Source organism: Hyperolius riggenbachi, chromosome 3 (genome assembly GCF_040937935.1).
Source record: "Hyperolius riggenbachi isolate aHypRig1 chromosome 3, aHypRig1.pri, whole genome shotgun sequence".
In the NCBI taxonomy this organism is placed as follows: domain Eukaryota; kingdom Metazoa; phylum Chordata; class Amphibia; order Anura; family Hyperoliidae; genus Hyperolius; species Hyperolius riggenbachi.
The window spans coordinates 498,543,862-498,794,718 of record NC_090648.1 but is presented as its reverse complement, the minus strand read 5'-3'; the positions used below and the strand labels follow the sequence as shown (position 1 = coordinate 498,794,718).

Below are 250,857 nucleotides of genomic sequence, written 5' to 3'. Positions count from 1 at the left end.
AGTGACTGGTGGCGGCGGTAAAAAAAAGACCTAGAGCCCGTTAGCTCTTAGGTCCACTCGTTTTTGTAATAAAATGTGTGGTTTTTTTTCTTTTTTCCCTAGCTCCCTCCCTCCCCCTGCCAGCCAATCACTGTGATTGGCTGTCATAGGCTTTAGCCTACGACAGCCGATCACCCCTGAGCCTGCCAGGGGGACAGCCGTGTCATACGGCTGTCCCCAGTACAGTGCTGCCATAGATCGCAGCGCTGTACAGCCATAAAAGATCGCCGCTGGGAGACTGAAGGTGGAGCAGAGCTCCGTCATCCAAGCGAGGATGCACATGCATAGGCGCGCGTGATCCCCTGCAAAATACACCGCCAGGAATTTATGCCGATCGGCATTAGGCGGTCCTGGGAGAGCCACCGTGTTCACACCCATCGGCGTGACTTGGTCTTAAAGTGGTTATATTCATGGATACCTGTAATGGCAACCGTGAACAGGTGCAGTGACACTGCGTGCGCTCACGTAGGTAGGTAGGTGCACTGAACAGGTGGGTATGCAGTGATTGGTATTACAAAAGTGCAGCTGTCACACACACAGGTAGTCATTGAATGTGCTGGGCCTGGCAGTGGCACAGTAGGAATTACCAAGGCTGTATATGCAATGCAACACAAGTGTCTGTGGGACACACACACAAAAAAAAAAAATAGATCACAAGAACAACATTAGCTCTCAAAAGAGCTGTTGGGGATGAGAAGTGCTTTTTAGCAATAAGATCAGCAAGAAGGAGCAACCTAACAAGCCTAACACAAGAGCCTAACTAAGCTTTCCCTATGTCAGCAGCAAGGTTCTCTCCCTTCTCTAATTACTGCAGCCACACGAGTGAGTGAAATGGCTGACGCTGCCTGCGTTTTATAAGGGGGGGGGGGGCAGGAGGGAGTGTAGCCTAATTGGCTACCCTGTGCCTGCTGACTGTTATGTTGAGGGTCAAAGTTGACCCTAATGATGTAGTATAGGGGGCGGGTCAAACTCAAAGTTCTCGTGCGAACCGTTCGGGCCATCTCTAATTTTAAGTAACAGCCCTGCTGTGCACAATCAGGATCGCTTCTATGCGCACCCTCCGGCACTGTCAGCTGCCTTACTAATTGGCGAAAGGGAACATGTTCCCTTGTAGCCAATTAGCGATCCCCCCGCAGATGAATGATCACCGCTGTAGCCAACAGCATGATCCTTCATCTCCCCCTCCTCCGTACACAGATTGCCTAAAAAAATGAACAAGCAGCCTCTCTCACCTTACCTCATTCCAGCGATGAGCCTGCTGCCCGAGTCTCTGATCCCAGCTCTGCAATCAGCCGCGTAATGCGGTTACCCGGGTCCCGGCTTGATGACATCCTCAAACCGGGACCCGGCTGGAAATAATATCAGACTTATGTCTCTGCTCCTAATCAGGGGTGCTCGGATACCAATTTTTAAAATCCGAATATATTCGGACCCGGATACCCAGATATCCGAATCCGAACTTTTGGGTATCCGAGTAGATTCGGATATCCGAACCCAATATCCGGTCAGATTTGGATATCCGGATTGAAAACCGGAAGTGACCTTAAATTGCTTCCAAACCGTTTTGGAAGCTATAAAACAAAATTATTATTCCTCCTCCTCGTTTTGTCTTGTTTTGTTTTCCAGGGATTTGTAGAATGTCAAAAGCCAGCTCACATACATTGGCCAGGAATCAAACCCAGGTCAACTGCTTGGAGGGCAGCTATGCTCACCACTATACCACCAACACTACATGCTGAAGCCAGCCTAGCATGTACCATGGTGATATACCCAAGAGAAAATGAGCTTGCTTATTTGCCTAATTTGCTAGATGAAAGCAGTGGGACACATGGTGATACTGCTTACAGGCTTCAATTCAAGACTTCAGAAAGATCATGTGCCCCCCTGGATGATGCTGGTGTAACACACACAGCAAAGGACAGCAATTTGAAGTCTGGAAGATTCCAGGGCAAGGGTGGGAAGGATGAAAAGCTAGGTCGCCATGCAACCATTCCTGCTAACCTAAAGCTTACTTGTGTCTTACAACACATTGGGCTCGATTCACAAAGCGGTGCTAACCCAGTTAGAGACTTTAGGCATGATAACCATTGCACCACGCTGGTGAAAAGCCAGTTTAGGCGTGATAAGTTTAGGCATGATAAGTTTAGGTGTGATAAGTTTAGGCATGTTAAGTTTAGATAACTGTAGATAGCGTGCAAAGTCCCGCACGCAAAGCAGCGCCATTAAACTCTATGCAAAGTGCACCAGACTTTGCTAGTGCAAAACTTTTGATCAGCTGTGCACTGCGGTGCTAACCCAGTTGGTGCTTAAACCTATCATGCCTAAACTTATCACACCTAAACTTATCACACCTAAACTTATCATGCCTAAACTTATCACGCCTAAACTTATCATGCCTAAACTGAGTTTAGGCATGATAAAGGGCTTTTCACCAGCGTGCTAACTGTTAGCACCGCTTTGTGAATCAGGCCCATTGGCTTAAGACTTTACCAAATCCAATGCTCCAATATGGGTAAGCTTCTCTGCTTGCTGTGTTTTTTTTGTTTTGTTTTTTTAAGTGTGGTGTCACAGTTCACTCATCTCTACAACTACAAGAAAGGCCCAGGAGTAGTCTTAGCCAGGGGCGTAGCAATAGGGGGTGCAGAGGTAGCAACCGCATCGGGGCCCTTGGGTCAGAGGGGCCCCGAAGGGCCCTACCTCAACTGCAGTATTAGCTCTCTATTGGTCCTGTGCTTATAATAATCACTTCTATAGATACTTTGAATAGCGGTAATCATTCATAAACTGTTCCCCATCCCCTTCCTGCATCTTTGACACTGTAGTTGCCATTGGCAGGTTTTGGTGCGCCGTATCAATTGTTATGTATAGAGGACCTGGGGGGCCCCATTGTAAAACTTGCATCGGGGCCCATAGCTCCTTAGCTACGCCACTGGTCTTAGCTACTGTAATATCTATGTTACGGCAGGGCCCTTATTACACTTTCTCTTACAGGGCTATGGAAACAGTTTTGCCCATGCGATAAAGCGAGGTGCAAAAATGAAATCATGCCTAGCAAAGGATGGTTTCGATCCATCACCCTCTGGGTTATGGGCCCAGCACACTTCCGCTGTACCATGCTTCGTTGTAGGAAAACGTGGTGTTAAACTTCTTGGACCAGACTTACTTCCTCTCTCCAAAAGACACACATACATCCCCATAAAATCATTTAGCAGCAACTGCATGCACAGTCTCTGTGGTGCAATCGGTTAGCGCATTCGGCTGTTAACCAAAAGGTTGGTGGTTCAAGCCCACTCAGGGTCGGCTTTCTATGATCCTTTCATGAAGACAAAGGCCAGAAAGAAGTAGACAAAGGAGTGCCCATTTTTCCTTACGGCTAAGCGGTCTCACTCACTTTTTCCTACAACGAAGCTTCCGCTGTATGGCAGCAGAGTTGTGCAGCAGAAGCGGTTGATGGATCAAAACCATCCTCTGCTAGGTGTACTTTGTTTTTTACACCTTGCTTTACCACATGGGCCAATCGGCGGCCATAGCCCCTTAAGAGAAAGTGTCATTAGGGCCTTGCTGTAACATAGATTGTAGTGTAACTATTTCAACTAATGTACCTTCTTAAACTTGAAGATTGTATACAAATGAGGAGGAGGAGGAAGAGAGAGATTTTATTTTTGAATCGGTTTCGGATCCGGATATCTGCAATATCCGCGGATATCCGTGTTATGTGTCCAAATATCCGCAGATAGCTATCCGGATTTTTAAAAGCAAGAAGTTTTAAATCAAGTTGATACCATTTATTAAAAATCCGGAATCCGAATCGGATAGCATAAAAAAGTTCGGATATCCGGGTTACCCGGATATCCGGAATCTTGATGAGCATCCCTGCTCCTAATGTTTTATTTCTTAGCTGTACTACACATACAAATCATTATATCATACATTTTTTTCTCGCTTCAGTGTCTCTTTAAGTGTACTGGGAAGGAGGGGGGGAATTATACATATCTGGGTTTCCTCCAGGCTTATTGCTCTCTCGCCGTCCTCCTCCAACTCCTAGATCTTCTGTAACTGGCCCCGAAAAGTCCTCCAGTCGGCGCAGAGAGCACAAAGGGGGCGCACGGCCAGGCTGCACATGCTCTAACCCTAACCTCTGACAGGAGGACTTTCTGAGGCATATTGTAGAAGATCCAGGAGTTGGAGGAGGACGGTGAAGGAGCGATAAGCCTGGAGGCAGTGGTGTATTTAGAGGGGTACAAGCATGGCTTGTGCCATGGGCGCCATGCCTGCCCCCTCCTCCCTACTGGGGGGGAGGGGGGACTACTCATACAGGGGGACATCTCTCACTATCTATATTGATGGAAGGGCTTCTTATACTTGGAAACATCTTTCATTTCCTATTCGGGTGGGGGGATACCTCTTACTAACTATGCTGAGGGGACAACTCCCTCCACCTATACTGGGTGGGTGGGGGTTACTTGTACTGGGGACCCTCTCACTCCCTATGCTAAAAGGGGTTATTTATACTGGTGAGACACCTCTAACTACCTATACTGGGAGGGCAACCTAAACTGGGGGGCTACCTATACTGGGTGGAGTACTTCTGGCTGCCTATACTAGGGTACTACCTCTGGGTACTTATACTGGGGGGCTACCTATACTGGGTGGAGTACTTCTGGCTGCCTATACTAGGGTACTACCTCTGGGTACTTATACTGGGTGGAGTACTTCTGGCTGCCTATACTAGGGTACTACCTCTGGGTACTTATACTGGGGGGCTACCTATACTGGGTGGAGTACTTCTGGCTGCCTATACTAGGGTACTACCTCTGGGTACTTATACTGGGGGGCTACCTATACTGGGTGGAGTACTTCTAGCTGCCTATACTAGGGTACTACCTCTGGGTACTTATACTGGGGGCTACCTATACTGGGTGGAGTACTTCTAGCTGCCTATACTAGGGTACTACCTCTGGGTACTTATACTGGGGGCTACCTATACTGGGTGGAGTACTTCTGGCTGCCTATACTAGGGTACTACCTCTGGGTACTTATACTGGGGGGCTACCTATACTGGGTGGAGTACTTCTGGCTGCCTATACTAGGGTACTACCTCTGGGTACTTATACTGGGGGGCTACCTATATTGGGTGGAGTACTTCTGGCTGCCTATACTAGGGTACTACCTCTGGGTACTTATACTGGGGGGATACCTATACTGGGTGGAGTACTTCTGGCTGCCTATACTAGGGTACTACCTCTGGGTACTTATACTGGGGGGCTACCTATACTGGGTGGAGTACTTCTGGCTGCCTATACTAGGGTACTACCTCTGGGTACTTATACTGGGGGGATACCTATACTGAGTGGAGTACTTCTGGCTGCCTATACTAGGGTACTACCTCTGGGTACTTATACTGGGGGGCTACCTATACTGGGTGTAGTACTTCTAGCTGCCTATACTAGGGTACTACCTCTGGGTACTTATACTGGGGGCTACCTATACTGGGTGTAGTACTTCTAGCTGCCTATACTAGGGTACTACCTCTGGGTACTTATACTGGGGGGCTACCTATACTGGGTGGAGTACTTCTAGCTGCCTATACTAGGGTACTACCTCTGGGTACTTATACTGGGGGGCTACCTATACTGGGTGGAGTACTTCTAGCTGCCTATACTAGGGTACTACCTCTGGGTACTTATACTGGGGGGCTACCTATACTGGGTGGAGTACTTCTGGCTGCCTATACTAGGGTACTACCTCTGGGTACTTATACTGGGGGCTACCTATACTGGGTGGAGTACTTCTGGCTGCCTATACTAGGGTACTACCTCTGGATACTTATACTGGGGGGCTAACTAGCGACTTATACTGGGGGGGGGGGGCATTTCTGTGTTTGCCATAGGTGCTATATTATCTAGATACACCCCTGCCTGGAGGAGGCTGGAGGAAGCCCCGGGTATGTATAATATTTCTCTCCCTCGCCCTCTCACGTTCTCTTTAAAAGGTACCTTTAAAAGTTCAAAGTTAAATACCTACCTCAGTACAGGGAAGCCTCTGTTTAGTCCCAGGGCCAGTTCTAGACTTTTTGCCGCCTGAGGCAAACTTGTGAGCATGCCCCCTCCCCCCCCTTCCCCGATAGGTAGTATAATTGCCCCCATAGGTAGCCTGGAGGGGGTAGCAGCCAGGAAGAAGGCAGCTCGGCGCCCCCCCCCCCCCCCACCCACAGCCAGGCGGGTACTGTCCCCCACCACTTCCACCGCCTGAGAAACCTGCCTCACCCTGCCTCATGGGCGGCCCGGGGCTGGTTAGTCCAGACACTTCCCTCATCTTCTCTGACCACATCCATCTAGTGCCGGGACCCTCAAAACACCCACAGGCTTTTTGAATATGTTCTAGCGCCTCCAATGCCCAGGAGCAAGTATGGCCTGCACAGTAGCACAGAGCCACTCAGGAACCTCGGCTTTGCGCTACTGCGCAGGCTATATGTGCACCTGTATTCTTCACTACACAGTATCATGTGGCATCACCCATCAAATCTGCTGCACCAATAGCACCATCCTGTGGCTAAAATTCAGTATGCACTTTAGTTAGTTACCACATTGATTTACCAGTATGTTGGTATTACCTGTGATCATTATTATACTTATACTTATATACAGCTGTAGCTGTAGACAAATAGACAAATAACATTTATATCGCGCTTTTCTCCTGGCGGACTCAAAGCGCCAGAGCTGCAGCCACTAGGGTGCACTCTATAGGCAGTAGCAGTGTTAGGGAGACTTGCCCAAGGTCTCCTGCTGAATAGGTGCCGGCTTACTGAACAGGCAGCGCCAAGATTCGAACCCAGGTCTCCTGTGTCAGAGGCAGAGCCCTTAAGCATTACACCATCCAGCCACTACTCTTGCACACTGCATGCGATTCCGATTTTTTATACGTCCGGTTTTTGATCCCGATTAAAAAACGTAACAGCATGCAGTATGTTTTTTAATCGGAATCAAAAATTGGATCAGATAAAAAATCGGAATCGCATTTAGAGGATCAGCAGCACAGCCTCCCCAAGTTTCTACGGGAACTTTTTGTTTATACATCCCAATGACCAGCAGATGGCAGCAAATCACTGGAAGGGGAAACCTAAATGGATTTTCAGCTTCGCTCATTTGTTTATGCTCCTTTAATGCATATTAGTATAATTGCTGGGACTACAGCTATAATTTGTAGAAGATCTATTCATACAGGCAGAATTTTGGAACCTCAAATAAGAAGCCCCAGTGAACTGACATGACACATAACTCCAGATGCCCCGCTAATCCGATAATCCCCTCCATATTTCAGATGGAATTCCGCATTTTGCTGTGTTAGAGCTTTTAAAGAGGAGCTGTCAGCCATACTATCTCAGAAAAAAACATATAGGTGTGAGAGAACGCGGAGAAGCCGCCGCGTGTGCTGATAGCAAGGCGGCTGATTCTGCGTCCGGCGCAGCGGTTTGCACGCGGAAGCGTGCATCTGATAATCTGAAAGAACGCGGAAAAGCCGCCGCATGTATGGACAGCAAGGCGGCTGGTTCCGCGTCCAGCGTGGCGGGTTGCACGCAGCAGCGTGCATCTGGTGTGGCTGAGTCTGTTAGTGCACATATGTTCAGGAATACGCGCGCGCGCGCTGAGAGGCAAAACTTTTATGATGGCCAAGAAGGGATCAGCTGACCAGGCTGGTCAGCTGACCTCAGAGCTGGTAACCATTAGTTCATCACTTAGGGGTGGCGCCAGAGAGCGCTGCTCTATATATAGTTACTGCTGGCCACTCGCAAGTTGTCTGCCGTTGCGAACACTAGGTGGAAGCACTCAGACCTTAGTCAGATCCAACAGTGTGTTTGAACCAGGAGGACCTGGGAATTCACACTGAGCCAGATTACTTCTATTGTTATCATTCTGTTATACTTCAGACTAGTTCCAGGGTGTAGAGACCACGGACCTCACACCCAAGACTAGGGAACTTGTGTTATCATTCTGTTATACTTCAGACTAGTTCCAGGGTGTAGAGACCACGGACCTCACACCCAAGACTAGGGAACTTGTGTTATCATTCTGTTATACATCAGACTAGTTCCAGGGTGTAGAGACCAAGGACCTCACACCCAAGACTAGGCATTGTTTGATATTTGTTATGACCTATTGCTTTCCTGACTATTCCTCTGCTCTCTGATTCGGTACCATGCATATCTGATATTCCGTTGCCAACCCCTGCCTGTCTTGGATACCGAATCAGCTTTCTGTCTTTGTACTTTGTCTGTCCATGTGTTGCCGACCTGGCTTGCCCGACCTCGAGAGCTATCTCTCCCCATAAGAGATAGTCTCCAGATCTCTCAGTGACATCCACCTTCAGGTGTCACTCACTATCTGGTCCCTCCTACCTTCAGCCTGACTCCACCCCTTGGAGAGTCTCAGGCTGCTGGGAGGTTTCTGTACTCTCTAAGAGCAGTATTGCCCATACTGCCTAAAATCACCTGCTCTGAAGATGCGTTACTCTAAGTCATACTGTTACACCAAACACTCACGATTACATACAGGTGTCCAGAGGTTAGTATTATATCTGTATTATTGGTGATTCTGCAGATCTTCCATAATCAGGTATATATCAGCATTCTTGGTGATACTGCAGATCACCAATAATCAGATTCTCTCTGCGTGCTGACACCAATCATTACAATAGGTAGATAAATACTTGCTCTACTTACATAACATGTATTGCACTGTCCACGTTTTGATTTAGTGATTTTTCAACAGTAAAAAAGAGAAAATCCTTCTTAGCATTTCCCAATGCATAAAAGGTAGGCTAATAAAGCGGTTGATCTTATAAACAGTGAGGTAATCATACATCTCTTGAATAATTTGGACCAGTCTATTAAAAAAGGGTCTTTATTTGAGCATATAAAATTGAAAACGCATTTCGCAGGTGCTTGCCTGCTTCCGCGGGTAAGTGAAAAAACAGGTGCCTTAACTGCTATCGCTGTGTAGCAAGCATGAGCGCCTCTATGTTCTAACACATAGGAGGAAGCTCGGCTGTCACATGACAGGTGAGTCTGCGGCGGCGAACAGGGATCCACTCAGGACCACGGAAAGCCGCAGCATAGAATCGACGCCGCATCAGAGTTAGAGAGCCGCAGATGCGGTGTAGATTCTACCTGCCACGGTCCTGAGCCGGTTAATTGCAATCAGTATAGCACTAAGAGGGATCTTTTCTTTTGGCATATTCTAGAGTTCTCCTTTAAACACAAAGATTGTGTTAATGCTACATGTGTGAATTATATTTATGACTTTTAGTCTTTCCTTGGAATGTGTTTGATGTCAAGTTGATAAAGCCGAAGTAATTAAAGTTACATATTATTGTTAAGAGGGTTTCTTATCTTGGTGAGAGATTTGGTGTGACATGTTAATGTGGTTTTCTGAGGCATTGGATAGTATCTCTATAACTTTCCCAGCTTGTAGAAGGACATTCACCTCCTGTACTATGTATGAATGAGAGACTACGGGCTGAATTCACTGAAGATTCCTCATAGCAACCTGAACTAATCTTCCCTTCCCTTTATCCAATCAATCGCGGACTAAGGACTAAGCTGATATGGGCCCTAGGCACTTTTTGCCCATGGCTGACGGTCACCTGTTTGTTTGTTTTTTGTTGGATTTGGTGGTGGCTAGCATCCACCGGGCCCCTAGACTCTCTCCACGTCCTAGGCAGCTGCCTAGTATTGCATTGTGGATGATTTGGCCCTGCTTTGTCATGTTCTACATATCTAACCTAGCTTGCCAGAGCTGCAGAATGTGCTGTCTCTATAGCATGTGGCTGCCATCTTGTTTCTGTGGCATGGGGTCTTCCATCTTGTTTCTGTGGCATGGGGCTGCCATCTTGTTTCTGTGGCATGGGGGCTGCCATCTTGTTTCTGTGGCATAGGGGCTGCCATCTTGTTTCTGTGGCATGGGGCTGCCATCTTGTTTCTGTGGCATGGGGGCTGTCATCTTGTTTCTGTGGCATGGGGGCTGCCATCTTGTTTCTGTGGCATTGGGGCAGCCATCTTGTTTCTGTGGCATGGGGGCTGCCATCTTGTTTCTGTGGCATTGGGGCTGCCATCTTGTTTCTGTGGCATGGGGGCTGCCATCTTGTTTCTGTGGCATTGGGGCTGCCATCTTGTTTCTGTGGCATGGGGGCTGCCATCTTGTTTCTGTGGCATGGGGGCTGCCATCTTGTTTCTGTGGCTTGACGGCTGCCATCTTGTTTCTGTGGCCTAAGTGCTGGAATCATTTTTCTGTGGCATGGGGGCTTCCATCTTGTTTCTGTGGCATGGGGGCTGCCATCTTGTTTCTGTGGCATGGGAACTGCCATCTTGTTTCTGTGGCATAGGTGCTGCCATTATGTTTCTGTGGCATGGGGGCTGCCATCTTGTTCCTGTGGCATAGGTACTGCCATTATGTTTCTGTGGCATGGGGGCTACCATCTTGTTTCCGTGGCATGGGGGCTGCAATCTTATTTCTGTGGCATAGGGGCTGCCATTATGTTTCTGTGGCATGGGGCTACCATCTTGTTTCTGTGGCATGAGGGCTGCAAACATGTTTCTGTGGCATGAGGGCTGCCATTATGTTTCTGTGGCATGGGGCTACCATCTTGTTTCTGTGGCATGGGGGCTGCCATCTTGTTTCTGTGGCATTGGGGCTGCCATCTTGTTTCTGTGGTATGGGGGCTGCCATCTTGTTTCTGTGGCTTGACGGCTGCCATCTTGTTTCTGTGGCCTGAGTGCTGGAATCATTTTTCTGTGGCATGGGGGCTTCCATCTTGTTTCTGTGGCATGGGGGCTGCCATCTTGTTTCTGTGGCATGGGAACTGCCATCTTGTTTCTGTGGCATGGGGGCTGCCATCTTGTTTCTGTGGCATGGGGGCTTCCATCTTGTTTCTGTGGCATGGGGGCTACCATCTTGTTTCTGTGGCATGGGAACTGCCATCTTGTTTCTGTGGCATAGGTGCTGCCATTATGTTTCTGTGGCATGGGGGCTGCCACCTTGTTTCTGTGGCATAGGTACTGCCATTATGTTTCTGTGGCATAGGGGCTACCATCTTGTTCCTGTGGCATGAGGGCTGCAAACATGTTTCTGTGGCATGAGGGCTGCCATTATGTTTCTGTGGCATTAGAGCTACAATCATGTTTATGTGGCAGGGGGCTGCTATCTTGTGCACATACCCCGGATTTCACCGCATCGCAATTCTTCCAAGTCATGCCTGGGGTGGCTCTGCGGTGCAACAAAATCAGTGAGGCACAATGTTCATGAAAAGTATGCCTCATTTCCAGGGTATACGCATTTCTCATGCCACAGAAACAAGATGGCAGCCCTAATACCACAGAAGCAAGATGATGGCAGCCCTAATACCACAGAAGCAAGATGGCAGCCCCCATGCCACAAAAACTAGATGGCAGCTCTAATGCCACAAAAACCACATGGCAGCCCCCATGCTTTAGAGACAACACATTCTGGAATATCATGGATAATCGCATTGCAACAGTGTGAAAGCTATAAAACAATTACTTTCTGACACTAAATATCTCTGACATAACTCTGTCTACACAGCATGGGGGAGAGCAGTTCAGAGAGGGTGACTACTGTTCTGGACTGTGAGGGAATCAACAAAAAATGAGGATATTTGAGGAATGGGGCTAGTCATGTCACTGTCAGAAGAGTTCACCATCCAATCCCTACCATAGTCATAGTCTAATGTCCTACATATTAACACATTACTTGCTGTACACAGGGAAGTGTGAGGACATTTAGTGGACAAAAAAATTAAAAGCAAACTACACTTAAAGGGACACTTAAGTCAAACAAAAAAAAAATGAGTTTTACTCACCTAAGGCTTCCAATAGCCCCCTGCAGCTGTCCGGTGCCCTCGCCGTCTCCCTCCAATCCTCCTGGCCCCGCCGGCAGCCACTTCCTGTTTCGGTGACAGGAGCTCACAGGCTGGGGACGCGAGTGATTTTTCGCGTTCCCAGACACATTAGCACTCTCTATGCTGCTATATGGTATATGATATATGCTATAGCAGCATAGATGGCACTATTGTGGCCAGGAACGCGAAGAATCACTCGCATCCCCAGCCTGTCAGCTCCTGTCACCAAAACAGGAAGTGGCTGCCGGCGGGGCCAGGAGGATCGGAGGGAGACGGCGAGGGCACCGGACAGCTGCAGGGGGCTATTGGAAGCCCCAGGTGAGTAAAACTCATTTTTTTTGTTTGACTTAAGTGTCCCTTTAAATTACATAAATAAACCCCATCAGTTATTAACTATTTATTCCCCCTCCCCAATATGTCAAAATAAAAAACCTTTTTTAAAAAAACATTATAATAAAAATGTGACAGCATTTAAATAAAAATTACAAAAGTGTGCCTTCTTAAAGCAGAAGGTATTTAAGATAATTCAGGTTGGAGTGAATTATTGCAAATAACTTCTGTCTTAAGAAGACAAACTTTTGTTTTGCTTAACATTTTAGCAAGAGGGCATTTTGGTCCTTTTGTAGCTCCTTAAACACTCCTGGGAGTTCTGGTTCATTGTGAGCTCGCTGGGTAGTCTGTAATAAAAAAAAAATACATGAATAGTTAGCTTAGGAACTCAGTTTTTTTAAATATGTATGTCATTAGGGTATATAACTGTTATTTTTGCAGAAAAAGGCTAATACTATATAATTATTTATATAGTATAAAGAAACACAAAATGGAAAAAAACAACAACTTTATTTTCAAATAAAATATTCTTGCCATACATTGTACTAGAGACATAATTTAAACATTGTAATAACTGGGAAAAATGGGCAAATAAAATGTGTGGGTTTTATCTATCATAGCACATTTTATAACAGCTGAAAAATAAGAAATTATGCATTTTTTCAATTTTTCTTCTTCTGCTTCCCTTTAAAATGCATATAAAATAAAATAATTCTTAGCAAGAAAGTATCACCCAAATAAAACCCAATTTGTGGTATAGATCATTTAGCTGGGATAAGTAGGGATAAAGTTATTGGCGAATGAATGGGAGGAGTGCTGAAAGGAGAAAATTGTTCCGGTTTTTAAGGGAAAAACACTTTGTGGGGAACTGGTTAATCAGCAACTTGAGTATATGTTTACCTACTTAGCTCTCTCTACAACTCTACAATTAAGGAATGTTGTATATTTGTGTATACGGTCTGCTATCTTATTTTAAGAACTTAGGATCCAGAGAAAGGTGTGCTATTGGGCTTTTGCTTACATACGAATGTGTCAGATGAGCTGTGAAGGGTCAGCATTCATGGAGGGGGCTTTGAACTGTCTGACGTTTCTTCTTCCCGCCTTGATATATGAACTTTCTGGAGAGTTTATAAACTTGCAGCTTTCCTCTTCCTGCCTCCAGTGCCGCTCCTGTCACAGAAACATTACAGTAAATTACTCTTACACGCCTCTACAGCCTACTGATCCACCTTTTAGAGTTTGTTTGGAGAGCCGCGGTAGGATTTTGTTACAGGATAAAAGGAACCAAAAGAGTTTTAGTTTTAGATGAGGAAGATTTTAGTTGCACATTAAACAGATCGAGTCCCAAGTTCAAATCTTAGCCAGGACGCTGTACGCAAGACGCTTGTGGGTTCTCCCGGGTTTCCACTGGTTTCCTCCCACATTCCAGAAAAGTGCAGGTAAGTTAACTGGCATCCCCAAATTTGGCCTTAGCCTAATTCAGTGGCAAAGATTCTGACTATGGGAGGGATTAGATTGTGAGCTCCTCTGAGAACAGTCAATGACATGACTATGTACGCTGTAAAGTGCTGCTGAAGATGTCAGTGCTATATAAATACATAATAATAATATGGTAGGATATTAGACTATGACTATGGTAGGATTAGATTGTGAGCTCCTCTGAGGACAGTCAGTGACATGACTATGTACTCTGTAATGTGCTGCAGAAGATGTCAGTGCTATATAAATACATCATAATACTATGGTAGGATATTAGACTATGACTATGGTAGGATTAGATTGTGAGCTCCTCTGAGGACAGTCAGTGACATGACTATGTACTCTGTAATGTGCTGCAGAAGATGTCAGTGCTATATAAATACATAATAAATAATATGGAAGGACATTAGACTATGACTATGGTAGGGATTATATTGTCAGCTCCTCTGAGGACAGTCAGTGACATGACTATGTACTCTGTAATGTGCTGCAGAAGATGTCAGTGCTATAAAAAACATAATAATATGGTAGGACATTAGACTATGACTATGGTAGGATTAGACTGTGAGCTCCTCTGAGGACAGTCAGTGACATGACTATGTACTCTGTACAGTGCTGCAGAAGATGTCAGTGCTATATAAATACATAATATTAATATGGTAGGACATTAGACTATGACTATGGTAGGATTATATTGTGAGCTACTCTGAGGACAGTCAGTGACATGACGATGTACTCTGTACAGTGCTGCAGAAGATGTCAGTGCTATATACTGTAAACACATAATAATAATATGGCAGGACATTAGACTATGACCATGTTAGATGTAGATTGTGAGCTCCTGAGGACAGCCAGTGACATGACTATAATAATCCTAATAATAATCCTAACATTTGTATAGTGCTTTTCCCCTGACTCAAAGCGCTCAAGAGCTGCAGCCACTCTAGAGGCCACCCTACAGTGTTACAAAGTCTTGCTCAAGGACTCCTTACTGAATAGGTATTGACCCTAGCCAGGATTTGAACCCTGGTCTCCCATGTCAAAAACAGAGCCCTTAAAGGGAACCAGAGATGAAGGTAATGAAAAAAATGAAAAAGCTTTTATACATACCTGGGGCTTCCTCCAGCCCCATAAGCCTGGATCGCTCCCACGCCGCTCCCTCCGCTACCTCTATCGCCGCTACCGGGTCCCGTCACTTCCGGCCAATTTTCCACATGCACAGAGGCTCCCTCCATATTCTTACGCATGCGCCTAAGTAGTATGGAGGCGCATGCGTAAGGATATGGAGGGAGCCCCTGTGCATGCGGAGAATTGGCCGCGTCCGCCGGCAGTGACGCACTGCGCTTGTGTCGACTGGCCGAAAGTACAGGACCCGGTACCGGCGGATAGAGGCAGCGGAGGACAGCGGCGTGGGAGCAATCCAGGCTTATGGGGCTGGAGGAAGCCCCAGGTATGTCTAAAATCTTTTTCCCAACGTCTCTGGTTCTCTTTAAAGAACAAGTGACACCCATGCTAACCTAGAAATAAAAAACACATACAGTGGCTTGCAAAAGTATTCGGCCCCCTTGAAGTTTTCCACATTTTGTCACATTACTGCCACAAACATGAATCAATATTATTGGAATTCCACATGAAAGACCAATACTAAGTGGTATACACGTGAGAAGTGGAACGAAAATCATACATGATTCCAAACATTTTTTACAAATAAATAACTGCAAAGTGGGGTGTGCGTAATTATTCAGCCCCCTTTGGTCTGAGTGCAGTCAATTGCCCATAGACATTGCTTGATGAGTGCTAATTACTAAATAGAGTGCACCTGTGTGTAATCTAATGTCAGTACAATTACAGCTGCTCTGTGACGGCCTCAGAGGTTGTCTAAGAGAATATTGGGAGCAACAACACCATGAAGTCCAAAGAACACACCAGACAGGTCAGGGATAAAGTTATTGAGAAATTTAAAGCAGGCTTAGGCTACAAAAAGATTTCCAAAGCCTTGAATATCCCACGGAGCACTGTTCAAGTGATCATTCAGAAATGGAAGGAATATGGCACAACTGTAAACCTACCAAGACAAGGTCGTCCACCTAAACTCACAGGCCGAACGAGGAGAGCGCTGATCAGAAATGCAGACAAGAGGCCAATTGGACAAGAGACAATTGGCCAAAATGCAAAGCACTATGTGTGGCAGAAAACTAACACTGCACATCACTCAGAACACACCATCCCCACTGTCAGATATGGTGGTGGCAGCATCATGCTCGGGGGGTGCTTCTCTTCAGCAGGGACAGGGAAGCTGGTCAAAGTTGATGGGAAGATGGATGAAGCCAAATACAGGGCAATCTTGGAAGAAAACTTCTTGGAGTCTGCAAATGACTTGAGACTGGGGCGGAGGTTCACCTTCCAGCAGGACAACGACCCTAAAGATAAAGCCAGGGCAATAATGGAATGGTTTAAAACGAAACATATCCATGTGTTAGAATGGCCCAGTCAAAGTCCAGATCTAAATCCAATCAAAAATCTGTGGCAAGATCTGAAAACTGCGGTTCACAAATGCTGTCCATCTAATCTGACTGAGCTGGAGCTGTTTTGCAAAGAAGAATGGGCAAGGATTTCAGTCTCTAGATGTGCAAAGCTGGTAGAGACATACCCTAAAAGACCGGCAGCTGTAATTGCAGCAAAAGGTGGTTCTACACAGTATTGACTCAGGGGGGCTGAATAATTACGCACACCCCACTTTGCAGTTATTGATTTGTAAAAATGTTTGGAATCGTGTATGATTTTCGTTCCACTTCTCACGTGCACACTACTTTGTATTGGTCTTTCATGTGGAATTCCAATAAAATTGATTAATGTTTGTGGCAGAAATGTGACAAAATGTGGAAAACTTCAAGGGGGCCGAATACTTTTGCAAAACACTGTATATAAGTAGATAAATATTAGTTCTACTTATATAACAGATGTATTGCACTGTCCACGTTATGGTTCCTGTGAATTCTATAAAGGAAAGGCAGAGAATGCTATTCTAGACAGTTCCCATATTGGTTACCTTTGAATGAAGGTAATCCTGACATCATTTCCTCCCTCACTCTTTTTTCTCCTCTTGCTAATTGTGTATTCGATACCCGCCCTCCTCCCAGAGTCTTCAGACACTCCCACTGAGCTCTATAATAGGAAGTGCACTGTCTTATGTCATTAGAAGGAGGGGGAAATAAAAGGAGGAGGAGGAATATATTAAAGTTAAAAAAGACCCCCCCCCCCCCAGCATGCAACTGTTTTGCCAGCCGATGGCAATGGCAATTAAAGAGCCAGTGCTCCTAAGGTATGTAATAACTCCAAACCATAACAGCAGAAAAAGTTTTGAATTCAGGATTAGCATCTTTATCACTTAATACACTCAGACCAGTAGCTGATTTGATTTTTATGGTGACCATCCTGCTTTAATCAGTACACTATACTGCACTCTGTAAAGTGCCACAGAAGATTTCAGTGCTATATAAATACACAACAATAATACGATAGGACATTATACCATGACTGTGGTAGGATTAGATTGTGAGCTCCTCTGAGTCAGGGACATGAGTATGTACTCTGTAAAGTGCTGCAGAAGATGCCACTGCTATATAGATATCATATTTTCTGGTCCATAAGACGCACCTTTTCTTCCCCAAAAGTGGAGGGAAAAAGTCAGTGTGTCTTATGATCCGAATAATACGGTATATAATAATATGGTAGGACATTAGACTATGACTATGGGAGAATTAGTTAGTGAGCTCCTCTAAGGACAGTCAGTGACATGACTATGTACACTGTAAAGTGCTGCAAATGGTGTCAGTGCTATATAAATACATAATAATATGGCAGGACATTAGACTATAACTATTAACTATGGTAGGGATTAGATTGTGAGCTCCTCAGAGGACAGTCAGTGATCTAACTATGTATACCGTAAAGTGCTGCAGAAGATGTCAGTGCCGTATACATACATAATAATAATATGCTAGGACAAAAGGCTATGACTATGGTAGGGATTAGATTGTGAGCTCCTCTGAGGACAGTCAGTGACATGAATATGTACTCTGTATAATGCTGCAGAAGATGTACTGTACATACTATACTACTGCAGTACTATATACATACTAAATATATGTATATATTACGGCCAGAACCTGAAGTCTGGCCACTTCGGGTTCTGGCTGGGCACACTAGACGTTTCCCTTTAAGCAAGTAGTTTTGTCTTGGCTGCATTCCAGCGTAAATCTCCACCAGAGAATAAATAGGTTTGAAAAACAAAAAAATATCCTCATGATTTAAAAATGGCTGTGTGTGGGAGGGGCTGAAGGAAGCCAGCTGTTGGGAGTTCAGGATTCTTGTGTCTTTTCAGGATTCTTGTCATCGTTGTCACTTACACACAGCTCCGTCGCCTGGCTCCCTGAAGACCAGCAGAAAATCCGGGGTAAACAATTATTTTTTAAAATATACTTTTCTGTTTTATTTCATTTCAGTACCAGGCAGAAAATACTGTGTGGCTGTCTGTTGTATTTCCCTGAGTCTCAGAAGGGATTCATTTACTTTGTCATGATGTTGTTTAGTTAATAAATGTAGTGACTTTTAGAGCTTCTTCACCCTGTGAGCGTTTTCGGTTATTTTTAAGCTTTGGCGATTTTAAATATCGCTTTAAAAGCGCTTCTGCAAAGTTGCTCTATGAGAGTGTTCTCATGAGCGATGAGTTTTCTTTCCAATCGCAAACGCGGCTCCTGCACCATTTTCTGAGCGTTTGCGCTTCAATACAAAGTATAGGGAAATCGCAAAGTGCTTTGAAAAGCGATTTCCCCAGCACTTTTAAGAATAAATACATTGTATTTATTCTGTTCCAGGTCAAAGAGTTCACATCCTGAGTGCCATCAGGAAAAAAAAATTGCCAGATGGAAATCACTTAGAATAGCTCTTAAAGAGAACCTGTATAAAAAAAAGTTCCCCTGGGGGGTATTCAACTCTGTAGGGGAAAGCCACAGGGTCCCAATGAGGCTTCCCCCTCCCCTGTAGCTGCAGGCAGTCCAGCGCTGGCTCCCCCGGAGTCTCCTGCAATCCACGCTCGACAAGCCTGACAAGCGCTGATTTATTTACCTTTCCTGGCTCCAGTGGGGGCGCTGTTGCGGCTTTCGGCACGGAGATAGGCGGAAATAGCCGATCTCCGTCGGGTCCGCTCTACTGCGCAGGCACAGGAGACTTGCGCCTGTGCAGTAGGGCTGCCCGACAGCAATCGGCTATTTCTGCTTATCTCCGAGGCGGAGAGCCGATACTGCACCTGCGCTGGAGCCGGGAAGGTAAATATTTACATCCCCGCTGTTCGGGAGTTTTACCTCTGCCGCCATGGAACCGAGGAGGACGGGGGAAGCCTCAATAGGATCCGGAGGCTTCCCCCACCCAGGTGAGTACCCCCCAGGGGAGGTTTTTCTCAATACAGGTTTTCTTTAAGAAAGTGCAAATTGCTCTAAAAGCGCAGGGAAAAGTGCTTTGAAAAGCGCCCACAAAAGCTTGCGATTACACTGGTGATTTATAATGTGAACTAGGCCTTACCGATAGTTCCTAACAAGGTTGGAAGTGCGCAAACTCTAAACCTAGACACCAATACCAATCGATTTTTCCAGTATTTTTCCTTCACTTTGATCGACTCTCTGCTAGACATCTGCTGTCTCCAACATATCTATGTTGATAAACTATCGATCATCTCCAGAGAGTTAATTGCTTGGTTGTTGAATCGGACACGCTTAGAATTTTCTGTGAGCAGTCAGTGGGTGAAACAGTGGCGATCAATGATGATATTCTGTCGCACTGCATCGAGAAAAACACTTTCGGTTCATTCACCGATCGAGAGTTTTCTGTTGAAATCTATTGAGATTGAGCATGCCGCTTGGTGTGGGAATCGATCATGACCCATTGGATTTCCGGTTGGGGAGAAATGAATAGCTGTTATCGATCCACACATACCTAACGTAAGACCATCGATACCAGAGTACACTGACATCAGAGAATAGAAAATGATAACTAGCATACAAGGGCAAATGAATGAGGTTTTACAGATTAGGCCACATTCACACCTCAACGCTTTTATGTAGTCCTGGCCAGGGCCGGATTTAGGCCAAGGTCACCTAGGCCATTGCCTAGGGCACCACAGGAGAAAGGGCACCAAAGCAGCAGGCTAAACTGGTGCAGCATTTGCAAGCTTGCAAATACTGCAATGCAGGGAGATGAGGCGAGCACCTGACCGTGGTACTCTGCTGTCAGCCGCCTGTGCAGCAGCCACCTTGCTCTCTGTGCACGTTTGCATTGTGGCCGGCAGCTATGGACTTGGACAGCCTTGGAGACGGAAAGGAAGAGGAAGCTTCTGCACTGGAGACTAGCGGAGAAATGAGTGACACTGATGGCTGCTGTGGTGTGTAGGCGAGCTGGCTTCCTATACTGAAAGGGGGTGTGTGGGAAAAGGAGGGATTAAGGGAGTCATCTGGCTACCTATATTGGAGGGAAGGGGGAGTGGTCATCTGGCTATCTATACTGAAAGGGAAGAGGGGAGGGGTCATCTCGCTACCTATACTGAAAGGGGGCGGCTGGTGACAGTGGTCTAGGGCGGTAAGGAGTACAAATCCGGCCCTGGTCCTGGCCAAACGTTTTGAGAATGGCACAAATACTGTTTTTCACAAAGTTTGCTACTTCAGTGTTTTTAGATATTTTTGTCAGTTGTGTCTGGGGTCTATTGAAGCATAATTACAGGCATTTCATAAGTTTGAGGCTGGGAGCACACTAGGTAGGCAGGGCAAAAATCCCTTTTTTTATTGCACTGTGATTTTTTCTTTCTTTCTTTACAGTTTTGGGGCATTTTATGTATGCGGTTACATTTCCCATTTGCATTTTAATGTGGTTTACGTGATTTTTTTGTGCATTTTGCATTTGCGTTTTTTTATTAATTTTTCTAATTAACCACTTTCCCCATCACTACAGTATATCTACGTCAGCTGTGGCACTCTCCAAGCCACAGCGACGTAGATATACTGACCTGCTTTAAGCTTTTTTTGTGCAGGAACAGGTGCGCTTCAGAGTGCACCCCCCAGCACTGTCGGTTGCCTTACTAATTGGCAAAAGGGAACATGTTCCCTTGTAGCCAATTAGTGACCCCCCCCCCCCCCCCCCCCCGCGGATGAACGATCACCGCTGTAGCAAACAGCGTGATCCTTCATCTCCCCCTCCTCCGTGCACAGATGGCTAAAACATGTAAATAAAGCCGCCTCTCTCACCTTACCACGTTCCAGCGATGAGCCTGCAGCCTGAGCATCCGATCCCAGCTCTGAACTCAGCCGCGTATTGCCGGTGACCCGGGTCCCGGCTTGATGACGTCATCAAGCCGGGACCCGGGTCACCGGCAATACGCGGCTGAGTTCAGAGCTGGAATCGGATGCTCGGGCTGCAGGCTCATCGCTGGAACGTGGTAAGGTGAGAGAGGCGGCTTTATTTACATGTTTTTGGCATCTGTGCACGGAGGGGCTGCCTGATTGGGGGGGACATACATCTGGCTATCCACACTGGGGGGGGGGGGGGGGTTTGGGGGTGCAAAACAACTGCCAGGCATCTGGGTAACTGGGGGGGATGACATCTGACAATGGGGGATCATTTGGTTATCCGGGGGGGGGGGGTGTAACCTAATACTGGGGGCACATCTGGCTATAATTGGTGGGGGGGGGCAATTCTGGGGGCACATATGGCTATAATGGGGGAAATTTTATCCTGGGGACACGACTGCCTATAATGAGGGGTGCCAATCCTGGCGGCGTTACTGTCTCTCTGTACTGGGGGGTGGTAGATACATGGGACACATCTGACTATACGGGGGTGCTGATATTGGGGTCACATCCTGCTAAACTGGGAAGGTTGGGCTGATACTCGGGGCACATCTGACTATATTAGGGGGGACATTAACTGGTGGAATGGTTTTATCACTGTAGCACTTTTTATTTTTAAACTGGAATTGTTAAAAACTGAGAAATAATGAATTTTTTTAATTTTTGTTCCATTTTTTCAATTAAAATGCCTAGAAAACAAAATTGTTCTTGGGACTAAATACCCCCCATTGAAAGCCTGGTTTGTCTTGAAAAAAACGATATATAGATCATTTAGGTGTAGTGAGTAGGGATAAAGTTATTGCTGATTGAATAGGGACACCGCTAAAGCGTCAAAACTGCTCTGGTCATTAAGGGGAAAACAAGGTCTGGATGCGAAGTGGTTAATGTCATATATTACAGGAATATATATATATATATATACATCGGAGGGGGTGGGGGGATGCCGCAGCACAGCGGCTATCATGTAGCTAGCGCTAGGCTAGCTACATGATTAAATTAAAATAATAATTAAAAAAAAATGTGCTGCGCCGCCCCCTGCCGATATTATTGTATCCCCCAGGAGGTTAATGATTACGGTACCACTATTCAAAGTATCTTTAGAAGTGATTATTATGAGCACAGGACCAATAGAGAGCTAATACTGTAGTTGTGGGAGGGCCCCTCGGGGCCCCGATGCGGTCGCAACCTCTGCAACCCCTTCCTAGCCTCAAAGGGTTTTATTGACAATTACATCAAGTTTATGCATCAAGTCAATATGGGCTCTTCTTTATCAAGACCTCTGCAATTCGCCCTGGCATCCTGTCAATCAACTTCTGGGCCAAATCCTGACATGCTGGCAACTCATTCTTTCATAATCAACGCTACAGATTTTACAGATTTTGTGGCTTGTAGTTTGTCCACCTGCCTCTTGAGGATTGACCACCAAGTTTCTTTTAAAGCCACCACGGTTTTTAAAGTGAACCAGAGATGAAGCATCCTCATGTATTTTACTATACAGATCAGTGGGAACATTAGAGAAAACACCTACCTTGCTTTCTGTTTTATTGTGCACTGCACAGCTTGCTTCTTATCAGATCTGATAAAATCCCCGACTGAGCATTCAGTCTGACTTTGCTATAATGACTCAGCTATAATGATTCCTGAGCAGAGCCAGCAGGGGGCAGGCTTGGACTTGAGAGAACACAGACTGAGCTATAAATATTCCTGAGCAAAGCCAGACTGAATGCTCAGTCAGGGATTTTATCAAGGCTGATTAGAAGCAAGCTGTGCAGTGCAGAATGAAACAGAAAGCAGGGTAGGTGTTTTCTCTAATGTTCCCACTGATGTATATGGTAAAATACATGAGGGTGCTTCATCTCTGGTTCCCTTTAAGGATTAACCTTTTCCCCTTCCCAGGGACAAGTAACTATGTCCCTGCAAAATCCCTCTTTAGCTCGCAGGGACATAGCTACTACCTCCCTTACCACCATGCACTCCCGCGTGCTCCTGCACTTGTTCTCGCCGCCGATCATTAGAGGGGAGAGGAATCAATACATAGTTCCCATTCATTAATCTCTGTCCCTGTATGAATGATCACCAGCATCAGTGAGATGCCGCGATCATTTGTATACTTCCAACGTAACACGTCCACGCATTACCTCCTATTTAGCGTACTATAAATATGCAATAGGAAGTAATGCGTGAGGACATCTTATGGCTAAATAGTAAAATTACACCTTCACACATTCATTAAAAAAAAAAGAAGACCCACAAATAGATTAAAACATTAACACTTTACTTGCCACACTATCCCATAATTACCCAATTTTTTTTTTCATAAAAAAAAAAATACAAGACGGGATAAATGGACAAATAAAATGTTTGGGTTTTAATTACGGTAGCATGTATTATTTTAAAAATATAATGGCCGAAAACTTTTTTCCATTTTATTCTTATTTTTCTGTTGAATAAAATAATTCTTATCAAAAAGTACCCCCCAAAGAAAGCCTAATTGGTGGCAAAAAAAAACCAAGATATAGATTGTTTTGTTGTGATAAGTAGTAATAAAGTTATAGGCGAATGAATGCAAGGAGTGCTGACAGGTGAAAATGGCTCTAGTTTTTAAGGGTAAAAACCCTTGGAGGTGAAGTGGTTAAGGTCTGGGAAATTTCTTTGCTGTGGACCCAAAATCTCATTGTTTTTGTTCCCTGAGCCACTTAGTTATCACTTTGGCCTCATGGCATGGTGCTTCATCATGCTGGAAAAGGAATTGTTCTTCACCAAACTGTTCTCGGATGGAGGGAAGATGTTGGTGTCGGAGGATGTTTTGGTACCATTCTTTATCCATTGTAAGTGAGCCCTCTCCCTTGGATGAGAAGCAGACCCAACCATGGATGGTCTCAAGATGCTTTACTGTTGGCAAGAGACAGGACTAATGATAGCACTGACCTTTTCTTCTACGGACAATCATTTTATCATGAGATGCCACAAACATTCAGAAAGGGGTTTCATCAGAGAAAATGATATTACCCTTGAAGGTAACCATGGTTAGCGGAGGGAGAACAATGATTTCAAGCACCACCCTCTTTTTAAAGCAACCAGTCTGCTATTCCTACTCAATCAGCATGGCAGAATGATCTCCAGCCTTGTACTCCTCAACACTTTCGCCTGTGTTAACAAGAAGGTTACTGAAATGATCTCAGCAGGTCCCTTTGTGACAGGGCTGAAATGCAGCGGCAATGTTTGTTTGTTTTTGTTTTGGGGTTGTTTTTTTTTGGGGGGGGGGGGGGGGGGAGGGGATAAGTTCATTTGCATGCTGAAGAAGGACTTAGTAATTCATCTCATCACTCTTCATAACATTCTGGACTATAGGATAAATTGCTATCATAAAAACTAAAGCAGCAAACTGTGTAGGAAAGTTTTTGTGCCATTCCCCAAACATTTGGCCTTGACTGTACATTACATTAAGGTTAAAGGGAACCCGAGGTGAGAGGTATATGGAGGCAGACATATTTTTTTTTCCTTTTAAACAATACTCTTTTGTAGTCACACATAACCCCTCCCCTAGACCTCCTGGGAAGCACTCTTATTTACATGCATTGTTTGTGGGGAATTTTCTCTATTTTATTATTATAGGAAGCAGGAAATTTGGGTGCATGAGTGTCTCAGAAGTTAGGGTGCCTATCGGCCATATATATATGGTTATGTCCGGAAGTTTGGGCTGCTGTCATGCAGAGCAGTAGCAGTGGAGCATTATACATCACATGCTTCTGGTGGTGGGATAGGTCTTCTTCACTCCCTGGTACCCTATATTAGTTTTTGAGGTTTTTTTTGTGGTTGATTTGCAGCAGGGGTGGTTAAGGTTAGCCGTACAGTGGGAGGTGGTTAAGGTTAGGTGTGTGTGTGTGTGTGTGTGTGGGGGGGGGGGGGTTAAGCGGGGGCGTGGCAATAGGGGTTGCAGAGGTTGCGACTGCATCGGCGCCCTTGGGCCAGAGGGGCCCCGAAGGGCCCTCCCTCAACTACAGTATTAGCACTCTATTGGTCCTGTGCTGGTAATAATCCCTTCTATGGATACTTGGAATAGTAGTGATCACTAACAAACTGTTCCCCATCCCCTTCTTGCACCTCTGACACTGTAGTTGCCATTGGCAGGTTTTGGTGCACCGTATCAACTGGTATATATAGAGTGCTTGGGGGGCCCCATTGTAAAACTTGCATCGGGGCCCACAGCTCCTTAGCTATGCCACTGGGGTTAAGGTTAGGCATAGGACGAGAGGTGGTTAGGGTTAGGCATCGTAAAGGTAAAGGGAGGTTCTGTGTGAGGGTTAGGTTTAGCCGTATCAATTACTGATAGCCACAGACAGAAACCAGACATTGCGCTATGAAAGAGTAAACCATCTGATTTTAATTTTTAGGGTGTTCTAACATCCAAAATAAAAAAATTGCCAAAAAATATTTAATGTCCCCAAAATATATATAAACCCATTTTTTCCCCTAAAATAGGTATTTGTGCCCCATCTTTTTCTTTTTACCTGGCCTGCTTGCCTTTGCCTAGGCCCTAGCTGCAGGAACTGTGCAGCAACAGCAGAATTGTGGGAAGCATTTTTTTTTAGAAGCTACAGTGACAAGCTTATCTCAGCATGCAAATAACAGAAACCTTCCTATTTCAGATAATATAAGCACAGTATGACCAAAAGGTGATTGAATCCCTCCCCCCCCCCCCTTTTGAGGTGATTGCAAATGCAAAACACAGTAAAAAAACGCAATGTCAAATCGCAAATGCACCATCCTAAAACGCTACTTTTTCAGAGCTGGATTAATCAAAAAGTTTTATACATACTTGGAGCTTTCTCCAGCCTCATACGTTCGGCTCGCTCCCCCCATGCAGCCGTCCTCAGTCTTCTGCAGCTTCAGTACCGAGTCCCTGCACTTCCTCCAGTCGGCTCCAGTCTACGCAGGAGAAGTGCGCCCTCTACGTATCTCTCCAGCAGCTGCTGGAGAGATACGCAAAGAGCGCACTTCTCTTACATCAGACTGGAGCCGACTGATGGAAGTCCGGGGACCCGGTACTAAAGCTACAGGCAACGGAGGACGGCGGCATGGGGGGAGCGAGCCGAACGTATGGGGCTGGAGGAAGCCCCAGGTATGTATAAAACTTTTTGATTAATCCAGCTCTGAGTCTCTTTAAAAACACTGTTGATTGCACTAGCGATTTTTGATTTGTAGTGAGTTCCAGGCCTAAGGGAACTGTTTCTTTTTTTTATCCCTGAAAGTGGAGTTACAGTTTAAAGAGAACCCGAGGTGGGTTTGTAAAATTTAGGACACAGAGTCATATTGTGTGTACTGTGACCAGCCTCTGTGTCCTTCCATAATGCCTCCAGCCCTGCCCTGCTGTCCCCCCTTCTGAAAAGTGCCAGGCTAGCGACATGCAGATTGTCGCTAGCCTAGTATTTACCTTCAGGCTGCCACTCACCACCGCTCCCCCGCCTCCTGTATAGCGCCTCCTCGCCTGTGTCCCTTCCCTCCCTTCCTCCAGAAGCTTCCTCCAATCAACTTACAGAGGGGGAGGGAAGGGACGCAGGCGGGGAGCTGCGCTATACAGGAGGCGGGGGAGCGGCGGTGAGTGGCAGCATCAATGTAAACAGCCAGCTAGTGACAATCTGGCGGTTTTTATAAGGGGGGACAGCAGAGCACAGGGGGCAGCTGGGGGAACACTATATGGAAATCCTATTAGGAGGACACAGAGGCACAATGGCTTAAATTCATCAAGCATTACCGCATTCGGTAATGCTGAAAACAGCTGAGTTAACGAAGCACTTTAGAAAATGTTAATTCATCAAAGCTGTTACCGAATGAGAAGCTGAAATGACACAGCAATGAGATAAATTACCGACATGTGCTCAACAAATGTTAATTCATCAAGGTTCCCACATTCGCTAACACATTCGGTGTTTATCTCAAGCTCTCCCCTGTCGTTACAGGCTTCGAAAGCCTTCTGTGTGAATGTTTTCATGATTAGCAGGAGCAGGCAGCCAATAGAAACAGCCCCTGTTCTCCTGCAAGTGCCGCTGATAGGTCACACAGGCTTCTCCACACAAGCTTTCAGACCCCCCAAGCAGTGAGCAGAGAGAACGGGTCAAAATATATCCCCAGATTCCCTTCGGTGGTGTAACCCTTTCAGGCCCTGTTTGATAATGCAAAGATGCTGGTGGTGAAATCACCAAGCATGGCATTTGTAATGTCTCCAGGAAGTTCATCTACGTTGTGGCAAATAAATAAAATGTTAAGAAAGACTGATCGACAGATTCAGAGCAGCAGAGGCAGTATAAATAACAGTAACTATAACACCTTTACATCACAAAGGGATGTCTGGATGCCTTCTATTGTTATCAGCTTGTAACAACACAGGGACATTCCAAGCTGCTCTGCACCACTCTGCAGTTATCGAACAGCCTTTGATGAATTGAAGCCTAGTAGTTCGGTAACTTAACGAACCTCTACCACACATGGGAAAATATTGATGAATTAGCACAGTGAAGTGTTAAATACCGAATGCGGTATTTTAAGGACTGGGGTTTTGTTATCGAACACCCTTTGATGAATTGAAGCCATTGGCCTCGATTCATCAACACTTAGCAAATTTGTTAACAACAGTTTGGTAAAATACCGAATTTGTTAACTTCATTTCAGGATTCATCAAAGTTATCTACAGCTGTTAGCGAACATTCGTTAACGATTCGGTAACGATTCGCTAAAACGGAAGACAGTGCAATTCATGAAAAAGAAAGTGGGCGTGGTTTAGCGTTACATTTAGGATTAGTTATCTCCTTCACTGCTCTGTCGTTATTCCTGTCAGATCATTGCTGACAGAGAAGATGGAGCCATTTGAAGTGGTTATGTATCAGCTGAGAGTGATTCAAAGGCGCAGAAGGGCAAGAATAAGGTCTACAACCATATAAATTTGTAAGAGAATAGATTTATTTGCTATAACACGACATCTTCATTTCTCTTGAATCATCTTGTAAGAGAACACAGGCAGTGCCAGGGTTAACTAATTTGCTAGCTGCACTATAATTTTTTAGAAAAGGCTCCTATCAAATTGTGGGATTGTCCCAACCACTTCCAGAATCCTGGTCCAGGTGTTAAGCCCGATTCAGAATGTTGCTACGTAGTGCTCAAAGGATTGCCTTTTACCCACAATTCCATGGGAATCTTATGGCCTTGTGTTAAATTACCACTGTAAAATGGAAATATCGACACGTTACCGAATGTTTACCGAATTGTTATCGAATTCACACCGAATGCCGAAAAACCTTGATGAATACAACTAGAAATCGCTAAACTTCGAATTCGGTAATTTAACAAACTGGAAAAAGTTATCTCAAAGACAATGATGAATCGAGGCCATTGGCTTCAATTCATCAAAGGGTGTTCGATAACAAAATCCCAGTCCTTAAAATACCGCATTCGGTATTTTACACTTTACTGTGCTAATTCATCAATATTTTCCCATGTGTGGTAGAGGTTCGTTAAGTTACCGAACTACTAGGCTTCAATTCATCAAAGGCTGTTAGATAACAGCAGAGTGGTGCAGAGCAGCTTGGAATGTCTCTGTGTTGTTACAAGCTGATAACAATAGAAGGCATCCAGACATCCCTTTACATGTAAACATGTGTTATAGTTACTGTTATTTATACTGCCTCTGCTGCTCTGAATCTGTCCATCAGTCTTTCTTAACATTTTACTTATTTGCCACAACGTAGATAAACTTCCTGGAGACATTACAAATGCCATGCTTGGTGATTTCACCACTTGCATCTTTGTATATTCAAACAGGGACTCAAAGGGTTAAACCACTGAAGGACATCTGGGGATATCTTTTGTCCCGTTCTCTCTGCTCACTGCCTGGTGGGTCTGAAAGCTTGTGTGGAGAAGCCTGTGTGACCTATCAGCACCTATCAGCAGCACTTGCAGGAGAACAGGGGCTGTTTCTATTGGCTGCCTGCTCCTGCTAATCATGAAAACATTCACACAGAAGGCTTTCGAAGCCTGTAATGACAGGGGAGAGCTGGAGATAATCACCGAATGTGTTAGCGAATGTGGGAACCTTGATGAATTAGCACAAGTCGGTAATTTGTCTCATTGCTCTGTCATTTCAGCTTCTTATTCGGTAACAGCTTTGATGAATTAACATTTTCTTAAGTGCTTCGTTAACTCAGCTGTTTTCAGCATTACCGAATGCGGTAATGCTTGATGAATTGAAGCCAATGGCCTCGATTCATCAACACTTAGCAAATTTGTTAACAACAGTTTGGTAAAATACCGAATTTGTTAACTTCATTTCAGGATTCATCAAAGTTATCTACAGCTGTTAGCGAACATTCGGTAACGATTCGGTAACGATTCGCTAAAACGGAATAAAGTGCAATTCATGAAAAAGAAAGTGGGCATGGTTTAGCGTTACATTTAGGATTAGTTATCTCCTTCACTGCTCTGTCGTTATTCCTGTCAGATCATTGCTGACAGAGAAGATGGAGCCATTTGAAGTGGTTATGTATCAGCTGAGAGTGACTCAAAGGCGCAGAAGGGCAAGGATAAGGTCTGCAACCATATCAATTTGTAAGAGAATGGATTTATTTGCTATAACACGACATCTGCATTTCTCTTGAATCATCTTGTAAGAGAACACAGGCAGTGCCAGGGTTAACTAATTTTGCTAGCTGCACTATAATTTTTTAGAAAAGGCTCCTATCAAATTGTGGGATTGTCCCAACCACTTCCAGAATCCTGGTCCAGGTGTTCAGCCCTATTCAGAATGTTGCTACGTAGTGCTCAAAGGACTGCCTTTTACCCACAATTCCATGGGAATCTTATGGCCTTGTGTTAAAGTACCGCTGTAAAATGGAAATATCGACACGTTACCGAATGGTTACCGAATTGTTATCGAATTCACACCGAATGAGGAAAAACCTTGATGAATACAAGTAGAAATCGCTAAACTTCGAATTCGGTAATTTAACAAACTGGAAAAAGTTATCTCAAAGAGAATGATGAATCGAGGCCAATGTGTGTACTGTGACCAGCCTCTGTGTCCTCCTAATAGGATTTCACAAACCCACCTCGGGATATCTTTAAGCTGTCCTGCTGAAACAAGTCCAACCTCTAGTTTGTGAAGAAATCATCTAAATCTGGAAACTATTTAATGGTTCAAAAACCGTGTGAGAGTCTGAAGGTCAGACACATACCTGGTCACTGTGAAGGAATGTGCAACGTACGCCTGTTTCCTGCTCACGCCTGTGTCTGCTGCTTACCGTGCGTGGACAGCAGCCACAAAATCACTAATATTTACCAAAGAGAAATGGAACATATCTAATGATTATTTCCTGATTGCTCATCTGAAAGGGCATCATCAACACTTAGACATGATGAGAGATCTATGGAAGAAATTCCTGGAGGAGAAGCAGAAGTTATCAGAGAGGAGATCAGACAATAAACATCTTCGGGATTGCTTAAGTATTTAAAGGGACCTTGAGCTCTGAATAAAAATGTAATTTGGACTTACCTGGGGCTACCACCAGCCCCCATAGTCATTAGGTCCCCTAGTGCCTCCTTGTCCCTTCCGTGGTCCAGCTCAGGCCCCCACCACGCATGCTGTCCATCGTCACGTCGGCCGGTGTAAGAGTGCTAAAAAATTAAAATCAGATGGTTTACTCTAACACTAAACCGTGCATGTGCAGGACTCTTATACCGGTCAGCGTGATGACGCACATCGATTACTGGAGCAGGGACCAGGGCCACAGAAGGGACCAGGAGGACGCCACGGGACCTTGTGGGCTATGGGGGGCTGGAGGAAGCCCCAGGTTAATCCAAATCTCATTTTTATTTAGAGCTCAAGGTCCCTTTAAAGCAGCAGGGACAGCCATACTATCCCAGGGAAAAAAACACATATATAAGTATATAAATATTTGTTCTACTTAAATAACATATGTATTATACTATCCACGTTTTAATTCCAGTGAAATATATATATAGTAGATAAAGAGAAAAACATTTTAGGCTTTTTCCATCTTTACTACCCATGCCTAAAGCCAATCCTGATGTCATTTCCCTCGTTACTCTTTTTTTCTGCTAGAAACTGCACTGTCATATCTAGCTTGCTTTGTAAAGACATGTGAACACAGCATAGATCGTATTTTAGCAGCTTCTGCAGAAGGGTGAGCTGTATTTCCCTTCTCAGCCTCTCAGTGTCTCAATGAACTGCCCTCAGCCAATCAGTGAGGAGCAGGGATGTGGGAGGGGAGATAACAAACTTCCTTCTCAGCGGCAATGTACCAGAAAGGAGCCAGGCTGATTGCAATAGGATTCATTGCAGCAGAAATATTTCTGATTTATTTGGAATGCTTGCAATAAAGGGTCAGGTTGTAGACTACATAATAAACACAGAGCACTGGGTAAATGGAATTTGATTTTATGGCTGACAATTCTGCTTTATAGAGGCACCAGTGTGACATATAGTATTTTTACACTAATGTTCCTAATTTCAGCATCAGAAACACTTCCTATTACTATTATTGATTTATAAAGTGTCAACATATTCCGTGGTGCTGTACAAAGTAATAAAAAACACGAGGTACGTAATAATACAGACAATGATATACACTAATATACAAAATACAGAATTGATGCAAAATACAGAATTGGTACAAAATACAGAATTGGTACAAAATACAGAATTGGTAATTACGGTGAAAAAGTAACATAATGAATAAAATGTATAACAAATCCCAAGACACAAAAGGGTGAGAGAGCTCTGCCCTTGCAAACTTACAATTTAAAGGAATGGGGGGGGGGGGGGGGGAACGACAAGAGGTGGGGTAGTATACAGTAACTATACCTAGAGGCAGTGTGTTTTTAGGATATCTAGTAGGAGTGCAACTTGGCCTTCGGTCAAAGGGGGAATGGCATAAGGTAGAGCGTAAGGATGATGGAAAAAGTGAGTTTTGAGGGAGTGCTTTTAAAGGTTGGAGAGTGACAGATGTGCTGTGGAAGGGCGTTCCTGAGGAGGGGTGATGCCCATGAGAAGTCTTGTATACGTAAATGCGAGGAGGTGATTATAGAGAAGGATAATAGAAGGTCATTTGCAGATCTGAGATGGCAGTTGGTTGGTATCTGGAGACTAGAGAGGAGATGTACAGGGGAGAGAGATTGTAGAGAGCTTTGTAGGTTGGGGTGAAGAGTTTGAATTGGATCCTCTGGTTAATTGGCAGCCAATGAATAGCTTGACAGAGAGGAGCAGCAGAGGAAGAGCGAGAAGAGAGACGAATGAGACTATTGCTATATGTATTGCTGAAACAAACACTTACCTGGGGCTTCTACCAGCCCCCTAAAGCTGGAATGTCCCACACCGTCCTACAATCCTCGGTTCCCCGCCACCGTTCCCGGTAATATATTAGTCTAACAAGACGAATAATGCTCGCTCCTGCGCGCGTCATCGGGAGCTTACTGCGCAGACACACTAAGACGCTTTCTTGTACTGCGCCTGCACCGTACGCTCCCGATGCCATGCGAGGGAGCGAGCACATGCGGGGCCACGGCCGTGAAGCCACAGTGGGTCTCAGATGCCGATCAGACCGGGACCAGTGGCGGAGAACAGCGGATCGTTGGAGGATGGCACGGGACATTATAGCTTCAGGGGGCCGGTAGAAGCCCCAGGTAAGTGTTCGTTTTTATTGTATAAACCCCCCCAGGAGAACTCCTTTAATAGCTGTAGTTAATTTATTTTTCAAATGTATGTCATGTTTCAATTTTACTTTTTAGACACAAGATGGCGCTACGCACTATCTTGGGTTACCAGGAAGTGTTTGATCTTTTTTTATATTAGATTTTACTTTCATTTTTATGAATAAACATGGCTCCTCATTGGAGTCATGTTCATTAATTCCCAGGCACTTTGATTGGCTCAAGGAACACATGTTCCCATCCACGAATCCCTGGCATGTAAATCCTGCTGCAGAGGAAGAGGTTCCAGGGAATCCTCAACTGTGTCAGAGCAGGAAAAGCCATCAGAGAGACTTCAGTCTGTTCCGGAGGCTGGGTTTATATTGTGAGATTTGCTATCCCTGATTTTGTTGCCCGCAGTTTATTCCTATGGAAACACCGGTCTTGGGTTAATAGGAACAGTGCTGGGTGAACTACACTCTGCATTAAAAAGGAACTTTACCAAAAGGCAGTAGTACAATATATTGCAAAGTCAGAAGATAAAAAATATAAGATAGGTCAAAAAATGATTGATTACATGTTGTTTGATCCACAGTGAGCCTGCAGGTTATCATCTTTACTACTGGCAGAAAAGAAAAAAAAAACAGACAGCACCAACTGCCATTATCTATAAACACACCCACTAGCAATGTGATAGGGAGATACTGCTGGCTTGGAAGTTGTAAACAGCTGTTATTTCCCACAATGCAATGAGTTCCCCAGACAGGAAATTGTCAGAGCCATGGCCCTGACATAACACTGTGGGAGGGGTTTCACCTCAATATCAGCCACATGGACGTCCCTGATGATCTGTTTGAGAAAAGGTAAAGATTTCTTGTGGGAAAGAAGGTATTGACTCCTGATTGGGATAAAGTTCAATCCTGGGTTAAAGTTCCTATTTAAAGAGGAACTCCAGTGAAAATAATGTAATGAAAAGGTGATTCATTTTTACGATAATTATGTATAAATGATTTAGTCAGTGTTTGCCCATCGTAAAATCTTTCCTCTCCCTGATTTACATTCTGACATTTATCACATGGTGACATTTTTACTGCTGGCAGGTGATGTCAGTGGAAGTACCTGCTGCTTGTTTTTTTTGGCAGTTGGAAACAGCTGTAAACAGCTATTTCCCACAATGCAAAGGGTTCACAGACAGGAAACAGCCAGGACCATGGTCCTCAGTTTCCTGTGGGAGGGGTTTCACCACAATATCAGCCATACAGAGACCCCTGATGATGCGTTTATGAAAAGGTAAAGATTTCTCATGTAAAAGGGGGTATCAGCTACTGATTGGGGGGAAGTTTAATTATTGGTCACAGTTTCTCTTTAAATCCTGAGATTAAGCATGTTATTTATAATTGACACTGGAAAGGTAGAATAATAGTTTTGCACAGATCTTTGCCAGGGGGAAGAATTATGTAACAAATATGTGGAGATACTTGTGCATCTTTAATGTGGTATGAAACTGCAAATTTCTTTTTTACTCTAAAAGATTATTTTACAGCATAAAATCTACTACCACACAAAAAAAAAAAAAAAAACTTTCAAAAGTTAAACACAGTACTTTTGTTCTTCCTTACTTTCTGTCCGCATCCAAAGAGGTGATAACATTATCTTTTGATTACATTCCTTTGTTAGACGCAATTAGTATACAGCCAGCAGCGTGCTGAAACTGAACTGCACTGAGCTGAGAAGTAGAAACCGCTGAGAAACGATCACTAGATAGATTTGAATATATAAATACAGCAGCTGTGCAATAAAATGGCAGCTTTCAAAGCAGATAAACTGTACTTTGGGAATTTGTAATTTGTAGACAGATAATATTACTCGTGCACAAAAGCAAATATGATTACTGTATGGGTAATAAAACGTAGAAAAACACATTTTTAGTGAATGTTATGTCAGAGTTTTATCCCACTTTAAATAAACATCCTCTGTTCCTTCGCCAGACAGTGTCTTATCGCATCGCTCAGTAATGTGTTTATCAGGAAGAGAAGCTGTTTACAGTTAGCACACTGGCCGCCAGCACGAGAATTCTTACAAACCTGAGTAATTCTGTGGAAATGGGTCTGGGTGTGACTCCTGGCATCCGCTGCAGAGGTGCTGGCCTGTGCCCATGCTTCTCCCGCCCAGATACACCAAAAATGCCAACCATTCTGATGTGTGCTGTGCTGGGAGAGGATACTGTGCTTTCATTTTCTTATTTGAGACAGAAAAACAGCAGATCTGATTGTTTTATTATGCCTGGAAAGCTTTCTTTTCTTTGCAAATAATGTTTAAAATTCAACACTTACCTACTTAGCTATTTGTGAATAGTAAAACTCTGTACTTTAAAATTTGTCATTTTTTAGTCTCCAAACTTACGAAAATGGATCGGATATGACAAGATCAAGTGTGCCCCCTGGGGCACATGTATCATAGTTACATAGTTACATAGTTATTTGGGTTGAAAAAAGACATACGTCCATCGAGTTCAGGGGCGTCTGTGTCATTAGGCAACTATAAATTTTTGCCTATAGCGCTGTGGGAGGAAGTGGGCGCTCTCTCGCCGCTGTGTGCATGTGTTTTTTTTTTTTTTTTGCTTTCAGGTCGGCGCCGGCTGTGACAGGAAGCTCAGCCTGTGCCCGGCGCCGCCTACTGGCCTGCCCCCTTCCTCTCCTCCTTTCAGAGCGAGCAGCACGCACATTATTTTATATGTGCGGTGCCGCCGCCTACTGGTCCGCCCCCTCCCTCTCTGTGCAGAGCAAGCGGCCGCCGCACGCTAGTTTTACACGTCGGCGCCGCCCCTAACTCCGCCCCCCGCCTGTCACACGCATGAAGGCTTGAAGGCACCGTGTGACCAGTGCTACCACCGGCTGGCAGCTGGCTACAGTACTGTGCAGTGCGCACAAACAAATCTGCAGAGGCGACAGAGACGACATCTCACAGTGAGTGCCCTCTGCTGCTTTTGATAATTTTTTTATATGCCCCCCTGGCTGGCCCTGATTCCCCAACCCCCCCCCCCCCCCCCCGCCCGCCCATATCACTTGGCAAGCAGTAGCTGGGATGGATATTAAATAATATATATATATATAGGCATATACGATTCTTTCCTGATGAACGCTGGCCAGTGCCACATACGATTCTTCCCTGGGGAATGCTGGCCACATAAGATTATTTCCTGGTGAACGCTGGCCACATACGATTATTTCCTGGTGAACGCTGGCCACATACGATTCTTTCCTGGTGAACGCTGGCCACATTACGATCATTTCTTGGTGAACGCTGGCCACATACGATTATTTCCTGGTGAATGCTGGCCACAAACGATTATTTCCTGGTGAACGCTGGCCACATTACGATTATTTCCTGGTGAACGCTGGCCACATACGATTATTTCCTGCTGAACGCTGGCCACATACGATTATTTCCTTGTGAACGCTAGCCACATTATGATTATTTCTTGGTGAACGCTGGCCACATTACGATTATTTTCTGGTGAACGCTGGCCACAAACGATTATTTCCTGGGGAACGCTGGCCACATACGATTATTTCCTGGTGAATGCTGGCCACATACGATTATTTCCTGGTGAACGCTGGCCACATTACGATTATTTCCTGGTGAACGCTGGCCACATTACGATTTCCTGGTGAACGCTGGCCACATTACGATTATTTTCTGGTGAACGCTGGCCACGTTACGATTATTTCCTGGTGAATGCTGGCCACATTACGATTATTTCCTGGTGAACGCTGGCCACATTACGATTATTTCCTGGTGAACGCTGGCCACATTACGATTTCCTGGTGAACGTTGGCCACATTACGATTATTTTCTGGTGAACGCTGGCCACGTTACGATTATTTCCTGGTGAATGCTGGCCACATTACGATTATTTCCTGGTGAACGCTGGCCACATTACGATTATTTCCTGGTGAACGCTGGCCACATTACGATTTCCTGGTGAACGCTGGCCACATTATGATTATTTCTTGGTGAACGCTGGCCACATTACGATTATTTTCTGGTGAACGCTGGCCACATACGATTATTTCCTGGGTAACGCTGGCCACATATGATTATTTCCTGGTGAAGGCTGGCCACATACGATTATTTCCTGGTGAACGCTGGCCACATTACGATTATTTCCTGGTGAACGCTGGCCACGTTATGATTTCCTGGTGAACGCTGGCCAGATTACGATTATTTCCTGGTGAATGCTGGCCACATTACGATTACTTCCTGGTGAACACTGGCCACATTACGATTATTTTCTGGTGAACGCTGCCCACATTACGATTATTTCCTGGTGAATGCTGGCCACATTACGATTATTTCCTGGTGAATTATTGCTGCGTTATGGTTATTTTCTGGTGAAAGATTGGCGCATTATGATTATTTTAAGTGAATCATTGGCGCATTACTTTTACCTTATGGTGAAACATTGCTGCGCTACGATTAGTTTCATCAGGGGGCGGGGGGGGGGGGGGGGCGCCACAGGTTTTCTCGCCTGGAGTGACAAAATGGCTAGAGACGCCCCTGATCGAGTTCAACCAGAGAACAAAGTATAACACCAGCCTGCTCCCTCACATATCCCTGTTGATCCAGAGGAAGGCGAAAAACCCTTAAGGGGCCCATACACCTAACGATTTTCCCGCCGATATACGGCCGATTCGATCACAGTGATCGAATCGGCTGTGAAATCGCCGCGCACACCGCTGACAGAACGAACGATTTCCATCCAAAATCACTCGTTCCCGTCAATTCCCGTCGATCCGTCCGTGCGGAAGATTTTTCTCGATCGTCGGCGGGTCGGGAGTGTGTCGATAGCGGCGTTCGAATGCCCGACGACCGACGCAATACTGCGGGTATACATTACCTGTTCCGGCCAGCGCGAGTCTCCTGGTCCCTGCTGTCTTCTTTCCGTGCTGGGTTCCGGACCGCTGCAGCTACACAGGACTTCCTGTCCCGGCAGGAAGTTTAAACAGTAGAGCGCCCTCCACTGTTTAAACTTCCCCTGGACAGGAAGTTCAGTAGCTGCAGGAACGGTCTGGAGCCCAGAGCGGAGAAGAAGACAGCGGAGACAGGGGGACTCGCGCCGGCCGGAACAGTAATGTATGCAGGGGGGGGGGGGGCAGCAGCGGCAGCTCCACAGATTGTGATCGGTTTCAGGCTGAAATCGATTCACAATCTGTTTGCAGTAAAGGTGGCCATACGATCCCTCTCTGATCAGATTCGATCAGAGAGGGATCTATCTGTTGGTCGAATCTGATGGCAAATCGACCAGTGTATGGCTACCTTTACAAGGCATGGTCCAATTAGCCCCAAAATAGAAAAAATTCCTTCCCGACTCCAGATGGCAATCAGATAAAATCCCTGGACATCAACATCACTGGGCATTACCTGGTAATTGTAGGTAGCCATGGATGTCTATTGTACCATGTGCCATGTAAAGATCCTAGGCACTAGACTACTAGGGAACAATATGGGGAGGGGGAGACCACTAGATTACCAAGGAACTGTATACAGGGTGGATTTCTTGAGATTTTTTTTTTTTTAGAATTCTCTGGTACAGTTCGAATTCGCTGATCCATCAGTGATGACAAACCATCTAGGCCCAAATGCACCAAAAGGCTAAGACCAGAACACTCCCACCACCATGTTTCACAGATAGAATAAGGTTTTTAAGCTGGAATGACGATTTTTTTTTCCTTTCTCCGAATTTAACACTCCTCATTACAGTGGCTTCCGTGGACAGATGAAACCAAAATTAAAAAGTTTAATTTTGGCTTCATCTGTCCACAAATCATTTTTGAGTTTCCTTCTGGATTGTTTTGTTATCTATTTATTTACTTTTATTGTGCTTCAGGTACGCAATAAAGCACACCTCAAGTGAGAGGGATATGGAGGCTGACATTTATTTCCTATTAAACAATGCACATTGCCTGGCTGTCCTGCTGATCCTCTGCCTCTAATACTTTTAGGGCCATTTTACACTTGCATCGCAAGTGTGCGTTACCTTACCCTGTTTTACTGCAGAGTAACGCAATAGGAATGCAAGGCAAGGGGAGGTAGCACGCTTAATGTGTCGCGTCAGAAGGCTCCAAATCGCCGTCAAGCCACTGCAAACGAAGGTGGGCAGGGGGACTGCTTTATTCCTGTGTACTGTTCTACCCCTTACTTACCCCACTCTCATAACAACCCCCACCAAAAAAAAAATGGTATATATATATATATATATATATATATATATAATTACATACAAAATACATAAATAGTTACTTTAGGGACTCAACTTTTAAAATATATATATCATGAGGGTATATTACTGTTATTCTTGCAAATAAGGGCTTGTAATTACTGACAAACGCAAAACTGAAAAAATACACCTTTATTTACAAATAAAATATTGCCACCATGCATTGAACTAGGGACATATTTTAAACATTGTAATAAGCGGGACAAATGGGCAAATAAAATGTGTGGGCTTTATGCACAGTAGCATGTTTTAGTTTACAACTATAATGGCCGTAAACTGAAAAATAATAATCTTCATTTTTTTCTTATTATTCCTGTTAAATTTATTTAGAATACAATAATTCTTAGCAAAAGCTTCCACTCAAAGAAAGCCTCATTGGTGGTGGAAAAAACAAGATGTAGATCATGTTATTGTGATAAGTAGTGATAAAGTGATTGGCAAAAGAAAGGGAGGAGCGCTGACAGGTGAAAATTGATGATGATGATGATGATGTTATCCTCTCAGTCGTATCAGTCGAATCACATGGTGATTCTATGGGTTAGCTCTCTCCATGCTGCCCGACTTGTACCATTTCTGCCAGTTGCCTTAAGTTCAATCCTGTGTCAGCTTTGATGTTGTCAAGCCAATGCGTTCTCTGGCGGCCTTGTCGCCTTTTGCCACTGATCAGTCCTAGCTTTAGGTCTTCCCCTAAGGATTTGATCGCATCACGTGGCTGAAATATGTGAGTCTGAGTCTGGTAATCTTGCCTTCCAGTGACATATCTGGTCTTTTATATGTTCCAATACTTCTTTGTTTGTCATCCTTGCTGTCCATGGAATACAAAGCAACCGTCGCCAGCACCACAAGAAGTCGATTTTTCTTCTATCTGCTTTTCTTAGGGTTCAACGTTCGTAGCCATACATGGTTATGGGGAAACCAATGGCATGAACCAGGCTACATTTGGTTGTAATGCTAATGTCTTTGCTTTTCCATACTTGGTTCATGCTTACCATCACATTTCTGCCGAGGGTTATCCAACGTTTTATTTGATGACTACAATAACCATTTTGATCGATCTGAGAGCCGAGGAAGATGAATTCCTCAAGATCCTCAAGAGTCAGCGTATATGCCTAAGCCAGGTCCCAACTGTCCCTGCCTGGCACACCACTAGCTGGCCCTAATTAGGACTTAGGCAATCAAGACATACCAGCTGATGTAAGAACAGACACACCACCAAGAGCCCCACTAAAGCTAGTATACAGTTCAACAGTTCAGCAGTAACACACGGGTTATTACCTTGATTCAGAAGGATGAGGCTATCAACGTCGTGTGTTAGCAGTAGCAAAGATGACAGACAAGTCCATGGGTAACAGGTAATCCAAGCAGCCAGCAAAGGAGTATCCAGTAAACAGACAAGGGTCAGTCCAGCTAGAAATCAAGGGAAATTCAGTAAGTTAGCAGAGGTCGGTCCAGGCAGCAATCAAGGGAAGTCCAGTAACTTAGCAGAGGTCGGTCCAGGCAGCAGGCAAAGGGTTATCCAGGAAGAAAGCAAGGTTAATCACAGCAGAGTAGTCAAATACAAGCCAAGGTCCAAGTCCAGAATATCAAACATGAAACAGAGTGCGCATCCAGCAACTAGCCTAAGCTATGCTTGTCACGGGCGATGACTGGGAGCACTCTGCAGGTTTACATACCACTTTCATCCAATCAGTGGCCAGCCACACTCCGCACATCCAATCACACACAGCAAGCCCTGCCTAGGTGTCAGCTGTAAAGTCAGCTGACACCGCTCTGTCAGATGAACTGAGTTAGCTGACTATTGTTTATTTTTGCAGAGGGCGTACTGGAAACGCGCTCTCCGCCTATCATAGTGTGTGGCCTGTGAGGTATCGGCAGGGTCCTCAGTGGGAACAAGTGCCGAGATCCGGGGTCTCGGCTGAATGCCAAGGCGCATTCCTTATAGGCGTAAAGATTGAGCAGGAAGAGGAATAGGATACAACCTTGCCTCACACCTTTACCAATTTTTAACCAAACAGCGTCTCCATAGGGTTTTTGCACTGTGGCTTATTGGCTGTCATATAGTGACCTTATCTTCTTAACCAGATGAGTTGGCACGCCCAGCTGCTTGCCTAAGGCTTTCCACAGCTTATCGTGTTCGACACAATCAAAGGCTTTTTTATAGTCGATAAAGCACATATAGACATTCTGATATTCGTGGGATTTCTCCAAGATCCATCGAAGATTCGCAATATGATCGCGAGTGCCACTTTTAAAACCTGCTTGGTCATCAGGTAACTCTCTGTCAATGACTGGTTTGAGGCGTTGATGTATGATCTTAAGAAGCACTTTTTGCAGGTGAAAATGACTCTGGTCCATAAGAAAAAAAATCCCTCAGTGGTGAAGTGGTTAAAGGGCTTCCAAAAGTTTCAAGCATCACTGTAAATGCATCTTATGAAATACATGATCTAAGGTTTAAAATCACCCAGATCAACTTTCTCACTTTGCTGCTGTTTTGCATCCGCCCTGGAGAAACCGAAAATCCCTGCAGCCCACAGCTGTCAGGTGATCGGAATAAATCACGGCCAATTAGCAGGGGTGTCAGTCTGTTTAGATAAAGCTGTAGGCAAAATCCACATACATTGGGAGAATCACTCAACTAATAGTTACTCCGTCATGTGCGGCCAATGAATCAGGATAACTTATGGACTGTTCTGGAACAGGAATGAGGCTACACAGGCATACTCCAGCTCTCCTGCATCACTCATGTTTGTTTTCTAAGGATAGGTAATGGATGGAGCCAATATTTCACGCCATCCCGTAGAGGAGCCTATTGCTCCTTTGAGCTGAAAATCCTTTTGTTTGTTTTCAAAACCTTTTATCCGGAATGAGGAAGGGCGATACTTTTTTTTTAAAGGGGCTTTACGCATCAAAGCTAAAGGAGGGTCAAGGCCCGTACAAACTTGCAATACAAGTCGTTTGACGCAAACAATCTCACCAAGGTTGTCCAGTGGGAAAATTCATGTCCAACGACCATCAAAGGGAAGGATGAATGTCTGTAGTGTGAGGGAAAAGGATCTAACGTGTTGGAATTTTTCAAATGACTGTGTGTAAGGAAAAATATCCCTCTCACTTCAGGTGTATTTTTAAGCGGACCTGAACTTAGAACTTCCTCTTTGCTCTAAAAGATAAGCAACAGCCTAATAACCTTAAAGGAAAACATTTCTTTGTTATAGCCGATTCAAATCTTGCAATACATCTGCAGTGTGTCTACTTCCTGCTTTCATGGAAGCAATCATGGGGTTAACATCCTGTGTGTATAAATTAGCCGCTCTGCTGAGGCAGCCAGATGACACAGCTGAGAGATCATATTACAGTGTGGGGGAAATTGACAGGCTAAACTCTTTAAAGAGTACCCGAGTTGGGGCTGGTAATTAAAAAAAGATCAATGCTACCTGATCCGGGAGGCTGGGCGGATCAGGTAGTCGCCATCTCCACCTCTCTACAACGTGCCGGTGGCCTGCAGTCAAATGCTTTCACTTTTGTGACCTCTGGGGGTCACGACACTTAAAGAGCTGCTCTCACAGAGCAGTGTGCAGGGAGGCGGGGGAGCGGCAGGGGGCGCGGCCGTGAAGAGACACAGCTGCCCAATGGCAGCTTTTTAAAGCCTGCATGAACAGTGGGCATTTAAGCAGGGAATAACGTTCTCCTCCCTTACCCTCTGGAATAGCGACAATCATTGTTGCCAATTTCAGGGGGCCTATAGCGCAGCATTGGGAGGGCAGAGAGCGGCGTGCAGGGCCAGTTCAAGTAACAATTGGGCCCTAGGGCAAAATTATCCTGGGGGCCCCCCAACAGACACCCCCCGACCAAAAAGCATCATTAAAGGCCCTGTGTTGCAGCCAAATTTCCCTCCTGGGCCCCTGAGCTGGCTGCTGAACCTCCCCCAATCACCTCCCAACTTAACAGACTCTGCAGAGTCCCGGGGGAGCAACAGTTAAGATGGGGGAGGGACACCTTGAGGGCCCCTACAGGCTCTGGGGCCCTGGAGCAATTGCCCATTTTTTCCTATGGTAGCTCCGGCCCTGGCGGTGTGAGGGGGACACAGAGGCATGTCCTGCTGCAGGGAGCATGCCTCTGTGTCCCATCTGCTCCCCTCCCCTCACACCATCTCAGTTACACTTTAAATACATACAGGGTGCATTTCTCTATGTTTTCCCTCTGTCCTGTGCAAGAGTTCAGGTCCACTTTAAAGATTCCCTTGTGTTCCTCCAACATTCTAGCCCTGTACAAGATCACTATATTGTTTTGTGGCTTCTGAGTCTCTCCTCCTTTTATTGGTCTGTCTAGGTCAAACGTTTAACGTTTCTCTGAGGTGCTATATTTATGAGGCGGGTTTCACACTGCTAACCAGCATGGCGGTGAGATGATTGCATCACACCGCAACGCTAAAAAATAGCCTTCAGGGATTACCACGGTGATCTCCCTTCTGGGTCTGCAATCCAAGCAGGAAATGAGGCTTTCTAGCGATCACTTCCTGTGGCCAACGGTAAAATTGCGTGGAAGTGTATTGTTTAAATACGCTTCCACGCATATGCGACACAAATACATGCAGCTAACATTTTTAAAATATGCGCAGAGCCATAGAGTTACATGACTTCGGGTTCGCCGTGCAAGCCGGCCACCAATGCGCTATTCCAGCAGCATTACCGAGCTGCAAATTGAGGACTTGCGCTGCACCACTTACATGTCGTTGGCCTGCGGCAAAACAGGCCGACGCAACACGCCAGTGTGAAAGTCCTTGCTTTTGTGCTGGTAGTTATCCTCTCAGCCTTGTGGTGTAGCATCCTTAAAATACCCTGATTGTGTTTTAGTGGGTGGTGGGAGCCAGAAAGACGGCACTGATTAGTGATGGACAACCACTGTAAATTTTCCCGCAAAAATTTGCAAACTGCAGGTTCACGGCGAACCCCGTTGACTTTAACAGCAGGCTGTCCTCTAAAACCTTCAGGGCATCTTTGCAGCATCACTTTCTTTAAAAAAAAAAAAAGGTGTAAAAAGTGCCCAAAAACCCAGACAATGGCACGCCTGAGGGGGATCAATGGCAAAATAGTTGCCAAAAAATATGTATCTTATGCGAACGCTTTCCTAATGGTTTTTAAAGAGCTGTCAATTGCTGCCAACTTTAGCAGTTACTAGCAAAGCCTCTGTACACGCTAGAATCACAAAAATTGCAAGGTGTGTTAAGGGGAACAGAGGGAACACGGGGAAAACATTTCAAAAAGACCTTGTAGTTTTTGAGAAAATCGATTTTAAAATTATGATAGGAAAAAAAGTTTTTTTTCTTTAATGAGGTTAAAAGACAGATATTGTATCAACTTATCGGTAGTGTAAATTTACATATGTCAAAAGAAAGAGCAGCAAATTTCCAGGTGGTCAGTACATGTTGGGTAATGACCACCTGGAAACCAAGTGGAACTGTCAATGCTTTGGTCAGGCTGTACAGCCCCAATATTGCTTCATAAGGATTCCTGGCAAATTTACCTGTGATTTGGACAATAAAAACTTCATTTAAAAACAAAAAATTATTTGCGATTTCCCCTCCCAAGCCTCTTTAACACCTTGTCACCATGCATGATGCGATGGCCAGATTGCGGAGCCTGAGCTATGCCAAACCACATGGTACATGGTATGGTGGGGCCCTGGAAGAAAGGGGCAGCCAAGACTCCCACACTACCCTACAGCCCTTGTTCAATACATGTACATAGGGCTTATCCCCACCTCCGGTACCCAGGAGGAGAGTCTGGGTGACTACACCCACACATGTTGGTGTAGGTCCCGGGGGAGTTCATGATGGCATCTGGGAGTCCCCCGACTCATACTTTTTTGTCTTGTTTGTTCATTCAGCCTTACCTTGATCTTCCCTGTGGTCTGGCCGACATAGCCCCAACCGCAAGTGCAATTGATTAGATAGACCACTTTGACAGAGTCGCATGTAAAAAAAAAAAATCGGGAATAACAACTGGAGTACCTGTTCTTAGAGGTGAAATCGGTGACCCCTTGATTATTTCAAAGTACCTGATCTTCAATGCTGTGACCTCTCTGAACTTGTCCGCTCCTTGTTTCACCTACTGGTGGCACGTGGCAGTTTCAGTCTTGTATTACATTTCGTGAACGTTCTGTTGGTTACCAGCAGGTGGCTCACTGCAGGTCCTGCCTGCTGATTTGCCAAATTCCCCCACTTCCCATGTTGGCTTCAAGTTCAGTAAGAACATTATTGGTGGGCAGAGCCAGTTCTAGATACAATGGGGCCCCAGAGCAAAAATAACAAGCTGGCTGCACTCAGGTCTCCCCGGGGCCCCTGCAAGTTTTTGGCAGCATAACAACTCACCTGTCCCAGCTGGCGCACTGCTCCATTAGTCCTTGAACATTTGTCTTCATCCTGGCCAGGGCAGTTTCTAGGCTGCTTAGCTCCCAGGGCGATGGTGTATAGATAGTCAGAGCGTCCCCTCCCCAAGTATATAGGTAGCCAGGGTGCCCCCTCCCATATGGGTAGCCAGGGTGCCCCCTCCCAAAAAGGTTGCTAAGGTCCCCCCTCCCATATAGGTAGCCAGGGTATCCGCTCCCAAAAAGGTTGCAAAGGTCCCCCCTCCCATATAGGTAGCCAGGGTGCCCCCTCCCAAAAAGGTTGCTAAGGTCCCCCCTCCCATATAGATGGTCAGAGTCCCCCTTCCCTATAGGTGGTCAGGATGCCACCTCCCCCCCATAGATGACCAGGTGGCCCCTCCCCTCCTAAATAAGTGGCCAGGGTCCACCCTCCAATTTAGGTGGCCAGGGTGCCCCCTCCGATATAGGTGGCCACGGTGCCCCTCCCCTTCCATATAGGTGGCCAGGGAATCACCTCTTATCCCATATAGGTGGCCAGGGTTCCTCCTCCATAGGTAGCTAGGTCTTCCCACCTCCCCTTAGCGAGAGGGGGGGTATGCAGTAGCGGGGGGAGCGCGGGCACAGAGCAGTAACAACTCACCTACCGGGATCCATACGGGGGGGGGGGGGGGGGGGAGTATGGATCCTCTTTTTAAATTTGAGCACCCCCACATAAGGACTCTCTGAACAGCCCTGACTGTATTTATATATTTGCTGGTATTCTACATTGCCATGGTTGCATTTTTATTTTACTTTCTGTAGGTAAAAGCGAAAAAATGGGAAAAGGGAAAAATTGGCCCCAGCAGTACAATTCATAACTGCCGTCCATTTGTTGGTAAGGGTTAGAAAAGCCAATTCAATAACAGAAGACCTTGCACTCACCACCACCACCACCAACAATAGATTCAAAGCCACAATATAGCCTATAAAGCTTAGAACTTAATTCCAGCCATTCAAAAGTTAAGTCTTTCTACCTTTTGTACACTGTACTTACTTCTACCTTCTAGCTAACAGCTCTAGGAAGCCTATATGGCGGTAAAATCATGCAGTGAGTCATTAGACTGGATCCCGACCAGGAGGCCAGATCTGTAGGTGGTCTACAGAGCTTCACCTCTTTGAACATTGAGAAGAATGATTATTCGGTTTTATTAGCTGTTGGAACTTGGAAAGCAGAATTACTGTAAACCACGCAGCCAGCCAATTATGATAATCTCCTGGCTACATCCCTTATAAGAAAGAAAAATGAGATTGAAAGGAGTGAATGATATATTCTAAGACAAACATTCATATGCAGCCATTGCTGCGTCATATAGCGCGGCCGGTGTGCGTCTGTAATGACCTCTCTGTCCTGTTACGTCAAGAGAGTACCTGGGTCCTTTCAGAAATGGGTCCAGCCATATTTGGTACACTTTAGAAAGCCACATTTGGTACACTTTAGACTTAGAGCCATTAAATTTGGCCCTCAAGTGGTTTCCCCACTTTGCATTATGTATGGCCCACTCTAGACCACCAGGGGAGCTCTATTAGAGGTGAAGCCCTAAAACACCAGAGAAGCCATATGGGGAGGTAGGGGGAAAGCACTAGGGAACTGTATAGGGGAGGGTGGGGGCCACTAGACACCAGGGAACCGTATAGGGGAGGGAGGACCACTAGACACCAGAGAACTTCATAAGGGAGGAAGGTGGCCAGTAGACATTGAGGTTGGCCTGCGACTAGTTCCCAGTGTACAATTTTGTCCCGTGACTAGGTCCCAGTGTACAATATTGGCCCAGTTTGTATTTGACTTTGACACCCCTGCTCTAGGACGTATGCAAAATGGAAGTGCATCTGCTAGATGGATGCGTTCCCGTCCATTTGCATGCGCTTGCAACAATTGATACCATAATTGAAATGGACAAAACAGACGCAACTAGCCTCGTGATAACGAACAGGGCCCGTTCGCATAGGCTTTCATGGCTTACATTTTCCCATCCGGTCCAGGAAAGTGTGGCAAGTTCGGACTCTACATTCCGTTTAGCGTTTCGCTAGCGTGGATCCATTTTTTTAACAATGGATCCTATTTTTAACATTAGGATCCGCTACCTGCGCTAAGCGGAGCTTACAAAATGTCCCAAACGGGTACGTTTTTTGAAGCAAGTGTGAACTGGCACTAAATCCAACAGCAGTTTATCAGGAAACAGAATGGGGTTGATTCACAAAGGTTACTTCTTTTTTCACCTTAACTGTAAGGAGTGCTAATGCAGGAGATAAACAAATAAGGAGAAATAATTCATGAGATAATAAATACATAAGGAGAGCTAAACCATGAGTTAAAGAGACACTAGAGGCGAAAAAATAAATATGATATAGTGAATTGGTTGTGTACTATGAATAATTACTAGAAGATTAGCAGCAAAGAAAATATTCTCATATTTTTATTTTCAGGTATATAGTGTTTTTTCTAACATTGCATAATTCTATAATATGTGCAGATTACACAACACTCAGCATTCAAAATGATTCTTTCAGAGCAGTCTATGAACTAATGACCTCTCCTCTGGCAGAGAAAAAGTAAATAGTTTAATAACAGTTGAGATAATAAAAGTCAGAAGACAGCCCTCTCCACGACTTTGAAAGTCGTAGAGCTTAATGGCTTTTTTGCATAGAGATAACAACTGGAGTTTCTTAACGCATCCTTTACTGGAAACAATTAGACTGATGTATCTGATCTTAATGTTTTCTTTCTTAGCTGTACTACACATACAAATCATAATATCATAATTTTTTTTTTCGCTTCAGTGTCTCTTTAAGTTAGTTAGATAAGGAGAGGTAAATCATGAGTTAAGTCATTTTTAAGGAGAGATAAATTGTGAGTTAATAAATAAGGTGCGATAATTTAAGAGAAAAGCTTTGTGAGTCAGGCCCAATGTGTTTTACAATCACAAACAACAATAATACTTAATTAATAGTTTCTTGGACTTGAGGGGGTGCGAGTTCCAGGAATTGACAGCCCTTGAATAATCAGAAACAAGGGCAATGCCAAGTGTTGGCCTTCCGAAGATGTTCTCAGGAAATTGGCAGCTAAACGGCTGCCCTGCTAGTTTTATAAAACTTGATCCACTACAAAACTGTCTAACAGCAAACAGATTAACATCCCATCAACAACAACAAAAATTCTCACCACTCCCGACTGTTTCCAGTCCATAAACAGCACAGACTTGATCATATGGTAATCAATGTAAGGATCCGCTCCTCTCGGCCGCAGTATGGTCTGAGGCGACAACTAAGTTAGAGTCAGCTGACACTTAGCAGGGGTTTTATTTAAATAATATGAAATAATAGTTTCTGACCCTGCCTGGGATTGAACCCTGGTCTCCCATGTCAGAGGTGGTGAGCTTGACCACTGTGCTATGACTAATACTGTCAGAAAGGTTTGCTGGTCAGTATTGGGTGGGTCAGCTGGCCTGTTGTGGTCATCTGTTTCAGCTGACCTCACTGTCAGCTGATTAATGCCTGCGTGTGATTGGCTGTTGCGTGCATGTGGCCAGCCACTGATTGGTTGCTTGTAGTATATAAGCCTGTTGAGTGCTTCCTGTCATTGCCTGTGATAGTGTTAGCTTTGGCTAGTTGCTGTTATACTGCTGTGTTATTGGATTCCTGGATTTTTACCTTTGCCTGTACCTCGACCATTCTTGCCAGCCTGCATTGACTCGGATTGTTACTGGACTCTGTTATTGCCTGCCGCCTGCCTTGACTCGGATTGTTACTGGACTCTGTTATTGCCTGCCGCCTGCCTTGACTCGGATTGTTACTGGACTCTGTTATTGCCTGCCGCCTGCCTTGACTCGGATTGTTACTGGACTCTGTTATTGCCTGCCGCCTGCCTTGACTCGGATTGTTACTGGACTCTGTTATTGCCTGCCGCCTGCCTGTACTCGGATTGTTACTGGACTCTGTTATTGCCTGCCGCCTGCCTTGACTCGGATTGTTACTGGAATCTGTTATTGCCTGCCGCCTGCCTTGACTCGGATTGTTACTGGACTCTGTTATTGCCTGCCGCCTGCCCTGACTCGGATTGTTACTGGACTCTGTTATTGCCTACTGCTTTGTACCTTACATATCTGATCTCACATGTATGACCCTGGACTGTTCTGGACTCGATATATTCTGTGTGTCTTGTTTGGCCTGGAGGTTTATTTGCTCACCCTGCATTCAGCTCCAATACTTTGCACACTTAAGGCCTGGGTGTAACCGAAGTCAGGTAGGTGTTACTTCCGCACCTCCTGTTCAAGCAGGGTCACGCCACATAGGGTGAAGCGTGTGGTGTTAGATTGGGGCATTGGAGCTGATTTGTGAGCAGGTACTCTGAAGGGCCTTACAATCAATCAGAAAGGTGGTATGGATTCGTTCTCTGGATTTTTGGATCCAATAGATTGGTGTTGTACTGTACTGCTTCCTATAGCAGTATTGGGTGATAAGACTCTTATACTGACAAGGGATTAAGGAAATATTTATGTTCTCCCCTCCTAAATTTGTAAATGTGCCCACTTACAAAGAAATGAATAGTTTGTAATTGTTATGGCAATTTCATTTTAATGAAAAGAGGCAGAAAGACAACCACAAGTCCTGAAACAACACATTGGCCTCAATTCACTAAGCTCATCTCCTGTCTTTAATAAAGTTTCTGAGCTGTTTCTAATGTTATCACCATGGTGATAAGGCATGTAGTATATTCACTAAACACTTGACCTCAGGCAAACCTAAAGTTAACTCTTCTGTCTTTAAGTTAAGGGGAGATCTCTAAAGTTAACAATTCAATCCTTAAAATAAATACAGAATTCTAAAGTTACACCCAGGCCCATATGCAATTCACTTTTTCTCCTGAGTTTTCTCCTAGGAAATAATTTTTTTTTATCTTCGCTTTAAAATAACTTTTTAGCACTTTGCAATGGAAAAGTACAGTCCAAATTATTTTGAGTATTTGTTTGCTTGCTGGAGCCTCCAGACTGCCTGGAGATTGGTGCTAGGTTTGATGGGGTGCTAGGGATAGGTAGAGGCTGGCTGGGGAGTTAGGGATAGGTAGAGGCTGGTTGGGGAACTTGGGGTGTGTACCAGAGTGGCTAAGGATGGGTGTTAAGCTGGATGGGGAACTGTGGCTTAGTGCTAGGCCGGCTGGGGAGCTGGAGATGGGTGCCAGGTTGCTTTGGGGAGCTGGAGATTGTTGCTAAGCTGGCTGGGGAGCAAAGGATGGGCTCTAAGCTGGCTGAAGTGCTGGGGATGGGTACTCATCTGGCTGGGGATGGATACTAGGCTGGCTGGGGATGGGTGCTAGGCTTGCTGGGATAGGCTGGCTGGGGATGGGTGCTAGGCTGGCTGGGGATGGGTGCTAGGCTGGCTGGGGATGGGTGCTAGGCTGGCTGGGGATGGGTGCTAGGCTGGCTGGGGATGGATGCTAGGCTGGCTGGGGATGGGTACTAGGCTGTCTGGGGAGCTGGGGATGGGTGCTAGGCTGTCTGGGGAGCTGGGGATGGGTGCTAGGCTGTCTGGGGAGCTGGGGGTGGGTGCTAGGCTGTCTGGGGAGCTGGGTATGGGTACTAGGCTGGCTGAGGAGCTGGGTGCTAGCTGGTGCTACGATGCCTTGGAAAGTTGGGGATTTGTGCTAGGCTGGTTGGGAAGCAAGGAATGGGTTTTAAGCTGGCTGAGGAGCTGGGGATGGGTACAAGGCTGGTTGAGGAGCTGGGATGGGTGCTAGGCAGGGATGCTCAAATCCGAATTCGGGTGAAATCCGGATAGTTGCTATCTGGATTTTACCCTGTTAATGACAATCACCTGTGCGGGCTGGGCGGGGGGGTCAATCTTACCTCTCTGAAGTCTTCTTAGATCCGTCCCTCTGTGCCTCCCACGATGCAGTCCACGCGCGCCACGTGAGTACAAACACTTCCTCCTTCAACCCGGAAGGAGGAAGTGTTTGTAATCATGTGACCACCGCGTGGACCGCATCGTGGGAGGCACCGAGGGACGGACCGAAGAAGACGTCAGATAGGTAAGATCGACCCCCCCCCCCCCCCCCCCCCGCCCAGCCTGCACAGGTGATTGTCATTAACAGGGTGAAATCCAGATAGCAACTATCCGGGTTTCACCCGAATTTGGATTTGAGCATCCCTGGTGCTAGGCTGGCTGGGGAGCGTGTCTGGATAGAAATACAAACTTTGGACTCCCCACTCAGCCTAGCACCCATCCCAGGCCAGCCTAGAACCCATCAGTTGGTTAAAGGCCACTACACCAATAAGGCTTAGTGGCCTTTAGCAAGTTTTTAAACAATAATAAGGCGTACTGCATTAGAGTCAGACAAGCCCATGAGTGTGGTGGTACGGTATATGGCCTACACTTATGGCTCTAGTCCCCGCATATGACATTCGCCCCAGGCCCCGCGTACTCTGAGGCCGCCTCTGAATTTGGTAGGATTAGCTTGTGAGCTTCTCTGAGGACAGTCTGTGAGCTTCTCCGAGGACATGACTATGTACTCTGTAAAGTGCTGCCGAAGATATCAGTGCTATATAAATACATAATAATAACATGGTGGGACATTAGACTATGACAATGGTAGGATTAGATTGTGAGCTCCTCTGAGGACAGTCAGTGACATGACTATGTACTCTGTAAAGTGCTGCCGAAGATATCAGTGCTATATAAATACATAATAATAATAATAATATAGTAGGACGTTACACTATGACTATGGTAGGATTAGATTGTGAGCTCCTCTGAAGACAGTAAGACAGACATGACAATGAACTTTGCAAAGAGCTGCAGAAGATGCATGATAATAGTATTTGTATTTTCTCTTATGAGCCAAAATTATAATCCATAACTCTTAAAAGGTCTTTTAGTTCCTCAGATATTCTTACTTCCTAGTTAATTCTATTTCAGTCAACAACAGAATGATAATAGTAATAATAATTATAGATATCACTGGTGTAGAAAATGCAAAGATCACTAAACTTGAGCAAAGTTCAGAAGTGCGGCATAGGAAAGCCATGACCAGTATCTCCAGAATTGGAGATAATGGCCTTAATTCACTAAGATCATGCTGGAGATAATAAAGCAAGAGAAAACTTACCTCCACACGTGAGAGAGTTATCTTACCTCTTCATTCCTTAAGTTATCTCCTCTGTAGTTAATTTACCTCCTCTGTAGTTATTTTCACATGCAGCTAATTAACAGCCTGTCTTTAACTCTGGAGTTATTTTAAGGATTGGAGAGTTAATTTAAAGACAGAAGAGTTAACTTGAGGCTTGCCTGAGGTAAAATGTTTCCTGAATACTACATGCCTTATCACCATGGTAACAACACTAGAAGAGTTATTAAAGACAGGAGATAAGTTTAGTGAATTGAGGCCAATGACCTCATCCTGGACGATGGCCCATTCTCGGCAATGCAGGTTAATATTTCCGAGACCAGATCTGTGGTGAACCCAGCTAAGAGGTGATTGTCCGGGTTTCAAGCTGTCTGGAAACAGCCAAAACCAGCCAGGTGTGGAGAAAGATCCTCTGTACATGACATACCTCATTGGGTTCTTTAACGAGCTCTGGTCTATTTGTCATAAGCTAGCAGGTTGTCCGACAGCTGAGAGGTTAGCATATATGATGTATGAGTGGGTGGGCTGGACACATCCCAGCTCAGAGCTAGTAAAAGCAGCTCCTCCAGCATGTTCAGCAGAGAATCGTGGTAAGGACCCATCACTGGAGAAGACAAGTAAGTACAAACTAAGCCCAGCTCTGCAAGAAGAGAGGGAAAGCTGGTGCAGACTTATCAAATGCAGTGCAAGGGAGGATTCCAGCCAGCCTGGTACAACACAGGTGCAGAAGTGAAGCAAGTTCTCACAATGACCAGTTAGAAGGCTTGATCTCAACATCAAGACATTATACTCTGTACAGCGCTGCAGAAGATGTCAGTGCTATATAAATACTAAATAATAATAATAACACCTGCTCAAGTTGTTGTTGCACTAGTCCTGATAAATTACTATAATTATTATTATTTATAAAGCGCTGTCATCGTCCACAGCTCTACACAAAGTATATTGTCTTGTAACTTAGCTGTCCCTCAGAGGGGCTCACAATCTAATCCCTACCATAGTCATATGTCTATGTATGTATCGTGTAGTGTATGTATTGTAAACTAGGGACAATTTAGGGGGAAGCCAATAACTTGTCTGTATGTTTTTGGGAGGATACCAGAGTGCCCAGTGAAAACCCACCCAGACACAGTGCAGATAGTGCCCTAGCTGGGATTCGAACTGGGACAACAAGCTGAGAGAGCTAACCTCTACTCCACCTGCTGCACTGTTATGTACAGTTCAATGGAGAAGATGGATCAGCTTAAAATGATTTGATAATACTTTTTTTTACTGACATATTATTATTTATTGTCATGTATTATGTGTTGCGCAGTTTACAGTTTTTAGTTTACAGAGTTGTTTTTAATTTTTATTATTTTTGTAACTATGTGGTTTATTGTTTTGTGCCTTAAAGGGAACCAGAGACGAAGCACCCTTGTGTATTTTACCATATATATAAGTAAGAACATTAGAGAAAACACTTACCATGCTCTCTGTTTCATCCTCACTGCTAAAAGTGTGATAAGAATCCCGGACTGAGCATTAAGTCTGGCTTTGCAAGGAATAATTATAGCTGAGTCATTATAGCAGAGCCACAAGGGGGCAGGCTTGGGCTTGAAAAGACACCAGAGAAGACAGACTCCGCTATAATCTTTCTGTAGCAAAGCTAGACTGAGTGCTCAGTCTGGGATTCTTATCAGAGGTGATAACAGTCAGATTAAACAGAGAACAATGAAACAAAGAGCAGATTAGGTGTTTACTGTCATGTTCCCACTGATTTATAAGGTAAAATACATGAGGGTGCTTCATCTCTGGTTCTCTTTAAATAGAAGTTATTATTGGGATTCAGATATTTTTAAATGTGGTTGTGTATGTAAGATTGCAGTTATATTCTGAATGTATTATTACATTGCTTTTGCTCCCATGTAATATATAATCATCAATATTTTAATTATTATTTATTTATACAGCGCCAACATCTTCTGTCGTGCTGTACATAGTACAAAAACATACAATAATAGGTAGCATAAAGACTGGTGTTTGGGAGAATTTGGCACACATTATAGGTGTTGTGGCAGGAGAAGGCTTGTTTAGTTGTATTAGTAAGTCAGGGCTCACACCTAAAAACTAAAAGAAAAATAAATTAAAAATTCACATGCGAATTCTGCGAAAACGCGTTCACTGTGCATTAATGAAAATCAATAGAGAATCTGCTAACCTTTTTAAAATCGTGCTTGCATTTTTGCATGCACGGAAAAAAAGTGCATCTTGCAGCATCATTTTGCACACCACGGGCCATGTGCAATTCACATTTTATCCTGAGTTTTCTCCTGGGAGATAATTTTGCATCTTCGATTTAAAATAACTTTTTGCCACTTTGCAATTGAAAGACTACCAAAAAGTAGGTGAAACAATGCTGTAAAGATTATTTTGCGCGTTTGTTTGCTAGCCGTTCAACTGCTTGAGGACCACAGGCTTACACTCCGCCATTTTTTACAATTCAGCACACCGCAGCTTTAACGGTTTGCTGCACGGCCATTCAACTTAGCACACAAATGAATCTTGCCTCCTTTGCTTGCCACCAACAGAACTTTCTGCAGCCTGTCTTTAACTTTAGAATTCGGTAGCATCTGATTGCTGCCGCAATGTTTAGTTTTTTCTTTTATTAATTTGAAATGAATTTTTTTTTATTAAATTTCCTTATGTTTACTTTATTTACCTCCCCCCTCCCCCCGAGATCCAATCACTGATCCCCTCTCATAGGCATCAGCCTATGAGAGGGGATAACATTGTGAGCCACTCGAGGGGACAGCTTTGTCACTAAGCTGTCCCTGTACAGCACTGCGCTAGATTTTACAATTGCGCTGTTCAACTAAAACAAACGTTTACTTTTACTTCTAACAGCCTGCCAGCCGCGATCACGGGCTGGCAGGCTGATCTCAGAGCAGAGCTCCATCACTCAGCGGAGATGCGCGAGCATCAGTGCGTGCATTTCCCGCTAATCTCTACCCCCAGGTCTTGACGCCAATCAACCTTAGGCAGTGAGCCACTCTGCGACCGCCAATTGACGTTAGGCGGTCTCAGAGTGGTTAAAAGGCATTTTATGAACAAATTGTGAAAATATCACCTAGGACAAAACCCAAGTGAAAAAAAAGTGATTTGGATATGATCCCCCAATTAGCTGCGGTAGAAGAAACATACACGACAAGTTTTAATCCGAAAAAGCACATGCGGTAAAAGTTTTTGGCACTGATAAGTGAGAACCCTGTTGGTCTTCTATTTTTGTTTTGTTTATGTTTTTTTGTAGGGAGATGAATTAAATATATAGAAAAGTTCCCGTTACGCGGAACTCAGGCAACCGAAGTCTCAACTAACCGGCATGTGCCTCTGATCCCTGCCGCCCTGTTTGTTTTTCATTTATTTATTTTTTTAAATACATTTCACAATTTTTTTTATTTTATTTTATAAACAGCCCTTCCGCCTTCCCCTGGCCCCCGCCAGCCAATCTCCATGATCGGCTGTCATAGGCATCAGCCTATGACAGCCGATGGCTCTTGTGCCTACCCAGGGGACAGACGAGTGACACGGCTGTCCCAAGTGCAGCGCTGCCGTAGATCCAGTGGCATAGCTAAGAAGCCGCGGGCCCCAGTGCAAGTTTAGCATTGGTGCCCCCCCCAAGTATGCTATATATAACAATTGATACAACACACCAAAACCAAACAAAGACAACCACAGTGTCAGAGGTGAAAGAAGGGGATGGGGAAACAGTGTGTTAATGATCACTACTATTCAAGTCAACTATAGAAGTGAATATTATCAACACAGGACCAATAAAGAACTAATACTGTGTTTGAGGGGTGGGCCCCTCTAGCCCAAGGGCCCCGATGCAGTCGCTACCTCTGCACCCCCTATTGCTACGCCACAGTACAGTGTAAATAGCTAGCGGTGATCGCTCCTTCATTCAAGCAGAGATGCGCACCGGGACATATGGGCAAATACAATACACGAGTTTTAATTATGGAGGCATGTATTATTGTAAATCTATAATGGCTGAAAACTGAGAAATAATGAATTTTTCCATTTTTTTCTTATTCTTCCTGTTAAAATGCATTTACAGTAAAGTGGCTCTTAGCAAAATGTACCCCCCCCCCCCCAAATAAAGCCTAATTGGTGGCGGAAAAAACAAGATATAGATCAGTGCATTGTGATAAGTAGTGATAAAGTTATAGGCTAATGAATGGGAGGTGAACATTTCTCACGTGAAAACGACGGAACCTGAATGGGTTAATACACTCAGACCAGTTGCTGTTGAAATTTGATTTTTATGGTGACAATACCACTTTAACTGTACATGGTTTGAGACTGTATTTTAATTGTTTGTATGCTAAATGCAATAAACCGTAATTATATTTCATATGTGTACTACTGTATATTGTGAATGGCGTAAATTCTGGGTTGAGTCGCTGAAGGTTTTAGGAATCAGCGGAGGTAATAATTGTTTTCTATAAATTTATGAATGTTTAGGTGAGATACCCTGTCCCTGGATTTTTTCTAAGCACAGCTAGGTGTTGTTGAGTATCCATCTGGAAATATTTTATGAATACCGTATGTATGTAGTCAAGTTTATTTGTTCATTTTTTCCTGTTTATTTTAATTATTCAATTTCCCTTTAAATTATTATTATTATTATTATATTTGTTATAGTACCATTCTCTGATTTTTTTTCAATTCCAAAAGTTGGAACAGAAGAAATGGAACAACGTATTGGCTACACTGTACATGTGTGCAGAAATATGTCAATTGTATATTGCTACTGCTGTTAGCATGATAGAATATTTTTGGCAGGGATCATTTTAGCGTTTTAATGATGATGATGTTGGCACTGGCGTATCAATAGCCCCTCCGAGCCCCGCCGTCGCATTGGGGCCCGGGGGCTAAGGGGTCCGGCAGTGGCAGCTCCTTCTGTGCGCTCACTTCCACTTTCTGAACTCCTCCCCCCCATGATTTTTCAGAGCAGCAGAGAGGTATACTTTACCTAAATCCAGTGGGACAGGTCCTCTTAACTACTCCGTTTATCCGCCCTGTGCACCCTATTAGCTTGCAGCTTCCCATCATATGACATGTAGTGTCAGGAGAGTCGCATGCTAACAGACTGCAGGCCATGGCTATACGGAGTAGTGAAGATGACCTGTCTCTCTGGAATTAGGTAAAGTATACGGCCTTCTGACTTTTGCAGGGGGGGCAGGGTGTGTAAGTTACTCTTCCGGGTGTCTGGATGTCAGGGTGAGTCAATTCATTATGACTCTGGACGGTCGTGGTGCCGAGGACATGGGCCTCTGTTCTATTCACTTTTTCACCTAAGTTTTCTTTTCTCCTAGGTGATATCGTCACACCTTATCAATAAAATGACCATTAAAAAATTGAAAAATATATGGTAGATTTTCTTAGAAATTCTCTTTAAAGCAACAACGTTGACTTGTTTTGTTTCGGGTCACTCACACCCTTCTTCAGGCCTTAAAATCACAGTATACATCTAAAAATATAACATACTAGCTGATGGCCCGGCGTTGCCCAGGTGTGTATTTGGCTGGTGTTGGCTCCGCCCACTTTTTCTAACCTTAAAGGAATACTTAAGTCATAAAAAAAAAAAATGACATTTACTCACCCAGGGCATCCCTCAGCCCCCTGAAGCTCGATGGTGCCCTCGCAGTCCCGCTCCGATCGTCCTGTCCCCACCGGTGGCTACTTCCGGGTTCGGCGACAGCCGCCGACAGGCTGGGAACGCGGCCGCGTTCCCAGTTCCGACACATTACAGATTACGGAGGGGACAGCCAGGAAGGGGGGCCCCAAGGTGAGAGAAGGGGGGAACTTCCCCCCTTCTCCGCTGCTATGCCCATTGCCCTCCTTCACTGGCTGTCTCCCCTCCTGGTCAGGCTTCTCTGGCGGGTGACGGGCCCCCCCTGACCACGGGCCCTCGGTCCGTGCCAGAGTGCCCTAATGGTCAGTCTGCCCCTGAGCAGGTTTGAGGCATCTGCTATTACCAGTGTAAAATGGCAGCAATTTAAATATTACCCTTGAAAATCAATAGGTGAATTTTGATTATTATAGACTCCACCCACTTCCCTTAATATTAATCTCCGTCACCCAGTGACCATCTGGGCAAAGTTTGAGAACCCTGCTATTAACAGTGAAGAAGGGCTGCAGTATATATTTTCCCAGTGAAATTAGGTTTTGGCTCCGCCCAATTTTAACCTTGTAACCTGGACACACAGTCACTCAATGCCCATGTTTGTGAGCTATGGGGTACTTGGCATCAATCATTTGTATTTTCCCAGTGAAATTAAACAAATCTGATTGGCTGTTTGTGGCTCTGTCCCCTTTTCTGAATTTGAACCCCAGGGACCCAATGTCCAACTGTATCAGGTTTGAGGCTTGTGCCATTAACAGTGCAAGAATAGCAGCAATTTTAATATTCTCCTTGAAAATCAATGAATTTTGATTGGCTTTTTTAGGCTCCACCCACTTTTCTGAATATTAATCCCAGTCACCCAGTAATCAGCTGTGCACAGTTTGAGAACCCTGCCATTAACAGACAAGACATTTTTGACTCCACCCAGTTTTTGTAACCTTGACACACAGCCACTCAATGACTAAGTTTGTGAACTTTTGGGTTTCTGGCATCAAAATTGTGGGAATGGAAGCAGTTTATCCAGGAAATGAAATCAGGCTGTTTGTGTCTCCGCCCCTTTAGTGAATTTGAACCACAGTCACTTAATGAGCGACTGTAGCAGGTTTGAGGCCTCTGCCATTAACAGTGTAAGAATGGCAGCAGTTTCAATATTCCCCTTGAAAATCAATAGGTGAATTTTGATTGGCTGTTTTAGGCTCCACCTACTTTTCTGAATATTAATACCAGTCACCCAGTGACCAACTGTGTCAAGTATGAGATCCCTGCCATTAACAGTGTAAGAATAGCTGAAGTTTATATTTTCCCATGTAAAAAGTTAGTCGTTTTGGCTCCGCCCACTAATTCTAACCTTTACATACAGTTACTCAATTACTAAGTTTATGAACTGTGGGGTCTTTGGCATTAATAAGTTGCATTTTCCCATTGAAATTAAACAAATCTGTTTTTGGCCAGCTCCCTTTTCAGAATTTAAACCCCAATCTCCCAGTGAGACCCAGTGCACACCAAAACCGCCAGTTACATTTTGTTTTGCTTAAATGTATCTATCTAAACTTCGGCTGAGGGGAGCAGTTCTCTCCAGGAACGTTAAAGCTCTGTGTGTAACCCTTCCAATGCTGGTCTAGTAAAAAAAAAAATGCTGGTTGCATATAATATGCTGTAAATAATGTTTTAGAGCAAAGTTGAAATGCAGGGTTATATTCCGCTTTAAGGTGTGGGACCACCACAAACGCCACAAATAGCCAAATGTAGCGATTTTTCAGGAACAAACTTTCCCCTCGATCACTAGCATGAAGGGGCTAAAGAGAGTCTATAACAGGAAACTATGTGGGTAGTGCATACTGCATGTATAACATAACAGGGCTCACAGACCTTAATGTTTTTTATTCTGGGTTTCACAATTTCCTGGTGGTTTAGTATGTGTTTATATTGTCCTGATTGATAAGATAACAAGAATACATCATAAAGATTAATCTACTGCTAACAATTTGAAGGCTTTAAGGCAAATATTTAACGTTCAGCCAGACTCATGTTTGAAAAAGGCCAAAATTGAATAGCAATCACTAAAATTTAAAGGGAACCTAAACTGAGAGGGATATGAATTTTTCCTTTTAAACAATACCAGTTGCCTGGCAGCCCTGCTGATCTCTTTACGTGCAGTAGTGGCTGAATCACAGACCTGAAACAAGCATGCAGCTAATCCAGTCTGACTTCAGTCAGAGCACCGGACCTGCATGCTTGTTGAGGGGCTGTGGCTGAAAGCATTAGAGACACAGGATCAGCAGGGGAGTCAGGAAACTGGTATTATTTTAAAAGGAAAAATCCACATCCTTCTCAGTTTAGGTTCCCTTTAAGTAAATATTAAAGGTGTTCAGTGGTGGATAGAATATATTTTACATGGGAGGAATCTGCTTGGAGCTGCAGTAAAGCTTGTTTCCTGACCTGTCTAGAATTAGCTGGTGGGCGGGCAGATCAGGAGTGGCAATGTGGCTCCAAAAGTAGGAAAATCAATAGAGGGCAAATTAATTTTCACAGTATTCCTCTAGAAAACATATGGCTGAGGGTGGTGGCCAGGGCCGGGCCGAGGCATAGGCTGGAGAGGCTCCAGCCTCAGGGCGCAGTGTAGGAGGGGGCGCAGAATTCATTTAGCTGTCATTCCTAATTGTGTTTGAAGCAGAAAGAAATAAGAAAAGGGGATACATGGTAGTGACTGCAAGCCATATAACTAGATATTAAGATGTTGGGGAGGTTGTGGGCCCTGTGGCGCCTCTTAGTCTAATAGCAATCAGTGTGTGATGGCTCGGGTGGCAGGGATGGAGGGGCGCACTTTGGTGTCTCAGCCTTGGGTGCTGGAGGACCTTGTCCCGGCTCTGGTGGTGGCAAAGGGTGGAGACAAAGGCAATGACAAGGGTGCAGCAAGGAAATGGTTTGTACTTTTACTTCTTTAGCTGCGCAAGAGTGGGGCGAAGCTTGTCTCAGTCACTATGCTTGCACAGCCTACTGTAGACTTTGTAGCTCACAGCTAGTACTATGAACAGGAAGCCAGCCAGTGTAGGGGTCTTGCATCTCTATGGATAGGTGCAAAACTGTAGGCATGCACAGCTATTAAACAGGCTTTAAAATGCCCTTCAATTACCTTCTGGCCATAGTGTCCTTATCTTATCCAAAATAGTAAGCTTTCTGTTATTTGCATATTGAGATACGCTTGTTACTGTAGCTGGCACTGCACAGGTCCTGCAGATAGGCAGAGGCACCCAAACCAGGTAGAAAGAATAGGGACCTATACAGGGTTTGCATATATCTTTGGGGCACAATTTTATTGTCTTTTTTTATTTTGGGATGTTACACCTCCCTTTAACCTCCTTGGCGGTAACCCCGTGTGTGACACGGGGTAAGCCGCCGGAGGGTGCCGCTCAGGCCCTGCTGGGCCGATTTACTTAATTTTTTTTTTGCTGGACGCAGCTAGCACTTTGCTAGCTGCGCCAGCACCCCGATCGCCGCCGCCGCGCGCCCGATCGCCGCTATCCGGTGCGGCGCGCGGCCCCCCCCCCCAGACCCCGAGCGCTGCCTGGCCAATCAGTGCCAGGCAGCGCCGAGGGGTGGATCGGGTCTCCCAATGACGTCCCGACGTCGCTGACGTCGGTGACGTCATCCCGCCCCGTCGCCATGGCGACGGGGGAAGCCCTCCAGGAAATCCCGTTCTTTGAACGGGATTTCCTGATCGCCTATCGCCGGAGGCGATCGGCGGGGCTGGGGGGATGCCGCTGAGCAGCGGCTATCATGTAGCGAGCCCTCGGCTCGCTACATGATAAAAAAAAAAAAAAATTAAAAAAAACTGTTGCGCTTCCCCCTGGCGGTATTTTTCATACCGCCAAGGGGGTTAATAGTGCATAAAAATGAAAATCAGATAATCAACTCTCTGATGGTGCAACGTTTAGTTTATGTCTGCTGGTGGACAGTAAAAGTTCATTAGTGGATGGACAGTGTACTGGTTAAGGGCTCTGTCTCTGACATAGGAGATCTGGATTTGAATCTCGGCTCTTCTTGTGCAGTAAGCTAGCACCTATTCAGTGAGGAGACCTTGGGCAAGACTTCCTAACACTGCTACTGCCTATAGAGCGTGCCTTTGTGGCTGCAGCTCTGGCGCTTTGAGTTTGCCTGGAGCAAGTGCAATGTAAATGTTGTATGTTTGTCATTACTGCCCAGGCACTTACTGCCATCTGCAGGTAAATAAGGGCATTGCACAATTTCTGACACCTTGAAGTAGGCGAGTCAGCCCACTGGTGCTAGTAAAAAAGGGCGCACAGGGATAGTGGACAAAAAGGGCGCCGCCATAGACTGCAATGCAAAATATCGGCTATTCGGCGCCCGACAGGAAAAAAGGGCGCCCGAGAAATAGCGTTACAGGGATCGTGTTAACAAAAGTTTCCGTTTACAGAATAAGGTTTATAACAAATATCGTTTACAAGTTCGTTTTGAGTTTGTGTTATACTTATTTTTTCATTTTTAAATTTCACTTATATCAGTTTTACTTATTATTTAGTTTAAAAATTTCGCTTACAAAAGTATAACAACTAAATTTTCGTTTACACTTTTTTGATCATTTAAAAATTTGTTTTCATATGTATAATGCGTAAATACTGCTTTCAACCTTATTGTATTAGAAATACATCGCTTTTGGTATTAACTTTGTTTTTACACTTATAATGCGTTGATTATAGTTACTAAAATATCGCTTTTAATATTACTGTTATTTTAAGGTTGTTTTTACACTTATAATGCATTGATTATCGTTACTAAAATATCGCTTTTAATATTACTGTTATTTTAAGATTTCTAATGCTTGTAAGGCTATCTATTGTATTGTATATATTTATATATACTTTTCTCTATTTATAATATTAATGTATACATGATTTTAAGGCTATTTTAAGGCTATTTATTCTATTACAAATATATAAATTATTTTATTCATGTTATTTGTAGAGAAGTATTTTAAGGATTAAATATATTATTGTTTATATGTGTTTAGAGTGTTTGTGCGGTGGGGATGGTTAGGTTTAGGCATTACCAGGGGGGTCTAGGGGTTAGGTACAGGGAGGGTTAGGTATAGTTACAGTTTAATATACGCAATCAGGGTGTGGTTAGGGTTAGGCACCACCAGGGGGGTGGTTAGGGTTAGGCACCACCAGGAAGGGTCTTAGGGTTAGGCACCACCAGGGGGGTCTTAGGGTTAGGCACCACCAGGGGGGTCTTAAGGTTAGGCACCACCAGGGGGGTCTTAGGGTTAGGCACCAACCGGGGGGTCTTAGGGTTATCCACCATAAGGGGGGTCTTAGGGTTAGGCACCACCAGGGGGGTCTTAGGGTTAGGCACCACCAGGGGGGTCTAGGGGTTAGGGATAGGTACAGGGAGAGCTCTGTGTGAGAGTAAGGTTAGGTATAGTTACAGCACAATATATGTAATATATACAATTTATTAAATTATATATATTTAAACAAAGAGGGGTCTAGGGGTTAGGGATAGGGATAAGGAGAGATCTGTGTGAGCCTACAGTTTGGTATAATTACAGTAAAATATCTGTAAAACCTACCATTGCATTGTTTTCCAACAGGAATAGGAGGCGCCCGTGTGGTGTATTGGGTGTTCTCTTTGTATAAAGAGACTCCACTCGATAAAAAGTTACGAAGGTTTATTTTAGCACAAAAGACAACGCGTTTCGCGGTCCAAGCCGCTTCCTCAGGTCAATAACAGGTGCTTCAGGCGTGGTCCGGAGAGACAGAGCGCCAAAACTTGGCGCTCTGTCTCTCCGGACCACGCCTGAAGCACCTGTTATTGACCTGAGGAAGCGGCTTGGACCGCGAAACGCGTTGTCTTTTGTGCTAAAATAAACCTTCGTAACTTTTTATCGAGTGGAGTCTCTTTATACAAAGAGAACACCCAATACACCACACGGGCGCCTCCTATTCCTGTTGGAAAACGATCTCGTATACCCCACTGGTGGGGTTCTTCGTGACTTACAAGAAGCGAAGCCTTTTTCTGAGGAGCAGCGACCAGCGAATGTAAAGACCGAGTGGGGACGGGACTTCCCCACATGCCGATACAAGTGGTTGCCTTCAAGCAACCCACACTTGTGAGTATATTTATTCATAAATTCTAACGTCCTTATCTGAGGATAATACACCAAGAGGGCTCCTGGTACCCTGCGGGTTTTTCCTTTTTCTCTTCTATACTGACCTACCATTGCATTGCTATGCTTAATACAAGTGTAAATATCGTTTTTGTTATAGACGATATTTGACGTTTCTTTTCAGAATTCGTTTGTTGTTATAGACGGTATTTTGCCATTTCATTTCCGTTTATTTAACCTATTTAGCACTAAATTTTCGTTTACAACCCCTTAAAAGAAAAATATGGTTTTGCATTAAAACTTAAAATTTTGGCTATACCCCGCGCCCTTTTTTCCAGGCGCCCTTTTTTGATACACGCCAGCTTGCTGGCCAGAAAAAGCCTTCAAAGCATGTACAGCAGATAACTTCTATAGACCAAATCTGTTTTCTATAACGATATAAATTACAGATGTTATTTGTAATCAATGTTCAATCCAATGACACTTCACAAAATAAATATGATGAACAATTAAATAACATTTTGGGATGCAGTAAAAGGGAAATAAAAACTTGGGATGCTAGATAATATTGTCCCTGTTTAGTTCTCTTGTGAGGCCGCATATGGAATATGGAATTCAGTTTGCCTTAGAGAAGATCTAATTATCATGTATAAATACATCAGAGGGAAATGAAAGACCTGGCAGATGAGCATTCTATCCCTTGGCTTGTGCAAAGGAGTAGAAGACATGATCTGTGTAGGGAGGAAAAAAAAAGTTTTAGCCATTTCTTTAGGAAAGGGTTCTTTACAGTACGAGTGATTAAAATGCGGAATGTTTTACCACAGGAAGCAGATTTTATATCTGTGTTTAAAGGGGGCTTAGATGCTTCCCTTGAAAGACACCCATGGCTATAATAACTAGGTAATTCCCGGTGTTGTTGATCCAGGGGTTTTTATCTGATTGCAATTTGGACACGGTAAGGATTTTTTTCCCCTTTTGGAGCTGATTGGACCAAAGTTTTATGCCTTCCTCTGTATCAACAGGGATATGTGAAGGTGCAGGCTGTTGTCGTACCTTATTTTCTGGTTGAACTCAATGGCCCGGCCCTGCTCTAAGTCCTCGGACCCCATCCAGGTCATGGGATCGGGAGCCGGCGAATGGCAGCAGAGAGAGTTCTAATGTGAGGCAGTGTCTGGAAGGTGGCGGGGATGTTTTTTTCTAATTGGCTGCACTTGTGGTTGGGGAGAGGGCCTCTGGGCCCCCCTGCGTTATCAGGGGTCTCAGGGGTGATTGTTACGCCCATGGTAACTATTTATAACTCTCTTCTTCTCTCTACAAGTACCGGAAGATCTCGCGAATAGGATAAAAAACAATTCACAGAGTCAAGAAGTCAATCGAAAAAGCAAACTTTTCACTGAACAGCTTGATTACAAGTGAGGCTACAGGAGTTTTCACCGCCGATCACATGAAAGCAGAAGACGGTAAGCTGGACCTGGTATGGAGCAAGCTGGTTGCCTGAAAACGGTGTTACTCCCAATTACTCTCCTCTACCTGCTGTACTCACTGGAGGGGGCAGATTCCGAAAAACTCTACCACAACAGAGACCATTCTGATGTAGACCTGCAAGGGCACCCGCAGGCCGATGCCATCCTGAGCCCAGAGGCTGCCCAGGTAAGACTTGCTGGATTACCACCATAGGTGGGGTTCCTTAGGTGGGGCACATTGAGGTGGGGTGCAGACTCGTGACGGTCGTAACGGATCATTTAACTTCTATGAAATTTTGCTGAACTTTGGCAATTACGATCTTGATCGTAATTATGATTTTGCAGGTAAGAAAAAATGAAGTATCCGAGGCTCTGAATCAAATTCAAATCAGTGGCAAGAAGAACAGTTCTAAAATTGAAATGTAGGGAGCGTCTAAACCATACATGTCAAACTCCAGCCCTCAGAGCCATTAAATTTGTCCTCCAAGTAGCCTCCCCACTTTGCATTATGTTTGGCCTATTCTAGACCACCAGGGAAGCTATATTGGAGGTGAAGCCCTAGAACACCAGTGAAGCCATATGCAGAGGTAGGGAGAAGTAACTTATCACTAGGGAATTGTATAGGGAAGGGTGGTGGCCACTAGACACCAGGGAACTGTATAGGGGAGGGAGGACCACTAGACATCAGGGAACTGTATAGGTTTTTGAGGGGACCCATTAGACACCAGAGAACATTGTAAGGGAGGAATGTGGCCATAGACATTGAGTTTGGCCTGCGACTAGGACCCAGTATTCAATTTCGACTCACTTTGTATTTGAGTTTGACAACCCTAGTCTAAACGCAATCATTAATGGTACTATTGGTGACATATAGTGGAATGCAGTTAATTACAGTATTTTTCGGACTATAAGGCGCTCCTGACCATAAGACGCACCTAGGTTTAGAGGACAAAAACCAGGGGAAAAAAAAGAATGATCCGAACATTTGTATAGCGCTTTTCTCCTGTCGGACTCAAAGCGCTCAAGAGCTACAGCCACTGGGACGGGCTCAGGAGGCCACCCTGCAGTGTTAGGGAGTCTTGCCTTGAACTCCTTACTGAATAGGTACAGACCCTAGCCAGGATTCGAACCCTGGTCTCCCACGTCAAAGGCGGTGCCCTTAACCAGTAAAATGTATACTAAACCTGGTGCATCCATGGTGAAGGGGCATCTTGTGGATTATGTTCCCTTTGTACCTCATGCCCTCTTTACCTTGTTTCTCCCTGTGTCCAGCTCTGTCCTCCTGTGTCTCCCGGATGTCTGTCTCTGTCCTCCTTGTGTCCGCCTCTGTTCTCCTTGTGTCCTCCTGTGTCCCCCGTATGTGCGCCTCTGTCCTCCTTGTGTCCTCCTGTGCCCCCTGTGTGTCCGCCTCTGTCCTCCTTGTGTCCTCCTGTGTCCCCCATATGTACGTCTCTGTCCTCCTTGTGTCCTTCTCTGTGCGCCTTTGTGTCCCCCTTGTGTCCTTCTCTGTGACCCTTTGTATGACCCCCTGTGTCCTCCGCTTGCCCCCCTGTGTCCTCCTCTGCATGGGCACAGTACAGGGAGTCCCTGACATTGCGGTGGGTTGGAGGTTGGTATTGGCAGCTGTTCACAAGTCAGGAACTTCCTGCATTTGGACTATAAGATGCAGTCACTTTTCCCCCACTTTTGGGGGAGAAAAAGTGAGTCTTATAGTCCAAAAAATACAGTATTCAAGATTCCCACTTTTACAGTAATTTTCCTGGTTTTAGCAACAGAAACATTTCCTATATGTATATATTGGTAAGAGGCTCCCTTTGGTGATCGGCTATTTGCAATTGGCACTGTTATTGGCCTGAGGAAGCGGGATTAGATCCGTGAAACGCGTAGCCTGTGCTAAATAAATATTTCTTTGTCTGTACAAAGATCTTGTCATTGAGGTAAGCCACCTCATTTATTTTGATTTTATCTTGTTTTTAATCCAATATTATTCACACTGGGGCGCCTCTAGTCTTTACCCAAATTGTGGTATACATTGGTATGTAGCTTAGCTTATGCTGTTTAGCTATGCAGAATTATCCTCCCAGAGCACTCTAGGGCCCACATGCAATTAACTTTTCCTCCTGAGTTTTCTTCTAGGAGATATTCTGGTACATTGCCGGAGAGGGGGAAGCTTGTCATCACCCCTCCCACATTCCTGTTCCTCGTCCTTGCTGATTGGCTGAGGGCATGCCCGTTTCTAGCCCGTGCGGGGCGTGCCACCGCCCGGGGCGCTGTTGGGAGGGGGCGCCGGAGCCGTGGGGAGGGCAGCCCGACCTCTCCCTCCCTCTCCCCGGCCGCCCTCCATGCTCCCCCCTCAGATGTATAGTGAGCAGCAGCAGCCAGGGAGGGAGCGCTGTATACAACATACCTCCCTGGCTCCAAGCGCTGCTCTGTCGCCGCCGGTCTTCTCCTCTCTGCATACATGCTTATACACACGCTGCTTCCTGTTTAGCCGGAAGCAGCGTATGTATACGCGTGTAGGCAGATGGGAGAAGACCGGCGACGAGAGAGCAGCGCTTGGAGCCAGGGAGGTATGTTGTATACAGCGCTCCCTCCCTGGCTGCTGCTGCTCACTATACATCTGAGGGGGGAGCACGGAGGGCGGCCCGGGAGAGGGAGGGAGAGGTCGGGTTGCCCTCCCCGCGGCTACGGTGCTTCCCCCCTCCATTATGGGGGACAGCTACCTATCTAACCTATCCTGGGGGGCACCTACCTAATGTAACCTACGCTGGGGGGCAGCTACCTATCTAACCTATACTGGGGGGCACCTACCTAATCTAACCTACACTGGGGGGCAGCTACCTATCTAACCTACACTGGGGGGCAGCTACCTATCTAACCTATACTGGGGGGCACCTGTCTAATCTAGCCTATACTGGAAGGGGGGGGCAGCTACCTAATCTAACCTATACTGGGGGGCACCTACCTATCTAACCTATACTGGGGGGCAGCTACCTATCTAACCTATACTGGGAGGGGGGGCAGCAACTTATCTAACCTATACTGGGGGCACTTATCTAACCTGTATTGGGGGCACCTACCTAGCTAGCCTATACAGGTGACAACTATACTGGCTACCTATATTGGAGACACCTACCTAAATGACCTATACTGGGGGCACCTACCTATCTATCTAACCTATGCTGGGGGCAACTATTCTGGCTACCTATATTAGAGGCACCCACCTAGCTAACCTGTACTGGGGCACCTACCTATCTAACTTATACCGGGGGCGCCTGCCTATCTAACCTATACTGGGGGCAACTATACTGGCTACCTATACTGGAGGCACCTACCTGGCTAACCTATAGCGGGGGCAACTATACTGGCTCACCTATGCCTGGCTACCTATACTGGGGTACCTATTCTTGGCTACTTATACTGGGGGGACCTATACTAAGTGAAACTAGACCTGGCTAACCTATACTGCGGGCACCCATACCTTGCTCCGGGGGGGGGGCGCAATTTTTACACCCTCTCCCTGGGTGCATTTTAGCCTAGAAACTGCACTGGCTGAGGGCAGTTTAGTGTGACATGAGGCTGAGAAGGGAAATACACCTCTCCCCTCTGCAAAAGCTGCTGATATATGATCTGTGTTTACAAAGCAAGCTAGATATGACAGAGCAGTTTCTAGGAGTAAAAACAGTACGGGAGGAAATTACATCAGGATTGTCTTCAGTCAGAGGCAGTAAAGATGGATATGCCTGGAACAGTTTTCTCTTTATCTGCTATATAAAATTCACTGAAATCAAAACGTGGACAGTGTTATGTAAGTAGAACAAGTATTTATCTACTTTTATATGTGTTTTTTTCCCCTAGGGTAGTGTGGCTTCCCTGCTGGTTTAAATTGTATTCAGTTGTCTTTTGCTATCTCTCAGCCCTCGGATTTCAGCAGTTAAAGAGGAACTCCAGTGAAAATAATAAAATAAAAAAAGTGTTCCGTTTTTACAATAATTATGTATAAATGATTTAGTCAGTGTTTGCCCATTGTAAAATCATTTAAATCGCTGATTTACATTCTGACATTTATCACATGGTACTACAAAACCAGACTTCCAATTCAGACTGGCAGTCTTTTTATGTGAATTGGAAGTCTGGTTTTGTACTTACACGTCCTGTCCGCAATTTGAAGATACTGTGAACGAAGTATAAATAAGAGAATTCTGGTTCAAAGAAAACCCCGCCTTTTGTCTGTTTGAAATTGTAGTACTGTAATATTCTGGGGTGGAACCATACTATTTTACCTTTTTTATAATATTTATTACATGGTGACATTTTTACTGCTGGCAGGTGATGTAGCTGCTGCTTGCTTTTGGCAGTTGAACTTAGTTGTAAACAGCTATTTCCCGCAATGCAACAAGGTTCACAGACAGGAAACTGCAAGGACCATGGTCCTCAGAGTTTCTAGTAGGAGGGCTTTCACCACAATATCAGCCACACAGCGCCCCCTGATGATCCATTTTTGAAAAGGTAAAGATTTCTCATGTAAAAGGGGGTATCAGCTACTGATTGGGATGAAGTTCAATTCTTAGTCACGGTTTCTTTTTTAAGCCCGTTGAGGCTGAGCCATCACATTTGGGGATTGAGGTGTGGAGTTCTAGTGTGGAGACATGTCAGTAAGCATGCAGCTAGCGCCTCTGGTGATGTATGAGTGAGAGCAGAGAGCAGGGCAGTTCTTGCATCACATCCCTGCCAAGCACACGCACAGCGGGCCCACAGCCAAGCAGGTGAAGGGTGTTTCCCTGTTTTCAGGAGGGGATTTATTAATCCTCAATATCAGGAGAGGATATTTCTCACCTCACAGACATCTTCTTGGAAGAGAGCCATGAGATATTCCGGCCACCCAGAAAAAACACGCTCGGTGATTGGTGAATGTTTTTCTTCTGCCATCTGGGAAAACTGGAAGGATTTATATCATTCTTTATGAAAAATAAAACCAAGATGTGCTTTGTAAAGAGGCCCTGTAGTAGCCACATATAGTGGAATGCAGTAAATTATTCAGGACTGGTCGACCTAAGCTTGTTTAAAAACGGGCTCTAGGTCTGTCATTGCCGCCACTGCCGCATGTCAGCAGCGCTGTCGTGCGCATGCATGCCCATGCTCGCCGTGCCTGTCCCAACGCAGTAGCGCAAAAGCACTGACACAGGGACATGGGACACAGAGACAAAGGCAAATTATTATATAGGACTAGCTGACCTAAGCCCATTTAAAAACGGGCTCAAGGTCTTTCAATGCCGGCCGCTTGCTGTGCGCAAGCACTGGTCCGCTCGCTCGGCCACCTCCTGCCCCGTCCTGTGTCCTGTCCCAACAGGTGTGTCGGTGCAGGACATGCGCAGTAGCGCAAAAGCACTGACACAGGGACAGGATGCAGGGACACTTGTATTTTATACATAGAGATACCCACTTTTATGGTAATTTAGTACTGGGGGGCTGAGGAGGCGCACCAAAATAGGTAATGCAATAAAACAAAAAATATTAAGGGGGAGGGAGGTGTCTTTACCACTCAAGATGTAAGAACCCAAACCACAGGTAAAGGATTGAGGCTGGGTGCACACATAGCAGAAGCGCTAGCGTTGCGTAAAAAAGCTGCACTTTTGCCGCTAATGGGAGTTTATGGGTCCCAGGAGAAAACGCATATAAAGACGCAAAAACGCTGGTTTTGTTGCATGTAATGCAGGATGGCTGCCAAAAACGCACATAACGAAAGTCAATGGGAACACAGTGGTATGCGTTTTCCATGCGTTTGTATATGCGTTTTTTTCCAAGAAATAATTTTTTTATGCTGTATTTCCGCTTCATGGTGTCTTCCTAGTGATTTGCATAAATGGAAATATAAAAACGCACAAAAAACGCACACAGCATTAACATAGAATCTGACATAAAACGCAGCCTTTCACGCTATGTCATATGTGAACCCAGCATGAATGATTAAAAGGACAACGCGTTTCACGGGTCTCAGCCCGCTTCGTCAGGGCAACACAAGTGCCTACAAACAAAAATACACATATGTGTATACTGGCGCTGCTAAATGACATAATACATTTCAAATATATCTCAAAAACCCTTACATCAGTATTAGACATTATTGATGGTATATTTCAGGAGTATGACACCTTGTCGATGGTATAAGCTATATTATGTCTATGCAATATATACTAGTACATTGTAATATTGTTCACAAAATCCTGGTTTCAGCACCATCTCCCTAATTTCATGTATATTGATTGATTGTACTCAGTTCATTTTATTAAAGGGAAGGTTCACGGTGGTTAAAAAAAAAAAAGCTAATCCACTTACCTGGGGCTTCCTCCAGCCCGTGGGAGGCAGGACGTGCCCTCTGCGCCACTCCGCAGGCTCCCGGTCTCCTCTGGTGGCGGACCCGACCTGGCCAGGCTGGCTGCCAAAATGCGCTCCAAAATGCGCCTCACGGGGGTGGGCTGAAGTCATCGGACGTCCTCCGGGCTGTAGTTCTGCGCCTGCGCAGTACAGCCCGGAGGACGTCCAATGACGTTAGCGCGCCTGCGTGAGGCGCATTTTGGAGCGCAGAAGAGCCCGACCTGGCAGCTGGCCTGGCCAGGTCGGGTGTGCCACCGGAGGAGACCGTGAACCTTCCCTTTAAAATGCACATACATCATGCAGAGCAGGATCATCCACAAGGCAAACTAGGCAGGCGCCAGGGGCCCCAGTGGGTGTCAAGGGGTCCACCTGCCACCTTCGCTGATCCCTTTCCACCACAGATTACAAAAATAGGCCATAAGAGGGAACTGCAGTTACTGCCTTGCCTAGGACCCCCTTTGATCTTAATCCATCTCTGTTGTCATGTATGCACATATACAACAGGATTTTTTTGCACAAAGCACTTGACACATATTTTGTTGCTTTATTGATCTATTTTTGAGTCTCCATTGCAAATTTTGCACAAGTAAAAGGCACGCAGTCCCTATATTGCACATACCTGTAGTTCACTTTTTAATATGCATTATATTACAAATGCGCATATATTACGTACTGTTGTACAAGACACTTAATTTTTTCAATCTTTTCATTTTTTTTCTCTTTTCATTTATATATATGGAATATTTATAGTTTTGCACTAAGCAACTAATATGCTGAGGTTCCTTCATGAAGATTCAAAGAGACACTGAAGCGGAAAAAAAATATGATCTAATGAATGGGTTGTGTAGTACGGATAATTACTAGAACATTAGTAGCAAAGAAAATATTCTCATATTTTTATTTTTAGTTATATCCACTTTGCATCCAGACCTTGTTTCCCACTTATGGAGCAGAGCAGTTTTGACAGTTTAGCTATGTCCTTATTTAGGGCTGGTGCACACCAAAACCCGCTAGCAGATACGCAAAATGCTAGCAGATTTTTAAACGCTTTTTTTTATTTTTATGAGGCGTTTTGCTAGCGTTTTGCGGATTGCTGCTGCGGTTTTCAGTATAGTAGATTTCATATATTGTTACAGTAAAGCTGTTACTGAACAGCTTCTGTAACAAAAACGCCTGCAAAACCGCTCTGAAGTGCCGTTTTTCAGAGCGGTTTGCGTTTTTCCTATACTTAACATTGAGGCAGAAACGCATCCGAAATCCAAAAAATGCCTCACCCAGGCATTTTTCGTTTCTGCAAAACGCCTGCCGCTCTGGTGTGCACCACCCCATTGAGATACATTGACCAAGCAGATCCGCAGCCGCAAGCGGATCTGAAAACGCCCAAAAAGCCGCTCGGTGTGCACCAGCCCTTAATCAGAAATAACGTTATCCCTACTTAGGACACAGAAATGAAATATATATTGTTTCAAGACAAACTAGACTTTCATTGTATGCCTTTTTTTCCCTTTAACAATTTTGTTTTCTATTAATTTTAATGGGAAAACAAGGAAAAAAATTGAAAAAACACATTATTTCTTAGTTTTACCAATTCCAGTTTAAAAATAAAAAGTGCTACTGTAGATAAAAAACACAGATTGTGTTTGGCTATTCTTAATGCACATCACAAAACTTAGATTATGTTCTTGTCACAATTTAAGGTGAAGATATTTGATTCTGAAATAATGCTACAGAAATCAGGAAACATATATTTCCATTCACCAATTAGTGCTGCCTCAGATAGTGCCAGAGATGTGCACAGGAACAAGCCCAATCCTGCACAGCACTGCTTCTGCTACAAGACGTATATCTACTGACTCGTGGCTTAGATGAAGTCACAGAGGACATGGTAGATATGCTGCAGTGGTGGATAAAGTGGTTAAAGTTTATTTTTTATAACATTGCATCATTCTCTAATATTTGCAGTTTACACACTACTCAGCATTCTAAATGATTTTACAGAGCAGGCTAGTGAACTTTTGAACTGTCCTCTGCAGGGAAAAAAACAATACAGTGTCAGACACTTGAGATAATAAGCTTCAGAAGACAGAGCTTTCTGCGACTTTGAAAGCCGTGGAGCTCAATGGCTCTTTTGCATAGATAACAACTGGAGTTTCTTAAAGCAGGCCATACACTGGCTCGATTCGCGGCCGTTTCGACAGCAGATTCGATCCTGGGATCGAATCTGCTGCCAATCGTTCGCGGTAAACGCAGCCGCCGATCCGATTTCCTCCCGAAATCGGATCGGTCCGTCGATCGCGCCGTGCGGGAAATTACCCTCGATCGCCCGCGGGTAAAGTGCGCGTCGCTAGCGGCGGCCGATCCGATCAAGTATACATTACCTGAGGCTGGCTCCCGGGCGTCTTCTCCGCACTGCACGGCTCTGTTCCGGCTCCATCCATCCCGGCGCTTCCTGTGTCACTGCAGTGACCAGGAAGTTCAAATAGAGGGCGCTCTATTTGAACTTCCTGGTCACGGAGTAACACAGGAAGCGCCGGGATGGAGCCGGAACAGAGCCATGCAATGCGGAGAAGATGCCCGGGAGCCAGCATCAGGTAATGTATACGGGGGGGGGGGCAGGTGGCAGGAGCAGCTCAGCAGATGGTGAATCGGTTTCAGGCTGAAATCGATTCACAATCTGTTTGCAGTAAAGGCAGCCATACGATCCCTCTCTGATCAAATTCGATCAGATAGGGATCTGTCAACTGGTCGATCTAATGGCACATCGACCAGTGTATGGCCACCTTAACTCTCCCTGTACTGGAAACACTATTAGACTTCTCTCTCTGCTCCTAATGTTTTAGTTCTTAGCTGTACACAACACATGCAAATCATTATATCATAATTTTTTTTCCGCTTCAGTGTCTCTTTAAATCTGGACCACACATGACATATTGACTAATGTTTATTACTGTATTTATTCAATTAACATATTTTTGTGGCATATAGGAGAAATGGGGAGAAAAAGTCACTGTGTCTTATATGCCAAATACAGGGAGCCCCCGACTTACAAATCCAGGGCCGGTTCTCTCATGAAACAAGGTAAAACATTTGCATCAGGCGCAGAGATTTCAGGGGCAGAATTTTTGTACTGTGTGTACCTTCCTGAGGAGGAATGGAGTGGCTGAGGGTGAGCAGTTTGTTTGTCACAGACTCGCAGCCAGCCAGTCTGCAATTGTGTTGAGCTGCAGCATGTCATGTGAGAACATTAAATGAAGCAGAGTAGATTGTCGGGTGCTGTGCGATCATTCCAAATTGGGTGGGGGTGGTGGGGGGGCGCATCCTCACACGTTTGCCTCAGGCAGCAAAAAGTCTAGAACCGGCCCTGTACAAACGACCCACCAGTACGAACTGCTGACCCACTACGATGTTGAGGACTCCCTGTATCGTTCCCCATGGCTTCTCCTGACTGTTGTGTTGTTGTGCATTGATTCTGAGTGATTTTCCTTTCTCTGCAGCAATATCTGGTGAAGTATGGCTGGGTGAAACCTGTAAACTGGGAGGAACAAGCATTTGAAGACTTCTCAGAACTTGATCAAGCACCACAAGATGTTTCCCAGCTTATATCGGAGGGTGAATCCTCAGAAAGGTCTTTTTCCTCTCCTCCTAATAAAACTGAGATAAATCCGTCCTTTTCAGAGTCCTTGAAAAATTTTCAGGAAGCCAACGGACTAAATGCCACAGGCGTTCTGGACACCCCTACGAAGCTGGCCATGAACAAGCCCCGCTGCGGGGTTCCTGACCACAAAACCCTATCAAGACGTAGAAATGAAACTTTGGGCCTCTTGGCCACAAACGAAACCCTTCAGAATTCCACAGAGTTGGAAACATCTCAGCGTGGAAGGAGAAGTGTTTTGTCCATACTGGTTGACCACTATAGAAAAAAACGGGATGCCAGAAATGCTGTGGAGAATGGAAATGCCATGAGTATTTCCAAGAGGACATTAAAATGGAAACTGATGGGTGAAGGATACAGCATGCAGCTGAGCATCGAGCAGCAGAGGAGGATTCTTCGCACAGCCTTCCGCATGTGGAGTGAGGTCATCCCACTGCAGTTCCAGGAGGACCTCTCTGGAGAAGACATAGACATTCGAGTTGGATTTGGCACAGGCAGGTCTAAACTGTTTTCAGATAATATTAACTTCAGTGATATTTTGAAAAGAAGGGAAATTCTAGTACTGTGGTCCAGTGATGTGCATGAATTTCACATAATTGTAATTTTGCATCATAATTTGCAATTATGATGCAAAATCGTTATGGGAAATTTCAGGAAAAATCGCAGTTAATTTTATTTGTAAACGTAATCAGGAACCATAATTTAGCATAATTTTTGTGTAATTTTGTGCCGACTTACTAGCAAGGCTCCCACACATGGTGTTGGCACAAAAATTGCTACGTATGTTAAAGGGAAGAGTGGTAACAAGTCATGAAAATAATTTTTAAAAATAACTTTTTCGTTTTTTTGGGAGATAATTGAAATGCAAAGGCAAAATGCTTTCTAACTGAAAATTTTCTGAGTTTAAAAACCAACCATTGTTAAAAAGAAAATATTTTGACTTGTTTACAATATTTCGACTTGCCCTTAACATGTGTGCTTTGGTATTAACCGCTAAAGTCGGCAGAAAATTACGCAAAATTTTGCATAATTAGGCGAAATTACGAATGGATTACGCATAATCAATTGAATGTCCAAATCATAATTATGTATTGATTATTTTACATAATCGTAATTAGCAGATTATGCTCATCACTGCTGTGGTCAAGGTAAGAACTTTGCCCTAATATTGTTTACATTGTAATGGTGGATTCTAGCCAGGAGTGTCACAAATAGCCATGGCAACCATAGCAACTGTTACGGGCCCTGGAACAAGGGGGGACTTTGGTTTCCTTAATCAGTTTACTACATTTTTAGTTTTGCAGGGCTTTTGTGAGAACAAGCCCCCACATTTTTTTCCATAAAGACCTTGTAGTTTTTTTTTTAAAATATAGAACTCTTGTCCTTCAAATAGATTCCTACTTACCCACAAGTGCTGGAGCTGGATGATTTGGTGTATTTATAGGTTTCTCACCTATGCTTGCAGGCAGGTGAGATGCTACACTGCCAAAGACTCTACAGGGGCCACAGGTAGCACAGCTAAGTTGGGAGGCAATTGGGAGGGAGGGTCAGCAGCCTGCTCAGGGGCCCAGGAGGGAAATTTGGCTGCAACAAAGGGCCTCAAGTGCCGCTTTTTGGTTGGGGGGGGGGGGGGGGGGTCTGTTGGGGACCCTGGGTCAATTTTGCCCTTGGCCCCCATTGTTTCTAGGACTGGCCCTGGGTGTGAGTACTGTTCTGCTTTGGCCACAGTTCATTCAGTTTGGCATCTGCATGCAGGCTGGAAGAAGTTGCGTCTCGTTGCCCATTTCTGGTGGACTGTGGCCTCAATTCACGGAGCATTATCAAACGTTTATCAAACACTTTATCAAACGTTTGATAATTTACCTCATGGGTAAAATCTCATTTTGAATTCACTATATTTGCTGAATGTTTTATCGGTAAAACATTCGATAAATATATAACACCTTAGTGAATTTAAAATGAGATTTTACCCATGAGGTAAATTATCAAACGTTTGATAAAGTATTTGATAAACATTTGATAATGCTCCGTGAATTGAGGCCTGTGACTCTGAACATGGAATAATGGCCAGATACCCCTCTGTTTGTTGTTACGTATCTCACCAGCATGGAGGATGTACAATAACAAGCATTTTTCTCGTTTGGCAGGACAGCACCTGGGCTGTTCTCAGGCTTTCGATGGAGTTGGGCAGGAGTTTGCCCACGCCTGGTATCTGGGGGATATTCATTTCGATGACGATGAACACTTTGTTGGACCAACCAGTGAGCAAGGAATCAGCCTTTTAAAAGTAAGTCTATGCAGGGAGATTTATTTAATGGATCCCTGAACTGAGAGGGATATGGAGGGTGCCATACTTATTTACTTTTAAACAATACCTGTTGCCTGGCTGTCCTGCTGATCTCTCTGCCTGCAGTAGTGTCTGAATCACACATCTCAAACAAGCATGCAGCTAATTCAGTCAGACTTCAGTCAGAAACACCTGATCCGAATGCTTGTTCAGGGTCTGTGGCTACAGTGTCTATGGCTTTGTGTTCCCTGTGACAGCAGGAATGCAACACAACGGAATGTGAAAGCAGCGCCACAAGTTATCTACACATTGTGTCATATACGGTGAAGCATACAGACAATAAAAAGTATGCTTCACTGTACATTTTGCTCTCCGTTGCACCTTAACTACTTACTGCACCAGGTGCAGTATAATCACGTGCTGGAAGACTTCATTTGAAGTCCCAGGGCCGCGAAAGTTAATCAATGGCCCGACCGAGCGCTACCGTTATCGCCGGTTAGCGGAAGAGGCGCTAAGCTCGGAACCAGATGCTAAATGTTATTTGCTCCAGTGTATTGCCTGAAGAAGTGGGATATACCCACGAAACGCATTGCACCTTTTGGAGTATGTAAATAAACCAATTTTTGTTGTCTAAATCAGCAGCTATTTGTGTCTGCATTGAGGGGGTAAGTCCACCACGACCTACTTCATTTTAAACGTTTTAAAGATTTGATTTTACTCTCCTGGCGCCTCTGTACCACTGCATTACCATTGATTCCACCCCTGGTGGAGGGGATTTGGATCCTCCTTTCTCCTATCCTACAGAAAGCGACTTCTTAATCCTGAGTGGGGACAGATCTAGTCTCCCCACCTGCCTACTTAGTGGTTGCCTGGATGGCAACCCTTGTTTGTGAGTACATAAATATTATACTTAATTGTTCGTATCCACACTCCAGTACATACTACACTGTATTTGGCTCTCGGTGTCTTCCCTTATTTCCTCAGACTTAGTTCCTGTACAGTATATTAACAAGATGTTATTATAACACACAGCTTCGATACACTGGACATTCTGAGGACAAACATTATTTTGCAAACATAAATAGATGTCATCATTAGATGCCTTAATTACAACTAACCCACACTTTTTTCTTTACATGGACACAGTTTAAAGTGAATCTCCGGACTAAAAATCTACTCAGCAGCACTGAAAAGGCTTGGTGTTTCTTTAACAGTTTCACAGCATCAGAACTTTGTTTTCCTTACCAAAGCATCATTTTTAGCTGCATTTTTAGCTAAGCTCCACCCATCAAAGAAAAAAAGCCTGGGCTTTTTTTCCCTGATGCTGTGCAGAGCATGATGGGATTTCCTATGTTGTTATTCACGTTGCCTAGCAACTGGGAGAGGTACTCAGGACACAGGACAGTTGGAACTGTGTCTCATGCTCCCTGTCACCTCCTTTCAACCAAAAAGATGGCTGCCCTCGTGAAATCAAACATTTGCCTGTTCTTTTAAAACAGGGTGGGTAAGAGATTACATTACCTATTTTAATTAACATAACTAATGTAACTTAATGACAGTATGTTTGTTTAGGCTGGAGTTCCTCTTTAAGTGAGTTTCTTGTCACTGTATGTACTGGTGGCTTCAAATAGCATAAAGAAAGACTAACAAAAGAGACAAACTTTATACTTCGGTTCAAAACTGTAGAAGAAGGTTTAAAACAAGGATTCTAACTTATTGGGCTGGTACGATGGGTTTTAAATGCCACAATTCTTTTTATTTTATTTTTTATTTTGTAAGCTGGTAAGATGTTTTTTTATGCCAATATCCATTGGATTTAATGTGCAGGTAAGATGGGTTTTGAATGCCACAAATCTTTTTAGCTTATAACAAATAGTGTACGTACTCTGCCTATTCACACTTTAACTCTGGATTTATGACGTCTCCCAATCACCCGAAGTCTGTAATATGTGATGTTATAACAAACAAGTGGTCTTATCTATTTGTCATAAATTAGCTAGCATCCCTGTGAGATCCTCCTGATGTTGTAATTAAGGAATTGAATGACATTTATTTATGTTTGCAAAAGTATATTTCTCCTCTGAATGTCCAGTGTATATAAGCCGTGTATTCTAACATGTTGTTAATATACAGGAACAAAGTCTGATGAAGGCTTATTATCCAAAAGCTTACTTTTTATTAACCCTTAAGGTAGTCAGTAAATGGTATCATCCTGATTTCAAACTTCTAGCTATTCTTAAATTGAAAAGACATTTAAAAAAATGTCACTGTGTGTGGCCACCTCACCTGAAAACTATTCTGTTGCAGGTTGCTGTGCATGAAATCGGCCATGCTCTCGGTCTGCCCCATATAAACCGTATGGGGTCAGTGATGCAACCAAACTACACGCCACAAGGGAAGCATTTTGAGCTGGACTGGGAGGACAGGAAGGCGGTCCAGAAGAAATATGGTAATTTTATACTATAATAGTGATTCTTTATGTTACTTCCACAGATCATGGCAGAGCGCTAAGAACTATCCCTAGCAGTCCCTTCATCAGAGCACTTTATACTTTCCTATATCATTAACAGATGGAGGCACACTACAGACACATTTCTGTAGTATAAAACTACAGTATATACAGGCCAATGATAATACATACCTCCCAACTTTTTGAGTTAAGAAAGAGGGACACTATAAGCCGTATTGGACTATTATTAAAGTAATTATTGGAGGTGCTGACTCACTCTGAGGTTTATGTACTACCGTCCAAAAGGTGTACTGAAGAACAGCCAGGTCTGAGCACAAGGTATTTTGTTTTCATGCCTGTCAGCAGTGAAGATGATGACCTGCAGGATCACGGTGGATGAAATAACTTAAACAAATTACTGGGCGTGACATAATCGTTTACATATTGATGTCTGTATGTACTTCTAGAAGCTGACTAGGGATCATCTCAGGTCTTTGGGTATATTTAGAGTGATGCGTGATGGGCTGTTTGTATATTTCCTTGCACTTCTCAGGGTACATATACGGTAGCATCCTGAAAGTGCGGAAACAGTGGCGTAGCTAAGGAGCTATGGGCCCGATGCAATTTTTACAATGGGGCCCCCCAAGTACTCTATACATAACAATTGATACGGCGCACCAAAACCTGCCAATGGCAAGAAGGGGATGGGGAATAGCTTGTTAATGATTACCACTATTCAAAGTATCTATGGAAGTGATTATTATGAACACAGGACCAATAGAGAGATAATACTGTAGTTAAAGAGGAACTCCAGTGGAAATAATGTAATAAAAAAAAGAAAGTGCTTCATTTTTACAATAATTATGTGTAAATGATTTAGTCAGTGTTTGCCCATTGTAAAATCTTTTAAATCCCTGATTTACATTCGGCCATTTATTACATTTTTACTGTTGGCAGGTGATGTAGCTGCTGCTTGCTTTTTTGGCAGTTGGAAACAGCTGTAAACAGCTATTTCCCACAATGCAACAATGTTCACAGACAGGAAACTGCCAGGAGTACCACGGTCCTCAGAGTTTCTTGTGGGAGGGGTTTCACCACAATATCAGTCATACAGCGTCCCCTGATGGTCTGTTTGTGAAAAGGAATAGAATTCTTGGTCGGAGTTTCCCTTTAAGGGAGGGCCCTTCGGGCCCCTCTGGCCCAAGGGCTCCGATACGATCGCAACCTCTGCAACCCCCTATTGCTACTCCCCTGTGCGGAAGTCTGTGGCCTAATTTGTGTCTTGATGTCCCCAGGATCATGTGACGGGAGCTTCAGCACAGTTTTTGATTGGGTGAGGAAAGGGCGGAACTCCCGCGGAGACACCTTCTACCAATTCAACACGTATTTCTTCAAGAACACCTGGTACTGGATGTACGAAAACAAGAGCAACAGGACGAGATTCGGGGATCCTCTCCCCATCAAGACTGGCTGGAAGGGACTCCCAGAGAGAGATGTGGACGCCTACGTGCACGTCTGGATGTGGAATATAGATGCCCAATATTTCTTTAAAGGTACCAATTACTGCATGACTACAAGGAAGGACAACCATTCTTGTTTGTTTCTTTATAAATCAAATTTATAACTTATCTAGTTCAGTTACACTCGTCCAGTCTACACACATACCTCCCAACTTTTTTTGTGATAAGAAACAGGGACATCTTTAACCACTTAAGTACCAGCGGTCTCTGACCCTTTAAAGAGGACCTGTGTCGTGAAAATCTTAAAATTTAAAACACATACAAATGAGAAGTACATTTCTCCCAGAGTAAAATGAGCCATAAATTACTTGTCTCCTATGTTGCTGTCACTTACAGTAGGTAGTAGAAATCTGACATTACCGACAGGTTTTGGGCTAGTCCATCTCTTCATGGGGAATTCTCAGTATGGCCTTTATTCTTTATAAAGACATCCCCTAAAAAGGATTTATACAAAGATACTGGCCAGCCTCCCTGCTCGCTGCACACTATTTGGGCAGTTGGAGGGAGCAACTGCCATTCAGTGCTTTTAAAAATAAAGAAAACCCTGAGACCCCCCTATGAGAAGATGGGCTACTCCAAAATTTGTCAGTAATGTCAGATTTCTACTACTTACTGAGAGTGACAGCAACATAGGAGAAAAGTAATTTATGGCTCATTTTACTCTGGGAGAAATGTACTTCTCATTTGTATGTGTGTTTTAAATGTTTAGATTTTTGCGACAGTACCCCTTTAAGTAAACAACAAGTCAGCGCCAAGGCAGAAGGCGACCGCAGCCGAGAAGGACAATGTCCAAAAGTCCACACAAGCAATGAATATATAAAGTCAGCGCAGGTCTATAGTAATACAGCTTTCATCATTTTTTGGTATACAGGATCTTCGAACAAAAGGGTAAAGAAGCAAGGCTTACCAGATTCCAACAACCCACATTATAAGGTTGTAAACGAGTTTGATAGGTGGTCCGCAGAACTTTCAAATGGTGTCGTTTCACCAGCGATGTTGCACACTACAGATTCCTCCGGAATATAGTAGATATCCTGAGATCACAGAGACTCACCAAAGGGGAGTCCAGTAGGATAGTGACATGAAAGAGATAAACGGCACATCTAAGTGTAAACCGTCTTTATTACATAACAAGTAAAACAATTAAAAACAAGGATAAAAGAAAACTCACATACGGGGCCCGTGCACTGGGAACCCCGAAAAAGTAGCGCGCATAAAATGGTCAATAGAAGACCTCAAATAAAATGGTGCCGCCTGTCGCCTTCCCGACCGGTTTCGCAATCTTGCGTCATCAGGGGAGAAAGACCATTTTATGCGCGCTACTTTTTCGGGGTTCCCAGTGCACGGGCCCCTGTATGTGAGTTTTCTTTTATCCTTGTTTTTAATTGTTTTACTTGTTATGTAATAAAGACGGTTTACACTTAGATGTGCCGTACATCTCTTTCATGTCACTATCCTACTGGACTCCCCTTTGGTGAGTCTCTGTGATCTCAGGATATCTACTATATTCCGGAGGAATCTGTAGTGTGCAACATCGCTGGTGAAACAACACCATTTGAAAGTTCTGCGGACCACCTATCAAACTCGTTTACAACCTTATAATGTGGGTTGTTGGAATCTGGTAAGCCTTGCTTCTTTACCCTTTTGTTCGAAGATCCTGTATACCAAAAAATGATGAAAGCTGTATTACTATAGACCTGCGCTGACTTTATATATTCAGTACCCCTTTAAGGACCAGAGACCGCTGGTACAGAAACGGTGGAATCCCAACGAATCGCTGCCCATACCTGCCGTCACCGCCACACGGGCCACCTGTGAGCCCGTGAGGAGCTGCTTTCATTGGCCCCTGGCCCTTTCTTTCAATGTAAGCCAATGGGAGTTGCTTACATTGATAGACAGGGCCAGGAGCGAATGAAATCGTCTCCTGACCCGCTCACAGGAACTCTGCCGTTATAGAGACTTCAGAGCCGAGTGAGCTGCGGCGGGAGACGCCGGGGATTCAGCAGTGAGATCGGCGTGAGCGACGAAACCGGCAGATGCGCGCTGTGTGGTGAATTGAAATCTACGCCCTGGCAGCCAGATAGCCATCAAAACAGGGCATAGATTTTAATTAGCGCAGTCCGTAAGTAGTTAAAGGGAACCAGAGACGAAGCACCCTTGTGTATTTTACCATATATATCAGTGGGAACATTAGAGAAAACACTTACCATGCTCTCTGTTTCATCCTCACTGCTAAAAGTGTCTGTTATCAGCTGTGATAAGAATCCCCAATTGAGCACTCAGTCTGGCTTTGCCGGGAATGATTATAGCTGAGTCATTATAGCAGAGCCACAAGGGGGCAGGCTTGGGCTTGAAAAGACACCAGAGAAGACAGACTCGGCTATAATCATTCCGTAGCAAAGCTAGACTGAGTGCTCAATTGGGGATTCTTATCAGAGGTGATAACAGTCCAGGGGCGGACATACGGCCGTGCCGCCGCACGAGGGCCCCTGAAGTTCCGTTTTCTTCAGGGGCCCATGGCATTAAGTATTTTTTTTTTTTTTTTAATATTTTTTTTTTTTTTTATTATTTTATTCCCGGGGCCCCCCGACTCCTATCCTCCCTCCCTCCCTCACCTCGGGGGGCCCCCTCCCGATATGCGCGGCGGGAGAGCGAGCGAGCGGCAAATGCAGGAAGGGCTCTCCAGGCATCCGCTAGAGGCCCAGCCGCTTGGTCTCCAATATGTCTCCAGTTGGAGACATATTGGAGACTCAGCGGCTGGGCCTCTAGCGGATGCCTGGAGAGCCCTGAAGACTTCCTGCATTTGCCGCTCGCTCTCCCGCCGCGCATATCGGGAGGGGGCCCCCCGAGGTGAGGAAGGAAGGGAGGGAGGGAGGATAGGAGTCGGGCCCCCCACCCGGATAGCTACCCACCCGGCTACCTACCCACCCGGCTACCTACCTACCCACCCACCAGGCTTCCTACCTACCCACCCGACTACCTAACCACCCACCAGGCTTCCTACCTACCTACCCACCCGGCTACCTACCCACCCACCAGGCTTCCTACCTAACCACCCACCCAACTACCTAACCACCCACCCGGCTACCTACCCACCCGGCTACCTACCCACCCACCAGGCTTCCTACCTAACCACCCACCCAACTACCTAACCACCCACCCGGCTACCTACCCACCCGGCTACCTACCCACCCGGCTACCTACCTACCTACCCGGCTACCTACCTAACCACCCACCCGGCTACCTACCTAACCACCCACCCGGCTACCTACCGGGCTAGTTACCAACCCACCCACCAGGCTACCTACCCACCCACCCGGCTACCCGGCTACCTACCTAACCACCCACCCGGCTACCTACCTAACCACCCACCTGGCTACCTACCTAACCACCCACCCGGCTACCTACCGGGCTAGTTACCAACCCACCCACCAGGCTACCTACCCACCCACCAGGCTACCTACCTACCCACCCACCAGGCTACCTACCCACCCACCAGGCTTCCTACCTACCCACCCGGCTACCTACCTACCCACCAGGCTACCTACCCACCCACCAGGCTACCTACCTACCCACCCACCAGGCTACCTACCCACCCACCAGGCTTCCTACCTACCCACCCGGCTACCTACCTACCCACCCGGCTACCTACCCACCCACCAGGCTTCCTACCTACCCACCCGGCTACCTACCTAACCACCCACCCGGCTACCTACCTACCCACCCACCCGGCTACCCACCCACCAGGCTTCCTACCTAACCACCCACCCGGCTACCTACCTAACCACCCACCCGGCTACCTACCGGGCTAGTTACCAACCCACCCACCAGGCTACCTACCCACCCACCCGGCTACCCACGCACCCACCAGGCTACCTACCTACCCACCCACCGGGCTACCTACCTACCTACCGGGCTAGTTACCCACCCACCCACCAGGCTACCTACCCACCCGGCTACCTACCCACCCACCCACCAGGCTACCTACCCACCCACCAGGCTACCAACCCACCCACTCACCCACCCACCCACCAGGCTACCAACCCACCCACCCACTCACCCACCCACTAGGCTACCTATCCACCCAACCACCCATGGGAGCTGCGCGCCGGATGGAGGCTGGGACAGGAGGTCTGCTGCTGCAGGTGAGTAAATGTTTTTGTTTTATTTATATTAGCAGGTGTATGTTCTGGGCAGGTCTGCCACATGATTGCATGTATTTTCTTCGCAAATCTGCCGACATGATTGCATGTATTTTCTGGGCATATCTGCCGACATGATTGCACGTATTTTCTGGGCATATCTGCCGACTTGTTTGCACGTATTTTCTGGGCATATCTGCCGACTTGATTGCATGTATTTTCTGGGCATATCTGCCGACTTGTTTGCACGTATTTTCTGGGCATATCTGCCGACTTGATTGCACGTATTTTCTGGGCATATCTGCCGACTTGATTGCACGTATTTTCTGGGCATATCTGCCGACTTGATTGCACATATTTTCTGGGCATATCTGCCGACATGATTGCACGTATTTTCTGGGCATATCTGCCGACATGATTGCACGTATTTTCTGGGCATATATGTGTATTTTCTTGAGAAAACCTGCACAATTATGTGAATTTTCTGGGGAAAGGGTCACCAAAACTTGGGCCCACTGTCTTTGCGTTGCACTTTTCAAGGGAACCTGAGGTGAGAATAATATTGAGGCTGCCATATTTCTCTCCTTTTAAGCAATACCAGTTGCCTGGCTGCCGTGCTGGTCCTCTGCCTCTTATTCTTTCAACCATAGACCCTGAACAAGCATGCAGCAGGTCAGGGGTTTCTGACAATATTGTCAGAACTGAGAAGATTAGCTGCATGCTTGTTGCTGGTGTAATTCAGTTTATTACTGCAGCCAAATAGATCAGCAGGGCCGCCAGGCAACTAGTATTGTTTAAAAGGAAATAAACCCTCACCCCGGGTTCGCTTTAAGTTACAGTTAGCTCCGCCCTCATCCGGTCATTGCCACGCCCATTTTTTTGCCGCGGCGCGTAGGGGGCCCACAATTACAATTTTGCACAGGGGCCCACTGCTGGCTGTGTCCGCCACTGTAACAGTCAGATTAAACAGAGAACAATGAAACAAAGAGCAGATTAGTTGTTTACTGTCATGTTCCCACTGATTTATAAGGTAAAATACAAGAGGGTGCTTCATCTCTGGTTCTCTTTAAAGATGGGCTGTAGTGAAAATAAAGTAATAAATACATTTTTTTTACAATATTCATTTATAAATGATTTAGTCAGTGTTTGCCCATTGTAAAATCTTTCCTCTCCCTGATTTACATTTATCACAGGTGGCGACATCTTTAGTCCTGTTGTCAGGTGCAGCTCTGCAGAATGTTTGTTTACTGAAAATTCTGAAGCCAGTAAAAATAATGCCTGGTCTCCCAGAATGCTCTGGGATTGAGCATTTTGTATAGCTAATCAGCCTAGGCTAAGCCTGTACCTAAAGGTGGCCATACACTTATAGATTTGCAGCAGATTCAACCATCAGATAGATTTCTGTCAGATGCCTGTCAAGTAAAATCTGATGTGTGCCATATACTAGGAACAGATTTCCGATAGATTTCAGAATGAAATCTATTGGAAATCTATCTAAATGCATTATTGGACCATTAGATCCAATGCAACTCTATGGGCCATCGATCTGCTGCCAGCAGCAGACTGACCTAGATCTTCCATCTTGTCAGATAGATCAAATCGATCGGAATCGGCCACAAATCGATCGATAGATTTGAAAAAATCGATTTCTAATCGATCGATTCTATAGAATCGATCGATCGATCGATGGCTGAAATCCACCAGTGTATGGGCCCCTTAAAGGTAGCCATACACTGGTCTCCGCTGTCTCCTTCCTCGCTGTGGTCTGGTCTCCGGGTCCGGCAGGCTTCACTTCTTTCTGTCTGGGGGAAGTTTAAACAGTAGAGCGCCCTCTACTGTTTAACCCTCTGGGCGATACAATTACATCGCCCAGGAGGGGGCGCAGCAGACAATTTTTTTTTTTAAAATCATGTAGCTAGCCTAGCGCTAGCTACATGATAGCCGCTGTGCAGCGGCATCCCCCCACCCCCTCCGATCGCCTCCGGCGAATCAGTGCAAGCAGGAGATTCCGTTCAGAACGGGATCTCCTGCTTTGCTTCCCCCGTCGCCATGGCAACGCTCGCGATGACGTCACCGATGTCATCAACGTCGTGACATCAGAGGGAGTCCCGATCCAACGCTCAGCGCTGCATGGCACTGATTGGCCAGGCTGCGCAAGGGGTCTGGGGGGGGGGCTGCGCGGCACGGCGGGTAGCGGCGGATCGGCGGCGAGCGGCGGCGATCAGAAGTTACACACAGCTAGCAAAGTGCTAGCTGCGAAATTATGCAAATCTGAGAAATCCTCCTGCGCGATATACCCCGAGCTCAGCTCGGGATTATCGCCCAGGAGGTTAAACTTCCTGCCGGGACAGGAAGAAGTGAAGCATGCCGGACCCGGAGACCAGACCAGAGCGGAGAAGAAGACAGCGGAGACCTGGGGAGTCTCGCCGGCGGAGAAGGTAATGTATTGCAGCTGTATTGCGTCGGTCGCGCTAGCGACGCGCTCCCTACCCGCGGGTGATCGACGGTAATTTCCCGCACGGAGCAATCGACGGGATCGATCTATTTCGGGATGAAATAGATCGAAATTTACAGTGTAGCGTGAACGATGTGACAGCAGATTCGATCCCAGTGATCAAATCTGCTGTCGATCGGCGGGGAATCGGCCTAGTGTATGGCCAGCTTTAGTCTATGGACAATAAAGCTTACCTGTCAAGCTTTTGTATTTCCCTTTTGTAGATTTATACATGTTAATGAAGTTACCTCTCAGTCATATTTTTCCAATCTTAATAAACCTAGTTGGTCCAGCCTTTCTTGGTAAGCGAAATCTTCCATCCCTCTGATTCAGTTAGTTGCCCATCTTTGTACCCATCATTAACATCTGTCATATGTCGTGGTGCCCAAAGCTGTATCCCATATACAGTGCTGCCCATAATTATTCATACCCCTGGCAAATTTTGACTTAAAGTTACTTCTATTCAACCAGAAAGTAATTTTTTGATGGGAAATTACATAGTTGTCTCCCAAAAGATAATAAGACGATGTACAAGAGGCATTATTGTGGGAAAAAGCATTTCTCAGTTTTTGTTTAAATTTGAGCAAAAAGTGTCCAGTCCAAAATTATTCATACCCTTCACAAACTGTCACAGTCTGTGGGAAAATCCAGAGTTCTATACCATTCCAAATAGTCCAAGCTGTTCTAAAGCATCCTAATTGCCCTGATTAGTTGGGAACAGCTGGATTCAACAGGTGAAAAACTGCAGCTCTCTGCAAATGGTTTGTGGAAAGTCATGACTAAGACAAAGGAGGTCAGTGAGTCAGGAAAGGGCTACAAGGCCACTTCTAAATGTTTCCAGTTCCAGTGGCTACAGTGCAAAGTATTATTAAAAAATACAAGTTGTTCCGCACTGTGGAAAATCTCAGAGGATGTGGTCAGAAGCCAAAAGTGACACCTGTGCTGGCCAGGAGGATAGTGAGAGAGGTGATAAAGAATCCAAGGATCGCCACCAAGGCCATCCTGGTGAATCTGGGCTCTGCTGGTGGCAATGTCTCAAGGCAGACAATCCAACGGACACTGCACACTGCTGGGTTTCACTGATGCAGAACAAGGAGGACGTGGCTTCTCCAGATAAAGCACACAATAGCTCGCTTGGCCTTTGCAAATGCTCATCTGGACAAAGAAGAAGACTTTTGGTCTTCTGTGAAACAAAAATTAAATTGTTTGGTCACAATGACGTTTCCTTTATTTGGCGTAAAAAAGAAGAAGCCTTCAACCCAAAGAACACCATCCCCACTGTCAAACATGGTGTTGGGAACCTAATGCTTTGGGGGTGTTTTCAGCCAATGGACCAGGAAACCTAATCACAGTAAATGGCACCATGAAAAAAGAGGATTCTCAATGACAACATCTGCAGAGAAACTTGGCCTTGGCCACCAATGGACATTTCAGCATGACAATGACCCAAAACACAGCAAAAGTGGTGAAGAAATAGTTAGCAGCCAACAACATTAACGTTTTGGAGTGGCCCAGCCAGAGTCCTGACTTGAATCCAATTGAGAATCTGTGGAGGGAGCTAAAGATCAGAGTGATGGCAAGAAGACCCTCCAACGTGAAAGATTTTGAGCTCATTGCTAAAGATGAATGGGCAAAAAATACCCGTGGAGACATGCAAAAAGCTGGTCTGCAATAATAGGACGCGTTTTATTGCTGTAATAGCTATTAAAGACTTTTCTATTGCATATTGAGAAGGATATGAATAATTTTTGACTGGACACTTTTTGCTCAAATGTAAACAAAAGCTGAGAAATGTTTTTTTCCCACAAGAATGCCTCTTGTACATTGTCTTATCTTGTGGGAGACAACTATGTAATTTCCCATCAAAAAATTGCTTGCTGGTTGAATAAAAGTAACTTTAAGTCAAAATTTGCCAGGGGTATGAATAATTATGGGCAGCACTTAATGTTACATAGTTACTTAGGTAGTTTGGATGAAAAAAATAAAGGACCATCGAATCCAAACAAAACAACAGTAATAATAATAAATATTTTTTTTAAAAGTAAGCCTACTTTCTCTCCTGCAACCTCACATATTCCAGTTGCAGTGATGAGCAAAAATGCCAATATTCTTTTCGTATTAATTTTCGCGAAAATAATGTTAAATTTTATTTTTGAGCGAAAATGGCATCGCAAATAAGTTTTGATATTTTTTTGCGGTAATGATATCGTTATCGTAAAAAAATAGTTTTCTGCGTTTTTGCCGTAAAATATTTATTTTTTTCACGGTTTTGTGGAAAACACCAAAATGATAAAATACAAGCTAATTTCGTGAAAACTTTCTCTGAATTAAAAATGGCATTTTCAATGCGAAAATGACTTGGTGAAAATTCGCAACCAACACTGTCCAGTTGATCCAGGAGAAGGCAAAAAGGAAATAAAAAACGTACAGGGCTTGAGCTCGTGAGAGGTATCCTCATAAGTGATTGATACAGAGGGAGTAGTATACTAGCATGTCAGGATTACATTCCTCATTTTTCGCAGCCCAGAATTTTACTGGCTTTAGCTGCTTCTGCTTGGTATTAAATACGGTTGCTTAACCTGTTATCGACCAGAATTCCCAAGTCCTTCGCAAAGTCTGATTTTACCAAGTGGTATGCCATATATTTTATATAGTGTTCAAGGCTTAAAGTGGATGGTCAAGAATATCTTTCTTCTGGTGATAATCTCAATCCACCTCCCCACCCATCAGGGCCGGAGCTACCATAGGAAAAAATAGGCAATTTCCCCAGGGCCCCAAAGCCTGTAGGGGCCACCAAGGTGTCCCTCCCCCATCTTAACTGTTGCTCTTCAGGGACTCTGCAGAGTCTGTTGGGAGGTGATTGGGGAGGGTCAGCAGCCAGCTCAGGGGCCCAGGAGGGAAATTTGGCGCTTTTGGTCGGGGGTGTCTGTTGGGGGGCCCCCAGGCTAATTTTGCCCAGGGGCCCAATTGTTACTTGAACCGGCCCTGCCACCCATAGAACCCAACTAAATAATCTAAAAACAATAATCCCCAAGGGACAGTCCCACAGTTACTGTATGTCTTGGTGTCCTGTGGCCGAGATCTTGGAATATTCTGAAAGTTGCCCAGCCTCCCGCATAGTGCCTTCTGGGAAAAGGCATGAGACAAACTGCCACTCCCCCTACATCCTCTGATTGGGTAGTCCAGCCGTAAATGACTGACACCTTCCCTCCCATAACTGCCTGTGGGTAACGAGTAAGGCTGTGGGCCTTCATCTGTTGCCTTTGGGGATTTTGATTGGTCCATCTCCAAGCTGCATAACTTTGTATAAAATTGGCATATAATATTATATGCTGCAACTTGTAATTAATTGCATCTCATTGACCATCACTGTCTGTTTCAGAGATTCACAGGTGACTGAAGACTAAAATAGAGAGTTTATAAGACTCTTGCATTTTTGACTAATATTTATGGCAATTTTTAGAACAGTTGATTTTCCCTTTTTAACGATGGTTTTATTCATTTGAAGGTACACAGGTCTGGCGCTACGACCCGGACAAAGACATGACGTATACAGAAGACTGGAAGAAACAGCGGTATCCTCAGCTGATCTCCGAGGCGTTTCCTGGAGCTCCAAGCCCCGTGGACGCAGCGTTTTTTGACAAGAAGGAACGACTGATCTATTTCTTCAGAGAAAATAATGTAAGGATGTTTAAACACATCGGGTTCTAAGGTCTTTAGTCAAAAAGTTCCACATTTTTACGTTTTAATGTTATTATGTTTTAGTTTTTTTTTCTGTCACAAGGGGCTGATGTAGACCCCATGTGACAGTACATTCCTCTTCTATATCACATATGACACGTGACAGAGATGAATGTAAGGAGCACAGAGCTCCTGAGCTCCTTCACACCCGTTGTGGTTACATAGTTACATAGTTATTTTGGTTGAAAAAAGACACACGTCCAGCGAGTTCAACCAGAGAACAAAGTACAACACCAGCCTGCTCCCTCACATATCCCTGTTGATCCAGAGGAAGGCGAAAAAACCCTTACAAGGCATGGACAATTAGCCCCAAAAGGGAAAAATTCCTTCCCGACTCCAGATGACAATCAGATAAAATCCCTGGATCAACATCATTAGGCATTACCTAGTAATTGTAGCCATCGATGTCTTTCAATGCAAGGAAAGCATCTAAGCCCCCTTTAAATGCAGGTATAGAGTTTGCCATAACGACTTCCTGAGGCAATGCATTCCACATTTTAATCACTCTTACTGTAAAGAACCCTTTCCTAAATAAATGGCTAAAACGTTTTTCCTCCATGCGCAGATCATGTCCTCTAGTCCTTTGAGAAGGCCTAGGGACAAAAAGCTCATCCACCAAGCTATTATATTGCCCTCAATATGCAATTTTTTGGTTGCTAGTACACAACCGAGAACCTGAAAATGGACAGTAAATCATAGGGATGACCGTAAACAGCTACGTTACGATCATGCAAAATTTCACAGACATTTTCACAGTTAGGCCCATACGTATTTACAATTTCTAAATTCAATCGATTTTGTGTAATCATTCGTAATTTTGTTTCATTTTGACATAATTTTCACATAATTTTCTGCCGACTTTAGCAGTGAATAGAAAATACTATACATGCTATCGCCACCATTGCTACATACGTTGAGGAGAATAATGGGTACAAATCAATAAAATAATTTTTCAAAAAGACCTTGGCCTCAATTCACTAAGATCATGCTGGAGATAAGGCAAGAGAAAACTCACCTCCACACAGTGAGAGAGTTATCTTACCTCTTCATTCCTTACGTTACCTCCTCTGTAGTTAATTTACCTCCTCTGTAGTTAATTTACCTCCTCTGTAGTTAATTTACCTCCTCTGTAGTTATTTTCACAGGCAGTGAATAAGCAGCCTGTCTTTAACTCTAGAGTTATGTTAAGGTTTGAAGTGTTAACTTAAAGACAGAAGAGGTAACTTTAGGTTTGCCTGAGGTAAAATGTTTCCTGAATACGACATGCCTCATCACCATGGTAACAACTCTAGAAACGTTATTAAAGACAGGAGATAAGCTTAGTGAATTGAGGCCCTTTCGTTTTTGAGAAAATCGATTTTAGAAATGCAAAGGAAAAATGATTTTTTTCAACTCGGAAAAATGACAGTTTAAAAACATTTTCCTTTGCATTTTTCAAAAAAAAAAAAATCTCAAAAACTGAAAAGTCGTTTTGAAAATTTTTTGGGGACCTGTACCCATTATTCACCTTAACATATGTAACAATTTTGGTGGCAACAGCATGTATGGGGGCTTAAAATTATGCAAAAGTTACGAGAAAATGATGTGTAATTACAAATAATTACAAATACAGATGAAATGAATTATGAGTTCACATTGTAATTGCAAATTTTGATGCAAAATTAAGTCTATGGATGCTGACTTTAATTTATACAGTGGGTTGCAAAAGTATTCGGCCCCCTTGAAGTTTTCCACATTTTGTCACATTACTGCCACAAACATGAATCAATTGTATTGGAATCCCACGTGGAAGCACTTCCAGGTAGGTCACATGACTGTAGTAGATCATGGGTATATGAGCAAGCATGACCGTCCATGCTCGCTCGTCTTCTTTTGTTGAAACCATCTAATCATTATATGGACCATCCTGGAACAGTGAGTAGCCAGCCCAAGGGAGAGGTGGTAAGGGATCCAGCATAAGCAATCATAAATAAGGCATTGCCGGCCGCAGTTCATAGGGGTGATTGGGCCATTGAATTACCACCAAAATCACTGCTTAATACAGTAGTTTGCAAAAGTATTCAGCCCCCTTGAAGTTTTTCACATTTTGTCATATTACTGCCACAAACATGAATTAATTTTATTGGAATTCCACGTTAAAGACCAATACAAAGTGGAGTACACATGAGAAGTGGAACGAAAATCATACATGATTCCAAACATTTTTTACAAATCAATAACTGCAAAGTGGGGTGTGCATAATTATTCAGCCCCCTTTGGTCTGAGTACAGTCAGTTGCCCATAGATGTTGCCTGATGAGTGCTAATGACTAAATAGAGTGCACCTGTGTGTAATCTAATGTCAGTACAAATACAGCTGCTCTATGACGGCCTCAGAGGTTGTCTAAGAGAATATTGGGAGCAACAACACCATGAACTCCAAAGAACACACTAGACAGGTCAGGGATAAAGTTATTGAGACATTTAAAGCAGGCTTAGGCTACAACAAGATTTCCAAAGCCTTGAACATCCCACGGAGCACTGTTCAAGCGATCATTCAGAAATGGAAGGAGTATGGCACAACTGTAAACCTACCAAGACAAGGCCGTCCACCTAAACTCACAGGCTGAACAAGGAGAGCTCTGATCACAAATGCAGTCGAGGCCCATGGTGGCTCTGGACAAGCTGCAGAGATCTACAGCTCAGGTGGGGGAATCTGTCCATAGGACAACTATTAGTCATGCACTGCACAAAGTGGGCCTTTATGGAAGAGTGGCAAGAAGAAAGCCATTGTTAACAGGAAAGCATAAGAAGTCCCGTTTGCAGTTTGCCACAAGCCATGTGGAGACCAAAATGGAACTTTTTGGCCAAAATGCAAAACGCTATGTGTGGCGGAAAACTAACACTACACATCACTCTGAACACACCATCCCCACTGTGAAATATGGTGGTGGTAGCATCATGCTCTGGAGGTGCTTCCTTTCAGCAGGGACAGGGAAGCTGGTCAGAGTTGATGGGAAGATGGATGGAGCCAAATACTGGGCAATCTTGGAAGAAAACCTCTTGGAGTCTGCAAAAGACTTGAGACTGGGGAGGAGGTTCACCTTCCAGCAGGACAACGACCCTAAACATAAAGCCAGGGCAACAATGGAATGGTTTAAAACAAAACATATCCATGTGTTAGAATGACCCAGTCAAAGTCCAGATCTAAATCTAATTGAGAATCTGTGGCAAGATCTGAAAACTGCGGTTCACAAACGCTGTCCATCTAATCTGACTGAGCTGGAGCTGTTTTGCAAAGAAGAATGGGCAAGGATTTCAGTCTATAGGTGTGCAAAACTGGTAGACATACCCTAAAAGACTGGCAGCTGTAATTGCAGCAAAAGGTAGTATGTATGATTTTCGTTCCACTTCTCACATGTACACCACTTTGTATTGGTCTTTAACGTGGAATTCCAATAAAATTGATTCAGGTTTGTGGCAGTAATGTGACAAAATGTGGAAAACCTCAAGGGGGCCAAATACTTTTGCAAACCACTGTATTAATAAAAGGCAGCATCCAATTTTTAACAAAATCTTGTGGTGGTTTATCCCACCATAAATGCATTATAATAACCTATCGACAGCCGTGACAAGATCAATCTCAGCAATGGTTGTCAGCTCTACCTAGTTCCATCTTGCCAGTGGCTATCAAAAGGTTGAAGTGGAATTATCACAACATATAATAAAAATATCTAAACTCCTTATTCCTTACAGGACCACTATTGTGAAAATTGTAAAATTTAAAATGCATGTAAAAACACACAAATAAGAAGTATGTTTCTTGCAGATTAAAATGTGCTGTAAATTACTTTTCTCCTATGTTGCTGTCACTTACAGTAGGTAGAAGAAATCTGAAAGGTATTGGACTACTTCATCTCCTCTTGGGGGATTTTCAGTATTTTGTTTATTCTTTACAAAAGCACTCCCTGGAAAGGATCTTTACAAAGATGCAGGTCACCTTCCCAACTGTTTGCACACAATTTTGGCAGTTGGATTGAGCAACAGCCATTCACTAAGTACTTTTTGAAAATAAAGAAAACCATAAGAATTCCCCATTAAAAGGTAGGCTAGTCCGAAATCTGTCAGATTTCTACTACCTACTGTAAGTGACAGCAACATAGGAGAAAAGTAATTTATGGCTCATTTTACTCTGGGAGAAATGTACTACTTATTTGCATGTGTTTTTTAGCCATAGTCCTTTTTTGCCTCTGTACATTAGTTAAGTCTGAGGGGAAATAAAGAAGCAAAAAAAGACAACCCAGCATGCCGTGCAACTTCCTTTGTGCGGCAACGTACCAAATAAGAGTCAGATAAACTGGGGAATGATCATTTATAAAAAAGAAAAGTAATAGTGATTATAACTTTTGGATTGCCTGTTTAGCATCCGTATTACTTGTTTACCAGATAAAAATAAAGAATTGATTTTTGATTTTATGCCCGACAGTTACACTTAAGGCATGTACTTTTTAAAGGGGTTCATGCAAGCTATGTAATGGGTATTGGCGCCAATAGCGCAACTCATGTGAAGTACACAGTGCACACTATGCTCCTATAAAATGGGCTATGCAACTAAAGAGTAAACGCATGTTATACAAGTAATATGCATGCACATACATTTAAATAGAGTTGGGCCGAACCTCCGATTTTCGGTTCGCGAACCGGGTTCGCGAACTTTCGCGAAAGGTTCGGTTCGCGTTAAAGTTCGCGAACCGCAATAGACTTCAATGGGGATGCGAACTTTGAAAAAAAAAATAATTATGCTGGCCACAAAAGTGATAGAAAAGATGTTTCAAGGGGTCTAACACCTGGAGGGGGGGATGGCGGAGTGGGATACACGCCAAAAGTCCCGGGAAAAATCTGGATTTGACGCAAAGCAGCGTTTTAAGGGCAGAAATCACATTGAATGCTAAATGACAGGCCTAAAGTGCTTTAACACATCTTGCATGTGTATACATCAATCAGGTAGTGTAATTAAGGTACTGCTTCACACTGACACACCAAACTCACCGTGTAACGCACCGCAAACAGCTGTTTGTGTAGTGACGGCCGTGCTTTACTGGTGCGCACCATGGCGAGAGTGCAGGTTTTGGTGGCTTTACAGCCCATATGGTCACCTGGCTGATGTAGCTGAATGACAGAACAGTGACTGTCCAGCTGATCAAATTTGGTCTGACCACAATGAGGCAACGACCTTATTATCGTGGGTGTGCCCCCCGAGACACTCATCTAGGCGCCGGTCATTGCTCCATTGTGATACGCAAGCCCCTTCACCACGGCAAGGTAATGATCACGAAGGGGAATGGGCGCATGTACATGCCTTTTCTTTTGTTGTTGCAGCTGCCCGCAGTGCAGCCAGAAAAATTAGGCAGTCATGTACACGCACCCGAAAAATTATTACAGCGGCCGCTGCTAGCAGCGGCCTAAAAAATTCAGCAATCCGCCTGGAGTCCCGGACCCTGTTGGTGGTGGCGGAGAAGGTAGTCAAGCGGCCTGCAGGCAGACATGCTGTGTGGAGGGACTGGGAGCGACTTAGTCTTCTTGGGGCAGGCCAGGCAGCCAGTCACACGGCGTGCAGGCAGAGATGCTGTATGTGCGGGGACTGACTTAGTCTTGGGGCGGGCAGCAGCCCTCCGGGATCCATGCCTCATTCATTTTGATAAAGGTGAGGTACTTAACACTTTTGTGACTTAGGCGACTTCTCTTCTCTGTGACAATGCCTCCAGCTGCGCTGAAGGTCCTTTCTGAGAGGACGCTTGCGGCAGGGCAGGAGAGAAGTTGGATGGCAAATTGGGACAGCTCTGGCCACAGGTCAAGCCTGCGCACCCAGTAGTTCAAGGGTTCCTCATCGCTGTTCACAGCAGTGTCTACATCCACACTTAAGGCCAGGTAGTCGGCTACCTGCCGTTCCAGGCGTTGGTGGAGGGTGGATCCGGAAGGGCTACGGCGAGGCGTTGGACTAAAGAACGTCCGCATGTCCGACATCACCATGAGATCGCTGGAGCGTCCTGTCTTTGACTGCGTGGACACGGGAGGAGGATTAGTGGCAGTGGTACCTTGCTGGCGTTGTGCCGTCACATCACCCTTAAAGGCATTGTAAAGCATAGTTGACAGCTGGTTCTGCATGTGCTGCATCCTTTCCACCTTCCGGTGAGTTGGTAACAGGTCCGCCACTTTGTGCCTGTACCGAGGGTCTAGTAGTGTGGCCACCCAGTACAGCTCATTCCCCTTGAGGTTTTTTATACGGGGGTCCCTCAACAGGCAGGACAGCATAAAAGACGACATCTGCACAAAGTCGGATCCAGTACCCTCCATCTCCTCTTGCTCTTCCTCAGTGACGTCAGGTAAGTCAACCTCCTCCCCCCAGCCGCGAACAATACCACGGGAAGGTTGAGCAGCACAAGCCCCTTGCGATGCCTGCTGAGGTTGTTCTCCTGCCGCTGTCCCCTCCTCCTCCTCCTCCTCCTCCCCCAAAGAAACACCTTGCTCATCATCCTCTGAGTCTGATTCGTCTTCTGCACACGACTTCTCTTCTTCCTCCTCCTCCCCCCTCTGTGCTGCCGCAGGTGTTGAGGAAACAGCTGGGTCTGATGAAAATTGGTCCCATGCCTGTTCCTGCCGTAACGGTTCCTGGTCACGCTCATTCACAGCTTCATCCGCCACTCTACGCACAGCACGCTCCAAGAAGTAAGCGTAGGGAATTAAGTCGCTGATGGTGCCCTCACTGCGGCTCACCAGGTTGGTCACCTCCTCAAACGGCCGCATGAGCCTGCATGCATTCTCCATCAGTGTCCAGTTGTCGGGCCAGAACATCCCCATCTTCCCAGACTGTTTCATTCTACTGTAGTTGTAGAGGTAGTGGGTCACGGCTTTCTTCTGTTCTAGCAGGCGGGAGAACATGAGCAGGGTCGAGTTCCAGCGAGTCGGGCTATCGCAAATGAGGCGTCTCACCGGCATGTTGTTTTTGCGCTGAATTTCCGCAAAGCGTGCCATGGCTGTGTAAGACCGCCTCAAATGCCCACAGAACTTCCTGGCCTGCTTCAGGACATTCGCTAAGCCAGGGTACTTTGCCACAAATCTTTGAACCACTAGATTCATGACATGTGCCATGCAGGGTATGTGTGTCAGCTTCCCCATATGCAAAGCGGCAAGCAGATTGCTGCCGTTGTCGCACACCACGTTGCCTATCTCCAGGTGGTGCGGGGTCAGCCACTCATCCACCTGTTTCTTAAGAGCAGCCAGGAGAGCTGCTCCAGTGTGACTCTCCGCTTTGAGACAAGCCATGTCTAAGATGGCGTGACACCGTCGTACCTGGCATGCAGCATAGGCCCTGCGGAGCTGGGGCTGTGTAGCTGGAGAGGAGAACTGCCACTCAGCCAAGGAGGAGGAGGACAGCGAAGAGCATGTAGCAGGAGGAGAGGAGGTGGCAGGAGGCCTGCCTGCAAGCCGTGGAGGTGTCACAATTTGGTCCGCTGCGCCCTGCTTGCCATCGTTCACCACCAGGTTCACCCAATGGGCTGTGTAGGTAATGTAGCGGCCCTGCCCGTGCTTGGCAGACCAGGCATCCGTGGTCAGGTGTACCCTTGACCCAACGCTCTTCGCAAGAGATGACACCACTTGCCTCTCAACTTCACGGTGCAGTTGGGGTATGGCCTTTCTCGAAAAATAAGTGCGGCCTGGCATCTTCCACTGCGGTGTTCCGATGGCCACAAATTTACGGAAGGCCTCAGAGTCCACCAGCCGGTATGGTAACAGCTGCCGAGCTAACAGTTCCGCCACGCCAGCTGTCAGACGCCGGGCAAGGGGGTGACTGGCCGAAATTGGCTTCTTCCGCTCAAACATTTCCTTCACGGACACCTGACTGCTGCTGTGGGCAGAGGAGCAGGAACCGCTCAAGGGCAGAGGCGGAGTGGAGGAGGGTGCCTGTGAAGGTGGAAGGGAGAAAGCGGCAGAAGCAGATAATGCACCTGATGGAGGAGGAAGAGGAGAAGGAGGGTGGCTTTGCTTTTGTGTGCTGCTGCTGCTTTTGCTCAGGTGGCCATCCCATTGCTGTTTGTGCCTTTTCACCAGGTGCCTTCGTAAGGCACTTGTCCCGAGGTGAGTGTTGGCCTTTCCACGGCTCAATTTTTGTTGGCAGAGCGAACAGATGGCTTTGGTCCGATCTGAGGCACACACATTAAAAAATTTCCACACCGCTGAGCCACCCTGGGATGTGGGCACTATGGGGACCTCAGCAGCTGATGCTGAAGGGCAAGTTGGCTGGCTGTACATAGGTGGCAATACATGGTGCCGGACACTGCCACCAGCTGTTTCTGACGAAGAGCTGCCCCAGCTTCTTTCAGCAACTTCTCTCCTCCTCCTACTCTCTGACTCCCCCTCTGAACTGTCCCCCTCTTCATCTCCTCTATTGGGTACATACAGAGGATCCCTATCATCGTCATCATCGTAATCATCCTGCCCAGCTTCGCTTGCCTCAGACAAATCCAAACATGCACCAACATCAGTAGGTCCTTCATCCTCCTTACACGTTACATCCATAATGTTGCCGCGTAACTCAGACATATGAGCTTGTGAAAATTCATCTGGCTGTAACAACAATGGCTGTGCATCAGTGATTTCACCACTAAATAATTCTTGCGAAGTGTCAAATGCAGCGGAAGTGGTGCTAGTAGTAGCACTGGTGGCTGAGCAAGATGAGGTGTTCTGTGTCGTTAAATACTCAACCACGTCCTGACAATCTTGGGAGGTGATGGGACGTGCCTTCTTCCGAGCACTGTACTGTGGGCCAGGTCCACACAGGGCCGGATTTGTACTTCTTACCGCCCAAGGCCGACTATTACCAGCCGCCCCAACCGAAACCGCATCCTACCACCTCTCTCCACACACACCAATCCCAAAAATTTTGGGCCGATGGTGTCCACTATTGGGGCTAGTGCCGAGGTCTCCATGGCAATATGAAGTGAATCAATCACGTCACACGGGGGAACTGGTCAATCAAGCGATCTACAGGTGATGAGCGTGGTGGGAGCCGTCCACCACACACACATAGTCAAAAGTGGCTCACAATTGGACATTGGGTGGGGTCAGCAACACGTAAAAGTGAGTCCTGTACCCACTGCTGTCTCCAGGGTAACAGCGCTGGCCAATCAATAATTAAGAAATGGGTACTGTGAGAGGCTGCCTTCTGTATTCTGTACTATTTTCTGGTGCTGCCCCTGGTCCTTTCATCCCCCACACCAAGTATGTGAGACCCGGCCTTCTGTAACTGCCTGGAGCTGCTGCTATGTCATTGGACAAGGTCTGGCTTTTTGCTAGTCACACACTGTTCACAAACATTTGGTTAACGGACTGCAGCTGCCTGTAGCACAGCACAGGCAGATGCCAGCTGGTAGGTACTAATAGTGCAGTTATCCTGACCACTTTCATTTGTTTGGACACTTGCAAAGAATACCCTGCAAATAATGCCCACTGTCTGCAGGCCGCCCCTTGTTTATCTGGTGCCCTAGGCCATGGCCTATGTGGCCTTGCCAGAAATCCGGCCATGGGTCCACACGAAATTACATTTACACGACCTCGCGCAGACCTGCCGGGTGGCCTTCCTCTGGCTCTGCCACTACCTCTTCCTCTACCTGTTTTGTCCATATCGGGTATGCACGGAGTGGTATATCACACTGCGTGCACTCACGTAGGTAGGTGGGTTCACTTAACTGCACAGGTATGCGCACTGATGCGGTGGGTTCACTGAACAGAACAGGTATACAGTTGCGGGTTCACAGAACAGGTATGCAGTGGCGGGTCCACTGAACAGAACAGGTATGCAGTGGCGGGTTCACTAAACAGAACAGGTATACAGTGGCGGTTCACTAAACAGAACAGGTATGCAGTGGCGGGTCCAATGAACAGAACAGGTATGCAGTGGCGGGTTCACTTAACTGCACAGGTATGCGCACTGATGCGGTGGGTTCACTGAACAGAACAGGTATGCAGTGGCGGGTTCACTAAACAGAACAGGTATACAGTGGCGGTTCACTAAACAGAACAGGTATGCAGTGGCGGGTCCACTGAACAGAACAGGTATGCAGTGGCGGGTTCACTTAACTGCACAGGTATGCGCACTGATGCGGTGGGTTCACTGAACAGAACAGGTATGCAGTGGCGGGTCCACTGAACAGAACAGGTATGCAGTGGCGGGTTAACTAAACAGAACAGGTATACAGTGGCGGTTCACTGAACAGAACAGGTATGCAGTGGCGGGTCCACTGAATAGAACAGGTATGCAGTGGCGGGTTCACTTAACTGCACAGGTATGCGCACTGATGCGGTGGGTTCACTGAACAGAACAGGTATGCAGTGGCGGGTTCACTAAACAGAACAGGTATGCAGTGGCGGGTCCACTGAACAGAACAGGTATGCAGTGGCGGGTTCACTTAACTGCACAGGTATGCGCACTGATGCGGTGGGTCCACTGAACAGAACAGGTATGCAGTGGCGGGTTCACTTAACTGCACAGGTATACAGTGGCGGTTCACTAAACAGAACAGGTATGCAGTGGCGGGTCCACTGAACAGAACAGGTATGCAGTGGTGGGTTCACAGCACAGGTATGCAGTGGTGGGTTCACAGCACAGGTATGCAGTGGTGGGTTCAATGAACAGGTATACAGTGGCGGGTCCACTGAACAGAACAGGTATGCAGTGGTGGGTTCACTAAACAGAACAGGTATGCAGTGGCGGGTCCACTGAACAGAACAGGTATGCAGTGGCGGGTTCACTAAACAGAACAGGTATGCAGTGGCGGGTCCACTGAACAGAACAGGTATGCAGTGGCGGGTTCACTTAACTGCACAGGTATGCGCACTGATGCGGTGGGTCCACTGAACAGAACAGGTATGCAGTGGCTTGTTCACTTAACTGCACAGGTATACAGTGGCGGTTCACTAAACAGAACAGGTATGCAGTGGCGGGTCCACTGAACAGAACAGGTATGCAGTGGTGGGTTCACAGCACAGGTATGCAGTGGTGGGTTCACAGCACAGGTATGCAGTGGTGGGTTCACAGCACAGGTATGCAGTGGTGGGTTCAATGAACAGGTATACAGTGGCGGGTCCACTGAACAGAACAGGTATGCAGTGGTGGGTTCACTAAACAGAACAGGTATGCAGTGGCGGGTCCACTGAACAGAACAGGTATGCAGTGGTGGGTTCACTAAACAGAACAGGTATGCAGTGGCGGGTCCACTGAACAGAACAGGTATGCAGTGGCGGGTTCACTAAACAGAACAGGTATGCAGTGGCGGGTCCACTGAACAGAACAGGTATGCAGTGGCGGGTTCACTGAACAGAACAGGTATGCAGTGGCGGGTTCACTAAACAGAACAGGTATGCAGTGGCGGGTCCACTGAACAGAACAGTTATGCAGTGGCGGGTTCACTTAACTGCACAGGTATGCGCACTGATGCGGTGGGTCCACTGAACAGAACAGGTATGCAGTGGCGGGTTCACTAAACAGAACAGGTATACAGTGGCGGTTCACTAAACAGAACAGGTATGCAGTGGCGGGTCCACTGAACAGAACAGGTATGCAGTGGTGGGTTCACAGCACAGGTATGCAGTGGTGGGTTCACAGCACAGGTATGCAGTGGTGGGTTCACAGCACAGGTATGCAGTGGTGGGTTCACAGCACAGGTATGCAGTGGTGGGTTCAATGAACAGGTATACAGTGGCGGGTCCACTGAACAGAACAGGTATGCAGTGGTGGGTTCACAGCACAGGTATGCAGTGGTGGGTTCACAGCACAGGTATGCAGTGGTGGGTTCACAGAACAGGTATGCAGCCAGACAGGAACAAGCTAAGCCTAACTAATCTTTCCCTGAGAGACAGTCTGCAGCAGCTCGCCCTACTCTGACTAATGCAGGCACACGAGTGGCCGTAATGGCCGCCGCTGCCTGCCTTATATAAGGGGGGGTGGGGCTCCAGGGGCTAGTGTAGCCTAATTGGCTACACTGGGCCTGCTGACTGTGATGTAGAGGGTCAAAGTTGACCCTCCATGTGCATTATGGGGCGAACCGAACTTCCGCAAAGGTTCGCCTGCGGGACGCGAACGCGAACCACTGAAGTTCGCATGGAACCGTTCGCAGGCGAACCGTTCGGCCCAACTCTACATTTAAAGTGTAAAAAAAAAAAAAAAAAAAGATACATACCTAAGTAGAGGGAAGCCTTTAACTTATGCAATCTTCCCATGTCCTTCTGGCCCCCACCATTGTCACGTGGAACCCCCCCCCCCCCCTCCCTCACATGTCTGACAAGAGCTTTAAAGTTTTCGATTTTATTCAGCACTTAGGACAACGCGTTTTGCGTCATAAATCACTTCATCAGGTCAGTGAATGTGCCAAATGAAAGGAAGATAACAGCTTGGAGTGCCAGAAGCTGTTCTCCTCCTTTGTTTTGGCACATTTACTGACCTGATGAAGTGGTTTATGCCACAAGCTTTTTTCTCTGGCATAGAGCCTTTCATAGGTCATAAACAGTGGTTTTCCACTTTTGGGAGCCTCCAGTAATGTTAGTCACCCTACCCTGGTTAGGGGACCCACCCCACAATAAATTGGGGAGTAAATCTTTTTGGAGCTGCAACCAACTTACCCGTCCCAAATGCTGAGTGGGGATGGTACTTCCCCTTAGGCCCATACGAAATGTTGCCTCTTGGAGCAACCCACACATGTGAGTATATTCTCTAGAATCTCTACCTATCCAGCTCTTCACATTATCTGGTGATATTATGCCAAAGCTCCAGGTGTCCATGTGTTTTTTGTTGTCACTACTAGCATTAACGGAATCCAACTCTTGCAGGTGACTGCCTTCAGCATGGAGAAGAACAAAGTGGTCGAGGGTTTTCCAAAGCGTATCACAGACGTCTTCCCAGCCGTGGAACCGGCAGACCACCCTGTTGGAAACTTGGATGCAGTCTACCTCTCCTACACGCATCAGGCAACCTATTTCATCAAAGACCGCTATTATTGGAAAATGGTCAAAGATCAGGACAGGCAAGCCAACGCCTCATTGCCACTGAATGGACTTTGGCCCAGGGAGAAGATAAACTCCAAGTGGTACGACATCTGTGACGTCCACCCGTCGGTTCTCTACAACACAACATAGGCCGGAAACCCATCAGGCTTGGCTTCTAGGACCATCCGGGAAGGAAAGATTAATGTCACAACACTGTGTTTATCATTGCATTCCCTCCGCCTCTTTGCATAACACGAAAGCTGTTTCCAGGACTGTTGTGATGATGGGAAGGGAGCAAGGAGACCCCAGCAGTAATGGATTATTTCAAATAACTTCAGGCTAGTTGTATGACGAGATGGTCAAATAGTTCTCACTCACTGTACATGCAAATTGAATGCAACCTGTAGCAGCTTGGCAAAGGACCAATCAAAAGTACTTTTGGTCAATGTTGATTGTCTCAGTTCCACATTGCATGCAATTTGCACTAAATTTGTATGCAGGCTAGAACTATTTACATCCCGTTGACCATCTTCAGCTGTCTAAGCTTAAAATAATGTGCAGAAATACTGTATTTAAAGGACACCTGAAGGGATCACACACCAAATCACACACCTGTAACAAGCGTGCGGCTCAGTCAGACTTCAGTCACAAACATCTGATCTGCTGCATGCTTGTTCAGGGTCTATGGCTAAAAGTATTAGGCCCCGTTCACACTTGCGTTTTGCCATGCAAACGGACCGGATCCTGATCGGATCCTGATCTGATCCGGATCGGAACCGTACGGTTCCGATCCGGATCCGGTCCGTTTGCATCAGGCATGCATCAGGCTGCCATCCGGATCCGTGGGCAAAAAATAGCGAAATTTTAAGAAAAAAATGTTGGGGTCAGCAGAAGGTGCACCTGTAGAATCAGGTTCCTCCGCTGTAGGCCTCACCTCCACCTGACCTCTGACATTCTGCCAAACAGCTCCAGCACGTCTGTCACTGCTGCTCCACTCCAGACATGCTTGGCCCATGTGTCCCCATCCGAAATGGCCGCTTGGATACGCATAGGAAGTGGGGTAGAACGTCAGGTTTTTGTAGGCAGTGTGTTCTGTGCCTTCCGTTTCCCATTGGTTTCTGTGTTCTGGATGGTGCTGTCAGGCTCAGGTCCGGCTCCGGTCCGGATGCGTGGGCCGGAGATCCGGACCCAAAAAATAGCGCATGTTGGAAAAGAGTCCGGAGTCGGCTCCGTTCTGTACGGAACGGACACGTGTGAACGTCCGCATAGACTTTACATTGCTATGCGGAACGTACGTTCCGTTTGTACAGTATGCGGTCCGGATCAGATCCGGAAAATCCGGATAGCGAACACTAATGTGAACCGGGCCTAAGAGGCAGAGGATCAGCAGGACAGCCAGGCAATCTGCATTGTTTGTTTAAAAGAACAGAAATACGGCAGCCTCCATATCCCTCCCACTTCAGTTGCCCAGCTGTGGGGGTGCCGAGCTGGAGGGGGAAGCAGCCAAGAAGGGGGAGCAGCAGGCACAATGGTGGGGAGGTGGGCGGACCCCCCCCCCCACCCTCCCTCACCTGGGTCCCCCGCGTCTTTTAATTCCTACTATATAAAAAACTAAACTGGGGAAAAAAAACATGCGGCCAGGGAGATCTGCAGCAGCCCAGCACTCACCTTCCTGGGATCCATCGCTGCAGTTCTCTCTCCACCCTCCGTGTGGCGCTGTAACCCTATAGTGAGATTGCCGGCTGTCATGATGACAGACGGCGATCTCACCAGGGGGAAGCAGAGCCTCGGAGGAGAGGAAGAAGAATGACGTCCGACTTCAGGATCCCCCGGAGGGTGAGTGAAAACCGCATTGCTCTGCATAGACCTCTGGTAGCTACCCCGAGTCCAGCTCGGGGATACCGCTCCTAGCTTGTTTTTTCCACCCCGAGCTGTACTCGTGATTACCGCTAAGGAGGTTAAGGCAGCCCTGAAGGAACCTAAAAAAAGATTTATATACTCACCTATTTAGGGGAAGGCTCTGGATCAGCCCACGTAGCACCTGAGTAGGGAACTGCTCTAGCAGTAATGGTATAGTCCACAGCGCGCACACGGGTAATTCAGGGTTTACTTCTCCCTCCGAGTTGCTACGACTTGGAGGGGGATAGCTTCTAACGCCACTGGGAATTTGGGCGGCAGTGGGGTGATCATGCTGCAGGTAAGTAACTGGCCAATTTGTGTTCAGTTAAAGTTACCTTTAAAGGGTAACTGCAGGGCCGGTTTTAGACTTTTTGCCACCTGAGGCAAACTTGTGAGGATGCCCCCCCCCCCCATAGGTAGCCTGGAGGAGGTAGCAGCCAGGAAGGGGGGCAGTGGGCACAGTGGTGGGCGGCCTGGGGCTAGGCACCTGAAGTGAGATGGATATGGAGGCTGCCATGTTTATTTTCTTTTAAACAATACCAGTTGCCTGGCTAGCCTGCTGATCCTCGGCCTCTAATACTTTTAGCCATAACCCCTGAACAAGCATGCAGATCAGGTGTTTATGACATTATTTTCAGATCTGACAAAATGATCTGCAGCCAAATAGATCAGCAGGGCTGCCAGGCAACTGGTATTGTTTAAAAAGGCAATAAATATGGCAGCCTCCATATTCTTCTCACACCAACAGTTGTCTTTTAAGCTCAACTAAATAAAGAAACATGACCAGGGCAAATTCTGAAAGCAATTGCGTGAGTTTAGTGAAGTTACCTTTGGAAAGGAACTTTTCATTTTGATGTATTCTTTGCATAGTTGTGAACCCATCCATGCCAACTTAAAGGGGTTCTGTTGCCCTTTTAAAAAACAAAAACTGCCACTTACCTGGGGCTTCTATCGGCCCCCTGCAGCTGGAATGTCCCGCGCCGTCCTCTTCCGATGAGCCGTTCCCCGCCGCCGTCTAGACAAATAGAAGTGCAGGTGCGCGGCCATGCCTGTGCACATGTTCGCTCCCGCGCGCGCCAGAAGGAGCTTACTGCGCAGGCACAGTACAGGAAAACTTCATACTGCACCTGCGCAGTAAGCTCCCGCTGACGTGCACAGCCACACTTCTATTTGTTTATTTAGACGCATAATTACACCGGTGCTGGCAGCAGGGAACGGCGCAGCGGAAGAGGACGGCGCGGGACATTCCAGCTGCAGGGGGCCGATAGAAGCCCCAGGTAAGTTGCAGTTTTTTTTGTTTTTTTTTAAAGGGCAACAGTTAAGACCTCTTGCTATTTCCTGTTACCAGAGATGAGGTCTTGCAGCTACTTCCTGTAGTATACAAGCTCTTCCTCCTCGGGTAAACACGTAGGGGTGATGCACTAACAAAACTGTTTGTACAACTATTGTAACAATACTGCACAAAATTTATGAATGTGAATTTGATTGTCCTATTTCCAATCTGCATACACTTGGCATATCAATTGGCATAACAAGTGGTAGGTCTCAATGCCCTGGAACTAGTCTCCAGCTGACGGGTGCAGCCCCCTTCAGAGACTTCTCATATTGTTACCTTGTAATTTATTCACTGCAAGGAAAGGGCTAAACCTCTATTTATTAATCCATTTTTACATCTATTTATGCTTTGTAAGCTTCAGGATTGTCACATTTTGATCACGTGACAACTATAACACTTTGTAACGTTGAAGCAAATATAAAGTGAGCCTTTAAAGGACCAATACCGCAAGAAAATGTAAAATACATGTAAACATATACAAACCGGGCCGGATTTTCCATAAGGCACCTGCCTACAGGCGCCTTATGTGGGTGAGCGCCCCCCACCAAATCAATGACCTGAGGAGCTCACAGTCTAATAAATCCCTGCTTCATATCACTAACCTCAGGCACTTACACCCTAATCCTTGTCTCATGTCACTAAAGATGATAGAGTGTAAGATTGTAAGGACAGTAACATAAGGTAGGGATTAGAGTTCAGAATATTTTTACTTGGGGGTGTGGTCTGTGCTCAGGGGCGGAGTTTAGGGCACGAGAAGGCCTGTGCCTATAGGCCTCTGAGTTGTAAATCCGGCCCTGCATACAAATAAGAAGTGTGTTTCTTCCAGAGTAAAATGAGCCATAAATTACTTTTCTCCGATGTTGCTGTCAGAACTGACAGGTTTGGGACTAGTCCATCTCTTCATGAGGGATTCTCAGCATAGCCTTTATTCTTTACAAAGGCACTTCATGAAAAGCATTTATACAAAGATGCTGGCCAGCCTCCCTGCTTGCTTCACGCTTTTGGGCAGTTGGACGGATCAACTGCCATTCACTAAGTGCTTTTGAAAATAAAGAAATCCCCCATGAGAAGATGGACTAGTCCAAAACAGTTCTGTCAGATTTCTACTACCTACTGTGATAGCAACATAGGAGAAAAGTGATGTATTGGTTCATTTTACTCTGAAAGAAACATACTTCTTATTTGTTTGTATTTACATGTATTTTAAATTTTACGATTTTTCGTGATAGTGGTGGCTTAAAAAAAAGTTAGATACTCACCTATTTAGAGGTAAGGGTCTGGATCCCATGAAGCATTCCCGCTCCCCTCTCCGTCCAATCCACGCTTTGGGAGTCCTCGGAAAGGCTTTGTATGCAGTTGTGCCCAGAAACGCTTCAGAAGACAGGCAGATCCCGACATCTATGGAAGTTATCGGGAACGAAGCCTTCACAAGGACTCTTGAAGGCATATTTGACCAGTTGGTCAAATAACTTTCACAAGGGGACAGGGGTGGGCCCGAGGACACGGAGAGGATCGTGAAGGCTCTATAGCAGTGGTCCTCAAACTACGGCCCGTAGGCCGAACGCGCCCCCCCCCCCGAGGCTTTTTTACTGGCCCACAAATGTATAACTTATAGATGTGGCCCACTGCACCTTTAAAAAATCGTCGGCCAGCATATAGAATAGCACCCATCCACATACTGTAGAAGCCAGTAAGCAGTCATTCGCTGGCTTCCAATCCAATTCTGCATCAGGTGACACTGCTGTCCAATTGGACGGCAGGCTGCCACCTGTGTATGCTTTACTGTCTGGTGCACAAAGACGTTCTTCGGGCGCCGCATGACTGAATGGCTGCTGCTGGGAGTTCTCCTTTTCAACATTTTATATATGTTCTGGCCCCTCAGCAGTCTGAAGTATGTTGACTTGGCCCTTGACCGAAAAAGTTTGGGGACCCCTGCTCTATAGGATCCAGAGCCTTCCCAATACATAGATGAGCATCTTTTTTTTTTTAGGTTCACTTTAGTATTACTTTAAGATTTATATCTGGACAAGAACCTTCAGGCCTCTCTGGGCTTTCTCAGCAGAGGTCTGATGTGTGGCTGTTAGTTTTGTTTGTTAGATATTATTGCCATTTGTATTCCTTATATTGTTTTTACAAATTAAAACTGTCAAACGCAGAATGTTCTATTATTTTTGTATATTAATAAAAAAGAAAAAAAAAAACCAAGAACCTTTCTAGTGCATGGTGTAGAACGCTGTATGTCTCTGTTACTTTAACCACTTCAGCCCACGGGCTGTTTTCACCTTACGGATGAGAGGAATTTTCACATTTCAGCCCTCCTCCCTTTTATTCCCCAATGACTATCACTACTTATCACAACTAAATTATGTAGACCTTGTTTTTTCTGCTACCAAATTAGGCTTTCTTTAGGTTGTACATTAGGCTAAGAATTATTTTATTCTAAATGCATTTTAATGGGAATAAAAAGAAAAAAAATGAATTATTTCCCAGTTTTCGGCCATTATTATAGGATAAAATACACAGATTTTATTTGCCCATTTGTCCCGGTTATTGCAACATTTAAATGATATCCCTAGTACAATTTCACATTCCTGTGAATGTGCACTTATTCAAGACTTCTGCTTTCTACAATTCTTGGCACAGTGGCACTAATCACTGAAGCTTCTTTGTCCCAGGGACCTTCAGGACACAGCGGATGCAGCAGAGCATGCTGAGACTGTCTCAGTCTTTGTACACCAGTAAGTAAAGAAGATGTACCGAGCTCGGGAATTCAGGCTGTGTGTACAGCAAAGCAGGGCGGCTTTAAACCAGGAGAGCTGATTTACTTTAACATGCAGTCTCTTATCTCTCTCCAAGTCCTGCAGCTCTTCTTTTTCCCCGCCCAAGACCAAGGCCTTTGTGGCCTTTTTCGGCCCTCAGGTTCATTGTATTTGACTTATTTAAAACACATTTTTGACACAAGATTGTTTTAACTGAAAGTACATGAATGCTTCCAAGAATTTAACTTCAAGTTAGATCACACGGCTTTTTCATCAAACAGCAAGATCATCATTAAAGAGACTCTGTAACAAAATGTTCAGCCTTATTTCTTCTATTCTATAAGTTCCTATACCTGTTCTAATGTGGTCTGTCTTACTGCAGCCTTTCCTAGTTGCACAGTGGCTGTATTATCTCTGTTATATAATCTAATCTTCTCTCTTGTCTTTGTCGGGCTCAGGCACTCAGGCTGGAATGTGCTGCTCTGCTTGTGATAGGATAGAAGCTACACACGCCCTCTCCACTCCCCCTGCAGCTTTGTATGCGTCACAGAGTGAGCTCCTCTGAGCCTATCACAAGCTGGTAACAGCCATGTCTTTTGTTTGTAAACACTGCCTAAAACTGGCAATTACAAGCCAGGATCTCAGCAGGGAGTGGCAGAAACAGCACAGAGGGGCCCAGGAGAACATAATGAATAGAATGGTATGCTTTTGATTGTAAGAATTTTAGAGTACAGATTCTCTTTAAGGCCATATCTTTAATTTCATTGACATTTACAGGATATATTTTTTCTTTCTCTTAACTTCCTTTTAACATCTGGTCTTGTCCACTCTTAACTAAAAAATGTTAAACTCACCTACATCTCAAAGACAACTTAACAATGGAAATAGAGAAAAAAATAAAGATGGACAAAACAAAAATCATTCAGAGTCCTGTAATGTATAAAAATATAAATAAAAAAAATATTATCAAAACAGAGAGTGGATAGTACATGAAAAACCACTGCACAGTGTTGGGAAACTTGTGCCGCAGGTAAATAATAGCAGAAGGCGGCTAGTGGTTAGGACAGGGAAAAACAAACAAAAAAAATCAGTATCTTCATCTTGAGTTGATCGACTCTTCTGATCGTCCAAGCTTCCCTAATTATGAAAAAAAAGCTAATATACACTGGTATAGTGTATCCTTTAGATCAGACCGTTCACTATTAACCTTGTTTCTTTGCTAGATATCTGTGAAAAAACAAAAACAAACTGATTGATATAATGCTGTTGAATAAAGGTAAACTCTTTTTAAAGTGCTATGAAACTCAACATTTCCTCTTGTTGTAAAAGATTATTTACAAGATAAAATCTACTACCACAAAAAAATGTAGCAAAACAGCATTCAAACAGTTAAATACAGCACTTTGCCCATCAGTGGAAAGCTTCTGGCCGCATCCGAAGAGGTGACATTATCTTTTGTTTTTATTCCTTTGTTGCTACAATTAGTATCGTATTTCCCTGAAAGTAGGACCTCCCCTGAAAGTAAGCCCTAGCATATATTTTGAGCATGCTCGAAATATAAGCCCTCCCCCTAAAATAAGCCCAGTGAAAGTCCCCCGCCCCCTTTCCCCGACTTCACCTCCTGCCAGGACCCTCCTCCAGAAAGTCAGATCCCTGTGCTCCACTGCCTAGAGACATAATTCACATCGCAGATCAGTGGTAACCTGCAGTGAAGGCAGCTTAAATTGCACAGTGACAGTGCCGCCGTATGCAAGAAGTAAACAGAGATGTCACTTCCAGTATATGGCGGCACCGTTACAGTGAAACTCTAGCTGCCTTCACTGCTGATCTGCAGTGTGAATTATGCCTCCAGGCAGTGGAGCAGGGGGAGCCGACTGTCTGGAGGAGGGGGCCGGCAGGAGATAAAGAGGCAGGGGGGCTGGCTATACACAAGGGGCATCTTGCTACTCCCACGAAATATAAGACCTCCTCGAAAATAAGCTCTAGCGCATCTTTTGTAGGAGAAAATTAATATGTCTTATTTTCGGGGAAACAGGGTATACAGCCAGAAGCAGGTGCTGAAACTGGCTGCGTACATTGCAGAACCAGAGAGAGCTGAGAAATGATCGCTGGATACATTATAATATATAAATATAATAGCTATGCAGTAAAATGCAATGGCAGCTTCCGGAGCAGATAAACTGTACTTTGGGAATTCGTAATTTGTAGATAGACCATAAAACTTGAGCACAAACGCAAATATGATCACTGTAATAAACATATTAAAAATAAAAAGTAGGAAAACATTTTTATTGAATGTTTTGCCAGAATTTTATCCCACTTTAAAGCAAACCTGTGACATTAGGAAACACAAGAGTCAGATACTTGCCTCGGTAGAGAGAAGCCTCTGGATCCTCCAAAAGCTTTCCGCCTTCTCCTCCAGACCACTGCTGGATGCCAGGACCCTGTGGGAGTTCACGCCTCTCTGCCTGTCCATGAACAAGCGTGGCTGCATTGCGCAGAACGCCTTGCGCTGTACTCGCGGACTACATCTCCCAGCATGCATCATGGCATTTTAAAAGCCATGATTAGCAGCTACAAACAGAAAACGGTGGCTATAAATGGCTACATTGACAACTATTGTGGGGCCGTGTTTAATAGGGCGCCACAATAGTTTATCTGCTTTGTCGCCCAAAACCCCATTGGCACACAACATTACAAACCTTTCTTATGGGGAGGTTTGCGTTTGTTTTTTTTAAGTGGACCTGAACTCTTGCACAGCGCAGAAGGAAAACATGGAGAAATGCACCCGGTATGTAGAGAGTTTAGTCTGTCTAATTCCCCCACATCTGTGACTAATCACAAGTCTTAATTTAATATCTCAGCTGTGTCAGCTGCCTGCCACGGCGGAGCAGCTAATGAGTAAAACACAGGATGTTAAACGTATGTCTGTTTCCCTGAAAGCAGGAAGTCGACATACTACAGATTTATTGCAGCATTTGTATCAGCTGTAACAAAGAAATGTTTTTCTTTAACACCTTTTTGCCTTTTTTGCTCCCCCAGCAGGAGTATCTACTGTCCCTGTATTTACACAAATATAAACAAATACAAACACTTGGTTCTGTTTCTATTTTTAGAACACACTAACTCTGTATCTCCATCTTGTGGCCAAAAAGTAAATCCACATCCAAATACCCTATATATACACCTTCCCATAGAAAAATGAAATACATTTTCATTATTTTTAAAAACCATTTGAGGTGAAATGGTTAGGTTATTCGCTGTTTATCTTTTAGAGCAGAGAGGAAGTTCCAAGTTCGGGTCCACTTTAAACCCAGTGCTTAGATCATTTTAACTTTGTAAAATATAATTTATGGGTATAGTACGGTCTTTGTGGTATAATAATCTGAATTCACTCATGCAATGGCATTTAGGGGATCTTAGGGAGAGACTCCAGAACGTCCTGCTAGCCTCCCGCCCCCCTCCCTTAAAGAGGAATTCCAGTGAAAATAATGTAGTAAAAAAAGTGCTTCATTTTTTTACCATAATTATGTATAAATGATTTAGTCAGTGTTTGCTCATTGTAAAATCCTTCCTCTCCCAGATTTACATTCTGACATTTATTACATGGTGAAATTGTTACTGTGGGCAGGTTATGTAGCTGCTGCTAGCTGTTTTGGCTGTTAGAGACAGCTGTAAACAGCCATTTCCTGTCTGTGAACATTGTTACATTGTGGCAGTTTGCCCAGAGTACCGCGGTACTCAGAGCTTCTTGTGGGAGGCGTTTCAGCACAAAATCAGTCATACAGCACCCCCTGATGGTCTGTTTGTGAAAATCATATTTCTCATGTAAAAGGGGGTATCAGCTACTGATTGGAATAAAGTTCAATTCTAGGTTGGAGTTTCTCTTTAAATCTTGTTCCCACCTCTCCTGGGCCCTGAGAGGGAACAAATCAGCAACTAGACCGGTGATATTTGGAGGCGGGGCAAATGTCTTCAGATGTACCAACAGACACAGAAGACGTGGACTCCAGGGGACCGATTTCCTGTGCTCATGGTCCCCATTAAAATCTTTAAAGCGTGAATTAGAAAACCTACAGACCAGAAAATGTGTATCACGTATCCATATTCGTAGAGCACACATGCAACATACTAAGCACATTATTAATACAGGTTTGCTTTAATACTGACCTTTCCCAGTGTTTATGATTAAGGTCTGACAAATCATCTAATTTACCAATTTCTTTAAGGTACTGTGAGAGCTTCAAAAGTTCTTTATCCTTATCCCGATTTAAATGCGCTTTCATGAAAGGTCTAATCTGTTTACAACAAGAAATATTTTTTTAAATCAATAAAAACGCAAAAAATTCACAAAATATACAATCAGAAGAAAATGTCACAATTAACCACTTTCCCAAGCACAGGTTATTCCCTCATAACAGGAAGTAGAGGTGAGAGGGATTTGGAGACTGCCATAGTTATTTCCATTTAAACAATACAGATTGCCTGGCTGCCCTGCTTCCTCTAATACCCTTAACCATAGGCCCTGAACAAGCAGGCAGATCAGGTGTTCTGACTGAAGTCTGACTAGATTAGCTGCATGCTTGTTTCAGGGTTGTGACACTACTGATGGCAGAAGATCAGCAGGGCTGCCAGGCAACTGGCATTGTTTAAAAGGAAATAAATATGGCAGCCTATACATCACCCCCTCCTCGGCTTCACTTTAAAAGCCACAGCAATTTTCACATTTCCCACTCCTCCCATTCATTCAGCAATAACTTTAACACTACTTCTCATACCAAAATGGTACTTTTTGCTAAGAGTTATTTTATTTCCTATGCATTTTAAAGGGAATACAATTTTTTTCCCCCACAATCATTATTACTTAGTTTTTAGCCATTAAAGTTTTAAAATAAAAAAAATGCTACTGTAAATTACCGTATATACTCGCATACAAGCCGAATTTTTGAAGTTGGGGGGCCGGCTTGTATGCGAGTCTTGGGTGGTGGTCCGCGGCCGCAACCCCCCCCCCCCCCCCCCCGCTCCGTGGCCACCGCTGCTATTACCTGTTCAGCCGGCTGGCCGCTTCCTCTAATCCGGGTGCCCCTCTCGCTCTGCTCTCCATCATGCGTATAATGTGTATCACAGCAGCGTGCCCGGTGCTGCTGCTGTGACGAGGCAGGAGAGAGCGGTTCCCCTGGTAACGGCGATGTATATCGGCGGGGGTGGGGGATCACTATACTGGCTATACTGGGCGCTTTACTTGCTATATTGGGCGCTTTACTTGCTATACTGGCCACTATACTGGCTATACTGGGCACTATACTGGCTATACTGGGCACTATACTGGCTATACTGGGCACTATACTGGCTATACTGGGCACTATACTAGCTATACTGGGCACTATACTAGCTATACTGTGCACTATACTAGCTCTACTGGGGCACTACCTATCAATACTGGGGCACTATACTAGCTATACTGGGCACTACCTAACCAGACTGGGCACTATACTAGCTATACTAGGCACTATACTAGCTATACTAGGACACACTGGGGGGGATCACGCGGCCTGCACCAATCCAGCATTTCCTACCCCCGGCTTATATGGGGGGGGGGGGGGTCAATCATTTTTCCCTGGTTTTTTAGGTAAAAGTTGGGGGGGAGTCGGCTTATATGCAAGTATATATGGTAACTTCCCTGGCGGCATGATTATTTCTGGATTTTAGTGTCTGAAAGTGGTGCACTTTTTTCACACGCTTTGAGACCCTTAAGGTGGCTATACATCAGGCTACTTGGCGGCCAATCGACCATCCAATTTGATTATATGAATTGAACGAAAATTGTTGCAGCCAAGTGCATGCCCGACCGACAAAGCGGCCAATTTCTGGACAAAAATTGCCCTGAAATTGGATGATATTTATACATTGGGAAAGAGCGGCAGTGCGGACGTGGCGGGCTCACCCGATTCCCTGACAATTTCATGCTGAAATCAGACGGGAATCGGCCTGTAGTGTATGTGTAGCTTCGACAAGAGACAAATTTATCTCTAATCAGATTTGATTAGAGATAAATTTGTCTCTGTCGATTCCACCATAATTGTCAGGTGCATGGCTAGCTAAAAAAATCATAGCGCTAGGCAGATCTGCGGCAGCCCTGCACATTACTCACCTCCTATGGATCCACTCTGAGCTGCGGATTTCCGTCCCAAGCCTGACTCAGGGTTACCACTAAGGAGGTTAAACCCACAAATTTTATTTGCCTATCTGTCCCAAATATTTCAACATTTTAAGAGATGCTGTAGTGAAAATCACATAATGAATAAAGTTTCTTATTTTTTACAACATTCATTTATAGATTGTTTAGTCAGTGTTTGCCCAAATGTAAAATCTTTCCTCTTAGAATTATTTGCAAATTTCAAGTCAAGTAGAAAGTTGACACAGAGCGAAGACTTTGTAATAAACGCCTTATAGACATTCGTGGCCCAGGTATACAGGGAACAAAAAAAAAAAAAAAACGCCTATAGACATCCCCAGCAGGCTGAAGTAGTTTTGTATTAAAAACGCCTTTAGACGACCGTGGCGTATGGATGCGGAAACAAAGAAATACCCAAGGATAGGGGGCTCTTCCTGATTGCGTCATTATGCGCCGCATGTGAAGCCAGAAGCCGCCGGGGAATAGTGGACGGAGCGAGAGGACGGGCTGCGCAGCTTCCGGGCACCACGAGGGGACCTTCTACCGCCGAGGATCAGGTTTGATGTCCTCTATTTACCTTCCGCTGCAATAACTCTGCATTTTAAATGGGGCAAAGGTGGCTGTACCGACTTAAGGACAGATTCATGTTAAGAACGAGCGGGCAGTCTATCTTGTTCGTTAATCGAGGACTACCTGTATTGGGTCTTTAACCCTCCTGGCGGTCTATTAAACACCGCCAGGGGGCAGCGCAGCAGTTTTTTTAAATTTTTGCAGCGGCATCCCCCCGCCCGCTTCGATCGCCTCCGGCGATGGGGCAGGATGACGTCAACGACGGCATGACGTCAAAGGGAGTCCCGATCCACCCCTCAGCGCTGCCTGGCACTGGTTGGCCAGGCAGCGCACGGGGTCTGGGGGGGCGCAGCGATCGGAATGCACACGCAGCTAGCAAAGTGCAAAAAATTATGCGAATCGGCCCAGCAGGGCCTGAGAAATCCTCCTGCGCGGCTTACACCGTGCTTAGCACGGGCTTACCACCAGGGAGGTTAATCAAAAGAATACTCTATAGGTCCAAAATGTATTATCCTTTTTCAACATAACAGATATTACTTAAAGAAAACCTGTACTGAAAAAAAGGTTCCCATGGGGGGTACTTACCTCAGTAGGGGGAAGCCTCTGGACCCTATCGAGGCTTCCCCTGTCTCGCTGCAGCCCCCGGAACGCACAGGCGACAATTTGTTGCGGCGTGCAATATTTATTTGTTGCGGTTCTTCCCACGGAGATCGGTAAAAATAGCCGATCTCCGTCGGGTCCGCTCAGACTTGCACCTGCGCAGTAGAGCGTCCCGACCAAGATCGGCTATTTTCGCCTATCTCCGTGCAGAGAGCGGATACTGCGCCTGCGCTGGAGCTATGGAGGTAAATATTTACATCGCCGCCGCTCCGGGAGGATTTTCGCCGCCACCGTGGGACCGAGGAGGACGGGGGAAGCCTCAACAGGATCCGCAGCCTTCCCCCTACTGAGGTGTGTACCCCCCCAGGGGAGGTTTTTTTCGTTACAGATTTTCTTTAAAAGGAAGTACGTAACCAAGTATCGGTGACCAAGAAGTTCAATGCCACATTACTTATGGGAGTAAAAATACTGGATGGAATATTAGTTGGTGTGAATTTGATTGTCAGAGCAGAGCTGCTCTGGGTCAAGTCTTCTGCATTTTGGTGACATGAACAGGCAGCTGGTTATTTGGACCTACTTAAAGGACATCTGAGGTGAAAATAAAGTGATGAGAAAAACAATTGTATCTATCTTTAGTCTTTTTTTAGATACCCCACAGTTTTATTTTATATTTAAATCTAGTTTTTACTGTTTCATTGTCTCTGCTCAATGAAACGTTCATTGAAGTATTCCAGAGCTCAAATCTATGCATTATTCTTTTTCCTGCTTTCAGTAGCCATTTACTGACAGGAAAGTGTTTTATGGCTGTAATTACTTATCAGTGACGGTTATCCTATAGTCAGACCCAGTCCCAAACCAGATAGAAACTGTTCCTTGCATACCTGATGTTTAACTTTTTCAGGCAAAGAGAAAGAAAAAAAAAAAGGAACGCAGCATAGTTATTTGTGTGTTAGGCACTGTACATACACATCTATCTCATCATGTCACATGTCACCTCGGGTATCCTTTAAAGGAGAACTGTAGTGAGAGGTATACGGAGGCTGCCATATTATTTCCTTTTAAGCGAAACCAGTTGCCTGGCAGCCCTGCTGATCTATTTGCCTGCCGTAAGGTCAGAATCACACCAGAAACAAGCATGCAGCTAGTCTAATCATATCTGTCAAAAATGTCAGAAACACCTGATCTGCTGCATGCTTGTTCAGGGTCTATGGCTAGAAGTATTAGAAGCAGAGGATCAGCAGGAGAGCCAGGGAACTGGTATTGCTTAAATATAAATAAATACGGCAGCCTCCATACACCTCTCTCTACAGATCTCCTTTAACCAGAAAGGAAGAAGGTTGAGTGGGAGGGATTATTAGCAAGGATTTAGGTTTATGGTTTGTGCCTTAATCATTTGTTTTGGGTAGAGTCATATCATTGTGGAATTAGAAGGTCTGATAAAGTTGGGGAATTAGTGTATCCCAGCCAACCTTTAGATTGTCGGAGGATCTTCCAGGGCAATGATGTTTGAGAAACAGAGATTCCATGGATAGGTTGAAATTTATCAGTTCTGTAGCTGAGTGAATGTTGGGATATGGGCTCTGTTCCAATGGGTGAATTACGTGGGTAATGCAATGATGTGTTCTTGGAACTGTTCTAGTCCCACTAGTAAGAGCCCCAGTTGGGGAGATAGTGTGTATGGATGGCCTACAATCAGGGACATGTTATCCTTCTTAATGATGTGCGTCAGCAAATGTTAATAAAGCTATTTAATCAAATCCAGCTGCCGCATTTGACTGGTCCATTTACAAGATAAATACATTTGCATAAAACTAGCATCCTACTGACCATCCTCACCCATTACATAAGAAGCCACAGGGTGGACTGCCATGTGTCAGATCACTTACCTTTAAGCCATTCTGAGGGTTCATCAGGAAATTTCTGCCTATATCGTCAAACATTATAGTGTTTTTTTTACTGTAGAACTCAGGATATTTGCCCCAAACTACGCCGAGAGGCTTTACCTATAAAAATGAGAAAATTTCTGGTAACAAAAAACGTTTTCAGTTTCTGATTTTATTTATTCTATTTCAGTCTCTATAAAGCAAACTGCAAGCTATTTAATCACTTCCAGACGAGGCCAATTGAAATTTATGTCCTCTTTGGGACCTGTCATTCCTGCCAGGGCGTAGAGTTCAATTACTGCGCCACATGCTCCTGCCACTATTGCTGATTGTGCCGCTCTACTGCCGCTGCAACCCACTCGCTCTGCCATCCCTACGACAGCAGAACTCTGTGAGCCATGACCCTGTGATCATTGTGAGCCAATCACATTGGTTCACAGTGACCACAGGCTAAGGAGGCAATGAAATCAGCTCCTGACCGGTTTATGGAGTTCTGCTGTCATAGCAATGGCAAAGTGAGTGGGCAGCAGCAGATGGAGTGTGGCGCGGTAATTGAAATCCAAGCTGCATACATTTGCATGGACTTGCAATTATTGGCATTGCATTGCTTATCCCTACTTGCACCTAAACTGTTAGAGGTCATTAATTAGGAAGAGAAGGGAGGACTTACGTCTATGAGGCCTCTTCTGGGCGTGTGCACTGTGATCATGGCTGCGCTGTCCAGCATGAAAGTGATCTTATAATTGGCGTTTGTGCTGACTCCCAGTTCCTGCAGAAAAAGAGAAGATTATAATAGGACACAAGCCGCTCAGAAAGGAAAAGAGGAATAATAATCGTTTGGGTGTCAGGCCTAGAGTAACCCTTAAATTGGAACTTTATAGTAATTAACAAAATAGCAGTAGGAGAACAGAGGCGCCAGCAGGATAAAAGTGGATAAAAACTTTAAAATTTGCTGGGAGGAAGTGGTGGACTTACCTCCATAAAGCAGACACGAAAGACTGTCTGAATAGTAGTCACATTTATTACTTAGTACCCCAAAACAGTGCAACGCGTTTCGCAGGCCCAGCCCGCTTCATCAGGCAATAAAAATGGGGACAAGACAGAATTTCAGCAATAGCAGGTGTAGCGCCTCAGAGGCGCTACACCTGCTATTGCTGAAATTCTGTCTTGTCCCCATTTTTATTGCCTGATGAAGCGGGCTGGGCCTGCGAAACGCGTTGCACTGTTTTGGGGTACTAAGTAATAAATGTGACTACTATTCAGACAGTCTTTCGTGTCTGCTTTATGGAGGTAAGTCCACCACTTCCTCCCAGCAAATTTTAAAGTTTTTATCCATTTTTATCCTGCTGGCGCCTCTGTTCTCCTACTGCTATACCGTGTCCACCCCTGGTGGAGGGGTGATCTACCCCCTTTCGCATCTACAGAGAGCGACTTCTTATCCCTGAGTGAGGACAGGTCTAATCTCCTCACCTGCCTATACAGTGGTTGCCTTTGTGGTAACCCATGTTTGTGAGTATAATTTTCTCACGATAACCTTTACTTCATTTATGCTTAACATACTACACTATATTGGGCTCTCGGTTTCTCTACACTTTAATTAACAAAATGACCTTTACAATATTCATTTACAAATGATCAGTGTTTGCCCATTGTAAAATTTAACCTCACCTTTTTGTACCAAGTCCACAGCCCTGGAAAGTATTAGACTAATGCAGGGGTCCCCAAACGTTTTGGGTCGAGGTCAACATACTTCAGACTGCTGGGGGGCCGGAGTATACATAAAATTATGTAGAAGTCTTTGCGGGCCAGACAGTGAAGCATACCCAGGTGACAACCTGCAGTCCAATTGGACAGCAGTGTCACCTGATGTGGAATGTGATTGGAAACCAGCGAATCACTGCTTTCTGGCTTCCATGTGGATGGGCGGTGCCAGCACTGCTATTCTATATGCAGACCACCAATATTTAAAGATGTAGCTGACCGCATCTATAAGTAATACATTTTCTGTGTGGGGGGGCGGTAAAAAAAAACCTCAGGCTGCCACATTTGGTCCGCGGGCCTTCGTTTGAGGACCACTGGACTAAGGAGTCGAGGAGTCGGAGCTATTTTGGGTACCTGGAGGTTTCATAAACTGAGGAGTCGGATGATTTCTGTACTGACTCCACAGCCCTGTGCTCTATAGGACCCAGAGCCTTCCCTCTCCTTAGGCAGGCTGCTCCATACTGCGCAGGAGCGAGCGGCCTCTCATGCACTCCCGCCTCCGCAATATGGAGCCACCTGTCTTCAGGAGGACTCGGCTCCTGAAAACTTCTAAAGTCTTCTGCGGCGGGGGATTGGAACGGGGGAGCCAGCGCAGCACCGAGGGCACCGGGAGAGGAGAGGGAAGGCTCTATAGGACCCGAGCCTTCCCTCTCCTTAGGTAAGTATCTGGCTTTTTTTTTTTTTTTTTTTATAAATGACTCCCAATGACTTTAAAGCGGATCCGAGATGAAAAACCAACTAGAACAAGTAACTTGTCTATATATCTAATCTAAAGTTTAGCTTCAATAGAATATGATTATTTCTTCCTGTGATACAATGACAGCAGCCATGTTGTTTGTAAACATTACACACAGCACTCAGCCTCTGAAAAAAAACGAATCCCCCCTCCTCCTCTGAAATTTCTGGCTAGTAATACATCCCCCTCCTCCTGCCCAGGCTGAGCTCCCATGAGCCCTTGCTTCTGCCAAGGCTCTCTAAACACCTGTGGGCGTGGCTTCTTCAGTTTATAGGCAATTAGAGTATTAAAACAAAAACGTATTTGGCTTGAGGAATGCCCTATAAACAATAGGAAAGGAACACAATTATGCAATGAGTAAAAGTTCATCTCGGATCCACTTTAACTGGGTTAAATTCAAGTAGATTATCTTTCTGGAGCACCATTTTAAAAACTTTTAATAAAGCCATTTAAAGAGACACTGAAGCGAAAAAAAAATATGATACAGTGAATTGGTTGTGTACTATGAATAATTACTAGAAGATTAGCAGCAAAGAAAATATTCTCATATTTTTATTTTCAGGTATATACTGTTTTTTGTAACATTGCATCATTCTATAATATTTGCAGATTACACAACACTCAGCATTCAAAATGAGTCTTTCAGAGCAGTCTGTGAACTAATGACCTCTCTTCTAGCAGAGAAAAAGTAAACAGTTCACTTACAGTTGAGATAATAAAAGTCAGATAACAGCCCTCTCCACGACTAAGACTAAAGCTGGCCATACAATGGCCCGATTTGCCGCCGTTTCGACAGCAGATTCGATCACTGGGATCGAATCTGCTGCCAATCGTTCACGCTACATGCCGAATTTCGATCCATTCCGTCCGTTCACGTCGATTGCGCCGTGCGGAAAATAACCGTCGATCGCCCGCGGGTAAAGACCGCATCGCTAGCGGCGTTCGAGTGCCTGACGACCGACGATAGAGCCGCATACATTACCTGCTCTGCCGGCGCGACTCCCTGGTCTCCGCTCTTCTTCTCCGTCTCCGCTCTGGTCTCCGGCATGCTTCCCTTCTTCCTGTCCCGGCAGGAAGTTTAAACAGTAGAGGGCGCTCTACTGTTTAAACTTCCCCCAGACAGGAAGAAGGGAAGCATGGCGGAGACCAGAGCGGAGAAGAAGAGCGGAGACCCGGGACTCGCGCCGCGGAGCAGGTAATGTATGCGGGATGGGGGGAAGCGGCGGCAGCACCACCACCACCACAGATTGTGAACGGTTTCAGGCTGAAATCGGTTCACAATCTGTTTGCAGTAAAGGTAGCCATACGATCCCTCTCTGATCAGATTCGATCAGATAGGGATCTGTCTGTTGGTCGAATCTGATGGCAAATCGACCAGTGTATGGCTACCTTTAGTCGGAGAGTTAATGGCTTGTTTGCATAGAGATAACAACTGGAGTTTCTTAACTCTTCCTGTACTGGAAACAATTAGACTGATGTATCTGATCTTAATGTTTTATTTCTTAGCTGTACTACACATACAAATCATAATATCATCATTTTTTTTCGCTTCAGTGTCTCTTTAAAGGGGCATTATTGTGAAAAATTGTGAAATTGAAAATACATACATATAATATATATATTTGTTCCAGAGTAAAATGCAATACAAAATACTTTTTCCCTATGTCGCTGCCTCTTATAGTAAATCATAAAAATCTGACTGTTTTGGGCAAATCCATTTCCTGATGGGGGATTCTCAGAGTTTCCTCTATTGTAAAAAGCACTTACTGAATTGCAGTTACTCAGTCCATCTGCCATAATACTACGCAAACAAGTAGGGAGGCCGGCCAACATCTTTCTATACATCCTGTCCAGCTTATGAAGATTAAAGAAAACACAGCGTATCCCCAATGAAGAAATGGTCTAGTCTAAAACCTGTCAGATTTGTACTACTTCCTTTAACTTAGTGGTTAAGTCTGTCCTTTGTCTTTGATGATGTATTTTAACATCAATATAGGTAGTCCCCGACTTATGAACGCCCGCTAATACAAAAGGCATGGATTCTGTGTTTCCATGGGAACAAGTAGAAAAAAAAATTTCAAATTTCAAATTGGACTTTTGAGAAAATTCAATTTTCAAAATTCAAAGAACAAATGGCTTTTAAACGTGTATAAGCAGGTAAAGAGGCAGAGATGACACAGATGGGGACACTGGAGGCACAGGGGGGCACAGAAATGGCACAGTGTTCCAACTTAAGAACAGATTCAGGTTAAGAACGAACCTACAGTCCCTATCTCGTTCGTTAACCGGGGACTACCTGTACAGAGTTTATGGTATGTATACAGTGGAAGGTATAGTACTGTTTTTGGACTATTTCTAACATTGATTCTCAAACAACCGGAAACTAAACTTACCCGGCATCAGCCAACCCCCGCTGGTGCCGGATAATGGAGGTTTTAGATAACGTGTTGCTGGATAACGTGTATGTTTAAATGTATATTAAATGTTTTCATTTTTTCATAACAGTGATCCTTTAAAGAGGAGCTGTTAGGTAAGGGGTCTCAGAGAAAATAAACACATATATCAGTAGCTAAAGATTGGCTGTACTTACATTACATATGCATTTCACTGTCCATGTTTGTACTTCACAGAATTTTTATATAGTATTTGCAGAGAATGATGCTCCTGACAGCTCATGGCAGGTTCCATGTTTGTCTGTCTCCTATGAAGCCAAATGTGTCGTCATGTCCTCCCTGCTTCCTGATCACAGAAAAGCTCGTACTGAATAACACTAGTGTGCAGTGAATATTAATAAGCCATGTGGCTAGGAACAATAGCGGACTCCTGCAGTGTACTCTGCCGGGAGATTTATCAGTACTACGCGCTGGACTGATTACAAGCTGCTGAAACTCGATCCTGTAACGTCTCATTAGCAGCCGAGGGGAGGGCCCCAGAATGCTTTGCAGTATGGTATGCGGCTTGCGTCCTGCTTGGGTCTAACAGCTTTGCTGATAAGCACACATCAAAGGTAAGAGAGATTTTTATCTTCAGTAATGCCTTTTTGGGTTCCTTCTAAACTGTTTAACACAGGAGAATAGAGGTTTAAATTAGCTTCTGCAGCCTGACAGTTACTCTTTAAAGGGGCACTATGGCGAAAAGCTGTAAAATATGTGCAAACATATAAAATTAAGAAGTACATTTCTTCCAGAGTAAAATGAGGCATAAATTACTTTTCTCCTATGTTGCTCTCACTTACAGTAGGTAGTAGAAATCTGACAGAAGTGACAGGTGTTGGACTAGTCCATTTCTTCATAGGGGATTCTCTGCAAGGCTTTTATTCTGTATAAAGATATTCCCTAAAAAGGATTTAAACAATGATGCTGGCCAGCCTCCCTGCTCGCTACACCAGTTTTTTGGCACTTGGACAGAGCAACTGCCATTCACTAAGTGCTTTTGAAAATAAATATATCCCTGAGAATCCCCTATAAAGAGATGGACTAGTCCAAAACCTGTCAGATTTCTACTACCTCCTGTAAGTGACAGCAACATAGGAGAAAAGTCATTTATGGCTCATTTTACTCTGGAAAAAAATGTACTTCTTAATTTTATATGTTTGCACATATTTTAAATTTTACAGTTTTTCGCTGTAGTGCCCCTTTAACGCCCCTGGCGATATGATTCCTTCTGATTTTACAGTCTAACAGCAGTACAATTTTTTCATGTGCTTTTAGACCCTAAAATCATGAAAAAATAAATAAATCATACCACAAGAGAGCCTGCAGCAGCCCATGTACTTACTCACCACCATGGGGTCCAGCGCTGCAGTTTTCCCTCCGTCCTCTGGGTGACGCTGTAACCCTATAGTGAGATTGCCGGCTTTCGTCATGATGACAGACGGCGATCTCACCAGGGGGGGAGCAAAGACTCGGAGGAGCGGAAGAATGGTGGCTGTGGTTTTCTGGCCCGACTGTAGCTCGGGTTATCGCCAAGGAGGTTAAGTATTAGTACACGAAACACTTGAAATGCTACTGGGTTTGTAAAAGACACTTCTAGGTTTTATCAATGGACTCCCATAATTTGAGTACAATAACAGGATATTATATTCCAGGATCTGCTCACCTTCATTTTGGCTTCAATCCATTTCATGCTGGTTGCCGCTAAAGAAGAGAAAAGTATAATCAGTGCGTAATATATACCGGAGACACACTGAAGAGGTAGAACAGATCTGGTGAACAGTTCATAGACAATCCTATCCTTCCGAAGCGGGTGGTTTCGGCATACGGTGCTCAGCGCCGCGCCCCATAGCAGCAATGTTATACAGCGCGGGGCATGTAACGGTAATTCGCCAGACCTTGAACCGCATCTCCCTCCTGAGCTGCTACGACTCGGAGGGGGGATAGCATTTTACGCCGCAGGGAATTTGAGCGGCAGCAGGGACAGCCGTCATTTATACATAATCCGGTCCTCCTTCTCCATAATAGGGATGGGTCAATGAGATGCAAATCATTTTGTGTTGATGCAGTATTATGCAAATGTCGTATGCAAATGTATGCCGCTAGAACATGAACCAATCAAATTCTGCTGAGGTAAAATTTGATTGGTCCATTTTTAAGCTGCAAATATTTGCATATAAAATTTGCATAATCCTGCTTCACCTTGAAATTATTTGCATCTCATCGACCATCCCCACTTCTTAGTTCTCAAACAGACTCCAGGAAATGTTTTCTTAATATTCTGGATATTGTGAATCAGAGAAGAAATTCTCAGGGGTTTGTAATGCTGTCTGAGCCTTTTTCTGGGAACATTTTTCACAATGTATTTGCTGACAAAAAGGGGATAATCTCACCCACAAGAAATAAGTTCCTGTGCGACAGGAGAGGCTGGGGGCAGCTGGGAGCAGTGGTGGTACCCCGTGAAATTACTCTAAACCCCGTACAGTACACCTGTCCGTAAGCTGTCTAGTGATGCTCAAGTCTGTCAGAACCGTCGGGGAAGTGGGCGATCAGTTTTAGGGCATGTTTCCACTAGAGCGAATCTGCATGCGTTTTCTGCATGCAGAATCACATAGCCAAAAATAGTCAATGGGTCTGTTTCCATTTGTCAGGAAAACTTAGCGTTTTACTGTGCAGGAAAAATCTGCACAGCAGAGCCATCAGTATTCGCATACCGCAAGGCTAGTGTGTGATTCACATGTAATGTAATTAATAGGAAATTCGCATGTTTTTGCTATGCGATTTTGCATAAGTTTTTGTGTGAAATCAATGTAAAAGCAAACAGGCACTGATATGGTTAAAAATCATCGCATACCTACAAAGATGCATGAAAACACATGCGAATTCGCATACAAACGCATGCAAATTCTGCATCCGTATGCAAATTCGTTTATGTATTTTCTGCAAAGAAATCGCACTGCACTAGTGGAAATATAGCCTAAAGGAACACAATATTGATTAACATGTTTTTTTCAATTGAGATAGGAAATGTTTGGGAAGTGCTGCTAAGTACTGGTGTATACATTTGAATACTTATCTCTTTGTTTACCGTTATCTAATTCCTTTCACATTTTTCTGACAGCAGTCTGCTGTAATTCTGAAAGCAGAAGGAGGGGAGGGGGGGGGAATTCCCTCACAGTGTATCTGTTAACCCTGAGTGTGTGCAGAGAGCTCAGTCAGAGACAGGCAGAGCTTTCTCTCACTGAAAGCAGAGGAAATGTATCTTATGTGCACTGAAAACCACTGCGCCTGCGTTGCTGTGTCCTCACTCTCACTGACGTCACCAGGAGCGTACTGCGCAGGCACAGACCATACTGGGCTTGTATTATACACTCCCAGTGACGTCAGCTGGAGTGAGGACATGGCTGTGCAGGCGCAGTGGTTTTCAGACTTTAAAGTCTGAAATTCCAGAAGTAAACCGGAGGCGGGGCTGGAGCATTGGGGAGTGGCTGCGTGGGCACAGGATGTCTGCGGGGGACCATTAGAAGCCCCGGGTAAGTTCAACTCATTTTTCCCCTCCCTCTATACAGTATTCCTTTAAGTTCCTTCTTGTGAACAAATTCACAATAATCAAGACAGACTGATGGAACAGACAGACATGAAGGCACAGGAAGCAATGCAGATGAGAGTTATCAGGATGACTTACACCATATGACTATATCATAGTCTTCATAGGCAGATGTGAGGAACTCGTGCAGAAAAGGTCTCATGAGCTCCAGCCCAGTTTCCGCACAGGACCGGTGATCTACAACAGACAACGGGAGATCAATTCTACTGACAGGTAAGTGAATGAGTGTGATACATACAGAGAGCAACTCGAACACATATACAGTATAAACTTGGATTGGGAGTAACTTGGTTTGAAGGCCTTACAATCTGAATTTAATAAAAAAAAAAGTTAATTACCTTACATGATTATCAGACCTCAGGGCAGACGATCAGTGTCTCCCTTCACTTTCCCAGACGCTCTGATAGCTAAATCCAGTTCAGTATTCTCCCCAGAAACTTTTCCAGTGGCAAGAAATTGTAGCTGGGTGGCATGAAAAAATAGCCGGGTGGGGCAAGATGAGAGAATGCAGGGCTGGTGCTTCTGTGTGCAATTCTAAGAGGAGGTGAGCCGATGACAGCCGGGTGCTCACCAAACCTAGCCGGGTGGAGCACCCGGCTACAATAGCCTGGGGAGAACACTACAGTTACCATTACCGGCCCCGACCCAGCCCAGGGTCGACTTATCACATGGCGATTAGAATCGCCGCTTTAAAAATCCCCCTCCTGCACAGTTCGCATAGCCGCTACTGCGGCTGCGCAGGATTAGTCCTGGGAGCGGCACATTGTCGCTCCGTATACTCTGTTTACATCATGTGGGCGTCACCACATGACTGACTACACTTCGAGCCAGCCGCGCCCCCTCAGCACAGAATACCAGCGCTGAGCGAGGATGTTACCTAGCTACAGGATTTGTTTATACCAGATTTGAAGCGTAAAGGTCCGTACACACGCCGGACTGGAGGCAACGACGGGTCCGTCGTCACCTCCCGCTGGGTGGGCGTTCCAGCGACAGTCCGGCGTGTATACAGCCCGGCGGATCGCTCAGAAACAGCCGTATCAGTCCGCCGACAGACTGTACACACGCCGGACTGTCGCTGGAACGCCAACCCAGCGGGAGGTGACGATGGACCCGTCGTTGCCTCCAGTCCGGCGTGTGTACGGACCTTAAGTTATTAACTTCAAATATGCTATAAACAAATAGCCATGAGATAAGGCGACCCTGGGCTGGGTCCAGGCCGGTAATGGTAACTGGATTTAGCTATCAGAGTGTCTGGGAAAGTGAAGGGAGGCACTGATCGTCTGCCCTGAGGTCTGATATTCAAGTAAGGTAATTAACTTTTTTTAATTAAATTCAGCTCGTAAGTCCTTTAAGAGTGCTTTGATATACAAGCAAAAATGTTTGCGACATTGTGACTTTATATACAAGCAAAAACAAGTATACATGCGTCCCGTCATCACAACTGAGCGGATAGTTCTTCTCCCTTTGGTGCTACAGGAATGGAATTTTTTGTACGTAATCTGAGTGTAGAGACTGTGCAAAGCCACATTCCCATGAAATCCTCAAAAGTAACTGCCATTGGATATGTTCCTTGAAGGTGGCCATATATCAGACGACTTGGCGGCCGATCGACCACCCGATTCAATTATTATAATTGAACTGGACGAAAATCGGTGCCGCCAAGTGCATGCCCGACTGACAAAGCACCCAATTTCGGGACAAAAATTGGTCACCCTGTCGATCGCGCATGCTGCAAGATGTCGGGCCAAAGTTGTTTGGTCGTGTGTGCGGTGGCCGATTTCGGAATAAGCAACAAAACCCCGCCGCCGTAATTTATGAATCTGGCCCCCGTGTGTGCATTTATACATTAGCTGTCCTGTAGCGGCCTCCGCACCGTGTCCGTCCATCTCGCCGGATTCTAACAGCCGCATACACGCTGCCGGCGCATAGCGTCTGACGTCAGAATGCTGAAATCAAGCAGGAATCTGCCTGCAGTGTATAGGCAGCTTCGACTAATCAGATTCGATTAGAGAGATTAGATATAAATTTGTCTCTTTGTCGAATCTGCCAATAATCTTCAGGTGTATGGCTACCTTAAAGGACAACTGTAGCGAGAGGAATATGGAGGCTGCCATATTTATTTCCTTTTAAGCAATACCAGTTGCCAGGCCCTCCTGCTGATCCTCTGCTTCTAACACTTTTAGCCATAGCCCCTGAACAAGCATGCAGAAGATCAGGTGTTTCTGATATTATTGTCAGATCTGACAAGATTAGCTGCATGCTTGTTTCTGGTGTGATTCAGACACAACTGCAACCAAATAGATCAGCAGGGTTGCCAGGCAACTGGTATTGTTTAAAAGGAAATAAATATGGCAGCCTTCATATTCTTCTCACTTCAGTTGTCCTTTAACACACAAAAATAATGGTTGGTGCAAGCCAACAGATGGCAATAATTCTGATAGTTATAGTAAAAATCTTGGTTACATTTTTATTTTATACTATTTTACTATAACTGATTGTGGAACAAATCAACTGGGTTTCCATTCATTCTTATGGGGAATTTTGCTTTGATAGAGTATTTTGGATTACAAGCATGTTACCAGAACGAATTATGCTCACAAACCAAGCTTCCAATGTATACTGAAAATGTGTTTACTTGACTTTGCCAGAGTAGCTCATAAACCCCACCTGTACACACTGGCTGTGTTCTTTTTTTTTAATCGCAAAGCCCTTTTAAAGCACAGCTACCAAAGTTAACTAAAATGCTAAATGCCACATATATTTCCAGTAATTACTAGCAAATAGCAATATAAAGGCTTTTTTCCCCCATCTTTTCATTTTTTATGTGAAGAAAATATTACGTTTACCGAGAACAGTTCTCACTGTGGGCATTACTATGGAGGACTGTGTCCAGCACATCCAGCATACAGACACAATCTTCACTGGCTCTAATACTGTGAGTAAAATGTGTTCAGAATGATAGAAAGCAGAAATATAGCTTCAAATGTGTGTAAATAACTCATCAGCTGCAGCTCTGTGTGTTCCTGTGTTTCGCTCTCTGCTTCATGCAGTGTAAACAGAATTTACAGCCAGGAATAGCTCATTCTGAATGGGGGGGGGGGGGAGGGGAGCATACGTAAAGAAAAAGTACAGGTCCTTCTTTGTATCTAAAAAAACGCTCAGCTGTTCTCATATGATCTGAGAAAAAGCAGTGTGTGCGTAAGCAGGGCAGTAACAGTACAAACAGTAAATCATTCCTCTGTGAATAGTGACAGAGAAGTGGAACCTATCTACATGGCACAGCTCTAGCTTTGACACCGACACAAACTGTTATAAAAGCTTATAAACAAAGCATTTTTTTAACCCAGGCTGTCATGAGAGACCTCTGAAAAGCTATCTACTGTTCCTGGCTAAAAGCTCTTGGGTATGTGGGGTTTACAAAACGACAGTTCCTTTGATCGTTCCTCTTTAACCTTCCTGGAGGTAACCCCGACCTGAGCTCAGGGTAAGAAAAATGAGCTGCGAGTGGTAAGCCCGAGCTGAGGTCGGGGTAAGGAATTACATTTTTTGTTTTTGTTTTGGAGTCCCGTGCGCGATCAGCGCTGCGCAACGGGACTCCAGCCTCTGTCCCCGACTGTCTGCAGCCTGTTCTGGCCACCGGGATCCCCACATCCCCGCTCTTGTTCCGGGGACCCGGCGGCCAATCAGAGCGGCGTGACTTGTGCGTGTGTGTTTTTTTTACGCTGACTGTTCTCACCATTCGTCGCTTCTGTCTATCCGAGATTTTTCTTGGTCTGCCACTTCCAGCCTTAACTTGAACTGAGCCTGTGGTCTTCCACTTCCTCAATATGTACCTAACTGTGGAAACAGACAGCTGAAATCTCTGAGACAGCTTTCTGTATGCTTTCCCTAAACTATGATGGTGAACAATCTTTGTCTTCGGGTCATTTGAGAGTTGTTTTGAGACCCCCATGCTGCTACTCTTCAGAGAAAATTAAAAGAGGAGGGAAACTTACAATTGACCCCCTGAAATACTCTTTCTTATAATTGAATTCACCTGTGTAAGTAGGTCAGGGGTCACTGAGCTTACCAAGCCAATTTGAGTTCCAATAATTAGTTCTACAGGTTTTGGAATCAATAAAATGACAAGTGTGGCTGAATTTATGCACCTGCCTAATTTTGTTTAAACAATTATTGCGCACTTTCTGTAAATCCAATAAACTTTATTTCACTTCTCAAATATCACTGTTTGTCTCTCCTATATATTTAAAGCGGACCCAAACCAAACATTTTTTTTTAATTAAAAATATTTAGTTGCACCACTCTGACACATACAAAGATAAATAAACACTCCTTCAAACCTATGATCATTTCAGTGCACGCTTTTCACCCTTCTCTTTTCATAACTAGGGTTATATTGGGGGCAGCCATTAGCAATTCCTCCATTGCCGGACACCATCTACTCCACCAGTTTGCCGGATTTTGTCCCGGCAATTTGAAAGGAAGGGAGGGGTTCGTCCAATAAATGTAAAATATTTTATATTTGTCATCATGCAGCTGAAAAAAGGCTGCTATTTATTATTATAATTTAGAAAATAGATTTTATTTCTGAAATCTTGTATTTTTAATTTGGGTCCACTTTAACTGACTTTTTTATCGTTACAACCAACGATTTATACAGGGGGCTGCAGCACACAACAGCAAAACAGTGACAGGGGCTCTTGGTTATGCTTTAACACGCTCCTATCACTGTTTTCCTGTTGTGTGCTGCAGCCCCTCTGTATTTATATAATGATGCAATGTTATAAAAGAGCTATATAACTGAAAATAAAAATGAGAATATTTTCTTTGCTACTAATGATCTAGTAATCATCCGTACTACACAACTAATTCATTATATATATATTTTTTTCTGCTTCAGTGTCTCTTTAAGTGACAGCGGCATGTGAAAAAAAGTAATTTATAGTTCACTTTAGTCTGGGAAAAATGTAGATTTCAAATGTATGCATTTTAACATTTTTGACAATAGTTGTCCTTGAAGAGCTATAAGATGTGCTAAAACCAGTGGTTGGATTTCCTGGCTCATGAACACAATGGTTTTCATGGCTCCGCCTACTGACGGAAATGATGCGTCATGGACGTTCCTTTTCACTTAAAGAGAACCTAAAGGCAACCAAAAAAATGAGATTAACTCACCTGGGCTTCCCTCAGCCCAGGTGCAGACGATCGGTGCCCTCGCAGCCCCGCTCCAATGGCCCAGGACCCGCCGGCGAACACTTCCGGTTTGGCCGTCACCGGCCGACAGGCATGGGAACGCGAGTGATTGTTCGCGTTCCCAGCCTGTATATCGCCTCCTGGCCGCAATAGGGGCGATATACAGGCTGGGAACGCGAACAATCACTCGCGTTCCCATGCCTGTCGGCCGGTGACGGCCAAACCGGAAGTGTTCGCCGGCGGGTCCTGGGCCATTGGAGCGGGGCTGCGAGGGCACCGATCGTCTGCACCTCGGCTGATGGAAGCCCAGGTGAGTTAATCTCATTTTTTTTTGGTTGACTTTAGCTTCACTTTAAGTGGATATGCAATTACTTCCTGACAAATAAGAAGAAGACGGCATACTAACCAAAGAGAGTATAGTCGACATCTAAAACCAGCAGCTTCTTCCCTTCTCGGGGAGGATTTAAGATTTCTACTTTGTAATCTTTGACACGGCGTGAAATCTTCGCCAGGTTTTCCTCTCTGTAAATAATGACAGGTAGCAAAGGTTTTCAGTGAACAGACTCACTGTCATACGTTAAAGAAAACCTATAACTTTAAAAACGTCCCCCCTACTTACCTCGGGAGGGGGAAGCACCTGTATCCTAACGAGGCTTCCCTGTCCTCCGGTGTCCCGGCAATACAGCACTGCAGCCCCCCGAACAGCGATGAGGTAAATATTTACCTACCGCAATCCTGCGCAGGCGCAGTCCTTCATTCGGGCTAAGGCAGAAATAGTCGAGCCCGATTGTATCTGTTCTACTGCGCAGGAGTGAGTCCTTAGCGCCAGGGCTGTGGAGTCGGTCCAAAAATCCACCGACTCCGACTCCTCAGTTTAGGATTCCACCGACTCCGACTCCACGACTCCTCTAATTTGCATATTACAATTTTGTTGATTAAAAGTATGTAACATGAAATTCGTCTCTTAACTGCCAACGCTTAGGAATTTTACAAGACAACTGAAGTGAGAAGGATATGTAGACTACTATATTTATTCCCTTTAGACTAAAACTAGTCCTTGGTAAGAGTACTTGTAAAAGGGACAAACCGGAACAAAGAACATCTATCAGGCCCTAGGCAATGTAAGTGTGGGTACATGTAAGAATGATGTGCAGGTACTCTGCAGGGGAATGAGGAGATTGTAAACAGACAACACCTCTGTGTTCAATGTGCACAGCATTCTCAGTGGATTCCCTGCAGCTCTGTGGGGAGTGCATATGTAGAGTATAGTACTACTGTAACAAAGTAAACCTAAGACAGATGAAATTAAAGTTTTATACATACCTGGGGCTTCCTCCAGCCGCCTTCAGAATAATCAGTCCCTCGTTGTCCTCCTCCACCACCTGGATCTTCTGCTATAAGTCCAGGTACTTGAGCCAGTCAGGCGTAGTGCGCATGCACACACTCCGCCGCCAGGAGCATACTACACCTGTGCAGCACTATTGCGCAGGTGCAGAATGTTCCTGGCTGTGGGAGCGGCATGCGGCCGGACAGCGCTGACTGGCTGAATTACCAGGACTCATAGCAGAAGATCCGGGTGGTGGAGGACAGTGAGGGACTGATTAGCCTGAAGGGGGCTGGAGGAAGCCCCAGGTATGTATAAAACTTTACTTTTCATCCGTCTCAGTTACCCTTTAATTTGTAGTCACCAAACCAAATTTTAATAACATATCAAATTATTTGATTTCATCAGCAAAGGGAGTGCATACATTTGCATAAATCAGCATCAATGCAGAATTATTTCCATCTCGTTGACCATCTCTATTAGTGACACAGCTACACATCAGGCTTTATTCTTACAGCATAGATGTTATTTAGTATATATAAGAGATTCCTGTGTACACATCATATATACAGTCACAATCAGATATGTATATCTGACTTTAAAAATACGGGGACTGCTTTATTGAAGCAGCACAAGTAACTCATTTTGATTGGTTTATTTCATTTTTGTGGACTAAGCACAGCAATTACTGTATATAACCTGTATATATACATTATTTTTAATGACTATTATCTGAGAAATAGAACATTTTATCATATTTTCTATTTTAATTACAGTTACAAATTCATTAGGAGTCGGAGTCGGTGCATTTTTTCCCGACTCCGACTCCAGGTACCCAAAATTGCCCGACTCCACGACTCCGACTCCACAGCCCTGCTTAGCGCCTGCACAATAGAACGGATCGATCGGGTTCATCTATTTCCGCCTCAGTCCAAACGGAGAGACGCTACTGCGCCTGATTGCGGTAAGTAAATACTGCCTGTTGCTTGTCAACTTTGTTGAGGAGGTTTCGAGAAAACCAGCGCTGGATTCCCCCAAATTACAGAAGACGGGGAAGCCTCATTGAGACCCTGAGGCTTCCCCCTCCCGAGGTAAGTATCACCCAGAGGGTTTTTTTTTGTTACAGGGTCTCTTTAAAGGAATACTGTAGGGGGGGGGGGGGGGGGGGGGTCAGGGGAAAATAAGTTGAACTTACCCGGGGCTTCTAATGGTCCCCCGCAGACATCCTGTGACCGTGCAGCCACTCACTGACGCTCCGGCCCCACCTCCGGTTCACTTCTGGAATTTCAGACTTTAAAGTCAGAAAACCACTGCGCCTGCGCTGCCGTGTCCTCGCTCCCGCTGATGCCACCAGGAGCGTACTGTGCAGGCACAGACCATACTGGGTATGGCAATGTACGCTTCTGGTGACATCAGCAGGAGCGAGGACACGGCAACGCAGGCGCAGTGGTTTTCTGACTTTAAAGTCTGAAATTCCAGAAGTGAACCGGAGGCGGGGCCGGAGCATCGGTGAGCGGCTGCGCGGGCACAGGATGTCTGCGGGGGACCATTAGAAGCCCCGGGTAACTTCAACTCATTTTCCCCTGACCCCCCCTACAGTATCCCTTTAAGGCCTCTTTTACAGTGGGACGTTAAAGTCGCACGTTATAAAAATTTAAAACGCAGACTGACACACAGCAATACAAAGTCTGTGCGACATTCACAGTGCACACGTTAAGTTGTGTGTAACGTGTAGCAATATTTAGAAGGTGCTGCATGCTGTGGGTTTAGCAATACATTTGCTGCGTTATGTGTGTTGCACATGCTCAGTATTTTTTTTTTTTTTAAATGTAACGCATGCGCCGTTTTCGTTCCATCAGTATACGATGAAAACGGCGCACCAAGAGACATAACGCAGTGCAAAATAACGTCCAATTTCATAACCTACATGCGCTGCATTAGGGGCACGTTGTGTAACTTTAACGTCACATCAAACGCAACGTCCCACTGTGAAAGAGGCCTAACAGAAGCACAGGGTGAAAACAAAGCTTTTCCTGGACAGTTAAAAGTGAAGACCAGGGAGGTGGAGGAAATCACAAATCTTCCCAAAACGTACTTCGGGGAAATGAGCCAATCAGAATCTACACAGACCTAGTTTATGTACACTAGGGATGATTGAGATGCTAATAACTCAGTGTCGATGCAAATTTTATGGCACATAGAGGACTAGTATGAAACTCACTAAAATATTTAATGCCTGATACACACCATGCAATTTCCCAGCAGATAGAAGGGTTGAATCGCTAATTTTAGACAGGTCCGATCGGATTTCCGATCCTTTTACTGATGGATTTTGTACTGAAGTGATCTAAAAATTATCGGAAATCAGATCTGATGGAAATTATCGTTTTGAGCCGTCCATCGGACAGGAAACTGCATGGTCTGCACCAATTATTACACAGGAAAAAAAAGTCAGCAAACGTGAAGAGACTGATATTATGTCACTCAATGGCATGTTTACACTTTACTAAAGCTTACAGAAAACATTGCTGGTTTGGAGGACAAATTGTCAGATTGTCTTGTAATTAAGTAATTGCTGTGCAAACAAAGTTTCCATAATTATATTCAATATTATGCTGTACAGCAACAAGGCTCCGTCACATGAGGAAGACATCCAATAAGAGAGATGCACAGAGCTGTTCTGATTGGCTGTTTACCGAAGCTCTGGGATTTGCCTTCAAGGTCCATGGCAGAAGGGTTACAATGATAGAATTTAAAAAAATATATATATGTCAAAGTTGGAAGAAGAAACATAGAAAACCTTTCAAATAAAATCTTTTAGGAGCGTTAAAATGTATTTGTTGCCGATGGTAGCATGAGCTAGCAAGTGTCAGCTCATTTGTTTAGCATGGTAGTCAGCGTCATAGCCATCATATGCCATTGTTGACACTTACCGATTTTCCACCTCTACGACTTCCTCCTCGATGTCAAAGTCATTTATGACATCATCGTTTTCTGGAGGTGGAGCCATCATTTCTTCCTGTGGACATTTTCACAAATATCAGACCTATTGAGCTATGCATTGGTAAAATCACACAACACAGGGTTTAGAAGAAACCTGTAGGGAGGAGGATGCAGATGTTGCCACTTTTAGTACCTTAAAGTGTAGCTGTGGTAAAAAAAAGCACACAAAATAGGTACTTACCTGGATAAAGGGAAGCCTCTGGACAATCCTATGTCTTCAACGGACCCCCTCCTCCTCGCTGTTCCAGCGCTGGGACTTCCTGAAGGCTTGCTGACAGAGCTTGGTCACACTGCAGAGCCGGCTTGCACCTGCGCAGCAGCACTGAGCCGTACGAGCTCAGGTTTTCCTGCCACGGCCGAGCAGCATCTCAGTGCTACTGCGCAGGCTGTCCTGGCTGCTCTCTTTCACGTATGGAAGCGCAGCCGCAAGCTGCCCTGGCTGTTCTCTTTCACGTATGGAAGCGCAGCCGCAAGCTTCGGGAGGTCCCAGCACTGGAGCGGCGAGGTGGAAGGAGATGGGGGAAGCCTCCGGGAGGTCCAGAGGCTTCCATCTGCCGAGGTAAGTATCTACATTTCTTCACATATTATCTGACAGGTTTTCTTTAAAGGAAACCTGAACTGACACCCAAACAATTACTACCAATACTACTAAAGCTACACATGCCAAGATAAGCAGCACAATGGGGAGGGGAGCACATGCAAAAAAGGGGAGAAGTATTAGGACTCCATAACACACCCATTCTCATGTGTGTTTTAACAATTATGTGGTTATTTCAGGTACACGTTAACCATTTACCATGAGCTTCATGACCGCAGCGGCAGCTGCTACAGCCGCCTGGACACGCCAGTCATGCCCCTGCAGCTTGCGGGGCTGTGCGGGCGGATGCCCGCGATCGTGATGTTGCTGGTAGCAGCGGAGAATTGGCTGCAGGGGACAAAAGTCCCCTATACCAATCCGTAGATGTCTGCCGAGAATAAACACTGTTTTTGTTCAAAAACAGTCTTTATTCGTAAATAGAGCCAATGCGATTCCTTTCGCCCCCGCTTTCTGCCGCCGATCGTTAGATTTATGAATGTGAACAAAGTTCCCATTCATTAATCTCCCCGCAGGCACTGTGATTGCAGGCTTTCATTGAAGCCTGCGTCACTTCCTTAGTTACAATGTAGCAATACATTGTTTCCTATGTAGCTACATTGTACGCTAATAGGAGATTTGCTCAGTGGGGACATCTTGCAGCCAAATAGTAAAATTACGCCTACTAACTTAAGGGAATAAAAGAAAAAATGTATATGTATGTCACAAGGGCGTATTATTATAAATTTATGGGCTAAAAAATTAGCGATGGATGTAAAACTGAAAAAATGTAACTTTATTTCAAAATAAAATATTGTCACCATACATTATACTAGGGATATAATTTTAACGTATAACCGGGACAAATGGGCAAATAAAATGTGTGAATTTTAATTCCGATGTGGTATTTTAAAACTATAATGGCCAAAAACTGAGAAATAATGTTTTTTTCTTAATTATTCCTGTTAAAATGCATTTAGAATAAAATAATTCTTAAAGCGGACCCAAACCAAACATTTTTTTTTATTTAAAATATTTAGTTGCACCACTCTGACACATACAAAGATAAATAATCACTCCATCAAGCCTATGAGCGTTTCATTGCGTGCTTTTCACCCTTCTCTTTTCATAACTAGGGTTACACAGGTGGCAGCCATTACTTCTGAGCTTAGTGGGATGTTTTAAATCAGGGTGTGTGTTTGTCATCAGTTACCCTCCCTCACAGGGGCGTCGTCTATGTGAAATCTCACACAAGCTGAGATCACCTCCCCTGTGACATCAAGAGTAGCAGCCTGTGTTTTGTTTTTATTTTTTATCTCCTCCACCAGTCTGCCGGATTCTGTCCGGCAATATGAAAGGAGGGGAGGCGTTCCTCCAATAAATGTAAAATATTTTATATTTGTCATCATGCAGCTGAAAAAAGGCTGCTATTTATTATTATAAGTTAGAGAATAGATTTTATTTCTGACATCTTGTATTTTTAATTTGGGTCCACTTTAACATAATGTAGCTTTCAAAGAAAGCCTAATTGGTGGTGAAAAAACAAGGTATAGATCATTTCTTTGTGATAAGTAGTGATAAAGTTATTGGGGAATGAATAAATTGGAAAATTCCTCTCGTCCGTAAGATGAAAAATACCCGCGGGCTGAAATGGTTAAAGTGTACCTGAGCCAAAGTCGGCCGAAAACGAAACTAAGCCACAGCAGGGGACCGAATGACACTTCAGGAGCTGCGAGGGCACAGGACGGCTACAGGGGGCTTGGGAAAGCCCCAGGTAAGTGAAACTTTTTTTCCTTTACACAGTTAAGGTTCACTTTAAGTACATCAGATAATAATGCTAAGGCCTCATTTACACGAATTGTTTTAAAATGGCTTTGAATTTGTATGTTAGTCCAGGCATTTTTCAAATGCTGGGAGATGAAACCTCATCAATTAACTACATCTCCCAGCATGCATTGCACGTCTCCGTCATGCATCGTGATGTCCCGTGGAGACATGACATTACGGCGGGAATTTTAAACTGCGGCACAGGGGAAAGAAAAGGGGGGCATCCATATAGACAAGGGATGCTACGTCCTGGGAGGGGAGGGATCTTCGTTTGACACATTTTCTGAAGCTAGGAGCAGAAAGGTGCACAGTTGCAGAGTGTATATGCATCTGATTTAAACATTACATTATTAGGTCGACACTCTAGTTTAGGGGACCCAGCAGAAAACCTCATAGAGAGCAGTTCTCCAATCACAGCACCCTTTACAGCACGAAGCGTTGTGATTGGCCGAATAGTGTGGGCGTAGTTTACTACAACCTATCTGAAGCCTAGCAGTTTGAGAGGGTGCTTTCCACCTAATCACGTTAGCTGAATATCCCTTCTCGGTCCCCTAAACTAGACCAGTGCCTGTTAAAAGTATTAGAAAAAGGCTGTGTTACCAGACTCTCTTCGCGAGTTCCCATCATCATAATCTTGGTATTTGGCTTAAGTTTTAAGACACCCAGTTTTACATCGTTTTCCGCTGGTTTACCTATAAGGGAAAAAAAAAAAGAAGAGCGACCAATAAAACAGATCTGCTGTAAACTCGATCCCAAATACACAAAAAAAAGGTTTCCATCGCCATGGTGGCACTTTTTGCGTTTTGTGATCCACAAGATACGTACTTAGATCTCAACCTGCTGCTGATGAAAAACAGCCCATAGGCTAAATATACACTTTTTAGCGCTATTAGGCACACTGCATGTGCGTGTGTAAGCATTAAATGTACACGTCCATTGATGTTTTGCTGAAATGAGGCAGCTGACTGTGAGTATGCCAGTAATGGGAACGTGAAAACACATTAAGGGCCCTTTTCCACCTGCAGTCGCTAGCGTTCACGCTGAACGCTAGCGATTGCTGAATCACAAAACCGGCGATTCCCCGACGTTTTGCGGCCGTGATTTTGCTATGCTATGCACTGCATAGCAAAATCGCGGCAAATATCGCTCCGCCGCGCGTTCGGGTAAAAAACGAATCGCGGTAGTGGAAATGACCTACCGCGATTCCTATGTTAAAAAGCAAACCGTAGCGATTGTAAAATCGCTAGCGGTTTGCGATTCAGCCAGCGCAAACGCTCTGGTGGAAAAGGGCCCTAAATGTGAATGAGCCTTTTAAATAACATGGGCTGTCAATTCTGTGTTTAGAAACTGTGGAAAATGCATAAACACAGCAGGCTATATTCACAAAGGGCAGTTAGGTAAAATCATTTTGTTTGGTGAAATAGCTCATTTGGTATTTTACACTTTTTTTTTTATTCACCAAGGCCTGCTCGGTAAGTGTCACTTACCAGCCATGTAGCCGGGCAGCGGGCGTTAGTGTGATTTTAGGGGGAGGAGCTGTGTGGTGCGGGAGGGCAGTGTGGTATGAGAAGGGGAAGTAGTGTGGTGGAGGGGTTAGTGTGATATTAGGGGGAGGAGCTGTGTGGTATGAGAAGGGGGAATAGTGTGGTGGAGCGGTTAGTTATTAGGGGGAGGAGCTGTGTGGTGTGGAGAGGGAGAGCAGTGTGGTATGGAAGGGGGGGGGGGGGGGGAGTAGTGAGGTGGGGGGTTAGTGTGATATTAGGGGAGGAGCTGTGTGGTAGATAAGAGGGAGGGCAGTGTAGTAGCTGGGGGGGGGGAGGGAATAGCGGAGCAGTGCTTTTCAGCGCTGCTAGATTTGGGCGCAGCCGGCGCCGCCATAGACTATAAAGGGATTCAGTCTATAGCGGCGCTCAGTGAGTAACGTCGGCGCCGTCAGAAGACGGAGCCGAGGTTGCTTAAAAATCATAATTATTTCATTATCCCACTATCCATGGCGGCCTGGAGGGGGAATAGTAATTAATTTGGTCCGGACTTGTGCAGAAGCAGGACCAGCCATATACCGCTGGATCCTGCGCCCAAGTCTACCGGCGACAAATTCAAATGTACTTGGGAATAGTGTGGTGGAGGGGTTAGTGTGATATGGGGGAGGCGCTGTGGGGGGAGGGGGGGCAGTGTAGTAGCTGGGGTTAGTGTGATATGGGGGAGGAGCTGTGTGGTGTGGAGAGGGAGGGCAGTGTGGTATGGAAAAGGGGTCCGGGTTAGTGTGGTATGGAAAAGGGGGGGGGGGGGGTTAGTGTGGTGGAGTGGTTAGTGTGATATGGGGGAGGAGCTGTGGGGAGAGGGAGGGGCTCACCCTTGTACTTGAGGCCCAGCAGCTTCTGCCTCTCTGGCAGCACGCCGGTCAGGCTCTTGAGGGAATGCTTGAGGTCCAGCACGGTGTCCTCCTCGGACAGGGCAGACAGGGGGAACTCCTGGCCGCCCCATTTGATGATGAGAGACAGAGTCATGGCTTTGTGATCAGCCTCAGCGGCCATAACGAGCAATACCAGCTCTCTCCATCCGCGCACACCGGCGGCACAGTGCAGCCAGGCTTCCGGAAGTGACGTCGGCCTGCGTCACCGGCTGTGCAGCTCCGTCTCCCTTGCGACGGTTCCGGGTTCTGCTACGCCACTTCCGGCGGCGATGCTCGCCAGCCAGAGGATGCTCTCTGCTGTTTGCACATCTGTGCATTCTCCATGGTGATCCTGTTGTCTGCCTCACCCCCTCCCTCCTCCATACACACAATGTAATCAGAGTTCTGCAAATCTGATGAGTTCTGTATAGACATGACCATCACTAAAGGCTTCTCTACTTAGGTTAGGCTTCTACTCTGTGATTATGCTTGGCAACCACAAGATGGAGGCAGAACATTTTTAAATGTGTTGATCCCTAGAAACCGGAATAAGGTTGAGCAGGAATGGTACACAGGGCTACTGTAGAGGGGGAGGGGTAGAAAGAGTTGAACTTACCCAAGGCTTCTAATGGTCCCGTGCAGCCCCTCACAGATGCTCCGGGCCCCGCCTCCGGTTCACTTCTGGAATTCCCAACTAGTCGGAAAAACACTGTGCCTGCATGGCCATATCCTCGCCACCAGGAGCGTACTGCACAGGCGCAGACCGTACAAGTTTTTTTTTTTAAATAAATATTTATATGTCCTTTTTGAAACAAAAATGTACTTTTTTCCCCCCTTATTCCCCTCTCTCCCTCCCTGCAGCCGGTCAATCCTGCAATCGGCTGTCACACAGCTGTCCCCAGTACAGCGCTGCTGCTGATCGCAGCGCTGTACTGATCACGTCGTCTAACAGTCTCCCGAGCGGCAATCGCTGCTCGGAGACTGAAGAGGGGGCGGAGCTCCGAACCCAAGCAGGAGATGCGAGTGCAACCTGCGTGCGATCTCCTGCCAATCAGAGCCCCAGGTCTTGACGCTAATTGGTGTTAGGCGGTCCTGGGGCTGCCGCCACGTCCACGCCCATTGGTGTGGGGCGGTCTTTAGGTAGTTAAAGGATAAAACTTTGTATACACATAAGAGGCATGACACATAGCATCACCCAGTGACATCCTCTCACCCCACTCAGCAGCTCCATCCCACCGACCCCACCAGCACTGACTGGTGGGAACGTTTAATACATTTTCTGCATTTTATATACGTGGGGTAATGTGCATTTCACGTATCAGAGGTACTGTGTGCCACATTGCACATTTGCTGCATTTCATGTGTGGGAGCATTACAGCATTTTGACACAAGGGAGGAAATGTTTTCTGCATTTCCAGTTTGCCTTGTGGCATGTGTCGAAGGTAATGTTTGCCTTATTGCATGTTTCGGGGGTATCGTTTGCATTTCATGAGTATCGTTTGCTGCATATCATGTATCAGAGGTTACGTTTGCTGCATTTCATGTGTCCAAGGTAACATTTGCCTCATTGCGTGTTTGCTGCATTTATTATTTAATGGTCATAGTGGCTGCATTTGCTAGTTTGGGGTTATTGTTACAGCATTTGCCATTTTGGGGGCCCATGGTTACTAAATAGTATGCTAATAAATGAACCAAAAGAAATACAATGACCGGAAAATTGATTTATTTTGATGACTACTTTATCAGGTACATCTTTCTAGTACTGTGCTTGACCCCTTTTTGCCTTCCAAACTGCCTTATCTTTCATGGCATTCCTCAGAGATTTTTGTCCACATTGACATGTTGACAAGATAGCATCACACAGTTTCTGCAGATTTATTGTCTGTACATCCATGGAAATCCTCCATTTCTACACATCGGGGGTGGAAACACTGTCATGGCCACAGACCTTCTTCATTAATGCCCCCCCTTCCCCAACAGATCTGGTCACTGTAACAATAGTATAGTTGATGTTCTTGAATATGACAATATTTTATATAGTAAACTACTTTACCTGGTCCCATGAAGTTTACTGTACAGGGATTCTACCATAGCTCTCTACTATCCCTCTTTGGGTTTGGGAGCCAAATCCTTCTGTCTCTCTCACTTCCCCATGTGTCCATCTTTCAGGACTTGCATAGAGATCTGTGTAAAAATATGTATTTTTCTACTGAAACGTGTTTAACCACTGAAGGACCACAGGCTTTACCCCCCACCCCCTTCCCTAGTGACCAGGCTACTTTTTGAAAATTAGGGCTCTGCAGCGTTAGTGGCTTGCTGCAGAGCCACAAATCCGTGCACACAAATGAACCCTCCCCCTTCCTTTTCTGCCCACCAACAGAGCTTTCTGTTGATGGGGACTGATCGCTGCTGCAGGCAGTGTTTTTTTTATTAATTGATTTACATTTTTTTTTTTATACAATTTATTTTTCCCCTCTCCCCCCTGCCAGCCAATGCCAGCTATCGGCTGTCGTAGGCATTAGCCTATGAGAGCCGGTCGCTCCTGAGACTCTCAAGGGGACAGCCAAGTGACACGACTGTCCCCAGTACAGCGGTGCCATAGAAACCAGCGCAATACAATGTAAATAGCCGCCAGTTTCGCAGTGTGGGGCCTCGTTCACATCATACACGGTTCCGTGTGCATTTGGAAGCGTGTATGACATGGTGACACGCAAGAACGGCAGAAGGGTATAGACAGCCCTACTGTTTTTCACATCTACTGAGTTGCGCAGCAGTACGATGAGCTATGATGCACTTGCGTACTGCTGCCTGCATTTTGCCCGCAAACACAGAGCTGAAACATCATTGTCAATGGATGGGTTCAGCAGCGCAGCGGGTAGCGACACAGATAGCGTGCGATCGTATGCGTTGGGTTTTGATCGCACGGCCATCTGCGCTAGTGAAGGGCTGTCTATACCAGCCATGGGCAAACTTGGCCCTCCAGCTGTTAAGGAACTACAAGTCCCACAATGCATTGCAGGAGTCTGACAGCCACAGTCATGACTCATAAAGGCAAATGCATTGTGGGACTTGTAGTTCCGTAACAGCTGGAGGGCCAAGTTTGCCCATGCCTGGTCTATACCCTTCTGCCATTCTTGCGTGTCATGAAAGGAAATTAACCAGGAAAGAAAGGACCAGTGTAGTTAGAATGATAAAACAAAATATTTTTTTATGAAATCCTTATGGTATGCATGACTAGGTATGTTGCAAGGGCAAGGCCTAAAGAGAACCCGAGTTGGGTTTGATAAATCCTATTAGGACACAGAGGCACATTCTGTATACAATGAGCAGCATCTGTGCCCTTCCAGCGTTCCTCCAGCCCCCATGTCTCCGCTGTCCCCCATTAAAAAAATCGCCAGGCTAGCGAAACCCAGATTGTCGCTAGCTGGCTGTTTACATGGATGCTGTCACTCACCGCCGCTGCCCCGCCTCCTGTATAGCGCGGCTCCCCGCCCATGTCCTTTCCCTCCCCGCCTCTGTAAGCTTCCTTACAGGAGGTGGGGGATCGGCGGTGAATGACAGAGCAAAGTTAAACAACAGACTAGCGACAATCTGCGTGTCACTAGCCTGGTAATGTTTTTAAATGGGGGACAGCAGAGCCTGGGGGGGAGCTGGATACACACTGTAAGGACACAGAGGCTGCTCATTGTATACGGAACGTGCCTCTGTGTCCTAATAGGATTTATCAAACCCAACTCCGGTTCTCTTTAAAGTGAACTTGAGGTGAAAATAAAGTGATGATATAAATAATTGAATCTGTCCTCCTATTCCTAAAAAAAAAAGACTTTTCATGACATCTCATGGTTTTATTTTATGTATAAACATTTACAAAGTAGATTTAATGCTTTATTGTCCCTGCTCAATTGTAGTGTCTAAAGCATCCCAGAGGGAAAATACATGACTTATTGAACTCTGTATCTATCCTTTGCAGTTAGAAGCCCGGTTATCTGCTTAGGAAGGTGTTTTTTTATAGCTGTAATTTGTTATCAGTGAGGCATGCTATATCCCAACTGGTGAAAAACTGTCAGACGCATAGGGAACCAGATATGAAGAATGAAAAATATTTTATACATACCTGGGGCTTCCTCCAGCCCCATCCGCCTGGATCGCTCCCACGCCTCCGCTGCCAGCAGCTACGAGAACCGCCGGGTCCCGTCACTGACGTCATCTTAGCCAGGCTACGCAGGAGAAGTGCGCCCCCCACGTATCTCTCCAGCGGCTGCTGAAGAGATATGCAAGCAGCGCACTTCTCTTACGCTAGACTGGCTCCGACTGACGGAAGTGCGGGGACCCAGTTCTCGTAGCTGCTAGCAGCGGAGGACGGCAGCGTGGGAGTGATCCAGGCGGATGGGGCTGGAGGAAGCCCCAGGTATGTATAAAATCTTTTTCATTCTTCATATCTGGATCCCTTTAACGCTTTTGTTGGATCCACACCATACAATTTTTTTGGCAGATATACCTGCCAGATCGATTATTTCCAGCATGTCTGATCTGAGGATCAATCGATTTTTTGAGCGATTTTATGACCGATTTCTGTTAGTTTGGAAATCGCTCAAATGAATCAAATCAATCGATTCTCAGATCGGACATGCTGGAAATAATCGATCTGGCAGGTAAATCTGCTGAAGAATTGTATGGTGTGGATCTTATGCCTAGTACACACCATACAATTTTCTGTAAGATTTTCTGTTAGATTTACCTGCCAGTTATATAATTTCCAACATGTTGGAAATTATCTATCTAACCATCTATCTGCCTAGAGGGGCTCATACACCTAATGATTTTCCCGCCAATATACAGCCGATTCGATCACTGTGATCGAATCTGCTGTGAAATTGTTGCGCAAACGCTGACAGAACGATCGATTTCCGTCCAAAATCAATCGTTCCCGTCGATCCGTCCGTGCGGAAGATTTTGCTCGATCGCCGGCGGGTCGGGAGTGCGTCGATAGTGGCGTTCGAATGCCCGACGACTGACGCTAGCAGCAATACATTACCTGTTCCGCCGATGCGTGTCCCCGCTCTCTCCTTCTCCGCGCTGGGCTCCGAGTCCGACTGGCTTCACTGAACTTCCTGTCCTGGCAGGAAGTTTAAACAGTAGAGCGCCCTCTACTGTTCCCCGGACAGGAAGTTCAGTGAAGCCAGCCAGACTCGGAGCCCAGCGCAGAGAAGAAGACAGCGGAGACCGGGGGACTTGCGCCGGCGGAGCAGGTAATGTATAGCTTGTGGGGGGGGGGGGGGCGCGGTTGTCAGCGACAGCTTCACAGATGGTGAATCGATTTCATGCTGAAATCGATTCACAATCTGTTTGCAGTAAAGGCAGCCATATGATCTCTCTCTGATCAGATTCGATCAGAGAGGGATCTATCTGTTGGTTGATCTGATGGCAAATCGACCAGTGTATGGCTACCTTAGCAATTATACTACTCAGCAGGGGATAGCCAGAAGACAATTCACCAGAGATAATGGCCTCAATTCACTAAGCTTATCTCCTGTCTTTAATAACGTTTCTGTAGTTATCACTATGGTGATGAGGCATGTAGTATTCAGGAAACATTTTACCTCAAGCAAACCTAAAGTTAACTCTTCTGTCTTAAAAAGGAGCTGTCAGCCATACTATCTCAGGAAAAAAAACCAAAATATATATGTAGATAAATACTTGCTCTACTTACATAACAGATGTATTGCACTGTCAACTTTATGATTCCTGTGAATTTTATAAAGGAAAAGTAGAGAATCCTATTCGTGATGTAATCCAGTCGTGATGTAATATCCGCCCTTAGTCTCCCCTGCCTGATTTGCCCGCCCTTCACTATAGAAAGTGCAATGTTTCAGCCTGAGAAATTTTGGCCAATCAGAGAAGAACAGAGTTGTGGGAGGGGAAAACAGGAGGGAAAGAGGCTTCAGCCAATCAGGCTGCATTAGTTAAAGAGACTCTGAAGCGAGATTAAATATCGCTTCAGAGCTCATAGTTAGCAGGGGCATGTGTGCCCCTGCTAAACAGCCGCAATAGCGCCGCTAAACGGGGGTCCCTTCACCCCCAAACCCCCCCTGCAACACTTGGTCGCAGACTTGGTCGCTCCTGGAGGCAGGACTAACGGCTGCAGCCCTGCCTTCAGTCGCGTCTATCAGCGGCGCATCTCCGCCTCTCCCCCTCCCCTCTCAGTGAAGGAAGACTGAGAGGGGCGGGGGAGAGGCGGAGATACGCGCTGACAGACGTGCCTGGGGCAGGGCTGCGGCGGTTAGCCCTGCCCCAACTAGGAAGCGCTCCCCTGCTGAAACGAGGGGATTTGGGGGATCAGGGACCCTCGTTAAGCCGCGGGATAGTGGCGGTTTAGCAGGGGCACACGTGCCCCTGCTATCTATGAGGTCTGAAGCGAGATTTATTCTCGCTTCAGACTCTCTTTAAGTCTGAGGGGAAGTAGAGAAGCAAAAAAAAAAAAAATTACCAAAATGTACCAAATTTTCTGTGTACCAAATAAGAGTCATGTAAACTGGGGAATGATAATTTATCAACAAGAAAAGTAATAGTGATTTTAACTTTTGGATTTTCTGATTGATTAGCATCCTTATTATTTGTTTACCAGATAAAAATAAAGAATTGATTTTTGATTTTATACCCGACAGTTGCTCTTTAACTCTTCAATCCTTAAAATAACTCCAGAATTCTACACAGGCTGTTAATTAACTGCGTGTAAAAATAACTACAGAGGAGGTAACTTAACTACAGAGGTAACTTAAAGGGACTCCGAGCAGTAACTAGAATCAAAATCTGAACTTACCTGGGGCTTTCTCCAGCCCACCGTAGGTTGGGAGGTCCCTCGGTGTCCATCTGGCTCTTCTCCCAGTAAGAAATGGCTCCCCGGCGACACTGGGCCCGAGTGTCGGGCTCCTTCTTCCTGAAAGGTGACGTCAGTCGTCACCACGCCGTCCGCCTTGCATCATCACGGCGGCCGGCGTGACAGTACTGCGCATGCGCGGTTTAAGGAAACTGTTTTATAGTTGGAATTTCTTGTCAACAAGGGTCACATTGTAGTCACTTCCTGTCTGAGTTAGGACTGAGTCAGCCACTTACATACCTGATATTTAACTCTTCCAGGCAGAGAAAGAAAAAAAGGAACACAGCATAGTTATTTGTGTGCTAGGCACTGTACATACACATGTCTATCGCATCATGTCACATGTCAGTTCGGGTATCCTTTAACCATTTCAGCCCGCAGTGATTTTTCACATTATGCATCAGAGCAATTTTCACCTCTCATTCATTCACTAATAACTTTATCACTACTTAACACAATTTATTGATCTATATCTTGTTTTTTTCCGCCACTAATTAGGCTTTCTTTTGGTGGTACATTTTGCTAAGAATTATTTTTTTATAAATGCATTTTAACAGGATTAATAAGAAAAAAAAAGGAAAAAATTCATTATTTCTCAGTTTTTGTCCACTATAGCTTTAAAATAATCCACGCTACCATAATTAAAACCTATGTATTTTATTTGCCCGTTTGTCTCGGTTATGACACCATTTCAATTTTGTCCCTATCACAATGTAGGGCGCCAATATTTTATTTGGAAATAGAGGTGCATTTTTTCCGTTTTGCATCCATCACTATTTACAAGCTTATAATTTAAAAAATGTTCGTAGTATACCTCCTTCACATGCATATTTAAAAAGTTCAGACCCTTAGGTAACTATTTTGTTTTTTTAATTGTAATTTTTTTTTCCATTAAAAATTTTATTTGGGTAATATTTTGGTGTGGGAAATAAACAGTTAATTTTTTAATGTTATTATATGTGTAAATTGTAATGTAAAAAATATGTAGATGTAGTTTTACTATTTGGCCACTAGATGGCCACCTTGAGATTATTTTTTTCTTCTTGTGCTTCTCGATCACTGGAAGCACAAGGAGGACAGGGAAACTTTTTTTGCAGAAAGACTGAAGCCTCTAGTAAGAGCGCTTCGGTTTTTTTGCTGGGTTCACGGATCGGTGATCGGGAACCATGTTCCCGTTCACTGATCCCAGGGCTACCGGGGGACAGAACGGGGGCGTGCCCCCGAGATCGCATGCCGAAGCGCGGCACAGCAGCAGAGCAGCCGCCAGGACTTGAGGATCACGTCCGGGCGGCAGAAATGGTTAAGGAATGAAGAGATAGATAACTCTCTCACTGCTTGGTGGCAAGTTTTATCTTGTCTTATTATCTCCAGCATGATCTTAGTGAATTGAGGCCAATGACCAGTCTCTACCAGTACTTTACAGAAAATAATCTAATTACAGCAAAAAATCTTACAGAACATCTTACAGAAAATTGTATGGTGTGTACTGGGCTGGGCATAACATTTGAGGCAGGGAAAAAAGAAAAGGAGCACAGCAGAGTCGTCTGTGTTATTGCCACTGTATATACACGTGTATCTCATCACGTCACATGTCATCTCGGGTACATTTCCCTCTTTCTTATCTTATCTCCAAAAGTTGGGTACAGTGTATTCTGCTGTAGTGCAGTGAACTTGATTTTGCGCAGGCGCAGCTGCTCTCATCTACATCTAGGCGGCCAGCACGTACGCGTGGTAGGCAGGGATCAGAGCACGCGCAGTTTTCCCTGCCAGCTTATAGGCGGGGTTGGTGTTGCTGTGAAGACGCGCAGGCGCATTTCGATCTTCCAGGATTTGGGCGGGGTTGGCTTAGTGGCACAGACGCGCAGGCGCAGTGCTCTCCGCCTAGCTGCCAGCATGTGGGCGGAGTTGGCTGGCTGTCCCGGACGCGCAGGCGCAGTGCTGCAGCTGTTTGTTATTGTGGGCGGGTTGTGGGCTGCGTGTGTTGGAGCTGCGTGAACGGCCGCACCGGGCTTGTGTGGGCCGGAAATCCGTAAGGAGAGGCATTGGCAGCTGCTGGGGGTGGGGACGGAGCGTGCGGGAGGGGCGGAGCCTGGTGCTGCTCGCGGAGACGGGGCCGTCGGGCCCAGATAATGGATCCCCGGAGACACTGAGGAGAGACGGACAGGTAAAGATGTCACTGCCTGGGGTCAGGCTGCCCGGGAATGGGGGCAACTTGTGACTGAGTCATTGCTAAGCCGGGGCTGCGGCCTACACACTATGCTATATGGTGGGCACTGCAAGAGGGGAGGAGGCTGCAGTGTGTGACCACTGCCCTCTGCAGTGTGCCCCTCCCCCTTATAGCCAGTCACCACTGTCCTCTGCAGTGTGCCCCTCCCCCTTATAGCCAGTTACCACTGTCCTCTGCAATGTGCCCCTCCCCCTTATAGCCAGTGACCACTACCCTCTGCAATGTGTCCCTCCCTTTATAGCCAGTGACCACTCCTCTGCAATGTGCCCCTCCTCCTTATAGCCAGTGACCACTGTCCTCTGCAGTGTGCCCCTCTCCTTATAGCAAGTGACCACTGTCCTCTGCAGTGTGCCCCTCTCCTTATAGCAAGTGACCACTGTCCTCTGCAGTGTGCCCCTCCCCCTTAAGCCAGTTACCACTGCCCTCTGCAGTGTGCCCCCTCTCCTTTATAGCCAGTGACCACTGTCCTCTGCAGTGTGCCCCTCCCCCTTATAGCCAGTCGCCACTGCCCTCTGCAGTGTGTCCCTCCCCCTTATAGCCAGTCTCCACTGCCCTCTGCCCCTCCCCCTTATAGCCAGTGACCACTGTCCTCTGGAGCTTACTACTCCCCCTTATAGCAAGTGACCACTGTCCTCTGCAGCGTGCCCCTTCCTCTTATAGCTAGACCCCTCCCCCTTATAGCCAGTGACCACTGTCCTCTGCAGTGTGCCCCTCCCCCTTATAGCCAGTGACCACTGTCCTCTGCAGTGTGCCCCTCCTCCTTAGATTTAGTGATCTACAGTGGTAGCAAATGACCACTGTTCACTGCTGTATGCCCCTACCCTTATAGGAAGTGATGACTGCTGTCTGCTCCCCTTCAAAATATTCAGTGACCACTGTCCCCTGCCTGTAGTAGGCAGTGAGTGATCACTGGTCTTTGCTGTGAGCCTCTTCACTAGGTAGTGACTACTATTGTCTTCTCCCTGCAATTTGGGGACAATGTCTTCTCCTCCACTGATAGGCAGTGACCACTGTTTTCTGCGGTTTGCCTCTCTCTCAGTAGCTGGAGTCCTTTTCACACCTTTCATCTGACCTCTTATTCTCCCTGATTGTGTGGCACACATCAGATAGATTCCTGTCAGATTGGACTTGACAGGCATCTGCCAGAAATCTATCTGATGGTTGAATCTGCTGCAAATCTATAAGTGTATGGCCACCTTAAATCTACTTAGATATGTCTCCATTCCTGTGGTCGTCTGAATGAATGTGTTGTCCTCCTTCCCGTCAAGTGAAAGAATGCTTTCCCCCCTGCCGCCTCCCCCATCATGTGGCAGGATGACATCCCTTCTCTAATCATGGGAAAAATGGCATTCCTTGTCATGTGGAGGTATGCCAACTTTTAACTTGTGAAAATATCCCCTCGTGGCGTGGAAGAATGCCGTCCCTCCCCTCGTAGCGTGGAAGAATGCCGTCCCTCCCCTCGTGGCGTGGAAGAATGCCGTCCCTCCCCTCGTGGCGTGGAAGAATGCCGTCCCTCCCCTTGTGGCGTGGAAGAATGCAGTCCCTCCCCTCGTGGCGTGGAAGAATGCAGTCCCTCCCCTCGTGGCGTGGAAGAATGCCGTCCCTCCCCTCGTGGCGTGGAAGAATGCCGTCCCTCCCCTCGTGGCGTGGAAGAATGCCGTCCCTCCCCTCGTGGCGTGGAAGAATGCCGTCCCTCCCCTCGTGGCGTGGAAGAATGCCATCCCTCCCCTCGTGGCGTGGAAGAATGCCATCCCTCCCCTCGTGGCGTGGAAGAATGCCGTCCCTCCCCTCGTGGCGTGGAAGAATGCCGTCCCTCCCTTCGTGGCGTGGAAGAATGCCATCCCTCCCTTCGTGGCGTGGAAGAATGCCGTCCCTCCCCTCGTGGCGTGGAAGAATGCCGTCCCTCCCCTCGTGGCGTGGAAGAATGCCGTCCCTCCCCTCGTGGCGTGGAAGAATGCCGTCCCTCCCCTCGTGGCGTGGAAGAATGCCATCCGTCCCTCTCGTGGCGTGGAAGAATGCCGTCCCTCCCCTCGTGGCGTGGAAGAATGCCGTCCCTCCCCTCGTGGCGTGGAAGAATGCCGTCCCTCCCCTCGTGGCGTGGAAGAATGCCGTCCCTCCCCTCGTGGCGTGGAAGAATGCCGTCCCTCCCCTCGTGGCGTGGAAGAATGCCGTCCCTCCCCTCGTGGCGTGGAAGAATGCCGTCCCTCCCCTCGTGGCGTGGAAGAATGCCATCCCTCCCCTCGTGGCGTGGAAGAATGCCATCCGTCCCTCTCGTGGCGTGGAAGAATGCCGTCCCTCCCCTCGTGGCGTGGAAGAATGCCGTCCCTCCCCTCGTGGCGTGGAAGAATGCCGTCCCTCCCCTCGTGGCGTGGAAGAATGCCGTCCCTCCCCTCGTGGCGTGGAAGAATGCCATCCGTCCCCCTCGTGGCGTGGAAGAATGCCATCCGTCCCTCTCGTGGCGTGGAAGAATGCCGTCCCTCCCCTCGTGGCGTGGAAGAATGCCGTCCCTCGTGGCGTGGAGGAGTGCCGTCCCTCCCCTCGTGGCGTGGAGGAGTGCCGTCCCTCATGTGGCCACATGCTATCCCTCACCTTGGCCTGTCACGTGGTATAATGCCTCTGCTGTATTTGATTGGCCCTGTTCAAAGCAGCATAAAATTAGCTGTAACTTGTTAGCATCTCATATACTGTCTACTACTTGCAAATGACTCGAGTTACATCCAAGACAGAATATTTGTATCACGCTTTTCTCCTGGTGGGCTCAAAACGTCAGGGCTGCAGCCACTTCGAGTGCTCCACAGGCAACCAGGATCTATAAGGAGCAGTGCCCAAACATTCCTTACTGTTTGACATACTGGCTTGAGCTGTAATTCGAACCCTGGTCAAGTGCTCAAATGCTACATCAAAGGCATCAGCCTTACCAGTATGCTATCCATGCACAAAATACATAGTACTGTGTTTATTACATATGTTTTGTGACAGTGTTGTATAAACTGTTAGTGGTTGAAAACGATTAAGGGCTCATTTCCACTATCGCGAATTCGCATGCGTTTTTCGCATGCAAATTCGCATAGCAATACAAGTGAATGGGACTGTTTCCACTTGTCAGGATTCCTGTGCGTTTTTCTGTGCAGAAAAAATTCGGATGGCAGAGCCATCAGAATTCGCATACCGCATACCGCTATGCGAATCGCATGCAATGCATTTAATAGGAAATTCGCATGCGAATTTTCATGCGAATTCGCATAGAAACAATGGAAAAAGCACTCCAGCACTGCCAAGGTTAAATTCGCATGCATCGTCAGCCATGCGAATTCGCATGCGACTTCGCATGAAAATTCGCATGCACCCGCATGCGAAATTCGCATCCGCATGCGAATTTTTACCGCGGCGATTCGCACCGCACAAGTGGAAATGCAGCCTAAAACATTTTTAATCACATGAATCAACTTACAATCTCCCCGGTACAGAACCTGTTTGTTGTGTGGGACGTAGGCCTGAACGATTTTAGGAAAAAATTGAATTGAGCGATTTCTGTCCAAAATTACGATTTCGATTCACGATTTCCTTCAAATCAAGCTTTGTCCCCCCCCCCCCCTTTGTGCCTGTCTTTCCCCTCTGTCCCCGTCTCTTATTGTGCCCCCTTTGCCTCTTCATGCCTTCTCTGGGTCTCTCTCTTGCCTCCTTTGTGTCTGTGCCCACTCTGTTTCTCTTTGTGCCCCCTCTGTGTCTCCTCCGTCTCTCTCTGTCCCCACGCTGTCTTTCTCTGTGCCTCCTCTGTCACCCAAGTTGCATCAGTTCTGGACATAGCTTCAAGCACGAGTCCAGCAATGCCCGTCTATCCACTTCCCCTCCTGCAGGCTCTATTGCACGGCATACTTCCTGTATATCATGTGACATGCAGGAACCCGAAGTTTTGCCAAGCACAAGAGGCGGCAGAGGGCTATAGAGGATGGAAGGTATTAACAACGCTGCGGGCACTGGGACTTTGGGAAAGTTTGAAGGCGCTTCTTCAAACTTCCTCATGTGGAAATGACGTGATCGCGATATTTGCCGCTTTCATGATTCTGAAATTGTGATCTTGGTGATCGCGATTTCGATTTAAATTCGATTTATCTTTCAGGCCTAGTGGGACGCCTGTACCATCCTTATTAACCACTACACTAAGTTTTGTTTTCTGTCTGATGATCTGTGGTCGCTGGGCCTCGGTGGCACTGTTTTACAAGGAAAAGTTACTGCTTTGTCCAACCGTGCTTTCCATGTATAAGCTGAAATCGATAAGAAGTTTATTGATTAGCTTTTATGAGGTTTTATTCATCCCAAACCGTTTCAATCAAAGGCGGAAAGGAATCTGTTATGTATCTTTGCCTCCTTGATAGGTGTGAATTAAGATGTGCTTGTTTGTTGATAGCGGAAGTGCGACGACTACATGTATTCTAGAGAGCCTATGGAGCAAGGGACAATTTCTGTTCACTCAGACGTTTATCTATGACTTCCTACTGTTGTTAAAGCGGACCTGAACTCAGAACTTCCCCTCTGCTCTAAAAGATAAGCAACAGCATAATAACCTTTAAGCTGGCCATACACTGGCCCGATTTGCCGCCGTTTCGACAGCAGATTAGATCACTGGGATCGAATCTGCTGCCAATCGTTCGCGCTACACGCCGAATTTCGATCCATTCCGTCCGATTGCGCCATGCGGAAAATAACCGTCGATCGCCCGCGGGATAAGAGCGCATCGCTAGCGGCATTCGAGTGCCCGACGACCGACGCAATAGAGCTGCAATACATTACCTGCTCCGCCGGCGCGACTCCCGGGTCTCCGCTCTTCTCCGTCTCCGCTCTGGTCTGGTCTCCATCATGCTTCCCTTCTTCCTGTCCCGGCGCTCTACTGTTTAAACTTCCCCCAGACAGGAAGAAGTGAAGCATGCTGGACCCGGAGACCAGAGCGGAGAAGAAGAGCGGAGACCCGGGAGTCGCGCCGGCGGAGCAGGTAATGTATGCGGGATGGGGGGAAGCGGCAGCACCACCACCACAACAGATTGTGATCGGTTCACGTTAGAGCAGCCTGTAACGCATCCCAACGCACAGTAATGAAAAATCAATGGGCTGTTCACAGTGCCCATGTTGTTACATTGTAACGCTGAACGTTAAGTGAAAGTACTGCATGCAGTACGTTATACACGGCTAATCGACATCACAACTGCTATACAGATTGCTAGGACTAAATTCAAATACGGTTCAAAATCATCAGAATACGCTTCAAAAAGCGATTTAAAAGCACTCGGTGGTTGCGATTTCTAGTGGCCCTCAGCTCATCGGCTCCGTACACACACACCAGATTAAAGTTTGCAGAAGCAGCTGATAACGGCCGCCTGCGCCAAGAATCCACCATGTGTACGGTGGCCCCCGACCCCTCTCAACTGCTCGGCCAGCGATCCATCACAACCGCACCACTACATCGTCAAACCCCCCCCCCCCCCCCGCCCAAATAGCAACAGAACACGTTAATGGGTGACATTGATTTCACGTATATACCGGCCTTTATGGTCAATATTTTCTATATATTGCCTTTGGAAAATCCAGTGAGGTTAAAGAGGAACTCCAGTGAAAAATAATGAGAAAAAAGTGCTTAATTTTTATAATAATTATGTATAAATGATTTAGTCAGTGTTTGCCAATTGTAAAATCTTTCCTCTCCCTAATTTACATTCTGACATTTATCATGTGACATTTTTACTGCTGGCAGGTGATGTCAGTGGAAGGAGAAGCTGCTTGCTTTTTTGGCAGTTGGAAACCGCTGTAAACGGCTATTTCCCACAATGCAACCAGGTTCACAGACCGGAAACTACCAGGACCATGGTCCACAGTTTCCTGTGGGAGGGGTTTCACCACAATATCAGCCATACAGCGCCCCCTGATGATGTGTTTGTGAAAAGGAATAGATTTCTCATGTAAAAGGGGGTATCAGCTACTGATTGGGATGAAGTGCAAATTTTAGTTATGGTTTCTCTACAAAGGACCACTCTGGTGAAAAAAGTAAGCAGTTAAAATCTGACAGAACCAGGTTTTGAACTAGTCCTTCTCATGGGGGATTCTTAGGATTTCCTTTGTTTTCAAAAGCATTTCCTGAACAGCAATTTACCTGCCAAAACTGTAAGATACCAGCCAGCCTCCTGACTCGCTTGCACACTATTTGGCAGTTAGACTTTGTAACTTCCGTTCAGGAAATGCTTTTGAAAACAAAGAAAACCCTGAGAATCCCCCATGAGGAGATGGCACTAGTTTGATTTTAACTGCTTATTTTATTTTGCTGGAGTGGTCCTTTTAATGGCAGCATCTCTGGCCTACCAGTGGATTTTCCCTGGGAATATGTCGCAGATGCATTCCACAGACTGCAAGCAAAAAGTTTGGGACACATGGTTGTAATTCTCCCCCCCCCCCTCCTCCTCCTCCTGCTATTGGGAACTGAGGTAAAGCTCACTCTGAATACTGAAGCACACTTCTCTTTCAAAAATGAGAAACAGGTAGCGAGCCAATATAGGAGGAGTCCATCTGGTTAGAGTGTAGCTGTCATGGTCTTGTGATAGCTTTGGTTATTGCTGAACCGGGCTGTGTTAAGCTTGGCCCTTTCCAGCTACTGGTGTCCAGTAATGTTTATATTATAGTACTTAGTTCTTGTATTGCGAGCCTTGGTCTTGTGCCATTCTAATGCTGGCTTATGTAAACTTCAGCATTGTATAATCGCTGAGCTGGCGGCGTGTTATTTTGATTGTCTTACATCATAAAATGTGACGCGCAGGTGTGATGTAAGAGATGTCTTAGGTGTCCTGTGACGTGGCAATGCCTAAGCCATTCCTGTAATAACCTCCCTAGCGTTGTCCAGAGACGCTAGGGGGCACCGCTCAGGCCCCGCTGGGCCGATTCAAATTTAAAAAAAAAAAAAAACAAGCAGCAAGCACTTGGCTTGCTGCGTGTCCTACCCGATCGCCGCCGATCCGCCGCTACCCGCCGCGAAAAAGCCCCCCCCCCGCAGACTCCGTGTGCAGCCTGGCCAATCGCTGCCAGGCTGCACTTTGGGGTGGATCGGGAGTCCCTGTGACGTCACAACGTTGATGACGTCACTCCGTTTGTCGTCATGTCGACGGGGGAAGCCCTCAAGGAAATCCCGTTCAGGATGGGATTTCCTTATGGGCGTGATCGCCGGCGGCGATCGGAAGGGTGGGAGGGAGTGAGCAGGAAGGGAAGAATCATGTAGCTAGCGCTAGGCTAGCTACATGATAAAAAATAAAATAAAAAAATCAGGTGAACAAAACCCTCCCACGGCCGCGGGAATCAGAACGCCCAGCAGGTTAAATGGGGGAGAAAGCTGCAGTAAGATATCAGCATGGCTGTGACATTATCTAGTTTCAGGATATGAACCGTTTCCAAGACTATTTGTACATTTACTCCCCTTCCCCGTCATTATATAGTAAATTATGTGCTCACTTCAAACCCAACCTTAAAGAGAAACCGTAACCAAGAATTGAACTTCATCCCAATCAGTAACTGATACCCCCATTCCCATGAGAAATCTTTTCCTTTTCAAAAACAGATCATCGGGGGGCGCTGTATCTCTGTATGGCTGATATTGTGGTGAAACCCCTCCCACCGGAAACTGTGAGGACCATGGTCCTGGCAGTTTCCTGTTTGTGAACCTCGTTGCATTGTGGGAAATAACAGCTGTTTCCAACTGCCATAAAAGCAAGCAGCATCTCCTTCCACTGACATCACTTGCCAGCAGTAAAAATGTCACCATGTGATAAATGTCAGAATGTAAATCAGGTAGAGGAAAGATTTTACAATGGGCAAACGCTGACTAAATCATTTATACATAATTATTGTAAAAATGAAGCACTTTTTTTAAATTAGATTATTTTCACAGGAGTTCCTCTTTAAAGGACAACTGAAGTGAGAGGAATATGGAGAAATTTTTATTTCCTTTTAAGCAATGCCAGTTGCCTGACTGTCCTGATTCTCTGTCTCTAATACTGCTAGCCAAGGTAGTAAACTGAATTAATAAAGGCTTACAATTCTCTGGACCTGTGCGGAGCCCCACTTTGTTGACTAATTTTTCTAGCCATAACCCCTGAACAAGTATGCAGTGGATCAGGTGTTTCTGACATTGTCAGATCTGACAAGATTAGCTGCATGCTTGCTTCAGGTGTAATTCAGACACGACCCGCCGCAGGCCATAACACATGCAGGAGAACGGCTCAGGCACGCGTTGTCAGATGTGAAAGAAGCCTAAAAGGACCACTATCTTGAAAAATCGTAAAATTTAAAATGCATTTAAACACATAAATAAGAAGTACATTTCTTCCATGGTAAAATGAACCATAAATCACTTTTCTCCTATATTGCTGTCACTTGCATTAAGTAGTAGAAATCTGACATTACCGACAGGTTTGGACTAGCCCAACTCTTCATGGGGGTAGTCTCATGGTTTTGTTTAGTTTCAAAGGCACTTAGTGAATGGCGGTTGCTCCGTCCAACTGCAAAAAAGTGTGCGATGAGCAGGGAGGCTAACCAACATCTTTTTATAAAAAAAATTTCAAGGAGTATCTTTGTAAAGAATAAAGGTCATGCTGAGAATCCCCCATGAGCAGATGGACTAGTTCAAAACTTGTCGGTAATGTCAGATTTCTACCTGCTGTAAATGATGGCAGCATAGGAGAAAAGTAATTCATGGCTCATTTTACCCTGCATGAAATGTACTTATTTGTATATGTTTACATGTATTTTAACCACTTTCCCCACTGCTACAGTATATCTACGTCAGCTGTGGCACCCTCCAAGCCACAGCGACGTAGATATACTGACCTCCTTGCAGCCCTGCTGTGCACGGTCAGGTGCGCTTCAGAGTGCACCCTCCGGCACTGTCAGCTGCATTACTAATTGGTGGAAGGGAATATGTTCCCTTTTGGCCAATTAGTCCACCCCCCTCCCATGAACGATCGCTGCAGTAGTGAACTGCAGCGATCCTTCATCTGTCCCTCTCGGCGCACAAATAGTTAATAAAAATGCACAAGCAAGCAGCCACACTCACCTACCTCGGTCCTGCGACGATCCTGAAGGCTGATCCTCCGATCACCGCTCTGAAGTCAGCCGCATATTGCCGGAAACCCGGGTCCCGGCTTGATGACGTCATCAAGCCGGGACCCGGGTTACCGGCAATATGCGGCTGGCTGCAGAGCGGTGATCGGAGGATCAGGCTTCAGGATCGTCGCAGGACCGAGGTAGGTGAGTGTGGCTGCTTGCTTGTGCATTTTTTTTAACTATATCTGCACGGAGGGGGCTGCCTGGTGGTGGGGGGGGGATCTGGCTATGGATTCTTGGGGGGAGGGGGGGGATATGCAAAGGGGGGTGTACAAAGTTACTTGGGGACATCTTATTAACAAAGGGGAGGGGGGTTACAAATTTTGCACATCTGGGCACCTGGCGGGGGCCCATAAGGTAATACTGGGGGCACATTTGGCTATAATGGCGGGCAGCACTAATCCTGGGGGTACATCTGGCTATAATGGGGTAATCCTGATCCCGGGGACACATCTGGCTATAAAGAAGGGCACTATTCCTGGGGGTGCATCTGTCAATCTATTCTAGGGGTGGCAAACACAGGGCACTCATCTGGCTATGCTGGGGGGGGGGGGGGGGGGGGGCTGATATTAGGGACACATCTGGCTGTACGGGGGGGGGGGGGGTTTGATACTGGGGACACATCTGGATATCTATACTGGGGCGACTTTAACTGGTGGCACCGTTTTTATGTCAATCGCAATTTTTATTTTTAAACAGAAATTGATCAAAATTGAGAAATAATGAATTTTTTTATTTTCCCCCCCTTTTTCCCATTAAAATGCATGGAGGGGAACATTTTATTTGGGACCAAATACCCCCCAATGAAAGCTTAGTTTGTCTTGAAAAAAACGATATATAGATCATTTAAGTGGCACGAGTACAGGTGAAGTTATTGGTGATTAAACAGGAACACCGCTAAAGCATAAGAACTGCTCTGGTCAATAAGGGGAAAACAAGGTCTGGATGCGAAGTGGTTAAATGTTATGATTTTCGCAATAGTCATCCTTTAAAGAGAGTCTGAAGCGAGAATAGATCTCGCTTCAGACCTCATAGCTAGCAGGGGCATGTGTGCCCCTGCTAAAACGCCGCTATCTCGCGGCTTAACGGGGGTCCCTGTCCCCCCAAATCCCCTCCGTAATGTGGGGCAGCGCTTCCGCATTGGGGCAGGGCTAACCGCCGCAGCCCTGCCCCACGCGCGTCTGTCAGACGCGTATCTCCGCCTCTACCCTGCCCCTCTCAGTCTTCCTTCACTGAGAGGGGCGGGGGAGAGGCGGCGATGCGCGTCTGATAGACGCGCTGGGAGGCAGGGCTGCAGCCGTTAGCCCTGCCTCCAGGAAGAGGGGAAAAGCGACCAAGTCTGCGACCAAGGTTTGCGGGGGGTGGGTTGGGGGTGAAGGGACCCCCGTTAAGCCGCGGGATAGCGGCGTTTTAGCAGGGGCACACATGCCCCTGCTATCTATGAGGTCTGAAGCGAGATTTAGTCTCGCTTCAGTGTCTCTTTAAAGATGTTGTGATAAGCACTGGGGAATGGTGGGAGCTGGTACGATGCATTGTATTGCACATCATGGTGAGCAGTTTTATAGAGTTTAGTCTGTTCACTGCATCTGTGCAGCTGTTCTGAGCCAGCAGCCCATGTGTCTGTTTCCAGCATATATAATTGTGTACACAATTAACAAGTCCTAACAGGGAACTTATTGCTGCAGCACCTAATTAGTACCATACTGATGCGGAAGATGTTATCGCTTGGCTCCAGGAAGTGGTTTCAGTTCTTTATTTGAATCCTCTTCAGGGATTGATTGAACTTGATCAGCATAAAGACACTTAACGCAAAAGTTTAGCAGCTGTCCAGACCCACTAATGCTAATACTTGTTTTCAGTGACCAGAGGGATGGAATGACACGTCAGATCAGCCTAAACTTCTTGAAGGACAACTGAAGTGAGAGGGATATGGGGGCTGCCATATTTATTTCCTTTTAAACTATACCAGTTGCCTGGCAGCCCTGCTGATCTATTTGGCTGCAGCAGTGTCTGAATCGCACGCCTGAAACATGCATGCAGACTTCGCATTCCACGGTTTTTACACCTTAAAGGGAACCTTAACTGAGAGAGATGTGGATATTTCCTTTTAAACAATACAAGTTGCCTGGCATCCTCTAATCTCTTTGGCTGCAGTAGTGGCTGAATCACACACCTGAAACAAGCATGCAGCTAATCCAGTCTGACTTCAGTCAGAGCACCTGATCTGCATGCTTGTTCAGGGGCTGTGGCTAAACATATTAGAGACACAGGATCAGCAGGAGAGTCAGGCAACTGGTATTATTTTAAAAGGAAAAATCCAGATCATTCTCAGTTTAGGTTCCCTTTAAGGCCTCTTGCACACTGCAAGTGATTCCGATTCAGATTCCGCTTTTTAATCAGTTTTTACATCCGGCTCAGATTCCGATTTGCAGTGTGCAGGGAGCAAACTGCAAATCGGAATCTGAATCGGATGAAAAAACTGATTAAAAATCGGAATCTGAATCGGAATCACTTGCAGTGTGCAAGAGGCCAAATTAAAAATTAAAGATTTCAGAAATAAAATCTATTTTCTAACTTATAATAATAAATAGTAGCCTTTTTTCAGCTGCATGATGACAAATAACATTTTTTTTTTTACATTTATTGGAGGAACCCCTCCCTTCCTTTCATATTGCCGGGACAGAATCCGGCAGACTGGTGGAGGAGATAAAAAACAAAAACAAAACACAGGCTGCTACTGATGATGTCACAGGGGAGGTGATCTCAGCTCGTGTGAGATTTCACGTAGACGACGCCCCTGTCAGGGAGGGTAGCTGATGACAAACACACCCATGAGCTAAAACCTCCTACTAAGCTCAGAAGTAATGGCCGCCACCTGTATAACCCTAGTTATGAAAAGAGAAGGGTGAAAAGCATGCACTGAAATGCTCATAGGCTTGAAGGAGTGTTTATTTATCTTTGTATGTGTCAGAGTGGTGCAACTAAATATTTTGAATTAAAAAAAATGTTTGGGTCCGCTTTAAAGTTCCTGACATTTTTGACTCTTTAGCTGTGTCGTTTTGATACAGCAGTAGCTTTTGAATTATCTATGCCATCTTAGTGGTACATGTCCTTTTTTTTCAGTACAATCTAGGCTTTCTTTGGGTGATATTTTTCTCCCAAAACTATTTTGTTTTATAGTCCATTTATGGGGAAAAATTAGGCGTAAATGTAGAAAACAAACATTTTTCATTTTTCACCCTTCCTAATTTTCACATCACACATCCCACAGTTATAAAACATTTACAAAGAAATTATTTGGCCCCTCCCGATTAAAATGATACCCCACATGCCACATTTTACTTCTAGCTGAGTATGTGGTGGACCGTTATCCCCAATCTGCGCGTCTGCGACGATCGGATGCGTACGCCAGGGCGACAGTTCAGGGGGCATAGAGCTGTATAGATGCATCGCTAGGCAACGGCAGAGCGTTACATCTGTAGAGCATTGGGGCCTGAAACTTTTGCCCTAGCAATTGCATCTGATCGCTACTGGCGGCAGTCATTAAACGTTTATAAACAGGCATAGGTATTGCAGGAATTAATAGTGGGTTAATAGACTAAGTTTGGGCTAAAAATCAATGGGGAATTAAAAAAAAAAATACTTTTTATTTTATTGGGCCCATGTCACTTTATTTATTTTTTCTTTTACAATTTTTTTTTTCTAACTTTATTGAATGATTGTTACTAGCGAACAGCAACAATCATTCACAGGACCATTCACGTGACTGTGCATGAGCACGCACGTGCGGGAGCGCGCATGCACGCACGGCGGTGGCAGACAGTGGGATTTAATGCAGGACGTAGATTCTATGTCCTAGGGCACACATGGCGGACTAATAAGTATGTAGAATCTACGTCCTGGAACCTTAACCAGTTAAAGGAGCATTTCCTCAAAGTGTTTGGACTGGGAATATATCATAAACTCTTACTTATTCTCCTTCACTATCGAACTGAACAATGTTGTGCTTCTATGCTCTGAAACCAGAAATCGATTATGTTTGACCATTAGCTGATTCCTTTACATTCGATATTTGCTATCCTGCTCGATTAAGTAAATTTGTTGATTGGGCAGATATCAACCAGTTTCCATGAACTAAGCAGAATGAAACATAATCGAATCACCCCCGATCCAATAAAATGAATGAATTGCAGTGTTCTCCCCAGAATTTTTTTCCAGCCGGGTGGCATGAAAAAGTAGCCGGGTGGGGCGAGATGACAGAATGCAGGGCTGGCGCTTCTCCGCTTACAGCATGGGAGGAGGTGAGCCGCTGACAGCCGGGCGCTCACCAAAACTAGCTGGGTGGAGCACACGGCTAAAAGAGCCTGGGGAGAACACTGGAATTGAATGGTCGGTCGTACAGGAAAACGAGTACTGTATGGGCACCTTTAGAACCTGCCTGTGGCTACCCTTTTTAACTTTATGCGTTCATAGGGTTAATGCCTGGTACACACCATGCAATTTCCTGTCAGATCGTCGGGTCGAAATGCTAATTTCCGACATATTTGAAAATCTGATGCAAGTTGCAAGAAGTGTTTTGTTTTTGCGGTAGATCCTCTGTGCGACAGCTGCGATGTTATCATGCTGGGGAACTGTTTCTTCCACCTGTTGTGTTGAGTTTGTACGCGGTTTTGAACTTTCTGTTGAGTCTGAACACACATTGCTGGCTGTTAGAGGGGAACTGTGTCAACATCCTGAATCTGATTCTACGCACAGCAGCACTCCAATAAACTGTGCTAAAATGAGGTTACAATAAATATCATATACTTGCAATAGACTGGCATGTGATGGACAAACCTCGACTAAGATAACCGATTGTGTCGTACCGGCCGAGAATCTCATCCTATCCTCCCAGTATTGTTCCCTTCCACTCACCAACCACATCTATGCCTAACACTTATTTATCTCATACGTTTTTTACTTAAATCGGACCTGAACTCTTGCACAGGACATAAAGAAAACGGAGAGAAATGCACCCTGTATGCATTTAGAGAATTTAGCCTGTCTAATGCCTCCTCATCTGTGACCATTAGAAGCCCCAGGTTAAGGTTAACTCATTTTCCCCGACCCCCCCCCCTACATTGTCCCTTTAAAGAGCAATGTAGAGCTCCGATACGAGTGAGCTTTTTTCGGTGTGCCTACTGATGTGTCAATAACATTTTGGAGATTATTTTTTTTTTACCCTGCCAATTGGTGTACCAGGATATCCTCCCCCCCCCCCCTTTTTTTTTTTTGCTTGCCTAATCACAATAATGATTCATTACATATAATTTGATCTCTTTGCTGTGCTAGCTCAGGAATCTCTTCTGCCACGGCAGAGAGCTAATTTGTAAACGCAGAATGTTAACCCTATGTCTGCTTCCACGAAAGTAGGACACAGTGCAGATTTATTGCAGGATTTGTATCAGCTGTAACAAAGAAATGTTTTTCTTTAAAGGTTATTATGCTGTTACTCATCTTATAGAGCAGAGAGGAAGTTCTGAGTTCAGGTCCGATTTTGCTTTGTTATATTTATTTAGCATACTTGAAGCAAACCTGAGATGAATGCAAACAAAAAAAGTTAGATACTTGCCTAAGAAAAGCAAATATTCTGGATCCTCTAGGACAGTGTTTCTCAACATTTTATTGGTATGTACCCCTTTTAAAACCCTGTACTCACCAAGTACCCCCTAGCATAGCAAACATTATCACAAGTACCCCTTGACTAATATATATGTAATCCTAGTACATGATAATTGGTTCTAAAAATGTCCAAGCATTTACCATTGCTTTTAATTAGCTAAAACACTAATCTAATGTTGTTTAAATAAGATTTTATCATTTTCTAAGACTCTTAATTTGTTCTTCTTGGTTAAGTATATCAAGCCCGAGTACCCCCTGGCACCATCAGATGTACCCCCTGCGGTACATGTACCACACGTTGAGAACCTAGGCTCTAGGACACAGGTGTCAAACACAAGGCCCGCGGGCCGCATGTGGCTCTCCTTGCCATTGTATGTGGCCCTCCTTACCATTTTATGTGGCCCTTGAGAGCTTCAAATGTCCATCATTGTAAGCAGTAAGAGGACAGCACACTGCCTTCCCACATTGGCGACAGTGTTTCTGGTTGAAACCAGGGTTGTGGAGTCGGTACAAAAATCATCCAACTCCTCAGTTTATCAAACCTCCGACTCCTCGACTCCTTGTTCTAATACTTACCAGGGTGATGGATTTGGTACAAAAATCATTTGATTCCAGACTCCAACTCATTAGTTTTTAAAACCACAGACTCCGACTCCGGGTACCCAAAGTTGCTCCGACTCCTCGACTCCGACTCCACAGCCCTGGTTGAAATATTGGCCTCAATTCACTAAGATCATGCTGGAGATAAGGCAAGAGAAAACGTACCACCACACAGTGAGTTATCTAGTTATTTTCACACGCAGTTAATTAACAGCCTGTCTTTAACTTTAGAATTCTGGAGTTATTTTAAGGATTGAAGAGTTAACTTAGACAGGAGTTAACTTTAAATTTGCCTGAGGTAAAATGTTTCCTGAATACTACATGCCTCATCACCATGGTGATCACTCTAGAAATGTTATTAAAGACTGGAGATAAGCTTAGTGAATTGAGGCCAATTTCTTGTAGCTAATCTTCCGGGGGGCCACGCTTAGCAACGGGGGACATCAGAGCACCGAGGGAAGCCTCAATAGGATCCTGAGGCTTCCCTCTCTCTAGGTGAGTATCTCATTTTGTACCCAAGCTTTGTGGAAAATCGTGATACGTATTCATGGTTAGTGGAAACGGGTCCTTAGGCTAAATATAAGAAATCTGTACAGATAAGGGAGGGGAGAGCTGAGTGTTCTGTTCACTTCTCTTTTCAGCAGGTCATATTCTGATGTTATCTATAGTATTATCTACAGATGTCTTTGAACTTTTGTCTACTGCCTTAAAGGGCGTACGCAAGCCGGATTCCAGCGAACGACGGGTCGTCAGACCCGCCCACAGTGCAGCCATTCTGCCAACAGTTTGCCTGAGTGCACAGTCTGTCAGCAGGCTGATAAGGTTGGTTTTGACAGATCCGCCGAGCCAACGACCCGTCATTTGCGGGTACGCGCCTTTAACCATTTCAGCCCGCAGGGATTTTTCACCTTCTGCATCAGGGCAATTTTCACCTCCCATTCATTCGCTAATAACTTTATCACTACTTATCACAATTTATTGATCTATATCTTGTGTTTTCCGCCACTAATTAGGCTTTCTTTGGGTGGTACATTTTGCTAAGAATTATTTTTTTATAAATGCATTTTAACAGGATTAATAAGAAAAAATTGAAAAAATTCATTATTTCTCAGTTTTCAGCCGTTATAGCTTTAAAATAATCCACGCTACCATAATTAAATCCTATGTATTTTATTTGCCCGTTTGTCTCGGTTATTATACCATTTAAATGTTGTCCCTATCACAATGTATGGCGCCAATATTTTTTGGGGAAATAAAGGTGCATTGTTTCTGTTTTGCGTCCATCACTATTTACAAGCTTATAATTAAAAAAATGTTCGTAGTACACTCCCTTCAAATGCATATTTAAAAAGTTCAGACCCTTAGGTAACTATTTGTAATTTTTTTTTTTTTTTTTTTTTGTAATTTTTTTTTTCCATTAAAAAGTTTATTTGGGTAATATTTTGGTGTGGGAAATAAACAGTTATTTTTTAATGTTATATGTGTAAATTGTAATGTAAAAAATATGTAGATGTAGTTTTTTTTTCCCTCCTTCACAAGGGGGATGCGCACATTTTGATGCGCAGAAAGACTGAAGCCTCTTGTAAGAGCGCTTCGGTTTTTCTGCGGGGGACACGGATCGGTGATCGGGAACCATGTTCCTGTTCACTGATCCCAGGGCTACCGGGGGGACACCACGGGGGCAAGCCCGCGATCGCGCGCGGGGGTGCGCCGAAGCGCGGCACCGCAGTAGAGCAGCCGCCTGGACGTGAGCTTCACGTCCGGGCGGCAGAAATGACTAAAGGACACCCGAGGCCAGGGCTTTGGAGACTGAGTCGAGGAGTCGCAGCAATTTTGGGTACCTGGAGTCGGAGTCGGGAAAAAATGCTCCGACTCCTAATGAATTTAAATTGCAATTAAAATAGAAAATATGATAAAATGTTCTATTTCTCAGATAATAGTCATCATAAATAATTTATATATGCTGGTTTATGCAAATGTATACCTTCTCTTTGCTCATGAAATCAAATAATTATTGTTAGAATTTGGTTTGTTGACTACGAATTGAAGGGTACCTGAGACGGATGAAAAGTTTTATACATACCTGGGGCTTCCTCCAGCCCCCTTCAGGCCAATCAGTCCCTCGCTGTCGTCCTCCACCACCTGGATCTTCTGCTATGAGTCCCGGTAATTCAGCCAGTCAGCACAGTCCGGCCAAGTGCCGCTCCCACAGCCAGAAACATTCTGCACCTGCGGAATAGTGCTGCACAGGTGTAGTATGCTCCCGGCGGCGGAGTGTGTGCATGCGTGCTACACCCGACTGGCTCAAGTACCTGGACTCATAGCAGAAGATCCAGGTGTCGGAGGAGAACAGCAAGGGACTGATTACCATGAAGGGGACTGGAGGAAGCCCCAGGTATGTATAAAACTTTAATTTCATCTGTCTCAGGTTTACTTTGTAACACAGTAGTACTATACTCTACATATGCACTCCCCACAGAGCTGCAGGGTATCCCCTGAGAATGTTGTGCACATTGAACACAGAGGTGTTGTCTGTCACCCATAAACCTGGTTCAGATTGTGCTGGAAGAATGTATAATAGAGGAAGAATCTCCTCATTCTCCTGCAGAGTACCTGCACATCACTCTTACATGTACACACAGTTACATTGCCTATGGCCTGATCCATGTTCAAATTGTGCATGAAGAATGTGTAAGGCCTGGTGCACACCAGAGGAGTTTTACTGAGCGTTTTGAGTTTTTAAATCTGCTGATAATGTTATCCTATGTGTCTGTGCACACTGGAGCAATGAGGTTTTGTAAAAAAAACACCACAGCATTACATTGGGAAGAGCTTTTGAAACCTCTAGCGCCCAAACGCTAGAGGTTTCAAAAGCTTTTCCCAATGTAATACTATGTTGTTTTTTTTACAAAACCTCATTGCTCCAGTGTGCATAGACACATAGGATAACATAAGCAGCAGATTTAAAAACTCAAAACGCTTAGAAAAACTCCTCTGGTGTGCACCAGGCCTAATAGAGGAAGAATCGCCTCATTCTCCTGCACATCCTTCTTACATGTACCCACACTTACATTGCCTAGGGCCTGATAGATGTTCTTTGTTCCGGTCTGTACCTTTTACAAGTACTCTTACCAAGGACTAGTCTATGACTAAAGGGAATAAATATGGCAGTCTCCATATCCTTCTCACTTCAGTTGTCTTTTAAAATTCCTAAGCGTTGGCAGTTAAGAGATGAATTTCATGTTACATACTTTCAACCAACAAGATTGTAATATGCAAATTAGAGGAGTCGGAGTCGGTGGAATCCTAAAATGAGGAGTCGGATTCGGTGGATTTTTGCACCGACTCCACAGCCCTGATCGAGGCGAAAATAAACTATTGTATTTACGGTATCTTCCTTCTTCAAAAATGACTTTTTAAGATATTCCAGTTTTATTTTGTTTAAATCTACTTTTTAACCACTTAAGCCCGAAGGGTTGTTTATTTTTTGCATCTGAGCAACTTTCACCTCCCATTCATTTGCCAATAACTTTATCACTACTCATCACAATGAATTGGTCTATATCTTGTTTTTTTCCGCCACCAATTATGCTTTCTTTGGGTGATACATTTTGCTAAGAATTATTATAGAAATGGAAAAAAAATCATTATTTCCCAGTTTTTGGCCATTATAGTTTGAAATTCATGCATGCTACCGTATTTAAAACCCATGTATTTTATTTGCCCATTTGTCCCACTTATTACACCGTTTAAATTATGTCCCTATCAGAATCAGAATCAGAATCAGAAACTTTATTTCGCCAAGCACGACTGGGTCGTGCCCGGAATTGGGCTTGGCACTTACAGGGTACTGATACACGGTACACAGTAGTTACAGATAGAGGACATGCAGTAGTAACAGAACATTATACAGAAAAACAGAGCATTAAAGAACATGTATGCAGAGGGAGACAATGGCATAAGTTACAATACAATAAAAAAACAACCAAAAAAAGTACGCTTGAGCTATGTGCAAAGTGCCTCAGTGCGTCTTGGTATTTTGGGGTGGGGATAGGCATTTCCATGGCGAGAGTTCAGGAGGTTGACAGCAGAGGGAAAGAAACTGTTCTTATGTCTTGAGGTCCTGGTGTAGATGGATCGGAACCGGAGCTTCCGGCTCGAGGGGAGCTGATTAAAGAAGCGGTAGCCTGGGTGTGAGGGGTCGTTGGCGATCTTTAATGCTCTGGTGTTCAGCCTGGAGTGGTAGAGGAGGTCCAGAGTGGGAAGGGATCTTCCGATGATCCTCTCTGCAGATTTGATGACCCTCTGCAGTTTGAGCTTGTCGCTGGCGGAGGAGCTGGTGTACCAGACCAGGATGGAAGAGCATAGGACGGATTCGATCGTGGCTGAGTAGAAATTTGTCAGCAGTTTTTGGGCCATACCGAACTTTTTCAGTTGGCGGAGAAAGAAAAGTCTCTGTTGGGCTTTCCTCTGTGTTGAGGTCGTGTTGGTGTTCCACCTCAGGTCATTGGAGATAGTTGTGCCCAGTAGGCGGACACTGGGGACTCTTTCCACTTCCATGCCATCCATGTGGATTGGAGGCGGGGTAGAAGCGCTCCTCCTGAAATCAACAATCATCTCCACCGTTTTTGCTGTGTTTAGGACCAAACCGTTCTCTCTGCACCAGCTGCATATGCTTTCGACCTGGTGGCGGTACGCCTTCTCATCGTTTTTGGTGATGAGACCCACAATGGTCGTGTCATCGGCAAATTTGATTACTTTTACCGAGTCCGAAGTGGATTTGCAATTGTTCGTATACAGAGAGAACAGGAACGGCGACAGGACACAGCCTTGTGGGGCCCCTGTGTTGGTGATCCTAGGTTGTGAGGAGATGGTGCCTAACCTAACGACCTGGGACCTGTTGGTGAGGAAGTCCGTGATCCACAGGCGTAGGGTGGGGTGGACTCCTAGCGCAGCGAGATTGTCCTGAAGTATTTTAGGGCTGATAGTATTGAATGCTGAGCTGAAGTCCAGTAGGAGGATCCTGGCGTAGGAGTCCGGTCTATCCAGGTGATCATAGACGTGCTCCAAGCAGATGTTGATGGCGTCATTTGTGGACCTGTTCGCTCTGTACGCGAACTGGTGCGGGTCCAGCAGTCCCTCAGTAGAGTGCTTAAGGAGAGGTAGCACCATGCTTTCAAAAGCTTTCATGATCACGGATGTAAGTGCCACGGGCCTGAAGTTGTTGAGGTCGAGGATGCCCTGCTTTTTGGGGACCGGGATAATGGCAGACCTCTTAAAGCACGCAGGAACTTTGCCTTCCTGGAGGGACCTCGTGAAGATGGAAGAGAGGGTGGGAGCGAGCTGGCGAGCACAGGTTTTCAGGCAGGCTGGCGACACACCGTCCGGACCTGAGGCTTTCCTAGCATTTAGCCTTAGCAAGTGTTTCAGTACATCCTCCTCCCTCACTGATGGTGGGGGTGAGTAAGGGCCTAGGGCTACCGTGGCAGATTGTGCAGGTGGCTGTGGGAGTCCTGCAGGTGCTGGCTGACTCTCGAATCTGCAGTAGAAGTCACTGAGACTCTCGGCAAGCTCAGAGCTCGGTGTGGCGTGCTGAGGGGGGGGCTTGTAGTTGGTGGCAGCCTTCAGTCCCTTCCACACGGCTCGTGAGTCGTTTGAGGAGAGGTTCTGTTCCAGCTTTTCCGCGTAGCCCCTCTTAGCGGACCTCAGTTCTCTGTTTAGGTCGTTTCTTGCCTTCTTGTATTCCACCTGGTTGCCGGACTTGTGTGCGGCTTCTTTGCTACGACGTAGTTGTCGTAGTCTTTTTGAGAACCACGGTTTATCATTTGGATACAGTTTGAAGGTTTTTGTTGGGATACAGGAGTCCTCACAGAAGCTAATGTACGAGGATACATTGTCTGCCCACTCGTCCAGGTTAGGCGATTCCAGCGCCTTCCAGTCTGTGCAGTCAAGGCAGGCCTGAAGTTGAAGTTTAGCCTCACTTGACCACACTTTGGAGGACTTAGTGACAGGTTTTGAGGTTTCCAGGCGCCTTTTATAAGTAGGTACCAGGTGGATGATGCAGTGGTCAGATGAGCCTAGGGCTGCCCACGGTGTCGCTTTGTATGCATCCTTCAGGGCCGTGTAGCAATGGTCGAGGGTGTTGGCACTCCTGGTGGGGCAGGTGATGTGCTGATGGAAGCGGGGCAGCTCTTTGCGGAGGTTTGCCTTGTTAAAATCCCCCAAGATAATGAACAGCGAGTCCGGGAGGGCCGTCTCCCACTGCATGATGGTATCACTGAGATCACGCAGGGCAGCATTTACCTCTGCATCAGGAGGGATATACACACCCACGAGGACGTAGGAGGAGAACTCCCTGGGCGAGTAGGTTGGCCTGCAATTGATGAGGAGGAGTTCAAGTTCTGGTGTGCATTTCTTGGCCAGTACAGAGGTGTTTGAGCACCAGGCGGAGCTGACGTAGAAGCAGATGCCACCCCCTTTCTTCTTCCCAGAGAGGGTGCTGTCCCGATCTGCTCGGATGAGGCTGAAACCTGGGAGCTGGAGGGCACTCTCAGGGATGTCGTCGTGGAGCCACGTTTCAGTAAAGCAAAAGACTGGGGTGTTGTTACCGAGTTCCCTCTTGTCGCTGAGGAGTCTCAGCTCATCTAGCTTGTTGGGGAGGGAGCGGACGTTAGCGAGGAGGACCGCAGGGATGGCTGACCGCAGGCCCCTCCTCTTCAGCCTCGCCCGGACGCCTGAACGACAGCCCCTGCGGCGCTGGCTAAAGGGAGGCCAGGGCGCAGAAGCAGTGATTTCCTGGACGTGGCTCCCAACAGAGTTGTACAAGAGCCCGTCCTCCGGGTGTGCGGCTGTGATATGTTCCCATTTCAGGAGCTGAGCTCTGGAGTAGGTGGTACGAGGGGGGAGGGGTAGCATATGGGGCATGGATGGTAAGCAAAACTTGTGCAGGCGAGTGCGATAACTGACTATCAGCAGTGTGACACAGATGTAAGAGGCGAGTGCAATAACAGTCTATCAGCAGTTGACACAGATGTAAGAGGCGAGTGCAATAACAGTCTATCAGCAGTGTGACACAGATGTAAGAGGCATGTGCAATAACAGTCCATCAGTGGTGTGACACAGATGTAAGGGGCATGTGCAATAACAGTCCATCAGCAGTGTGACACCGATGTAAGGGGCATGTGCAATAACAGTCCATCAGCAGCGTGACACAGATGTAAGAGGCATGTGCAATAACAGTCCATCCGCAGTGCGACACAGATGTAAGGGGCATGTGCAACAGACCATCAGCAGTGTGACACAGATGTAAGGGGCATGTGCAGTAACAGTCCATCCACAGTGCGACACAGATGTAAGGGGCATGTGCAAATAACAGTCCATCAGCAGTGTGACACAGATGTAAGGGGCATGTGCAATAACAGTCCATCCGCAGTGCGACACAGATGTAAGGGGCATGTGCAATTAACAGTCCATCAGCAGTGTGACACAGATGTAAGGGGCATGTGCAATAGCAGTCCATCAGCAGTGTGACACAGATGTAAGGGGCATGTGCAATAACAGTCCATCCGCAGTGACACAGATGTAAGGGGCATGTGTGGTAACAGTCCATCAGCAGTGCGACCCAGATGTGCGAGGAGAGTGCAATAACGGACCTTCAGCAGCAGTGTGACACAGACGTAAGGGGCATGTGCAATAACAGTCCATCCGCCGTGCGACGCAGATGTGGAGGCGAGTGCAATAACAGTCTATTGGCAGCAGTGTGACCCAGATGTAGGAGGCATGTACAACAACAGCCCAACCGCAGAGTGCCCCGGGTGCAAAGGAATGTGCACTAGATAACATCAGATAACATCAGTGGGACACCATCGCACGCACCTAAAAACAACCAACAGCCCCTTTCAGCAGTGCAGCACATCCATAAACTGGCAGCAGTGCACCTTAGATGCCCACAGCAGTGCAAAAGGCAGTGATAGGTGCACTCAGCTGATCCCAGTGCTGATCCGGCCCCAGTACCCAGCAGTTCCCACAGAGGCCCCCGGAATGTGTGGCGGGGCCCAGAACCAGAAGTCTCACCTGGTGGCAGGAGTCTTGGTGCAGTGGAAAGTCGGATCCGCTGTGAGAGGTAGCCTCCTGAGATGTTGTTTCGGCTACCTTGGAAGTGCAGGAGGCGGTGGGCCGCAAGTACAGCCAGATGTCGGCTGAGGAGCGGTCTGGGCTAGAGCACTGCGTCCGGGCATCCGTGGAGCTGCAGACCGGGTTGCTCCACGTGGGTGGCCTCCTCACGTTCTTGGTGCCGGTGCGGGTGAGCTTGAGCTGGTGCCCGGCCGTGGATGGTCAGCGGATGGTCAGCGCCAGCAGATGTGTTGGTGGAGGAGCACGTGGACAGCACGTGGGCAGCCGCTGCTCTGGGGTTGCGTAGACCGCGCAGCTGACCTGAGCTGCCTCGAGCGGAGTGTGATGGCCGAGCGGAGTGTGATGGCCGAGCGGAGTGTGATGGACGGCAGCCGGGGGGAATATCCAGGAGGCCGTGGCCGGACAGGGCTGCTGGCGCTAGCGTCAGACTTGCCGGGGAGGACTCTCTGCGCAGCGGGGAGATCCGTTCCCTATACGCTAGCTGCGTGGGTGGCCTGGCAGGGCCCGAGTCGCCGGCGAGAGTGGATCCCGGACCGCTCTGTAGGAGGGCACTGGCGGCGTGAAGAAGTAGTCGGCTGCTGTAGGAGGTTCGGCGGTGTCTTGCCTGATGCTTGGCCGCTGCTGGGAGCCTGACGCCCGGGGGGGCTGTAGCGGGTGGCGATCTTGGTGGAGGTAGGTGGCTGGGCTACCTAGAAAAAAAAACTAAAAACTATCTAAAACTAACTACTACTACTAACTACATACTAGAAAACAAAAGAAAACTGGCTAAGGGAAGCGAAATGAAGCAAAGTAAAGTATCAAAGTATCAGAGAGCTGGGAGCTCATGTGTGCCGTGGCAGCTAGTTCAGCGCCATCTATGTATGGCGCGATATTTTATTTGGAAATAAAGGTGCATTTTTTTCAATTTGCGTCCATCACTATTTACAAGCCCATAATTTAAAATAAATATTAATATACTCCCTTGACATGCATATTTAAAAAGTTCAGACCCTTAGGTAACTATTTTGTTTTGTATTGTTTTGTTAAATTTTTTTTTTTTTTTTTTTTTTTTTTGTATTAAAAATTGTATGTGGGTAATTTTTGGTGTGGGAGGTAAACAGTTAATTTTAAATGTAAAAAATGTATTTACAGTGGGGTGCAAAATTTTGGGCAAACTTGTTAATCGTCATGATTTTATTGTATAAATCAATGGTTGTTTCGATAAAAAATGTCTGTTAAATATATCATATAGGAGACACACACAGTCATATTTGAGAAGTGAAATGAAGTTTATTGGATTTACAGAAAGTGTGCAATCATTGTTTGCATAAATTTGGGCACAACAAAAAAGAAATGAAATCAATATTTAGTAGATCCTCCATTTGCAGAAATTACAACCTCTAAACTCTTCACGTAGGTTCCAGTGAGAGTCTGTATTCTGGTTGAAGGTATTTTGGATCATTCCTCTTCATAAAACATCTCAAATTTGATGGCTTCCGAGCATGGACAGCTCTCTTTAACTCACATCACAGATTTTCAATCATATTCAGGTCTGGGGACTGAGATGGCCATTCCAGAACGTTGTACTTGTTCCTCTGCATGAATGCCTTAGTGGATTTTGAGCAGTGTTTAGAGTCGTTGTCTTGTTGAAAGATCCAGCCCTGGCACAGCTTCAGTTTTGTCACTGATTCCTGGACATTGGTCTCCAGAATCTGCTGATACTGTGTGGAATCCATGTGTCCCTCAACTTTGGCAAGATTCCCAGTCCCTGCACTGGCCACACAGCATGATGGAACCACCACCATATTTTACTGTAGGAAGCAGACTGTTCTCTCTTGGAATGCTGTGGTTTTTTTCCTCCATGCAAAACGCACCAATAACTCAATTTTATTTTCATCAGTCTACAGCACCTTATTCCAAAATGAAGCTGGCTTGTCCAAATGTGCTTTAGCATACCTCAAGCTGCTCTGTTTGTGCTGTGGGGGAAAAATGGCTCCTCTGCATCACTCTCGCATACAGCATTTCCTTGTGTAAAGTGTGCCAATGGTTGAACAATGCAAAGTGACTCCATCTACAGCAAGATGATGTTGTAGGCCTTTGGTGCTGGTCTGTGGATTGACTCTGACTGTTCTCACCATTCGTGACTTCTGTTTATCCGAGATTTTTCTTGGTCTGCCACTTCGAGCCTTAACTTGAACTGAGCCTGTGATCTTCCATTTCCTCAATATGTCCCTAACTGTGGAAACAAACAGCTGAAATCTCTGAGACAGCTTCCCCTAAACCATGATGGGGAACAATCTTTGTCTTCAGGTCATTTGAAAGTTGTTTTGAGACCCCCATGTTGCTACTCTTCAGAGAACATTTAAAGAGAAGGGAAACTTAAAACTGACCCCCTTAAATAGTCTTTCTCATAATTGGATTCACCTGTGTAAGTAGGTCAGGGGTCACTGAGCTTACCAAGCCAATTTGAGTTCCAATAATTAGTTCTAAAGGTTTTGGAAGCAATATAATAACAGTGCCCACATTTATGCACCTGCCAAATTTTATTTAAATAATTATTGTACACTTTCTGTAAATCCAATAAACTTCATTTCATGTCTCAAATATCACTGTGTGTGTCTCCAATATGATATATTTAACTGACATTTTTTATCGTAACAACCAACGATTTATACGGGAAAATCATGCCGATTGATAAGGTTGCCCAAACTTTCGCACCCCATTGTATTTATTAAAAAATGGATGTGTGTGTAGTTTTACTATTTGGCCACAAGATGGCCACAGTGAAAAAGTCCTGGAAGCGTGACTGTATGCTTCCAGGAAGAAGAATGAAGACTGGGAACTTTTTGTAACTCTGATTAGAGGCTGTCGGTTTTTCTGCGGGGGGCAATGAATGAATCTATGATCAATAAATCCCATTCATTGATCGCTGGGCTAACGGCCGTTGGCATGAGCGAGCGCAGCCCAACGGGACGAGAATGTTTGTCCAGTTTGGCTTAAAGCGGATCCGAGATGAAAAACTAACTATAACAAGTAACTTGTCAATATATCTTGTCTAAAGTTTATAGATAGTTAACACAGCAAATCTAGCTGTAAACAGCTTCAATAGAATATTATTACCGTATATTCCGGCGTATAAGACGACCCCCCAACTTTTCCATTTAAAATATAGAGTTTGGGATATACGCGCCGTATAAGACTACCCCTCTTCCAACGCACACTAAATTAAAATTAAAAAAATCATAAACTGGTGCTATGTATGAACAGATACTGGTGCTGTACTGTATGTGTTACCCAGTATATAACAGTATACAGGCGATTGACTGGTTGGATTGGTCAACTCTCCCTCTCCCTAGGTGGATTGGTCAGCTCTCCTTGCCTACCTGTTTATCAGAGCTGTATGGCAGTATAGACCACGCTTTGTCCATAAAACACGCCTCTTTCACCTGTCTGGCCCGCCCTTGTATCCTATTTATCTCTTCCTCCTCCGCCTCTCAGATCTCGCACATGTGCGCCTGCGCCGCTTCACTACAGTCAGCAGCGAGATCTGAGAGTCGGTAACAGGATAGGGCGTATCACCCGACATCAATGACACCCGGCGTATAAGACGACCCCCAACTTTGAAGATTTTTAAGGGTTAAAAAGTAGTCTTATATGCAGAAATATACTGTATTTCTTCCTGTGATACAATAACAGCAGCCATGTTGTTTTGTAAATATTACAAACAGGCAAGCTTATCTGCACCTTGAGCACTCCACCTGTGAAAAAAACCTAATCCCCCCTCCTCCTCCTCGCTCCTCCCCTCTGCCTCTGAAATCTCTGGCTAGTAATACCTCCCCCTCCTCCTGCCCAGACTGAGCTCCCATGAGCCCTTGCTACTGTCTGAAAATGTCTTGGGGCGTCTGAAAATGCCTCTGAAAACCTGTGGGCGTGGCTTGTTTAGTTTATAGGGAATAAGAGTATTAAAACAAAAACAAAAAAGTATTAGGCTTGAGGAATGCCCTATAAACAATAGGAAAGGAACACAATTATGCAATGAGTAAAAGTTCATCTCGGATCCACTTTAAGTTGTTAAAGGGGCACTATGGCGAAAAATTGGAAAATTTAAAATATGTGCAAACAGACAGACAAATAAAAGGTGCATTTTTTTTGAGCCATAAATTACTTTTCTCCTATAATGTTGTCACTTACAGTAGGCAGTAGAAATCTGACAGAAGTGACAGGTTTTGGACTAGTCCATCTCTTCATAGGGGATTCTCAGCAAGGCTTTTATTCATTATAAAGATATTCCCTAAAAAGGATTTAAACAATAATGCTGGTGAGCTTCTCTGCTCGCTACACAGTGTTTTGGCAGTTGGACAGAGCAACTGCCATTCATTAAGTGCTTTTGAAAATAAATTCCTGAGAATCCCCTATGAAGAGATGGACTAGTCCAAAACCTGTCGCTTCTGTCAGATTTATACTACCTACTGTAAGTGACAGAAACATAGGAGAAAAGTAATTTATGGCTCATTTTACTCTGGAAAAAAACGTACTTCTTATTTGTATATATTTGCACATATTTTAAATTTTACAATTTTTCGCCATAGTGCCCCTTTGTTTTAACTGTTTTTTTGTTTTTGGTCATTGACACCTTCATTGAAGTATGCCAGAGCTAAAATCTATGAACCATTGAACCTTTTTATCTCTTTCCTCCTCTCAGAAGCCATTTTCTGCTAGGAAAGTGTTTTATAGTTGGAATTTCTTATCAGTAAGGGTCACACTATAGTCACTTCCTGTCTGAGTCAGGACTGAGTCAGCCACATACATACCTGATATTTAACTCTTTCAGGTAGAGAAAGAAAAAAAGGAACACAGTCTAGTTATTTCTGTGCTAGGCACTGTACATACACACGTCTATCTCATCATGCCACATGTCACCTTGGGTATCCTTTAGTAATACTTTAGTCGTGTTAGCAATTTGTTTTTCTTTCTTCCTGGCAAGCTCTCTAGTCCTTCTTTCTACTGACGTTCTAGTCTTGTTAGTGGTTTTTATTAGACGCGTGTGTCCAATGGAGCAGCTTAATTTAAATAATCCTATATAGTACAATTGGAATTACCATCCTTCCACGTGATGCTGTGACATGTGGCCAGTAATGTGTACATTCTTCAAACACGGCCTACCTCGAATGATAAGAGATCTCTACAACAGCATTGCCGCTCACAGGGGCATGGAATCCAGAATGAATTGCGCCGCTTGGCATTCAAATAGATGGACAGTGCTGTTTAAACATCGGTATCGGCTTTTCCCATCGATCGTGCAAACGCTGCGCTCGATCCCTTTGTCTCCGGTCATTTTGTTTCATCCTGGGCACTACATGTAGCATCGAGGATTGGCTAAGCGTGGCTCTAACGTGACCTGTGCGTGGGTAAAAACGATTACCGGAAGATGGGAAGCGATGCCGAAAGCTTCACTGTTGGGTGGGCGAAAAACGCTTAGCATCGGCTAAGGGAAACATCCCTGAGCGCCCGTGTGATCCGGGCCAAAAACTTTAATCTAGGCACAAATAGAAGTATAACCTCTAATGGCATATAGAAATAAGAATGCTCAAATGGCAACGGACTTTAAAGGGGAACTGAAGTAAAAGGTATACGGAGGCTGCCATATTTATTTCCTTTTAATCAATACCAGTTGCCTGGCAGCCCTGCTGATCCTCTGCCTCTAATACTATTAGCCATAGCCCCTGAACAAGCATGCAGCAGATCAGGTGTTTCTGACTTTAAAGTCAGATCTGACAAGACTAGCTGCATGCTTGTTTCTGGTGTTATTCAGATACTACTGCAGAGAAATAGACCAGCAGGGCTGTCAGGCAACTGGTATTGATTAAAAGGAAATAAATATGGCAGCCTCCATATACCTCTTCCTTCAGTTCCCCTTTAAAAAAAAAAAATGCATGCATTTGGATTTTTCTGCAGGGGACAAAAACTGAATGGGTCTATGTGAACTTGCTCATAGGGAATCCTCTATGCCCCAGTTCACATGGCCCGAATAGAGCAGCAGACTAGACCTGTCCATTCTGAGACCTCTGCCTAGTCCGCCTGACTTCCATACGGATACAAACAAGCACTGCTAGTTTGTACTTACACAAGACTTGAAAAACATTTTTGCCTGTGTATTTTTTTTTTTAAAGGGAATTTAAAGTGAAAATAAACTTATGAGATAATGATCTGTATGTTTAGTACAGCTGAGACATATAACATTAATAGCTCAGATATGAGTCTCATATTTTTTCCAGTACAGGAAGAGTTAAAAAAACCTCAGTAGTTATCTATGCAAAAGAGCTTCTCTGAGCTCTCCAACCGAACTTGGGTAGGAGACAGTCCTATTTCCTGAAGCACTTATACATGAGAAAAACCGTAAGAAGCAGCTTTAGATAAGGTTTTACTGCAGGAAAGTTCAAAGGGTCATTAGCTCTGCTCTGTTTCGTAGTTTAAAAATACAGAGGCCCCTATGCAATTCCTTTTTTCACCTGAGTTTTCTCCTATGTGATATTTTCACACCTTTTTAACCACTTGCCGACCGCGCACTCATACCACGCGTCGGCAAAGTGGCAGCTGCAGGACCAGCGATACAGATCTGCGTCGCCGGCTGCAGGCTAATTAATCAGGAAGCTCGCACGAGCGGCTGCTTCCTGTCAATTCACGGTGGGGGGCTCCGTGAATAGCCTGCGGTGCCGCCGATCGCGGCTCGCAGGCTTAATGTAAACACAAGCGGAAATAATCCGCTTTGTTTACATTTGTACAACGCTGCTAACAGTAGCAGCGTTGTACCAGATTAGCGATCCCCGGCCAATCAGCGGCCGGGGATCGCTGTCACATGACAGGCAGGAGCCTGTTAGAGGCTGCACAGGACAGATCCGTTCCTGTGCAGCCTCTGATCTCCGGGGAAGGAAGGGAGGGAGTAGAGGGGGAATCCTGCGGTGGAGGGGGCTTTGAGGTGCCCCCCCCGCCAGCCACACGCAGGCAGGAGCGATCAGACCCCCCCAGCACATCATCCCCATAGTGGGGAAAAAAGGGGGGCGATCTGGTCGTTCTGCCTGGTGTTTGATCTGTGCTGGGGGCTGTAGAGCCCACCCAGCACAGATTAGCTAAAACAGCCCTGGTCCTTAAGGGGGGGGGGGGGGGGGGGTAAAGGCTGGGTCATCAAGTGGTTAATTAACATGTATTTTAAATCACCAGCAAAAATATTTTTATAGTAGTTTTTCACCTATTTTTTGGTACATTTTCAGTTGCAAAATGTGAAGAAATTTGTTTAAAGGGGTTCTCCGGTACCTAAAAAAAGCTAAAACTGTCACTTACCTGGGGCTTCCATCGCCCCCCCCTGCAGCTGTGTTGCCGTGGCTACATGCGTGCTCGCTCCCGTGCTCATCAGCAGGAGCTTGCTGCGCAGGCACAGCACAAAAAAACTTTGTAGTGCGCGTGCGCAGTAAGGTCCCGCTGATGCACGTGGTGGCACGGCTGTGAATTGCATATGGCCCAGAGTGGGGTTTCGAAATTGCATTTATGACATAATGATGCAATGTTATTTAAAAAAACTAACAAACTATAACTGAAAATAAAAATGACTCTTTTCTTTGGTACTAATGTTCCATTAATTATCTGTACTACACATACACTACATTATATCATACGTTTTTTTCGCTTCAGTGTCACTCTGAAAACATTCTTCAGTTTTCTTTCATAAATACATTTCCTTTACAAATCAACAAATCAAGTTATCAAAAATGCACTTAAAATGTTAATGTATGTTTATTAATCCCACACACTTTGAGAGCTGGTCCACACTAGGTCCGGAAACGTATCCGTGGCTGCGTTTTTCAAACCTGATGAAAAACGGAGTCCCGGATACTAATGTTGATAATAGCAGCCAGCCTCACCCAAGTAAAAAACGGATCCGTCTGCATTTGCGGGGATCCGTTTTCAAAACCTGAACGGAAGGTCCGGATCTGCTGCATTTTCACGCAACGGATCAGGACCACGGATACACGCAGGGGTAGTGAAAGCAATGAGAAAACGCATCTCCAGCTCCACTGGCAAAAAACGGATGTTAAAACGGATAGCCTGAGCTTTATGATTGGCCCAAAAAAATCCTCCCACTCCTTCCTAATGATAGAGATGTTTTCTGTCAGGGAAAAACCTGAACCAAAACTGATGCACTTTCATCAGTTTGCAGTACGGTGGGTACTTCCCCTAATCTTCCCCTGATCCGGACTGCAGTGTCCGTCCTGCAACTGTGTCTAGTGTGGACCCAGCCTGAGGAGAGAGAACACAGGGACACCGAGAGCCCGATATAGTGTAGTATGTATGGATTCAAGGGAGGAGTGATGAAAGGTAAGGATAGGATACTTACAAACCAGGGTTACCTCACAGGCAACCACTGTAACAGCAGGTGGGGAGATTACACCTGTCCCCACTCAGGAATAAGAAGTCGCTCTCTGTAGATAGGAAGAAACGTATAACGTTTTCCGCCCTTCCACCAGGGTGGATAGACAATTGATGCAAGTGAACAGAGGCGCCAAAAGAATAAAACAATACGATAAAACTTTTAAAACATGTAGATGGCTCGGAAACAGGTGTGTTTTACGGTATAATACAAGAAAAATGTATTTATATACACCAAAAAACTTCACAACTTTTTCAGGCAATTTAAAAAGGAGCATACAACAGTGAAAGTCCAGGGCTGCATTAAGCTCCTCTATGAGGCGCTTAATGCAGACCTGGACTTTCACTGTTGTATGCTCCTTTTTGAATATTCTGAAGAAGTGGGGTGTGACGCCCACGAAACGCGTTGTGAAGTTTTTTTGGAGTATATAAATACATTTTTCTTGTATTATACCTTAAAACATAATTGTTTCCGAGTGTCCTTTGGAGTGGCTAGAATTCCACCTAAGCCACCTCCATGTTTTACAAGTTTTTTTTTTTTTTTTTTTTTTTTTTTTTAATATTGTTTTATTCTTTTGGCGCCTCTGTTCACTTGCATCAATCACACAAACTTATTTGTAAGTTAAATTTGTTTGTAAATTGAGTCCAGACAACTCTGGATTTGGATTATAGATTCAACTACTGATATTTTAATTTTTTTATTTGGGGGGGGGGGGGGGGGTTGTTTTTTAATATGCCTATTAAACTACTTCTAACAGTTACAATACTGTAATAATGAACAACAAAAATGTGTGATAAAAAAAACGGTATTGTATATTTTGTACATGTATATGTGTACACTGTATGTATATGTGTATATATACCTCGTTTCCCCGAAATTAGGACATCCCCTTAAAGAGAACCAGGGACGAAAACACATAATAGATTTATACATACCTGGGGCATCATCCAGCCCCATCAGCCTGGATCGCTTCCACGCCGCCCTCCTCCGCCGCTTTAGACGCTGGTACCAGGTCCTGTCACTTCCGCCGGACCCGGCCAGTTGTACACATCCACAGGGACGCCCTCCGTCTTGCCTGCGCCGTACGGAGGGAGCGCACTGCGCTTGCGTTGACTGGCCGAAGTTATGGGACCCGGTACTGGCGGTGGAGGATGGCGGCGTGGGAGCGATCCATGCAGATGGAGCTGGACGATGCCCCAGGTATGTATAAATCTATTATGTGTTTTCGTCTCTGGTTCTCCTTAAAGTAAGACCTATCACATTAAAATAAGCCCTAGTGGCTGTGGAAGTCCCGTCAATCTGTGCCCCGCCCCCCTTCCTCCACCACCACTTTACCTCCTGATGACCCCTTATCCATAAAGACGCATCCCCGCTCTCCACTGCCCGACGACTTACTAGTAATTCAAGACGCAGATCAGCGGTAAACTGCTGATGATCCCCCCACCGCTGCTTTATCACCTGCTGGCTCCGTTCTCCGTTGCCCGCCGGCATAATTCAAACTGCATATCAGCGATAAACTGCGGTGAAGGCAGCTTGTTACACTGTAACAGCACATCCGTGTACAGGAAGTGACATCTCTGTTTACTTCCTGTACACGGAAGTGCTGCTACAGTGTAATGAGCTGCCTTCACCGCAGTTTACCACTGATCTGAATTACTGGTATGTTGGTGGGCAGTGGAGAGCGGGGATGAGTCTTTCTGGAGGAGGGGGTCATCAGGAGGTAAAGTGGCGGTGGGAGAATGAGGCTCTTGCTGCCCTAACAAAATATATAAGACCACCCCGTAAATAAGACCTAGTGCATCTTTTGAAGGAAAAAATAATAGAAGACAGTGACCTCAATTCACTAAGCTTATCTCCTGTCTTTAATAACTCTTCTGAGCTGTTTCTACAGTTATCACCATGGAGATAACTGTAGAAACAGCTCAGAAGAGTTATTAAAGACAGGAGATAAGCTTAGTGAATTGAGGCCATTGTCTTATTTTCGGGGAAACACGGTGTATGTATGTACTGTATCTGTGGCTTATATGGGTTGTGTGTGTGTGTGTATGTATGTATATATATATATATATAATATACAGAACATGACATTATGGCCTCAATTCACTAAGATCATGCTGGAGATAAGGCAAGAGAAAACTTACCTCCACACAGTGAGAGTTATCTTATCTCTTCATTCCTTAACCATCTTAGCGGTATGGACGAGCTCAGCTCGTCCATCACCGCCGATGGCTGCCGCTCAGGCCCTGCTGGGCCGATTTCCATCAAATAAAGTGCAGCACACGCAGCCGGCACTTTGCCAGCCGCGTGTGCTGCCCGATCGCCGCCGCTCTGCGGCGATCCGCCGCGAGCAGCGGCGAAAGAGGGTCCCCCCAGCCGCCTGAGCCCTGCGCAGCCGGAACAAATAGTTCCGGCCAGCGCTAAGGGCTGGATCGGAGGCGGCTGACGTCAGGACGTCGGCTGACGTCCATGACGTCACTCCGCTCGTCGCCATGGCGACAGGAGAAGCCAAACACGGAAGGCTGCTCATTGCGGCCTTCCGTGTTACTTCTGGCTGCCGGAGGCGATCGGAAGAACGCCTCCGGAGCGCCATCTAGTGGGCTTTCATGCAGCCAACTTTCAGTTGGCTGCATGAAATAGTTTTTTTTTTATTTAAAAAAAACCCTACCGCAGCCGCCCTGGCGATCTTAATAGAACGCCAGGGTGGTTAAGTTACCTCCTCTGTAGGTAATTTACCTGCTCTGTAGTTATTTTCACACACAGTTAATTAACAGCCTGGAGTTATTTTAAGGATTGGAGAGTTAACTTAAGGACAGAAGAGTTAACTTTAGGTTTGCCTGAGGTAAAAAGTTTCCTGAATACTACATATCACCATGGTAACAACTCTAGAAACGTTATTAAAGACAGGAGATAAGCTTAGTGAATTGAGGCCATATATGGCCTCAATTCACTAAGATCATGCTGAAGATAAGGCAAGAGAAAACTTACCTCCACACAGTGAGAGTTATCTTATCTTATCTCTTCATTCCTTAAAGGGGAACTGAAGAGAGAGGTATATGGAGGCTGTCATGTTTATTTCCTTTTAGACAATACCAGTTGCCTGGCAGCCCTGCTGATCCTCTGCCTCTAATACTATTAGCCATCGCCCCTGAACAAGCATGCAGCAGATCAGGTGTTTCAGTGGTTCAGACTTATAAGTCTGATCTGACAAGACTAGCTGCATGCTTGTTTCTGGTTTTAATCAGATACTACTGCAGAGAAATAGACCAGCAGGGCTGCCAGGCAACTGGTATTGATTAAAAGGAAATAAACAGGACAGCCTCCATATACCTCTCTCTTCAGTTCCCCTTTAAGTTACCTCCTCTGTAGTTATTTTCACATGCAGTTAATTAACCGCCTGTCTTTAACTTTAGAACGCTAGAGTTATTTTAAGGATTGAAGAGTTAACTTAAAGACAGAAGAGTTAACTTTAGGTTTGCCTGAGGTAAAATGTTTCCTAAATAATACATGCCTCATGACCATGGTGATAACTACAGAAACGTTATTAAAGACAGGAAATGAGCTTAGTGAATTGAGGTCTGCTGTAGTGATAGATATTCTAGGTAAATGCTGGTAAGCTTGCCCCATTGCAGTTAGTGTCTCCTGCTTCTGGATCCCTCTTTACCCCTCCCTATTGGACTAGCTTGAACATAATAATCACTTATACACCTGTGCTTCCAGTGTTCATGGCTGCTGTGTGAACCATGCGCTCTGCAGTTCATTCTTCAGGACACACCTATGGAGCTGCTCGGGATGCAGGGGAGTCTGGGAAGGAGGAGGTTTCCTGCTGTTCCTGCAGAACTTGTGTAGAATACTTCCCCCCGGGATGTTGGATTGAGCAGTTTAACCTGGGATATTTTATTCTGTTTTTGAATGCTAATCCTTTCAGTTTGCACACGGTGATTTATAGACATTGTTTATCGTCTCTTCACAGATCACCTTTAAGAACCTGTAAAGGGAATCGGCATGGGAGCGAAAGAGAAGCTGGACGCCATGTTGAACGTGGCCCTGCGTGTCCCCAGCATCATGCTGCTCGACGTCTTGTACCGATGGGACGTCAGCTCCTTCTTCCAGCAGATCCAAAGAAGTAATCTGAACAACAACCCCCTCTTCCAGTACAAGTACCTGGCGCTCAACCTGCATTACGTCGGTAGGTTCCTCCTCCAGACCTCTGATTGCCGCGTGTGTCTAATCTGTACGTGTCCCCAGACTCCTCTCGTGTGCCTTCCGGGAAGACAGACGGAGAGTCGGTGTGTTCCCTGTGCCTGTGTCCAAATGTTTACAGGATTTGTGTCTAATAGTCTAATTATTCTCTGGCTGTGAATTAATGGAGTTTTGCGTCACTCAGGATGGATAAAGAGTCCCTGTAGCGACTTATTGTAGAACGCAGTAAATCATAGGATACAAGCTTTTAGGCCTAGGACTTGAGCTCTTTTGGATCGCCGGCAAATCCGAAAAGTGCTTTGTAAGTGAAAGTTTGTGATTGCAATTAGGCCAAATTGCCATCGCTCTGCTTGCACCATTTTTGCAGCAATTGCGCTCCAATACAAAAGATAGGAGCGCTGTAAAATCACTTTTGAATCGCTATAGTGTATTTTTAAAATAAGCCGTGCCAGAGAGGTGGAAGGTGGCGCAGAGAGGACGACGGACTGCGGGGGACACGCGACGGTAACACACACACCCCCCCCCCCCCCTGCAGAAATGTCCTCGTAACAGGTTCATATCGGCGGGTCGTACATAAATCGTGTCTACCTGTACACACCATACAATTTCTTGTCAGATTTCGGGTTGAATTGATATTTTCCGACATGTCCGATCTGAGTACCAATTGTTTTTCTGATCGATTTTCCGATCACTTCTGTACAAAATCGATCAGAAATCAGATCTGGCCTGTGGGAAATTATCGATTCTACCCGACATCTGACAGGAAATTGCATGGTGTGCACTAAGCATAATTCAGGGAGAGGAAAGATATTAAAATAAGCAAACACTGCCTAAATACTCTGTAAATAAATAAATAAATGCATAAAATAAGCAATTTTATTCACTACGTTAACCACTTCAGGATTCGGCGTACGCTTAACTACGCCCCTGAATCCTGAAGTGGATTCCATGGAAACGGCCGCTCGTTCGAGCGGCCGTTCCATGTCAGTTCACGGAGGGTGTCTCCGTGAACACCCTGCGAGCCGCCGATCGTGGCTCGCAGGGTAAATGTAAACACACGGGGAAGATCTTCCCCGGTGTTTACATGTATACGGCGCTGCTGCGCCGTAGAGGAGATCGGCGATCCCCGGCCTATGATTGGCCGGGGATCGCCGGCACCTGATAGGCTGAAGCCTGTCCTATCCGGCGCAGGACGGAATTCCGTCCTGCGCCGCTCACAGGGGGAGAGGGAGGGAAGGGGAAGGAGGCCAGGAAGCGCTGCGGAGGGGGGCTTTGAAGAGCCCCCCCCCGCAAGCGCAAACAGCCGGCGGCGATCAGACCCCCCCAGCAGGACATCCCCCTAGTGGGGAAAAAAGGGTAGCCTGATCGCCCTGGCTGCTAGCTGATCGGTGCTGCGGGCTGGAGAGCCCGCGCAGCATCGATCAGGCAACCCCCCCCCTGGTACAGAAGTGGTTAATTTCACTACAGTTGTTTTGTAAAGGACACCAGAAGTGAAAATAAAGTAATAAAATAAACAATTGTATCTATCTCCTTCTAAAAATGACTTTTTAAGATATTCCACAGTTTTTTGTGGTATTTAAATCTACTTTTTAAGTTTTGTTTTTTTTTTTTTTTTTTTTTTTATTATTTTTTGCTCAATGACACATTGAACTATGCTAGAGCTAAAATCTATGAACTATTGACCCCTTTTATCTCTTTCCTGCTCTCAGAAGCCATCTCTGCTAGGAAAGTGTTTTATAGTTGGAATTGCTTATTAGTGAGGGTCACACTGTAGTCTAGGTCCCGGCCCAGACAGAAACTGTCACTTGCATACCTGATGTTTCAGGCAGAGAAAGAAAAAAAAGGAGCACAGCATAGTTATTTGTGTGCTAGGCACTGCACACACCCATGTCTATCTCATCATGTCACCTCGGGTATCCTTTAAAGAAAACCTTGGTTGGGTAGTGCTGACAGTGTTGTCTATACATTTACTGTCTGATGTCTTAGATTATTGCACCTAACGTTTCTGTTCCAGCACTTGGTGAACAACCAGAACAAAAAACCCTGGCCTTGCTGGGTTCACAAAGCTAATTGTACACTTCAGTAGGCTGTCCCATTTAAGTGTGTCTGTGTTTGGTATAAAGTATAGAACAGAATGACTTAGGCCTATTATTAACAACAGGAAGTTTGGGATTTGGACCAAACGAAACATGTAGGCGTTTCCCTTCCGGCAACACCAAGGAATTGCCGCACGTGCTGACCGGATACAGCGTTCTAGCCGTACACGGAGTAGCAGAGCTTTACGGGCACCTTAGACACAAATCCTGGGCAGTGAGCCGAGCAGGCTTTGGAGAGTACCATAGAAGGGCTTTTGAGGCGGTTGGGTGAGAGACAACAGCCTATTGGGCTGCACAGATGTGCTAATATATCACTCCTTTGCCGAATATGCTATGTCATCTGTTGAAAGACTGTGTGCTGACGGCATGACAACATACATCCAAGGCTTCTACAGTTTAATAGCAACTGCAAATGAGTTGCAACTGGAAATTGTTTGGGGGATAGTGTGTACGCTGTTCTGAACTGTCAGTTCCTGACGTCGTCACAGGTGCTTGGAGTGTGACTTCCATCTGTGTGTTCTACCCTTTGGCGTTTTTTGTCCCCCTTTTTGCTTCAACATTGGTTCAAAGAGATCTCTATTTTGTAATGCTGCCGGCAACTGTCTACTTTGGACTGTGTTCAATAGCTCCATAGGACAGCCTGGCTGGTACTCCGATTAATAGTTAGCTGGAGGTCGCAGGGTGTATGCCGTGTAGTGTGGGCTGGCACTGATGGTTTTAATGCATTGACAGATCTGTCAACTGTTTTAATATGGATGTTTGCCTAAGTGTGCACTTTAACTTTTTGTAATGCAAATTAAATGACCACACGGTGCGTTTTTTGGACGTACACGCTTTATTTGTTTTTTTTCACCCTTTTCCCTCATTGTTGCCTATTATTAACCACTTTATCCACCACTACAGTATATCTACGTCCTCTGTGACTTCATCTAAAGGGGCCCATACACCTAATGATTTTCACGCCGATATACAGCTGTTTCGATCACAGTGATCGAAACGGCTGTGAAATCGCTGCGCACACCGCTGACCGAACGATCGATTTCCGTCCGAAATCGATTGTTCCCATCTACCCATCCGTATGGAAGATTTTTCTCGGTCGCCGGCGGGTCGGGGAGTGCGTCGTTAGCGGCGTTCAAATGCCCGGCGACCGACGCAATACAGCGGTAATACATTACGTGCTCCAGCCGGCGCGAGTCCCCTGGTCTTCTCCGCTTCGGGCTCCAGAGCTACACAGAACTTCCTGTCCCGGCAGGAAGTTTAAATAGCAGAGCGCCCTCTACTGTTTAAACTTCCCCTGGACAGGAAGTTCAGTAGCCGGAGCGGAGAAGAAGACAGCGGGGACTCGCGCCGGCCGGAGCAGGTAATGTTTGGGGGGGGGGGGGATTGGGTTGGGACGGCAGCAGCAGCAGCAGCTCCACAGATTGTGATCGGTTTCAGGCTGATTCGATCAGAGAGGGATCTATCTGTTGGTCGAAACTGATGGCAAATCGAGCAGTGTATGGCTACCTTAAGTCACGAGTCAGTAGATAAACGTCTTGTAGCTGAAGCAGTGCTGTGCAGGATTGGGCTTGCTCCTGTGCACATTTCTGGCACTATCTGATGCAGCACTAATTGGTGAACGGGAATATATGTTTCCTGAGATAATGAGATTGATATTTACCATTAACCACTTAAGCCCAACTGGACGAGATTTCTCGTCCAGTTGGGCTGCGCGCACTCCCGCGGGTCGCGCGCGCTCCCGCGGGCCCCCCCGTGCGCGCCCCCGCTGCTGGCCGCTAGATTACCGATCAGTGAAAGGGATTATAAATCCCTTTCGCTGATCGGACCCCCCCGGAGAAAAGCCGACAGCGTCTCTTCAGATGCTGCGGCTTTTCTGAGCTCTGGGCTCCTTTCTTCTGCCTGGGAGCGAGATCGATCGCTCCCAGGACTTTTTGATTCTGGCCATCTTGTGGCCAAATAGCAAATTACACCTGTAAAAAAAAAAAATTCAAATTAAACATATAAATATATTAAAAAAAAAACCTGTTTACCTCCCACACCAAAAAATACCCACATACAAGTTTAAATTAAAAAAAAATAAAAAATTACAATAATAAAAAAAAAAAAAATAAATAGTTACCTAAGGGTATGAACTTTTTAAATATGCATGTCAAAGGAGTATATCAATATGATTTAATAAATTATGGGCTTCTAAACAGTGATGGATGCAAAACGGAAAAAATGCACCTTTATTTCCAAATAAAATATTGTCGCCATACATTGTGATAGGGACACAATTTTAACGGTGAAATACCCGGGGCATATGGGCAAATACAATACGTGAGTTTTAATTATGGAGGCATGTATTATTTTAAAACTATAATGGCTGAAAACTGAGAAATAATGAATTTTTTCCATTTTTTTCTTATTCTTCCTGTTAAAATGCATTTACAGTAAAGTGGCTCTTAGCAAAATGTACCACCCACAGAAAGCCTAATTGGTGGCGGAAAAAACAAGATATAGATCAATTAATTGTGATGAGTAGTGATAAAGTTATTGGCAAATGAATGGGGGGTGAAAGTTGCTCGGATGTAAAAAAATGTCAACCCTTCGGGCTTAAGTGGTTAAAAATATTTATTTTCTCAATTCATAGTGAAAAATACACTCTGTAGCATTATTTCAGAATCAAATATCTTCACCATAAACTGTGACAACATAATCTAAGTTTTGTGATAAGCGGTAAAAATAGCCAAACAAAATTTGTGTTTTTTATCTTCAGTAGCACTTTTTATTTTTAAAGTAGAATTGGTAAAACTGAGAAATGTGTTTTTTCAATTTTTTTTCCTTGTTTTCACATTAAAATTCATAGAAAACAAAATTTGTTTCGAGAGAAAAAATGGCACACAATGAAAGCCTAGTTTGTCTTGGGAAAAAATACAATATATATTTCATTTCTGTGTCATAAGTAGGGATAAAGTTATTTCTGATTAAATAGGGACATAGCTAAACTGTCAAAACTTCTCTGGTCCATAAGTGGGAAACAAGGTCTGGATGCAAAGTGGTTCACAGCAACCAGAAACTACATTCATCCGGCATGCACCAATCCCCTGGGTGGCAGATAACTGAGGTTCTGCTGAACTTCAGAAGCCCCTTGACTGAAGTAGGGAGAGCTGGGTGAAGGGCCGCTGCCAGTCAGCAGGGACTTGAGAGTGTTTGTAGAACTGCCTGTGTCAATATGCCTGATCTGAGATGACCCGTGTGTAATGTAATGTACGACACGTGTTGCCAAGGGTCTTAAAGTGAACTTGCGGTGAAAATAAACTGTTGAGATAAACAATTGAATCTGTCCTCCTACTCCTAATGCCTAGTACACACTATAAGATATTCAGGCAGATTTCCTGGCAGATCAATTTATTATCAACATGTTTGATCGATTTTTCCGTAGACATTAACACGATCGGAGAATTGATCAAAATCAGATCGGACACGTTGAAAATAATCGATCTGGCAGGAAATCTGCCTGAAAATCTCATCATGTGTACTAGGCATAAAAATTTATTTTTTAGACATCTCATGGTTTTATCTTATGTATAAACATTTACAAAGTAGATTTAACTTTTTATTGCCCCTGCTCAATTGCAGTGTCTAAAGCAGGGGTCCCCAAACGTTTTGGGTCGAGGCCGGGTCAATATACTTCAGACTGCTGGGGGGCCGGAGTATACATAACATTTTGTAGAAGTCTTTGACAGTGAAGCATACCCAGGTGACAACCTGCAGTCCAGTTGGACAGCAGTGTCACCTGATGTGGAATTTGATTGGAACCCAGTGAATTACTGCTTTCTGGCTTCCATGTGGATGGGTGATGCCAGCACTGCTATTCTATATGCGGACCACCAATATTTAAAGATGTAGCTGACCGCATCTATTAATAATACATTTTGTGTGTAGGGGGCCGGTAAAAAAGCCTCGGGGCCACATTTGGCCCGCGGGCCTTAGTTTGAGGACCGCTGGTCTAAAGCATCCCAGAAGGAAAATACATGAATTATTGACCTTTGTATCTATGCTTTGCAGTCAGAAGCCCAGTTATCTGCTTAGGAAGGTGTTTTATAGCTGTAATTTGTTATCAGTGCGGCATGCTATATCCCCACTGGAGAAACTGTCAGTTGCATAGCTGGATATTAACTCATTCATGCAGGGGAAAAAAGAAAAGGTATACAGCATAGGTGTCTGTGTTTTTGAAAAAAAGGGGAGACACCGAGAGCCCGGTATAGTGTAGTATGTACTGGAATTTTTGTGTGTGTGGAAGAAGTATAGGGTTATACTCACATCAGGGTTACCGTCCAGGTAACCACTGTATAAGCAGGTGGGGAGTATTAGACCTGTCCCCACTCAGGATTAAGAAGTCGCTCTCTGTAGATCGTAAAGAAGGGGCCAAATCCCCTCCACCAGGGGCGGACTCAAGTTTTGTACACCGGTACAGAGCCGCCAGTAGTGTACAATATGATAAAAGGTTTAAACACAGGGGGGTTGGTGGTGGACTTACCTTCCCAAAGTAGACACAAGATATTGTTGATTTTTTGTCAACAAAAATAATTTATTCACATACTTTAAAAAAGTGCAATGCGTTTCATGGGTAAAACCCACTTCATCAGGCTATAGTGAGGAGTATAGCAACTCGTGTCACCTGGTGATGAGCTTAGCGCCTCACCAGGTCACATGAGTTGTTCTACTCCTCACTATAGCCTGATGAAGTGGGTTTTACCCATGAAACGCAATGCACTTTTTTAAAGTATGTGAATAAATTATTTTTGTTGACAAAAAATCAACAATATCTTGTGTCTACTTTTGGGAGGTAAGTCCACCACCAACCCCCCTGTTTTTAAACCTTTTATCATATTTTACACTACTGACGCCTCTGTACCTGTGTTTTTGCCACTGTATAGACACGTTTATCTCATCACGTCATCTCGTGTACACTAATGCTGGGCATACACGGCTCATTTTTGAGCCATTTAGATGGCTCGATAGATAATTTCCGGCATGTCCGATCTCCCGCCCGATCGTTTCGCCGCTCAATTCCTTATAGCAGTGAATGGAAAAAGATAACAAAAACGAGCGGAAGATAAGAGAATCGACTGCAGAATCGAGCGGCAAAACGATCGAACGGAAGAATCGAGCGGCAAAAACAAGCCGTGTATGCCCAGCATAAGAGAGCCTAAAGCTCTGGTTCAGAATCACATACCTACCCGGTCTCCATGAAAATAAGACATACCCCCAAAATAAGTCTTAGCGTGATTTTTCTGTATTCTTTAAGGATGCTCGATATATAAGCCCTACTCCCAAAATAAGCCCCAGCTACACTTCATAAAGAAGTTAAATTAACAGCTATATGCATTCAAAAAAGTACAATAATTCGGTTGTAGCCCTTCACCAAGGAAAGTAGACCCACCCAAAAGAAGGAAAAGAAATCACTCAAAAGATCCCACAAGACCTAAAACAAGGGATGGCTAGTGCTGGCCTCTCGGGAAATGTAGATTGCTGTACAATTAAAAAGGAAATTGAGTCGCAAGAAATTTTTAAAGATGGAATTCAGGGTTTGAAGCATTATGACTTTCCAAAATATTGTGATGTGGTCACAGTTTATTTTAATGTTTTTTTTTTTTTTGTGTTCACTCAATAGTAAATGTAGATTAATAGAAAAAATCCACTGCGCTCTCATTCCAGTCAATATAACTGAAGGCAGGGGTCAGGAACCTTTTTGGCTGAGAGAGCCATAAACGCCACATATTTTAAAATGTAATTCTGTGAGAGCCATACAATATGTTTCAAACAGGGACAGTGCGCATGCGCAGCAGAGGGGTCACATACCTGTTGCCATGGTGATGTGTATACAGTTGATCTACAGGGCAGCGGAAGTGTCAGATACGTATTCAGCTTCTCTTGGCTTTCAGCAACATCACCAATTTCCCAAACAGGAGAAATACAGACTAACAGCTTGTACAATCAGCCAGCTAACTTGGGGGTTGATTCATTTTGTAGGACGAGATCCCCGCACTTTGCCACGATAGGCTGCTTGTCAAGTGACAGGCAGCCTATTAAGTCAGTCAAAGTGCAGGGGATCTCGTTTTATAAAGTCACTGGACCTGACAGGGTCCAGAGTGGGACAATTGGAGCAGCCGTTAGTTTTGGAATAGCACGAGTAAGTTAGTAGTGCATGCTACAGCAGTAGCGTACCTATTTTGAAAATGTTACTTGCGCTGCCACACTAAGCTGCCCTGCTTGAGCAGTGTGTAGCTTAGAGAATCAACCCCTACTGATTTGTAGGTGAGCCAGGTGCAGCCATCAAAAGAGCCACATCTGGCTCCCGAGCCATAGCTTCTCTACCGCTGACCTAAGGATGGAAAACAAACTGCACATCGCTTAATACTGCATTTAAAAAGTTCATGCACTTCACAACACTTCAACAACCGTGCAGCGTGAATCAAAAGTGCCTTCACTCGTGACACCGCCACGAGGCTCACCAGATTCAAGCCACCTCGCTTTTTTAGGTGGATCTCTCACTTAGTATTATGCTTCACTAGGATGCCTCAGTGAACCATACCGTAATGCTGGTACAAAACTTGTTTTTTCTTCATTAAAACTTCAATAAAAACACAATAAGAATTTAATTGCGCAGTATGCTGTAAAAATTGGCTTACAACCACGCTTCTCGCGCCGACTAACTACTCACAAGCTCCACAGTAGTAAAAGGCATATCATTGCGGTGTTCCTAGGGCCCTCATTGGCAACTGGGTGGCTTCCGGGTGGCGTCCCGCTTTCTAAAGTACCCGCGCTACTATGGGCTCCCTCTCGCTCACCACTGCTGTTCCGGGAACGTGCTTGCGTCAGGCGGAGCCAAGTACTCTCCGGGAGTGTTGTGCGCATGCGGGAGGGATCGTACATGGGCAGGAGCCTGTGACTATAGACTAGCTGAAAATCTTTTCGAGGTAGACAGAGGCACCACGGTAAGGACCCTGAAGAAGCTGCGGAGCCTCATAGACTGGGGGGGGAGGGGGGTTGGAAGAAGCCCCAGGTAAGTAAAATTAATTTTTTTTCCCTTCCACATCAGGTTTCTAAAAAACAGTCAGCAAATTTGATTTGCTTCCTTGCAGGTTCTGTTTCTAAATAATATATTTATTGTGGCTATTAAATGTTATATAATGGATTAGAATTAATGCCTAATTTGTAAAACGTTCTCACGGAAGGAGGCCGTTCCACCTGTAAGATTCTCACGCTGCGGGATCGTTCTCGTATCTGGGCCGCTGTTGTTGTGAAGTCATCTTGAAGCTATGGAATATCCTGTAATCGGAGGACTTGCATTGGTGACCTCCACCCTCACTTTTATTTGGTCAGACACAGCAGTAATACCCCGGAGGCTTAGTGTACTGTCTGGCCTGTCAGTCCAGTATTTCCTCTGTGAAGCCTGCTCCGTGGGTGACGAGGGCTGTAATATCGAGCTGCAATGACTTTGTTCTACTTGAAGTTATTTAGTTTTCTTGTCCTTTGAAGAGTAGATCATCGGGGCTTAGCAAATCAGAAGTACAGTCAGAAAACAAAAAAGTGTGCTTTAACCAAATAGCGACAGACACAGAGCTTTAAAGAAACACAATTTTATTGACATACTCTAAAAAAGTGTTGCAATGTGTTTCTCGGGCATCAACCCGCTTCATCAGGCAATAAACAAGGAGTATAAAACGGTAATGAGTCATAATAACGCCAAGCGCCTCTGGTAACACCCCTCCTTGGTGGAGGGATGTTACCCCTTTCTTCTGATCTACAGAGAGCGACTTCGTAACCCTGAGTGGGGACAGGTCTAGTCTCTCCACCTGCTGATACAGTGGTTACCTGGACAGTAACCCTGGTTTGTATTACTATTTATGTACTCTGATCATTTCTCCCATACCATACTTACTACACTATATTGGGCTCTCTGTGTCCCCTCTTTGTGCTTTTTAATCCTTTGGTAGCCAATTTATTTAGAGGCATGCAAGTGCTCCAGGCCAATTTTATTTTAGCACATTTTTTGATTTCTTATTTGTTATATTTCGTAGCAGGTTATCTCAGCGCTGAGACTGGGCGCCCCATAGCAGCAATGTAATGCTGCGCGGGGCGCGTATCGGTAATTCGGGGCTCCGGTGGTTGTCAGACCCCAAATTACATACATAGTATTTAATGCCACCGGGGAGTTTTGTGGCAGCAGGAAGAGCCGTCAGACTGCCCGGCGCCGTAGCAATATGTACTCGTTATATTTCCTTGCTTCCTCCCGCCCCATAAACACGTCTCAGTCCCACGCCGTCCTCCCGCGTTCAGCCGCGGTGAGCTCCATTACAAGGCTCAGTGACGTCACTCCGGGTCTACTGCGCATGCTCGGGAGGGGTGCACATGCGCAGTACACCCTGACTGGCATCGACTGAGGCTCGTAACGGAGATCACCGCAGTTGAACGGCAGACCCCAGGAGGAAGGCGTGGGACTTAGACGTGTTTATTGGGTGGGAGAAAGCCCCAGGAAAGTATCAGAGCTGTAGTTTTATGTGGTCTCTGAGTCTCTTTAAGGCCACTTGTCACTAGGGGGCAGTGTGAGACAATAATAGAGGACTTCTGCATTCAGTTTCTATATTTTCTGCTAGCAGAGAGAGATCAAAGCTTTCCAAGAATTTACAGCACAAGTTCTGCCAACTGAGGTTAAAGGGAACCAGAGGCCCCAGAAAAAAGCTTTTATACATACATGGGGCTTCCTCCAGCCCCATAATCACGGATCGCTCCCACGCCGCCTCCTCCGCTTCCTGTATCCGGCGGTACCGGGTCCCGTAGTTTCGGCCAGTCGGCGGCAGCACGCGGCCAATTGTCCGTATCACAGGGGCTCCCGGCATACCCTTACGCGTGCGGCTGCATACTGCGCAAGGGTATGGAGGGAGCCCCTGCTCATGCGGACAATTGGCCGCGTCCGCCGGAAGTGACGGGACCCGGTACCGGCGGATCCAGGAAGCGGAGGATGGCGGCGTGGGAGCGATGCAGCCTTATGGGGCTGGAAGAAGCCCCAGGTATGTATAAAATCTTTTTTCTTTTTACAAGTCCGGCGTCTCTTGTTCCCTTTTAAGTGCAGTTATCTCAAACAAGATAAAGCTATTTAAAGTGGATCCAAGATAAACTTTTACTCATTGCATAATTGTGTTCCTTACATATAGTTTGTAGGGCATTCCTTAAAGAGACTCCGTAACAAAAATTGCATCCTGTTTTTTTATCATCCTACAAGTTCCAAAAGCTATTCTAATGTGTTCTGGCTTACTGCAGCACTTTGTACTATCACAGTCTCTGTAATAAATCAATGTATCTTTCCCTTGTCAGACTTGTCAGCCTGTGTCTGGAAGGCTGCCAAGTTCTTCAGTGTTGTGGTTCTGCTATGCACTCCCCCCTCAGGGGGGAAAGAAACACACAAATGATCTCTTGAGATTCAAAAGGAATGCTGTATACAGCCTGCTTGTGTATGGATGTATTTTCTATGTGTGGACATACTGTACATCAACCTACTTCCTGTTTTGGTGGCCATTTTGTTTGTTTATAAACAAACTTTTAAAAACTGTTTTTAACCACTTTTAATGCGGCGGGGAGCGGCGAAATTTTGACAGAGGGTAATAGGAGATGTCCCTTAACGCACTGGTATGTTTACTTTTGTGCGATTTTAACAATACAGATTCTCTTTAAGCCAAATACTTTTTTTATGGGTTTAATACACTAATTCCCACTAAACTAAACAAGCCTTGCCCACAGCTCCTCCAGCGCCAAGGCTCTCTGAGACCCATGTAGCAAGGGCTTATAGGAGCTCAGTGTGTGGGGGGAGGAGGAGGAGGATACTAGCCAGAGATTTCAGAGGCAGAGGGGAGTGAAGTTTTCACAGGCTGAGGGCTGAAGAGCAGTTTGCCTGTGTGTAATGTGACAAGCAGAACATGGCTGCTGTCGTATCACAGGAAGAAATAATCATATACTGTTGAAGCTGTTTGCAGCTAGATTTTCTGTGTAAACTATTTAAATTGTAGATAAGATATATAGACAAGTTACTTGTTATAATTAGTTTTTAGTCTTGGATCCGCTTTAAGCTGCTAATGGGTTAATGATAGGCTATGATGTCACGCAGCCTTCTGCCCCAGAGCACTCTGGGAGGTCATGTGATGTTCCAGCACACTATACGGGGGGAGGGGGAGTGGAACAGTTCACAGTGATGCACTTTACCTGCAGTAAATATGCTGGCATTACCTATAAATGTTATAATGTAAATAAGAGTGAGCTGAGATCGTACAATGGGTAAGCACTGACTAAATGTATAAATATTGTTGTTCCTTTCTGCAGGTTACATTGTGAGTGTGGTCCTCTTGACGTTACCTCGCCAGCACCTCGCCCAGTTGTACCTCTACTTTGTGACCGCGCTGCTGCTTTACACCGGACACCAGGTTTCCAGGTATACTAGCTTCACAGCTAATTGTGCTGAAATGCTAAGAGAATAGATCATAATCGTGCCAATCACTCCCATCAGCAGGCCAGTCACATGGTGCTGATCTCTCCCATCAGCAGGCCACATGGTGCTGATCTCTCCTATCAGCAGGCAGGTCACATGGTGCTGATCTCTCCCATCAGCAGGCCGGTCACATGGTGCTGATCTCTCCTATCAGCAGGCAGGTCACATGGTGCTGATCTCTCCTATCAGCAGGCAGGTCACATGGTGCTGATCTCTCCCATCAGCAGGCAGGTCACATGGTGCAGATCTCTCCCATCAGCAGGCAGGTCACATGGTGCAGATCTCTCCCATCAGCAGGCAGGTCACATGGTGCTGATCTCTCCCATCAGCAGGTCGGTCACATGGTGCTGATCTCTCCCATCAGCAGGCAGGTCACATGGTGCTGATCACTCCCATCAGCAGGTAGGTCACATGGTGCCGATCTCTCCCATCAGCAGGTCGGTCACATGGTGCTGATCTCTCCCATCAGCAGGCAGGTCACATGGTGCTGATCACTCCCATCAGCAGGCAGGTCACATGGTGCCGATCTCTCCCATCAGCAGGCAGGTCACATGGTGCTGATCTCTCCCATCAGCAGGCAGGTCACATGGTGCTGATCTCTCCCATCAGCAGGCAGGTCGCATGGTTCCTGATCTTTCCCATCAACAGGCAGGTCACATGGTGCCGATCTCTCCCATCAGCAGGTCACATGGTGCCGATCTCTCCCATCAGCAGGCAGGTCACATGGTGCCGATCTCTCCCATCAGCAGGCAGGTCACATGGTGCCGATCTCTCCCATCAGCAGGCTGGTCAAATGGTGCCGATCTCTCCCATCAGCAGGCAGGTCACATGGTGCCGATCTCTCCCATCAGTAGGCAGGTCACATGGTGCCGATCTCTCCCATCAGCAGGCAGGTCACATGGTGCCGATCTCTCCCATCAGTAGGCAGGTCACATGGTGCCGATCTCTCCCATCAGTAGGCAGGTCACATGGTGCCGATCTCTCCCATCAGCAGGCAGGTCACATGGTGCCGATCTCTCCCATCAGCAGGCAGGTCGGTCACGCTGTGCCAATCTCTCCCATCAGCAGGCAGGTCACATGGTGCTGATCTCTCCCATCAGCAGGCAGGTCGCGCGGTGCCGATCTCTCCCATCAGCAGGCAGGTCGGTCACGCGGTGCCGATCTCTCCCATCAGCAGGCAGGTCGGTCACGCGGTGCCGATCTCTCCCATCAGCAGGCAGGTCACATGGTGCCGATCTCTCCCATCAGCAGGCAGGTCACGCTGTGCCAATCTCCCATCAGCAGGCAGATCACATGGTGCCGATCTCTCCCATCAGCAGGCAGGTCACATGGTGCCGATCTCTCCCATCAGCAGGCTGGTCAAATGGTGCCGATCTCTCCCATCAGCAGGCTGGTCAAATGGTGCCGATCTCTCCCATCAGCAGGCAGGTCACATGGTGCCGATCTCTCCCATCAGCAGGCAGGTCACATGGTGCCGATCTCTCCCATCAGCAGGCAGGTCACATGGTGCCGATCTCTCCCATCAGCAGGCAGGTCACGTGGTGCCGATCTCTCCCATCAGCAGGCAGGTCACATGGTGCCGATCTCTCCCATCAGCAGGCAGGTCACGTGGTGCAGATCTCTCCCATCAGCAGGCAGGTCACGTGGTGCAGATCTCTCCCATCAGCAGGCAGGTCACATGGTGCAGATCTCTCCCATCAGCAGGCCGGTCACATGGTTCCTGATCTTTCCCATCAGCTGGTCACATGGCTACTCTCATGCATGTTAATAGACTTGAACTAAGCTCATTGCATGGGCTGCCTCTCCAATGTATATTTATGGGTTCCTTTACAAGGCGGAGAGGCTGTGAACCGAAAATACAGCAATGTTGTCCATACATTACTATATTTCTTATATCCTCATTATCCAGCTGATTCGATGCCACAACATGGCCAGATGATTAATTGTTCTGATCGATTTTTGGTTAAAAGGATCGGTCAGGCATGCAGGAATTGAACGGGTGTGCAGCAGTACGTGTACCCTCGGGCCCATGGTGAGTGTTGCATGCTCACCTTTCACGCCAGCACAACTCCTGGCCTTTTTCTGTTTCCAGCGTGTTTAAATACATTACGAGGGCCATGTGACACGACTGCTTGTCCTGACATCACTACATTTGCTGGTGCCATGGGCTACAGATACTGGACACAGTTAGTGGGGAAGAGTCGTGCCATCATGACAGGTGGGCATGCAACACTCACCATGGGCCCGGGAAGGGGGTCTAGAGGGACTGCTGGCGGCGATACTGGGGCCATTTTTAACAGATTTCATGCTGAAATCTATTGTAAATCTGTCTGCAATGTGTGGGCAGGTAATAGATCCCTCTCTGATCAGAGTCGTGCATAGAGCTTCAATCTGGTGACAGATCAAGGGGCACCTTTAACTTTATCCACTTTAAGTCCGCAGTGGTGCTTTAGATATGAAACTTGGTCGATAACGACCTCTGCCAGGAATCTAGTGTGTGTACAGACGCCCCCCCCCCCAACCCTTGACCTCTCAGCCATCGATCGGGCCTGGCAGATTGCTTCGGCTAAGCTACTACCAAGCGCTTTGTCCTCCCCTTTCACTACAATGTAACAAATGTGCCGCTCCATTACAAATCCCCCCACTCCCCCCTGCGGAGTAACGGCACACGTCGCTAGCCTGCAGCCTAGTGCCACATGTGTCAGCTTCGGCCTTGCAATGTCTCCTGAAGAATTGAGTACCAATCCCCGCCAGGGTTGAACTCGTGGAGCATTTTTTAAAGACCGGCATTAAGATCTGCTGTGGTGACTGCAGCTCCTGCTCCGCTAGATTAAATCCTGCATCCCACTGAGCTGTATTAGATTGCGTGCTGTCTCCTAAGAGGCGTGCCCATCCTAATACTACTCATTGTGAAGCAGAGCCCCAGGCATGCCGGGCAGAAGCTGCAGTAACTGCAGAACGCCGCTTTCTTTTTGGTCAGTTTATTAAAGAGTACCTCCGGTAACAAGACAGAGCCTGTCATGACAGGACCACTATTACATGGGTGGCCTCAGGGGTTAAATACTTGCCTGATCCAACATCATCAGTAACGCAGTCGCGTCCATTTTTCCAAAGTCCCCTGATAGCTCTTTGAGAACCTCCGCCTGTGTTGCTGTGTCCCAACCCAGCTCGGCCGCCACTAATTCAGCCACGGTTGTCAAGCTGGGGGCGGGGCCGTGGCACTCCAGATGGGCGTTGCCAGAGGCTCAGCAAGGAATGTGCTTGCTTCTGCTTAAAAAACAGGAAATGTACACAGTAAAAGCTAAGGGGCTAAAATCTGCACTAAAAACAGGAACTCTGTTTAAAAACTGGGACTGTGACACTTCTGCTACAAAAAAGAAATGGCTTGATTTTTTTTTTTTTTTTTTTTAATGGTCTATCTTGTTGGTCAGTTGGCTAACCTGGGCTTTCTGTCTGTCAGGGATTACGTGCGGAGCGAGCTGGAGTCTGGCTATGAAGGGCCGATGTATCTGGAGCCATTGTCCATGAACCGCTTCATCACAGCTCTAGTGGGTGAGTGACTTTCTCCTGACACGAGGAGCGCAGTGTATGATGTGTATGGAGATTGTAAAGATGTTGGCTATGTTTCCAGAGTCGGTAATAAGCTTATATACAGCAAAGTCCCTGTTATCTGAAACTCGGGCAACTTGAAGTCTCAACTAACCGGCAGGCCTGAGGGGATAACGGGGACTTGAGAGCAAGAAATACTCTCCGATCGTCCGGCCGCCCTCAGCGCTTCCTGCACCTCCCAGCGGGACAATCGGCGAGTAGTTCCTGCTGCTTCGGGGGTGGAGGTAGTGCTTTCAAAGAGACTCTAATGAGAAAAGTTCCCGGGGGAAGGGATACTCACCTTAGTAGGGGAAGCGTCTGGATCCTATCGCAGCTTCCCCTGTCGTCCTCCATCCCACAGTGGTCTCACTCTGGCCCTCGGATTGCACAGCCGACAATTTGTCAGGCTGTGTAATATATTTACCTGCTCCAGTGGAGGCACTGTTGCAGCTCTCTGCTTGGAAATAGGCAGAAATAGCCGATCTCTGTCGGGTCCTCTCTACTGCTCAGGCACAGTAGACTTGCGACTGCGCAGTAGAGCGGACTGACAGCGACTGGCTATTTTAGCCTATCTCCGAGCGGAGAGCCGATACGCCCCCGCTTGAGCCGTGAAGGTAAATATTTACATGTCCTCTGTTCAGTGAGCTGCAGCGAGACCAGCATGGCACACAGGAGGACAGGGGAAGCCTCAATAGGATCCAGAGGATTCCACCTCCTGAGGTGAGTGCCCTCCAGGGGAATTTTTTGACTTTACAGATCCTCTTTAAGGCTGGTCCAAGCAACCAGCAAGCACATGTACCTGACATCAGGCAATCCTTTGTGGCTAGGATTTTATCTAGTGCTCTCCCTCTTCCCCTATTAGTGATCTTAGCACACACAGCTTGCTGGTATGCTTGCATGGTACATATGTAGGTACCAGCAGCTCCCTTGCAGGATTAGTTAGATGCACTATCTGTCCCAGGGAGGACGTTAAAGTGAACCAGAGACGAAGCGCCCTCATGTATTTTACCATATAAATCAGTGGGAACATTAGAGAAAACGCCTACCCTGCTCTCTGTTTCATCCTCACTGCTAAAAGTGTTCGGTTACCAGCTGTGATAGCTGAGCATTCAGTCTGGCTTTGCCGGGAATGATTATAGCTGAGTCATTATAGCAGAGCCACAAGGGGGCAGGCTTGGGCTTGAAAAGACACCAGAGAAGACAGACTTAGCTATAATCATTCCGTAGCAAAGAGAGACTGAGTGCTCAGTCGGGGATTCTTATCAGAGGTGATAACAGGCAGATTAAACAGAGAACAATGAAACAAAGAGCAGATTAGGTGTTTACTGTCATGTTCCCACTGATTTATAAGGTAAAATACATGAGGGTGCTTCATCTCTGGTTCTCTTTAAGGATATGTGCTCCTATTCCTTAGATAAGTTTTGATGCGCTGAATGCGTGCATGTTTGTGCTATGCATGTTACAGGGCCAGAGTTAGGACACATATGACACTGGGCTACCTCTACGCGGTGTATGTAACTACGCAAGAGACTTATTCTTGTAACGAAGATCCCAGCTTTTAACTTAGCTGTATGGACAGCAATGATTGCTGCATGATTTTTGTTATTGGATTCGCATGAGTATTTGCATGAGTGTGCGGAAGTTCATTTTGATGTTTTGCTGTTTTGCTTGCCACACCCCTTCCAGCTCCTCCCCATTAAATCTACAAGTGTTTAAATGTTCTATCTCAAGGTGAGGAGCCTGGATTTTGTGTTTGTTTAAATCAGGCAATCCCTGCCTGTGCTGGGGTCTTGCTGTACAATGATTTTGTGATTATGATTTTTTACACTGGACATGACCGTAGTGCTGCTACTCCTAAAGGGGAACTCTGTGAAAAGTCATTGTATCCAGCAACTGTCTACTTCAGTAGACCCTGCCCTGACTCGTATATGGAGGCTGCCATCTTTAGACCTGGTTTACACTGTTTAGGATGAAACAGTGTAAACCAGGATGAAACAGTATAAACAAAGGATGAAACGGTGTAAACAAACGGATCAGTTTGTACGATGGGCGTAGCTTTTTCATCTGGTTTTCATTCCGTTTTTGCGTCACCACCTGCTTGGTACCTGTTGCTGCTGTCCAATTGGATCCCTGCTTGATGAAACGCCTTTATATCGATCCCAGAGCCCCAGCAGAAGCATCAGGCTCTCATTGGTTTGCAATAAATGAATGGGAATCCTCCATGAGCATGAGGGAGGATTTTCATTGACCCACTACTCAGTGAGCCAAATGAGAATCCTCCCTGGGGAGGGTCAGTTCCCATTGGTCTTTTGCAAACCAATTGTAGCCTGATGCTTCTGATGGGGCTCTGGGATTGGTATACCAGTATTTCTAGCGTGCAGGGACCGGAATGGACAGCGGAGGGGCGGAGTACCTGAATGAGCGGCAGCAGGTGAGTATTTTTTATAAAACATACGCAGAGAGCAGCCTAGTAGGCCAGCTTTGAATCTGCCGCCATCTGCTTTGTCCCACCAATCCAGAATAATGGCAGACTGCCCATACTTATGTTTTGCTGAATGGATCCATTCCGAATGGACTGATTTGAATGTATCCTTATTGCTTTGTATAGGATCTATTCGGAACGGTTCTGTTTTGTTACGCTGAACGTAACGTTTTCTTTGCCAGTGTGAATGCAACATTACTCCCCTTCAGAAAATGCCAATTCCCTGGCTGTACTGGATTTGAGGTTTTAGTAATATATTTTGCAAAAAAGAGTAAAGAAAATGGCAGCCTCCATGTTCCTGTCGCTCTAGTTTTTTTTCACTGTTTTTTTTCCACTGCGTCTATGGTTGAAATTATTGGAATTGGTCTGATATAGAAACCTGTAAGAGGTTTATTAGAAGAATGCTTCTTGCCATTAGGAAGAAGTCTGACCAGCACCATCTTTTATTTATATATGCATTGCAGAAAAATGCAGCAGAGTTTTGAAGCTTGCACTTCTTACTCAAGCTTAGCTGAATGTCTGTAGATATCCAAAGCTTAGCTGAATGTCTGTAGACATCTCAAGCTTAGCTGAACGTCCGTAGACTTCTCAAGCTTAGCTTAATCTCAAGCTTAGCTGAACATCCGTAGACCTCTCAAGCTTAGCTAAATGTCTGTAGACCTCTCAAGCTTAGCTGAATGTCTGTAGACGTCTCAAGCTTAGCTGAATGGTCTGTAGACATCTCAAGCTTAGCTGAATGGTCTGTAGACCTCTCAAGCTTAGCTGAATGGTCTGTAGACCTCTCATGCTTAGCTGAATGGTCTGTAGACCTCTCAAGCTTAGCTGAATGGTCTGTAGACCTCTCAAGCTTAGCTGAATGGTCTGTAGACCTCTCAAGCTTAGCTGAATGGTCTGTAGACCTCTCAAGCTTAGCTGAATGGTCTGTAGACATCTGAAGCTTAGCTGAATGGTCTGTAGACATCTCAAGCTTAGCTGAATGGTCTGTAGACATCTCAAGCCTAGCTGAATGTCCTAGACGTCTCAAGCCTAGCGGAATATCCGTAGACGTCTCAAGCTTAGCGGAATGTCCGTAGACGTCTTAAGCTTAGCGGAATGTCCGTAGACGTCTCAAGCTTAGCGGAATGTCCGTAGACGTCTCAAGCTTAGCGGAATGTCCGTAGACGTCTCAAGCTTAGCGGAATGTCCGTAGACGTCTCAAGCTTAGCGGAATGTCTGTAGACCCCTAAAGCTTAGCTAAATGTCCATAGATGTTCAGCTAAGAGCATAATATCAACTTGATGAGAGAAAGCTCTGAGTTAAGCTCCCCTTTAATTCCAGTGTGAATCCAGCCTAAGACTTGTGATTGGTGCCCCGTTTCTGTGTATTACACGTCCGTTGCCCAGAACATTGTCATTGGTGAATGTGGCATTGTTTTGCAGGCCAGCTGGTTGTCTGCACTCTCTGCTCCTGCGTGATGAAGACCAAGCAGATCTGGCTGTTCTCGGCTCACTTGCTCCCCCTGCTGGCTCGCCTCTGCCTGGTTCCCATGGAGACGATTGTCGTCATTAACAAGTTCGCTACCATCTTCACTGGGCTGGAAGTGCTGTACTTCTTGGCGTCCAACCTGCTGGTGCCCTTCAATCTGGCCAAGACGGCGTACAGGGAGCTTGTCCAGGTAACCGCTTGTGAATAGCTACCATGTAACTCGTACACATCGCTGGTGATTTGTCTTGACACATTGCAAGGTTGTCTTTTCTATTCTGTATACCTCGTTTCCACAGAATATGACTGGTTGGTATTTATATACTGTATTTTCTGGACTATAAGACTCCCTTTTTCTCCCCCAAAAGTGGGGAAAAAGTCACTGCGTCTTATAGTCCAAATGCTGGGAGTTCCTGACTTGTGCATGCCTGCCAATACCAACCTCCAACCCGCCGCAATGTCGGTGACTCCCTGTACTGTGCCCATGGAGAGGATGACACAGGGAAAAATGGAGGACACAGGGGGAGACCAAGGGGCATAGAGGAGGACACAAGGGGGACACAAAGGGGGATAGAGGAGGACACAAGGAGGACAGAGGCGGGACACATGGGGGACACAGGAGGGAACAAGGGGGACACAAGAGGTACAAAGGGGGCATAATCCAGAAGATGCCCCTTCACCATGGAAGCACCAGGTTTAGTATTTATGGTTTTTGTCTTCTAAGCTTAGGTGCGTCTTACGGTCAGGAGTGTCTTATAGTCCGAAAAATAAGTTAACTGAAAGACAGTTGTAATGCACGGTGTGGACACAACGAGGCTGGTTAAATTGCACTGTAAGCAAGCAGCAACTGCTCATTCAACAGCCGATCTGCCAGTTATCCTATATACTAACCGAAGGCTGTACTCTGGGCGGAGGCTTAAAGCAAACCTGAACTGAAAATTAAAAGTCAAAATAAACATACACACATCATACTTACCCGCCCATGTAGTATCATCAATCTCTTTTTCCTCTCCTGCACCCTGTTTGTCCACTGTGATCATTTGAATTCTCCGTCCATTTTTAAAATGCCGTTACCCCATAACCACTTCCTGGTTAGCACACTGTTAAACTGTAATATCGCCCACTTCAGCCATAGGAAAACATTTCCTTGCAAATTAGTTGTCCTGCTAATCTAAGTCCAAAGGACAGCCTTATGAGGTACTAGAGGTCAATAGTTGTAAAGTGCACAACATCTAATATACAATACACGTGAAGAGCCCCCCCCCCCCCCCCTACATGAGTCAATGTGGGAGGCTCACATGCCCCACAGGTGTGCTCGGGATCTCGCTGATCCCCCCCCCCCCCCACCTCCCTAATATTTGAATCGTAGGGAGGGGTGTAGCTATCTCACACACATGTAGGGCTGAGCAGTGGTAGATGCAGGTCAGTGTGACCAATGGGTGAAGAGTCACTGCCCCAATTGGACACAACAAGGCCCTGTACAAAGTCTACTGCTCACTAAACTGAGGGAATAACATAAGAGGGTGCAAATATATACAGTGACACCAGTTACCACATATTTCACCCCGAAAGGCTTCGTGAGGAAAAGATAGTGTACAATGCAACAATACAATAGACCCCCACCAACAGCATTCCCAGCAGCAACAGCCCCAAGTCAGAGCGGAATTGCCACATGAAGCTTCAGGTTAAATACCTGTGATACTGCAGATAGATGCCTCCCACTGGGTGTGGTCTTACTCCACCCTTGTGTTGTCTAATACATGGTGCAGGAAACCATGTGTATGCTAAGGGAAGCCAGGGCGACCCTCTACAGGTATGGGGTAAATCTGTGAGGGAAATGCAAGTGTGTATACTAAACCGGGTCACATGATCAATCTGACATCACTTCTTGGATACAGCCTGGCTGAACCAGGTCACATTACCAGTTTGACATCACTTCCTATATACAGCCAAGCTCAGGCATGGGCAAACTTGGCCCTCCAGCTGTTGAGGAACCACAAGTCCCAAAATGCATTGCAGGAGTCTGACAGCCACATTCATGACTCATAAAGGCAAATGCATTGTGGGATTTGTAGTTCCTTAACAGCTGGAGGGCCAAATCTGCCCATGCCTGGCCTAGCTAGTGACCTGGTTTAGCCAGGCTGTAGCCAGGAAGTAATGTCAAACTGGTAATGTTGTTTTCTTACTGGCGGTTCTTTTTACTCGTTTTAAATCCTTTTACTCGGTTCAGGTTCACTTTTGGCCTCTTGCACACTGCAAGCAAATCAGATTCAGATTCAGATTTTTAATCTGTTTTTACATCCGATTCCGATTCAGATTTTTAATCTTAACTGCATGCTGCGTTTTTTGATCCGTTTTTCTGTTGAATGTATTCAAGGAAAATCGGAAACGGAATCGGAATCGGAAACGGAATCGGAATCGGAATCGGAAAACGGATTTGCAGTGTGCAGGGAGCCTTAAGGTGGCCCCACACCATACATTTTTTTTTTTTTTTAATTTCTTTTCAATTCAAGGATTGTAATCAAATTTTCTTATTGATATGTAACATTTGAAAAATCTGACCAACGTACCACACACGTGTGTTAAATTGTTCCCCAATTATTAAAAAAAAGAGATTGAAAATTACTTGGGAAATTGACACTCTACCCTATACCATTCAGTTTTCATAAAAATTGATCAGAAAATTCCATCACTCACGATCGACTCTGACAGTAATGCCAGAAACACCTGATCTGCTGTATGCTTGTTCAGGGTCTATGGCTAAAAGTATTAGAGGCACACATCACACATTAGCACATTAATACTTTACTGTAAGTATAACTGTTTAGTAGTTTGGCACAGTTATTTGGTATAAATAAATTTGACATAAGTTAAAGTTTTCAATTTAGATATGGTTTTTCATCCACATTTGGTTGTTAAAAGGAACCTGAAACGAGAGGTATGTGAAGGCTGCCATATGTATTGCCTTTTAAAAAATACCAGTTGCCTGGCTTTCCTGCTGATCTATTTGGCTGCAGTAGTGTCTGAATAACACACTTGAAGCATTCATGTAGCTAATCTAGTCAGACTTCATTTAGAAACATCTGATGTGCTGCATGCTTGTTCAGGGTCTGTGGCTAAAAGTATCAGTGGAAGAGGATCAGCAGGACAGCCAGGCAACTGGTATTGGTAAAAAGGATATAAATATGGCTGCCTCCACGTCCCTCTCAGTCCAGGTTTCCTGTAAAGTGACCCGGAGCTGAAGCTCAGTATCTAAATCGGCTACATACCTTTGAAGAAGGAAGCCTCAGGATCCTATTAAAGCTTCCCTCGCTGATCTAAAGCCCCCCCCCCCCCTCCCGTTGCTGATCGGGGCCGCACAACCCCGTCCTTGCATGCGCAGCACCATGGAGGCCCCGACTTACTGCGCATGGACAGGCAGACTGGGAAAGCTATTGTGCGGTCAAGCTGGAGGAAGAAGAGCTTCGTGACCCAAAACAATTAGCGACAATGCGTTGTCACTAATCTTCTGGGGCACCCCGCCCAACGATTGGGGACAATGCTTCAACGGGATCCTGAAGCTTTCCTCTCTTCAGGTAAGTATCTAATTTTGCACCCGATCTTCAGCTGGGGTACACTTTAACCTCCCTAGCGTTCTGGACGAGCTGAGGTCGTCCAGGGACGCTAAATGGCACCGCTCAGGTCGATTTTGATAATTTTTTCCAAACATGCAGCTAGCACTTTGCTAGCTGCTTGTTTGCTTCGATCGCCGCCGATCCGCCACTACCCGACGCGAAAGCCGGCGTCGATCGGAAGGGTGAGAGGGAGGGAGCAGGAAGGGGAGAATCATGTAGCTAGCGCTAGGCTAGCTACATGAAGAAAAAAAATCGGGCAAAGAAAAACCCTCCAACGGCCGCGGGAATCGGAACGCCCAGCAAGTTAAGCAGACAGACGTCTTGTTTCCATGTGTGATTGTGATGATTGTGGCGCCCCCTGTGTTGCAGGTGGTAGAGGTGTACGGTCTTCTGGCGCTGGGGATGTTACTGTGGAATCAGCTGTTGCTTCCATGAGTGATTCTAATGATTGTGACGCCCCCTGTATTTCAGGTGGTGGAGGTGTACGGTCTCCTGGCGCTGGGGATGTCGCTGTGGAATCAGCTGGTGGTACCGGTCCTCTTCATGGTCTTCTGGCTGGTTCTGTTCGCTCTTCAGATCTACACGTATTTCAGCACGCGGGACCAGCCCACCTCCCGGGAGAGACTCCTCTTTCTCTTTCTTACAAGGTAAGCTTCACAAAACAAATAAAACAGGACAGAATTGCCACATACAGTTTACCGATACTGCCTTCTTCTGTCATCGTTCCCGATAAAGTCACAATCGTTACACACAAAGCGTCTGCTATTTTATCACCTACATTTCCTGTAATAGTTGCTAGTTGCGGTTATCAACATAGACACCTATAGCGATGCCCATTTTTTCAATGGATACGTTTAAAGAGAAACCGTGACCAAGAATTGAACTTCATCCCAATCAGTAGCTAATACCCCCTTTTACATGTAAAATCTAATTCTTTTCACAAACGGATCATCAGGGGGCTCTCTATGGCTGATGTTGTGATGAAACCCCTCCCACAAGAAACTCTGAGGACCATGGTCCTGGCAGTTTCCTGTCTGTGAACCTTGTTGCATTGTGGGAAATAGCTGTTCACAGCTGTTTCCAACTGCCAATAAAGCAAGCAGCAGCTTCATCACCTGCCAGCAGTAAAAATGTCACCATGGAATAAATGTCAGAATGTAAATCAGGGATGTAAAAGATTTTACAATGGGCAAACATTGACTAAATCATTTATACATAACTATTGTAAAAATGAAGCACTTTTTTATTACATTATTTTCACTGGATTTACCCTTTGTGTGGGCACCCCTGCTCTAGACTATACAGAGCCTTCCCACTACTGAGGTACCTTTATATACTCATGTATAAGCCTAATGTTTCAACACAAAAAAAAAGCAGTCGGATGGTTGAGCAGGTTTTGTTACTGGCAGAGGAGTGTAAGGATCTTGCACTAGTGATCCTGCTCTTGCCAGCTGGCTCCCTGCTGTGTCCGTATCCCACATCCCCCGCAACATGGTGTGCAGAGTGTGCTGCTCAAGGCTACCTGTGGCCCCTGGCTAGTAGAGTGTGCAAGCAACCTGTCAGTGGTGCAGTGATCGGGGATTCGTCCTGTGTGGCAATCGCTGTCTCATATGTATGAAACCATCTAGTGACTTCTTAAGACACAGCTGTATCATCCTTGGGGCACATCTGGCTATGGGGAGGAAGGGTGACTTGTACTGGGGGCACATCTAGCTACTAAGCAGTTGGCTACACTGGGGGGTGATTGGGATGTAGTGCGGGGGCTTATACGCAAGTCAATCACTTTTTCCTCGTTTCTGAGTGAAAAGTGGGTACCTTGGCTTATACGCGAGTACAGGTAGTCCTCGGTTAACGAACGAGATAGGAACTGTTCGTTCTTAACCTGAATCCGTTCTTAAGTGGGGATGCTGTGCCAGCCACCTTTGCCCCTATTCTTTAAGCAGAGTAGGCGCAGCGGAAGGCAGATAGGGGACATCTCGCCTGTTCCACGGTGGTGTAAGGTCCCAGCGTGCTGCCCGGAAGCTGCGCAGCCCGTCCTCTCTCTTTGTTCACTGTACCCCCGGCGACTTCTCATGCATCGCATAATGACGCATCAGGAGGAGCCACCACTAGGGGGCTTTTCCTGATTGCGTCATTATGCGATGCATGTGAAGCCGCCGGGGGAACAGTGAACAAAGAGAGAGGACGGGCTGCGCAGCTTCCGGGCAGCACGCTGGGACGTTAGACCACCGTGGAACAGGCGAGATGTCCCCTATCGGCCTTCCGTTGCGCCTACTCTGCTTTAAAAAACGGCAGCAGAAGAGAGAGTCCCCGGCAGCGTGACGTCATCGTGGCGGGTCGTTCCTAAGTCGGGCGTTCGTAAATCGGGGACTACCTGTATATACAGTAAGTATCTTGCATTTATATTTACAACCTGTTTCATATAATTTTTTTTTCTGAGGCAAGCAATTAAATCTAATACTTACCTGTGGCTTCTTCCAGCCCCTAGTAGTCATGTGTGACTCTTACCGGAGCTCCGCTGGGAGCCTCTGAAGGACCACCAACCACCGATGGGTCTGCATCCTTGGCGCATGCATGGGCACACCCTCGTCACCCGGAGGGCACTGCGCAGGCACTCTCGCACGGGGCTAGTGCATGCCCATGCAGTGCAGAGGTGCCTGGCTCTTCTACTGACCACATATGCTATTGCTCCGTTGTTATTGCCTGATGAAGCGGGATCAAACCTGCGAAACACGTTGCATATTTGGAGTTCATAAATAAAATATATTGACTGTCTTTACTACAGTCGTCGTGTGTCTACTTGGAGGAGGTAAGTCCACCACTACCTCCTCTATTTACCAAGAATTTGGTTTTTAAGCTCATTTAGCTTCCTTTTATCCTTTTGGCGCCTCTGTTCTCCTGCATAATGCAGGTGCAGAAGACGCTGATCCATAATGATCCTTAGAGACTGGCGGTGGGACACCGGAGAAGACGGGATCTGCGGTGAGGGTCACACATGACTTCAAGTAAAAGATAGATTTAATTGCTCGTCTCGGATATCCTTGAAAGCGGACCTGAACTCAGAACGTCCTCTCTGCTCTAAAAGATACACAACAGCATAATAACATTTAATGAAAAATATTTCTTTGTTACAGCTGATGCGAATCCTAAAATACATCTGCAGTGTTTCTACTTCCTGATTCATGGAAGCAGACATATTGTTTACAGCCTGTGCTTTCACATGAGCTTATCTGCAATAGGCAGTCATGTGACACAGGGGAGGAATCAAATTACAACTTGTGATTAGGCACAGATGAGGGGGGATTAGACAGGCTAAACTCTCTAAATACATACAGGGTATTTATCTCGGTTTTCCTTCTGTCCTGTGCCAGAGTTCAGGTCCACTATGAAGGATAACTGTACCTTTTAGTACAGAACAGAAGTGGAAGCTCTTTAGGGAAATATACACACACTTGTATTCTAGGAGATTCGAGTTGCCTCCGCGCTTCTCAGTGACATAACTCTCTGCCCAGAAGACGGCTCTATCCTCCTCTGACACGGTGTAACCCCGCACATCTGGCGGTCGTGGGAAGGCCGCGCCCGGCGAGGTTCCTCGCGATCCGCTCCTATCCATCACCCTGAGTGTTATCAGCTGCTGAGGTGCGGCTGATGCAAAGCAGATAAGACAGGTGACCTGACAGTCCTCAGATACCGCCCTGGCATGTTATCCCGAGCCAGCGTGGAATATTAATGGGCCTGGACAGCGCATCACATTCCAGAGAACCGCGTTTACAGCGAGCAGAGGAGACTCAACACTTTATACAGAAAGTAATACCTATTATTATTATTCCTGATGTCTGTTATTCATTTACCTGCACATTGGTTTTGCTGTATGGCGATTAATTAAATCACAAATACCACCAGGCGATTTTCATTAATCAGCCTTAGCAGGTGCTGGCGTGGTTTTTGGAACTGATGCAACGCTGCCCTCCAGTGGACAGTTTATGTATCTTTTTCATAGCGCTTACAGTCTCCTAATTACTTGAAAGTGGACCTGAACTCTTTCACAGGACAGAAGGAAGATCTAGAAAAGGAGGGTCCTATTCAAGATCGGCCTACTGACATTTAAATCATTACATAATTTGGGCCCCGGGGACATGAAAGAAATGCTACAGCTGCGTAGCAATCCCTGCAATCTCAGATCCACAGGTTCTAATAATCTAATCATACCCAGAGTCCACCTGGAAACGTTTTGTCCCAGAGCCTTCTGTCATGCTGCTCCTACACTATGGAACTCCTTACCTCAGCAGATCATCATAATACTACCAATTACTGAATCTGAGAGAGCCTAAGTGCTTTAAGTCCTATGGGAGAAAAGCACTATAGAAATGTTATTTGTTATTGAGAAATGCACCCGGTATGTATTGAGAGTTAAGCCTGTCTATTTCCCCCTCATTTGTGTCTAATCACCAGTTGTAATTTGATCTCTCCCCCGTGCCACCTGACTGCCACAGCAGATAAGCTCATTTGAAAGTACAGGATGTTAACAATATGTCTACTTCCATAAAAGCAAGAAGTAGACACACTGCAGATGTATTGCAGGATTTGTGTATTATAACAAAGAAACGTTTTTCTATAAAGGTTATTATGCTTTTGCGTATCTTTTAGAGCAAAGAGGAAGTTCTAAGTCCGATTTATTTTTTTTCAGTTTTATAAAATCCAGTGTGACCAGGTGTCGGGGCGATTCATAAAGTTTTCTTGACTGATCTGCAGCCTCTGGTACCTATGAGAAAGGACACCCGCAAGCAAATGATGCACCTTTCTGGTTTTTGAGCATAAATTAATTTTGTCATATTGCAAACCTTCCCATCTCTAGATTTTTGACAGAATCCCTCAGTTCTGCCATTAGAAACATATCAAATAGCCAAACAGAAGTAATTTTGAGCTCCTGGAAGCTCCCCCCCCCAATTATTGAACTTAGACCAATAAAAATTTACAGAATTGGTCCAATTTTAATTGGTCCAATGTCACGCTTCATATGATTTACGTACAATTTGAATGCAAGGAGAAATGATTTGCATGGCATTGATGATTCCTAGTAGTAAGCACCAACAGTCCCTGGAGGGATCCTACCTGCATCTGGTAGGGGGCCAAAAACTTGTTTCTATAAAGTCATGGTTATTTTTGTAATCTCTGTCCCGGTACAGTTTGGAATTTCCTTCTTAATACGGGATTAAATTCTGATATAACATTCAGTAAAGACATGTTTTCCTGTAAAAAAAAACAACAAAAAAACAAAACAAAGCGGAACTGTAAAATGTTAAAAAAAAACAAGAGTTTCACTTACCTGGGTCTTCTGCCAGCCCCTTGCAGCCGACCTGCGCCCACACGGTGACATACCAATCCTCCGTACCCCTGCCGTGGCTCACTTTTTTCCCATAATGGCGGTTGACTTGTAAGTCGACCTCCATTGCGCCCTGGCCATGCGTATCCTAGTACGCGTTCCTGTAGCCAGGAGCACCCCGCGCAGACGCAGTACGAGAAAATCTCTACTGCACCTGTGCAGTACGCGTCCGGCTACTGGAGCGTGAACACGTGCGGCCATAGCCGCGCAGGCGCAGTTCCCCCGAACTGCGCGAAGTGAGAGTGAGCGGCGGCGTGGGACCAGAGCATCGGTGAGTGGCTGCGTGGGAACAGGTCGGCTGCAGGGGGCTGGCAGAAGACCCAGGTAAGTGAAACTTATTTTTTTAAAACAATTTACAGTTCCGCTTTAAACGTGTTTGTAAAATAAAAATTTAAAAAAAAATTCTGTGCAGCCGATTGTTTTCATCAAATTGCAGCAACCTCGAACAGGAAACTTTCATGGTGTATGGCCACCTTAAAAGGGAACCTGTGATGAAAAATAAGTGTACTCCCCTTGGGAGGGGGAAGGTTCTGGATCTTAAAGAGGCTTCCCCTGTCCTCCTGCGCACTCTCCTTCCTGTGCGGGGACACCCTGAAAGTCAGCTTCAGGGTGTGACCGCCATCTGTGCGGTAGCACAGATCCGATCTGGCCTGGCTATTTCCTCCAGAGCCGAGCGGGATGGAGCTAGTGCGCATGCGCAAGAGTCAACATGTGCCGACAAGTTAACTTTCGGGGGGTCCCCGCGCTGTAAGGAGAGTGCGGAGGATGGGGAAGCCTCTTTAGGATCCAGAAGCTTCCCCCTCCAGATTTGAGTACCCCATAGGGGCACTTTTAAATCTTACTGGTTGACTTTTAAGTAAGAGATGCGCTGCACCTGCAGAAACAAGAAACACAAGTCCTGCAGCTCTCCCTTTTCAGCCGCCCTGTACAGAATATTTTGTCCTGACTGCATTTTCAGGTGATTCATTTTGCACTGAATTTATTCCTGGAAATCCCCCCCCCCCCCCCCCCTCCCTCTGAGGCCACATCACACTTGTTCTGACATCCCGGGGATTCACAGAAGCTTATCTGGAGACTCCTCTGATGGATCTGCCAGCCTTTAGTGTGGTCCCGCCCTCTGACAGTAGATGGTAAACAGCAGCAGTTTCCATGTGTTCCGTGTGCTACGTGACCCCGTTACCGCGGACGGGTGGGGAGCGATTCTAAGAGCAAATTATCTCAGGTGGTTGGGGTGTTGAATGATTGAGCCGGAGGGAAACTGCAGGTTGCACTCGAAACGCTGGTAATCTGCATAAATGAGAAGTGATCATTTATCGTATTTGTGCTCGTGAATTGTATATTTCTGGCTGTGTAGAGCAACAGAATGCACTGAATTTGGGGAGGATAGGGCTGAAATCGCTAAAAAGTAGGCAGGGACAGACAACAATTATAGTGACACACAATGTACTACCTAACTACAAATTTGGGAAAAGAGGTTCCCCCTATGCTTTCTAGTATTTGCAAACAGGCACTGTTAGTGGCCTGAGGAAGCGGGCTTAGACCCGTGAAACGCGTTGCCTGTGCTTAATAAACATTTCTTTGTTCACGCAAGGATCTCGTCATTGAGGTAAGCCACCTCACTTTTTTTTATTTTATTGGTTTTTAATCCATTTTAATTCATACTGGGGTGAATCTTCTCCCAAATTTGTACTCCATTACCCCCCCCCCCCCTCCCAACATATCCCGTTGGAGCTAGACAGACCACATATGGTCTCGACCATAGTGATGACCTGTCACTTTTACCAAGGAAAGCCACCACACCAAGGTCCGCTTGAGCCACCCCGAGTGGAGTCGAGTTCATTGTCTCCACCTGTGGTCAGTTGCCCCTCTGCAACCCGCTTCTGTGAGTAGTATTTATATCTCATTCATTGACTCGATTGAGACCGACATACTGCGCTATTGGGCTCCCGTCCTTTTGTCTCCTGTGTCCTTTTTCTCCTGGGTGTCAAGACTCCCCCACCAGTGTACTACCTAACTAGCACGGAAGATGAGCCCTATAGGGGATTTGTATTAGGGTTGTACTAAAGTAGGATTATGGTACCTTGTTTGTGATGCACCTGTCAGTCTGCCATATAGCACTTCATTTTTCAACCCTGACAAAGCCTCCATTTAGGAGGCGAAACATGTAGGCTTTTCTTTGATTGGTGCCCACTTGCAGAGCTTTTTGTTTTGCATCTCTGTAACGGGCCTCCATGTGTGTTTGTTTTGCAGCATTGCCGAGTGTTGCAGCACTCCGTACTCCCTCCTGGGATTGGTCTTCACGGTTTCCTTTGTGGCTCTCGGAGTTCTGACCCTGTGCAAGTTCTACCTGCAGGGATACCGAGCATTCATGAATGACCCGGCTATGAACAGGTGAGCATGCTGCCAAGTCTTGATTCCTCCGTCCATTTTTGATTGAACGACTTTATGAAATCTGTTTGTGCAGAGCCATAGGAGCCGCTTATGGGGTGGTTTTTCCTGAAGAGAAAATCCTCCATTTTAACCGTGTCTATCTTGAAGCCAGTCCTGATGTCAATTCCTCCCTTACTCTCCTCTGCCTGATATTGTATGCATTGCCCGCCCTTCTCCCAGTCTTCCGGCACTCCCACCAAGCTCTGCAATAGAAAGTGCATTGTCTCTGCATGAGAAATATTGGCCAATCAGAGAGGAACAGAGGTGTGGGAGGGGAAAACAGGAAGGAAAGAGGCATCAGCCAATCAGGCTGCATTTAGTTAAGCCTGAGAGGAAAGTAAAGAAGCCAAAAAAAGACAACCCAGCATGCCTTGCAACTTCCTTTGTGCGACAGATGTACCAAATTAGAGTCAGGGGAACTGGGGAATGTTGTTTTATGGATAAGAAAACTAAGTGATTTTTAACTTTTGGATTGCCTGGTTAGCATCCTTATTACTTGTTTAAATAGATAAAAATAATTGATTTTTGATTTTATGCCCGACTGTTACACTTGTGAAGTTCTCCCTTTAAATATTTGGCTATTTGTCTTTGCAGGGGAATGACAGAAGGGGTGACTTTGCTGATCCTGGCTGTGCAGACGGGGCTCATCGAACTACAGGTGGTCCATCGAGCCTTTCTGCTCAGCATCATTCTGTTTATTGTGGTTGCCTCCATCCTGCAGTCCATGCTGGAGATAGCAGACCCCATTGTCCTTGCCCTGGGAGCTTCCCGAGATAAGTAAGTGGTGGTGGCTGGAGCTACATGTGGACATCTGGAGATGGTGTGGTCAGCACATCAACGTGTTCTTCTTTTCCTCCATAGGAGTTGGTGGAAACACTTCCGTGCCGTCAGCCTGTGCCTGTTCCTGCTGATATTCCCTTCCTACATGGCATACATGATCTGCCAGTTCTTCCACATGGACTTCTGGCTCCTCATCATCATATCCAGCAGTATCCTCACCTCACTTCAGGTATAAAACCATTCTCCTTCTCAAGGCCGGAGGGTTCAGCTAACTTCTTGGGGTTCAAGAGGAGGTGGATAACTACAGACTAGTGATGACCATGTCTAGGAGAACTCCTGGAGAAGCATGTGATCAGTTTGGTCAGGTGATAGATATGTAAAGTTTTTGATTTGCTAGTCATGATCATGTGCCAAAGCAGGATGTGATCACAGCAAATCGGAGCTTTGCATATCTATCAGCTGATCAAACAAATGACATGCTTCTCCACGAGTTGTCCTAGACATGACTATCACCACTACAGTCCAGTGTTCCTCAGTGGTATTGCAAGGTATTCTTGCCACATGTCATGAACCTGTGCTGTATATCAGCGTCTTTCCTCTTTTATGTCAACAGACAGTAGAGTGCATGGTACTGCAGACAGAGCAGGTCCTAGCTGCCTCTCCTGCACTGGCAATAGAGGTCTTTGATTAGCCCCCAGTGTAGGGCTGAAAGTCGCCCACACTATTGACATGAACAAGGCAAAGCTTCGAGCTGAAGGAGTACCGTATGTGGCACAGGAGCAGCAGCATAGAGTGTTTGGCACAGAAGCAGCAGGATCGAGTGTGCGGCACAGAAGCAGCAGGATCGAGAAAGACTTTCATGTAACAGACAAGGAACAGGACAGTCAGTGGTCAGCTGACAGTTAACAGGTAATAGAGATAGAAGATCAGAAGACAAGCCATGGTCAAGACATGTAATAGGCATATAATGGTCAGAAGACAAGCCATGGTCAAGACAGGACAAGTAATAGTCACAGAATGATCATAAGACAAGCCATGGTAAAGACAAGATACCGGTAGGTAATAGACAGAATGATCATAAGGCAAACCGAGGTCAGGACAGTTGGCAGACTACAGATAGCCAATAGATAAGTCGAGTACAGTAGATAACCGGAAATTAAGCCATCTTCAGGACAAATAACTGGTTGGTAAGCTGGAGTCAGGGGAGTTTGTGGTTAACTGATAACTAGTAGACGTGTTGATTCCGCAGTGGGATCCCAAGACAGAAACACACTGAAAACCGGTGAAGCTAAAGCAATTGGGCAACTGTGGGCTTTTCTAAATCAATGGCCTCAATTTACTAAGATCATGCTGGAGATAAGGCAAAAGAAAACTTGCCACCACACAGCGAGAGTGTAATCCGATCTCTTCATTCCTTAAGTTACCTTCTCTGTAGTTAAAGTGAATGTTTAAAAAAAAAAAAGTCAGATACTCACCTAAGGAGAGGGAAGGCTCGGTCCTAATGAGCCTTCCCGCTCCTCTCCCGGTGCCCGGTCCCGCGCAGGATCCCCCGTGGCAGTATTTGACCAGTTCGGTCAAATACTGCCACTTCCGCATGCCGAAGGGAGCTTTCGGAAGCCTTCGTGAGCACACGGGCTCCCGAAGACGGGCTGCTCCATACTACGCATGCTCCCGAAGACTTCCGAAGTCCCTGCGGCGGCGGACGTGAACGGGGGAGCCAGTGCAGCACCGAGGGCACCGGGAGAGGAGAGGGAAGGCTCATTAGGACCGAGCCTTCCCTCTCCTTAGGTGAGTATCTGACTTTTTTATTTTTAAAACGGTATCCACTGGCTTTAAGTTACCTCCTCTGTAGTTATTTTCACACACAGTTAATGAACAGCCTGTCTTTAACTTTAGAATTCTGGAGTTATTTTAAGGATTGAAGAGTTAACTTTAAGACAGAAGAGTTAACGTTAGGTTTGCCTGAGGTAAAAGGTTTCCTGAATACTGCATGCCTCATAACCATGGTGATAACTATAGAAACGTTATTAAAGACAGGAGATAAGCTTAGTGAATTGAGGCCAATGTCTCTTTAATTAGCCAGGCCTGAGAGACTGGCGCAGCAATTCTCAGATGTGTCTGCAGAGGCAGCATGTGGCTGTACACAAATCCTTGCATGTTCAGGTGTGCAGTACAAAATGGGTACACACCCCAGGCATCAGGAGTCTCCATATTGCAACCGAGGTGACTCTGCAGGCAGGACGGGAGCAAGACACAAAAGCTGCTTTAAAGTGAACCGTAACTGTAAAATAAGAACAAGAGTTTCAGTTACCTGGGACTTCGACCAGCCCCTTGCAACCGTCCTGTGCCAGCGGCATGCCGAACCGATCCTCCGTTCCCCCGTTGCAGCTTAGTTTCGGTCGCATGCGCGACCCTGGCTGTGTGCATACTCGTATGCGTTTCGCGTCGGTGAGAACCTCTACTGCACGCAGGGGCAGCGGACCGCCAACTGATCAGACGGCAAAAATGAAACTAAGCCGCAGCGGGGGAACGGAGGATCGGTTCGGCATGCCGCAGCACAGGACTGCTGCGGGGGCTGGTCGAAGTCCCAGGTAAGCGATACTCTTGTTCTTATTTTCAGTTAAGGTTCACTTTAAGAGCAGTAACAGGTCAGGCTGTGAAGACTGTACCCCACTTCTGCAGAGAGACGCTCGGGTTGTACAACAGCAATGCTGGATAGGAAGTCCTTGCGGGGTGTCAAACTTAATCATGTCAAGGGCCAAAATCTTAAAGAGAACCTGTATCAAAAAAAAGTTCCCCTTGGGGGTACTCACCTCGGGAGAGGGAAGCCCCAGGATCCCAATGATGCTTCCCCCTCCCCTGTAGCTGCAGGCAGTCCAGCGCTGGCTCCCCCGAAGCGTCCCGCAAGCCTAGCTCGACAAGCCTGATAAGCGCTGATTTATTTACCTTTCCTGGCTCCAGCAGGGGCACTGTTGCGGCTCTCCGCACGGAGATAGGCGAAAATAGCCGATCTCTGTCGGGTCTGCTCTACTACGCGGGGGCAGGAGACTTGCGCCTGCGCAATAGAGCGGGCCGACAGCGATCTGCTATTTTCGCCTATTTCCAAGGCGGAGAGCTGATACTGCGCTGGAGCCAGAAAGGTAAATATTTACATCCCCGCTGTTTGGGGAGTGAGGAGGACGGGGGAAGCCTCAATAGGATCCGGAGGCTTCCCCCACCCCAGGCGAGTACCCCCCAGGGGAGGTTTCTCTCAATACAGGTTTTCTTTAACTGCATTCTAAGTTACAGGACACAGGCCTGGTGCACACCAAAAACCGCTAGCAGATCCGCAAAATGCTAGCAGATTTTGAAATGCTTTTTCTTTTTCTGTAGCGTTTCAGCTAGCGTTTTGCGGTTTTGGGAAGCGTTTTTGGTGTAGTAGATTTCATGTATTGTTACAGTAAAGCTGTTACTGAACAGCTACTGTAACAAAAAACGCCTGGCAAACCGCTCTGAAGTGCCGTTTTTCAGAGCGGTTTGCGTTTTTCCTATACTTAACATTGGAGGCAGAAACTCATCCGCAATCTAAAATCTGCAGCAGCCCGGGTGTATGCGTTTCTGCAAAACGTCTCCCGCTCTCGTGTGCACCAGCCCATTGAAATAAATTACCCTAGCGGATCCGCACCCGCAAGCGGATCGCAAACCACAGCAGAACCGCTCTCGTGTGCACTAGGCCACATTGGCCTCAATTCACTAAGATCATGCTGGAGATAATAAGGCAAGAGAAAACTTACCTCCACACAGTGAGAGTTATCTTCTCTTCATTCCTTACGTTACCTCTTCTGTAGTTAAGTTACCTCCTCTGTAGTTATTTTCACACGCAGTTAATGAACAGCCTTTCTTTAACTCTGGAGTTATTTTAAGGATTAAAGAGTTAACTTAAAGACAGAAGAGTTAACTTTAGGTTTGCCTGAGGTAAAATGTTTCCTGAATACCACATGCCTTATCACCATGGTAACAACTCTAGAAGAGTTATTAAAGACAGGAGATAAGCTTAGTGAATTGAGGCCATTGAAGTGAAAAAATGTATGATATAATGAATTGGTTGTGTACTATGAATAATTACTAGACGATTAGCAGCAAAGAAAATATTCCCATATTTTTTTTCAGGTCTATAGTGTTATTTCTAACAGTGCATCATTCTATAATATGTTCAGATTACACAACACTCAGCATTCAAAATGATTCTTTCAGAGCAGTCTGTGAACTAATGACCTCTCCTCTGGCAGAGAAAAAGTAAATAGTTCAATAACAGTTGAGACAATAAAAGTCAGAAAACAGCCCTCTCCACCACTTTGAAAGTTGTAGAGCTTAATGGCTTTTTTGCATAGAGATAACTGGAGTTTCTTAACTCTTCCTGTACTGGAAACAATTAGACTGATGTAGCTGATCTTAATGTTTTATTTCTTAGCTGTACTACACATACAAATCATAATCGCATCATTTTTTTTTCCGCTTCAGTGTCTCTTTAAGTTCCCTCCTCTGTAGTTATTTTCACACGCAGTTAATTAACAGCCTGTTAGAATTCTGGAGTTATTTTAAGGATTGAAGAGTTAACTTAAATACAGAAGAGTTTGCCTGAGGTAAAATGTTTCCTAAATACCACATGCCTTATCACCATGGTGATAACTCTATTCGTTATTAAAGACAGGAGATAAGCTTAGTGAATTGAGGCCATTGTTTATTACGATCCAACATTTATAGAGCTGTCTCAACCTTAAGTGCTGCAACTATAGTGACCGCAATGATGGCCCACTTCTCCCTCTTCTGCAAAGTAGATCAGTGTAATATTTACCTACTCCAGAGATGTGTCGGGTCTCCACTGTTCTCCTGGCAGCTTCACGCTCTATGATGCCATCCTTAGACTCCCAATGCATGTCACATGATCAGGAACCGGAGGTATGCAGCATAGAGCGAGCAGCTGCCTGAAAGAACAGAAGAGACCCATGCAGCCTTGGAACAGGTAAATATTTAGAGTGCTGGGGAAGGAAAGGTGTGTGTCTGTGTGTCTGTGTCTGTGTGTGTGTCTCTGTGTGTGTGTGTGTCTGTGTGTGTGTGTCTGTGTGTGTGTGTCTGTGTGTGTGTGTGTGTCTGTGTGTCTGTGTGTGTCTGTGTGTCTGTGTGTGTCTGTGTGTGTCTGTGTGTGTGTGTGTGTGTGTGTGTGTGTGTGTGTCTGTGTGTGTCTGTGTGTGTCTGTGTGTGTCTGTGTGTGTCTGTGTGTGTCTGTGTGTGTGTGTGTCTGTGTGTGTGTGTGTGTGTGTGTCTGTGTGTGTGTGTCTGTGTGTGTGTGTCTGTGTGTGTCTGTCTGTGTGTGTGTGTGTGTGTGTGTGTGTGTGTGTGTGTGTGTGTGTCTGTGTGTGTGTCTGTCGATCTGTACTTTACCAGCCACATGGGGAGGTGGGGGAGGAGTTTGGATCCCAAAAGAGGACCCCATGCCAATTTCACTGGAGGGCCCTGTGGGTTTTTTTTCTGTTCACCTACTCAAGCTGACATTTCAACCAGAAGCACTGTCACTGATGTGCTCTCCTGGATGGGAAGGCAGAACGCTGGCGTTCATTTGCTGCATGCATTCCTGCGCATTGGAAGCTCTTGGGTGGGCCACATAAAATGGCAAGGTGAGCTGCATTCGGCCTGCAGGCCTTGAGTTTAACACCTGTACTCTAGGGTTAAAGTGACCAAGAACCATTTTTAGCACCCAGGGCATCTCAATAGCACATTTAATATGCACATCAACAACGTGGCTCATTAATAAAAAAAAAAAAAAAACAACCTTGAATTTTACCTCTTTTTATATTTAAAAGTGTAGCAAAGGGTTTTATTACCCTACCTCCACAGCACCACAAAAATTTCAGGCAGATAAGGACTGATGGAATTCTTTTATTGCACACATTAGCAGAGAGCAAATAAAAGCTTTCATGAGCAGGGGTGGATAGATAGAATACTGTGTTTCAAATGTTTTACAGAAGTCACAGATGCTATCTTCACACCTTCCCCTGAATGAATAATGGGCAGCTAGAAAGGGGGGGGGGGGGGGGACGTAGCAGCTCCTATATCTATTGGAAACCAGAAAAAGAAAAGCGGCACTTGGTTCCCTTTAAAGTGGATCTGAGATGAAAAACTAACTATAAGTAACTTGTCTATATGTCTTATTTAAAGTTTAGATAGTTTACACAGCAAATCTAGCTTCAACAGTATATGATTATTTCTTCCTGTGATACAGAGAGCAGCCATATTCTGCTTGTCATCAATACACAGCCAAGCTGCTCTGCATCTCCTCCCCTCAGCCTGTGAAAACGCCACTCCCCTCTCCTCCTCTCTCCACCCCTCTCTGCCCCCTTGCCTCTGAAATCTCTGGCTGGTAACGCTGCCTCCTCCTTCAGGAAATGGCTCCTCCTCCCAAGGCTGAGCTCCCATGAGCACTTGCTAGAAGGGACTCAGAATGCCTAGGTGCTGGACGAGCTGTGGATGAGGCTTGTTTAGTTTATAGGGAATTAGGGTATTAAAACCCCCCAAAAAAGTATTTGGCTTGAGGAATGCCCTATAAACTATATGTAAGGGGCACAATTATGCAATGAGTAAAAGTTTATCTCGGATCCACTTTAAGAAGCCATGTAATGCTTACACATAACTATTATTCTGGCCAGCCCACCAGCTTGAAATAGGTTTCTTGCTCTCCCCGTGATTTAGACAACCACATTAAACTCATAACTAACGTAATGTTCTTTGGTCACCCAACAGGTCCTGGGCACGCTCTTCATCTACGTCTTGTTCATGATCGAGGAGTTCCGCAAGGAGCCTGTGGAGAACATGGACGATGTCATTTATTACGTGAACGGCACGTACCGGCTGCTGGAGTTCCTGGTGGCTCTGTGTGTGGTGGCGTACGGGGTCTCCGAGACGGTGTTCGGCGAGTGGACGGTGATGGGTTCCATGATCATCTTCATCCACTCGTACTATAACGTCTGGCTGCGGGCACAGCTCGGCTGGAAGAGCTTCCTCCTACGCAGGGACGCCGTGAATAAAATCAAATCCTTACCGGTCGCCACCAAAGAACAGCTGGAGCAACACAACGACATCTGTTCTATATGCTACCAGGTACGTAGGAGATACAAGTCCATAGAACATGGGGGGAAAACTCAAATACAAAGGAGGCTGAAATTGAACACTGAGACCTAGTCATGCAACATTCTCAATGTTTAGTGGCCTCCTCCTCCTTTTATTCAGTTCCCTTGTGTCTAATGTCTATTTCAGCCCCTGTACAGTTCCCTGGTGTCTAATGGCCACTCTCCCTCCCTTAATCAGTTCCCTGATGTCTAGTGGCTCTCCCCTATACCGTCCCCTGGTGTCTAGTGGCCCCCTCCCTCCCTTATATAGTTCCCTGGTGTCTAATGCCTCCTTCACCCCCTGTACAGTTTCCTGGTGTCTAGTGCTCCTCACTTCCTCCTCTATACAGTTCTCTGGTTTTTAGTGGTCACCCTCCCTCCACTATACAGTTCCCTGGTATCTAGTGGTCATTCCTCCCTCCCCTGTGCAGTTCCCTGGTGTCTAGTGGTAATTTCTCCCTCCCCTGTGCAGTTCCCTGGTGTCTAGTGGTCCTCCCTACCCTATACAGTAATCTGGTATCTAGTGCTTTTCCTCTCTCTCCCCAATCTGAGGCGTCACCACAAATATAGCTTCCCTGGTGGTCTAGTTTGTGCTAAACCTAATGCAAAGTGGGGAAACCACGTGCTTGATGGCTCGGCAGCCAGAGTTTGACATGTATGCCTTAGAACATACATGTCAAACTCCGGCCCCCGGGACAAATCTGGTCCCCAGAGCCCATAAATTTGGCCCCCCAAGTGGTTTCCCCACTTTGCATTATGTTTGGCCCACTCTAGACCACCAGGGAGGCTATATTGGAGATGAAGCGCTAGAACAGCAGGGAAGCCATATGAGGGAGGGAGGTGGAAGGCACTAGACACCAAGGAAATGTATATGGGAGTGAGGGGGCTCTTAGACACCTGAGATCTTTATAAGGGAGGAAGATGGGCAGTAGACATTGAGGATGGCCCATGACTAGGTCCCAGGGTACAATTTCAGGCCCACTTTGTACGCAGTATTGGAGGTGTCTTTCTAACTGAAGTTAAAAAAAACCACAATGTGCTCATTTATCGTTTAGCAATTCATGGTTGGACAGCAGTACACATGCTAGATTATGGCTAAGACAGCCCAGATTGTTTTGGACAAGTTTTCTTAAAGAGAACCAGAGACGAAGCGCCCTCATGTATTTTATTACATTTATCAGTGGGAACATGACAGTAAACACCTATCATCGCTCGGCGGATCACTCAGAAACAGCCGTATCAGTCCGCCGACAGACTGTACACACGCCGGACTGTCGCTGGAACGCCCACCCAGCGGGAGGTGACGACGGACCCTTCGTTGCCTCCAGTCCGGCGTCTACGGACCTTTATTCTTCTCAGTCTAATCTATCTGTTATCAGCTGTGATAACAATCCACCGACTTATTCAGTCTAGGTTTGACCTGGAATCATTATAGCTGAGTCACTGTTCTGTGGAGTCTTTTCAAGCCCAAGCCTGCCCCCTCCTGGCTCAGATTTCCTACTCAGAGCTCTGTTGACATAGGAGAGGCTGCTGCTGCCGGGAAAGAAGCTCTGAAACAGACAAGTGTATCTGTGTGCAGTGTGCAGCCAGTCATTATCTACTGTATGCAGTTTCATTTCTATGAGAGACACTTCCTACAGGCAGCCACACAGCATACCAGAGTAATAACGTTGAAAGCAGACAGATGAAAGGCTGCAGCAGCCCTGCTTGTCTATAGTCTCATAGAGGCTAGACAGCACATCCAGAACAGCTTATAACTTGTTTGTCGTGTAGGTGGAACTCTGCTCACAACTCCGTCCACCAACAGTGCAGGAAAAACGGGCTGCTCGAACCCCAAATCCAGTACAGTAGAGAGTAGATTCCGCACAATGTCGGTAGGAACAAACTTGCTTTATTCAATAACGTATATGACAGGCTAAAAATCCATCACCACATGCTGACATGTTTCGGACGTTACAGGCCCTTAACCACTTAAGGACCAGGGGATTTTGCACTGATCGGTGCTGCGTGGGCTCTACAGCCCGCAGCACCGATCAGGAATGTGGCAGGGCGATCAGACTTCCCCCCCCCCCTTTTTTCCCCACTAGGGGGATGTCCTGCAGGGGGGTCTGATCGCCGCCGGCTACTACTGATTTGCGGGGGGGGGGGGGGGCTCCTCAAAGCCCCCCTCCGCAGCGTTTTCCGGGCTCCCCGGCTTTCCCTCCCTCTACCTTTTTTTCTGAGCGGCGCAGGACGGAGTTCCGTCCTGCGCCTGATAGGATAGGCTTCTGCCTATCAGATGACGGCGATCCCCGGCCAATCAGAGGCCGGGGATCGCCGATCTACGTCACGGCGCTGCTGCGCAGCAACGCCGTGTGATGTAAACAGCGGGGATTTCTTCCCTGGATGTTTACATTATGCGTGCGAGCTGCGATCGGCGGCTCGCACACTGTTCACGGAGGCAGTCTCCGTGAACTAGCATGGAAAGGCCGCTCGTTTCCATGCTATACCACGAACGACCCGCCGACGCCTATCGGCGTTAGGCGGTCGTTAAGTGGTTAATCATAGCATAGATGCAAGTGAACAGGGATGACCCAAATAGAAAGGCGCCACACCCAAAGACACATGCTCACAGACCCCACCCACAAAAAGGTGTGTACATAAAAAACTGAGAAACCACCTCAATAATATAATCAAATAGATAAAAACATAGTACAGAGTAAAAATGTAAATACATATGATTATACATGGCACAATATTACGCAGCAACAGGCAAATCATCATCACAGAAAATAGCATAAACAGACAGTTATTATTATTATGATATTGCACAGATTACAGTCAGGGACAGTAAATCCACATTAACCGAATTCAGGTCCCATCTGGCATTAAGGCCTCTCGGTGAGCGTGTCCCTAGTTTAAAGATCCAATATGCCTCTCTAGTGAGGAGTCGTTTGTACACGTCCCCTCCTCTCACTGGCTTATGGACACGCTCAATACCCTGGAATGAAAATGAGGACATATCGCCCAGATGGACCGATCTAAAGTGTTTGGCTACATTTGATACCTCCATGGTCACCCACCCCGCACCCCTATAATGTTCCCCTATTCGCTGCATAAGATGTCGGGTAGTACACCCGACATACTGTAATTGGCATGAGGAACATGAGATAAGGTAAACCACGGATTTAGTATTGCAATTAATGTATTGCTTCATAGAAAAAGTGTTTCCGTTAGAAAAGGAAACAGAACGTGTAGGTCTATGAACAACACAGTACTTGCAGGTCGAAAAATTGCACCTATAAGAACCTAAGGTGGTTAACCAACATGGACGTTGAGAACCGGCTGAAAACAGACTAGGGGACAAGATACTTCCTAGTGTGGGGGCCCTCCTGCTAGCAAATCTAACTTCCAGTTTAAGGATAACGTTAAGAGCAGCATCGGCCTGTAGCTCAGGGAGATATTTTTTCACAATCTGTGTGACCTGTCTAAATTCCTGGCTATAGGTAGTCACGAAAACTGTTCCGCTATTCGATTGTGACGGCACCTTACGAGAGCCAGGGGTGAGAAGTTCCTCCCTGGTCCTCATCAAGGCCCGTCTTTTCCCCCTTTCGATCATCCATCCTGGATACCCCCGCTCTGCAAGTCGTGAACCTACAACACCCAACTCCACCCCAAGGACTTCGGCATCAGAGCAATTCCTACGTGCCCGAATCGACTCACCCACCGGAATTGCACGGGTGGTGTGAGATGGATGGCAGCTGTTGGCCCTTAAGGTGGAGTTGCCGCTGCAGGGTTTGCGGTACGTACTAGAGACTACCGAGGCCAGAGAGGGGTCTCCCCTGAGGGTGAGGTCAAGGTAGTTGACCTCCACGAGTGACCACTGAAAGGTGAAAACAAGGTTCTTGGTGTTAACGTTGAGAAACTCAACAAACCGTGTAGCCTTGTTGCTCGTGCTGTCCCAGATCCCTGTTCACTTGCACCTATGCTATGATTACCGGCGTGTAACGTCCGAAACATGTCAGCATGTGGTGATGGATTTTTAGCCTGTCATGTACGTGATTGAATAAAGCAAGTTTGTTCCTACCAACATTGTGCGGAATCTACTCTCTACTGAGCTTATAACCTGGAAAGCATTCCTTTAAGCATGTGCACAAGACTTTGGCCATCTTTTAACCCTTTAGCAGCCAATTTATTTAGAGGCTTGCAAGAGCTTCAGGCCAATTTATTGAAGCATTTTATTCCTTCTTTGTTACATTACCGTGCTACTAATTAGTACTGATTTATTGTGTATTTATGGCCACTTGTCACTAGGGGGCAGTGTGAGACAATAACAGAGGACTTCTGCTTTCAGTTTCTATATCCTCTGCTAGCAGAGAGAGATCAAAGCATGGCAAGGATTTACAGCAGGAGTTCTGCCTGCAGAGGTCAAAAGCAGGGCACTCAAACAAGATCATTCCTTTGAAAGACAAAGGGCGTCATGCACTAAGCAGCGGTAACCTTTCTGTGCACTAACCATGCATGTCAATTTTACCGGTACTAATGGCAGAGGGCAGCACACATGATCCTATTAGCGCAACACACCCTACTGAAGTAACGTGCGTTAACTTGGTAGCCGGCTTTGCGCTAAACGGGTAACGCACACTGCCTCCTGCTGTTGGTACTGGTAAAATTGCCATGTGCTGCCTACAGCTGAAAAGATGTACTAACATTGAAGGACTACATCTGTCGGGTGGCACGCTCCCCCTGTGGACACTTCAAACTGCAGCACCTGGGTCAAGATGGCAGAGAGAATACAGACTGGGCGAGAGAGCAGTCCCCCAAAGGTGAGTAATGCTTGTCCGCCCCTTCCCCACAGCCCTCACCATTTATGGACCGTCTTGCGGGAGGTTTGTGTTATATATGTTATAAAATCCCTGCTGAGACCCCTTTATGAAGAGGAGGATCTGGGAGAGGAAGGCAAGTATGAGGTTTCTCTACTGGTGATTTTGCCATGATGTCCTCTTTACACATTCACTTGTATCTGTGGAGGAATATTTTTTCCTGCCATGTTCTTGCATAAAGATCTTGTTCTAAATAATCTTTCCTTGCTTTTCAGGATATGAATTCGGCAGTCATCACACCTTGCGGCCACTTTTTCCATGCCGGGTGCCTTAAAAAGTGGCTGTACGTACAGGAGAGCTGCCCATTATGTCACTGCCAGCTAAAGTCCCTGTCTCAGCAGACAGGAAGCGATCTTGTCGCGCCTAACAATTCCGCACCCCCACCAAACAATCTCAACCCACGCCCAGAGGAAGTGGCATTTCCTGCAGGACAGGAAGCGGCGACTCCTGCAGGACAGGGTGCGGAACCTTCTGCCGAAAATAATCCAGAGCAGAGCGCTGAGAAACCAGAGCCTGCAAGAGACATTCGGTCATCTGGCTTTCTGGAAACCAATACAGAAAAAACAGAGGAGTCTCTACACACGGATCCTGCTGGGCTGGATTGTGGTGAGCTCCTCGGGGGCGTGGCAAGCCAATCGCAAGCTGTGGACTTAAAAGAGGAGCGTTGCTCTCAAGCAAGTGAAGTTTGCGCAGGAATCTGATCCTTCCTTTTTGCCTGCCAGAACTTTTCATTTTTCGAAGCCAAACCCCATCCTTACCACATGCAGCATTCAGCTACTCCAGGAGGGAACTTCAGCACTGACAGTTGTCACGGTGTATGCAAGGTTTCCTCGGGTGGATTTAAATTCTTTACCCCTCACGTTTCAGTGCCGAAGTAGACAGTTGAAGCTTAACAAAACCTTTGTTTGTTTTTTGCCACTGCCGATGGATCCTGCTTAACTCGCTGGGTGCTTTGATTGCGGGAATCCTTTTCTTTTATCCTTTAGACTTTGTTTTTTCAAAAATGGGTAATGTTGACCATTTCCATTCTTTTTATTTTTTTCACCCCCCAACAACCTCTGATGATTCGAAACCATTGACGTTTACATATACCAGCTGCGGACATATTTAAAGGAGCCAGGAGCCGGTCAACGCCGCCATCTTAAAGGGAGTGTCTACCTCCGTTGACCATACCAGAAGGGGCCCCCGCTTAAAAAAAAAAAAATATCAGCGGTATTGAAAGTCGTTCAGCCCTGACGAGACGTAAGAGATTTTGGGCTTCCCGGAATCTGTTTCGGGCATGAAGGGCCACCGTTAACGTCAGCTGTGTGATTCTTTGACAACAACCCTGCACGCTTGCATGCTCACTTGCTTGCACAGAAGTATACGCCGTTGTGGGGGAGTGAAAGGGGCGGGGCATAAGCTTCAAAATAGGTGATGGATCTTGCGGTTTTTTTTTCCTCTTATTATTTTTTCCCCCCTTCCCCCTTTCTTTTTTTTTTTCATTGTCTTGCTGTGGTATTGTGTATGTATTCTCTCCAGCCCCCATATGAAGTATGTGCGAGGTTCAGGTGACCGCTCCTCGTGGGATGGACCTCGCTGCACAGAGGAGGGGCTAGGGGATCACAATTACTACGCTTTGAACTAAAAAAAAAAAAAAAAAACACACAAAAAAAATGACAGTGTTAAAACGATGGCAATATTTGCACTTTTTGGAAATGAGTACATGTTTCGCGTGTATGATCAAATTCCGCAAATGCCACACACAGGCTGTTAGTAGATCTAGCACTTTGATGTGAATACACTTCCCCTCCCTCCTTTTTTTGGGTTTTGATTGTTTTCTTATTTCCCCCCTGAGCAGAACATAGTGTTCGATTTTTACATTGATATGGCTTTTTCGGTGGATGAAAACAATACAAAAACAAGGCAATTTTTTATGTGATATTTTGATATAAAATAAAAAAAAATTAAAAAAAATAAAATTAAAAACAACAAACCTTTAATTTATAATTGGTGCACGCTTGGTTGCCAAGGAAGGAGGTTGAGCGATCAGCCTTTTACAATGGAAGATGTGACGTTCTAAAGCTGGCCACGCAAGTGTCAATCCGGTCGGTCGATCGATTTGATGAAAATGGGACCAGTCCTGATGTTTATCTTCACGAACGTGCGGAGAGATCTCTGCCGGGTCGTTCATTAATGCTTGGTGGGTTTTGAAGAACCCGATTTTGGGGAAAAATTGGACACTGGAAACGTTAAAACAAATTTATTGGGAATTGCTGGAGTCCTAATGGCTGCCGGGGTTTTAATTGGGAGTTTTGAATAATGAAGTGGGGATATGGAGGCTGCCATGTTTATTTCTCTTAAAGAGACACTGAAGTGAAAAAAATATATGAAATAATGATTTGTATGTGTAGTACAGCTAAGAAATAAAACATTAGGAGCAGAGACGTAAGTCTAATATTGTTTCCGGTACAGGAAGAGTTAAGAAACTCCAGTTGTTATCTATGCAAATTGCCATTGAGCTCCACCACTTGCAGAGAGCTCTGTCTTCTGAAGGTTGTTATCTCAACTGTCTGTCAAAGTATTTTCTTTTTCTCTGCAGAGAAGTGTTCAAATATTCACTGGCCTGCTCTGTAAAATCATTTGGAATGCCGAGTAGTGTGTAAACTGCAAATATTAGAGAATGATGCAATGTTATAAAAAAAAAAAACTATATAACTGAAAATAAAAATATGAGAATATTTTCTTTGCTACTAATGTTCTAGTAATTATCTGTACTACACAACCAATTCATTATATCAGAATTATTTTTCGCTTTAGTGTCTCTTTTTAATACAATACCAGTTTCCTGGCTGTCCTGTTGATCCCTTTGGCTGCAGTAGTGTCTGAATCACACACCTGAAACAAGCATGCAGGTAATCCAGTCACACTCCAGTCAGAAACGTCTGCTCTGCATGCTTGTTCATGGTCTATGGCTAAGGGTACCCATACATCAGGCGACGGCAGACGATCGACCAATCGATTCAATTATTCTAATAAAATTGGATGAAAATCGGTGCCGCCAAAGTGCATGCCCGATCAACATGCTCGGCCAGAAATTGGTTGCATCGTCATTCGGATATGCTGCAAGATGTCGGGACGTTGTGGTTGACCGGCGTGCGCATGGCTAACGGCAAGCAATATCGGGACGAGTGATGAACCCCCCGGTGCTGTTTCCTCAGTGTATAAATGTGCATGTATGTGTGCGTTCATACACTTCCTGTCCCCGTGTCGCGGTGCCCGTCCGTCTTCTGAATCATTAGGCAGCACCCCCCTCCCCCTTCAAAGTAGCTAGTGATGCTTATTCGGCAATATCCCCCATCTAAAGGCTGCCATACACTGGTTGATTGCCACCTGATGATCCCTCTGTGATCGAATCTGATCAAAGAGGGATCTATTGGCTGCCTACACTGCAAACAGATTTTGAATCGATTTCACTATGAAACCGATTCACAATCTGTGGAGCTGCCGCCGCCCCCAGCATACATTACCTGGTCCGGCCGGCGCAAGTCCCCCGGTCTCCGCTGTCTCTTCTCAGCTCTGGGCTTCAGCTTCACTTCCTGTCGGGGGAAGTTTAAACAGTAGAGGGCACTCTACTGTTTAAACTTCCTGTCGGGATAGTAAGTAAGTAGTAAGTGAAGACAGCCGGAGACCAGCGCGGAGAAGGGACCGCGGGGGGACACGCCGGCGGAACAGGTAATGCATTGCCGCTAGAGTCGGTCGTCGGACATTCGAACGCCGCTATCAATGCACTCCCCACCTGCCGGCGATCGAGCGAAATCTTTTGTGTGGACAGATCGACGGCCACGATCGATTTCGAACAGAAATTGATCGTTCGGTCAGCGTTTGCGCAACAATTTCACAGCAGATTTGATCACAGTGATCGAATCTGCTGTATATCGGCGGGAAATCGTGTAAGTGTATGGGCCCCTTAAAGAGACTCTGAAGCGAGAATAAATCTCGCTTCAGAGCTCATACTTAGCAGGGGCACGTGTGCCCCTGCTAAACCGCCGCTAAACGGGGGTCCCTTCACCCCCAAACCCACCCCCGCAAGACTTGGTCGTAGTCTTGGTCGTAAATCTTCCCTTCCTGGAGGCAGGGCTAACGGCTGCAGCCCTGCCTCCAGTCGCGTCTATCAGACGCGCATCGCCGCCTCTCCCCCGCCCCTCTCAGTGAAGGAAGACTAAGAGGGGCGGGGGAGAGGCGGAGATACGCGGCTGACAGACGTGCGTGGGGCAGGGCTGAGGTGGTTAGCCCTGCCCCAATGCGGAAGCGCTCCCCCGCTTTACGGAGGGGATTTGGGGGTGAAGGGACCCCCGTTAAGCTGCGGGATAGCGGCGGTTTAGCAGGGGCACGCATGCCCCTGCTATCTATGAGGTCTGAAGCGAGATTTATTCTCGCTTCAGACTCTCTTTAAGTAGTCCGTGACACCCCCCCCCCCCCGCCCCAATCGGTAACACCCCTTCCCTCCTCCCCAAGTAGCTAGTAGTACTCATTAGGCAGCATTTACCTATTTTTACTTAGATAGTGATGCTTTAAGAAGTCATTTCCCCTTCAAGTAGTCAGTGACCCCCATTAGGCAGCATCCCCCCTCCAAGTGGTCACTGACCCACCCATTGTATATCCGTGTGCAGTTGCATTACCTGATGGCAATGCACAATGGATGGGGATGAATGCCAAGGCACCCCTGGGAGGTATATGAGGCACGCCAGGCTGCCGTGGCACCCAGTCTGAGAACCCCTGCACTAGGGGAACAGCAGCGAGGCGGCGGATGCAGCCGATTCTCAAGAGATTATATGCTGAAAACGATCGGGAATCAGCCTGCGGGGTGTGGGCTCTCAGATCTCTCTCTCTTATCAGAGTCGATCAGTGAGAGATTTGTCTCTTGGTCGAATCTGCCCATCATTGCCTGATGTAAGGCCAACTCAAAAGTATTGGAGGCAGAAGATCAGCAGGGCAGCCAGGCAATCTGCTTTGTTTAATAGGAAATATGGCAGCCTCCATATACCCCTCACCTTGGGTTTCCTTTAAAAGAACGATAATCAGAGCTGAGCTGGAACGTGTAGTTCAAGGCTCGGGGATAAAGATTGGCCCAAGAGATGCTGATCGCTCCAGCTTGTATGCAGATGTTATGCTGCATACACACTTGAGATAAAAGTCTCTGGAAAAGGCAAGATCACAGACCAATGTTACCCCCTTCCATGTAGTATGAGAGCCATACCTACACAGTCTATTCTATGGAGCTGAACTCCCCATCAGACAGAAATCTTTGCAAGATGCTGCACACACAGATGCTGTACAGACACAAAAGATCAGTATCTGCAAAAGATCTCTTCCTGCAATAGATCCATTCCTTCAAAATGCATTCATAGTCTATGAGATCTGCAGATCCTCATACACACCTTGTTTAACAGACTTCATCTACATATCTGGCAATCATCTGCAGATCTGAAAATCCATCCTGGTGGATCTGATCTGCAGATGATTGCATGTTAAACAAGGTGTGTACGATGATCTGCAGATCTCATAGACTATGAATGCAATTTGCAGGAACGGATCTTTTGCAGGAACAGATCTTTTGCAGATACTGATCTGTTGCATGTGTACAGCATCTTGCAAAGATTTCTGTCTGATGGGGAGTCCAGCTCCATAGAATAGACTGTGTAGGTATGGCTCTCATACTACATGGAATGGGGTAAAATTGGTCTGTGATCTTTCATTTTCCAAAGACTTTTATCTCAAGTGTGTATGCAGCATAAGACGTTTGGAATTGGGCAATCTTATCCACTTCCTGATGATTTTGATTGGCCTGATTCCCAGCTGCATACAATTTGCATGCAAGTCAGAAATATCCGCATTTCATTGGCCGTCTATCCAGGATTTCTCAGGAGAGGGCCGTTCCAGATTCCAGTATGTAGATTCACTTTAGCACTCTGTAGTTTTCTCTGTAAATAAGGACATACAGCAGATAATACCTTCTATGCTCTTTTTATTTTCAGTTGAATGGGCTAAACACCCCGGCAGCCATCAGCATCCAGAAAACTTGAAATATAGGTTTTAATTTTATTCCTTGCCCCGTCTTCTTCTACTGTAGGAACAAGATAACCACCAATCCTTACCCTAGTGCCTAAATCTCCCCCCCCCCCTCCCCCGCAAACCTGAAACTGCAATTTTAGCCCCTTCCTTTCCCCTATGTGACCAAGTTTCTGATCTCTGCATTGCTGCAGAGGCTGGACAAGGAGGGGCATTCTGATGGCTCCGCCTCATCTCCTTCACACATGACCATACCACAGTAAACCAGGTTGGTGGGATGACAGTTAGAGGTAGTCAGCTGGTCCTGTGGGGTCTGCCTAGTATGGAGTGTTTGCTGCTTACCGAAAGTGGTGCAAAGAAGGGCTACTGGCGAATCAGTGACTCTGTATCACATGTAGGGAGTTAAGGTGTGTTTGTGATCTGATCCCACAGAGGAACCACTGCAGCACAATTTACTGTAAGATGTAATGTCGGCCATGAGAGAGGGCTGTCAGAACACAGTGCATCGCAGCTTGCACTCGGGGCTGGCACTGCCATTAATGCCAAGGTGGCAATTGCCCCAGGGCCCCCGAATGCTGCCGGGTTCCCCTGCGCCGCAGGACCAGGGTGGTCTCCATGCCTGCTCCCAGGGGCCCCTGCATGATTTGTGGCTGCTGGACTAGGGGGTCTTTTGTCCCGGGGGCCCCAGTGCTGCTTGTCCCGGGGGCCCTGCGTGCTGTTTATTGGGCTGTGTAGCAGAAGAGTAGTCAGAGTGCCCCTGTGACACCTGGACACTGCTGAAAGTGTCCAAGGTAAGCAGCAATGCAATTGGGTATAAGACTTTGGCAGATTATTGTATTTCTTTAAAGGGGGGGACCTTTGCAAATACAATTTTTGAATGTCCAAATCTGCAATTGTGTGACTCTGTGAGTTTCTCCTTCGTTCCTGTTTTGCTAGGCTCACCCCCCCCCCCCCCCCCCTTCCAAAACATCATTAGCATCATTGATGTTTTGTAAATAGGAGGATATATGCCGCCAAAAATGATCTTTCATGGCTCTTTTTAGTGTGACTGTTTACAAATGATGTACAGATGAGCTGAAACCGGAGGCCTCCCACTGCAGTTGCTTGAGCAGAATAAAGCTTGACCGGCAGCCTGTTACATCGGGGGAATCCTGTACTCTGCCACTAGAGTTTCGCCTACAATGATCACAAGTGATCACGCCAGGTGACAAAAAAAAAAAAAAATCACACCAAAAAAATCTGGTGTGTCTGTGTGTGATGTCACGTTTATTTGAAGTCAGGGGTCAGTAAACATTTACTGGAAAGAGAACCTTCACTCTAAATGTCAGCTCTGAACATGAGCTGAGAGTAATTGGCAATTTCAGTTTACTTACATGTAAGCATGTAAAACCGTTATTCCACAGGGTACCTTATGGAGGCTGTGGTATGGGAGTGCCCAGGTGTGCTGCCAGTCAGTGGGGTAACCTGAGTAACAATGGCTCCTGCTCTGCAGCGGAATGGGAGGTTTCTGTGCATTCTAAACTCCACTCAGAGCATAGAGTCCAGCCTTGTAAACGAGAGGAATTTTAGCTTCAGTCACTGTTTACATTCATAGCTGGCTGCAAATTTAATCGGTAAGGTGTTTCGTAATAGCGTTAAAGAGAATCTGTACTGTAAAATTCTTACAATAAAAAGCATACCATTCTATTTATTATGTTCTCCTGGGCCCCTCTGTGCTGTTTCTGCCAATCCCTGCTGCAATCCTGGCTTGTAATTGCCAGTTTTAGGCAGTGTTTACAAACAAGACATAGCAAGTGATAGGCTGAGAGTAGCTCAGTGTGTGAGTCATACAGAGTGTGCAGGGGGCCTGGAGAGGGTGTGTATAGCTTCTATCCAATCACAAGCAGCACAGGACATTCCTGCCTGACTGCCTCAGCTCGACAGAGGAAAGATGATTAGATCATATAATACAGCCACTGTGCAACTAGGAAAGGCTGCAGTTAGACAGAGCACATTAGAACAGGTATAGGAACCTAGAGGATAGAAGAAATAAGGCTCAACATTTTTTTTGTTACAGAGTCTTTTTAAATCTTCAAGAAAGTCTTGTGGAGGAACGATGTATGTGAAGGCGGAGTTTTAGGGTTTCAGTAATTTTGGCACATATGCGACATTTCCCTTCTGTTTAGGGGGGAGGGGAGCATTAGAAGGACAAATACGTTTGTATGCGGTCTATACATTTCAAGTCTGAAGCACCTATAGAGCCACGTGAATGAATGGATTTAAAGGAAACCTGAGACAGTTCATGCTGCTGTATTTATACTCACCTGTTGCTTCCTGCGGCCCCATGTGGTCAGTGGGCTCCGCCCCCATCCTCCCCGGCCGCTCCGTTGTTTAGTGGTAGCCTCCAGTATTTTCTTCAGTTGTGTTTTTCTGCGCTTGCGTGCCGCTGTCGCCCTTCCGCAGCCCGGGAGCACGATGCGGGCCTGTGTGCAGAAGAACATGATTGGCCCGACTAAAGAAAATACGGTGAGGGAGCCCACAGACTACTTGGGGCGGGAGGTATCCTTGTACACCAACGATCATCCCCTCCCCCAATCCCACCTACCACTGCTCGGTATGGATGAAGCGTGTGGGGAGTGTGAGCTGCAGCAGAAGGGGATAACTCACCTAGCCTGACGCCTCTGGCCTATGCGCTGCACGCCGCTCTCCATCTTTCTGACACTTCCGCCTTAACAGCGGAAGTTCCAGTTTAGAAGTCACAGGTGTCGGGAAGATGTAGATGCAGCGCGGAGTGTGAGAGGCAGCAGCTTAGGTGAGGTAACCCCTTCTGCTGTGGCTCACGTCCCCTCACATGCTCATCCCTACTGTTTATTCAATTATAGACATAGATGTACCCATTTATAAAAATGTTGAAATTACCATCGCCTGCAAGGGTCAAGACTCGATCCCTTAAATCGACAGATCGTTGCCAAGTGCTGTACAGATGCCTCTCTAGCTTGCAGACTAGCAAAGTGTTCTGCTGCTATGGACAGGGGCAGAAGGGATGATGGCACAATGCACAATGGAGCAGGAGGGGTACAGGGGAGAACAATGGACTCATCCCAGATGATTATTCGCCACTTAAAGCGGATCCGAGATGAAAAACTATAACAAGTAACTTGTCTATATATCTTATCTAAAGTTTAGATGGTTTACACAGCAAATCTAGCTGCAAACAGCTTCAATAGAATATGATTATTTCTTCCTGTGATACAATGACAGCGGCCATGTTGTTTGTAAACATTACACAGAGGCAGGCTTATCTGTATTTTGAGCCATCAGCCTAATCCTCTCTCCTCCTCCCCTCTGCCTCTGAAATCAATGGCTAGTAACACCTCCCCCTCCTCCTGCCCAGACTGAGCTCCCATGAGCCCTTGCTACTGCCTTGGCTCTCTGAAAACCTGTGGGCGTGGCTTATTTAGTTTATAGGGAATTAGAGTATTAAAACAAAAACAAAAGTATTTGGCTTGAGGAATGCCCTATAAACTATATGAAAGGAACACAATTATGCAATGAGTAAAAGTTCACCTCGGATCCACTTTAAGATCTCTTGCTGACACATCAGGGCCATTGCACGCGATAGACTCCCGAGGAAGGCTTAAAGTGAACCTGTAAGGTTAAAAGAAAAAAATTACATACCTCCGTAGGGGAAGCCTCTGCCATGTCCACGACCCCTCCGCTGCCAGCCGGGGCCCTCCTCCTCGGCCGCACACCTCTCTGTGTGCAAGCGCGGCTGCACTGCGCATGCGCACAAACTGTGGCACCTGCACAATAGCAGGGAGCCATGAACAAGCAGCTACTGCGTATGCACTGCTGTGTGCACCTGTGCAGTGCGGCCGCGAGCAACCTTGGACTTAGGGTTCTTTAGAGGGTCCGGTCACAGCGCAGGAGGGGTGGAGGAAGATCAGGGAAACCTCTAAAGTTTCCAGAGGCTTCCACCTATTGAGGTAAGTATCTTTTTTTCCCTATCCTGATTACAGGTACCCTTTAAAAGGGACCCTGAGCAGTCATTGAAAATGAAATTGTGACTTACCTGGGGTTTCCCTCAGCCCACCGTAGGCCGCAGGTCCCCCGGCGTCCTTCTGGCTCCCCTCCCGGTCCCGCTTTGGCCTGAAGTCATCAGGGCTGCTTCCCCCTTTGCCTATACGAGTCATCACACTGGGTGGCGTGAGAGTCCTGCGCATGCGCGGTTCTCCAATATTGAACCACGCATGCGCAGGACTACGTATAGGCAAAGTTGTACAGTAACAGAGCCGCCAGCCGGGACCGGGAGAGGAGCCAGGAGGAGGCCGGGGGACCTCACGGCCTACATGAGCTGGAGGAAGCCCCAGGCGACTCACAATTTCATTTTTAATGACTGCACAGGGTCCCTTTAAGCTTCATTTTTTTTTTCGAGAGGAATTGGTCATTTTCATCAAATCGCAAATCGACTGCTTGGCTATTGAACAGCGTGTCCATCTGATTGGTTTTATTTGCTTTTTTTATGTTTTCTTTTCCATTTTATTTGTGGTACATTTGGATGTAGACTGACGGACATAGCTGAATGTCTCAATAAATGATATTTAAACATGATCTGTATTGTGTTACTTTTCTTTATACCGTATATCATTGTGATTTGTGGGTTGTGTAATGTGCCTTATGGTGTGTACACACTTGAAAGATCACAGACCACAGTCTATTCTATGGAGCTGAACTCCCCATCAGACAGAAATCTTTGCAAGATGCTGCACACACAGATGCTGTACACATGCAACAGATCATTATCTGCAAAAGATGTGTTCCTGCAAATTGCATTCATAGTCTATGATATCTGCAGATCCTCATACACACCTTGTTTAACTGACATTCATCTGCAGATCAGATCCACCAGGATGGATTTTCAGATCTGCAGATGATTGTCTGATCTGCAGATGATTTTCAGATCTGCAGATTAATGTCTGTTAAACAAGGTGTGTATGATGATCTGCAGATATCATAGACTATGAATGCATTTTGCAGGAACAGATCTTTTGCAGATACTGATCTTTTGTGTCTGTACAGAATCTTTGTGTGCAGCATCTTGCAAAGATTTATGTCCGATGGGGAGTTCAGCTCCATAGAATAGACTGTGTAGAGTATGGCTCTCATACTACATGGAAGGGGGTAAAATTGGTCTGATATCTTTCATTTATCTTTCAGGTGTGTACACACCATTATCCGGGATCATTCAGTGAGATGCTAAGCTCTAAAAAAAAATTAACATAAAATTTGAATCAATTTGGAATCATTTGCATCTCATTGACTATCTCAGCCCGGCAATCAGCATGCAAATTAGGGTTTCTACTGTGTATCTACACCAGGGGTGTAATGCTGGGCATACATGGGTCGACCCGTCGGCCGATTAGCCGCCAGATCGACTCTCGCCGCATCCGCGCGGATCGATTCCCCGCCGGCAGTGCTTATCAGCGCTTCCCTGCCATTGTCCGCCGGCGGAATCGAGCGGGCGCGGGTCGAGCGGCATGATCGGGCCAGCTGAATATTATCAGCTGGCCGGATCAGCGGGTCGATACACGGTACAGAAACGTACCGTGTATCCCCAGCATTAAATTCAATCATGTAAGCGGCCAAAATCTAAAACCTAGTCCAAATCGCAGGCCAAATTGTTAAAGGACCACTAATGAGAAAAATTGTCAAATTTAAAATACATGTAAACACATGCAGATAAAAAAAGCTTGTGTCTTCGGGAGTAAAATGAGCCATAAATTACTATTCTCCTATGTGCTGCACTTGCAATGGTTAGTACAAATCTGACAAAACCAACAGGGTTTTGACTAGGTCAGGGGTCCCCAAACAATTTGGGTCGAGGGACGAGTCAGCATACTTCAGACTGCTGGGAGGCCGGAGTATATATGAAATTATGTATTTGCGGGCCAGACAGTGAAGCATACCCAGGTGACAACCTGCAGTCCAATTGGACAGCATTGTCACCCGATGTGGAATTTGATTGGAAATGAGCAAATGACTGCTTTCTGTCTTCCATGTGGATGGGAGGTGCTAGCACTGCTATTCTATATGCAGACCACCAGTATTTAATGATGTAGCTGACCGCATCTATAAATAATACATTTTCTGTGTGGGGGGCCATCTGTTCATGGGGGATTCTCAGTATTTAATATATTCTTTGCTAGAGCAGTACGTAGAAAGGATCTGTGCAGAGATGCCGGCTGCCCAGATTTATACCTACCTACTGTAAGTAACAGCAACATAGGGGAAACATAAATTATAGTGGATTTTTGTTTGTTTTATTGCCTGGACATGTCCTTTAACCTCCTTAGCGGTAACCCCGTGTGTGACACGGGGTAAGCCGCCGGAGGGTGCCGCTCAGGCCCTGCTGGGCCGATTTACTTAATTTTTTTTTTGCTGGACGCAGCTAGCACTTTGCTAGCTGCGCCAGCACCCCGATCGCCGCCGCCGCGCGCCCGATCGCCGCTATCCGGTGCGGCGCGCGCCCCCCCCCCAGACCCCGAGCGCTGCCTGGCCAATCAGTGCCAGGCAGCGCCGAGGGGTGGATCGGGTCTCCCAATGACGTCCCGACGTCGGTGACGTCATTCCGCCCCGTCCCCATGGCGACGGGGGAAGCCCTCCAGGAAATCCCGTTCTTTGAACGGGATTTCCTGATCGCCTATCGCCGGAGGCGATCGGCGGGGCTGGGGGGATGCCGCTGAGCAGCGGCTATCATGTAGCGAGCCCTCGGCTCGCTACATGATTTAAAAAAAAAAATAATTAAAAAAAAACTGCTGCGCTTCCCCCTGGCGGTATTTTTCATACCGCCAAGGGGGTTAAAGAGATCCCGAGGCGTTTTTTTTTTTTTTTTTTAAATCTTAATAGGATACAGAGGCATGTTCTGTGCACAATTACATGCCGCCGTGTCGTACTATTGCCGTTTGTTGCTAGCTGGGTGAATGACAGCAATAGGAGGACACAGAGGCATGTAATTGTGCACAGAACATGCTGTGTCCTGTTAAGATTTTAAAAAAAAGAAAAGCCTCTGGTTCTCTTTAACTGCAGACTGTCAGCTTTAATTTGAGGGTATTTAAAGGGGTTCTTTCGCGAAAAAAGTAGGCAGTTAAAAAATGTGACAGATGACAGGTTTTGGGCCAGTCCATCTTTTTAAGGGGGATTCTCAGGGCTTTCTTTGTTTTCAACAGCATTTCCTGAACAACAGTTGCGAAATCTAACTGACATAATAGTGTGCAAGTGATTAGGGAGGCTGGCTGGTATCTTGCTATTTTGGCAGTTAAACTGTTGTTCAGGAAATGCTGTTGAAAACAAAGAAAGCCCTGAGAATCCCCCTTAAAAAGATGGACTGGCCCAAAACCTGTCATCTGTCACATTTTTTAACTGCCTACTTTTTTCGCGAAAGAACCCCTTTAAATCCAACTCAGGTGAACAGTGTAGGAATTACAACAATTTGCATATGTGCCTCCCACTTGTTAACCACCCTGGCATTCTATTAAGATCGCCAGGGCGGCTGCGGGAGGGTTTTTTTTTTTAATTAAAAAAAAAAAACTATTTCATGCAGCCAACTGAAAGTTGGCTGCATGAAAGCCCACTAGAGGGCGCTCCGGATGCGTTCTTCTGATCGCCTCCGGCGACCAGAAGTAACAAGGAAGGCTGCAATGAGCAGCCTTACCTCGTCGACATGGCGACGAGCGGAGTGACGTCATGGACGTCAGCTGACGTCAGCCGCCTCCGATCCAGCCCTTAGCGCTGGCCGGAACTGTTTGTTCTGGCTACGCTGGGCTCAGGCGGCTGGGGGAGACCCTCTTTCGCCGCTGCACGCGGCGGCGATCAGGTAGCACACGCGGCTGGCAAAGTGCCGGCTGCGTGTGCTGCTTTTTATTTCATGAAAATCGGCCCAGCAGGGCCTGAGCGGCAGCCTCCGGCGGTAATGGACGAGCTAAGCTCGTCCATAACGCCAGGAAGGTTAAGGGAGCAAAAGTAATGGGACAGAATAATAATCGTAAATCAAACTCTCACTTTTTAATTCTTGGTTGCAAATCCTTTGCAGTCAATTACAGCCTGAAGTCTGGAATGCATAGACCTCACCTGACGCTGGGCTTCATTCCTGGTGATGCTCTGCCAGGCCTCTACTGTCTTCAGTTCCCGCTTGTTCTTGGAGCATTTTCCCTTCAGTTTTGTCTTCAGCAAGTGAAATGCATGCTCAATCGGATTCAGGTCAGGTGACTTTGCCATTGCATAACATTCCACTTCTTTCCCTTCAAAAACTCGTTGGTTGAGTTTGCAGTATGCTTTGGGCCATTGTCCATCTGTACTGTGAAGCGCTGTCCAATGAGTTCTGAAGCATTTGGCCGAATATATGCAGATAATATTGCCCAAAACACTTCGGAATTCGTCCTGCTGCTTTTGTTAAAGTCAACAATCAAAGCATTCAAGGCATGTATTTAGCCCCAGTGGGGGCTCTGCATGCCTCTGTTACTTTTAATTTCAGGTGCAGCCTTGAGCGCTGTCATTTTTCTGTCTGCCTGCTTGATGAAATGTGTATACCATTTATGATTAGCAGCACAAGGAATATTATGTTTTAATTGCTAGACTAGTGTTAGGCCTTCCTCGAGAGAGTCCATCATTGCCGTGGGGAAGTCTATTAGGTAATAATCTGTGCGCACATTATTTACTGAAGCTAACACCCTCCTTTGCCTGTTTTGAGTGCTAGGTGTGTAATATAGTCCAGTTTCTGGAGCTCTGCACATGCATGCAGATAGATCATTCAGGTATAACTTCTGTTTGAAAGCTCTGCCATAGCTCCCGCTGAACAATCAAGAAAAGACTTCACCAGAGTGAATACAGAGGGTTCCCCATAAGATGTAAATTACTAGTGAGCCTAACAAACAAGAAGGCCAGATTAGAGTTTGCCAGACTAAAAAAGCCTTCATAGTTCTGGAGCAACATCCTATTGACACATGAGACCAAGATCACCTTACACCAGAGTGATGGGAAGAAAAGAATATGGGAAAGGAACTGCGCATGATCCTAAGCATACCACCTCATCAGTGAAGCATGGTGGTGGTAGTGTCATGTCGTGGGCATGTATGGCTGCCAATGGAACTGGTTCTCTTGTATTTATTGGTGATGTGACAGCTAGTACAGTACTGGGATATAGTACTGTATTAGCATGGCTTATTTTTAACATTGAGTCTCAGGGCGTATTCACAGTGAGATGTTGCGGAGCTGCATTATAAAGTGTTAAAACGCAGATTACCGTACTGCTATGATAAGCCTATGGGACGTTCACAGGGCGATACCTCTAAACACAGCCGTTGCCAGGTACAGGGAAGTATACTTTTCATTGCCTGTATGCTTTACTGTACCTACTGTATGTGGCGGTAACGCAGTGTTAATGTGCGTTACCTTTCTTTTGCATTGCGTTGTGACTTCCCGCTGTGAATGAGGCCTCAAGCAAACCAGAAAGCACACTTTGGTTCACATCTCTTCAGCGCAGATGGTCATGCAATTGGAACGCAATGCGTACGATCGCACGCCATCTGCGCTGCTGATCCCATCCATTGACAGTGCTGGGATCAGCTCTGCGCTTGTGGGGCAAAATGCAGCAGTACGCAAGCGCTTTATAGCGCATCGTACTGCTGTGCAGCGCAGTAGATGTGAACAGTAGAAGGGCTGTCTATGCCCTTCTACCGTTCTGCGTTTCAGCACATCATACATGCTTCCAAATGTGCACGGAAGCGCATATGATGTGAACGAGGCCTTATCCGGCATCAGCCGATCCCCCTCGGTGCTGGATAACCGAGACTCTACTGTCCCATTGCAATATGAATTCACAAAACTTGTAAACAAAGAACCTACCGTGGTTGGACATAATAATTGAAACACTGTGAAAATCAACAAAATATATTTTAATATGGTGCAGGTCCACCTTTTGCGGCAATTACAGCCGCAATTCTCGGAGGTATTGATTCATACAAATTGTGAATTGTTTCCAAAGGAATTTTAGCCCATTCTTCAGTTAAAACACCCTCCAGTTCTTTTAGAGACGATGGTGGCGGAAATCGACTTCTTACTTGAATCTCTAAAAACGACCATAAATGCTCAATAATGTTGAGGTCTGGGGATTGTGGTGGCCAGATGAGATGCTCAACTTCATTAGAATGTTCCTCGTGCCATTCTTTAACAATTCTAGCTGTATGGATTGGGGCATTATCGTCTTGAAAGATGGCATTCCCCTCCGGAAACAGTTCTTGAACCATAGGATGAACTTGGTCACTCAAAATTCTTAAATAGTCTTGGCTGTTAATTCTTCCATGACGGGAAATGATTTGCCCGGTGGATTTCCAAGAAATAGCACCCGAGATCATCACAGAACCCCCGCCATGTTGTACGGTTGGGAGAAGGCAGTCTGGATGAAATGCTTCTTTCTGCTGACTCCAAACGTGCACTTGTCCGGAAATCGGAAATAAGGTAAATGATGATTCGTCAGAGAAAATCACATTTTTCCACTGCCCGAAGGACCAATTCTGGTGGTTTCTACACCACTATAAACGCTTTAAAACATTTGTCTTTGAGAGCAGAGGTTTTCTAATTGCAGTTCTTCCGTGGAATCCAGATTTGTGCAGCTCCCGAAGAAACCGGTTTTTGTGGAAACTGGGTTCTGCAGGTATTCATTCAGCTCTGCAGTGATTTTAGGAGCCGTGGTCTTGCGAGCTTTTCTAACAATTCAATTTAGAGTCCGACGGTCTCTCTCAGACAACTTCGACTTTCGGACACAACTGTGCTTTGCTGAGGACGTTTCTCCTCTTTCAAAGGCAGTCATTACTTTTGAGACAGTACATCTTGAAATGCCAAGCATTCGGGCAGTTTCTGTTACATAAAATATTTTTATTTTTTTTTTTTTATTGTAATTTTTTTCCATTAAACATTTTATTGGGGTAATTTTTGGTGTGGGAAATAAACTGTTAATTTTAAATGTAATAATGTGTGTTTTATGTATTCAACATGTATGTAGATGTAGTTTTACAATTTGGCCACACTGATATTTTTTGTTGTTGTTTTTCTCGCTTCCAGGAAGCGAGAAGAGGATGGGAAACGTTTATTGTTCTTTCAAAAAGACTGCGGCCTCTGATAAGAGGCCATCGGTTTTTGTGCCGAGGACATAGATCAACGGGGACCATGTTCCCTTTCATTGATCTCCGGGCTACCGGGGGCATCAGCAGCATAGCTGCTGCCTGGACGTGAGGATCACGTCCAGGCGGCATAAATGGTTAAAACTACATCATCCTACAACCCTAAAAGTGGGTATAATGAATAATTTACTGTATTTTATTTTACTGCAGTTGCTTTGTAAAGGGGAACTTCAGCCTAAACAAACATACTGTCATTAAGTTACATTAGTTATGTTAATTAAAATAGATAATCTCTTACCCACCCTGTTTTAAAAGAACAGGCAAATGTTTGTAATTTCATGGGGGCAGCCATCTTTTTGGTTGAAAGGAGGTGACAGGGAGCATGAGACACAGT

The 250,857-nt window shown here is 45.8% G+C and overlaps 3 protein-coding genes across 3 annotated transcripts; 2 read left to right on the top strand and 1 right to left on the bottom strand.

Moving 5' to 3' along the window:
• Window positions 1–18,165: 18,165 nt before the first annotated feature.
• Window positions 18,166–108,431, top strand: LOC137561754 (matrix metalloproteinase-21-like). The gene is made up of 8 exons (XM_068273104.1): window positions 18,166–18,217; window positions 65,768–66,099; window positions 75,782–76,433; window positions 78,087–78,226; window positions 80,534–80,675; window positions 81,971–82,228; window positions 92,340–92,512; window positions 105,433–108,431. The coding sequence occupies exons 2-8, from the start codon at window positions 65,926–65,928 to the stop codon at window positions 105,736–105,738; spliced, it is 1,845 nt and encodes a 614-aa protein (XP_068129205.1). The 5' UTR covers window positions 18,166–18,217; window positions 65,768–65,925; the 3' UTR covers window positions 105,739–108,431.
• Window positions 108,432–112,317: 3,886 nt separating this feature from the next.
• Window positions 112,318–143,885, bottom strand: UBLCP1 (ubiquitin like domain containing CTD phosphatase 1). The gene is made up of 10 exons (XM_068273103.1): window positions 143,621–143,885; window positions 141,868–141,959; window positions 138,797–138,882; window positions 134,946–135,061; window positions 129,425–129,523; window positions 127,406–127,443; window positions 121,481–121,579; window positions 120,814–120,930; window positions 115,753–115,880; window positions 112,318–112,809 (listed from the first exon to the last, which is right to left on the bottom strand). The coding sequence occupies exons 1-10, from the start codon at window positions 143,799–143,801 to the stop codon at window positions 112,785–112,787; spliced, it is 981 nt and encodes a 326-aa protein (XP_068129204.1). The 5' UTR covers window positions 143,802–143,885; the 3' UTR covers window positions 112,318–112,784.
• An 8,624-nt stretch (window positions 143,886–152,509) lies between these two features.
• Window positions 152,510–237,357, top strand: RNF145 (ring finger protein 145). The gene is made up of 11 exons (XM_068278299.1): window positions 152,510–152,700; window positions 188,664–188,879; window positions 201,352–201,460; window positions 204,978–205,069; window positions 209,006–209,241; window positions 213,134–213,309; window positions 220,296–220,436; window positions 221,070–221,252; window positions 221,337–221,484; window positions 228,033–228,389; window positions 233,475–237,357. Exons 2-11 carry the CDS (start codon window positions 188,696–188,698, stop codon window positions 233,958–233,960), a joined length of 2,112 nt encoding a protein of 703 aa, XP_068134400.1. The 5' UTR covers window positions 152,510–152,700; window positions 188,664–188,695; the 3' UTR covers window positions 233,961–237,357.
• The last annotated feature ends 13,500 nt before the right edge of the window (window positions 237,358–250,857 follow it).

Bases quoted from the DNA above. Each gene is read 5' to 3' on its own strand.
- LOC137561754 (XM_068273104.1), top strand. From the start codon at position 65,926: ATGGAGCAAGCTGGTTGCCTGAAAACGGTGTTACTCCCAATTACTCTC. The intron at 78,227-80,533 runs GTAAGTCTATGC...ATTCTGTTGCAG, and splicing joins AAGGAATCAGCCTTTTAAAA to GTTGCTGTGCATGAAATCGG. The intron at 80,676-81,970 runs GTAATTTTATAC...TGATGTCCCCAG, and splicing joins GGCGGTCCAGAAGAAATATG to GATCATGTGACGGGAGCTTC.
- UBLCP1 (XM_068273103.1), bottom strand. From the start codon at position 143,801: ATGGCCGCTGAGGCTGATCACAAAGCCATGACTCTGTCTCTCATCATC. The intron at 129,524-134,945 runs GTTAGTATGCCG...TGTCTGTTGTAG, and splicing joins TGTCGACTATACTCTCTTTG to ATCACCGGTCCTGTGCGGAA. The intron at 127,444-129,424 runs GTAAGTCATCCT...TCTCTTCTTTAG, and splicing joins CTATGATATAGTCATATGGT to CGGCAACCAGCATGAAATGG.
- RNF145 (XM_068278299.1), top strand. From the start codon at position 188,696: ATGGGAGCGAAAGAGAAGCTGGACGCCATGTTGAACGTGGCCCTGCGT. The intron at 220,437-221,069 runs GTGAGCATGCTG...TTGTCTTTGCAG, and splicing joins AATGACCCGGCTATGAACAG to GGGAATGACAGAAGGGGTGA. The intron at 221,485-228,032 runs GTATAAAACCAT...GTCACCCAACAG, and splicing joins GTATCCTCACCTCACTTCAG to GTCCTGGGCACGCTCTTCAT.